The sequence below is a fragment of the Lissotriton helveticus genome, unplaced genomic scaffold (genome assembly GCF_964261635.1).
Source record: "Lissotriton helveticus unplaced genomic scaffold, aLisHel1.1 SCAFFOLD_704, whole genome shotgun sequence".
NCBI classification, from domain to species: domain Eukaryota; kingdom Metazoa; phylum Chordata; class Amphibia; order Caudata; family Salamandridae; genus Lissotriton; species Lissotriton helveticus.
Genome location: NW_027611819.1, coordinates 10,241 through 298,598, shown reverse-complemented (window position 1 = coordinate 298,598; position 288,358 = coordinate 10,241). Strand labels below are relative to the sequence as shown.

General features: G+C 48.4%; 1 protein-coding gene across 1 annotated transcript; it reads right to left on the bottom strand.

Annotated features, from left to right (window-relative positions):
* Window positions 1-143,665: 143,665 nt before the first annotated feature.
* LOC144806687 (ribose-phosphate pyrophosphokinase 1-like) lies at window positions 143,666-273,546 on the bottom strand. Its single transcript, XM_078672992.1, has 4 exons — window positions 273,426-273,546; window positions 243,172-243,345; window positions 201,692-201,851; window positions 143,666-147,081 (listed from the first exon to the last, which is right to left on the bottom strand). The coding sequence occupies exons 2-4, from the start codon at window positions 243,261-243,263 to the stop codon at window positions 146,989-146,991; spliced, it is 345 nt and encodes a 114-aa protein (XP_078529118.1). The 5' UTR covers window positions 243,264-243,345; window positions 273,426-273,546; the 3' UTR covers window positions 143,666-146,988.
* Between the last annotated feature and the right edge of the window lie 14,812 nt (window positions 273,547-288,358).

Sequence of the window (288,358 nt, the reverse complement as noted above, 5' to 3'; positions counted from 1 at the left end):
TAAGGACTGCGGCCACACAGAAAGTGGAAGGCGTGCCCTAGTCTCCCTTTGTCACGTTTTCCCCTTTCTTCTTACCTCCACAACCACACATTGTTACCTCGCCCTTGTCCTGTCTCCTCGTCTACCGTGTTTCCTCCCGCCTCTCTTGTGCTCTTTTTCTCCCTAGTCTGCCATGTCTTTCTCTACCATCAGAAGCCTCTTCTTTTCACCATTTATTAGCTTAAATCTCCCGCTCCTTTGCCCACGGTCCTTATTCCTATATTTTCAGCCCTGATTTACCCCCATCTATAACCTGACATCTCCCTGCATCCTTCACCCCCTGTGCAAACCCCTTCCCTCTCAAACAGCCACTACCTCCCGTGCGCCTCCTCCCCTCTTACCTTACATTTACCCCTTCATCCCCTTCTCTCCTCCTCTTGCCTCTATTGTCCTCCCTCCCTCACACACATACTCTGCTCCTGGAGGTTGTCTTGGGGCACCCTGATGGTCCACCCGATCATGGGCTAAGATAGTAAGCGCCAGGTCGGGGCTCGGTTGCACCAGATGAACAATAAATATCCCACTTCGGCACTTCCAGGTGTTTCCCCAGAGTGTGTCACTTGTTTGTATACCAATCCCGTAGCTCCGATCTGCCAGCTCGGATCATACCATTCTGATGTGCGGGGTTCGTGGCATGTTTTAAGTATCTAAACACAGTGTCAGTTACAAACACGCAAAAATTGCAAAGTAATCCAAAGAAGGCAGCAAGTGATGTATATATGTGTTTGCCCGCCGAGCTCCGACTCGTCGCCACCTGTAGTTTTTTTAGGTCTCTGGCGGCCTCGTGACGCAGGGTGTTTACCTCAGCACCCAGTGATGGAGTCCCGGGCGCACATAAGCAAATGAGCTCTCAGCGCCTCCACGGTGTCCCGGATGCTTCTTCACAAGTCATTTTTTAACTACATTGGCTCTTGGAATTTTGCTCTGTGTCTGTGTGTGTGTGTGGATCTGTGTGTGTGGCTCTGTGTCTGTGTGTGGCTCTGTGTGTGTGTCGCCCTGCCTGTGTTTGTGTGGTTCTGTGTGTGTATGTGTGGCTCTGTGTGTGTGTGGCTGTGTGGCTCTGTGTATGTGTGGCTCTGTGTGTGTGCATGTATGTGTGTGCGTGTGCGTGTGCGTGTGCATGTGCGTGTGCGTGTGTGTGTGTGTGTGTGTGTAAATGCAATAGGTCTCGCATTTGCAAGAGATTAAGCTATTGGCATTGTAAATGACAATGCCATTTATTTATCTGTTTTCAAAACCAACACATAAATAAAAAGTTTGTCATTTACAATTCCACTAGCTCTAACTTTTTCGAAGGCGAGACCTATTGCATTGTAAATACTTGTTTAAGAGCAAGCAGTGGTCCCACAGACCACTACCTATCCTATAGAAACGTTTCATATTTCTTTTTTAAACGGATCCCGTTCCCCTTTAAGGAAAACAGGTGCATTTTAAAAAAAAGTTGCTTTATTTAACAGCTAACAAAGACATGGTGGTCTGCTGTCCCCACCAGGCCACCATCCCAGTGTTATTGCCCATTCTCAATAGGTCACAAATTGCGACCTGCCTCATGAATATTGATGAGGCAGGTCAATTGCGCATCCCATTGGGAATTGCCAATATGTTCTGAGACTCATTAGTAGATTTCATTGTGTGAGTCTCTAATTGTGAGTTTCAGAAAATTGCAATTAGACTCTCGCAAAATTTAACGGTTGTACATCTGGCCCTTGGTGCGCAATAATAGAGTGGCACCTGTGCGTTCGCCTCAAGTAAACCACCAGGAGCATGTTTGTTAGCATGGAGGAGGAAGGTGAAGGACCCAGAGAACACTGCTTAGGAAAGTGCTAGTGCGCTCACCATGCAAGAATTTAGTGTGTATTATTTAGTGTGCTGCATTATACTATGCATTTGTGATAAATACTTCTTTTGTTACCAAATGTATAGGACTGGACAATCAGATTATTGGGGTCACTGATTATATTGAACATTTCGCCTTCTTTTCTTACAAAAAGTAAGTATGGACTTAACCATCAGATTATAAAACTTTGAAACAAGCCATTGTCCTCCCCATGCTGAAGAAACTATCAGTGGACAGTTCGACACTCAGCAACTACAGACAGATTTCTCTGCTTTCATACCTTGCAGAAGTCCTCGAGAAACTCATCAACAAATGCCTCAGCAACCATCTCACAGCCACGGCCAGGCTGGTCTTTTCGGGCACCGGGCGTTTTTCCGGTGGGCCGGAAGGGTGGGGGCCATTTTTGTTACTTAAGTGGGTTTTGCAACAGGGCAGCAATATCGGCCCCCTGTAACAAAAGCAGCAGCAATGTTTCCCACTGCCTTTGTCTCCCATTTTTGCTGTATCTTTTTGTTGGTGTTTCGACTCTGTGCACTTTACCACTGCTAACAAGTGCTAAAGTGCATGTGTTTTTTCTGCTAAACTTGGTAACATTGCTATGTACATAATGGGCATATTTAACTTACTGGTAAGTCTTTTGGACGGTGGTATATACCCAGGACCTGAAAGTTAAATGCTGCTATTGGGACTGCAGCTCTGATTGTGCCACCCACACAAGTAGCCTTTTCAAACCTGTCTCGGCCTGCCATTGCAGGTCATGTGTGTGCAGTTTACTGCCATTGCAAATTGGCATTTAAAACCACTTACCAAGCCTCATACTCCCCTTTTAGTACACATCAGTCACCCCTAAGGTAGGCCCTATATAACCCTAAGGGCAAGGTGCTGTGTAACTAAAAGGCAGGACATTAACTTTTATGCTTCACATGTTCTGGCAGTGACAAACAGTTACATCCGCCTGTTACTGCTGTGAAGGCTACTCCTCTCAAAGACTAGCTTTGGGGATGTCCTTATACTTCCTTAAGAGGTCATTTCTGATCAGAGAGGAGGAGCTTTTTTATGTTTGGAATAGTAATGATAAATCCTCTTTAATGATAAAGTTAGATTTATCACTATTATTTTAGAAATGCCACTTTTAGAAGTGGACATTTCTCTGCTCTTAACTTTGCTCTGTGTGCCTGCAGCCTGTCTCCAATCCACGTCTGACCTGGGTGACAGCTACACTTTGTGCATACACTCTAGACAGCCACAACACAGGAAGCTCTGGGTGTGACAGACGATACATCGACATACTGATAGCCTCCTTGAGCAGGGAGCGGGAGAGGTGATTCACACTTGCATCTGAATAAGCTTTATCATGCCCTCACACAAAGGGCTGATTAACCCCCCTACTGCTAGTCTGGAGTGAGGGCTGTACTGAAAGGGATCGTAGTGCACTTCAGAAGACTCTTTTGAAATCACACCCTACATCAAAGGCACTTTTGAGTATAAGTCTGAGGGCTCTGATCCTATCAAAAGAGTACACTATTGGACATGGAAGAAACTATGCTGGATTAAAGGTTGCTGTGCTGAAGGATTGCCATATTGCTTCATTGGACTGTTCCAACGAACACACAAGAGTGAGTCCAACGGCTTGCACGCTTACGCCCTGTTTTCCCATGATGTCTCAGAGACATCAAAGACCTCGCATCACCCATAGCTGCATCTGTGAAGCTGACAACCCTGCCTGACGTAGACCCTGAACCTGCCTTGTCACGCTGTGAGTGCTCCAAGGACTTGCGCTCCTCCCTAAACATAGTGCGGTGCACCCTAATTTGCCGCTGCTTGCTTTAAGTGCTCTGGAACTTTGCACTATTCACTATATCCTGCATGGTACGCTCTGAGGTTTATCCTTTGGGATGAATCTCATTTCTCCACTGGGAAATTTTTTGTCTGTCCTTTTGCTAACAGGCACTCTTGATTTTTAAATGTTCCCTGATTGGCATCTTTGATTTTTCCAAAAGTCTTTTTTCCCCATATTCACCATTTCTACAATGTCTGTGGTCCTTCCTGGCAAAGTGGAATTTGAGCTGGCCAACCTGGAACAGTAAAACAGCTCAAGGGGTTCTGCCAGGTGTGAGGGAGGTTTTACAAAAAAGGCTGCGCTTCAGAGAGCCTCAAGTGCATGGGCGGAGCCCCACCCACACAAAGAGGAGGAGGAGGAGGAGGAGGAGGATTTGGAGCAGGAACAAAATTGAGTTCTTTCCTTGTATCCTCATCACATCATTGGGGGGTAACATGCTTACAGGGCTGGAAGACCGCTCTAGAGCAGGCAGAAGTGTTTCATCCAGGAACCTGTCCTCAGAGGAGCTGGAGGACAGGCAGGAGAAGATAAAATTGAGATTGGAGCTTACCAAGATTGAACTAAGCATGGGCTGAAAATTCGTTCCGCTTGCGGAATTTGCGGATTTTCCGCGATTTCGCGATCCGCGTATCTCGCGAAATCGCGGTAAAATCCGCGAATCAGCGGGGATGAATTTTCAGCCAAGCACTTGCAGGGTTACAGCAGCAGGTGCTAAAGTTGAAGCTAATTTTTTGTAACCTCTTACAAAAGGGTTACAAAGAAATTAACTTCAACTTGGGCACCTGCTGCTGTAAGCCTGTAAGTGCTTCCTGGCGCCTCGTTGCCTACTTGCAACTATTCTCTGACCCTGCTCTGACCCTTGAGGCAGGGTCAGAGAATAGTTACAAGTAGGCAATGAGGCGCCTGTAACGGAAATTAAACCTCAACCGGAAGCACTGACCGATATAAACACAAGCATTTGCAATGCAATAGGTCTCGCATTAGCAAAGTTTAAGCTATTGGTCTTGTAAATGACAATTTTTTTTATTTATGTGTTGGTTTTGAAAATAGCTAAATTAATAGCTTTGTCATTTACAATGCCAATAGTTATAACTTTCGCAAATGTGACACCTATAGCATTTGTAATGCAACATGTTTTGTATTTACGTGACTTAGCTGTATTGATATTACAAATTACAATGGCTTTTAATTGTTTTAAATAATTAATACTTAAATAAAAGTGATTTTAATTTATAATGGCAATAGCTTAAACTTTTGTAAATAACTTTTGTGAAGATTATGTTCAGTGCATTTTATTGTGACGAAAATCCAAGAACAGAAGTGAAATGTTAACATCTTTTTGTGACATTTGTAATAAAGTTTGAAACATTGAGAGAACATATTTGAACCAGTTGTTGAATGGTAGCGCAGATTGATGCTGGGGTGGCGCTGAGTGGTACTGAGTGGTGCTGTGGTGCTGCTGAGTGGTGCTGTGGTGGTGCTGAGTGATACTGGGATGGTGCTGAGTGATACTGGGATGGTGCTGAGTGATACTGGGATGGTGCTGAGTGGTGCTCTGGTGGTGCTGAGTGATGCTGTGGTGGTGCTGAGTGATGCTGTGGTGGTGCTGAGTGATAATGTGGTGGTGCTGAGTGATGCTGTGGTGGCGCTGAGTGGTGCTGTGGTGGTGCTGTGGTGGCGCTGAGTGGTGGCGCTGAGTGGTGCTGTGGTGTTGCTGATTGGTGCTGTGGTTGTGCTGAGTGATGCTGTGGTGGTGCTGAGTGGTGCTGTGGTGGCGCTGAGTGGTGCTGTGGTGGCGCTGAGTGGTGCTGTGGTGGCGCCGAGTGGTGCTGTGGTGGCGCCGAGTGGTGCTGTGGTGGCGCCGAGTGGTGCTGTAGTGGCGCCGAGTGATGCTGTGGTGGTGCTGAGTGGTGCTGTGGTAGTGCTGAGTGGGGCTGTGGTGGTGCTGAGTGGTGCTGAGTGGTGCTGTGGTGGTGCTGAGTGGTGCTGCTGAGTGATAATGTGGTGGTGCTGAGTGATAATGTGGTAGTGCTGAGTGATAATGTGGTGGTGCTGAGTGATGCTGGGGTAGCGCTGAGTGATGATGTGGTGATGCAGAGGGCAGAAAGGCACAAAAAGCAGTCTAACAAAGGGCAGAAGGGCAGAAAAACAAGGGAAAAACGAGTCTAACAGAGGGCACAAAAAACAGTCTAACAGAGGACAGAAGGGCAGAAAAACAAGGGGAAAACGAGTCTAACAGAGGGCAGAAGGGCACAAAAAACGAGTCTAACTGGGCAGAAAGGCACAAAAACGAGTCTAACAAAGGGCAGAAGGGCACAAACAACGAGTCTAACAGAGGGCAGAAGGGCAAAAAAACAAGGGAATAACAGGGCAGAAGGGCACAAAAAATGAGTCTAACAGAGGGCAGAAGGGCAGAAAAACAAGGGGAAAACGAGTCTAACAGAGGGCAGAAGGGCACAAAAAACAAGTCTAACAGGGGGCAGAATGAATCCCGCCCTGCGTGTTTGTCCACGAAGATGCCACCTTTTTGTGCAATACCTCTACTCAACTGGAGTACTTTGTACTGTCTAATCAGTAAGTGCTCCCTCGTTGGCTAAATGTATAGGGGCAGATTTACAATAACCAGTTATTGTGTGCCGCAGCTCCGCCACCCATGGTGCGCCGCATTTACAATGCACCATGTGCACCATGTGCCAAAAAAGGCACAGATGCGTAACGCATCTGTGCCGTAAAAGCAGCGCATTGCTGGAGCTGTGTCACGCTTGCAACACAGCTCCAGCAATGCTCTGGGGGGCCCTATCTCCCCATGCTGCATCAAGCCTTGCGCCTGCTTCAAGCAGGCGCAGTGTTTTGACGCAGCATTGGCCTAAAAGTGACTGAGTGAAATCTTGCAGATTTTACTCAGCTACTTTTAGGAAGCGTTCCTGCGCATGAACGCCCTCCCCTGCACCGGACGCCTCCTGATGGCGCAGGGCTTTACAACGTGACGCATCTCTCAGATGCGTCACGTTGTTAATACCCAGCACCATGGCGCATCTTTTGTGCTGCCGCTGCGTCACAAAAGGTCTCGGTAGAGGGTGGCAGTGGTGAACCAGAGGGTGGCAGGGATGAACCAGAGGGTGACAGTGATGAACCCGAGGGTGGCAGTGCTGAACCAGAGGATGGCAGTGCTGAACCAGAGGATGGCAGGGGTGAACCAGAGGATGGCAGGGGTGAACCAGAGGATGGCAGGGGTGAACCAGAGGATGGCAGGGGTGAACCAGAGGATGGCAGGGGTGAACCAGAGGGTGGCAGGGGTGAACCAGAGGGTGGCAGGGGTGAACCAGAGGGTGGAAGTGGTGAACCAGAGGGTGGCAGTGGTGAACCAGAGAGTGGCAGTGGTGAACCAGAGAGTGGCAGTGGTGAACCAGAGGGTGGCAGTGGTGAACCAGAGGGTGGCAGTGGTGAACCAGAGGGTGGCAGTGGTGAACCAGAGGGTGGCAGTGGTGAACCAGAGGGTGGCAGTGCTGAACCAGAGGGTGACAGTGGTGAACCAGAGGTGCTGTGATGAACCAGAGGGTGGCAGTGGTGAACCAGAGGGTGGCAGTGGTGAACCAGAGGGTGACAGTGCTGAACCAGAGGGTGACAGGGGTGAACCAGAGGGTGCTGTGATGAACCAGAGGGTGGCAGTGGTGAACCAGAGGGTGGCAGTGGTAAACCAGAGGGTGGCAGGGGTGAACCAGAGGGTGGCAGGGGTGAACCAGAGGGTGGCAGTGGTAAACCAGAGGGTGGCCGTGCTGAACCAGAGGTGCTGTGATGAACCAGAGGGTGGCAGTCGTGAACCAGAGGGTGGCAGGGGTGAACCAGAGGGTGGCAGGGGTGAACCAGAGGGTGGCAGGGGTGAACCAGAGGGTGGCAGTGGTGAACAAGAGGGTGCTGTGCCCATACACGACCGCATGGGTAACTTCACCATGCAAGCGGCCCGCGAACACGCAAAAAGCCCCGCGAACACGCAAAAAACCCCGCGAACACGCAAAAAAACCCGCAACAAGCAGAAAACCAGAAATCCGCAAAAATTCGCGGATTTTGCAGATTGCGAATTCGATTTCGCGCGAATTCGCGGAACGCGAATTCGCAAATTTCACCCACACTTAGATTGAACAGGAGCAGGCTCTGGCCAGTATTGAAAAGGAGAAGCCCTTGCCAAGCTATCAATGGAACAGGAGCTTGCTAGATTGAAGAAAGAGCATGTGCTTGAGGAATAGAGGCTGGCCATGGAGGAAAGGAAGATGGCCCATGAGCTCAGCCTCAAAGAGCTAGATGTCAGAGCCCTTGAAGTGGAGGCCATCAACAACAACAATGGTGGCGGCATACCTGCAGTGTCCTCACATGAGCCCAGAGTTCACATTCTAAAGAATGTGGTGCCCAATTTCAGTGTGGGGGATGATGTAGATGAATGGTTGGCAGCGTATGAAGTGTCTTTGGAGGTCCAAGCCCCCATTTGGGAGGGACACACTCCTTACACTAGAGGTGAAAGACCAGGAAAACTACCCTGCCAGGGAGGCAATTGTACTCAGAACATTTGGTTTGACACCTGAAATGTACAGGCAATGGTTCAGGGGTAGTCTCCAGCTCACCACACAAACGTGGGCATATTTTCTGGATTATGCGAGCAAAGCTCTGAAGAGCTGGGTGATGGGCTGCAAAGTTGAAAACTATGAAGGGTTGTACAGTTTGTTCTTAAAGGAGTACTTCCTTGATGGTTGTTCTATGGAGCTGCACCAATAGCTAGTGGATAGCAAGCTGACTGACTCCAGGAAGCTTGTTGGCCAGGCGGACACCTGGGCAGCATCAGAGTGTCCAAAAAGTATCTGGTGGGTCCTCCTGAAAGGGTGGTCATGGTTCCCACCAGAAGTGAGAAATAAAAAGGAGTTATTTAAAGGCCACTAAAACAATTCACAAGGGAAAGGGTCTGGGGCCAGTCTCAATCTGGCAACTAGAAGTCAACTTACCCTCACAAACGTCAGCAGCCCAAAACTCCCAAAACTGTACTGGCTATGGATACTACAAATTGGACCCCAGTGGTGGCTACAATACCCCATACATCCCGCCCAGAACTAAAAACTGGGGTAGATACCGCAACAACGGTTCAGACGGGCCGACGCGCTCGAGAACAAAGCACAACTTCTCGCGCTAGCCCCATGAACTGGATTTTTAAATTGCTGAATGTCTAAATGTTTATTTTCAAACACTTCTTTTGAAAATTACCTGCATACTTGTGCCAGCGTGTATTGTGATCAGAGTGCTCTCCCCGGTCCACCGCAGCAATCTCGTGCTGTTTGTGTGGAGGGAAGCACTCACTTCCTGGTGGAGCCGCGCAGAGCAGCCATTGTGGCAGGGTGGCGCTCTAGTGGTCGACCAACCACATACGTATATAAAACACCATGGCACCTACGCGCAGCGGACGAGCGCAGCGGGCACACCGATGTAGCGCCGAAGGCAGGACCGTCTGCGCCCGTCCGCGCCCGACTGGGACCTGGGGCCATGGACTATGCCCAAAAATACACCTATTCGGCGGATAAGCTTCTTTTTCTTAGGCCTCCTCCTCACCTTTGCCCTCCTATTGACCCTCATATACGGAGACGTACCGCAACCTATGGTATTTCTCAGGACACACTAGCCCATCTAAATACTAAACATAATCATTCTCCGGCGGCGATTGATTCCTAACTAAAACTACGATGCTTATACCTTAATACCAGATCTATGGTTAAGCACCAAACGGATATCTTTGTATTGCTTATCACGGAAAAAACCTGATATCCTTTTGGTCACAGAGACTTGGCTTACCCAGGACTCATTACCAGACATTCTCGCAGCTTTCTCATCTGAGTATTACATTACAGCTGAGAATCGTCCGATGGGTAAAAGGGGTGGGGGGGTAGCAGCCATTATTCCTAAAGATCACAAATTTGCGCTGCTGCCTTCCCTGACCCTGAGTGACACAGAGAATATAGTAATTAAAATTGACACGGCTGGTGGGGCTTTATTACTCGTCCTGCTTTACCGACCTCCTCAAATTAAGACTACTTTTCCAATGTCTCTGGCTGAGCAGATTGCTCATCTTGTGACTAAGTATCCAAAAATACTCCTGGCTGGCGATTTAAACTATTGGTTTGATAATACTACCGGCGACCCCCAGGCAGGGGAACACTCAGAATTACTCTCAGACATCGATCTGACTCAGCATATACATTCTTCTACTCATGTAAAAGGTCATACTCTGGACCAAATCTGGTCCTTTAATCTTTCTTTTTCATTACTCTCCATCATGTTTGCATCTGGTCTGACCATTTTTTAATTCAGTTTTCAATAACTATCAGTGGGTACACCAAATCACCGCCCTTGGTGGGTGGAGAAACCAGGAAATGGAAAGCCATTAATACATCTGCCTTTATTAAAACACTGGCATCTACGTTGCCAGCACCCTATAAGGAGGTAAACCTTATGGAGGAGGAGATCTCACAATGGCTTCTAAAGGCTACTGACACACACGTGCCTTTAGTAAAATTCACTCGTGCACGTACCATGGATGCTCATAAGTGGTTCACCTCAGACCTTAAGAACTTAAAACTTGAGGTACGCCAGAAAGAAAGAAAGTGGAGAGCAAAATATAAGCCCCAAGACAAGGAGGAATATATTGCGGCTCGCAGAAATTATTTAAAGATTATTTTACAAAGTAAAACTGATTATTTCTCGGGAAAAATTCTAAACTCTCAAAATAAATCTAAAGACATCTTCAATATAGTGAATGATCTGTGTAATAACGAAAGAACTGTGCTTCCCTTGGCTTCCTCGCAGGAACTTTGCAATTCACTAAATGATTATTTCATAGATAAAATTGTCACCATAAAAAAGAATATTCAAAGTCTCCCCCGCGGGGATCCCATTGAAGACATCCATCATAACCTAGCTACTCTAGATGCTTTCCCATCTATTGATGAAAAGATTTTTCCAGAACTTCTTTCTCGTGTCAAATCAGGCTCGCCCTACGACAGTTGCCCTCCCCATATTTTAAAGGAGGTGTGTTCAGCCATTCCATCAGGAATCCTTTCTCTTCTGAATGAATCACTCATACAGGGCAAGGTCCCTGATAAGTTTAAAAATGCCATTGTGATCCCACTATTGAAAAAAACGGGAGCAGACCCCCTGGATCCAGCCAATTATAGGCCTTTTTCCCTTCTCCCTTTTTTCTCTAAACTCCTGGAGGCTCAGGTATCCAGGTGTATGTCTAATTTTATTGAAAGCTCGGAATACCTAGAACCGAATCAAGCGGGTTTTCGACCATCTCACTCAACAGAAACTGTCATTTTGGCTGTTCAGGATACGCTAAGATCTAATGCAGATAAGGGCATCCACCAGGCCCTGGTGCTCCTTGATTTGTCGGCCGCGTTCGACACGGTTGACTATAACATTCTGATCAGCCGTGTCGAGCAGGCCGGCCTCAGGGGCTCCGCATTGAACTGGATTGCCTCTTTTATTACAAATCGCACACAGTCAGTGAGATTAGGGTCTTTCACAGCCCCCAGGATGTCATCTACCTGTGGGGTTCCCCAACGTTCGTCACTTTCCCCTTTATTATTTAATTTATATCTCCGTCCACTGATTCACTCTTTAAAAAACTATAAAATATCACTCTATAACTATGCTGACGATCTTCAGTTAATCATTCCCCTAAACACCCCGGATTCAGCTGCTGAATGCCTGGCCGTTATGTCACACATACAGAGATGGATGACCCTAAATCATCTCAAACTTAACCCGTGCAAGACAGAATTGATCTTGCCCGGAGAAAGCGAACTGAGCTGGGGTCGACATTTTTGGCCAACCGATATGGGAATTCCTCCCACAAAGACCCACTCGGTTAAAAGCCTAGGGATCACTCTTAACGAGGATCTATCTCTTAAAGGACAGGTAGGAATGGTGGTCTCTTCTAGTTTCTTTCAACTTAGAAAGATTAGGAAAATTGCCCACTTTTTAACACACTCAGCACTCATTCAAGTAGCGATTGCCCTTGTTCTCTCCCGTCTAGATTTCTCTAACAGTCTCTATTTGGGCCTTCCAACTGGCCTACTAAAACGTCTCCAGATGGTCCAAAACCAGGCGGCTAGGCTCATTTGGAAACAACCCAAGTGGCATTCAATCAGGGCTGGGCTGGAAAAACTCCACTGGTTGCCAGTGGCCCAGCGAATTGCTTTTAAAGCAGGATGCATCACTTTCAGGGCGCTCCATGATAATGGCCCTATATTCATTAGGAAGTCCATCACTAACGATAAGCCTCAGCGCAACTTACGCTCTACACATCTAGGCCTTGCAAATGTCTCTTCATTTAAGAAGAAACGCCAGGGTGGCAGCGGTTTCTACCATCTGGCTGCCTCTCTTTGGAACGCTCTTCCACTTCTTATTAGACAGAGCAGTGATTTACTGGCATTTCGAAAGTCTTTAAAAACTTGGCTTTTCCAACAGGCTTACGCTTAGAACTGTGTCTAGATTCTTGAACAAATAGCGCCAAGAAACCCAAGGGTGTACGTGCAGTCTAGAAATAGTTATTAACATAACATAACAACCAGAGAATTACTTTTTCAGATTCTTCGAATACCTCGGTTGAGGACTCTGATCCCGGAGAAGGCTCCAGCACACCGCGAGCTCCCAACAGACCGCCTCCTTTACTCCCTCATGGTTTTTTAGGACGTGGCCGCGGACGCGGCCAACCTCAAACGCGACCCATAAGAAATCGTCAATATCAACCACAATTTGCCAGTGAGAGACAGACACGCAACCGATTTTACCAATGGGGTCCTCAACAGTATGTCAACAGTATATCTGACAGAAAATAGTCCTATACCCGTCTCAACCACCATGATTCCCGGTTGTCCTGACACCGATACCATACCAATCTTCAACCTCTGTAACCAGACGCTGACCAACGATGAAACACGTATTCTTTCTCGTGGCCTCAGTTTTATTTCCACAGAATGTACTAACTTTTTGGAACTGCAATCAAATGTACTCAGATTCTTTCGTAGAATACGACTAAAACAATTTTTCATCAATGAACCTGAACCCATTGAACCAGTCATACAACGATTCCACCCGCCTTCCACCTTCAATCCCCCGTCGGCCACCATGCCTCCTGAAATCTTGGCATTTGAGCGTTTGGTGCTACGAGACATTGCCGAGCTACAAACCTGTTCCCAATTAATCCCTTACAACATCTCTCTCATGAAAAAACAGGCATTGCTGACTCTTAAAAACAATCCAGACATCATAATAAAGCCGGCGGACAAGGGCGGCGGAATAGTTGTCATGGGAATCGACAAGTACGATCAGGAAATCAAACGTCAACTCAACAACACCGATCACTACCGCCCCTTGACCAAAGACCCTCTCCAAGATGTCAGGCAAGAAATCCAACACATCACCGAACAGGCAAAAGCTAGCGATATTATAACACAAAAATAATTTCTTTTTTGAACAACCCACACCCCCGGACCCCAGTTTTGTACGTACTCCCCAAAATTCATTAGGACAATATCAATCCTCCTGGCCATCCCATTGTGTCAGGTTGCGGTTCTATTTTGGAACCCCTTGGGAAGTATATTGACTCAATCATCAAGGAGTTTGAACCTACCACCGACACCTTCATCCGTGACACTACAGACCTGATTAACACCATTGAGGATAGACCGTTTAACATGGAGACCGATTTGATTGTTGGGTTAGACATTGAATCCCTTTACACAAATATTCCGCACGCTGAAGGACTACAGGTGATCAAATCCCTCCTTCTGGCCAGACCCATGCCCACCCGAATTCCCAGAGACTTCATCATGGACCTTTTATGAATTGCCCTACAGAATAATTATTTTCTACCTACAGGTCAAAGGGGTCTCCATGGGCGCTTGCTTTGCCCCGAATTTCGCCATTTTGTTTGTGCACCACATGGAGAAAACACACATTTTGCACGTCAACAACCCTTTTGTGAGCAACATCAACCTATGGCGTCGGTATATAGACGATATCCTTGTGCTTTGGAATGGTACAAGAGAGACTTTAACCACTTTCACTGATTGGCTCAACCACTCCCAACAACATCTATGCTTCACCTATGACTGTAGGAACAACGATCTGCCTTTCCTTGATGTTACCATACACGCAGAAGAGGGCAAACTAGGTACCTGCCTTTACCGTAAACCAACCGAACGGAACACACTACTACAATATTCGAGCTATCATCCTCGAGGATTGTGAGATGGATTACCCTAAGGCCAATTCCTCCGGATCAGGAGAAACTGTAAATGGCGCAAGGACTATTTTGGAGAATCAGACATCCTGGCCAACAAACTGACCTCCAGAGGCTAAACCAAACGTCTGGTCTCAAGGGCCCGTAAAAGGGCTTGGTATTGCCATAGAGAACATCTTCTGACCACCCAACTCAAGAAACCGATGAAAAGAATTCCTTTTGTTTCCAAGTTCAGCCCTAGCAGTAACCAAGTGGGAAAAATTATTACGAAAAATTGGACCATACTGCGCCCCTTCGAACCATTCAAAGAACTGCCACTTTTCTCCTATCAACGTGGAGATAACCTAGCATCACACCTGGTACATGCCATCACATGGCCAGAAAAACCTACGGACAAACATACAATCACTGCTGCATGGGGGCTCCCACCAGTCGTAGGACATTTCAAATGCCAGAACTGCTGCGTATGTGACTTGACAACAAACACAAAAGAGTTCCTCTACAAAAATAGAACCCACAAACTGAAACACCAAACGAACTGTAGATCCCAAAATTATATCTACGCCATCAAATGTCCCTGCGATCTCATGTATGTTGGCCAGACTACCCAGATGGTGAAGAACAGAATCATCCAACATAAGAGTCGCATTAACTGCAAAGTGACAACTGCCCCCTTGGTCACTCACTACCTAGAGAAGAACCACCAAGACACCGACATCAACTGGCAGGTGATTGAACAAGTCACGCTTCCCCCGAGAGGCGGCGACATAAAAAACCTCTTAAACAGATGCGAGTGCAAAAGGATGACATTATGTGACTCTGTCAACCATGAACTCAACACCATATGGAATGGAATAATACCATTGCCATCTAATCTATCCCAACCTCACTGACTCTCTTACTCACAATCCTTTCTTCCCCTACTCCTCCTTTTTTTGAATTACATGTCTGTCTGTGACTGTTCTCATATGCGATTCTGCATCCTTTAGACATGATGACACCTCCATATATGTTACTCTGTCTCTTTTCAGTGTCCTGTATGACTTGCCCACACTCTGCCCTCAATATGTGAAAGTAATAAGCCTGCATGGATTGTATTCTTGTCACTACACATTTTTCCGCTATGTCACAGAGCTATCTTACTCATGTAAATATCTAATTGTTTTTCCCAATAACCTTGAACTGTGACATGTATTTGGATCTTCGATCAACCAACATGCAGTCATCATTTATGTCAACATGTCTCTCCCATTGTCGAAGCTGACCTTTTTAACATGTACATGAATTTTTTCCAACAAATGTTCATATCGTACTCTCCATCGGCTTTTATGCCGTTTTTGCATGTGTTTCTGCCAACATTTATGTGCGGGTGATTAATATGACTTTGATCAGTGACCACAATACGTTTAATATGGTCCTCGTCCACCTACGATGAATCTTAGGATACACGCCCCCTCACACGTAGGGTCTTGATCACTGCCTACTTCACACACATTGCGTGCCTGCCCCTTATGGCCGTCCAATCCAATTCCCTAATCCCTGATGCCGCTCCCCCTGTGAACCTTAGCCGCTCCCCCTGTGAACCTTAGCCGCTCCCCCCTCGGCCCGCCTTATACTTCCTGTTGTCCTAGCGTCACCTTGACTACGCACAATTCACTCGAAATCAGATGCTACTTTTCTACCTGTGAGGTACGTTCCAGACCCACGCCGCCCCCTACCACTCCACCCCTGTACCACCCGCCCTCCCCTAACTGTTCTCCTTGCCCTTTCCTAGATTCACTCTCTTCAATACGATCGTGCCACGGATCGATTGACCGATCGTACTCGGCCCATTTCAGTCCGATACCGAACATCGCTATTCAGGTGAGCCTCCCGCCTCGCGGTTCCGATTGGTGATTTAGCGCTCCCCCATTCATATTACTCAAGCTCGTATTCTTTAATTAGGATAAGTCCCATTCATCCGACGACCTTCACCGCTTGCCAGCTTTCCATTGGAATTCCTTTCCCGTCCAGGTACTCGGCTATTTAATTTTCTTCAGCGCCGCGTCACCATGCGCTACTCTACCCCGTCCTTCCGCTGGCAGCCCACCCTCACTTATTCCACCTTGAAACTGTCATTATGCATCGACCATTAAGGTTTTGATTCGAGCTCCTGTATACCTACCCCAGACGCCTCGCTTTCATTTCAGCGACATACAGATTGGCACAGGACTTCCAGCCACCCACTTCCCTGCGTAATTACCACCTTGACAGATGAATTATGCACCAACCCCCGGCCTAGCCATGCACTTGCCGCCACAGTCGGCTAGCTTGTCGGTCCCATCTTTCCCTTCTGGCTACTAATGCACCTTCATTTCGCCTACCATTGCCATCTACGGGTGCACCACCTCTCCTCAGTTTTCCTGAGCCCCCTGGACCATTAGCCCTTCTTCTGGATCGGTACCCTTGCCTACCTCAGCTCTCCACCCGCCCACCGCCCAACCTACACACCCCTCCTCCCCCACCTACCTCGCTCTCTGTATATCCCAGTTGCCACAACTATGCCTTCACACCCACCCATGCCTGCCCCAGGAGTCCACCCGCCCAGCGACTGACCCCCCCCACCCCTCACTTTCCTTCTGGACGTACCCGCTGCCTTAAACTTTGCCTCCAGCCCCTACCCTTCTTCGCTAACCCCGCCCTTTGTCCCCCATGTACAGCACTGTTGGCTCCTCAACCCAGTCCTGATGAAGATCCCGATTCAAGAGGATCGAAACGCCATCGACCACTCAGCGCAATTATAGACGCAGCACACAATGTGCTTCTTTCAAATGACAGCCATACCAGAGTAGACCGCAACAACACAATTCAGCAGGAACCATATTGTTTTATTGATTCACTGTATATATTTATGCACTAGTCCCCTTGCGCCGAATTTTGCTGTTCACATTGTCACTTGCGTCGCCATCCTGCACATCACTTGCACATTTTGAGCACCAAGTACAATTATGGGTTGTATTATTTGTTTATTTACAGTGCTGATACAACTGTAATAACTTTCCATTCCCTGTTTTTTGATAAACTTGATGCCATGAGCACATTTGAAAAAATTACAGCGTCTCCTTACTTCCTTTCTGATAATGTCAATGACATATCCTTTCTAATTGTCCACCAATAATACCAGTTGGGATACTTCATGTATTTTAGATTATTTACCCCAATCCCAACGTGGTTGACGGATTCTTGCTCCTGTGTATTATACAAGGACTATAAAAGGCCAGGGTTAGGGGGTCTCAGCCCGGGCGTCAAGGCGAAGGGCAGAGAGGACAAGGGCAGTTGCCTGTTTGAGCCTGGTCCGGACTAGGGCCATAAATGCTGCCCATGTTCCCATTCAGTAATACCCACCCACAATTTATTCTCACTATAGATATGGACCTATCTTTGTGTATTGCTTTGTATAAACATGCAGAAAAATGATGTTAAAAAAAATCATCATCTTTGGTCTACAAGTACTTGCTTCCGTTGTGCATCTATGTATCTCCATGTACTTGGCTCTGTGTGTCTGTTACTTTTCTCCTGAAAAAGCATATCCAATGCACTACCCTATTTCTCATCCTGTACCTCTATCAATATCATTAATGTACATATACTTACCTCCTTTATGCATCTATATACTTTCAATTCACTTATGGATCTATATATTTATCACTTTCTGCTAGTTTGGCATTTCCAATGCACTACCCTATTTCTCACCCTATACTTCTCTCAATATATCTTCTAACCCAACTTTCTGACTCATCTCCAACTTCTTTCTACTGCTCTTTCCAAAGCACTACCCTATCTCTCACCCTATACATCTATCAATATATCCTCTACATCCACTCTCATTTATCCCAAACCCGATACCACTACTATGATCCCCAAAATAACCCTTTCTAGGCTCTCTCCTACTCTACCCCTCCTTGCATCATCCGACACCTCTTTTACTATACCGATCTCCCAAAACAAACCTCTCTAAACTCTTGCCTGACTCTTCCCCTCCAAAAACCCTTTTTACTCATCCAAAAGCCTTCTCCTACTGCTATGACCTAAAAAACAAGAAATAATAAAAAAAAGTCCTTCACTCTTCTATCCCTCCACTATCCTTTTCAATCAAAACGCCAGACTAATATGTTCACTTCTCAAATCCAATATTCCACTATACTAACTCACCACTAATCCTTTATGGGTTCCAGAGTAGCGTGCTACTGGCCAATAAAGCATTTCAACATCCCATCAGGGTTACAAGCGCTATAGAAATGCAAACCTTTTTCCCTTTTATACCCCTCCCCAACCCTTCTCAATCCAAATAACTGACTATTGTATCCACCACTCAAATTAATTTCATGTTTCACCATAATAATTCAACACTAATCCTTATGGGTTCCGGAGTAGCGTGCTACTCGCCAGAAAAGCGCTTCAACACCCATCGTGGTAACAGATGATATATGAATGCAAATCTGTCTTCCCCTTCTATCCCTCCGCTATCCTTTTCACTCCAAATAACTGACTAATTACCACCTCTCAAATTACTTTCATATTTCACCATACTAATTCACCACAAATCCTTTATGGGTTTCCGGAGTAGTGTGCTTCAATCACCCCATCAGGGATAACAAGCACTATATAAATACAAACTTTTTTTCCTCTTCTATCCTTCTGAATCCAAATAACTGACTAACCTATCCACCACTTACAATGTACTTGCATGTTTCACTATACTAATTCAACACTAATCCTCTATGGGTCCCGGAGTAGCATGCTACTCGCCGAAAAAAGCGCTTTGACGCCTCGTTAGGGGTAGTAAGTGCTATACAAATGCAATTACAATACAAAAATACATGCTGGCCTCTCGTAGCCAAATGGCTAAGTTGTGGAAGCAAACTTCTGATAACTTGAAAGCCAGTCAGGCTGTAATGAAGGAGTAGTATGACCAGAATTCTACCACTGTGGAATTGAAACTTGTACAAAAAGTGTGGGTCATGGAACCCGGTGAGCCCAATGTCATTCAGGACTGGGCCCTATGAGGTGATTGAGAAGAAGGGTAAGGCCACTGAAGTGGTGGACCTTAAGACCCCCAGGCAACGTCACAGTGTGCTTTCACATCAATCAGAGGTCAGAACTCATCCCGCTGATGGCGGCAGAGGAAGAGGAGAGTGAGCCTATCTCTGACCTTTCAGCCTCATAGGAGAAGGATGGGTCTGTAGTAGTGATCCTTTCCCCCACTCCGACACCGTAACAGCAGAGGGACTGTCGGCAAGTGGAACAGTATCCCTCTCAAATCTTCTTTGCTCCTGGGATTACGTAGACCTGTGTACCCATGATGTGGACACAGCAGATGACCTTCCTCTCAAGAATAACCCTTACAGGTTATCAGATAAGGTGAGGGCCAGCATCAAGAGTCAAATCTCTAAGATGCTGGATTTGAGGATGATAGAACCCTCTTGTAGCCCCGGTCCAGTACTGAAGGTCCCCAACTAAGCACCACAACTGAACTGAGGTTCTGTGTGGTTTACAGAGGGCTAAATTCTGTAACACGACTGGTACTCATCCTATCCCTAGGGCGGATAAGCTCAATGACAGGTTAGGGGCTTCCCAGTACTTAAATATCTTTGATCTCACATCTGAGTAATGGCAGATTGCTGTAACAGAACGAGCCAAAGAGAGGTCAGCCTCTCCACTCCATGGGGTCACTACCAATTTAGGTTGACGCCATTTGAACTAAAGAACGCCCCTGCCACCTTCCAGAGGATGGTGAACTGGGTCCTTGCTGGTTTGGAGACTTCTAAGCTGCCTACCTGGATGACATAACTGTCTTCAGCAGCAGCCACGAGGACCACCTCTTTCACCTCCTGGAAGTGCTGCAGGCCCTGCCACAAGCAGGTCTGGCTATCAAGGCCAGTAATTGCCAGATAGCGCAGTAGTCTGTGGTATACTTGGGACACCTGGCGGGCAGGGGGAAGGTGTAACCCCTTCAGACCAAGATAGAAAACATCATGGCCTGGCAGCCCCCCAGGACTGAGGTCAGGGCCTTTTTGAGCCTCACTGGGTACTATAGGAAATTTGCCACGGGCAATCACACCAATGATGCCCCTTGACAGAGCTGATTCCAAAGAAGCAGCCCAGAAATGTGTCTTGGACGGAGGCATACCAAAAATCTTGTTGGTTGTGCCCAGTTCTTAGGACTGAGTCTTTCTTTGCTGCTGACCTGTTGCAGGTCTGTCCTGTCGCTATGACATGCTTCTTCTCCATGTGGACCTTTTACAGGCCCCATCCCCTCCTCTCCACTGGGATTTGCATGGTGCTCCTCTGCTAGGATGGCAGGTTACTGTCTTCGCTTCAGAACATCACGCTTGTGCCTCGAGCTCGAGCCTGCACCTTCGTGGCGCCTGCCTCCGTTCAGGCATGCTTGGCAGGACGGTCACTTTGTGTGGCCTGCTCCTTGCTTGCGGTGTGATGTGGCATCCGGCCACATGTTGCGTGTCTTTGGAGCACATGTTGCTGTGGCAACTTGCCACAGGGAGTGTGTGACTCACCTCTTGCCTGTCTTGAGCCACTGTGGGGCTTTGCTGGAGCAGTGGAGATGTGAAGGCTCTCCTTGCTGCCTTCAGCATTGCTTCTCTCTGGAGAAGTCTTTCTCTCCTGGGTGACTGCCCTTGCGATCATGTCCGCTGGTGCGGCCTTCTGTGCACCTCTGGCTTTGCGAGCTCCATTCATTTCGTGGGTGCCCTCTTCTGGCACTTGTATGTCCGTTCCTTGGTCGCCATTTACCACTGGGGGCCTGTGTTGCTATATCGTCACTTGTGGAGGCATCAGACAGCCATCAGGGGTACGTGCACACTGCACTTTCTCTGTGCACCTTTCGTCGTGCATGCTTGGCTGCCTTCGATCTCATACTTTTGCTGGACCTTGTTTGCCACCTGACGCCTCTCTTGGCGGAGGCATCTTTGTACTTCTTAGGACTCTTTTCTGGGGTTATCAGTCTCTCTCTCTCTTGCAGCAAGTGATGGGCAGCCAACATGGGGCATGTGGTGCTCACTTGGCTAGTCAGTGGGGCTCAAGGTTAAGAAGAATGTTTCTCATTGTAGTGGCAACAGCCGACCACCAGGGACCTGTGGTGCTCTCTGCTCCCTCATTGTCTTTTCCTCGCTGATTCTGCCACTGCTGGTAGAGGTGTATTTACTAGCAGCAGGCAGAGAATGCCGCTGGCAGATTTTTGCCTACTTCGTGTTCTGCTGAGGACGCAGAGTTTAGGCAACACTCCGACTCTGCAGCGGAGCGGAATTCTGAGCCCTGGGCCCCACCTTTATCTCCCTGCCTCCACCCCCCCAATAAATATTTTTTAAAATCAAAAAAATAATATTTAAAAATAATACATTTACCTTTATACGCGGCGTCTCCGGGCTGCGCTTCACCTTCTCGCAGTGGTCTCTGAAAACCCCTACGTCATACATACGTCATGATAGGACGACGTACGTATGAAGTAGGGATTTGCAGAGACCATGGAGAGGAGGAGGACGGCAGCTAGAGACGCCATGTATAAAGGTAAGGGTATAGTTTTTACATCTTATTTATTTATTTAAAGAAATATTTATATGGGGGGGGGCGCGGAGCGGAGTTACACAGAGTTTTTGCCCAACTCTATGGAACTCTGTGTAGTGCAACTACGCAAGCTCAGCCCGGGCCTGATATTTACTTGCACTCTAGGCCACTTCAGAGTACACATAGTGCTGCTTGCTGGTCGTTTCCTTGCAAAATAGTTCTGTCTTATCCATGCATTACCTCTCAATGGCCACTAGGTGACATTGCGGGCAATAACAGGGAGGCCACAGAAGGTCTTCTTAAATATGCGGGCCTCGTGGGAGCTGGAGGTGCCACTGTGGGGATGTAGGTGAAGGCCTGCAGGGATATCAGAATCAGTGAGTGCAGGCAGGCTGAGAAGGCCTGTGTGCCTGCTTGCTGTCCTGAAGCGACAATTTTGCTGTGTTCACCCTTCACTCTGGTGGGGGCTTGCAGAGGCGATGCAGGTAGTGACGGCCAGTGATCTGACAACACTTGAGGCCCACCAAAAATGGATGAAGGTATGCAGGGACACTGCATGTTATTTACACAGCGCTGTACCTCTGAAAACTTGAGCCGCGTGGGGGAGGCTGCTTCATGTATGGGGTGTGTGCGTCAGCCCCCCTGAAGGTGCGGGCACCGCAGCGCTGCAGAATCTGGTACCAGGTTAGTGTTTGGTGTGGCAATGCTTGTTCTTGGTGTCAGCTGTGCTTTGCCGTATGGGAGACCGGCTGTGGAGAGCAGGCTGATGCAGATCCGCGAGCTGATGCAGCCCCTCAGGTTCCTCTCGCTGTCCGTCCTGTAAACTGCAACAGCACTTTGTAAACCGGGGAAGAGGCACGGGAGTCACCTTCCCATTCTTGCTAGTAGCTACGGGTCATATTATCAAGCAAGGGCGATACATTATTGCCGCTTTTATCGGCAGGAAACTGCCGCTAAAGCGGGGATAATGGGCTTGATAATATGCCCTTGTGAATTCCCATAGAAGCCCAGGTTCTGGTGTTAACCTGGGCTTTTATGGGAATTCACAAGGGCATATTATCAAGCCCATTATCACCGCTTTAGCGGCAGTTTCCTGGCGATAATCTATCACCCTTGCTTGATAATATGGCCCTACGTCTCTGCTCCTCTCACTCCAGAATGTATTGAACGTGAGAGTCTCTTGTGGCAGAGACCGCCTTGTCCAAGGGAGACGCAGTGTGGTTAGTGGGTGCTTTCAGGCAGTCCTGCAGTGTCTATATGTATCAATGTGGTGCTGTGGCAAAGGTGTGTGGCCCATTATGCTGGGATGGATGGTGATTATCTTTACTTACGGGGCCATAACAGCCTTCTCAACGTTGCAGCCCGTTCCTTTCTCAGCAGGCGCTGAGGCAACAGACCTGGGGTGTGCCATACAGGGGGCAGTGAATCAGGGCTGGTGTGACCTAACTGCGCTTTTCGGCCAGTGCCGCCCTTCAGTAACTGCATCACACTTTAGCTTTGCACCGGCGAACAGTGGTGGGCAGAGGCAACTTGCAAATGCCTCAGTACCTGGGGGCATAAGGACTCTTAGAACTCTCCGCACCTCAGGGGCAGAGAAGGGGTTGGAGCCTAAGTCTGGCATGTGGCATATGTCATGACATATGCCACAGCGTGCCACATTTTGTGTATATGCTGCTTGAGGTATAATGGTGTTATAAACACCCCAGAAGTGCTAGTTGATTATTTTAGAAAACAAATATAAAAAATATATTTAAAAAATCGATTTTCCCCACCTGGGGTTTGAACCCCAGTCAAAACCCACTCCCAGCCCTCCGTTTAACTGGAATTTTCCCAGCCAAAGGCCTTTTGGACATGGAAAAGTTATGCTGGTCCCTATGCTCTTTTCATGGTGTTTGGATTTTACATGCCAGGAATCCACTCTTGATTTCCATACTTTATATGGAAATAGCCATTCCTTGTTTACAGTCTGCCACTAGCCCCATTCATTTCTCATTGTTACACAATCATCCTCAAATTCTCATTCCACTAAAAAAGTGATTTCTGTTGTAGCAAACCTGTCCGCCCCTTCCACATGCCACAGCATGCCATCAATGCCTGACATGCACTATGACTAAGGAAGCCATAATTCTCCCAGACACTGCTATGGGGTGATTTACAAAGGCACAGCTTTCATTTGTGGAATTTTGTTTAATTTTTTTATTTTGAACCAAGTCAGAGCAAGAGTCAGACAAAAGAAAGAACATATCAGAGAAAAAATATACAATACAGATAGTTCAAACATAACTAGAGACTGTATATAACAAATAATAAGATAAACAAATTAGAAATAAAGAGGCGGGCCGGAGAGGAAGCTATAACAATGGTAGCACAGATACATAATACAAAGTAGTCATAGTTCCAACAAAACATTATTATAAGAGTTTAGTTGTTCAACGGTGGCTAATAGCACTAGGGGTTGGGTTGATACCAGCCTTCCAGTTAGTAACAGGGAGCCAGATTGCCTCCCCCAGTTTCTTTGCTTTGTATCCCCTTGTGGCATATATGGCAGTTTCATAACTAAACACAGCTAAAAAACGCGCTAGCCACATCTGGAAGCTAGGTGGCTCTGACTCATTCCATCGTGCAGACAAAATGATTCTTAAGACCGCTGTGCCTATAAATAAGAGTCTTTCTTCACTTCTTGTTAAACTTAAAGAGTTATCGTATCCCAGTACAAAGAGTGTTTCTGAATCAGGAAGTTTATGCCCGAACAACTCTTCCCAGTAATCTGAAATCATACTCTTAATTAAGGCCAGTTCGGAGCAATTACTAAACATATGTATTAACGTCGCCGGTCCCTGTGAGCATCTGGGACAGAGATCGTTCTCGTTTTCACCCCATTCGTATAATTTGGCCGGTGTAAAGTAGAGTCTAAATATAGTTTTAAAAAGCTGTGCTTTGAGGTTGCTAGACATAAGAAGATGGTGCCTCAATTCCAAAACTCTGTCAATATCGACATTAGGATTGCTTAATTTGGCCGCCCACTTAGCTTCAGTTTTTTCAAGATCGTCTTGAGTTCTAGTTAAGAGAATATCATAAAGTGTGCCAATTCTAGTATTTAATCTATTCATTGCTTCGATAATATCGACTCTTAGCAAACAAATGGTTGACTCCTTTGCTTTAAGCTTGGCATGCACCTGTACAAATTTAAGATAATCTCCATTAGACAATTGATATTTCTGTTTTAATTCTAAGAAGGTAGTTCCAAAATCATTTACCAAAAAATCCTTAATTATTCTGATTCCGAGCCTTTCCCATTTCCTAGCTATAACATCAAAAACAAGACCATATGTAACATTTGAGTGCCACAAAGATGTATACCTATTGATTTTACCAATGTGCATGTGTTTAGTAACCTTGTCCCATACCTTCCAGGCGCTAATTGCGATTTCAAATTTATACTTCTTTTTAATATGCTTTGCCTTGGTTTGCTGTAAAAATAAACCTTTAGCTTCCTCACCAAGTACAAGCTCATATATTGTAGGTATCGGACTAATAACCATATTCGTTTCTCCAGTAGAGAAGCTAACTAGGGGCGCCATTTGTTTAAGAAGTGTTGCCCAGTGGTATAAGATGGTATTGGGTATAGCGAGCCCGCCTCTATCCAGAGGTAGTGACAATAATTTATGGGATCTCCTGATCTTGCGTTGCTGCCATAGGAATTTAGACATGAGAGAATTAAGTGATTTTAGTATCTTATCATCGATAGCAAGGGGAATTGCTCAGAATAAATATAAACATCGAGGTAGCACATTCATTTTTTAAAAATTGCCTCTACCAATAATTGAGAGGTGAAGGTTATTAACCCGGTCATGATCTTTTTTAATATTATCAAAGAGGGGGTCAAAATTAAAATTAGGTATAAGCTTAATATCCGAGCTGATGGTAACTCCCAAATAAGTGGCTTTATTGGTTCTCCTTTGATCCTGGCAGACAACATTACCAGTGCATAACATAACTGTCTTTCCCCCATTAAGGGAATAACCCGAATGAATACCATACTCCGATGTTACAGTTTCAATTTCAATCATAGCCTCAATCGGGTCGGATGTAATAACCGCGATGTCATCGGCATATGCCAATAATTTTGTCTCGAATTGGCCACAAACAACAGGCCTAATGGCCTGACTCTCAAGAAGTTTCAGGATTAACGGATTAATATAAAGTGCAAATAATAGGGGCGAACAGGGGCCCCCCTGCCCGGTGCCCCTGGAGATATTGATGTAACCAGATTCCGACCCTAACATCTGCAGCTTTGCCTTGGGGATTAAATACATGGATTTAATGGCTTTCACAAATTTAGGGCCGAAATTGTTGCGTGACATGACTGCCCAGAGGAAGTTCCATGAGACGCGATCAAAGGCCTTTTCGGCGTCCAGCAGGATCATTGACATCCGACCCCCCGTAACAGACATGGCGTCAAATAGGGCTATAGCTCTACGTGTGTGATCAGTAGTCCCCTTACCATGGATGAATCCATGCTGCCACGGGGAAACCAGGTGTTCAATGACCCTGCTGAGTCTGGCGGCCATCACTTTAGCGTATAATTTAGAGTCCGAATTAATTAAAGAGATGGGGCGATATGAGGTTAGTTGCTCGGGGGGATTTTCCCTTCTTAGGGAAGACAATTATATTAGCCTCGTTCCATGACTCGGGGGGGGGGGACCACATTCCACTGAATCCCTAAAAATAGGTCATGAAGAAGAGGACAGAGTTGGTGACTTAATATTTTATAAAGGTCGATTGGTATTTTGTCAGGGCCAGCAGCTTTACCCGGTGAGAGTGACAACAAAGCAGCTAGCACCTCGGCCAATGGGATTTCTCCTTCTAGATCTTCTCGGGAGATGTCATCCAGAATTCTCACACTCTGTATTATTAAGAAGGTTATTAAGAAATATATGTTTTTCATTATCGGTTGTAGCCGCTTCTGCAGTGTAAAGTTTCTGATAGTATTGCTGGAAAGAATAAATAATATCCGTTGCTTGTGTATATGTCTGGGAGTTATCCTGTATTGAGCTAATGTTACTAGATACATTCTTCTGACGTGTGCGCAATGCCAGCTGTCTACCAACCCTCTCACCACTCTCATACACATCTTTCCTGCGAGCCCTATAGGTATAAGCCGCTTTCTGGCTAAGGCTAGCATTGAGTTCCGACTTCAACACTGCAACCTGATACATAGTGTGTCTAGCCTCCTGCCCATGTGCAATTAACATTGTATGCTCTTCAGCTTTTGCCAGGGCAGATATCTTTAAATTATATTAATTGGTAAGTTGTTTTCTCGCCCTGCTTTGAAAACGAATAGTTTCCCCCCTAAGTGCTGACTTAAAACAGTCCCAGACCAGGTTTCTTGAAGCGCCTAACCGATTGATGGTAAAAAATTCTACCGTCCATTTTTTAATAAACGTAATGTACTCATTATTTGACATAAGTTTACGATCGAACGTCCACTGCCTATGTTGTTTAAATAAGGCACCAGCTGAAGTCATGAGAATAAGTGCATTATGATCCGATATTATTTTTGGACATTTGCGAATTGAAGATTGTGGAGCTAAATCGCTAGAAACAAACATGTAGTCTATTCGGACATGTTTCTGGTGTGGGCGCGAAAAAAACATGTAGCCTGGATCTTGATGGTTTTTCTGATCCCATACATCGATTAGGCCAAAGCTGTCTAGAAGTCTATTAACAGCCTTGCAAACCTTCGGCTTACGGCCGACATATTTCTGACGTAAAGGGCAACTGTTTGACTGAGGTTGAAATGAGATATTAAAGTCGCCACAGATAATTAGTGGACCCGGACATGTGGCTAGTTCAGATTCTAGGTATCCAAAAACTGCGGGATCATCTTGATTGGACCCATAGATAGTACAATTGGTGATTCCAAGGGCAAGTTTCACGATTACCCATCTACCATGGGGGTCCGAGAGGTGACGTAGTACCTCACCAAGATGTGTTTTAGCTAGGATTGCCACCCCCCTTATATTTGATGATTGTGTAGATGCTGCTAGCAGATTATAGCCCCTTAGGTTCAATAATTATCTCTTAGCCCAAGGCACGTGTGTCTCTTGGAGACATAATATGTCTACAGGGTTCAAACCTATGTGTTCACCCAGTCGGCGCAGTTTATCACCAGTCAGTAGCCCCCCAACATTCCAGGTTTGAATATTCAACCTACCCATTGTTTTAGAAGACCAATTGACCGGGTAATTTTCCTAATATGTAGTTTACTACAGTTCATTAATACGCTTCTCTTTACCTTCATATTAACTGAAATGGTTCTTGCCGACTGACTTGGTTCTTTTTTAATATTGTCATTTTACCCACCCCAACCAACCCCAAACCGACCCCCCCCATGGACCCCTCCCTCCCAAATGTAGGCATTCAGACTCAACCAGAGTCTGGGTGATGAATTGCAGTACAACACCTGAGCTACCATCCTTACAAAAGTGTAAATAAAGAAAAACAAAGCAGAAAAGAACAGAATGACCAAACAGAGCACTACTAGTTATTAACCTGTAACCATATTTATGCTCTAACTATACTGTAATCACGCTGCAGCCAGCACCATCTGGTTACCTTCAAAAGAACAAGACATTATACATTATTAACTCATACGGCTTGCTAGATTAAAGTAGGTTCAGCTCCACCCCCTCCTACTGTAGCTCTTCCAAATATGCTTTCGCTTTGATCTCAGACAAAAAAAATGTTGTCTGGCCACCTCGAACAACTTTAAGCCTTGACGGATTATTCAGATAAGCCTCGGCTCCCTTATCCTGGAAAGGCTTGATTAATGAGCGCAGCCGCCAACGTCTTTCGACAGTTGCATGACAAAAGTCAGGTCTTGTAAAATATGAAAGGTCGTTGTGAATCAGTTTATGATCAGGCCTAGCTTTCTCTGCAACTGTCAGGTTTGGGTGGTGGATTGAACGGCATCCGGTGGGCGCGCTGAATTTCAAAATCCCAATTCCAGCTCGCTAGTCCTGGCATAGACTCCCTAAATAGCTTTACCACAAAGGCACGTACATTTTCCCCCTCCACTTTTTCAGGGATTGCGAGTATACGTAAATTATTCCGGCGTTGCCGATTCTCAAAGTCTTCAAGCTTCCATTTAATGTCAACTAATTCTGCTTCTTGTAGTTTCGTTTTTTCAGAGTTTGCCGTAACCTCGTTTTCATTGGAAAGCACCCTTGCCTCAATCTCAGTAACTCTTTCCCCAATTAGGTTACAGGTCTTGGACAGCTTCCTGACCACCCCTTGCACTTTACGAAGGGCTGCTCGTGATCTCTTGCTGTCAAGGGCTGACTCTTCCCTGTGAGCGGCAATAGCCTGCAAGATAGACTCTACAGCTGTTGGCGGGATCTCATGTGTACTTGAAGTGTCAGCCCCTTGAGTAGATTGTAAAGGCTGGCCGGATGTGAGGTGGCCCTCAGTTGGCCCTCGATGTTTAAATCTGGAAGTTGACTCTGGTTTAGATCTTATCGTATTGAGCTTTGAGCTCTCTTCGGCACTTCCCCCCTCAGAGGTACTAGACAAAAACACAGACTCCTCGTCCCCAGTTTCCCCACTGGACTCATATTCTTCAGACCATTCAGCCTCTGGCTCTACCTCTGCTCCTGTCTCGTCGGAAAAAGAATAGAATTTGCTTAAATAATTATCGCCCTCTGGCAATAAATTATGTATTGAGGCTATGGGTCCTAAATCATGCGCCACCTTATTCAAAACAATAGGACCAGTGACCCTCTCAGTGGGTGCAGAAGTCGGGGATGTATTGATCGCCACATCAGGAATAGTTAATAGCGGAGATAGTGGTAAAGCACATACAGTACTTGGTGCCGTTCGATTTATCTCCTGACTGGGGGTATTAACCTTGTTGTCTTGCTCTTCTTGCACCCCCATTATATTTTCACCTGCCCCAGAAAATGACATACAATGCCTCTCTAAGCCTAGCTCTTCATTAACAACAGTGTCTGTAACATCTGCATTTTCTTGAGTCTCATTAGTATCATTAGATTCATCAATAATTCGAGTACTTACAATTCTCATGGGAGGAGCAGGCTGAGAAAATCTAGAGTTCGGTGTTCTACATAGATGCCCTTCTGGATGGCTCTGGGGGGTGATCAATTGCTGCGCAAGTGGCTCAACACTAGAGCCAGGATTCAAAACATTTAGAGGGATAGGAGTGGATTCTGAAGCCAGAGGTTCCGACTTTAGTGAAGGTGATTGAGGATTAGCATGAGCCCCTTGCTTTTTCATCAGCAAGTCCATCACTGTGCTCCCTGGGGTGCTGTTAACTGCGAGCTGTCTTTATTGACTCTCCTTCTGGAGGCGAGTACCTCTTGCCTCGAGGAACCCCCCAATGCGGGATTAGGCTGTTTCATGTTTTTAGATTTCCCCTTGGGAGTGCTGGCTGGCCCATCTCTGTTCGGCGGTTCGCACCGCTGTTGCTGCTCCGCCTCGCGGAGAGCTCTAGCGGCTTTCGCCAATCTTGTCCGGGCCGCTGCAGCCGATGCCGTTTTTGAGGGCATGTCCACAGGCTCCTCGGAGAAAGCAGTCTCGGCAGAGGAGATTTTAGAATACTGGGGGTAAGAAGCCGCGGATACGACCCCGCACACTGCCCCACCTAGCAGTGTGTACGGGACTTTCACCAGATGCTCTTCCAACTGAGGTGAATGAGGAATAGTTCCAAGAAGCGATGGATCGAGAATCGTTTCGGAATCAGCAGCGAAACTGCTACGCTGTAGCCGGGGATGAAGCGTTAAGCGGGAGCACTGAGAGCACCTGGATGCGGTTACAATCCTACACACTGCCCAGCCGAGTAGCGTGTATAGCGCTTCCAACGGCTGTTCCTCTGGCAAGGTTGGTTGTGAGTCCAACAAGCTGTCTCATTCCGGTAGCGTTGATTATTTCTTTTAACTTTCAGTGTTTTTTTAAAATAGCATATCTGTACGTAGTTAGTTGCGCTCTCGTTCTCAGAAACGCCATAAAGGTATCTTCACTGAAACAGAGTACGAAAGACAAGCGGCGACGGCCATTATCTCCCTCTGCTCATAGTGAAGCGGAGCTCAGGCGTAGTGCTGCATCGCGGTCTATGGCCAGACCGCCGTCTTGCCTCTCATTTGTGGAATTTAGAGAACAAATATTAAAAAAAAAAAAAAAAAAAAAAAGATTTTCCCCAGCTGGGGTTTGAACTCTGGTCAAAAAGCACTCACAGCCCCTGTGAACTGACAGTGGGCCATCCGTTTTGCTGGAATGTTCCCCAGCCAAAGGCCTTTTTTTCATGGACAAATGATGCTGGTCCCTCTTCTATTTTTATGGTGTTTGGATTTTACATGCCAGTAATTCTCCAAGACACTGCTAGGGGGTGATTTACAAAGGCACAGCTTTCATTTGTGAAATTTAGAAAACAAATATAAAAAAAAAAAAAATTGATTTTCCCCAGCTCGTGTTTGAACCCTGGTCAAAAAGCACTCACACCCCCTGTGAACTGCGAGTGAGTCATCTGTTTTGCTGGGATTTTTCCCAGTTAAAGGCCTTTTTGTCATGCAAAAATGATACTTGCCCCTCTTCTATTTCTATGGTGTTTGGATTTTACATGCCAGAAATTCACTCTTGATTTCCATGCTTTATATACAAATAGCCCTTCCTTTTTTTAGTCTGCCACTAGACCCATTCATTTCTCATTGTCACACAATCATCCCCAAATTCTCATTCCACTAAATAAGTGATTTCTGTTGTAGTAAACCTGTATTGTTTGAGTTCAGGAAAATGTGATCAAGGTTCACGCTGATCAGACTATTTCTGACAGCGGCCAGCCAACGTATGTCTCCACCCTTGCTGCATTTGAGGCAATCCATTATAATTTCTCTAGTTAGTGACACTGACTAATTTTGCCAAACTTTTAACCAAAATATGGACGGGACGTGATGTAATCCTCATTATAAGGCAGCTGTAACTCCTGATGGCAAATAAAATTTGGAGAAGAAATTGGGATCCCCAAAAGTTTGACAAAATAGATTTTCTTCTCCCTGGATAGTGCTATATTTTGCATAGCCCAAACTTCAGTGCCATAAGTAGCCTTAGGTATGCACTGTGCTTTATAAATTTTCACTATTGAGAGCACTACCTCAGTCTTTTTTGGTTGCAGGAGGCATACAATTAAGTTACTCGCCCTTAGAAATGTATTCCTACTATGGGCCCACCAATGTCTGAAAACATTAGTCCTAAGTACGGGAAAGTGCGAGTGCATAGAAGGCGTTCAGGTCCTGAGGTAATTGAGTGAATAAAGCGCTTTTTGGGGCCACAACACATTATAAATTATTTCTTAAAATGACTGCAAAGATCTAGACCAGCCATAAAATAAACAAAGCCTCTAACTTAAGTGTGAAGCGCGTTTGGGGTGCGGCCCATTAAGACCGCATCGTCTGCATATAGTAAAACAGGGAGCTTATTGACATTGATTTTTGGAACATCTGGAGTAAGTTCTGATAAAACAGTATGCAAATCATTAATATACAGAATGAACAAGAGCGGGGCCAGTACGCACCCCTGCCTGACCCTGAGACCTCTCCCTACTTGCCAATCCTCACCCGTGCTTTCAAGTCCCTGTGTAAAAAAGCTAAAAAGTGCACTAAAACCTCATCTAACCCATACTTTAAAAGTACTGACCATAGACGTGACCTTTTTAAAAAGTCAAAGGCTGAGGAGAGATCCGGGCTATGGTATATTTACCGACAATCAGGTTAAGATTTAAACATTGTTCGACTGTTCCGAGTTAACTTCTGAACCCTAGCTGGCATTTACTTAAAATCTGTCCCTCCTCAGCCCAAGATCTAATTTTATTAAACAGGATCCTCCCAAGTATCTTAAGGGTTTTATCAAGCAGGGAGATTGGTCTATAGTAGCTAGGGTTGGATCGGTCCCCTTTTTTTAAAAATCAGGACGAAGTTGTTAAAAACATTAATTAAAAAAGGCGCACGGAAATCATGTTTGTAATTAATGAGGTCAATGGGAAGCCCATCGGGGACAGGTGCCTTATTACCCAAGCTTTGGTTGATTGCATCCTTGACTTGTGTTAATTGATATCTGATATTGATTGCTTGATACCAGCACATAGGTGGCAAAAAGCGTTGGACACCTCTGAGTTTGGATCATTAGACAACAGACCTCAATAGAGGGTCAGTATGCGGTCATGATTTTGGAAAACAGTTTGCCATTATCAATGCCCTTCCAGACTATCCTCAAGTTTTCCATCGAGTGTGTTAAATTTCTTGCATCCGGCTCTTTAATGAAAACAGGTCTGGGGGCAAACCTAATTGTTGTTAAAATAGGGTTGTGGTCACCAAACACAGTCAGTAAAACCTCGGCCTTGTACTACGACATCTTCTAACGAGGCAGAGATAAAGATGTAATATATCGCTGAGACGCAACCTCAACCCCTATAAATCCGAATCATTATGATTATATATTTTTTAAAGTTTAAAAAAAAAAACTTTATTGTCGCTACAACAGACAGACACAGCCCAAAGCCTATAACCCGGAGGCCGGCTGGCTATAAAGGTACAATAGAGAAGCAACAGTTTCATGTCTTCAATGTTAACACAGTACTTCAGCCGACAACCCGGGGGTCCGGCGGCGACAAAGATGCACAATCTTGGAGTCAGACAACCAGGGCACTAGTGTGAGGGTAGCATGCCACTCCTATCTCAATGCACCGAATGCCCAATATCATTTGTCTATCAATGCTGCATGTCCTGACAATGTTATGCAGACAATAATTTATGAAAAAGAAAAGGAAGAAAGAAGAAAAAGAGAAAGAAAACGAAACTCAGAACCCAACCCCCCTCTGTCCCAAACTGCCCCCCACCCAGACCCACCACCGCACACCCAGACCTCCCCCTTGCTGAACCTGTATACCAAGCTGCCCCGTTCATCCATACTGATCAACCTCGCTGTCACCTACCAACAAATCGCACATTACGCACAAGCGAAGGCGAGAAATTCTAGGCACCCCCCACGATAATCTAGTAGATCCCTGGGGAACCTCCCAATATCCTCGACTATCCAAGCATCCATCTCCTTGTTGCCTTCCCCCCTCGCAAAGCTCCTCTGTCATCTAGCGGTCCTCATCACGCATCTCTGCAGTACCTGCCTGCGGCAGTGCGTCCGGTGTCTGTCTCCCTTTGTCAATTCCCTCCGCCTCTGTCTTGGTATCCCTTAAATTCTCTTGATATAAACCCCAAAAGTTTTTCGGGCGGCTTGTGGGAGGGAGCAACTCACTGTAATGCTCTGATTGTGTACAGCAATACAGCATATCATGAGCCCTACGCTTCTTCGTCGGAAGTAGACCCCTCATCCAGCACAGCGCCATTACTCGCCAAGCAACCAGAAGTCCTATGTCTGCGAGCCGCCTAATCGCTTTAGGTAAGCCCCTGGAATAGCCGAGAAGAGCGAGCGCCGGATTCGGAGCCAGCTCCTGTTCCAGGACCCTGCTCAGTTCCGAGAAAATGCTGTCCCAGTATTTCGAAATCTCCGGGCATGCCCACGCAACGTGCAGGAAGTCCGCAACCGGCGCGTGGCATCTATCACATTCCCGCGACTGTCTGAGGCCATATCTATGCAGTTTCTCTGGGGTGTAATACACTCTCTGGAGATACTTAAAGTGAATTCGTCTATGCTTACCATTTAGAGACAACTTTTTAGTGTTTGCACAGCAGTAGCGCCACATCTCGTCATCAATAGCAACTTCTAAATCGGACTGCCAAGCCACCCTGGCCTTCATAAGCTGTTGTCCTCTATTGGACATGGCTATCTTATAGAGGTTCGTTAGCAACGCGCGTGAGGATTCCGTTTTGACGACGTATGTGAGTTCCGGGACTTCCGCCGGCTCCGCCAAATCCAGTCCCAGTAGGTCTAATAGGAAAATGCGAACTCTATGAAATTGAAACCGGTTCAGCAGTGATACGGCCCCGCGGCCCTCAGCCACCTGCTTCCAGGTTTTAACTATGCCTTCCAGGAATAGATCTCCCGCTGTGCGGACACCCAGGTAGTGCAGTGCCCAGACTACGCCCTTCTCTCCGATAGGTGATAGCCACAGCTTGCCGACAAGCTCCGCCCCCCTGTCAATTTGATTTATATTGGCAAAATCCATCACATTCAGTAGATTGTGATTTAACAGATGATCCAGCAATTCTTTCCCACTTTTACATGTCTGTGTGTCTGAAATTGGTGTTGTGACTACAACATTTTATCTCACCATCTTAGCATTAAAATCACCACCCAGGCAAATTCCTGCAAGCTTACCAGACACAATTTGATTTTGTTAGGCAGAAACAAAATAAAATAATTAAATATAATTCCTATTTGGTACATTTGTAAAGTCATTATTATAAAAATTACAAAAACAAATTGAGATCCCTCGTGTGCAAATAACAGCTTGAAAATTGTCGTCGTTTGTGGCAAGTATTTTGACACTACCACCTGAAGAGATACTGAGCCATATAGAGAGACCACCAGAAGGGCTGCCTTGTTTGGGAGTGGGTACAATAATGATAAAGCATTCAAATCCATCTAAGTACAAGTTCATTGTTGCCCAAGTTTCCAGAACAGAATGTCGTATTTTCCAACTAAATTTGCCCAGTCTTCAAGACTTATTTTGAAAGCGAAGATGTTACAGCTTAGAACACTTCAATTTGGGTCTTGTAGTTCTATTGTGTCATGTTCCATAAAGGTGGGCTTTGGAACATGTAGTTCTAAAGTAGCAAGTTCTAAACAATCAGGCATAGGTCTCGGGAGGATGTGTTCAGATGGTGTTTGAGTAGACGGTAGTCAACGGAAGCTATCCAAACCAGGCAGAGAAGAGGATCAGTTAAAATCTGTAGGCAAGACAAAAGTAGGTATGTTTGGCCCAGGGGTAGATTTATAAAAGAAACCCAGGGGTCATGACCAAACAAGAGTGGGAATGATGTTGTTGAGCTCCTGTGTCATTATTATTGATCTAGCTAAAGCTGGCCCACGGAAGTTAATAACGACGTAATCTCCCTCTATGTTCTTTACTGAAGAGCCAACCCACTCTACCCTGCACAACATTATATCACTTACATTTGTCACCTTAAAACCTTTATGTTTAATTAGTCAATCGGCACTTTTATTACGCATTTGTTCCCATGTCTCAGACTGATTTTTCCTTAAGGGTGGGACGCCTGCTAAGACTAAGATTTAGGGATAAGCAGCCGGAGGTGGGCTAAGGTTTTCTTTACTGGCCACCACAGACTCACTGGCATTATTCACAGAGAGGACTTTTGCTCTCTGGGTATTGCAAACAAGAGTAGTGTTGTTTGCACGGGTCGTGGTGGCAACATGGGTGACTGAGTGAACTGGTTGGCGTGCATTATTAATAGCACTAGACATTACTGGTTCGTTCTGTGCACCGCGAGTTTAGGTATCAAACATTCCCTTATTTTATAAAAGGTGACACAAGCACTAGGGGTACTAGTATATGGGGGTTGTGCGAACATCGACATTTGCTGTTGATTATTAGAGCTGGTTACGCTGGGTGCACTAGAAACCTGTGACTTGAGGCCTGCTTATGGATGTTGTTGTTTCCAAAGAGCTGCAAAACTATTATCAACATGTGTTTTATTGCGGTCATACACAGAGTCTGCTATAATGTCAATTGCAGTATCGCCAAGTTTGAAGCAAAATAGGGGCCTATCACGGGCTCAGTCTGGGTATAGGTAGATTGATTTGATGCTACAGATACTGTTAAGTCAACAGTGGCGTTAGTTGAGCTTAGAGCCATAGGTACCACTGCGCCTTGGATCCATGATAAGAAATGCAAGGGGCAAGTGGCAGACCGTAAAAAAGGAAGGGCTTTTTGTATATAGAGCATGGAAATCAAGAGTGGACTCCTGGCATGTAAAATCCAAACACCATAAAAATAGAAGAGGGACCAGGATAATTTTTCCATAACAAAAAGGGCTTTGGCTGGGGAAAATTCCAGCAAAGCAGATGGCTAGCTGGCAGTTCACAGGGGCTTTGAGAGCTTTATGACCAGGGTTCAAACCCCAGCTGGGGAAAATAGTTTTTTTTTATATTTGTTTTTTAAATTCCACAAATGAAAGCTGTGCCTTTGTAAATCACCCCCTAGCAGTGTCTGGGAGAATTATGGCTTCCTTAGGCATAGTGCATGTCAGGCATTGATGGCATGCTGTGGCATGTGGAAGGGATTTCTTTGCTATAGAAGAAATCACTTATTTAGTGGAATGAAAATGTGGGGATGATTGTCTAACAATAAGAAATGCATGGGGCAAGTGGCAGACTGAAAGAAGGAAGGGCTATTTGTATGTAAAGCATGGAAATCAAGAGTGGATGTGTTTCATGTAAAGGCAAACCAGCATGGAAATAAAAAGAGGACAGCACCCTTTTTGTATGTCAAAACACATTTGGGGGAAAATGTTAATATTGCACTTGATATAGTAATAGGTAACAGGGGGGCTATGAGTACCTATTGACAAGGGTTCAATTCAAACCCCACCTGGGAAATATTCTTTTTATTTAGTTTTTTTTTAAATGTATTTATTTATTTTAGTATAGTGAAAGATAGTCTTTTGGAAATCATTAACTGACATTATCTCCAGTTAATCATGAAAGAGAATGTAAAAAATCTGTGGCACATGTCACATGAGCTGTGGCACATGTCACATGAGCTGTGGCATATGCCACATGACGGAGTGACACGTGTCATGTGCCAGGAATGGGCTCCAAAACTTACTGCAGGGGCATTCGGGGGCTTGTCCACTCATTGCCGTGGATCCCTCCTGTTTGTGCCGCGACTAACCAGGCAGATGGCTAAGGGGAGCACCGGATTGAGGGAGATAACCAGTCACTTCTCTCCCACCTCAGGGCCTGTTAGTGTTGCAGGCTGCTGCCGGGGGCATGAACTCGCCAACGCCCTCACACAGGTGCCGGGGTGCCTTCTATTCTGGCACTCGTCTTCCCCATGAGCCCATGAGGAACAGTTAAGAAGCAACCATGGTATGCGCGGGGTCAGATAAGCTCATCGCCAATGTGGTGTTGTGGGCCCTAGGCCTACATGCTGGGTAAATGACCACACAGACACACGGTATGTGGTACTGGAACTGGCCCAGCTCACGTGTGCCCGGCCCCATATATTTGCTGGGTCACCTGACTGGTGACGCCAGTGATGGGTGGGTGTTCAGAGTGGGTACAGCAGAAAACTGAACACTAGAACGTGTCCAGCAGGACACTACATGAACGGGGGCTACCTCTGGAGCAGTGGACTCGTGTAGGCAAATCAGTGGGACCTCTAGGATCAAGCGGTAATGATACACACGTGCCCATTTGCAGAGAACCAAGTACAGTTGCAGGAGACGACACCAACAGCAAAAGCAAAAGCACACCTGATAGGAACTGTGGCAGAGAGACTTGTGGGTTTAGGAATAAATGGGATGGCACTAAAATGGCTGACGGACTTTTTGTCAGAGCGATTCCAAACTGTAACCATTCAGACCGTTCACATCCAAAAAAAGACTTTTGGGTAGAGGCGTCCCGCAGGATTCCTGTTTGAGCCCTACCCTTTTTAACATTTATATGGCCCCACTGGCCAGGATCGTGGAGAAATTAGGCTTTGTTATCGTCTCTTACGCAGACGATACACAGCTGATCTTTAACATTGGATCAAACCACACTCTCGATAAAGCTCGTTTTGCCAAAGGTGTGATCATCATTGCGAACTGGATGACAGCTAACAGTCTCCAGTTGAATCCGGACAAAACGGAGCTGATGCTGATGGGGAAAGCAACAGACATCTTGTCAGAGGATTGGTGGCCTCAGGAGCTAGGTGCTCCTTCTTCCCCTAAAGGATCAGTAAAGAGCTTAGGATTAAAGCTGGACCAAGGTCTAAACATGAAAGCTCAAGTTTCCTCCATGATAAGTGCATGTTATTATGCTCTCCGACTGGTGAGGAAAATATTTCCTTATATTCCTGTCTCCCACCGGAGATCCCTGGTACAAGCAATGGTAGTCTCTCGCTTGGACTATGGAAACGCTCTGTTAGCGGAAGTCGGAGAGACGCTAATGGCCAAACTGCAGGTGGTGCAGAATACTGCTGCTAGAATGATTCTTAACCAGCCGGCACGTTCTCCCTCTGCTCCTCTCTCAAAGAAGTTACACTGGTTGACAGAAAAAAAAAAAAAGGTCACGTTTTAAGATCTGCTGCTTAACGTATAAGGCTGTGAACAATACTGGCCCAGTGTACCTACAGAATAAACTGCGTAAATATATTCCAAGCAGGAATCTTAGATAGAGGGCCCAGGATCTGCTTCAGATCCCCCAGATTCAGCTGGTCCGTACGGGTGGTAGATCATTTTCATTCTTGGCTCCCAAGTACTGGAATCAGCTCCCTCTGGATCTACGGGAAACAACTAGCTACAGTGCTTTTAGGAAACGGCTGAAAGCACACCTGTTTTAATTCTGGCCAGTTTTATCTGCTCGTTTATTGCTCCTTAGGATACTTGTCTTTCTGGATAGCGCCGCAATGCCCCAGGGTGATGTGAGCGCTCTACAAACATTTAACATAACATAACAGAGAGCCGAGAGCAGATACTCATAAACGATCGGTTTCCAAAAGCATCTCTAGCCTGAATTGCTCCCTAAAACCGGTGGCGAAAAGCAAAAAGACAGCTCCTCGCAACCCGCACGGAGAATCTCAACTGGGAACGGTGGCAGCAGGGGAGTGGAAAAGCTGTGGCTCCTTTGGGCCCCCTCAATGTCGATCATATTAGGTTCTTATTGGCTGAGACATAAGAGAAGAGACTTGCACCCATATTACAACGCCCAACTGCAATTGAGGGAATTTTAAAGGCTGAATCATCTTCCTGCATTATCTGCGCCAATCAGAGAAGCACACCAGGAGATAAAAAACGAAATGGCTGTCAACTTAAGTCCATAGAAGGAAATCAATGCTACTGGAGTCAAGCTATCCTGGCTGATGAGGGGTGAAACCCCGAAACCAGTCCTAGGATGCTAGTTTCCAGTCCAGGTAGGACCTGGCCTGGCAGTTCGGGCTGGACTGTTCCCATTGGGTGCAGGGTCAAGACTGATTTGCATATGGCTGGGTCCAAACTGGAAAGGCATGGTGAGCAAAAAAAGACGGATTTAGGCCCAGATCTCTGTACTGGGGTGAATGTATAACATTGTTCTGCATTCTGTTGATCAATTGTTCTTTTTGCACCCATATTAGAGTGCCCGACTGCAATTGTGGGATATTTAAAGGCCGAATCATCTTTCTGCATTATCTGCACCAATCATAGATGCTCAGCACCAGGAGATAAAAACAGAAATGGCTGTCCACTTCAGTCCATAGAAGGAAATCAAGGTCAGCCCCACACGGCCATTCCTCCAAACCACCCTAGCTTAATTGCCTCATAATCTGAAATGGACAGCAGGGCGAGGGCAACTTTCGTAATGCCGCATTTCAAGGCGCACGTCGACTCATGAATATCCCATCGACCCCCATTTCTAGAGCCCAGTGACAAGGGGTAACAGGGCCACCATTCAATAGAAGGTTGGACCTGAAATCGCTAGTCCCAATACAACAATTTTAATCACAAATTTGTTTTATTGGTTTCAGTGATAACAATATACAAAACAGTGCATAAAATATGTATCAGGCGTGTGCAGCAGGCAGGCAAGGAAGTATGCGGCGGATAGCAGTCCTTTATGCAATTGTCTGCATGCAGTGAGTCAGTTATGCTATGCAGGGAGTTAAGACACTCCAAACAGCCTGAAAAGAAAGTCATGGTAAGGAAAACCCCCAACAGTATTCCCCTCCCCTCCACCCAACTCCCTTTCCCGCTCCCACCCCACCCAGTGTGCCGAACCAAAGGGACGTACAATGTCATAGGTCTGAGGTGTTCGTCATCCTCAGTCAGGCGAGTTTGCAGGGGCCTTTGTGGTTTCAGTGAGTCGCAGGATGCGCAGGTATTTGGGGCACGTGATCTCATTGAATTCTTTGGACAAAAGGGAGAGTAACGGAAGCCACACTTTCTGATAGGCGGCCGTGGAGTGTGTCATTGTGGCATGAATGCGCTCCATGCCCAGAACAAACCAGATTTTATGTAGCCAACCTGTATGTGAGGGTTTGGTGGTGGCGCCCCATAAGGACAGAATGTGTTGTGTGGCGGCTTGCATGGCGACCCCCATCTGGCGGCCTCTCTGGGATTTTAGGGGAAAGCTGAGTACGTTGGGCAGGCCCAGGAGGGCGTACGCCGGGAACCTAAGTATTTCTGTGTTGAATGTAGAGTCAATTTCGTCCAGGACAGATTTCCAGTAGTCCTGGACTTCACGACACTCCCATAGAAGGTGTGTTAGGGTGCCCCGTTCCCCACATCCCCTCCAGCACAACGCGCTTCATGCAGGGTTACCCTTGTGGAGCCGGGCCGGTGTGAGATGCCAGTATATGGCCAGTTTTGTCGCTGCTTCCCTGGAGGCTGTATTGCGTGTGGTGTGAGCAGCCCTACAGTATATAGATCGCCATTCTTGGGGGGATAAGGCCCTCCCCAGTTCTTCCTCACATCTCCTTTGGCCCGCCGACTTTCCCTGGGGGGAGGACGGAGTGAGCATTTTGTAGAGGTCAGATATGAGGTGTTTGTCCGAGTCTTTCGTCACCAGACACTTCTCAAAGGCAGTCATGGGTCTGCCGACCAGCGGTGCGACTTCCGCATGGGTGAGCCAGTGGCGAATCCGAAAGTATTGAAACAGGTGGGGGGGGAATGACATCATAGCCCTGTGTAATGTCCACGAGGGTGAGAAAGCCTTTCAGGTCGAAAAGATGGCCGGCCGAGAAGTTGCTGATGTGGCGCCATTGTGGGAAGGCCCCGGAGTTGGTGCCCGGCGGGAATTCTGGGTTGTCCAGAACAGGCGTTAGAGGGGATGGGAAAGTGGTGAGTCCTCTCTTGGCCGCCACTGTGTTCCATACCTGCAGGACAGTGCGGGTAATGGGAGATTTCAAGAGATAGCTTGGCCGATGTTGTTTAAGAAGAAACGGGACCTTCCAAAGAGAGGTACCTGCCATGGATCTGTCCTGAAACAGCCAGCGCTTTTCGGATTCTGGTCTGAACCACTCCACCAGGTAGCGGAGCTGCGCCGCCTGGAAATATTGCAAGAGATTAGGGATGCCCAGGACCCCCCTCATCAGGGCTTCTGTATGCTAGGTGTTTGTGCATGCGCGCCCGTTTGCCCCCCCAGATGAAGTGGTGGATATCGGACTGCAGAGTATGAATGGTGCCTGCCGGGGGAAATACCGGGAGAGTCTGAAAAAGGTATAGGATTATAGGCAAGATCGTCATCTTAATCGCGGCAACCCGACCTAGTAGGGAAAGGGGATGTTTGGTCCAGCGTGTGAGGTCGGAACGAATCCGAGAGGCCAAAGTCGTGTAGTTGATGGTTAGTGTTGAGGTCGTGGAGGCCGTGAGGGTGACGCCTAGGTAGGGGAGCTGTGTCGTTGACTGAATTCCCCCATCGTGCACAGGCGGGGTAGCGTGCGCTTGGGCGTTCCTGCCTAGTGGCAATATGAGGGATTTACCTCTGTTGATTTTGAAGCCGGAGACGGCTCCAAAGGCCTCCAGTTCCGCCAGAAAGGCAGGGACAGAGCGGGCCGGGCTCTCCAGGGCCGCAATGATGTCGTCTGCGTATAAACCTACGTGTGGGGTTCCCGACCAAAGGTCATTCCGTGTATATTGGGGTTGTCCCGGATTTTTTGCGCTAGAGGTTCTACATAGAGGGCGAAGAGGAGGGGCGAAAGGGGGCATCCCTGCCTCGTGCCACGCTGAATCTCAAAGAGCTAGAGCGGAGACCTCCTATGCGGACACGGGCCTGTGTGTGGTGATAGCAACTTGCAACCCAGGCCTGGAAGCGGTCTCCCACCCGGTAACGCCGCAGGACCTGCTGCAGGTAGAACCAGTCTACACGGTCAAACGCTTTCTCCGCGTCTATAGCCAGCAAAGCGGAATCCGAGTTCTGGTAGTGGGCCTTATCAATAAGGTGTAGAAAGCGCTTAGTGTTGTCGCTGCATTGGCGATTAGGGACGAAGCCGGACTGGTCCATGCCAGGTAGGCACGGGCCTAAGCGCGCGGCCAGGATCCCCGTGAAGAGCTTCAGATCGAGTTTGAGCAGAGATATGGGGCGAAACGCGGAGCAGGTTGTAGGTTTTTTGCCAGGTTTAGGCAACACAATGATTTCGGCCGCTAGCATGGAGCTCGGCCCCTCGAAAGAGTTAAAAAGTCGGGTGAGGATGGGGGCTAGAAGGTGGCTGAAGGTTTTATAAAACCCGGATGAGAAGCCGCCCGGTCCCGGGGACTTAAGAGGGCGCAATCGCTTGATAGCAGCTAGGACTTCGTCTAGGTGGATGGGGGCATCCAGGGAGTCCGCGGTGGCTTGTGACAGCTCTGTGATCTTTGCTGCCTCGAGATACTTATCAACCTCATCCGGCGAGACCGAGTCCGCCCCGTACAAGGTGGCATAGAATGTTTTAAACGTTTCGGCAATTCGGGACTCGCCGGAGATGTCCTGACCCGAGTCGTCGGTCAGAGTAGAAATCTGGGAGCGTTGGGTTTTCGCTTTTAGGGTGCTGGCGAGCAGGCGGTCCGTTTTGTTACCCCCGACGTAATAAGAGTGGGGGAGGCGCAGGGCAGCGAATTCGGCCCGGTCAGTGTCCAGGCTGGCCAGCTGAGCCCTGGCGGATTTCAGTTTCCTCCAAACTCGTGGGACGCCGGTACGGCTGTGGACCCTCTCGAGTTCAGAGACTTGGGCCGTGAGCTCGTTCCTCTTTTCTTTGCGGTCTTTGGCTTCAGCTGCCGCGATGGCTATGAGTTCGCCCCTGGCCACCGCTTTCAAGGCACCCCACAGAGCGGTCACATGAGTACCAGGGATATCATTAGTGGCTATATAATTGGTGAGGCGTGCGTGCAATTGTGTGGTGACCTCTGGGCGGTGCAGTAGGGTCTCGCGCAGTCGCCATGAGCCGGGCGGACCTAGGGACCCGTAGGGTGAGCTCCACAGCGTCATGGTCAGAGAGCGCAGCAGGTGTGATGGCTATGTCTGTAACGTTGGGGAGCAATTCCGAGGAGCCCAGGAAGTGGTCCAGTCTGGCATAAGTGTGGTGAACGTGAGAGTAGAATGTGTATTGAGATGTAGTGGGATGGGAGGACCTCCACAAGTCTACCAAGCCCTCGTCTTGTAGCCAGATTTTACCAGCGGGTGTAATGGCCCCTGTGTCCCCGTATCGGTGACCTGATCTGTCCGCTTGTGAATCCATCACCATGTTGAGATCCCCCCCGATTAACAGAGGTGAGTTAAGGGATAGAAGGGACTCGGAGGCTGCTTGTTTCAAGAAGGGTTCCTGTCCGGAATTCGGTGCGTATAGTGAGGCAATGGTGAAGAGCTGTCCCCCCACCTGAAAGGTATGTGCCAGTAATCGACCCTTGATCTCTCCCACCCTGTCTCCCACTATGCCACGGAAGCCCCTTGAGACTAGAATAGCCACCCCTGCTTTCTTCGTTGGCAGTGAGGAGTAGAACAGTTGAGGGAAAGCGCGTGAGCGCATCCTGTGCCAATCTTTAGGTAGGAGGTGTGTTTCTTGCAATAAGCATATGTCGACCCCGGAGTTCTCTAGATAGGAGATCACGGCCCTGCGTTTGATCGGGTTGTTTAAGCCCTTGACATTAAGGGTGAGTACTTTCAAGCTGGACTCCATGGTGGGAGAGCACAAAGATCCTGATGTATGTGAGGCCTAAGCACCTGGTATGGCCCATGGTGAGGCGAAGCGCGAGGCAGCCCCGGACAATACCCCGGCACACTGGGTCCCATCCGGATCCCCGGGTCCAATCCTGCAAGTTCCCCACAACATCCCTGTGGGTCGCGCATAGCATGAATCGTAATTGGCAAATGAAAGACATAGCCAGCCTGGCATTGACAATACCCCTTACGGCACACTGGATCCCACCCTCGATCCCTCTCGCAGTCCCCGAACACCCCGCGAATGATCCAACTGTTAAACTTCATACTCAGATTCGGAATCCAGTATCCCAGAACTGAATAACCATCCCTTCCCTCCCCTCTCGCATCCCCAAATCCCCAAACCAGGAGAAAACATAGTCCCAGTCCGGTTGGTCCATACAGGGCTGCTGTAGTGGTACTTGTACGGGTCATGTCCGATGGCGGCCTCTCCGGCCCCCCCGCCCCCCACACCCCACCACACGGGCAGTGCATGTGCTATAGGCGATCTCCCCAGCAAAGGATCAGATTATTCGGAGGGAGAGGTTTCTTTGGCTACCTCTGCCACCACCGTTGCTCGTTCCTGTGCTATAACGGAGGCATCCGGTTTCAGGCGGTGCGATGGGGATCGTCTGTGGCGCACTGTCTGCCATCCCCCCCTGGACGTTCCTTGTGATTCTCTCGTTGTGGGTTCATCATCTTCCTGGTCAAGACCCAGGAGGGTACAGGCGTCTTTAAGCGAACGCATTTGGTGTAGCCGTCCGGTCCATTTGAATACAAGTCTAAATGGGTGGCCCCACGGGTAGGGGACCTCCTGCTGTCGCAAGAAGTCAGTCGCCCTCCTGAAGTCTTTGCGTTTTTGCAGGGTGATGTTGGATAGGTCTTGGTATAGGGCGATGGAGTGACCCTGAAACTGGAGAGGCTGCGCCCGCCGGGCCTCACGGAGAATTCGCTCTTTCAGCGGGAAGTCTGGGAGGAAGGCCAGAATGTCCGGTGGCGGGGCCGCGGCGCGTCGAGGCAGCCCAACTCTGTGTGCCCTATCAATGCGAATGGCAAAGTCTGCTGGTTCCCCTAGAACATTCCTGTAGAGGGCCTGCAGGTATTCGGTGATATCAGTCCCCTCCGCTTTCTGAGGGACCCCCGGACCCGTATGTTGTTTCGACGGGAACGGTTTTCAAGGTCCTCCGCGTGGGCCTGAAGGTCCAGCTGCTGGTCTGTGAGTCGCAGGACCTCTTGTTGGAGCTGTTCGATTTCGTTACTTCTAGTTTGGTCCGCCTCTTCAATGGCGACCACCCGCTCCCCAAGGCCCTCCACGTCGCGTCGGAGTTCTCGGACCTCGTCCGCCACTTCTTGCTTCAAAGATTTGAAGTCTTCTCTGAGCGAGTTAAGCAGCGCCTCTAAGAAGGACCTGGTGATCGGTACCTGGTCGTCCGCAGGGGTGTCATGGTCGCCGGCGAGGGTGGGTCTTTGCTGGGTTTGGGCTGGGATTTAGCCAGTAGTTCAGGGAGCGTCTGGGACCCTTTCCTTCCCCTTTGTCCCGCCATGCTGTGAGTGGCCCCTGGGATATACAGCTGCTGAGTCTTGGGGGCCTGTGGCTGGTGCGGTATTCCGGTGTTGTAGAGCCAGGGGGGAGCCGCGCCACCCCGGGTCAGCCCCCCTTAGGCGCCGCTGGTGTCAAGGCGGCAAACGTGGGCCGACCGCCTCGTGGACGACCAAAAGCTCAGATGAGTCAGTCTCGGTGCCAGTCCGCACCCCCCGGGTGCCACCCCGGGTCCAGAGGGTAGATGTGGCCGCTCACCCCCCAGCCAGCCAGGAGTGCAGTGAGGTCAGTCCTTTCTCCAGTTGGGCACACAACCTCCCAGCGGGGCCGCTACCCAGCCCTGTGCGATAGGGGCTTGTGAATCGCGACCACCAATGTCCCAGTTATAGCGTGCCCAGCCCGGTCTATCAGGCTCAAATGAGATGCGGCCCGGGTCTCTCCTTTCAACCCCACACCGGGGGCTCGATTGTGCCTCCCGAGCCCTTTGAGGTGCCCACCTCCACTCTCCTCACCTTAGTGCGCACCGGTCCGGGAGCGGGCCGCATCCACGGGTCTTTCCTCGTTGCGTCGCCTCGCACGCCTTCCAAGAGGGCCCCGGTTCTGTGGGGGGTTACGGGGTCACCGCGGCGCCGCCCCCGCCGGCCGGGCCGCGCCGGGCCTCGCGGGGCACTTTCCAGGTGCAATTTACTGTAAGGGGGCAGTGCTGTGTGGTCCGCTGCTGGCAAGTCCGCCCCCACCTTGTAAAGGAGCTCCGGTCAGCCGCGCCGAGAACCGCAGGTGCTGGGGTAGTAGGCCCGAAGCCGGGGCCTCGATTTTCGCGACCTCCGGCCGGGTCTCACCGGGTCGCTGGCCGGGTCGCAGGGATGGCGATGTGCTGCCCTACCGGGTTCACAGCTCCGGGGCCAGCGGCGGGGGCTCAGTTCCTAGGGTTCCGCGCCCGGCTCGTTAGGCTGGTCAGTCCTGCCCCCAGAGACCTCGGGACCGCAGGTGCTCAGGCCGGTCAGATCTCTGGCGGGCCGCGGTTTAGCGTCTTCCCGCGCTCGAGTCTCCTGCCAAGCACACAGGTCCGTGGCTCGATTTCGGGGCTGCGGCTGTTGTGCAGCACCTCTCCCTGTGTTTTTCTCTGCTTCGCCGTGGAGATTAGGCGACGTTTGCGGTGTTTAGGCGGGATCGGGCAGGGAGCCTCGGAGACCTGCGTCCGATCACGCCGCCATCTTGGACACGCCCCCCAATACTACAATTTTAAAGTTACCACCGGAATGTTGCCAGTATGTCTTAATACTGGCGGGACTACCTCCTCTGAAGACCTCTCAAACTGAATCCGGGGAACAGGCCCGGAACAAGGTCCCAGACTAGTTAAAAGCAAACAAGCACCTTACCGATAACGAGGGACAAGATATTATAAGGGACAGGCGGGTTAGTTGGCTGAAGCATGATCCTCAAGACATTCAAGGTGATTGTATGGTTCTAAACTTCAGGCACCCTAGTGTTGTATGCAGAAGGTTAAATGTTGAATCCGGGGATGCTTTTTTAAATTCCAGTATAGTTAAGTTACCCCTGGTGTATTTTAATAAGCCTGCCAATGTAAGGAAGCACTTTGTTTCACCCACCTTTCATAATAAGCCACGACAGTGGTTGTTGTGTTCTAACAGATACGCCTTCCTGCAGCTTTGTAATGATGTTGATTGATGGGGGAATTACCCAGGTACACTGGAATACATCGATTAAAGAGCCTTGTGGCTTTTAATGCCTACCACCCACTGAATTTAGTAATTGATGAGCAGTTAGTTTCTTCTACCACTGACATAGCCTTGCCAGCAGCTATGGAGAGCACCTCCATTGTAGCTACTCCTGGATTACTAAATACCCGAGCTCTAAAAAGCCTTCTACTAAATGATCAGGGTCCTTAAGGGTAATGTGCTGGAATATTGCGGGGCGCCAGAACAAGTTGGCTTTACCAGAGTGGCAACAGTTCATCAGCTCTTGTGATATCTTGTTAACGCAATAGACCTGGGCCGTGGACCCCATAGATTTTGATCGTGCAGGGAGAGCATCGGTAGGTCTATTTGGATTAACATATTGAATTAAGTCAATGCAGAGTACCAAGGAATGATTATAAGGTCGTTTTATTTATTGGATACACATCTTCATATAATACATTTTTAAAATAATGATTTTCTTAACATGCCAAACCAGAGATTCCCAAGGCTCTCTGAATACATCACCTCCGTTGTGAAACGCACATCAGAAAAGGGGCACCACTTCGATCTATGCATGGGATGGGATTTTAATGCCACACTGCCAAGGATGCACAGCCATACGCTGGCAGAAGGGGCTGTAGATGGGGATATAAGAGGCAGGGAATTGGAAGGTTTTATAGCTATGGACTGGACTGAGCAGTGACTAATAATGTAGCCATACTGACTTTCAAATTGACTACATCTTCATTTCCGGTAATCTTATGAAATTTCCATTATAAAGTAAAATTATAGACACAAATTTGGGGGATCTTAACCCAGATTAACTTGAGCTCGCTGTACCATCTGGGAAAGAGTTCAAGACTGTGCCTGCGCATATAGATGTATCTATATCTACTGGCAATCCAAGAGTATGCTGGAAAATGGTAGATCCCACCATACTTTTGAGAAAAATAATCACAGAGGATACCGATTTAATTTTTAAATGTCTATCTGAGTAGGCCGATAAAGGGTAGGTGGTTGATTCATTTGAGGCCCTGTTTAATACCATTAGAAATTTGCTTTCTAAGCCAGATGGTCCAACACCCCCAGATCCCTCAATGGTTTAATAACGAATGCTCTAGGGCAAACTGTACACTGCATAATGCCTTCGTAATCAATTCAATTCAATTCAAAAGTGCTTTATTCGAGTATTACTCATAAAAGCAGACATACAAACACATAAATTAAAAAACAATTAAATTTACAGAGGTCATGTATGACATAAGCACGTTTACACAATAAAAAGGAAACAATTATATTTCATCAGGATTCATGATCACAGCTGTAAAGTTCATATAGTAAGAATCAAGTTAAGAATAAATCCAATATCAATATTAAAAATCATTAAAAATTTTCATCCGAAAAGACACGTTACGTGGGGCGATACAGAGAATAGATTATCTAGCAATCTCTGATCAACTAGGCAGAGAGTAGTTACCCTACTAGCAATCTCTGCCTAATTACCCACGCCCACCCCAGGTACTTTGCAATCGCAATTATGATCCAGGTCAAGGAGGTAGATTTGACAATGCGCAAAGCTACCATACTACTTTTAGTACCCAGGTTTCTGCACATAGGTGCCAACCAAACACGTCTTGGAGCAGAATATACATGGCAGGAGAACAAAAAATGACCAAGCGTTTCCTTTCCTTCCCCACATACCGGGCAAGTAGCTGGTCCTCCGTCTCTCCACTTTGATGTTAAGTTGCGGAGAGGGAGAGAACCGGCCCTTAATTGGAAAAACAGCTTCCTATCCATGGGTTTCGATATATAATCCCAATACAATTCATACATAGGAAACAGTTTAACCTCAAGGAAGGTGGTAGTCATGGACCCGTTATTAATGCTGAGCAAACACCTATTTTCAACCCGTTCCCAGAATAAGTTTTTTAGGGTTGACTTAGAGGGGAAAGATGACCCAGCTGGATCGGACCATAATGCATTTAGTCCTAATTCACACAATGCTAATTTTAGTGATTTGAACCATCTAATTTTGTTAAATCGGTCCGTTTTAATAACATCAGCAAACCCTTCTGCGTAATGGGAGAGCTCAGGCGTAGTCCAAATCCTGCGCCAATACAATATCGGTCGTAGTTTACCCATTTCCGAGATTTCTTTCCTGCCAAGCTCATATCTCAGAGGCAAAAGCGGACTGCTCTGTGGGGTGCCTGTATGTTTCCTTAGGAAATTATTCTCCGATGTTTGTAACTCCTGCAGGTTTTCTTGCCCCCACAACTCAGCCCCGTACAGTGCTGACCCTATTGCCTTAGCCTCGTATATGATCAAGGGTGGTTTGATCGGCTTGGTCAATGATTTCCTATGTTCCCTAACGATGGTGCCAGCCAATTGCTTATGTCTTAATACTGCGATATTTATGTGTTGGTTCCATCTATTGTCATTAGAGATAAGAATCCCCAGGTAAGTAAAAGAATTTACTAATTCAAGGTAGCGCCCGCTCATGGATATTTTGGATTTAAAATTTCTATGAGGATTAAAAGCCATGAGTTTTGTTTTAGAAGCATTCACCTCCAGGCCGTGATCACCACAAAACTTGTCAAAAATTGCCAGTGCTTTTTGCAGACCACTAGGGGATTTAGATAAAATTAAGGTGTCGTCGGCAAACATTAAAATAGGAACTTTTACACCTGCGAGAGAGGGAGCATCCACAGCCTGAGATTGCATGCGGGGAACAATGCCATTAATAAAAAGGGTAAACAATATTGGTGCCATTGAGCATCCTTGTCGGACCCCACGCTCAACGGGAAATTCGACAGTGTCATTTCCATAGCCACCCCATTGGATTTTAGCGTAAGTGCCTTCGTGCAGTCTCATGATCATGGTCAACAGGATCCCTGGGACCCCCAGAGCCGCCAGCACGTCCCACAATTTTGCCCTTGGTACCAGGTCGAATGCAGCCCGCAGGTCAACAAATGCTGCGTACAGACTACCTCCACCCAGTACCACAGTCCTCCACTGGATTAATTGAAAACGGAAGACCTGGTCCACAGTGCTAGTTTCTCTGCGGAACCCAGCCTGGAAAGGGGATAAAATGTTGTGGTCCTCCGCCCAGTCAAGCAAATTGTTAATAATCACTCGCCCCACAACCTTTTGAACAGTGTCAATTAAGCTGATTGGGCGGTAATTACAAGGTTCGGCACGGTCTCCCTTTTTGTATACAGGGATAATTACCGCACCCCGCCATGATACCGGGATTTCAGCACCTTTGGCAATATGATTTACTAGTAAGTAAATGTATTTGCTCCACCTGTCGGTGTCATTTAAAAAAACATCCGCAGGGACGCCATCAATGCCTGGAGCTCGGCCACTGTGTACGGATTTTAGGGCAGACAGTACTTCACTCTGTGCAAAGATGTTGTCATCTGCAAACAAGTAATTAGGGCAAATACTATTTACTAGCTGATCCCTAGTAGAATATTGTTCACTGAAAAATTTGACCCATGCATCATGGGGGACATTGTTATTAATAGCTTCTGCAGACCTTTCATGACCCCATTTGACAATATGCCAAAATAGTCGTGAATGTTTGCGATCACTTGCACATTTCAACTTCTGCCAGTGGGCTTCGTCCCATTCTCTTTTAGCCTTAGCGATACAATTTCTATGTTTCCTAGCTGAACGAGTCTCACCCACGTTGTTGCTCTTAATAGCGACTCCTAGATTGGACCTTGCCGCCTTACAATCGTGATTATACCACTTTGCAGCTCTATATGCACATACCCTCTTTTTATTTACCGGTTTTAAAAAGTAACCTTTGATTTCGTTAAAGAGAGTCACATGTGCTTTGGTTATGTCGTCATGGCCCTGAGGGGTCCCTGCAACGCACTCCAGGGCCGCAATAGCCTTGTCTGTCGCTGCTCCTATTTTTTCAAGGAACTGCTGGTCTGTCCTGACACCTGACCACCTTAACCTGCACATATCATTAGTTGGTACAATTAACGGAGGCAAAGGTTGATCACAGGGGGTCGGTACAATGTCTTCAGACAGCCACCATTTATGAGAAACGCATAAAGGGTCATGATCGCTTTCTGGCCTTACTGTTATCACCATGTCGCTAACAGATGGCCATAAAGATATGCTACAGATGACATAATCAATGCGGCTTTTGTTTCGCCCGTTATTAAAAGTCATGGCTGGAACTCGATCTGACTTGGTTCGACCGTTCAAGGCTCTCAGCCCATACTCCAGGCACATTGCATTTAAGCCTAATATATCTGCCGTCCATCGAGTTACCGGAGTAGTATCTAATGTGGGAATACCCCATAGCTTGTCTTCCTCTTCCCCCATTGAGGCCTCACCACTAATGAGAGGTTCAAATGTGCGATTTAGATCGCCTGCAATTAGTATATTTTTCCTTGCCGAATGTATCTCAAGGGAATTAAACAAGCTTGAGAGAACCTCGGATTTACCTTTGTTTCCACCTCTAGCATAGATATTATAAATGTCAATGGAGATCGGTAAATCACCAGAGAGTCTGATGAGCTGGATATCTCTTTGGTGAAGCTCCACACATTTTACTACAATCTTTAAAGACTGCCTGACCCATATGGTAAGGCCCCCCATCGGACGCCCTTTGGGGCCCTTGGTAGCAGGAACATGAAAATTTATATACCCCAATGCAAAAACAGGGTCACAGGCCCAAGTCTCTTGGAAGATGCAAAGATCGTACTTATTTATAAATCCAAACCAGTCTGCACAATCCAACTTGGAACACAGCCCAGCCACATTCCAAGACAAAAGATTCCCCATATTAGTTTCCATGACAGAACTGGGGCTTAAAACAATCTCATTCATCACTTTGTCAGCAATATCATTACAATTAGCATTTTCATTGATTGAACCAGCTAGAGCCTCAGTGGGCGACCCCTTAGTTCTATCTTTAGTTACATGACTGGTCTCCCCAATGGTGCTCACATCACAGGCAAGTTGCAGCATAGAGTTGTAGTTAGATGGTTGTCAATCACAAGTATCCAGGTTTGAAAAAGCAGAGAATCTATTTTCCAACCCCAAACCCCACTCTGTAGAATCAATATCCTTCCTCCCTCTCTTGGTTACAATATTCCATTTTGTTCTTAGGATACTTGAGTTCGGACCACTTCCCTTCCTAGGATAGAAGAAATCCAAAGTCAGTGGAACAATTGAAGTTGATCTACTCTGTGGTGGTAAGATGTTGGGCAAAATATTAGGCAAAACCCCAGGGTCTGAAAAGTGAAGGACTACACACTCCCCCTGAAACTTTTTGACCCTGTCCCCAATCCACTGGACCCTTCTCGCATTTACAAGCTCTTCCGAGAGTTGCTGCTTTCCCCAGGGTGAAATTACCATGTTGTTGGTCAGCCATGATAAAGATTTATTTATTAAGGAGGATGTTGATTCATGTTCGCCTTGAACCAATGGAGGGACATTGGCAAGGACAAGAACCAATGGGGAGGCTTCAACTACAAGCTCAAAAGTTCCTTTCCCAGCGTTAGAATCAGCAGCGATGGGAGCTGGTATGGTAGCGTCCAAAACACCACCTGGGAAATTAATCTGAGCTGCCATCGGTGGATTTAATGCAGGGATAGGGATAGATCCACTATTTACTACCGTAACTTGTTTGCTCAAAATGGGCTCGATCCTAGATAGAACAGCTTCCGGGAGTTTGCCTACTTCCCCCAGAGTTTTTTCTAGTAAGCCTTCTAATCGACTAACCTCAGAGGTTAGCTTGTCTATTTTGCTGACCAGAGGTTTAACTATACCTTTAATTTTTTTATCCATCATGATCAGTAATTTATTAAATTGAGCATTTGAAAGACTAACGTAGGCCTCGCTAGTCAAATCATCCTCCTCCATCTCTATCAAGTTCTTCGGTGGGGTTACGACTTTATTCTTAGCTGACCTTAAACCCTCCCGTTTTGACTTAACCTTTTGGATAACCCCTGTAATCCTCGGGGCAAGGATGGGTGCTACAGGGGGGCTTGGGGACTCTCTGCTAGTGGATATATCTATCAGAGCTTCATTGACACTAATATCTTCAATACCAGCGACAATACCACTAGGCTGGATGATGTTAGTATCATGGAGAGAATCATGTATTTCACCAGATAGACTACTATTTTGCTGTTGCGCAAAGGGATCGTCTGGCTCAATATCAACGAAGGGAGATTGGATAGGTGAATCTAGTCCCAATGAGGATCTCCTGTCACTGTTAATTCTTTCCACAACATGTACAAGATAATTATCAAGGGTGTTATTAGGAGTAGTTAGCTTTTTCGCAGGCATGATTCGATGGACAATTTACTCAAAGCACTCAAAACAAGATATTTTCCCACCAGGCACTACAGTTGAAATGTATACGCTGGATAATGATATCCAAAATGAACAATGTACTGCATAAAAATATATACGGAATCAAACAGAGTCCCAGGCCCAACCCAACCTTGTCCAACCTCGGACGGCCTCAGACGGCCCGCCCTTTGCCCGGGCTTCGCTCCGGGCGTCCCGCTCGCGTCCCGCGAGGCGGTGGTTATGCCGTTTTTATGCGCCTCCTGGCACTCCCTTCACACGCAGACCCCAGGAGGCTTCTGGGTGTTGTAGTTCTGCCCTCGCCTGTCTCCGCTCGGCGGCTCCCGCTGAAGGTGACAAATGCGGGAGAGCGACGGGAGACTGGCGGGCGGGTCCGCGGAGGGCTAAGTGGGACAGAGAAAGTCCTTTCAAAATGCAGCAGCAAAGAATGGCACAGTCACGAGTCACGAGCAAACAGGAAACCCACTTCCAATGGTGGTTATGCCGTTTTTATGCACCTCCTGGCGCTCCCTTCACACGCAGACCCCAGGAGGCTTCTGGGTGTTGTGGTTCTGCCCTCGCCTGTCTCCGCTCGGCGGCTCCCGCTGAAGGTGACAAATGCGGGAGACCTACGGGAGACTGGCGGGCGGGTCCGCGGAGGGCTAAGTGGGACAGAGAAAGTCCTTTCAAAATGCAGCAGCAAAGAATGGCACAGTCACGAGTCACGAGCAAACAGGAAACCCACTTCCAATGGTGGTTATGCCGTTTTTATGCGCCTCCTGGCGCTCCCTTCACACGCAGACCCCAGGAGGCTTCTGGGTGTTGTGGTTCTGCCCTCGCCTGTCTCCGCTCGGCGGCTCCCGCTGAAGGTGACAAATGCGGGAGAGCGACGGGAGACTGGCGGGCGGGTCCGCGGAGGGCTAAGTGGGACAGAGAAAGTCCTTTCAAAATGCAGCAGCAAAGAATGGTACAGTCACGAGTCACGAGCAAACAGGAAAGTAATAAATCCCAGAGATCAGGCTCCGATTAGATCACCTTGTGGTAACAATTTAGGCTGGTAATACAACAGTCGATATGAAATACTAATGCAGCAATGGGAGACACTGAGGCATACAGCCTGCACTAAAAATAGTTAGTTCTTCTGGGGAGCAGTAGCAAACATACGTACATTAGATCAGAGATTGTCCCATATTAGCCGACAGGTAAACAGTGAGGTCTGGATAACCAATTTCTCACAAATCTTTGTTCCTGAGGAAAATGTTATGAATAAAATAGTGAGGCAGGGGCCCCATTCTGAGTTAGTACAATTTTCTTTACATGAAGTGATCGTGGTTATTTTGCAGAGTGCCGGGGGTAAAGCCACAGGACCTGATAGGGTCCCAATTGATTTAATCAAAACATGATTTTTTGGGCTCATCTGTTAGCTTATGCTTATAATAACCTCACATTTCTTACTGCTCCTGGTTCCTGGACACATTGAACAAAAGTACCAATCTCTATCAATCAACAAGATCTGTAAAGCGCAGCACTGTCACCCCTAGGGGTATCCCCTAGGGGTGTCTGGGCGCTATGCCTCTGTCGAAGGGCCAGTTCTTGAGTCTCTTTCTGAATTCTGCCCGTGAGGGGGCTGTGCGGAGATGGAGGGGAAGGTCGTTCCAGGTATGGGTATCTATGTAGAATGAGCGGCCATCATTGCTGCAGCGACGGATGCAGGGGGTGTGGGCAAGGTCAAGTGAAGAGGAGTGCAGGTGTCTAGAGGGTTAGTAGTTCAGGCGATAGTTGAGATAGGCAGGTCCTACATTGTGGAGGGCTTTGTAGGTGTGCATGAGGAGCTTGAACTGGCATCTCTTCTGGCTGGAGAGCCAGTGGAGGTCTCTCAGGCAGGGGATGATGTTGGTTTGTTTGGGGAGGTCCAGGATGAGTCTTTCTTCAGCATTCTGTATGGTCTGGAGTCTTCCGAGGAGCTGGGTGGAGATGCCGGCATAGAGGGTGTTGCCGTAGTTGAGGTGGCTGGTGAGGAGGGACCGAGTGACTATATTTCTGGGGTTGGTTGTGATCCATTTGAAGATTCTGCAGAGCATACAAAGTTTGTGGAAGCAGGAGGAGGAGACTGCATTAACGTGTTGTTGCATGGTCAGTTGGCGGTCAAGGATGATGCCAAGATTGCCTGCATGGTCGGTCGGTGTGTGTCAGAGTTCTGCAGACCACCAGTTGTAGTTCCATGCAGAGGTGTTCTTCTCGAAAATCAGTACTTCAGTTTTGTTGGCTTTAAGAAGGGCGACCATTCTAAACCACCATGCTATTGACCCATTTCACTGATAGACAACCCTGAAAAGATTCTTGGGAGGGTCTTATATACAGAGTCAAAGATTGGGCCACTACGAATAATAACCTGCATGCTAGCCAGTATGGCTTTCATGCTGGAATCAGGACAATAGAGCAGTGTCTGAATTCCAAGTTAATAATTAGCAAATATACAGTGGCAAGGCGGGTACTGCTTTATCTAGCCTTCATGGACATCACCATGGCATTCAATTGCGTTAACAGATCAAAGTTAGGGAAAAGTCTATTAGACTTGGGGCTAGATGGTAACCATGTCAATATGATATTAGAACTGTATACAAATGCCAGGGTGAGGTTTGGCAAGAGGTTGAAGTCATGGACAAATTTAACATTGGGCATGAGGTAAGACAAGGTTGTGGGCTGGTCCCCCTGCTTTTCATTTTATATATCAACAACCACAGTTCCCATCGGACATGAAGCGGCAGGACGTATCTAAACTCAACTACATCCTTCGTCCAGCACTACTTTATGCGGACAATGCTGTTTTAATGGCCTGTATCACGAAGGCTTTATGCAAATTGGTACACTCATTTGTGGACTTTATGGCTGACTTAGATCGGATGATCAGCTTTTCAAAATCTTATATTATGACCCGTGGTATGAAGCATTGATGCATTACTAGCATCTGTGTGGACTCCAATAGTTTGTTAAATATTAATAACTTCCCACATTTAGGTACACTATTAGTGCTACTGAAACCTGGGATCTGCATAGCTCCAAAAATAGGTTAAAGGAAATGTGAGCGATAGGATCCCTGCAACCTCCCTAGCCCTGTGAAGGGAAGGTCTTGGGCCCCTTTCGTGCAGAAATATATTGCAAAATGTTTACCAATTCGGAGCATCTTAGATTGCTATGCATTGCAAAGAGGAAAATAGATTATGTAGAATAATGCTGGCGGCTCCTATATCAACCTCTCATTATATTTGTCATAAATAGCTAGAACTTGCATACCGGGGTGACTTTATTTGCATGAGACCCGTCATGTTGTGGTTATCTATATGGCATTTGGAGGAACTATCACTTACAAGAGATATAATCGCCGATTCCCAGGTTTGCCCTTAGGGGCTATGAATCCCCTGTATGGCCTACGTAAAAAAAAACATCGGAGGAAATTTGTATTGGCCATGTCTTTTAGGATCCCACCACATACCCCATACAGGATAAAAAGTGGGTGAGATCCTTATTGATGGGTAAATTAGAGGAAGCCAGGACTAAGGAAGATTCTCTGAAACCAACGGTTGTAATCTTTTTGAGCTTTAAGACCAAAGCTCAGTTTTCGACTAGTTATATATTGGAGCCCAGAAGTAATTGGGAACGCTCGCTACTCTTGTTTTAGGGCAGATATACTGAAGCTTTGATAATGTTTTTCAACTGGGTTCCAAAATAATCTCAAACTAAGAACATGTCCATGCAATGGTACCTCGAAACAATCAATGATGCATTTTTTATTCTTCTGTGGTTTTTATAAACTGTTTACCCAATCATTTTAGTAAACTTGCTGAAGGCAAGACATTTTAGACATTGTAGTAGAGCCTATTATAATCATAAACAAATTAAGGATGAAGAGACTCATCTGTGTGTGGGGCTTTCTTCGTGCAACCGTCCACTCATGGGACTCCATGCTCTTTTAAGATAATTTGGCTGCATCGTTAAGCTCACGATGCAGACTGGTGGTTTCGTAAATTGCGGCTCATGCCTCATTCAGGCCCATTAATTGGCTCTGTATTAGGAGCGTAATCTTTTTATGCAAATTGAATTAAAGTATTTATTAACATTTATTGTACTGCTTTTGCGGTTTGTGTGCTTTTAAGATTGTTCCCAGCCGAATATTTTAAAATGAAATGAAAGGGTGGGGGCTACCAGGATGATTTCTATCAGGTACAGGAGGAGTGCCCTAAACTTGTAGGAATTTAAAAGGAAGACCGGAACAAGTCAGCACAACAGAGCTCAAAAAACACTGTTGGCTGGGGGATGGCCTACTATATAGTGAGCTGGTGTATCCAGAGCCAGGTGTTTGCAGGAGGCTAGTAGTTCCACTGATTGAGAGGACTTTTTTTATTGTCATTAGCCCATGAAATGCCTTTAGTGGGACATCTGGGCATTAAAAAGACCCAGGACAGGTTAGACCTCTGTTCTATTGGCCAGGGATGCACAAAGACACAGAAAGGTTCTGTAGAACCTGTCCTACTTGCAACTGACTGGGAAGTCAGGAGGGAGGATTAAGGCGCCGCTAGTGCTCCTACCAGTTGAAGATGGTGAGAATAGACAGTGTTGGGCCATTCAACCCATCACAGTCAGGCAACCAGTAAATACTGGTTGTGATGTTCATGTCTCAAGATATCCAGAAGCGGTAACTCTGAAGAGTATGACTGCAAAGGTGGTAGCAAGAGCTCTCCTGTAGATCTTTTCTAGGGTTGGATATCCTAGAATGGTGATACCTGACCTGGGAATCATCTTTACCTCCTCTTATATTAGAGGCATATGGGATTAAGCTGGTGTAACTTATAACTTCACTACTGTGTACCACCCACAAACCAATGGCTTAATGGAGTGATTTTTAAAAACATCCAAGTACATGATCTCTGCCAGAGAACCAGAGGAAATGGGAACTTATGCCATATCTCTTGTTCACTTGCTGAGAGATTCTGCAGGGCATGAGGTTCAATCCCCTTTAAATTTCTGTTTGGACACCCAGTGCAGTGTCCCATCATATTAGTCAGAAAAGAGTGGGAAGGAACCTCAGTCTCCAGAGAAGGATGTGGTGAGCTAGGTGATTGGCCTGAGAAAGCTGATGGTGCAATAAAAGTGTCAAGAAAAACATTCAGGCAAGCCAAGTGCTTGTGAAGAAGTGGGGTGACCAGAAGGCAAAGTTGACCGGCTATCAAGAAGGTCAGTAGGTGTTGCTGATAAAGCCCCGGGTTATGGAGGACAAATAGTGTGTGCCATAGAAAGTAGTTCAGAAGATTTAACTACTTGTGGCATAGTTGCTACAAGGGAGCCAAAGACAGTGTGTCATGAGAACCGGCTAAAGACTTGTCTCCGGAGTGTCTTAAAAGGTAGCTGTCCTGGCTAAGACAGAAGAGGTTGACAAAGACAATACATCTGTACCGGACCTGCTGCCTATGGATTTTAAGGGGTCGATTAGGATTGCGGTGAATCCGCATCCTCCGGGCCGGCGGAAGCCACCGCCGGCCCGGAGGATGCGGATTCACCGCTGCAGTAAATGAAAAGACCCCCCGCTAAATTAGGATGGCTGGGGGGTCATCGGCGGACGGGAAGACCGTCCGCCGCGGTCACCTTCCGCCCGTGGTGGAAAAGCTCTAATATGGTGGCGGTGGCTATCAGACACTGCCAGCCATATTAGGATGAGCTTCAGGACATGCCTTTCCGTGGCGGCAATGCTGCCACGGAAAGGCATACAGTCTTTTCTTTGGGGGCCCCCAGGGTGAAGTGGGGGTAGGGGGTGCACATGGGGGGGGTACCCAAGGTACCCCCCTGCATTTGCATGCACAATGCGGCAGGCACCGCGCGGTGCCTGCCGCTTTGTACATGCAAATGGACAGCATGCACTTTTAACTTTGTGGCGGGTGCTGCTTAAAGCAGCACCCGCCGCAATGTTAAATATACGGGATGTGACCGCCAGGGTGGCGGTCACATCATACTTCCACCGGAGGGACCACCGCTGCCCCTGCAGACGGTCCCTCCACCTCGGGGGTGGCGTCCGCCATCCAAATAGGCGCCTAAGATTGGCACTGTGTGGGCGTGGACTGGACAGACACAGAGTAGGGTGCGTGTTCCTGCACACAGCTCATAAAAAGCAAGCTTTCAGAATTAAATATAAATTGTAAACCAGTAAACAGGTAGTGGAACTGATCTTACAGAAAGACTACTGCTGATGAGACTATCTCTGCTCATCAAACCGAGCAAGGGGCAGCAAGCGCGTGGAGAAAGCATGAGAGAGCACCCAAGATTGTGGAGCAACACACTGCAACTGAGGCAAGGTGAGCGGCAGGCAGAGTGGAGGTTGTACGCTGCACAGGGTAAGGAATGTGCAGAGACGCAACAGAGGCAGAGAAAGTAGGAGCAGCCAAATAGTCCCAATTCAGAAGAGTGGGGAGTGGCGAAGCCATCTGGCCCTTACACACCAGCAAATCGCGCAGGCCACAGCAACAGAGCAACACTGCAATGGGAGCGGGAGTGCGGGTTATCTCCCCTTGCGGCAAGGAAGATAACCCGACCTAGCAGCGAGGGCATGACCCACCGGAATTCTATTGAGGTGCATAGCAGAATGCAAACCGATACCAACCTTTATGGCACAAGCAGCAAAAAAATAAAACAAGCGCGAGAAGGGGCATACAAAACCCTTTCCCAACCACCAGCTGGCAACCCCCACAGGCCCTGGAGGAGCAGCAGCAAAACCGTTTCAGGAGCAGGCACGTGGAGGCTCACTCTGGTCACTGCAGTAAAGACGGCAACCTGACACAGAAGGGCAGGAGTTACCTGCTAGAATTATATTGTGCAGCTCAGCAGGCTGTGATCCAATCTCCACCAGTGCGCAGGCAGGAGAGTGAAAACGAGCAGATAGAGGGGGCACTAATTCCCCCCGCCTCCATATGGAACTATAAACCCAGAAGTCCGGAGAGCTATAACACCAGAGGGCTGAAGGAGCATACAAATCAGCAAAGGACAATCCTCCCTGAAATGCAACCAGGGGACATCGGAGGGTAGAGAGTGGCGCAATTGGTAGCGTCAGTCCCTTAACAAAAGTGTGACTACAGGGTGACGCTCCCACTCCTACCCCAGTTTTGGAAGGATTTTAATGAAACTCTGGAAGTTACTGAGTGTGTCCCCTGAATTGAAAGGTACGGCCATTCAGGGATTCTCTATCTTCATTAAGTTAGAAACGGGGCGGGGGGAATTGGCAGTGAAATAACACAAGGGATCTTTATCCTGACATAGGGCGACGAACCTACGAAGCAGTTAAAAGGCTGAAATATATTGATAAAGGCAGTCAGGGGTACAGGGAACTAATCACCCAGGTATACCTCAATTCACATTTTCTGTGTTTAACCGTAGCAGGAGAAGACCAGAATAAAATAAGGAGGGTAACCTCTTAAGTACTGTTTATTGTTTTTCAGCATGGAGGATCTGTTTTTGAGGGGACCCTCAAGAAGCGAACCAGCGTATTAGACACCAAAAAAGGAGATTGCTCAAGACAAAAATGATCAACAGGGATATGAAGAACTCAGTCTTTGGACAAGAGAGCAAGGCAAGAGCTGCGCCTGTTGTAACCCCAATGCCGGGCGATCACACCCTCGAACATGAACTTTGCAAAGCCAACATATCCGGAACCAAGCATGGAAACTCAACCTTATGCGATGCTACGCTATGAAAAAAGAAGAATATCACCCTAAACTACACAAGTACCATCTCAAATGGAGACACTATGGCACAGCAAACTAGCAAAGACAGCAAAATTGCGTTCTAAAGATGTTACTAGTTGGGCAACAGACATACCTTGCATTGGGGTGGCGACCTGTTAAAAGACTGCAGCATGGTAAGATAGGGAGGGAAGGGAGTTGGGGCAAAGTTCTGTTCCTGGCACTGACACAAGGGCCACACAAAAGGGACATACTACCCTGGGTGGATGAGCCATGGGGCGGGAGAAGGGGATGGACCAAGCACAAGGAATACAAAGGTGCATGCCCTTAAGTTGTTGACATGGAATGTCAATGGGCTATGGAGTAAAATCAAAAGAGGCCTGTGACTAAAGCACTGGCACGATATGTAGCAGATGCAGTTTCTTCAAAAGACGCATGAAAAGCTCCAACTGTGACCTCCTGTGGAGAGGGAAATGTAAAGTAGCCAGTAATTTGGGGTACATCAGAGGCTTCAGGGTAGCAGCGAACCTAATTAAAAAGCAATGGTCTCTCTCCTCACGCAGGTATGGGTAAATGAACTGAGAAGATACACAGCAGTACTGGGAAGAGGAAACACTGCCATTAGTTAATGTATACATCCCGCCGAGACTTCAAATTGACAGACACCCTGCAACAATTAGGACGAGTGGTTGTGGACATTCCACAGGTCACAATTCTAAAATGGAACTTCAATATGACCTTCCACCCACACCTAGACAGAACTAGTACCAAACAGATATGCAAACTCTTGGCAGAGAAATTATAGAGCTTCGTACAAGCAATGGGGCTGAGGGATGTATGGAGAAAATTGCACAGGACACACAAGTGCTTCATCTACTACTCTGCAGCCCATAACACCCACTCCAGAATAAACTACTTCCCACCCCATTAGCCACACTCCATAGATTCACAGAAGCTGAATATAATGCAAGGGGAATATCAGATCCCTCACCTCGGAGTATCAAATTAGTGACACACAAAAGACATGGGGGAACGGAGAGTGAAGAATAGCCGCATGGTGCTCAACAAACAGTGGAAGTTTAGCACCTAGATAAAGTCACAGAGCATTATTATAAAGTGAACCTCGACACGCCAAAGGATGCCGCAATATTGTGGGAAGCTTACAAAGCCACAATACAGGGTGTGACATAAGGTGAAATGGGAGAGAAAATTATGAGACCCAGACAATGCCTAGATCTAGAAACGGAGTTGGTTGATTTAGAATAGTATGCCCAAAAGCATTCAGATGACAAAAAGAAACTCATAACCCTAAAAGTAGAATAAGATTATGCACTGGCCACCAATTAAGTCAAAACAACATATAGCTAAACACTAAACAAAGCAAAAGCAAAAGCAGGAAAGCTCCTAGCCTGGCCCAGTAATAGGAATTTGACAGCAATCAAATCAGGGACATCCTAGCCCCAGCCGGCATAAAAGTCACAGGTAGTGTGAAAATAGAGACAGTGATGGCAGATTACTTGGCGGGATTCTATGCAGAAAAACACCACCAGTGCCAAAACTGCAGCAGTTTATCAAAGATTGCCCATGCCTGGCGGGGGCGTGATTTCAGCAGAGAGGGATGGCCGCGTTCTGAAGCGGCTCCTCGGCCCTCGCCGGTATTTCCAGCACTAATCCACAGCCTGTGCTTCTTATTACCCCTATAATTGGGGGTGATGCTCTATTGACCACCTGGACGCAATCTTCTGCTCTCCGTCCGCCTCCGGACTCCTATGACCGCGACTGGTCCCCGAGGCTCCGCTATCTCTCGGCCTTAAAATGGCGGCCATGACCGACGGCCGGTGTGTCGCCCGACTCCGGGGCCGCTGCGGGAGCCTGAGTGCCGCTGCGGGGACGACCCGGCCTTGGCGGAGCTTCGAGAGACGGCAGCCTGCTGTTTCATGCCGGTCCCGTCCTGCTGACCCCCGCGGGTGCAGACTCCAGCAGCTAGAATCGGGCCCCCGTGTTGCTCGGGGCGAGTGACTACGCGAGTCCCCGACTTTGGGCCTGCTGCCGGGGACCGCTTAAACATTGCCCAGGACTGTCCTACCTGCCTGCGCTGGTCGCCGCCTGCTGCGCCGCCTAGGTGGACTGCCCCTGGCCTGTGGTTGGGGCCATACATCGCACTCTGGCGCTCTGTGGGGCTGCATCGATCGTGAGGGGCCAGCACGGACTGGGATCCGGTTCTGCGGCGCGGGAGGAGGTGTCGCGGTCTAAAACTACAGACTTACGTGTGCTGCCTGTACCCGCCCCGGCTTCTGGAGCCTGCTGGGGCTGGAGTGGCTCACGTTGAGGGGGACCTTGCCTTTTCTGCCCCGTGAGTGCCTACCGGACGATGTAGCCAGGTGACTGCTGGACGTTGCCTCAGACCTGGCCCTGGGACCCACTAGAGGATCGCCTCGGCATTCCGCGACACGGCGCAGTGACAATGTGAGCTCTACCACGGATTGTGGATCTCCGTGGCGTGGCATGGTCCCGGGGTGTGTGTCCCCCTCTTTTCCTGGACTAACTGGCTGGACCCCCTCCTGTGCTGGACGCTTATGTGCGCGACCTGTGACCTGCACAACTGTGAGTAGCAAGCTTGCACCCCCCTACACACTACAGTTGACCTGCTCCTCTTTTCCTACTCACGCCTGGGCCCGGGGCTGTCTGGTGGCGTCGTCCCGGTAGGCGTGGTGACGAACTGCCCGAACGAGGGTGGCGGAGGCCTCCTCCTGATTGCTCGCGTTTTGGCCAGCGCCACTGGCACACACCGTACGCATTGGACTCCATGATGGCTTCTTCTAAAGGCAACAGGCCCTCCAACCAGAGACAGATCAATAAACTCTCGTGGGGCTCTAAAGGAGAGAACAAAGAGGCAAACCCGAGAATGCACCTAAAACCGCAACCCCTCCCCCTGCAGCGCGACCCCCCCCACTCTAGAAGATGTGATGGAGGCGATAGCTGGTGTCCGCTCGTCGCTGGAGACCCGCATAGACTCTGAACATAGAGATTACACTACTGCGGGCAGACCTCCGCAAAATGGATTCCAAAGTAAAGGACATAGAAACTAAAACCACGGCGCTTATAGGTGACACCTCCACCCTCCAACAGCAGGTGGCCCAACTTCAAAAACAACAGCTGCAAATGGGAGAGCTCCTTGATCACTACGAAGGACGCGCAAGGCGCAACAACCTCCGCATCCTAGGGGTTCCGGAATGACCGGAGGGACAGGCCACTGATCTCTTTGTCAAGAACTTGATCCTGCAACATCTTCAGCCAAAGCAGCTGTCAAATTACTTCTCCATCGAGCGGGCGCACAGGGTCCCGGGGGTTAGGCCGAAGCCGGGCGCTCCCCCCGCCCCATCAGTGACCGGGTGTTTAACTTCCGAGACCGTGATGTTATCCTTCAGACGGCACGCACGGGGCCACCCCTACGCCTGGAGAACGCTCTGATCACGATCTTCCCCGACTTCATAGTGAAAGTTCAGGCTCGTCGGCGCAGTTTTCTTGAAGTCAAAAAGGCACTCCGTGCTAAGAACAAAGTACGCAATGATGTTTCCCACCAAACTGAGCGTGGAGTCGGAGGGCAATACTTGGTTCTTTGTGTCCCCTGCAGAGGTCTGGGATTGGCTCGAAGGATGGCGTCAGTCAGGTACCACTCAGAACCGTCGCCGGGGGTCGGCGATCACTCCGGCCCGGTCGTGCTCCCAGAAAGCCAGGATTAGTTCACCGATGGTACTCAAGGGGACCTGTGACGTTCTCAATTGCCTGGACCTTCTCCACTGGTCGGTCAAGTTGTTCTCCCGAGACCTGCCTCATATTGTCGAGCTCATCTGCCCTTGACCGGCCATGTATCTACTGGTTTGTATTCACTCATGGTTTCCATGTACTCCACTCTTTGATCCGATCACTATGGTCCGTCCAGTTTTCTCATTGTTTATCGTAATATGCAAATACCACTGCTGACATAAGTTGACTTAAGAAGCACTAGTCTCCACCATCTTGTGGATTCTGTGCGAGGGCCCTCATGGCTCTCCACACACCCAGTCTATGTTTGGGAGGGCGACAGGCACTCTGCCTAGTTGGGGAGTGGATAGTTTCAAGTCCGTGGGCAGGGTGGGGGGTTGGACTGAGAAGGAGGGGGGTTCTAGGGGGTTTTGTATTGGATATTGCATTTTTTGTTTACAGCAGAGTCTTTTCTTGTCACGTTCCAAATCTTTTGCAGGGACCAACCATGGCGTATTGCCTCCATCTGGTGTTATTTAGTCCCCAAGAGGTCCCGAGATCTCCTGATCCCGCGTTCCTCCTTGCCACGGACACTCAGTTGTGCTGGCTGGTCCTCCTCTTGTCACTCCTTCATAGATCCCACAACATCCACCACTATGTCGCAGCCCCTTACTAGAACCATCACGATCATGTTGTGGAATGTCAATGGGTTACGGCATAAAATCAAACGCGGTATAGTCCTCCAATACCTACAACGCCACTCCCCCGACATAGTACTGTTGCAGGAGACACATTTGGTAGGCAACACTCGTCAAGCACTCCAGAGAGGCGGCTATAAACTGTTGGTACATTCGGGGTTTACCTCTGGGTCACGGGGCACAGGGATTCTGGTCAAAAATAATCTAGCACTCACTTACACAAAGACATGGGCTGACCCACTGGGCCGCTTTGCACTCGTTGAGGCTTCCTGGGAGGGACATCCTCTGAACATCATATCGGCATACCTCCCACCGACCTTGGGCCGAGATTCCCTCCGAGACTTGGGCACCCGACTGACAGGCCTCCCTACGGTACGCTTCTCATTGGGGGAGACTTTAACATGACTATGAATGATGAACTTGACCGACATCCTAGACGCACTTCACACAGGCATAATTCTGACCTTTCAGAGTTTGTACAAGCTATGGGGCTTGAGGATGTTTGGAGAACCCATTACCCGGATACGCCTTATTTCACTCACTATTTTAACGCACACAACAGCATGTCCCGAATTGACTATTTTTTCTGCCCCACAACAGATGTTGGCTTCTTCGTACGACCAAAGGGCCTACCCCGAGGCATCTCTGACCACTCTCCTCTTAGTGTGGACTTAACGTACCACCACCAGTGCACCCGAGGCCCCATAATTATCAATCCCTGGCTTCTGCAGATCCCAGACATCAAAGACTGCCTAATTGAACATACTGACTTCTATTTCACGGAGAATGTTGCATCTGTACGTTCAGCAGTAATGATCTGGGAAGCGTACCTGGCGGTCATTAAAGGTAAAGCACTGGCGCTCAAACTCGGCTATCTACGGAAACATAACGACCAGATCTATCAGGCCAAGTCTAACCTTCTGCTTCTTGAAATGTCCCACAACACTGCCCCCTCAGACGAGACAGCCCGCCGTCTCCGAGCCCAGCGACTTGACTATAAAGCTCTAGCGCAGGAAAAGGCACAGGCTCGATTACTTCACACACGCCAACGTGTGTATGAATTTGGTGACCGCGCAGGGAAGATGCTTGCGTGGTTGGAGCGGCGAGAACAGGGAGCTAGATGGGTGACGTCTATTGTAAGACCAGATGGGTCGACAACCGTAGATCCGCAGGAAATAGCGGAGGCTTTCGCCGACCACCTGGCACATATTTATACCACTGGGGCGCGCTACACCTCGGAGGAATCCAGACAACTCCTAGAGGAAATGCGCCTGCCTACCCTATCAGAGACTGACAGAGGGACGCTAGACGCTGACATCATGGCGGAAGAGCTTACGACGGCGCTCTTTGCTGTTAACTCCGGCAAAGCTATGGGTCCCAATGGAGTCCCCATTGAATTCCTTAAAGGCATGTCTCCCGGAATCGTCCCACATCTCAAAAATTTGTTTGAGGACAGTCTGGACAAAGGCACTCTGCCACTTGATCAAAGACTGGCCTCCATAGCGGTCATCCTCAAGCCGAACAAACCAGCCACCGACTGCGGTTCCTATAGACCCATCTCTCTGATTAGCGCGGAGGCCAAGATTCTGGCCAAGCTTCTAGCCAATCGGCTCCTCATCGTGCTTCCCTCCCTTATCCATGACGACCAGTCGGGTTTCCCCCCGGGACGAAATACGGCCCTAAATTTGCAGAGAGTCAATAATGTCTGAGTCGACAACATTTTATACAGCAAGACGCTGCCATCCTGTCTCTCGACGCCTCGATCGCGTGGTCCTACCTCTGAGGTCCTGCTCAGATTTGGCTTTGAATCCAAGTTCATCCAATGGGTTCGGCTCCTGTATACAGACTTATTGGGCCAAGTGCGGGTTAATAACCACACGTCTCGACAATTTAGACTCCACAGGGGGACCCAACAAGGCAGCCCCCTGTCACCACTACTCTTTGCCCTTACCCTGGAACCCCTGGCCCACTGGGTCCGCACGGACGTTTCAATCAGAGGCCTCCAATGGAATGACGAAACGACTGATAAAATCTCCCTCTATGCCGACAACATCCTGGTGTATGTTTCTTCCCCCCGGTCCTCGATTAACAGTCTATTCCATGTCCTCACCAATTTCGGGAAATATTCTGGTTACTCGATCAATTGGTCTAAATCGACACTATACATGCTACACGGTCCCCCACCCGACTACCCCGAGGGTTTTCCGTTACGATAGCTCAAGATGGCTTTAAATATCTAGGTATCTTTGTTACCCCGGATCCCACAATGTTCCACAACCGGAACTTAATGGGCCCTCTACGTCGGCTACACAGTGACGTAGCTCATTGGCGATCTCTACCACTATCCCTCCATGGCAGAGCGGCCTAATTTAAAATGTTAGCGCTCCCGCGCTTCTTTTACGCCCTGCAGAATGGCCCTTTCCCGATTCCTATTTCAACGCTGTGGAAAGTGATATACGACTTCTGCTATGGGATGGCGGAGCGGCCCGCATCGCCCTCAACAACCTTACCCAGAGTTGGTATCACGGAGGTATCGCCTTGCCTAACCTGCGCCTTTATTATTGGTCATCGCAGCTGGTGGCCACCAACCACTGGATCCATGGCTCACCCCTGAATCCAGCCTTCCACCTAGACAGATATCAGACTGGGAGGGAGGGTTACCTAGGGGCCCTCTACAGCAAACCGACCAGGAACAGGTACGTTGGACCCATGGCACAAACAGTTGCAATCTGGCACAGGGCCAACAAGTGTATGGGCTGGTCGGATAAACTCACCAAAGCGACCCCATTATGGTTGTCGCAACGGCTAGGCTCCCTTTGCTTCCACTTGGGATTCGACCGGTGGGACAAGATAGGGATTTCGACGGTGGGAGACTTAATACACAAAGGCAAGCTAATGACATTTGAGGACCTGCAAATCAAGCATTCCCTCGCACAAACTGTTCCGCTACCTCCAAATCAGGCATGCTATCCTTGCTGCCATCCCTGATCTCTCCTCCCTGCCTGAGACTTCCCCCTTGGAGGATAGACTGCTTTCGGAACCTCTCCCTGCAAAGGCCATTTCCTACACCTATCGTAAACTTTGTAACAATCTCCCTGATACCTTCCAGCCCCTACAAGACAAATGGCAGGCAGATTTAGGTCCTCTAGAAGAAGAGGACTGGCGGGCGGCCCTAATGTCCCCTAGAGAGACAGTTGACTAATCCAATTGAAAGTACTGCATAGGGCCTACATGTCCACTACATTACTGGCTAGAATTGGTCGGCGCCCTGAAGACCTGTGTTTAAGGGGCTGCGGCTTGACTGGCACCTTCTATCATGTACTGTGGGACTGTCCGGTGATACAACAATTCTGGGGGGGAACGGTTCGAAAGATGAGACTCCCTGGGTAGCCAGTCCCACTATCACCAAAGGAATGTGTCCTTAATATATGGGGGGCCACGGACCTGAACAAACTTGATTTACAGTGGGCAGCGTTGGGTTTCCTGCTTACTAAACGCTCAATTGCTATGAAATAGGGCTCTGTGGAGAGGCCACTGGTGGTGGGTTGGATGGCTGAGATGGACCGTTGTATGCTTGCCGAAAAAACAGTATACAAACTAAGAGGCTGCCCTGCAAAGTGGGACAAGAAATGGGGACACTGGAATAAATACTGTGGAGAACTTTGTGAATCTCCGTCGAAGGAATTAGCCATGGACAGAGCTGGACCCTTATCTCGAATTGTATGTTGATATATCCTTCTATTCAGTTTGTACCTTGATTCAACTGTGTCATTTTATATGTGACTGATTTATTGACTGTTTTCTTTTTCAATAAAAACTTTAAAAAAAAAAAAAAAACTTGCCCATGCCAGGTTCCCAGAGCTTTAAGGTGATTTAATGAACGAGGAAGTACATTTAGTACTTACACCACTGCAGTCTGGGAAAGCCCAGAGCCCAAACTGCCTCCCTGCAGAGTTCTTAAAGAAAACAGCAGGCAGGATAATTGCACCACTACATGAAAAGTGAAGGTGATTCTTGCCTCGACGGGGAGCCAGTGGAGTGTGCGCAGCTGCTGGAAGATGTGACAGTGTTTTGGCAGGTTGAGGACCAGTCTTGCGGCAGCTTTCTGGATGTTCTGTAGCTTGCGGGTGAGGTTTTTGTGTATTCCGGCATAGAGCCCGTTGCCATAGTCGAGTCTGCTGCTGACCAGGGCGTGAGTGACGGTCTTTCAGTGTTCGAGGGGGATCCATTTGAAGGTCTTACGTAGGAGGCGGTGGGTGTGGAAGCAGGAAGACGAGACGGAGCTGATTTGGTGGTCCATTTTGAGCTCAGAGTCCAGGATGATTCCCGGGTTGTGTGCGTGGTCCGTGGGGGTTCTAACTCGAGCTCTTGCAGCATGTCTTAACTTTGACCTGGTGTGGCACGACCAGATACCTGCAGTTGACGCCTCGCAATTTTTGGCATTAGAAACATCTTTGAAAAATCATAAGTCCAGTTCACTACATAATATGTTTTTTTAATTTGGTGTCTATTTATGTTGGACTTGGCCCTCTCTGCAGGGTCACCCCGAAACATTTTGCCATAACCCTCCTGTTTTCCAAGACAATTTTTGTTGGCTTTTGAGACTGGGCTAAAGTGGCTGTGCTCTCTCCTTTAACCATCATAAAATTGGCTTACACCAAATTGGCAACGATTAAACACCCGCTTTAGTACCCTTTTCAAATATAATGGCTTGTCATTGCGGCCTGAGTGCGCAGGTTTAAACTATCATTTCGACTTGGCAAGATACATCTTTTGCCAGGACTAAACCTTTCTTTTCAATAGTTATAAGTCACTTCTGAGCTAGTCCCTAAACAGCCCATAGGGCAGGGCACATTTAAGTCAAAAAGTTATGTGTACTTTTAAGCTTTCCATGTCCTGATAATAAAAAAAAAACATTAGACCACTTTTGGTTACCTTACTGCATTTAATAAGTGTTAACTTTTTATTGGTAGCAGGTAGAAAAGTCGTGTTTAGCATCGGAGGAATTGTAATTAAAAATCCTCTTTAATGGTAAAGTTGGATTTAAATCACAATTCTGAAAATGCCACTTTTAGAAAGTTATACCAAAGGGGATGATGGGCGGTGCGTTTGAGCAAATCAAACACTCACCCCGAGTCAACTGATCTGTGTTTAATCCATCATCATACTTTAGCTCACTCAACCACCCCAGTTCAGTCTGACCCTGTGACTCATGGGAACAGTCCAGCCCGACCTGCCAAGCAATGGGACCGGTTTCGGGTTCATAACCCTCATCAGCCAGGCTATCTTGAATCCAGTGGCAAAGTGAGCAAAGGACCCACGTCTGGGCATACTCTGCCAACTTAGGGCGAACAAAGCGATACCAAAAGGGGATGATGGACGAGTGTTGAACATTGCAAGCACACACCCACAGACCCCTTTGGTATCGCTTTGTTCGCCCTAAGTTGGCAGGGTATGCCCAGACGTCGGTCCCTTGCTCACTTTGCCACTGGATTCAAGCTAGCCTGGCTGATGATGGCTGATTAGCCAGAAACTGGTCCCAGGATGCTTGTTTCCGGTCCAGGGAAGACATGGCTTGGCAGTTCGGGCTGGACTGTTCGCATAAGGCACAGAGTCAGACTGATTTGCATATGGCCATGTCTGAACTGGGGTGGTGGAGTGAGCTAAAGAATGATGGGAGACTGGAAGTAGACTGGGAGTGAGTGTTTGATTTGCTCAGGCGCTCCGTCCATCATCCCCTTTGGTATCGCTTTGTTCGCCCCAAGTTGGCAGGGTATGCCCAGACGTGGGTCCCTTGCTCACTTTGCCACTGGATTCAAGCTAGCCTGGCTGATGGCCGATTAGCCAGAAACCTGTCCCAGGATGCTTGTTTCCGGTCCAGGGAAGACATGGCTTGGCAGTGTGGGCTGGACTGTTCCCATGAGGCACAGGGTCAAAACTGATTTGCATATGGCCAGGTCTAAACTGGGGTGAAATGGTGAGCAAAAGAATGATGGATGTACAGAGCTCTGGCCACTCCCACTAATAATTCACTTTGACACCCAGGAACATAACTGAAAGGCCATAAGGAGTGCTTTGCGACAGTGTGTGTCTTGCGTTTGCTACACCCTTATTAATTTGGCATAGGTTTGTAGTACAAATTGATCATAAGCCAAATAATGTGGTAAAGGACTATGGAGGAAGAGAACTCGAAGTTGTAGAGATGGTCTATTTAACTGCAAGGGTTAGATTTTGTAGTGCACCACAGAGCCAGATTAAGCCACGGAAACGCAGATGGGCATTCTGTGCAGTTATTCCAATCTCATGACCTAAACTCTCCAGGTCAGGAGTTAGTTTGGATTAGTTGAATGTGGGCAGGGCACCTGTTGGGACTGAAAAGTCTCCAGCAAGGTGACTGGTGTGCACCCCTGTTCAGAGTGCCGCAGCTGCTCGGATATCTGGAACCCTGGTACTGATATTTGGCCATAGGCCAACACCGATTATAGGTGTGATCCGTGACCTAGGCTTGTCTTACGATTTTTAGTCTGGTTAGACTGAGAGGAGAGCACCAAGAGCTACCCTCATGGTGGCAAGAGCTACTACCCTTCCCAGGCGTTAACTGGCAAGAGTGTAATGGTGGCATTGTGTGTGTTATAGTAATCAGTAGTGTGAACAGGCATTTTTACCTGTGGTGCCTACAGGCCCACTTATGTAAAGTACTGCTGGTGTGCATTTAACACGCCTTGGCCTACACAGTCAATGTAAGTAGCTCCTTACAGCCCGTGACTGCATGTGTGGGTGCCTTTTGATTCCATTTTGGGAAGTGCAGTGCCTAGGAGAGCTAGAACAAAGGTGTTTACTGCAGACCCAGACAGATGTGCATTGCGGATATTCCTGGGACTGGGAAAAGAACATACTGAAGGGAGAGGTGCAGGGCATACTCACTGTGCACATCAAAGACTTTTATAATTCAGGAATTATGCCGGTCAGTGGGGCCAGGGCACAGTGTGCTGTGTAGAGTAGACGGTGGTTCTGATAGGGTACAAAGTACAGGAATACAGAATCACAAAAGAGGGAAGGCACAGGCCTTTGAACATTTGTGAAGAATACATCAGCGAGGCACATATCTAGGTATAACCCTGAACTTGTATCCACGGCCAGAGCTCTGGAACCATTAATTCTAGTGTAAACCCTGTATAGGTAGGCTCCCCTCTGACAAACACCAGGAGAGAGGAGTGGGCACTTCAAAGCACTCCACACCAAATCAAAAAATCTAAAATTGCTTTATTCGATTTTTGTTTAAAAACCATAAAAGCATACAATTTTTTAAAATTACAATCATAATTTAACAAGCAACATACATTTAAAAAGCAACATATTATCTACAAGTTAATAGGATTTGTTAACCCTCCGATTATGATTATCTAAATAGATTACCTGGTGTTCACAAGCCTAATATTAACAGTTCTTGTGTAACCTCAAAGGGTTAAATTGAAAGAAGTTGCTATACTTAAAATTGCTTTGCGGTAAAACAAATCGATTAAAAGCAGAGATGCTACGCTCAATTGGTAAGCAAATTCTATGACCCAGCTCAGTATTATATTCGACGTTTTGTTTCCGGGGGGGGGATATATGAGTTGCTTGGATAAAAATCGTGTAAATCCCAGGTTGTTATGGGGCCATCACCTTCTTGGGGCTGCCATGACTGGAGATAGGGAACAACTTGTCTGCTCCTAAATCTAATTAGAACCAAGTCGCCACGAATATCTTTTCGAAGGGGACCCAGCCAGCCTACTCTCCTCGCGCTGATTATCCTGCCATCAAGGTCATGGGGTAAGGGTCTATTTTTCGATAGCCAAAACTTGACTTTGTTTAGCAGGTCAGTGGGTCTCTCAGATTTTCCATGTTTCAGTGGAGGGACCCCCGAGAGGATGGACACAAATGGAGCGGCCTCTGGGGGAAGATTAATACAGGGAATCTTAATACATTCTAATCTGGGGGCAACATTGCGAACTATAACAGGTATGGGTGGTGCCTTAGGAACATATGGAGGCACAGAGGTAGGGACTGATACTTGAGTTGGGGGAGCTTTGTTTTGCATGGTTTGTTTGGGCGTATTGGGAAGAGCAGCATGGAGCGAACAGTTAGATGTTACAGTATGGGAAGATTGTGCCAGATTGGATTTAACAGTTTCCTCAATCCCCGTCAGTCTATCCCCCAAGGTGTTAATTTTATCGATCAGGGGATGGATAATGGTTTTGATCATTTGTTCGATCAATGGCAGTAAAGCCAAATTGGGAAGAGGATGCTGGATCGTATAGTTTTTTACCCACCTCTGGGGTTGCCAAAGCAGTGATAACAGACAGGTTTATATTTGGAGACGCATTCTGTAATTTTAATGTTTTGGTTTGGGACCCAGTGACTCCAACCCCGTCGTGTTTCCTTTTAGCAGATGTGACCTGAACGGGAATTGTACTTTGTGGATTGACTTTTATGGGTGTAGGTGAAGGCCCCTGTGTGCTTGCGCTGCGGGCTAGCGGACTAGTGTTTGTTGCCAGGTGGGGTGATGTTACAAAGGTATACCTGATATTACACATACTGCCAGGGGAGATTAGACGCTGTAATGATTGTTTTTGGGGGAGGTTCCATACTAGTTGGGGTGTCTAGGAGCTGAGCTGTAGTAATTATATCAACGGTACTATACAATCATTAGTACTGAAATGTCAATTGCGTGCCCGTCTTATGACCTAAGGCATAAGTCCAGCCCAAAAGGGTATGTTTGTAACCACTCCCTTAGGGGTCTATATAACAGTTTCTAGGCGGATGTGATAGTCAATGGGATAGTCAGTCCGTGGCTTTACCTCCTCTTTGAAGGCCAAGAGGGGTGGCCCGTCCCGTCCTCCTATGGCCTCCGAGGGCAACAGAGGGCCCGCCCTTTGCCCGGGCTTCGCCCGTGCGCGGTCCCGCGACGCGGGGGTTGTGACCCTTTTTGTGCGCCTCCTGGCGCGGAAATTACGTGCTGCGGCTTCCGGTGCCGCTAGGGCGTCTGGGAGTTGTGGTCCGGGATTGCCCCCCCCCCCCCTCCGCACTGCGGCCGCTGGTGGCTGTGGGCTGCGGCGGCGGGAGGGAGGAAGACAGGAGCAAGTTCGGCGGTGGCTGGTGCAAAAGGAATACCGGGCAGAGTTTGCCCCCAAGCTGCAGGTGAGTCCCCACTCCACACCAACACCACAAACAAAATTAAACAAAAGACATTAAATAACTTCTAGCGTCTAGAGAATAGTATAAAAGTTAAAAATGGGAGCTAGAAATTGTTAATCAGCATAGACATCACCACTACGACTTCAAGTTGCTACACCTAGGACTGGGGACTAAAGTCTGCTAGTTTCCAAGCTGGGTGAGGGACATCACCCAGGAGGCCAAGACATGCCTTGTGCCTGGAGCACCAGCCCTCTGCCTGCCTACCAAGGCCAGCATGCTTTGTGAGGAGGAGCCTGAAGGGAACACGGCCCAGTGGGGATCCCTGCAAGGGGATCTTGTTGAACAAAGTGAAGGCACCTGGTCCAATCAGGATAGTTGTTGAGTCTGCCCACTTGCGGACAGGGGCCACTGTTAAGTTTTGGGTAATCACCAGTTGAAGTAAAGCTGTGGGAGCTGTTGCCCTTTTCTGTAACCCCCATATGCCAGGAGGAAGCCACCAGGACTGTTGAGGCCATCGCCTATCTCAGGAGTCCCTCCATCAGACAAACTCAAGAACAACAGCAAAAGCCACCTTGCATCATTGCCTCTGCCCCATCAACTTACCCGTATGAACCACAAAAGGTGAAGCAGACTGCTGCACCCAGAAGCAGTCACTGACTCCAACAGCATCAGCGCACCATTCACACGGACCGTGGGAGGGCTCTGTGCATCACACTCATTGCCAGAGCTCGGCAACACACCCTGGCTCCCGAACATTTCTTCAGGCTGCAGCTAGGTAACACTGGAGCAGGACTGTCAGGTTGTCTGAGATTTGCATAAACTCTACTGAATTTCAGGGCCAAAGTGCGACTTCAGTGCACACTGACAGTGTGGGCGCACTGCTAGTTCACCTCAAGTATTTATTTAGATTTAAAGCCCCAGGAACACATTTGTTAGCATGGGGGAGACGCAGGGGGGCACACAAGAACACTGCCTAGGAAAACCCTAGAGCGCTCACCAACAAGAGACTTTAGTGTGCATTATTTAGTGCATTATATTATACTTTGGGTGTAATTCTTATTTTCTTACCAAAAATACAAGATTGGACAGTCAGATTATTGGAGTCACTGATTTTATGGAGTCTTGTGTCTTTGCTTACCTATGCAGTAGCCTATGTTCCCGAGAAGTCATGAATTGCTCAACCTGAGCTACCACGGAGATTCAAGTGCTAAAGGGGTAGATCCTGGACCAACTGTTCATGATGCATAGTAGGTCGGGCCGAGGGACAGCAGGAGTAAAAGGTCTCTATCCCCATGATTGATCCCAGTGGCCCCTGCCTGCCCTGTGGACTGTTACATCTACTCTGTATTTGATCTACCTAGAGTGTAAGCATGACCAAGTTGAGGTGTTGGTGGCACTGCATTACTAGATCTTTCATTTAATAATTTCCTCCTCGGCAGGAAACAGGTGGCGCTCTCAGAAAGAGAAATGGTTGCCACTTGTCTGAATAGGAGAAGAAAGGAAATCAACGAACAGGTAATTGAAGTAGATTATATTCCACCCCTAGTGAGAAGTGGACAGTGGAGTAGCATTACTGTAATCTAATTATAAATGCTCAGCCTGACAAAAAAAAAAAAAAAAAACAGGGAGTCACACAAAGAAAGGGACATCTAGAAACTAGTCAACTTTGAGACCATCGATTTGTTGTGCTGGTCAGCGGGGCAATTCAGTGTACGAAAACAAATGCTCACATCTTTATGTAACGGTACAGGCAGCTGCCACTAAAGATTTTAGAACTGCTACAGGAGATCTAAAATCATCCAGAGAGGCATTATCAACTTAATTTAGGTTTTTAATGAAGATAGAGCCCCAGGACTTAATGGTTTCTCAGTAAAGCCTCTTTAAAGGCAATACTGTTTTTAGGTCCTGGGTTTTTCCACTCTTTGGCTCTTTTTCGATCATTTCACTATACTGCAGAGGCTCCATCTGTAGGGAAGTGGGTTTCTGTTGCAGTAACCCCCCCACTTTTTGCCTGATACCGGACGCACTTTTCCTTGGTGTGCCCTGGATCCTTGCCAATCAGGTTCCCACTGCCTGTGTTCTTTCCCCAAAAACTAACCCAATTGGCATATCTGGCCACAGGTCAGCCCCTGGTAAATGGTACCCTAGGTACCCAGGTCACTGTGACCAGAGAAGGCCCCCCCCAGGACTGCATGACTTATTGTGCCACCCATCGAGGCCCTGTACCCTGACACACGCATACTGCATTTGCAGGCAGAGTGTCTTGGTGCAGAACTAAACAGAGTCGACATGGCACACATCCCCGTGTGAAACTGAAGAGCGTGGGGAGCACTCCGTTATTTTCGATCAAATTATTCTGTTTGTCCACTGGTGCTACGATTAATCAGGGTAGTCAATCCTGTGACATTTGAAGAGGTTATGATGGGTTTTTGGACCCACCTAATCGTGCACTGTTCACTTGGTGCTCCGCACCTTAATCACTCATAACACATTTTTTGTTGTGCTACTATTCTTCTTTTTATTCTTATTTTTAATTTTGATTATTGCATCTATTGTATCAGAAAACCTGCTCGTTTGTCATTTTCAATATTCATAACACAAGCATATGATTGATTTTCTCAATTGTACAAACATTGATACATATTTACATATTCAATTCTTTGGCATTACATGTATATCACCATACAATTATCATGAGTTTACGAGTGAGCCCAATGCATTTCGGCACCTCTATGGTGCCTTCATCAGGGGCAGTTCTGTAATAAAAAACATATAAAGATGTGTAAGATTCATTTCTGAACTGGTTCATGGGGGTGTATAACTGGACTATGTAATATAGTCATACCTGGTATCTGTTGTGGCCGTTATGCATGTGTGTTCGCCTCACTCGATTGCTCTGTGTGGATCACTGTAAATAATGGTAAATAACCTTCATTGATTTTCTACATAACCTCGAGTATAGGCTAACTAAAAGCTTAATGATCTGCTGAAACGTACTGATGAGCGTGATTAGAGCTTTCTGGAAGGAAAAGATGATACCTATCAGGACCGGAATTATACCACTCGATAAATATGTTACTCAAACGTTTAGTTTGAATGCCCTTACCTTGTCTTCACCAATGATATTTATCTGCATGGTGAAAGAGAAAGTCTTTTTACTATATTATCTTGGGGCGACTGTCATCGGCTCTAAATTACTTAATTATACTACTTTATATGTTTTTTATTACAGAACTTCCCCTGATGAAGGCACCGTAGAGGTGCAGAAATGCATTGGGCTCACTCGTAAACTCATGATAATTGTATGGTGATATACATGTAATGCCAAAGAATTGAATATGTAAATATGTATCAATGTTTGTACAATTGAGAAAATCAATCATATGCTTGTGTTATGAATATTGAAAATGACAAACGAGCAGGTTTTCTGATACAATAGATGCAATAATCAAAATTAAAAATAAGAATAAAAAGAAGAATAGTAGCACAACAAAAAATGTGTTATGAGTGATTAAGGTGCGGAGCACCAAGTGAACAGTGCACGATTAGGTGGGTCCAAAAACCCATCATAACACATCCCCGTGTGCCATGCCCAGGCATACCTCAGTCACCCCATTAGCTGGGTGCACTATGCCACATGGTGTGGGCACAGGTGCACGAGCCCTGTGCCCCTACGGTACCCAGGGCCATTCCTGGGCACTGTAAGTGCAGTGATGCCATTAAGAGTATATGGTGCTGGGAGGTTGTCATTACGAACTCCACAGCAACATAATGGCTACACTGAAGACTGACAAGTTTGGTATCAAACTTCTCAACACATTAAACCCGCACTGATGCCAGTGTGGCATAGAATGCCAAATGCACGACAGAGGGCATCTTAGAGATGCCCCCTGAAACCTAACCAACTCCCAGTGTCCCGACTGTGTGGTTACCAAGCCTGCCACCACCAGACATGTTTCTGGACTCCTGGGTCGAGAGCTTGCCGCTCTCGGGGGCTTGAAACAATGCACATCCTGGGACGAGGTGCCAAGACTCCTCCCCCAGGATGGGCAGGGGAAGCTTCAAAGGCATGCCCCCTTTGTGTGCTTCTCCAGGACACTTGCTGTACTCAGCAGCTGGCCCCCACCGTTTCTGACCCCCACTCTGGTGGTAAGACAGGCGGGAAACCCTAAGTGAGGAAAGGGGGTGTGCCAGCCTCTGCTAACCCCACTTCTCAGGTGGGAGAGGAGAGGTGAAGCACAACTCTGGGCTCCCGCCATCTTGAGGATGGGGCTCCTGCCCCCCTCCCACTGGAGAGTGGCAGCATAGGGGGTGTACTCACCCCAGGACAGGGAACCATTTGTTCCTGCCCTTGCCCTACCTGCAATGCCCCTAAATTTAGTATTTAGGGGTACCCTGAACCTTTCTTCCAGAGATCCCGAATTTTGAAACAAGAAGAAGAACAAGAAGAAAGAAGACCTGCCATGCAGCTACTAACAAAAGGAAGACACCAACTGACTTGGCCCCAGCCCTACCAGCCCGTTGATCCTTGAACCTGCTCCTGCTAAATCCTGGCGTCTCCTGTGGTCAGCAACCTCGAAAACGCCAGAGGACCTGACTGCCTTGCTCATGGAAAGACTGGGACTCCCGCTGGGACTGGGACAGCAACAACCCCTGGTGCCAGCCAGGAACCGCAAATCCAGCACACTCTGCCACCGCCGAGCCCAGCCTGTGCCTGAGTGAACAAAGACCATGAGGACGTCCCCCCGGCGATTGGGACCACAAATCCAGTGCTCAAGGACCCTCCTCAACGCTCCTGACGATGCCTGCAGCCTCACAACAAGGGACCCGTCTAACCGCGACCAACTGAGGCTAAGATTTCCCAACATCCAAAGACACCCCTGCACCTGGCGCCCCACGGCCTCCTGTGCCCAACTCCTGGGTGGCTACCTAACCTCCAACTTACCTCTCGAAGTGGTGGTCGCACCTGAAGAATCTCCATTCCAGAGTCTGCAGCCTTTGTTCAACATCCAGCTTTCCCATTGAAATACATTGGGCGTCCGATGCCCCAAAAGCACCCTGTACCTAGCCGCCCGAGTGCCACAGGAAGTGCAGCAACTATCCTATCTTACATCCCCACTTGCCCTGTGTAAGTGACCAGGAGCTCAGCTCCCACACCCGCGTGGTCTGCCTGCTAGCAGCCACCAACCAAAGGCCCCTTATCCTCCATAGGATAACATTGGGCCTACTCACTCTGCACCCGGCTGCCCCTGTGCCGCTGAGGGTGTAACGACCGTACTTACCTGACCCTGGGAGACCCCCCCCCTCCCCAGAGTCTACCCCCAGAACCTTTACTCTGCCAGCCGAGTACTTACCCAACGACTGATAACTTGATTTTCTTACTAGGGTAACACTGGCTGGGTTTCACTCAGAATTTCTTTTTTAAGTGTTGAGTTTTTCAACTTTGAAACATTCCTAAAAAAATCGACGGAACAACGAAAACAAAATTACTCATCTGCAATCAGGAGAGACCCTAGTGCTGGATCTTTGTGCCCAGCACTGACCCTAACCATAATTATAACCATGATTTTCTGTTAACCCAATTTGCCTCCATAGGAATACATTGCTTGGTTTTTGCCAGAATTTCTTTTAAGTGTCGATTTTACAAACTTACAAATAATCCTTAAAAATCGCCTGTGTAACAAAAACAATTACTTTCAACTGTTTACAGGAAATGCACCAGGGATGAATCCAGGATCCAGCCCAGTGCAAGAAAAACATTCGTAAATTGATTTTATTGCATTTACTTAAAACTTCCCATTGAGCTCAATGTTATTTTGTGTTTAACTTGTGTTGCATATTGCAACAACTGTAACTATTGCATTCTAAAGTCTATTGCTATTTGAAAGTATTCAGTTGCAACATCTCATTCTGAGAAAGTATTTACGATAACTACTGTGGTTTTAAAATAAAACTATATATGTTTATATACAAAACAATTGGCATAGAGTACAGTTCTTGAGTGATTGAGACCAGTTGCTGACTGAGTGTGTACAACAAATGCTTTACACTGTCCTCTGATACTGCCTTACTGCTCGGCCAAGCTACCACTTTAGAGAGTAAGGTTATATTGAACTTAAGCCTCTGCCATACCTCTGGGGACTGTGGACTTTTACACCATCCTTCTCTAATTTTTTAACAAATTGGATCCCATGGCCTGTTTCCTACTATCCTACATATCAAGGCGACATATTTTTGCTTCTGCACTGAAAGAATATTGGGTTACTGATTTACATGTTCTGTAACCATTTTCTAAAATCATTATTTGTTGTGTCGCCTCTCACAGTTACTTGCACTTTGTCACATGTGCACCTGCCCCTTCACTTTCTGCGCGAGCACTTGGTGCACACCAATTTCTTGGATTACATTTATAAGTATTCCTATGGTGCTGATAAAAAGTAAACAGCTTTTTTCCTAACATAATAATTTTTGTCTCCCTGTAACACAAGTTACTTACCATTGGTAGCAATATATCTGTAAGAAACAGTAGTTGGTGTTAGATTCCTTACCTTAGAATATCCCCAGGCGTCAGACTGGATCCGGAAACTTTTGCGTAGCAGTACCCTTGCGTGTCGGTAGGCGTCGTCTGCGGCTCTGCGTCCGTCGTCGGCGCCGGAATAACATCGCCGGAGTACTTAGACGCCACCCTCACACGCGGACGCCAGTTCTTATACACAGCTTTTCCGCGCCAGAAACGCAGAGCCATGATAAAAACCAACACTGGTGCCATGAAACTAGGGCCCTGAAAGGGGATGACCTTAACCCTAGAAATCGGTTCGCAGAACGGGGAGGATGGGTGGGTCGGTAAGGAATCTAATACTAACTACTGTTTCTTACAGATATATCGTTACCAAAGGTAAGTAACTTGTTTATCTGAAAGAAACAGGTTAGTATTAGATTCCTTACCTTAGAATAGATACCCCAGCAATACCAACCCCGGGGGTGGGTCTGCAAACCAATAATCACACCAGAAAGTCCTGGAGGACGGAACGGCCAAAGAAGCCATCCCTCCGCACTTGGCTGTCCAGGCAGTAGTGTCTTGCAAACATGTGCAGCAAGGCCGACGTAGCTGCCTGACATATGTCCTGCAAGGGGACTCCTCGGCCCAGGGCTGTATTAGCCGCCGTGGCCCGAGTGGAATGGGCCCTCAGCCCAACAGGAGGCTCCTTCTTAGCCAAGGAGGAGCATACTTTGATGCACAAGACGACCCACCGAGAGATGGTCCGCTTGTGCACCGCCCGACCTTTCTTAGCGCCGACGTACCCAACAAAGAGTTGGTCATCCACCCGGAACTGGCGAGTGCGATCCAGATAGAAGGAGAGCGCACATTTTGGGACCAGACGGTGGAGCCTCTCTTCCTCTTTCGAGGGATGCAGAGGTGGAAAGAAGGTGGGCAAAGTGATGGACTGCCCGATGTGGAAGGCTGTGAATACCTTGGGCAGGAAAGAGGGTCTTGTCCGCAACACAACTTTGTCCGGATGAAAGGTTTAGAGGAAAGAGCCTGGAGCTCACTCACCCTCCTGGCAGAAGTGATGGCAACCAGGAAAGCAGTCTTCAGAGTAAGAAGGCGGAGAGGACAGTATGAAGTGGTTCAAAGGGAGCGCACGTCAAAAAAGTAAGTACAAGGTTCAAGTCCCACTGAGGCATCACAAATGGAACAGGAGGAAACATGTGTGTGATGCCCTTCAAAAACCTATTTACAATGGGGGGCTTGAACAAAGATGGCTGATCAGGTAGCCTCAAGAAGGCTGAAAGGGCAGAAAGGTAGCCCTTGATGGTGCCCAGAGCAGAGCCCTGCTGGGCAAGAGAAAGAAGGAAGAGGAGAACCTCAGAAAGGGGTGCAGAGAGAGGATCCACAGCCTTTGCTGTGCACCATGCCACAAATTTGTTCCACCTGCAGGCGTATACATACTTTTTTGGAGGGACGCCTGGCTACCAGAATCACAGTACAAACTTCAGGAGGCAAGTCAAATGGCCTCAACTGTCGCCGCTCAATCTCCAAGCATGGAGGTGGAGACTGGACAGGTTTGGGTGGAGACCGTCCCCTGCTGCTGCGACAGGTCCTCCTGAAGAGGCAGACTAATCGGGGGATCGACAGACATACTGAGTAGCTCGGGATACCAGTATCTTCGTTCCCAGTCTGGAGCCACAAGGATAACTTGGGCCCGGTCGCGCCTGATCTTCTTCAGCACTCTGGGCAGAAGTGGTATAGGTGGAAAGGCGTACAACAGATCGCAGCTCCACTCGCTACGAAAAGCGTCACCGAGCGAGTGCTGCCTTGGAAATTCCAACACGCAGAACTGATGACATTGCGCGTTCTCTTCGGTGGCGAATAGATCTAACCAAGGCTCTCCCCACTGCTGAAAGAGGCCTTACGCCACGTCCAAGTTCAGACGCCATTCGTGATCCATCATGCACCGACGGCTGAGTTTGTCCACCCTGGTGTTCAGAGAACCTGCCAGGTGTTGAACCACCAGGGTCACGCCCTGATGTTCCAGCCACTGCCAGAGGCGCAGGGCCTCCTGGCATAGGGTCCACGACCTCACCCGCCCTGTTTGTTGCCGTACCACATGGCGGTGGTGTTGTCCGTTAACACCTGCACTACACTACCCCGGACAGAGGGGAGGAATGCCTTCAGTGCACGTCGGATCGCTTGCAGCTCCAGAAGGTTGATATGGATCCGGGACTCCGCCGGAGACCAGAGTCCTCTGATCTCCGCCCCTCCCATGTGGCCCCCCCAGCCCTGGAGGGATGCGTCCCTCATAACTACGTGCTCCGGTTGGGGTAGGGAGAGGGATCTGCCGCTGACCCAATTGCGGTCCGTGAGCCACCACTGCAACTGTTTTGCAGTGCCCTCCGAGATCAAGAAATGGTCGGACAAGTTGCCCTGATGCTGGGCCCACTGAAACTTCAGGTCCCACTGCAGAGCCCGCATCCGCCACCTAGCGTGATGCACCAGAAGGTTGAGGGAGGCCATCAGCCCCAGAAGCCACAGCGTCAACCTGACTGAGACTCGGGATAACGGCTGAAAGATCGGAATCATAGCCTGAATATCCCGAACCCGCTGTTCGGGAGGATAAGCCGGAAACTGCGCTGAGTCTAGAACCGCTCCGATGAACAGGAGCTTCTGAGAGGGACACAGGAGTGACTTTGGCACATTGATGGAGAACCCCTGTTGTGTTTCTATCTAGGACCCTAATTCGATATTCCCGACTTATATGGCTATAATAAATAATATCCTTATAAAGGCATAAGAATCATATCCATATTTAGTAATAGCCCATGCAGTCCAAATACGGCAGGGCTACTCCCTAGACTCCTAGAAAGTAAAACGCGTTCTTTAAACAAACCAAACCTCCAGCAACCTGGGAATTCCCCATGCTTTTGTTTTGATTTGTCCTAGAACTCCTGCGAGCACTGAAAGAACGGCCAGTTCTTAGTGACATCTTTTATTGACGTCTTATGTCCAACCTTACATCAAACCCGGCACCTTTCAGGTATAAATATACCAAAGTTGCCTTAAGCAAACACACGGTGGTTTGGAGCAGAGCGGCTATCTAGTTGCCCGAGAGCCCAGCTGATGAGAGCCCACGGACGCCGCCCCTCCCCTTTGACGCACTGAGAAAGACGCTGCCTTTTTCTCCAGCCGAGAAAATCCAGCTCCGGTGTTTCCAGTCACCCTTGCGGGTTACTGGGATATCGAGTCCTGAGAGAGAGAGAGAGAGAGAGAGATACCAGACCTCCTACATTCTATTACCAAGGTACGGAGCTGACTAAACCCTTAAGAGAATTCTTGATTCAGATTCCTTGGCAAAAACCAACTTAACTTAAAACTGCTAATTACTTACTCCTTCCCACGTATTAGGCTTAGGTCAGGTACACAGGGGTAGGCGTAGATTAGAAGCACCAGTTAAGTACGTTAGTCAATGTATTTATGTATGTATATATTTTATCCATTTTAAAGTATCATATGGCTAAGAAACCATATCAATGCTTTTACAGTATTATTTCATAATATTCCTTTTACTGTACGCACTTTACTTTATGCTAAGTATTGCAATTGTGGCAATTCATTTCTCTTGGATGAGAAAGAAGACTGCTCAATAAATAACACCTTTTATTGAAAACGCCCGTCTCTCTATTTCTCTGCACTCTGGTGAAACTAAGTATGCACGATTGACTGAGTAAAATAGCTGTCTATTGTTTTCACACTACTCTAGAGATACACTCTTATTCTGAGGGAGCAAAGTTGTCATGTTATATGGTTGTCAGAAGCTAATCCCTTCTTGTCTATCCAGGGAAGTTAAACTCCTCCTTGTTTATTCGAGAACGTTTCTAGTGACCTCTGAGCTAGCTGGCAAAACTAATTAAGTCTAATATAGTCAGTAGAGACCTAGTCGACCTCAGTCCTACGTCTACACTGCTGTTTATATTATTCCAATGCGCAGAGCCTATTGGGAATATAGGAACTACACTACATGGCGCCCAAAGTTTGGTAAGGCGATAATCTAACGCAAGACACTAGAGTAACTCAGTCGTGCTTTTTCACACAGAACCCTTTTTCCCGTAAAAACTCCAAAAGACGTCTGGAGTGGGTAAAAGGTTAAAATCCGCTGGAACTTAGTAGGAAGAGATTCCTATGTATAGTTTTTGGGTTAGTCAACGTTGAAGGATGCAGTGTCCCAAAATATTTTGCACCTAATCTTTGTTTCCCTTGAAACACAAAGAGGGTACAAAGTTCCTCGGGAAGAGTGACAGAAGAAAAGTGCGTGTGCTGGAAAGAGGGGGGAATCCCCTTGTTGGAACTAAAACCCTCACATACCCAGCAAGCTAGGTGTCATGCTTCATCATATGGGTTCTGCTCCTCGTCAGACTGGCGCTGCAATGTCTGATGGGCTCCCGAAACCGGGGCTCTTTATCGGAGATCTTTTGTTCCGGCCATATGGTGCATGCGTGTGAGAGGGCGGGGAGGTGTGGTCGTGGCGTGCAAAGGTGAAGTTAAAAAAGGTAAGTCAATCCACAATTTAATTTATTCACGTGGTAGACTCCCTTGGTTAAAAGGTGGGAGGGGAGATAAATGCCCTGGAACTATCCGAGCATGAATTCAGGTGGCCTAGAAATCCCACGCCCCAGGTTCGCTTTTAAAAGAACTTCTAACTTAAAGGACGCCCTCATCCACACATGTCCAAAGAGAAACACCGTTGACAACCAAAGCACTCTGTGGGGACTCCCCTCTGTGGTTGGACATTTCTCTTGTGGCGGATATGCGGTATGTCCACAGACACTGCAGTGTAAGGAGGTTATAATCTCCGATACATTTGTGTGGCAGCTCCGCAAGCACACAAACTGCAATAGTACCAGGTGTGTTTATATGATTACCTGCCCCTGTGGAAAAAACTACATAGGGATGACGATGAGGCAAATCAAAGTGAGGATTATGGAGCACAAAAGCAACATCAGGTGCTCCAAAACACACACAAAAATGTACGAACACTACTCCCAACATAATCATTCTGCAGAGAGTCTTTTATGGCTGGTCCTGGAGTCCCAGCCGGCCATCTCCAAACAGGCCCTGTTCAGGATTGAACAGAGATGGGTCCATCGTCTTAAACTGGACTCGCTGGGGTTAAACGACTCTGTCCCTTGGGCATCATTGGGTAGTTAAACTCACTGTCTCGTAATTCAGATAATCATGTGCCTTCCACCCCTCTCTCTACTCCACAGAGCAACCCGTGGGTTAACATGCCACTTTAACCCCCTTGTCCCCCCTTTAAATTCCTCGCCCAGCCCAGGGTGATTGTCTACCTATCGGCCAGGTCCGTATTTGGTACCATAACTTAGTTGTTTACAACCATCAATTCACACTATTGTTTGCCAATCAAACCTTATTGGCAACCTTTTGTGATTGGCAAATATGCATGCTAAATACCCCATGACCGAATCATGGTTCCCACCGATGCCGTACTTTGCATGCGTTAAAACCCTGCCACTTTCCCCTTTCCTAGATGGCCGCCACCTTTACCGTACAGCCCGTATCTCCCTATTTGGGTTAATTCCGGCCCTAGTAGTTGTCGCACATGCGCGGCTGGCAACGGGGGCGTTAATCTCGCGGTAGCGCCGACTGGGCGCATCAAGGATGGCTACTTATACCATGGTTCTCCCCAGGGTTTGTTACCAGCTGCTCTGCGCCTTGATCAGGCGCTGTTCGTGGGGTAGGTTCAACGGCCAGGACCGTGCGCCGCCGAAGGTAAGCCTTCCATCCTGCTACAACCTCGGTTGATACGATGACACCGGCGAGCTGGCAGTCCTAACTCTCGTCTGCCTCAGAGTCTAGGTTTCGAGGTAACCAGCTGTTTATGTACCATGGTACCGTCGGCGGCACTGGGTGGCTGCCTGGGTGTCCGCGAGGCGCCGGGCCGCTGTGCCCTGTCGGGCTGCGTCGTTACTTAGGCAGAGACGCGGCAATGGCGGTGTGGGTTGTCTGGTCTTCGCGCGCACCCTAGGCATTCTCCAGCTGCTAGCCCCTACAAAGGGACGGGACATTGGCCTTACCGGGACAACCGACACTCCGGCTGCGAGGTTGACTGTCCGCCTCTAAGTGTTGCCCTTGTTGGGGTTTCCTCACAAACAAACCTCCCCCCCCTCCCTACTTTGACCATTCAACCATGATGGTATCACACATCACCTATTATAAATTCCCCGTACCAGGTACCATACCTTGACAGCCGGTCCCACGGGAGAAGACTGCGAGGTACCTTAGTGATTTCTCTGGGGTAAGCATTTTTAACCCGGTCCTCTCCATTTGTGCAGTACCTTTGCTTCTTCCAAACATACGGTTGTATGATTTTGCATAAGCTAGATGATTGTTTGAGACAATTATCACCTGACTATGCGATCTGTTCGGTTTTAACCCTTCACCCTGTTTTGTGTGTGTTTTTGGATTGTACTTGTGCGAACCCACCATATGGGAATGTTGCATTCACTTTGCTGTCCTGTGAATTGTCTTTATCCTTACAGGTCGCAATACTTCAGCAGGACCAATCGGTCTGCGCTCCGGTATTACCGACCAAAGAAGGTTGTATACCATATCGCAAGTTTTAATAATCTTTTCACTGTGTGGTAATATTTACTGAGGTCCTGAGGAATTGCCATCACGGCAAGAAACATGTCGACCTAACTAGAGGGTAGTAGTTAACATGCTCGGATAGTTCCAGGGCATTCATCTCCCCTCCCACCTTTTAAGCAAGGGAGTCTACCACGTGAATAAATTAAATTGTGGATTGACTTACCTTTTTTAACTTCACCTTTGCACGCCACGACCCCATCTCCCCGCCCTCTCACACGCATGCACCATATGGCCGGAACAAAAGATCTCCGATAAAGAGCCCCGGTTTCGGGAGCCCGTCAGACATTGCAGCGCCAGTCTGACGAGGAGCAGAACCCATATGATGAAGCAGGACACCTAGCTTGCTGGGTGTGTGAGGGTTTTAGTTCTAACAAGGGGATTCCCCCCTCTTTCCAGCACACGCACTTTTCTTCTGTCACTCTTCCCGGGGAACTTTCTACACTCTTTGTGTTACTAGTTGGCTGGACTTGTACACTGGACCCCGCTAAATATTGTCCTTCTCTAGTCCCTCCTTTGATCAAATGATTGTGCGCGGGAGTATTCCCGCGGGACTTTGAGGTTACCTACAGTAATCATTTTTTTACTGAGAGGACCAATGGGTGCCTACTGATACTATCCCTGTACAGTTAGGCGTTCATAATTTTAAAGAAACCCCCGTGTGTTTCACCAACAACACCTGCTAATACCCGGACCGGTACATACAATACCTCAACATGGAGGATGTACCAGGTCTGAGCTCCGATGAAGAAGCAATAGAAGAGGCTTTAAGATCGGCTCCCTCACTCTTTGGGGTGGGTGGTGCCACTGCCTCAAGTTCTGCAAATGAGGACTGGGCAACTGTAACCTCACTGAAAAAAGAATGGCTTAGGATAACTGTACATGGGGCAATGATGACTGAATATTTGAGGGCTAAGATCGCCCCGCAGGGATTAATAGTTAATATCATGCCAAGACTGTTCCTTGAAGACGGTCAATTCAAGGTAGATTGGTGTCATGTCTCCTGGAAGTGTACAAAACACCTCCTCTTTTTGATCGTCAAAACGGCCAAGAGACTAGCTGACGCCCTATTGGTTAAGATTGCAGCAATCGAGACAGCAATCCAAGGCACAATGAAAAAGACTCCCTTCACAGCCAAGCTGGTAGAGATCAACCAAGAGATAACGGACAACCAAGAATTTCTCTTACAACAGAAAATGGCTAAACTGCAGAAAGATGTAGCAAAATTCGATAAAGAGAAAGTATACCCCTATCTCAAAGAGGGATACACTAATAACAGGAATAGCTACTCCACTGATGAGAGCTCAGGTAATGAGAGCCGTAGGGGCTCCTCTGGGAGTGACTCCAGTGGCAGTTACCCAACCAACAACAGAGGCAACAAGCGCGGTTCCAATTGGAACCAAGTCCAGGACAATGGTCCGATATTCCAAGGGCCACCAAAGATGCTACCTCCTTGGCAATATCCCTTCTACCCCCAGGGTCCTCCACAATTCTATCCAATGAACCCACCATTTTTAGGCAGAGGCTGGGGCAGAGGAAGAGGGCGCAAGCGAGGAGGGCAAAAAGCCGTACAATGGCAAGACCAACCAACTGCACAGACAACAGTGGAAACCAGGCGCACAACCAGAGGCAGGAGAGTTTAATTGTGAATCTCTCCAACAGGACACTGAACAAGATGGAGACAAAAATTCTTGAGAAAGGGCTAGGGTTTGTGCCTACTCCGACCCCCGATAGCTTCACTGAAATGTGTGAAGTTAAACAACTTTTTAGAAAGGTACGCCTACGGTCCTTCTTTGCTGATAAACCTGATCATGAAAAAACTGACACAGGGTTACGTAAACCTGCCGCATTTTTGATTACTACAGATCCGGTTATCCCATACTTTTACACCCTCCCCAAGATTCACAAAGGGGTATCATCAGTCCTTGGGAGGCCGATTGTTTCTGGCATTGGCTCACTGCTAGAGCCATTATCGAAATTCTGTGACTCATTTCTCCAACCTGTGGTCAGAAAAATTCCATCCTTTCTACAAGACACTAGGGATGTCCTCCACCTCGTCGAATCCATTGAGGGGAGGGATGGCGTAGACCTTCTCACCATGGATGTCGAGGCGCTATATACCAACATCCCACAACAAGCCACACTGGAATCAGTTGAGTCTACCCTTCTATTAGAGGAATGGTCTTCCCCCACACCTGTGTCTTTCATCATGGCGTGTGCTTCTCTGGCATTGACTGAAAATTTCTTTCAATATGGGACACAACTGTACCATCAGATCCAGGGGACTTCCATGGGTTCTACATTTGCCCCGAGCTTGGCCTGTATTTATATGGCAACCTTTGAAGAAAGCACTATCAGATCTGCACTCAATCCCTACCTTGATAATATAACTATGTGGCGCAGGTATATTGATGATATTCTCATTCTTTGGAAGGGCGATCATACAACCTGCGAGGCTTTCTGCTCTTGGATTAATCTCCAAAACCCGTACTTGAAATTCACAGGTACCATCTCTGAAACTACCATCCCCTTTTTAGACCTGTGCATCAATCTCAATCCTACTGGTCTGAGTACGACTATCGCAAGAGCACTGACAGGAACAGTCTCTTACTGTACCAAAGCTACCACCCCCAGGCCCTGAGGGACAATCTCCCCTTTGGGCAATTGCTCAGGGTCCGGAGAAACTGCACAGCCAAGGATGATTTTCAAAAAGAAGCAACCCTACTGCAACACAAGCTACAGGATAGAGGGTATCCTACCAGACTACTGAACAAGTCCCGCAAAAGTGCTCTGAACAACCCAAGAGAGAGCTTGTTAGAGTCACACCCCAAAGCCAAAGACTATCAAATAACCTGTGTTACTGGTTTTACCCAAAACTCGTCATTTCTAAAGAAAACCATAAATAAGCACTGGTCCATAGTGAATTCAGGTGGCCTAGAAATCCCACACCCCAGGTTCGCTTTTAAAAGAACTTCTAACTTAAAGGACGCCCTTATCCACACACGTCCAAAGAAACACACCGTTGACAACCAAAGCACTCTGTGGGGACTCCCCCCTGTGGTTGAACATTTCTCTTGTGGCGGATGTGCGGTATGAGAAAAACGCAAAGGAGACACATTTTGGTCTCCATATAGCTGCACAACCTATTATTAATGAATTTAATGAATTAAATTCGTAATCAATTCTTTTTTATTATTCCTCAATTTTAACATAAAGTCTTCAATCTTTTCTTCACTCTGTTGTATTTCAATCCATTATATCCATTAGCTTTGTTCCTTAGCCTTTCAAAAAACACAGGAGAATCCTGGTTTCCTTATGCCACGTTTTTAATGCAAATCATCCAATGCATTTCGGGAAAAAATTCCCTTCTTCGGGAGTTTCTAGAGTGCAAACAGAATAAAACCTAATCCATTTGAGGGCAAACATACTTTATAAAAAAATCATTTTAAATACCATGTATATTCCAAAAGAGATAACATATGCCTTATATTCCTGTTATTTTATCAATGCATAAACGGTTAGTGTCATTTTTTATATATACATGCATAGTTAAAAACAATGCCCCTGTTCAGTATCTTTACATCTAAACATGTCTCACAACAACATTGCTGCAACCTTGCCGGATCGTGAACTGGTATCTATTCTCTAGAAATCATTTAGTAAGCTGATTAAGAAAGTATACTGTAGCGCGCTTACCGTGGCACTAATTCATTCGACCTTTTATAAACATCCATTTCTGGAAAAGCATCCCAGGCTAAACTGCATTTCGCTCCCTCTTCTCACTTCAGGGAAAGCTTAACTGAACGCTGGCAAACGCTTGCTCTAATCACCCTACTCCTTTTCAGCTGTGTTCACACGTGACTAGCTACCTCGCACTGAACTTCTCGCCCAACTGCTGAGATTATGCTGTCTGTCGCGCTCTTGTTCCTCTCCTGCACAGCGATTCCCAGAATCCCCCTGACTTCGAATCACCACTAAGCTACAGTCCAAATGACCCACCCAAACAGTTTCCACGCTGCTCAAATGTATAAAACCCTGACGCTATGCAATAACATAAACTCAATAAAAGTTGTGCAACAACTATCATTTTGATACCTTACACAGAAGACTATGCCATTTGCAACAAAATTGCACTTTATATAAAACTCCTAATATGTCCATTGCTTGTAAATACGATCTAATGTGACAGGGAAACAAAACTACTGCGTTCGTGATTTTCAAAAGTTCTGACAAAGTTTAAAATGGACAGTACAAGTAATGTTGGAAAATTAAAGAAGAAACAAGGTGTGCATCTCCCCACTACCTATGTATCATTGAATGAAATTTCCGCCCTACTGGAGAGGTCGCACCCAAGATGAAGTGCCAGATTCAAAGAGGAGATGAGTCAGAACTTTTGAAAATCACGAACGCAGGAGTTTTGTTTCCCTGTCACATTAGATCGTATTTACAAGCAATGGACATATTAGGAGTTTTATATAAAAGTGCAATTTTGTTGCAAATGGCATAGTCTTCTGTGTAAGGTATCAAAATGATAGTTGTTGCACAACTTTTATTGAGTTCATGTTATTGCATAGCGTCAGGGTTTTATACATTTGAACAGCGTGGAAACTGTTTGGGTGGGTCATTTGGACTGTAGCTTAGTGGTGATTCGAAGTCAGGGGGATTCTGGGAATCGCTGTGCAGGAGAGGAACAAGAGCGCGACAGACAGCATCTCAGCAGTTGGGCGAGAAGTTCAGTGCGAGGTAGCTAGTCACGTGTGAACACAGCTGATAAGAAGTAGGGTGATTAGAGCAAGCGTTTGCCAGCGTTCAGTTAAGCTTTCCCTGAAGTGAGAAGAGGGAGCGAAATGCAGTTTAGCCGTGGGATGCTTTTCCAGTAATGGATGTTTATAAAAGGTCGAATGAATTAGTGCCACGGTGAGCGCGCTACAGTATACTTTCTTAATCAGCTCACTAAATGATTTCTAGAGAATAGATACCAGTTCACGATCCGGCAAGGTTGCAGCAATGTTGTTGTGAGACATGTTTAGATGTAAAGATACTGAACAGGGGTATCGTTTTTAACTATGCATGTATATATAAAAAATGACACTAACAGTTTGTGCATTGATAAAATAACAGGAATATAAGGCATATGTTATCTCTTTTGGAATATACATGGTATTTAAAATGATTGTTTTTATAAAGTATGTTTGCCCTCAAATTGATCAGGTTTTATTCTGTTTGCACTCTAGAAACCCCCGAAGAAGGGAATTTTTTCCCGAAATGCATTGGGTGATTTGCATTAAAAACGTGGCATAAGGAAACAAGGATTCTCCTGTGTTTTTTGAAAGGCTAAGGAACAAAGCTAATGGATATAATGGATTGAAATACAACAGAGTGAAGAAAAGATTGAAGACTATGTTAAAATTGAGGAATAATAAAAAAGAATTGATTACGAATTTAATTCATTAAATTCATTAATAATAGGTTGTGCAGCTATATGGAGACCAAAATGTGTCTCCTTTGCGTTTTTCTCTTCTTTGCAGTGCAAATGGGCGGAGCACGGAGAGCGAGCACGCCGACAAAGTTTAAAATGGACAGTACAAGTAATGTTGTAAAATTAAAGAAGAAACAAGGTGTGCATCTCCCCACTACCTATGTATCATTGGATGTGCGGTATGTCCACAGACACTGCAGTGTAAGGAGGTTATAATCTCAGATACATTTGTGTGGCAGCTCCGCAAGCACACAAACTGCAATAGTACCAGGTGTGTTTATATGATTACCTGCCCCTGTGGAAAAAACTACATAGGGATGACGATGAGGCAAATCAAAGTGAGGATTATGGAGCACAAAAGCAACATCAGGTGCTCCAAAACACACATAAAAATGTACGAACACTACTCCCAACATAATCATTCTGCAGAGAGTCATTTATGGCTGGTCCTGGAGTCCCACCCGGCCATCTCCAAACAGGCCCTGTTCAGGATTGAACAGAGATGGGTCCATCGTCTTAAACTGGACTCGCTGGGGTTAAACGACTCTGTCCCTTGGGCATCATTGGGTAGTTAAACTCACTGTCTCGTAATTCAGATAATCATGTGCCTTCCACCCCTCTCTCTACTCCACAGAGCAACCCGTGGGTTAACATGCCACTTTAACCCCCTTGTCCCCCCTTTAAATTCCTCGCCCAGCCCAGGGTGATTGTCTACCTATCGGCCAGGTCCGTATTTGGTACCATAACTTAGTTGTTTACAACCGTCAATTCACACTATTGTTTGCCAATCAAACCTTATTGGCAACCTTTTGTGATTGGCAAATATGCATGCTAAATACCCCATGACCGAATCATGGTTCCCACCGATGCCGTACTTTGCATGCGTTAAAACCCTGCCACTTTCCCCTTTCCAAGATGGCCGCCACGTTTACCGTACAGCCCGTATCTCCCTATTCGGGTTAATTCCGGCCCTAGTAGTTGTCGCATATGCGCGGCTGGCAACGGGGGCATAACTCTCGCGGTAGCGCCGACTGGGCGCATCAAGGCTGGCTACTTATACCATGGTTCTCCCCAGGGTTTGTTACCAGCTGCTCTGCGCCTTGATCGGACGCTGTTCGTGGGGTAGGTTCAACGGCCAGGACCGTGCGCCGCCGAAGGTAAGCCTTCCATCCTGCTACAACCTCGGTTGATACAATGACACCGGCGAGCTGGCAGTCCTAACTCTCGTCTGCCTCAGAGTCTAGGTTTCGAGGTAACCAGCTGTTTATGTACCATGGTACCGTCGGCGGGACTGGGTGGCTGCCTGGGTGTCCGCGAGGCGCCGGGTCGCTGTGCGCTGTCGGGCTGCGTTTTTCTGTCGTTACTTAGGCAGAGACGCGGCAATGGCGGTGTAGGTTGTCTGGTCTTCGCGCGCACCCTAGGCATTTTCCAGCTGCTAGCCCCTACTAAGTGACGGGACATTAGCCTTACCGGGACAACCGACACTCCGGATGCGAGGTTGACTGTCCGCCTCTAAGTGTTGCCCTTGTTGGGGTTTCCTCACAAACAAACCCCCCCCCCCCTCCCTACTTTGACCATTCAACCATGATGGTATCACACATCACCTATTATAAATTCCCCCTACCAGGTACCATACCTTGACAGCCGGTCCCACGGGAGCAGACTGCGAGGTACCTTAGTGATTTCTCTGGGGTAAGCATTTTTAACCCGGTCCTCTCCATTTGTACAGTACCTTTGCTTCTTCCAAACATACTGTTGTATGATTTTGCATAAGCTAGATGATTGTTTGAGACAATTATCACCCGACTATGCTATCTGTTCGGTTTTAACCCTTCACCCTGTTTTGTGTGTGTTTTTGGATTGTACTTGTGCGAACCCACCATATGGGAATGTTGCATTCACTTTGCTGTCCTGTGAATTGTCTTTATTCTTACAGGTCGCAATACTTCAGCAGGACCAATCGGCCTGCGCTCCGGTATTACCGACCAAAGAAGGTTGTATACCATATCGCAAGTTTTAATAATCTTTTCACTGTGTGGTACTATTTACTGAGGTCCTGAGGAATTGCCATCACGGCAAGAAACATGTCGACCTAACTAGAGGGCAGTAGTTAACATGCTCGGATAGTTCCAGGGCATTTATCTCCCCTCCCACCTTTTAACCAAGGGAGTCTACCACGTGAATAAATTAAATTGTGGATTGACTTACCTTTAACTTCACCTTTGCACGCCACGACCACACCTCCCCGCCCTCTCACACGCATGCACCATATGGCCGGAACAAAAGATCTCCGATAAAGAGCCCAGGTTTCGGGAGCCCGTCAGACATTGCAGCGCCAGTCTGACGAGGAGCAGAACCCATATGATGAAGCATGACACCTAGCTTGCTGGGTGTGTGAGGGTTTTAGTTCCAACAAGGGGATTCCCCCTTCTTTCCAGCACACGCACTTTTCTTCCGTCACTCTTCCCGGGGAACTTTGTACCCTCTTTGTGTTACTAGTTGGCTGGACCCCGCTAAATATTGTCCTTCTCTAGTCCCTCCTTTGATCAAAAATCCCTTGAAACTTGATCTGCAACAAAACTTTGTCAGTAAAATGGTGGAAAGTGAAGACAAAAGGGAGGCAGCTAGAATAGCAGCTCAACTCATAGCAGATGACACAAGTCTCCAAGAAAACGACCCGAATGCTATACTCATTCCGGTCAACATCAGAAGAACTATAACTATTAAACTTATAGAAAACGGACTGGCACCAAGAGGTGGTACAGTCATATTCGTGGTAGAGGCCCATGAATATCGGCAGACAGAGGTATTCTATTCATGGATAAATTATACAGCAGCAAACGCTGTAACACACAAATTCCACTATTACAAAATAGAGGAACCTCCGGATGAATACACTCCTTTCGAGAACGTTGAAATCCCACTAAATTACCAAGAGCACCTGCTCTGGTTTAAAGGCGCCCTAAAACATAAAAATCACATCACCAAGCTCAGTCCATTAGGTAGACCAGGAGCCACATGGCCGGTTCTAGCCAGCTACACACCACATCCCGACATTGAAGGAATGTCAAGTGAAGAACTCAATTAAACTAAAAGAATTAACAAAGGCATATAGAGAACTAGTTCAATTGGCTATGGACGATATAACATACCTCCAGAAATTGAAAGAAACAGATATAGCAGAACAACCATTTGAACTTGCCAGAATCATAGAAAAATCCTATGAAGAACTAGGAAGAGATAGTTTGGGTGGGAAACCAGTAAAACCCCAACTAACTGAAAATCCTGAAAAAACTTTTATTAGAAATAATCTAAACACTCCAAAAAGAGTTGGGATGGTAATAAACAATCCACTCCCAAAGAAAACCGATTCCAGTCCAGAGGAAGGTCTCCTCAACGGAGAGAAAGATCACCGGACCAAGGAAACAAGTCTCCCCAGAGGGAGCCCTCTGAGAAAAGATACAACCTTAGAGATGTGCTGGACTTGTAAAGCGCACAGCTGCCCGTAAGCGTCCCGGCGCTTGCTTAGGGAACCCGTCCTGGTATTCCCCTATGAGAAACCCCGGCAGGGTGTCCACAAGGTGAAAGCCAGGCATCCCACCGCGAGGGGCCGTAGTGGAGATTAAGCAAGCTATTGCCCAGAGTCGCAGAGTGTGACCCCGTGAGTTGAGTAGGCACCAGAGCGAGAATTGTCGAGTCCGTGGAATTTTGAGCCCGAGACTCGCCGAGGCGGGGAATCGAACCCTGGTCCACAGTCGATCTCAGCTTCTGGGTCTGCCGCCTCTAACCACTGAGCCACGCTTCTCCAATAGGGATAAATTGAGAAAACCTGACAGATAAAGATATTGATACTCGTCCCTCTCAATCTTTTCAGACTTCCTCACAGAAATCGGAAAGAAGAGGACGGTCAGAACACAAGGAAGAGCACGTCAAGTCCAAAGACAAAAAAAATTACAATTTCCAAGAAAGAAGGTAGCCAGTATTAAAATAGTAAAACATGCCAAGGATACTGAGGACACAACTGAAAAACGGAGAGTGGGCCCAGACAATGCTAGACAGGGCAGCAGAAGTGACAATAGCTCGCAAGATCTTGATGAATCTTCTGGAGACAGTGGACACAAATGAATACATTCAGGTGGAAACTGCAGATACCAGAGTTAGCAAACCTCATAAAATATACGAAATAACATTACGTACAGAGGGGGACAAGACTAGTAAAGTAAGGGGTCTCTTTTGGGATAACCTTTCGAAAGGCTATGACATTCTGTTAGCTGAGAAAGACTGGCCACCAGAGTTTGTCAGGGAGTGCCCTCATGGCGAAGAAATGATTATGCCTGCCTTCTCAAATCATATTCCAATTCATAAAAATTATACACTTGCGAGAAAATGGGCAGTAGCCCAAGCTCCTGCATTATACAAAAATCATGTAGGATGGGATGAGGACTCTCCTCCTCACAAAATCCAGTTAACAAAATCAACCCACTGCACAAAGGCAGTACCCAGTTAAACAAGAAGCTAAAAAGCAAGTCAGGGAGATCTTAGATCAACTTGAATACCAGGGGGTGATTGAAACATGCACCTCACAAATGAACAATCCTTTGTTTCCTGTCTCCAAGCCAGACGATTCATATCGTCTAGTTTTGGACTACAGGCACCTAAACTTCTGCTGCAAAACATTTGCAGTACAAAACTCACACAGTGCAGCACTAATGAATAACATCGTGCGCAAAAAATATAAAACGACATTTGACATCTCTAATGGATTCTTTTGTCAAAACATTGCACCTGAAAGCAGGTATTTGACCGCTTTCTCAATAATGGGGTCGCACAAACACTTCTGTCGACTCCCACAGAGATTCAAGAATAGCCCAGGATTATTCTCAGCAAGAGTAACAGAGTTACCACAAATATATGATGATGAGGCATTATCTTATGTTGATGACATCTATCTAACAGATGATGACCTGGAGACACACTTGAAAAGAGTGAACACCATAATACTTGGTTTCGCAGCTGAGGGTTACAAATTCAACTTTAAAAAGTCAAGAATTGCCCATCTAACTGTCCTGTTTTTAGGATATGAATTATCAAGTGAAGGCAAAAGCCTAGCAGACAACTTCTTAGAGAAGTGTGCTGTACTCCAAGCACCTAAAACGCTGAAGAACTTACAATCAATCAATACTGAATTTCGGAAGAACATACATTCTAAATTATGCAGAGAGGGTTAAACCTATCTATGAATTAATAAAACCTGATGTCAAACCAATAAATTGGACTCAGAAACACAGAAATTTTAAGATCATTGCAAACAGACATGTTAGCTAAAACTAAATTGCAAACTCGCGAAAACATACGCAACCTTGTAATCCGAGTCATCCCAGGAAAATGCGGATTCACGTACCTAACCTCTAATGAGGGAGAAACGGTACCAATAGCTTACAAATCACACTTGTACACACAAGCTGAAATGAAATTCAGTTCTACTGAAAAAATTCTAACTGCGGTTCAAACTGCTGTAGCAAAAGAAAGAGCCCGAGCTCAAGGCAGAAGAATAACTGTTTTAACAGCAGAATCAGCCCTTGAGGCATTAACAAGCCAACGCAATTTGACTGCAGTTGCATTAGATCCAAAATGGATACAAAGGGAAAATTCTCTTGCTGCAGAAGACGTGAAATACCATTTTAACCCGAAAATGAAAAAACTAGAAAATCTGGAATATGAAGAATATCCTCTGCCAATCGAAATTCTGCCTCTCGAACAATACACATGTGTAATCTACATGGACAGATATACACAACACTACGATGTAGAGAAAAAATCCTACAACTCAGTGTGCGCAATTGTTAAAGGTCGCTGGCGCTTTGGTAAATTCAGACCATTAATTACCAAAACTGAATCACTCAGAAACTGTTCAGCTCAGCGAGCTGAAATAAGATCTTTAAAGATGGCGCTTGAAAATGCCGATCGCTAATTCCCCACACTAATAGTGTGCGATTCGCATTATTGCGTCAAGTCTTACAATATTGACATACAGACCTGGATTCAAAACGGTTACAAAGATGACACAGGTGCCATAATAAAGCATAAAAAGCTTTGGGAACAGGTAGTTCTTTTGCAGAAAGAACTACGAAAGACTCACGTGATACATACACGTTGCAGGGAATTCATTGGATCTCAGAGCCACAGCGGAAGCGGTTCAACCGGCTTCCGTAGCCACAGAAAAGCGTTCTAAAAAATACATAGACGGAGAAACCATGCTGGCGGTAAAAGCGTCTTTAAAAAGCGACTATGCAGCATTACCTCTGAACTATCCACTCAGTAATACATACATAATTGATGCAAACTCTGTTCCTTTTGCTCAAATCCCTGGAGTGGGGGATAGAGCAATTCCAAACACGAACAGGAGAGTCTTATTAATAGCAGACGCACACATGGGAGAGGGTCTAGGGCATCGAGAGATCGTGAAATCTCTCAAAGAATTACAATCAGACTACTGGTGGCCGGGGATGAGCCTGCAACATTACAAATTTGCAAAGAGCTGTCCAAACTGCAATAGAGATCGCAGTCGTGAACTGACCGGAGTATTGCCAGGACCCCTTTTTTAGAAAGCATCAGGCTATCTATACGCAAAAATCCAGCAGGAGAAACGCGTCCGCATAATATTTAAGACTAGATTCACCTAAAATGTAGACACCAGCACTCCGCTGACGCCAGAACTGTTATACAAAGATTTGCGAGTCTTTATCGGCATATACGCAATTGGCATGCTACATTCTGACCAGGGTCCTGCGTTTAGCTCTCGAGCTTACAAAGAGGCCATGACCAGCATGGGCAATGCATTGCGGTACTCTTCTCCATTCCATCCTGAGGGAAATGCGGTAGTGGAAAGAAAAAACCGGGACATAAAGCAATCTATAACGGCAAGGGTATTAGGTTGGGGTGATGGGTGGGTCAAACATTTAACAAGTGTCCAACGTAGTCTTAATAATCTGCCAAGAAATTCTCTAAAAGGTCTCACTCCGTACGAACTATTGTTCGGTACTAGAATGTACATTCAGGATCTTGATAGTCACACCTCAGTGGTAGAAGAAAAATGCTTTGATATCAAAGACCGTTTGGCTGTTTTACAGGACTTAAATGAAACAAGAAGAAACCTGAGTAACAAAGTTAAAACAAAAGCCAACAGACACTGAAGAAAAACCACCTGTCCCAGCAAGACCTGTCTGGATTCCAAAGATTGGAGATCTGGTCAGAGAGAAGATCGCGGTGAAGAAGGAATTTGGGCCTTCTTACAGAAAAGCAGTACCTGTCTTAGCTGTCAGCGGAACAAGATCAGTTGTACTACCGCCCCTTGCTGGTAAAAAGGAGAACCGAGTTGTATCCATCGACCTGGTAAAACCACAATCATGTGGCCAATAATAAGTAGTAGGCCCAGTGGACTCCCAAGAAATAGCAGTATACCAAAATTTGCTACAATCCAAGAGGTTCAAACTGAGAGACTAATCACATTTGATAAACCTGCAGTGAATAAAAAAAGGACTATGCAACAAAGCCATGGAACTTGTGCCTCTTGAAACCCAAATTGCAACAGTTCGTCAAGAAACACCTGTCTACATTGATGTAGCATCGGACTATACTAATGTCTCCCAGAAAGATCCAAAGACTAAAGAAGATCCGGAAGCAATTCCAACAATTGACAGAACTGCATCTGGCTACTTCATCAATTTCGATGACTTTTCTGTGGATCCAAGTGAACATGAAGAAACGCCAGCAACAAAAACTTTCAAAGACAAAGTAACTGAACTCTTTCATCAACTCAAAGAAACCTATTTGATTTCTCCATGGATTGTGTTAGGTGTACTTTTCCTCCTGCTTTGGCTCATTATGGTTCTTTGTTTGGGAAAATTCATTGAAGGAAAATACAGTACAATGGACACAGCAAGTCAGAACATCAACTTGGTCCTAAAGCCTCACAAGTCATCTCACATCGAGAAAAGAGAACTATCATCAGTGAACATCACAGCCAATCCAATACCCGGTGGGGTAGCATGGGACAAAACGGATTATGAAATTTATGGCCCGATTGAGCTCTTGAAATATCCACACCAGTTTAAAGTTTCATTAAGTGACTTTGTAAAACCAAGTACTTTCTCTGATGATTGGGACTTTGAAAATATTAATAATATGTCAGATTTAGTAATGTCAGCTAAATTCACAGAACATGATTATTTATAGGGTTCATCAAAATATGAAGAATTGTATTGCTATAATCATTTTGGTCATCACTATTTGCATAAATCTGCACAGCCTAGAAATGTTTTTAATTATAACCAATGGGAACATTGTGCAACACCGCCTAAAGACAGCTGGAAAACATTTTATGAGAAATTCCCATACTTCTCAGGGTTTAACACAAGTGATGCAGAAACGTTTTATTTTAAAATGTTAAATAAGACAGGAATGAAAACAATGTTGACAAATACTAAATTGATTTATTCTGAAACAATTTATGAAAAAATGACTACATTTGGTTTTGAATTTTGGAAAAACAACATTGAAACAAAAACCATCTGGGGTACAAAAGAATGGCAGGTCCAAGGCCTGGAAGCATTATTTAGAGCCTGCATGATCCCAGAACAATTAATATTCCTGAATGATACCATTCAGCAAACAACCTGTCTTGGTCTAGCCAAGATAAAAGACTTAAATAAACCGTCTATTCCGAAGCCCATACCTGATAGTAATAGCACTACAGATGTGGAGATAGACGTAGCCCATATTTTACACCAAAACAGAACGAATCCCGATTGGAAAAAATGGTTGATCTGGCCCACAGACACAAATAACTGTCAAGATAGATTCCTGAACAAAATACAGGGGTTAAAACTGAACAGGCCAGACCCAAGATACTCCCAGAGACAACATCCAGGGATAGTTACAACATACAGTGTAGGGAAACTATGCCTCGAACGGCTACAGAAATCCACACTGGCTGAAATTAAGCAACACTTGACTTTACTTAAAGACGGTGCTGACTTGCGTGATTTCATACTGGGACCACGCAAACAGCGTCAAAAACGTTTCATAGCGGCCGGTATATACGCTGCATCCAACGAGGCTTGGAAAGAAACACAAATTGAAACAGCAGAAAAAATACGAGAAATTGATCGTATTAATTTGGAAAAATCACTTTCTGTTGTGGACAATGGGTTAACGACTCCGTCCTCCAGAATATATTCACTGGACAGTATCGTATCATCTGCTATTGATATAATAGAGCAGGACTGACTTACTAATGTTACAGCATGGTCAGTCCCAATTACGTTCTATTGTACAGCTTGGCTGGACGTTGAAAAATCTGCGTTCAGGCTACGCGCCATGGCGTTTAATCAACGTAACGTCATTATTCTCTATCTTTAACCTTACTGATAAACAAATCAGTTAGGCACAAAAAGGAGCTGACTATACGATTCTGAGCATTGAAAAACTTGAGAGATTACCATTGACCATGTCAGAAAGACCCGTCATTGAATGGATAATACACGGAATAATTACAATTCCGATAACAACTTTCCAATTTAAATATTGCCAAGAATATATACCAGCGGGCCAGTATGAAAGGTTGGGTAAAGACTACATCAAGTCAACATGGAAATTACCTTATACACACAAATGTTATAGTGAAAGAAAAAAGGAGGTATTTCTTAGTGGTAACAATTCTAAAAAATCACTAAGTGGTACACTTCTGTGTCAAGGTATTAACTTGCACGGAGCTTGGGAAGGGTCTTCGAATAACCTTTCATGTCACCTGCACGGCACTCCTACAACTCAGATAGAGCCATTCTTTAGACAACTTTCCAACGGCAGTTATGTTCTAATAAGTGACCACAGCTGTTGTGGCATGGTGCCAGGAAAAGCCTATCTCGTGAGCGTTAGTTCCATGGTCACTTGCTGTATGCAAGTATTGTATCCAAACAGTAATCCAGACATGGAGGCGGCAATATGGCCTTATTTGAATATCTTTTCTATTCGAATTGATACTTTAAGCAGAATGAAATCCATTCTTTTACAAACAACTGTGCCTTTCAACTCGTCCAAAGAAACGTATGATCTGCAAGTTGCAAGGACAGCGGCAGAGATACATTCCCTATTATCAACAAATTGCCCCGTGCATTTCACAGAAATGTTAAGTCAAATATTAAACATGTCTGATACCAGTGTCATCGCACATGTATTTAGGACAATTTTTTCGGGACTGTTAGCACCCTTTGAAACAGTTCTGGGCATTATCCCCAATTTTGTGCATTCATTATTTGGCGGTCTGCCCCTTCTTTTGGGACTCGTAGCAGGAATTTTGATTCTTCTGCTCCGATATGGCAAGCCAAACCACCGACAAGACTCCAGCAACGATGGGAGAAACGATCCTAGTTATACGCTACCGGGACCGCATCACTAAAGTCCTCGGATTTGCCCGGCTAAGAGATCTAAGTACAACTTGGTTTCTTTCATTCAGACCAATCTGGCAAGATTGCATCTTACCTGTGCTTCAATGTATTCTATGCAGAGAAGAATGCGTGTTGGACGTCTGTCTTACACTACCATCAGCAGTACCAATGGATACAGATACCTTGCTAGGTCCGGTAACGACTCCTGCATCGTGTTGTCCCCAGCGGCTACCTATTCTGATGACGGCATTCGTTGAGACTACACCACTACGAGTATGTGGCGGTGGCGTACGAGATGAAAGCAGCACCACACAGGTACAACCTTCTGTGAGCATTGCTGATCCTGACATCGATGATAGCAATCATTCTCACACATGCACTGTTACAGCATTTTCAAACTTGGTCGAACTTTCACCTGATGTCGTAGACCAATTTTTTGCAAGTCTGTCTGATATGATGTTCTCACCTGAACAACGAGAATAACTTTTAAAACAACGAGCACACAGCATTCCCTGAACTCTAAATTCGGCCTTCAGTTTTTGATAAACACAGCTACTGAAAACAATTGGAACTATTTTTCCCCCTAAAAGCGAAATAATTTTTTTTCTTTCACTTCCAAAATATTTACCCTTTTTTCTGGCACATGGTAATCTGCTTAAAGTAGAACTATTCTTAGCGAACAGAGCTTCTATTTTAGGAACACTAGAGACAATATTTTACCTCAGCCTCTAGCACATGTACAGCATTTGTATAAATATGTGATGGAATGGTCTCGACCTTCTTTTCTGTATTCAGAGCCATTTCATGTGTAATTTTCGCAATTCATTCAGCTGATATAAATATGCATTTAACTGAATGATACCACTGCTTGAAAAGCGTACAGTACCAATACTAATTTTCGTGTATTTACCATATACCATTTCAAATGTGATTTATGTATTTTGGGGTGGGTTGGAAAACACACATGCATCGATATGTTTAATATTGCTTAGTTTTTAGTAATGATGGACATTAATTCGTGGAGTGGGTGTTGTGTTTCTATCTAGGACCCTAATTCGATATTCCCGATTTATGCCCTTATATGGCTATAATAAATAATATCCTTATAAAGGCATAAGAATCATATCCATATTTAGTAATAGCCCATGCAGTCCAAATACGGCAAGGCTACTCCCCTAGACTCCTAGAAAGTACAACGCGTTCTTTAAACAAACCAAACCTCGAGCAACCTGGGAATTCCCCATGCTTTTGTTTTGATTTGATTTGTCCTAGAACTCCTGAGAGCACTGAAAGAACAGCCAGTTCTTAGTGACATCTTTTATTGACGTCTTATGTCCAACCTTAAGTCAAACCCGGCACCTTTCAGGTATAAATATACCAACGTTGCCTTAAGCAAACAGTCGGTGGTTTGGAGCAGAGCGGCTTTCTACTTGTCCGAGAGCCCAGCTGATGCGAGAGCCCACGGCCGCCGCCCCTCCCCTTTGACGCACTGACGCAGAGAAAATCCAGCTCCGGTGTTTCCAGTCACCATTGCGGGTTGCTGGGATATTGAGTCCGGAGAGAGAGAGATACCAGACCTCCTACATTCTATTACCAAGGTACGGAGCTGACTAAACCCTTAAGAGAATTCTTGATTCAGATTCCTTGGCAAAAACCAACTTAACTTAAAACTGCTACTTACTTACTCCTTCGCACGTATTAGGCTTAGGTCAAGTACACCGGGGTAGGCGTAGATTAGAAGCACCAGTTGAGTACGTTAGTCAATGTATTTATGTATGTATATATTTTATCCATTTTAAAGTATCATATGGCTAAGAAACCGTATCAATGCTTTTACAGTATTATTTCATAATACTCCTTTTACTGTACGCACTTTACTTTATGTTAAGTATTGCAATTGTGGCAATTCATTTCTCTTGCATGAGAAAGAAGACTGCTCAATAAATAACACCTTTTATTGAAAACGCCAGTCTCTATTTCTCTGTACTCTGGTGAAACTAAGTATGCACGATTGACTGAGTAAAATAGCTGTCTATTGTTTTCACACGACTCTAGAGATACACTCTTATTCTGAGGGAGCAAAGTTGTCATGTTATATGGTTGTCAGAAGCTAATCCCTTCTTGTCTATCCAGGGAAGTTAAACTCCTCCTTGTTTATTCGAGAAAGTTTCTAGTGACCTTTGAGCTAGCTGGCAAAACTAATTAAGCCTAATATAGTCAGTAGAGACCTAGTCGACCTCAGTCCTACGTCTACATTGCTGTTTATATTATTCCAATGCGCAGAGCCTATTGGGAATATAAAAACTACACTACACCCCAGCAGGTGCAGAAGGTCGGCCGTAGTCTGGAGGTGGCTGACGACTGTCTGGGGCGAGCCCGCCTTCAACAACCAGTCGTCGAGGTAGGTGAAGACTGAAACCCCTAACCTGCGCAGATGAGCTGCGACCACCGCCATCACTTTCGTGAACACCCGTGGGGCGCTGGTAAGGCCGAAGGGTAGCACGGTAAACTGAAAGTGCTCATGGCCTACCGTGAAGTGCAGGTAACGCCGGTGGGCCGGCAGGACGGGGATATGAAAATAAGCGTCCTGCAAGTCCAACGCTACCATCCAGTCTCCCGGGTCCAGGGCAGCTAGGACCTGAGCTAGCGTCAGCATCTTGAACTTCTCCTGCCGGAGTAAGCCGTTGACGTTCCGTAGGTCCAAGATAGGGCGTAGGCCCCCTTTGCCCTTCTTGGGTACAGGAAAGTAGTGGGAGTAACAACCACACCCTACTTCTGGCACAGGAACGCGCTCGATGGCCCCCTTGGCCCCGTACCTTCCTCTCGGATAAGTGCCAAGTGATCCCCGACACGCGGTGATAATGCAGTGGCATGGCAGGAGGGGTCGCCTCGAAGGGGAGGGAGTAGCCCCTTCGGACGATTTGCAGCACCCACCTGTCCGATGTAACAGTGCGCCAGTGGAGGTGGTGATGGCGAACCCTGCCTCCCACTGGAGTCACATGTGCCTGAAAGCTCTGACTAGGAAGGTTTCGAGGCGGATGCTGCAGGGGCAGGTGTGGACTGGCCGCGCCGTTGTCCCCGACCGCTGCCACGGCGGTTTCCACGGCCGCCACCGCGCTGGATGTTAGGCTGCGGTGCGTGGCTGGCAGCATGTGTGGGCGCGCCCCTTCCTTGGCCACGAAAGGAGTGAAAGGCACCAGTTTGCTGGCGCGGGGCCGAGAGGCCCAAGGACTTGGCCGTAGCCCTGGAGTCCTTAAAGCGCTCAAGCGCATGGTCTGCCTTGTCGCCAAAGAGGAGACGGCCATCAAACGGCATGTCCATAAGAGTGTTCTGGACATTAGACAAGAAGTTGGCGGACCTCAACCAGACGTGGCGACGAATCGCCACCGTTGTTGCCATCGCTCTGCCCAGTGAGCCCGTGATATCCACACCGGATGGAGTACCGTGCCGCATCTAGACCCTCCGCAAGGGCTTGGGTGAGTTTAGTACGGACCTCCTCCGGACTTTGTGGCAGCAAGTCCGCAACCGTGGCCCAAAGAGAGTGGGTGTAGCGGCCCAAGAGGCATGCGGTGTTGACTGACCGCAATCCCAAACTCAGGGATGAGAATACTTTCTTCCCGTACTGCTCATACCTCTTGGATTCCAGATCGGGGGGAGCCGTCGGGAATGCGGTCTGGGAGTTAGAGGCCTGGATGACCAAGCTCTCGGGGGTGGGGTGGGTGGACAGGAAAGCAGGGTCACCCAGAGCCGGGCGGTGGCGTCTGGCCACGTTCCTATCTACAGGCTGTCCTGTAGCGGGCCTGGACCAGGTGCCCAGAAGAACGTCAGACAAGCCTCATTAAACGGCAGCAGAGGCTCGGCCGAGCTTGCCTGCGGTTTAAGGACCTCAGTGAGGTGGTTAGTCCTCACGGCCGCGACGGGGAGCTCAAGGTGCAAGGCCTTGGCTGCCCGCGTCAACACCACACTATAAGCAGCCCCCTCCTCCATAGCCACGGTAGGAGGGGAGACAAAACAAGTGTCTGGCGAGGTATCCAGACGACTGGCGTCCCCCTAGCTCACTTGACCAGTCCGGATAAGACTGGCACTCCCGTGCCAGAGGGCCTTCAGACCCCTCCCAATCCCCCTCACCACCCATCTCCTGAGACTCAGTACCAAAGGATGGGGCCGGGTCAGAAGTAGAAATCTCCCATCGACGTCGGCCCCGAATCGAGGGAGGGATCGGGGGCGACAACCTAGGGGCCGGCGAGGTCGACCGGTGGCAACTCGGATCCTGCGGCGCCGGGACCGAAGTCACCGGCGGCATCGGGACCGAAGCACCCGATGGTGTCAGGGCCGAAGCACCCGACCAGCTGGGACTCCCAGTCGGGGCTGCAGAGCCCGAAGGCGCCGTGGAGCCCGACGGAGCAGTGAGCGACCGCATGGCCGTGAGGAAGGCCTCGATGTCCTCCAACGTCGCGTGCTGACCAGGGACTGTCGGGTATGGAGCAGGCCGCGACGCCCGCGGCTCCGGCGGAGCATCGCAGGCGGTGTCGCCCGAACCCCCGGCCACGTCTGGCGAGCGTCGGGGGGAGTCGGAAGAGCGATGACGTCTCTTCGACTTCTTGTGCTTACCTGAGAAGCCTGAAGACCGTGGACAACTCCCGGAGCCATGGTGGCTCAGACCACGCGACCGGTCCCTCGACCTCCTCGCGGACCGGGGCCGACTGCCGGAGCTCGGGCCGCTTGCGGGACCGCTCCTGCCTAGCCTTAGACGTCAGGGCTCGACAGTTGGAGCAGGCCTTGTCGTCGTGGTCGAGGCCTAGGCAATGAAGACACAGACGATGAGGGTCGGTAACTGACATCAGTCGACGCAGGGTTTGAACCCGGGCATCCCTACCGGCACCATCTGAGTCGTACAGACTTCGAAGTAGATAAAAAATGATCGAAAAAGTTTAGTCAGAATTTGACTAAGGGTACCACTTTTTCCGGATCGGCGCTTGCTGGCGCGGAAAAAGAACTGACGTCAGCGCGCGAGGGCGGCGTCCAAGTACTCCGGCGACGTCATTCCGGCGCCCACGACGGACGCGGACGACGCCTACCGACGTGCAAGGGTACTGCTACGCTAAAGTTTCCCGGATCCAGTCTGACGCCTGGGGATATTCTAAGGTAAGGAATCTAATACTAACCTGTTTTTTTCAGATTCTTTGCATCACAATTGTTTTTTTTTTGCGTTCTATGTACTGGTCCATGAATATTACCCGTTTAGACATGGTTTTACGCACATGGCATGACCCTGTCCAAGGATATAGACCCACTAGTGTGTTCACTACTCTGCAGACTATGGTAGACATTTCCCTCCATTTAGACCCAGGGTTGGCACTGCTTAGAAATACACACTAACGTGCCCAAAAACATTAGATACTTTGTCAAAAATGAGGGTGGCAGTGTTTTGACTGAGCAGAACTATATTGCAGAAAACAGCTAGAAATTTCCTTGGAGGGACTCCGTCCTAAATCACGACCTAAAGATTACTTGGACCCTTTCTTCCTAAATGCTAGCACATGAATCACTAACACATTCATGAATACTTCTCTGTTTTACCCGTAGAGGCACTGTGAGCATTACACTTTTCTAACCGTGACATTGATATGGTCTTTTCATAGATTGCATTCCATGTACCTTTGTCTAATTAAATGCATCACAGCAATATATTGTAATTGCATTTATATAGCGCTTACTACCACTGACGTGGCGTTGAAGCGCTTTTCGGCGAGTAGCACGCTACTCCGGGACCCATAGAGGGTTAATGTTGAATCAGTATTGTGAAACATGCAAGTACATTTTAAGTGGTGGATAGGTTAGTCAGTTATTTGAAATGATAGCAGAAGGATAGAGGAGGAAAAAGGTTTGTATTTACATAGTGCTTGTTACCCCTGATGGGGTGTTGACGCACGCTATTCAGGAAGCCCATAAAGGATTAGTGGTGAATTAATAAGGTGAAATATGAAGTCATTTCAGTGATTAGTCAATTATTTGGAGTGAGAAGGATAACGGAGGGATAAAAGGGGAAGAAAGGTTTTCATTCATATAGCACTTGTTACCCCTGATGGGTGTTGAAGCGCTTTTTTGGCGAGTAGCACGCCACTCCGGAACCCATAAAGGATTAGTGGTGAATTAGTATAGTTGAATATGGAATTTGAGAAGTAAACATGTTAGTCTTAATTTTGATTGAAAAGGATAGTGGAGGGATAAAAGAGTGAAATGTGTTTTTTTGCTTTGTTTTTTGCAGTAGGAGGAGGCTTTTGGATGAGTAAAAAGGAGTTTGAGGGGAGGAGTCAGCGGGAAGAGTTTAGAAAGCTTTGTTTTAGGGGTCAGGTATAGTAAAAGAGGTATCAGAAGATGCAAGGAGGGGTAGAGTAGGAGAGAGTCTAGAAAGGGTTATTTTGGGGGTCATAGTAGTGGTATGGGGTTTGGGATAAATGAGAGTGGATGTAGAGAATATATTAATAGTTGTATAGGATAAGAGATAGAATAGTGCATTGGAAAGAGTAGTAGAAAGAAGTTTCAAATGAGTCAGAAGGTTGGGCTAGAAGATATGTTGAGCGAAGTATAGGCTGAGAAATAGGGTAGTGCATTGGAAATGCTAAATTAGAAGAAGGTCATAAGTATACAGATCCATAAGTACCATAAGTTTGTGGATGGTGTAGGCTGGGTATTGCTACATGGGAAAATGGGCAGCATTTCTGGCCCTGGCCTGTCTCGAACAGGCAACTGCCCTTGTCCTCTCTGCCCTTAGCCTCGACGCCCGGGCTGAGACGCCCTAACCCTGGCCTTTTATAGCCCTAGTAATAAGGTGACCCCTTCAGCCAATGGGAACCCTTGCCCTAACACTATCCAATCACAACACAAGCCCTAAAATCTAGAACCAATAGGATACCAGGACATTACAGCCAATCTTAGCCCTAGACCCAATCAGTTCAAAAACCCTGATCTCTACGTCCAATAGAGGCCTTACCCCTACCAGTAATCCCAACCCAAGTCTAAGCAACCAATGGCAAAGGAAGCACTAGTGCCTACTTACAATAGAAAGCCTAACCCTACTCTTAGTTCCACAACTAGTCCAGGATCCAATCACACAAGAAGGCCTAATCGCTACTTCCAATTAAAGGTCTAACCCTCGCCCTAGTCCCACCCGTCTCCCAACAACCAATAACATAGGAAGCCCTATCCCCTACTTCCAATAAAAATCCTAACCCTAGTCCCAGCTCTACATTGATTGAGTTACAGACCCTGAAACCAATCAGAACCTTCAAATACCCAACCAATGAGGACACTAACCCTAATCCAATAGAAACACCAGATACAACCACCAATAAGTGTACACATGTACCAACCACTAGCAGACCATATAAGGTCCCAGTGACCTCAGACAGGTTTGCTGGCCAGGGAGTTGGAAGCTGCATCTCCTGTTCAGAATCTCCTAGGAGACAGACCGGCTCAATCCACACTTTGGACTTCTGCAGGTAAAGGCCTCACTAACTTGAAATCTAATAATACTGTTTGAATAAAACTTTACTCCCTCTCCTGACCAAAAAACAAAGTGCACAGTCCCTAGTTGCTCTGTGTGCACGGAGGCTCCATTTACAGCCACTCAGAGCGTCCTCAGGGCTTTGATTTTAAAGCCTCAATTCAAGACTAAATTTCTTAATGCCCATCATGGAGTGCGCTGCTTTTGTGCCTCCATCCTTAAAAAAAAAAAAAAAAAAAAGACAAGCAGAGCCAGATCCTAAGTTCAACAGGCAGGCTGTCTCCAATATTGGGAGCACCCAGTCACGACATTGATGCCTGAAATCTAAATGGCGGCCTGACCTGCACTATATATATATATATATATCGTTCCCACCAGGTTGGACCTAGAAAAGAAGAGAAACAACAAAGTAGAGGAACACTTTACAAGACTGTTGACATCACACATCAATTCCGGCTGTTTAAGAGGTTTGCTCCCAAGAACCCCTGACATCTTCCCAGACTAAATCTTCATGGCTGCAAAATAAGCGATCATATGGAAAAAGGATAACTTGGAGAGACTCCTCTAGATCTAACAACGAACCACAGAAGAGGCTCCCATCTGTGCTTGAGAAGCAGGAGTGCGATGATTTGAACTCCATACAACTACCCCAGGTGACAGAGGTAAGGAAGGAGTCTCTCCAGGGGGACCAGGGTGGAGCACCTCCATGCACTAGACCTAGTGAATTGGCCAGACAGGGAAATAGATGCCGATCGCAGCGCTTGCAGAGAACGTCCCTCGCCTGGTACTTTAGGACTCTCACCAAGAAGGAACCCAGCAAGCACTACAGGATCAGCGTCGCAGTTGTCACCAGAGAATACCAACTTTCTTAACATTCCTCAGTCGCACAGCCCACCTACCTGCTGAACTCACACAATGGCTCCAGACATGCCAGCTCCACCCAACCAACCTCCACCGACCCACATGAAACCTCACAGCACGAACGCATACACTATCAACTTCCCCCCCAACCTCTCTCCCAAAGCGAAACGAAATTTCAAGCAGAAACTGATCAGACAGTACAGAGAAACCCTATTTACTGACATATACCATTGCTCCTCCAAAGGTCTGTTTAAGATGGACTTAATCTTTCACACCAAGAGACCAGAAGACTGGATCACCACTCTCAGATCACACCTCTACATCTCCAAAACCTCAACCACCCACATAGCTGCAAACTAACCTCCTCGCTCCCTAATCGTTTGTCAACGAGAGGGGTCACGTCCGTTACCATCTACACAAATGGCACTATCCTTATTCAAGCCAACAACGATAACCTTGAGGCTTTAGACACCTACTTCCCCACACTCCACTCTGCTCTCCCCCACCTGCCTCGGCCTGACCCATCCAACCTCCCACTCAATACCAACCGGCCCCAACAGGAAACACAAACTACATATATCCCACCCCTCGCCCCGCCTCCTCCCTCCCAGAAGCTACCTCAATACAGCACCTCCACAAAGCGTGCCCTCCATCTCTATAAGGACAACTTAAATCCTCGTCCTACTAGGAACCACTCACCCCATTACCACAACCACGCTCTGCCGACATTTATTCACACTAGCTCTCACCCAGATCTCAGAAATTCAAACTCACTTCGTCTCCCAATACCCCCCCCCCCCCCCAAGTTCTCAAAAGATGACCATAGGTCCCTCTCACGGAGCAATAGACAACATGTCAAACTCGACCCGTACCACTCAGGGTGACTCCTCCCATAATGCCTCAACCAGTCTTCTGGACTGCACAGCGCTTTTTTCTAGAAAGACAGATAGACTTGATTGCCCAAGGCTTGACCGAAATCCTCTCCGATCTAAATAAGACCCCCAGGCCTCAACATTCCCCGACCTGGATTACCCCCCCACCCCCCCACCCCAACACTAACCACCATAAGTGCCCTACCAGGCCCATAGCATCCCCCGTAACCCAGGTACAGAGACTCTCAAGAACGGATATGGAAGCCTGGCCTCTAAATTCCCAAGAAAACACAGACCTACTCACTAGAGCCCAGAGATGCTCAAATTCCATTATCAAGCCTCTGTCCTCAAGACCCACCAGACACATAGCGGCGATGTTTGACAAAGAAGCGGCTGATCTCGTCTCTTCATATGATACACCTCCCACTGACTCCCCTAAATCCAAGATTCAAGTTATCACTGGCTTCCGGGAAGACCTTCCCTGCACAAAACCCACTAGACTGCCCTTCCTCACCTCCCTACCTAGGGCGACCAAGGAAATAAAGAACCCAAACACCAAAGAGCTCTCCACAAACTGCTTGCTCATCAATTGCAGGTCGGCGTCTATGCATGCAACTGAATTAGCAAAGCCATACTTTCGCAAAACATTGACATTGCGTTCATCACGGAGACCTGGCTCAACGAACTCTCCTCCCCTTGCCTAGACATGCTTGTGCCACCAGGCTTTTCCATTATTAACTAAGACAGAAAAGACCGACGAGGGGGAGGGGTAGCTATCATTCATAAAGACAACATTGCCATCAAGGAAATAGAATCTGGCAAATACATCTCCTTTGAATGTCTTACAGCCAACATGAAGAACAAAGATAATAGAACTCTGCTCGGTCACCTTCTTTATCATCCACCATGCAACACCTCCGCATTTATGGAACACTTATCATACCTGATCGCTCACTGTGCACTTGGGAGATGCCAACAATCTAATTCTTGGGGACCTTAACCTACGGTGGAATGAAACTAACAACCCGCTTATTCAAACACTATCCAATCTCCTTTGTGAAAACAACGTAACCCAACATTGCACGGAGGAGACGCACTACAAAGGAGCGATCCTGGGTGCTATCAACGCTCAAAGAGACGCAATTACAATCAATCACATACTCCCTGTGGACTGGTCAGACCACCACATGATCTTATTTAATATCAACCAACAAATTCTAACTCGAACACCTACACAAAACCCCCCAAATGGCCCAGAAACCTCTCCCAGGTTCCCATAGCAGTCCTTGAAGAAAGGATATGTTTTCTTCTGCCCAGCTCCTATGACCACCTCTCCACAAGCGAACTCACCGAACAATACAAAGCTAGTGGTTATGCTTGATCAGCTAGCGCCTCTAAAGCAGAAATCCTGTCCAGGTCACGGTTCAACTCTGACCTTAATACTGAAAGGAGAAAACTAAGAGCCAAAGAAAGAAGCTGCAGGAATAACCCTACCTCCATCCTCCGAACAACTCAAATCAGCTTGCAGGAAATACAATAACCACATCAAAAACAAGAAAACCTCCTTCATCCGCTCTGCGTTGGACAGCGCAAAAAATAGACCCAAAGAGCTCTATAACATCATAAGGTAACAAACCTCCAAGACCGTGACCTCTTCTATACAGGCATTCAAAGAGCTATGCGACAAATTCGCCAACTTCTTCAATGATAAGATCACGAAAATCGAACGATCACTTGACATCAGCAATACGCACCCTACTAAGAGCATCACGTCTGGGACGCTCGATATCGCTCCCTATCCCTTGACCAACTCATGGCTAAGCTTCCGCCCCATGCAAGAATCAGAGAAAATCACACTGATCACCACCTCCAAACCCTCAGCCCATATCCTAGATCCCATTCAACCCCATACTGACTAAAAAACTGAAGCGCTCCCTAGCACCGCTTTGGTGCGTGATCATAAATAGTTCCTTGGAAAATGGAGTCGTTCCAGACTGCCCTAAAGTGGGACAAGTCACTCCATTGTTGAAAAAACCCAGCCTTGACACTACGGAGCTCAATAATTACAGACCGGTCTCTAACCTCCCCCTTCTGTCCAAAGTCTTAGAAAAATGCGTAATCCAACAACTAACCCAACACCTGGACAACATCAACCTCCTGGACTCCCATCAATCTGGCCTCAGAAAAGGCTGTAGCACTGAAACACCTATCCTCAACATCATTGACGATATTCATAAATCACTTGACTCCAAACAATGCTGTCTCCTCATTCTCCTCGACCTCTCGGCAGCATTCGATACGGTAGATCATAATCTTCTCCTCAGGGCGCTCCAAGAAAGAGCCGGTCTTGGAGAAGCGGTCCTCCTATTGTTCTCCTCCTTCCTGCACAATCGCACTCAAAAAATCAAAATCAAAACCTTCGCCTCGGACCTCCACCCAGTCTACAAGGCTCAGTTCTATCCCCGCAACTCTTTAACATCTACATGGAACCTCTCACTAAACTACAGCCAACATTTGTTTCCATCTCTGTGCTGACGACACTCAGATATATCAGGAAACCACTTTCCTCAGAGACATTCAAAGACTCAATGAAGTACTGAGAGATGTTCAACACTGGCTGTCATGCAACCCCCACAAACTAAACCCTGACAAGACCGAGACTCTCCTCATTTCGAATAAAGAAGAAACCCCCCAAATTGCCGAATGGCTAAAGGCCGTCTATGCGCTCAAAGGGAATCTCACACTGGTAGACTGACAAATCATTAGGCATCACTCTAGACCCGAAAGTGAGCATGACCGGTCACATCAAGAACTCAGCCAAGAGCGCCTTCCTTAATCTCAAACTTCTGAACAAGATAAAACCTTTTATTCCCCCAAATGACCTCAAACAGGCCACCCAAACCCTGGTACTGTCAAAACTGGACTATGGGAACGCAGTCCTCTCAGGAATACCAAAATGCCATCTGGCTCCCATCAAAACAACGTTGCATGCGGCATCAAGAAATTCAACCACATTTCCCCTGCACTCAGGGAACTCAAATGGCTTCCAGTCGAAATGCGGATCAGCTTCAGAACTGCCTGCCTCACGCATAAAGCCCTACATAACGGCAAACCTGAATGTCTGGCAAAAAAAACTCAAAAAAGCTGGTCGGGCCAGGAACCTCAAACTCCCTCATACTCATCTCACCAAAAAGTCGAGAACAAAAAAACGCGGATTGATCCTTCGTAGGAAGCACTCCAAAAATCTGAACTCTATCCCCCACACATCAGAACCACTACCTCTTTTGTAGAATTCAAAAGCCAACTCAAAATCCTAGTCCTCAACCGCTCCCTAGGAAATCATAGGACCAATCGGAACAAGAAAGCAGACAATCAGCACTGCTGCAACCCCGAGACTACAAAGGACTCCGTAGTTAAAGACTATCCAGCACTGTCACCTTGTTGCTCCTTTGTCTTTTGTTTTTTGTGATGCAATGTATCTGATGTAAAGCGCTCCGATACCCTAGGGTCTGGCTAGCGCTTTACAAAACTTCTTACATAAATAAATAAAATGGTGGCTGGAGATGCACTGTTTTAACATACAGGTCTTAGCACAGAGCAAATGAGAAATTTGGAGGGAAAACTGAATTGTCACCAGGAATGAGAGGGATAAACTAGAGTTTGGCCTGCAAATCAGACGTTTCAAAAAGTGAAATGGAAGCAATCATGGGCAGGGAAAGCCACAAGTTTAAAAGACAAAACAGGTGATAAAATATGCAATCACAGGCAAGTTAAAACTACAATTTTAAACTGTAACAACCACAGGCAAAGAATAACCACAGAAAGGGAAAATTGTTTTTTTTTAAACTTTTGTTTTGGGAAGAGACAGCGCTAGTCTGTCCCCTTACCACTTCCTGGACTCTGCTCCCTGCAATCTGGGGCACAGGTAGTCTGCAACTCACAAGATGGAGGAGAATGATTTGGGGTGCACCCAGCAAAGCCTTAAGGGCCCTGGGCAGGTGTGAGGGGAGAGCTCAGAGTTGCCTGGTAGCTGAATAGCCAATTGTCTGCTGGCCTGGGGAGCTGCTTCTCCTGTTCAAAATCTTCTAGGAGACAGAGAGGCTCAATCCACACTTTGGACCTCTGCAGGGAAAGGCCTCACTAACTTGAAATCTAACAATACCAATCATGGCCACTTATGAATGTTGCTAAGCTTAATGTATCCCATTTGGTTTCATGAACGAAGTTGAGCCTTACTAAATTTTTTTTTTTTTGTATTTGCTTTTGTCCGGTTAACCAAACTAGAAAATCGGTTGTAGGTTAATATCTTAGTTTGAATTTTTCAGACTGTTAACATGATGGATAATGTCTTGGCAATCCGTTAGGTAGAACAAATCCATCTCCTAAACACAGACAAGGCTATTCACTTGCTTTACTGACTATAGAATGATCTTTGATAGCATTGTCAGCGCATTTCTCTGCAGATTTCAGGGACGGGGATCCCTATGCAGCTTTTAAAAGGTCACTTGGCTGCTCTATCATAATTAAGGATCCTAGTTATCAGCTTCTACTGCTTTTGTCCCCGATATAGACTGTAAACAATGCTTTTAATGTCAGTCTTTATTTTAAAAGTGGACAAAGAGAAAATTGTGCTTCTTGTGAGTGACTCTCCAGGTTGTCCTTCATGAATCAGAGCCGTCATCATAACACTTAGTTCCCTGTTGTCTTTGCATCTCAAAGCCAACAGCTCCTCATCCTTCATCTCCCCCACTTCTATTTCAGGTGCTCCATCTTGGATGAGAAATTAGACTGCTCAATAAATAACACCTTTTATTGAAAACGCCCGTCTCTCTATTTCTCTGCACTCTGGTGAAACTAAGTATGCACGATTGACTGAGTAAAATAGCTGTCTATTGTTTTCACACGACTCTAGAGATAGTCTTATTCTGAGGGAGCAAAGTTGTCATGTTATATGGTTGTCAGAAGCTAATCCCTTCTTGTCTATCCAGGGAAGTTAAACTCCTCCTTGTTTATTCGAGAAAGTTTCTAGTGACCTTTGAGCTAGCTGGCAAAACTAATTAAGCCTAATATAGTCAGTAGAAACCTAGTCGACCTCAGTACTACGTCTACACTGCTGTTTATATTATTTCAATGCGCAGAGCCTATTGGGAATATAAAAACTACACTACACCCCAGCAGGTGCAGGAGGTCGGCCGTAGTCTGGAGGTGGCTGACGACTGTCTGGCGCGAGCCCGCCTTCAACAACCAGTCGTCGAGGTAGGGGAAGACTGAAACCCCTAACCTGCGCAGATGAGCTGCGACCACCGCCATCACTTTCGTGAACACCCGTGGGGAGCTGGTAAGGCCGAAGGGGAGCACGGTAAACTGAAAGTGCTCGTGGCCTACCGTGAAGCGCAGGTAACGCCAGTGGGCCGGCAGGACGGGGATATGAAAAGAAGCGTCCTGCAAGTCCAACGCTACCATCCAGTCTCCCGGGTCCAGGGCAGCTAGGACCTGAGCTAGCGTCAGCATCTTGAACTTCTCCTGCCGGAGGAAGCCGTTGACATTCCGTAGGTCCAAGATAGGGCGTAGGCCCCCTTTGTCCTTCTTGGGTACAAGAAAGTAGTGGGAGTAACAACCACACCCTACTTCTGGCACAGGAAAGCGCTCGATGGCCCCTTTGGCCCCGTACCTTCCTCTCGGAGAAGTGCCAAGTGATCCCCGACACGCGGTGATACTGCGGTGGCATGGCAGGAGGGGTCGCCTCGAAGGGGAGGGAGTAGCCCCTTCGGACGATTTGCAGCACCCACCTGCCCGATGTAACAGTGCGCCAGTGGAGGTGGTGATGGCGAACACTGCCTCCCACTGGAGTCACATGTGCCTGAAAGCTAGGACCAGGAAGGTTTCGAGGCGGATGCTGCAGGGGCAGGTGTGGACTGGCCGCGCCGTTGTCCCCGACCGCTGCCACGGCGGTTTCCACGGCCGCCACCGCGCTGGATGTTAGGCTGCGGTGCGTGGCTGGCAGCATGTGTGGGCGCGCCCCTTCCTTGGCCACGAAAGGAGTGAAAGGCACCAGTTTGCTGGCGCGGGGCCGAGAGGCCCAAGGACTTGGCCGTAGCCCTTGAGTCCTTAAAGCGCTCAAGCGCATGGTCTGCCTTGTCGCCAAAAAGGCGACGGCCATCAAACGGCATGTCCATAAGAGTGTTCTGGACATCAGCCGAGAAGTTGGCGGACCTCAACCAGGCGTGGCGACGAATTGCCACCGTCGTTGCCATCGCTCTGCCCAGTGAGTCCGTGGTATCCAGCCCACACCGGATGGAGTACCGTGCCGCATCTAGACCCTCCGCAAGGGCTTGGGTGAGTTTAGTACGGACCTCCTCCGGACTTTGTGGCAGCACGTCCGCAACCGTGGCCCACAGAGAGTGGGTGTAGAGGCCCAAGAGGCATGCGGTGTTGACTGACCGCAATCCCAAACTCAGGGATGAGAATACTTTCTTTCCGTACTGCTCATACCTCTTGGATTCCATATCGGGGGAGCCGTCAGGAATGCAGTCTGGGAGTTAGAGGCCTGGATGACCAAGCTCTCGGGGGTGGGGTGGGTGGACAGGAAAGCAGGGTCGCCCAGAGCCGGGCGGTGGCGTCTGGCCACGTTCCTGTCTACAGGCTGTCCTGTAGCGGGCCTGGACCAGGTGCCCAGAAGAACGTCAGACAAGGCCTCATTAAACGGCAGCAGAGGCTCGGCCGAGCTTGCCTGCGGTTTAAGGACCTCAGTGAGGTGGTTAGTCCTCAAGGCCGCGACGGGGAGCTCAAGGTGCAAGGCCTTGGCTGCCCGCGTCAACACCACACTATAAGCAGCCCCCTTCTCCATAGCCACGGTAGGAGGGGAGACAAAACCAGTGTCTGGTGAGTTATCCACACGACTGGCGTCCCCCTAGCTCACCTGACCAGTCCTGATAAGACTGGCACTCCCGTGCCAGAGGGCCTTCAGACCCCTCCCAATCCCCCTCACCACCCATCTCCTGAGACTCAGGACCAAAGGATGGGGCCGGGTCATAGAAGTAGAAATCTCCCATCGACGTCGGCCCCGAATCGAGGGAGGGAATCGGGGGCGACAACCTAGGGGCCGGCGCCGGCGAGGTCGACCGGTGGCAACCCGGATCCTGCGGCGCCGGGACCGAAGTCACCGGCAGCGTCGGGACCGAAGCACCCGACGGTGTCAGGGCCGAAGCACCCGACCAGCTGGGACTCCCAGTCGGGGCTGCAGAGCCCGAAGGCGCCGTGGAGCCCGACGGAGCAGTGAGCGACCTCATGGCCGTGAGGTAGGCCTCGATCTCCTCTGACGTCGCGTGCTGCCCAGGGACCGTCGGGTATGGAGCAGGCCGCGACGCCCGCGGCTCCGGCGGAGCAGCGCAGGCGGTGTCGCCCGAACCCCCGGCCATGTCTGGCGAGCGTCGGGGGGAGTCGGAAGAGCGATGACGTCTCTTCGACTTCTTGTGCTTACCTGAGGAGCCTGAAGACCGTGGACGACTCCCGGAGCCATGATGGCTCCGACCACGCGACCAGTCCCTCGACCTCCTCGCTGACCGGGACCTCGAGCGGTGCGGGGCCGACTGCCGGAGCTCGAGCCGCTTGCGGGACCGCTCCTGCCTAGCCTTAGACGTCAGGGCTCGACAGTTGGAGCAGGCCTTGTCGTCGTGGTCGAGGCCTAGGCAATGAAGACACCGACGATGGGGGTCGGTAACTGACATCAGTCGGTCGCAGTCGGCGCAGGGTTTGAACCCGGGCATCCCTACCGGCACCATCGGAGTCGTACAGACTTCGAAGTAGATCAAAAATGATCGAAAAAGTTTAGTCAGAATTTGACTAAGGGTACCACTTTTTCCGGATCGGCGCTTGCTGGCGCGGAAAAAAGAACTGACATCAGCGCGCGAGGGCGGCGTCCAAGTATTCCAGCGACGTCATTCCGGCGCCCACGACGGACGCGGAGCCGCAGACGACGCCTACCGACGTGCAAGGGTACTGCTACGCAAAAGTTTCCGGATCCAGTCTGACGCCTGGGGATATTCTAAGGTAAGGAATCTAATACTAACCTGTTTTTTTCAGATTCTTTGCATCACAATTGGTTTTTTTTGCGTTCTATGTACTGGTCTATGAATATTACCCGTTTAGACATGGTTTTATGCACATGGCATGACCCTGTCCAAGGATATAGACCCACTATGTCAGTGTGTTCACTACTCTGCAGACTATGGTAGACATTTCCCTCTATTTAGACCCAGGGTTGGCACTGCTTAGAAATACACACTAACGTGCCCAAAAACATTAGATACTTTGTCAAAAATGAGGGTGGCAGTGTTTTGACTGAGCAGAACTATATTGCAGAAAACAGCTAGAAATTTCCTTGGAGGGACTCCGTCCTAAATCACGACCTAAAGATTACTTGGACCCTTTCTTCCTAAATGCTAGCACATGAATCACTAACACATTCATGAATACTTCTCTGTTTTACCCGTTGGAGGCACTGTGAGCATTACACTTTTCTAACCGTGACATTGATATGGCCTTTTCATAGATTACATTCCATGTACCTTTGTCTAATTAAATGCATGACAGCAATATATTGTAATTGTAATTGCATTTATATAGCGCTTACTACCACTGACGTGGCGTTGAAGCGCTTTTCGGCGAGTAGCACGCTACTCCGGGACCCATAGAGGGTTAATGTTGAATCAGTATTGTGAAACATGCAAGTACATTTTAAGTGGTGGATAGGTTAGTCAGTTATTTGGAATGATAGCAGAAGGATAGAGGAGGAAAAAGGTTTGTATTTACATAGTGCTTGTTACCCCTGATGGGGTGTTGACGCACGCTATTCAGGAAGCCCATAAAGGATTAGTGGTGAATTAATAAGGTGAAATATGAAGTAATTTCAGTGATTATTAGTCAATTATTTGGAGTGAGAAGGATAGCGGAGGGATAAAAGGGGAAGAAAGGTTTTCATTCATATAGCACTTGTTACCCCTGATGGGTGTTGAAGCGCTTTTTTGGCGAGTAGCACGCCACTCCGGAACCTATAAAGGATTAGTGGTGAAATAGTATAGTTGAATATGGAATTTGAGAAGTGAACATGTTAGTCTTAATTTTGATTGAAAAGGATAGTGGAGGGATAAAAGAGTGAAATGTGTTTTTTTGGTTTGTTTTTTGCAGTAGGAGGAGGCTTTTGGATGAGTAAAAAGGAGTTTGAGGGGAGGAGTCAGAGGGAAGAGTTTAGAAAGGTTTGTTTTAGGGGATAGGTATAGTAAAAGAGGTATCAGAAGATGCAAGGAGGGGTAGAGTAGGAGTGAGTCTAGAAAGGGTTATTTTGGGGGTCATAGTAGTGGTATGGGGTTTGGGATAAATGAGAGTGGATGTAGAGAATTGAATATGCTACTTACCAGTATGCATCTGTTCTTGGCATGTAGGGCAGCTAACATTCATATCTATTGCATAGATCGCCGCCTAGTGTTGGGTCCGGATGATTGCACATTGTTGTCCTGGAAGAGTCTTCGAAGTATCACGAGATAGGTGGCTCCTCCCCTGGACTACAGTGCGCATGGGCATCGACTCCATCCCCAGATTGTTTTTAGCCATTGTGGCAAAGATGGAGTGCGATAGTAGAAATGATGTCCATGCTAGTGATGAAATGCAAAAAGTAATCTGCAGCTGCAACAGGCGCCGGGGAGGAGGGTGGGCGATATGAATGTTAGCAGCCCTACATGCCAAGAACAGATGCATACTGGTAAGTAGCATATTCAGTTCGAGGCATGTGGGCTGCTAAATTCATATCTATTGCATAGAATACATAGCAGTCCCCTCATTAACGGCGGCCGCCCGTGCCAGCTGCAGAAGTCTGAAAAAGAGTTTTGAGAACAGCCTGTCCTACAGCTGCCTGCTGTTTGGAGTGCACATCTAGATAAGTATTGTTTGGTAAATGTATGTGGTGTAGCCCACGTGGCTGCTCTACAAATGTCTTCCAAAGGAATGTTACCTAGGAATGCCATGGAGGCCCCCAACGTGCGTGTGGAGTGTGCCCTGGGGGGGACCGTTCAAGTGCGTTTAGCCTTCTGATAACAAATCTGAATACGTTTAACGATCCACCTGGCTATTCCAGCTTTGGAAATAGGGTTGCCTTTGTGCTGTGCTGAGAAGGCAACGAAAAGTTGCTGTGTCTTTCTAAAGTGTTGTGTTCTGTCAATGTAGTACATTAATGCCCTTTTGACGTCCAGCGTGTGGAGCATTCTTTCTGCAACTGTTTCTGGGTTTGGAAAGAATGCGGGCAGTTCAATCGTCTGATTGACATGACACTGTGACACCACCTTTGGAAGGAACTTGGGGTTAGTGCGGACACTACCCTGTTTGAATGCACTTGTATAAATGGCTCTTGTATTGTGAGCGCTTGTAGCTCACTAACACGTCTTAGAGACGTGATAGCAATGAGGAAAGCCACTTTCCATGTCAAGAACTGAACCTCACACGAATGTAGAGGCTCAAAAGGTGGGCCCATCAACCTAGTGAGGACCACGTTGAGATTCCATACTGGAGCGGGTGGGGTCCTGGGAGGAATGACCCGGTTCAGCCCTTCTAGAAAAGCTTTAATGGCAGGCACCCTGAAAACAGAGAGATGCTGCCTGTTTTGAAGATAAGCCGCTATGGCGGATAAGTGTATCCGAATGGAAGCGTACGCTAGATTGCATTTGTAAAGATGCAACAAATAGCAGATGTTTGGAATGGATGCATCTAGTGGGTTTATGTTATGTGCTGTACAATAAATGACAAACCGCTTCCATTTTGCTGCATAGCAAGCTCTTGTAGTGGGCTTCCGTGCCTCCCTGATGATGTCCATGCATTCTGGAGGCAGGTTAAGGTAGCCAAACTCTAAGACCTCAGGAGCCAGATCGCCAGATTGAGCTGTTGCGGATCTGGATGCTGAATGTCGCCATGGTTCTGCGTCAAGAGCCTGGGTGTGAGGTGCAGCCTTTGATGCTGTACCACGGAGAGTTCTAGAAACGTGGTGTACCATGGTTGGCGTGCCCACGTTGGAGCAACCAGGATGAGTGTCATCGAGTGTTGCTTTAGCTTTCTTGCCACCAGCGGTATTAGAGGTGCTGGGGGAAAAGCGTACGCAAATCTGCCCGACCAGTTCATCCATATCGCATTGCCCTGCGATTGTGGGTGAGGGAACCTGGCGGCAAAGCTTTGGCATTTTGCGTTTTCCCTTGTGGCAAACAGGTCTATCTCTGGATGACCCCACTGCTGGAAGTACGGGCGGAGTACTGATGGATGTATCTCCCACTCATGCATTTGATGGCTGTACCTGCTGAGCAGATCCGCCATTTGATTGTCCTTGCCCGGGAGGTGTTCCGCCATGAGGAAAATGTTCCTCTGAATGGCCCACTTCCACATGCTCTGAGCCAGGTGAGACAGCTGTGGAGAGTGCGTACCTCCCTGCTTCTGGATGTAGTACATGGCAGTCATGTTGTCCGTCCGGATCAACACGACTTTGTTGCACAGATGTACCTTGAAGGACTTGAGTGCCATGAAGATTGCCATCAACTCTAGATAGTTGATGTGCATCTTCTTTTGCTGTGTCGTCCATAGTCCCTGCACCGTGTAGTGGAGCACATGAGCTCCCCATCCCTGGAGAGAAGCGTCCGTCGTCATGATGATCTGCGGCACAGGCTCCTGGAACGGTCGGCCCTTGCAAAGGTTGTGTGGATTCCACCAATGCAGAGAGCGGTATGCCCGACCTGTCACCAACACTAGGTCTTTCAATTGTCCTTGAGCCTGTGTCCACTGATGCGCGAAGCATTCTTGGAGCGGACGCATATGCAACCTTGCGTGCGGGACTATGAAGATGCAGGAGGCCATCATGCCTATCAACTGCATAAACACTCTCGCTGGGAGTGAGTGTTGCGGTCTGAACCTTTGGATGAGCGACTGGATGTTGTCGATCCTCACCTGGTTTGGCTGAGCTATAGCAGTCAGAGTATTTATTGTCGCGCCCAGATACTGCCGCACATGTGCTGGCTGAAGGTGCGACTTTGGATAGTTCAGTGAGAACCCCAGACTGTGAAGGAGGTGAATTGTGTGGCACATGTCTGCGGCGCACTGCTGTTCAGACTTTGCTTGAACGAGTCGTCTAGGTAAGGGTAGACATGTATGTTCTGTCTCCTGAGGTGCGCCGCCACGGTCGCCAGACACTTTGTGAACACTCTGGGGGCAGTGGTCACTCCGAAGGGTAGGACCTTGAACTGGTAATGCCTGTTCTGTATGGTGAACCTGAGGTACCTTCTGTGGGATGGGTGGAGTGGTATGTGAAAATAAGCATCCTTGAGGTCAAAGGTTGCGAGGAAGTCTCCCTGGTTTAACAATGGAAGAACCTGCTTCAGTGTTAACATATGAAAATGTTCTGAGAGGATGTACAGGTTGAGGGGGCGTAGGTCCAGAATGGGCCTGAGTGAACCGTCCTTTTTTGGGATTAAGAAGTACAGGGAATAAACCCCTGTGCCTTCTTCCTCCACCGGCACGAGCTCTATTGCGCCTTTTTGCAGCATCACAAGAACCTCTTGCTGCAATAAGTGCAAGTGCTCTGCTGACATAGGTCGTTGTCTTGGGGGTATGTTGGGTGGAGTGGACGTCAACTCCAACCAATAACCAAACTGGATAAGTTTCCTTACCCACCTGTCTGTGGTGATGGACGTCCAGACTGGCAGGAACTGCTGGAGTCTCCCCCCGACAGGTGTTGGATGGTCGGGGGGCAGTGACAGGGAGTCACTGTTTGTTGGCAGCAGAGGAACGGGAACTATTGTTGCCTCTGCCTCTGCCCTTGGCGCTGTTTCCTCTGTAACCACCTCTATTCTGTTTGGGGTACGAGGAATGGGCGCCTCCTCTGCTGAAATGTGACTGCTGTGCCAAGTGTCCTCTGGTAACACCCCGTGTACTTGAGCGACGAAAAGTGTTTCCTCTGTATTGCTGAGACTGAAGTGCCCCCATGGACTTAGCCGTCTCAGTATCTTTTTTGATCTTCTCGAGGGTGGTGTCAACCTCAGGCCCAAACAGTCCGTCTGTATTGACGGGCTGGTTGAGGATAGTCGTCTATCTTTGGCTTGAACCCTGAGATGCGGAGCCATGCCTGACGCCTCAACATAACACTAGTGTTGACCGCTCTCGCCGCTGTATCTGCCACGTCTAGCGCACATTTAATTGCAGCGTTAGAAATGAGCTTGCCCTCTTGTATCAGCATCTCAGCTCCTTCTTTAAACTTGTCTGGAAGGTGCTGTAAGAGCTGCTCTAAGGTGTCATAGTGTGCCCTATCATACCTGGCTAATAGGGCTTGTGTGTTAGAAATGCGCCATATGTTGGCTGCCTGCGCAGCCACCCTTTTGCCAGCTGCCTCCAGCACTTTTGACTCTTTGTCCGGGGGAGGAGCTTCACCCGTTGTCTGCGAGTTTGCCCTTTTGCGGGCATTTGAGACCACCAAAGAGTCTAGAGGCAACTGGCCTCGTATATAAGTAGGGTCCCCAGGTGCCGGCCTGTATTTCTTTTCAATTCGTGGATTCACCACTCTGGCTCTGGTGGGTTCCTTGAAAATGTCTGTGGCATGCTTGAGAACCCCTTTAAGCATTGGAAGTGTCTTCCCAGTTTTTTCTGATGCAGAGAAAGTATCAAACAAAAAGTCAACTTCCACAGGGTCGGCATGCATCTCTACCTTATGGTTTGTAGCCGCCCTTTCAATTAAGGCATTAAATGCCGCAGAGTCTTCAGTTGGAGAAGTTTTAACCCCATACATATGTGGGTCACTGACCACCTGTTGGCCCCCTGATCACCAGAGTGTATCCATGAGTCCTGCTGCTCATCAGGGTCAGTATTGTCTGGGAAGTTACACCCCTCATCTTGTTCACCCTCATCTCCATTTGAGCAAGTGGGTGAAGGTGTAGGACTCCTCCTAGGCCGTTGAGGAATGGGCTCAACAAGTTCTGGTGCAGGTTTTTTCTTCTTTAGAGGTATTACATAGGATTCCACAGGCTGGGATGTAATTTTCCTCTTGTAGAGCGTTAATCTACCCGTGTCGGCGTCGATAAAATGCTCCGCCTGGTCGTCAGGTAAAGGTGGTCGACCAAAGCCTCAACTTAGCTGAGTCTGCCTCAATGGCTCCGAGTCCTCGGGCACCGTACGAGGTGCAAAAACCTTCGGTGGTAGAGTATAAAGGATCGGCATCGAAGTCTTCTTCAGTGGAACACTTGGCTTCGGTACCGAAGGTGTTTTCGGCTCCGACGCCTTGTCTCTTATCCGTTTCAGGGAGTCCGAGATTTGCTTCGTAAAAGAAGCGGACGGCTTCGTCGATCCGACCGACGACCTCTGTCCACCCACAGGGGAAGATCCGAGCGTCAACAATTTTTCTTTGGGTGGCGGAGGCACGGACGCACCTTCGACAGCTGCGCTCCGCTCCCCTCTCTCGGCCTTACTCGTCGACGTCGCAGACTTCGGATCAGCAGATGTTTCTTTCTGCGTCGGGGCTCCAGACTTCGGCTCGGTGCCCCTCGCCGACTTCGCTTCGACTGTCCGTTTGCCTGTCGGTGCGGCAGTCTTGGTTGAAGGTGTCTCGACAGTCTTCTTCGACTCGACCCCCTTACCCGACACCGGCTCGACGACCTTCTTCGAGCTGGTCTCCTTGGCCCCTTTCGGTATCTTAGCCTGTTCGACAGCCTTTTGCGGCTTCGAGGGCTCCGGAGACGACGGTTTTGATGTAGTCCCAGACGTCTTCGGTGTCGATGGTTTGTCGGACATCTTTGTTGTTTTCGATTCCGATGGTTTCGGTTTCGATTTGTGTAATGGAGGCTCCGCTGGTATGTCCGTAGCCGGGCCAGGAGGCGGGGCAGAGGACTGAGGAGTAGGGTCGTGGGTAAGGCCGTGTGGCGATCCCGTGACCTGAGCCTTAGTAATTGTACGCACGGGGCATAGCTCTTACTCCGAGCTATCTTCCGAGGCCCCATAAACTTCCTCGTCGTCCCCTACCTCCTCGACGTTTTCGTCTAGGTCCAGGCCCTCAACGGGTTCTCCGCAGTCAGCCTCGACCTCCGCCGATGTAGGTGAGATCTGCAGGTGAAACTCTTGCTCGTCTGCTTCGGGGTCGCCAAAGATGTCTGCCGGCGCCAGTGCCGATCGCTGGGCCTCGAGGCACGCCACGCGCCGAATCTTGAGCGTCTTCTTCGACCTGAATTTCGAACAGGCCATACAGTTGGCCTCGTTGTGGTCCGGCGACAGGCACTTGTTGCATACAGGATGCACGTCGATGTGTGGGTATTTCGAACCGCACACGGGGCAGTACTTGAACGGGCTTCGTTCCATCGTAGCGTCGTCAGAGTCTTGCTGCGTCGACAGGGCCTCGATGACCGAAGAGTCACCCGACTCCACAGTTATCCGACTCGAAGAGTTGGAGTACACACGAGACCGAACGCTAACAATACCGACAAAGTAAAGAAAGCCTTGTGGCCTTCAAGAGTTGTTTTATCGATTCCGAACAGGAGACGTCGAAATCACATCCGAACCCAATGGCGGAAAAAAACAATCTGGGGATGGAGTCAATGCCCATGCGCACTGTAGTCCAGGGGAGGAGCCACCTATCTCGTGATACTTCGAAGACTCTTCCAGGACAAAAATGTGCAATCATCCGGACCCAACACTAGGTGGCGATCTATGCAATAGATATGAATTTAGCAGTCCACATGCCTCGAACATATTAATAGTTGTATAGGATAAGAGATAGGGTAGTGCATTGGAAAGAGTAGTAGAAAGAAGTTTGAAATGAGTCAGAAGGTTGGGCTAGAAGATATGTTGAGCGAAGTATAGGCTGAGAAATAGGGTAGTGCATTGGAAATGCTAAATTAGAAGAAGGTGATAAGTATATAGATCCATAAGTACCATAAGTTTGTGGATGGTGTGGGCTGGGTATTGCTACATGGGAAAATGGGCAGCATTTCTGGCCCTGGCCCGTCTCGAACAGGCAACTGCCCTTGTGCTCTCTGCCCTTAACAGGCAACTGCCCTTGTCCTCTCTGCCCTTAGCCTCGACGCCCGGGCTGAGACGCCCTAACCCTGGCCTTTTATAGCCCTAGTAATAAGGTGACCCCTTCAGCCAATGGGAACCCTTGCCCTAACACTATCCAATCACAACACCAGCCCTAAAATCTAGAACCAATAGGATACCAGGACATTACAGCCAATCTTAGCCCTAGACCCAATCAGTTCAAAAAACCTGATCTCTACGTCCAATAGAGGCCTTACCCCTACCAGTAGTCTCAACCCAAGTCTAAGCAACCAATGGCAAAGGAAGCACTAGTGCCTACTTACAATAGAAAGCCTAACCCTACTCTTAGTCCCACAACTAGTCCAGGAACCAATCACACAAGAAGGCCTAATCGCTACTTCCAATTAAAGGTCTAACCCTCGCCCTAGTCCCACCCGTCTCCCAACAACCAATAACATAGGAAGCCCTAGTCCCTACTTCCAATAAAAATCCTAACTCTAGTCCCAGCTCTACATTGATTGAGTTACAGACCCTGAAACCAATCAGAACCTTCAAATACCCAACCAATGAGGACAATAACCCTAATCCAATAGAAACACTAGATACAACCACCAATAAGTGTACACATGTACCAACCACTAGCAGACCATATAAGGTCCCAGTGACCTCAGACAGGTTTGCTGGCCAGGGAGTTGGAAGCTGCATCTCCTGTTCAGAATCTCCTAGGAGACAGACAGGCTCAATCCACACTTTGGACTTCTGCAGGTAAAGGCCTCACTAACTTGAAATCTAATAATACTGTTTGAATAAAACTTTACTCCCTCTCCTAACCAAAAAACAAAGTGCACAGTCCCTAGTTGCTCTGTGTTCACGGAGGCTCCATTTACAGCTACTCAGAGCGTCCTCAGGGTTTTGATTTTAAAGCCTAAATTTAAGACTAAATGTCTTAATGCCCATCATGGAGTGCGCTGCTTTTGTGCCTCCTTCCTAAAAAAAAAAAAAAAAAAAAAAGACAAGCAGAGCCGGATCCTAAGTTCAACAGGCAGGCTGTCTCCAATATTGGGAGCACCCAGTCACGACATTGATGCCTGAAATCTAAATGGCGGCCTGGCCTGCACTATATATATCGTTCCCACCAGGTTGGACCTAGAAAAGAAGAGAAACATCAAAGTAGAGGAACACTTTACAAGACTGTTGACATCACACATCAATTCCGGCTGTTTAAGAGGTTTGCTCCCAAGAACCTCTGACATCTTCCCAGACTAAATCTTCATGGCTGCAAAATAAGCGATCATATGGAAAAAGGATAACTTGGAGAGACTCCTCTAGATCTAACAACGAACCACAGAGAAGAGGCTCCCATCTGTGCTTGAGAAGCAGGAGTGCGATGATTTGAACTCCATACAACTACTCCAGGTGACAGAGGTAAGGAAGGAGTCTCTCCAGGGGGACCAGGGTGGAGCACCTCCATGCACTAGACCTAGTGAATTGGCCAGACAGGGAAATAGATGCCGATCGCAGCGCTTGCAGATAACGTCCCTCGCCTGGTACTTTAGGACTCTCCCCAAGAAGGAACACAGCAAGCACTACAGGATCAGCGTCGCAGTTGTCCCCAGAGAATACCAACTTCCTTAACATTCCCCAGTCGCACAGCCCACCTACCTGCTGAACTCACACAATGGCTCCAGACATGCCAGCTCCACCCAACCAAACTCTACCGACCCACATGAAACCTCACAGCACGAACGCATACACTATCAACTCCCCCCCCCCAACCTCTGTCCAAAAGCGAAACGAAATTTCAAGCAGAAACTGATCAGACAGTACAGAGAAACCCTATTTACTGACATATACCATTGCTCCTCCAAAGGTCTGTTTAAGATGGACTTAATCTTTCACACCAAGAGACCAGAAGACTGGATCACCACTCTCAGATCACACCTCTACATCTCCAAAACCTCAACCACCCACATAGCTGCAAACTAACCTCCTCGCTCCCTAATCGTTGTGTCAACGAGAGGGGTCACGTCCGTTACCATCTACACAAAGGGCACTATCCTTATTCAAGCTAACAACGATAACCATGAGGCTTTAGACACCTACTTCCCCACACTCCGCTCTGCTCTCCCCCACCTGCCTCGGCCTGACCCATCCAACCTCCCACTCAATACCAACCGGCCCCAACAGGAAACACAAACTACCTACATCCCACCCCTTGCCCGCCTCCTCCCTCCCAGAAGCTACCTCTCAATACAGCACCTCCACAAAGCGTGCACTCCATCTTTATAAGGACAACTTAAATCCTCGTCCTACTAGGAACCACTCACCCCATTACCACAACCACGCTCTGCCGACATTTATTCACACTAGCTCTCACCCAGATCTCAGAAATTCAAACTCATTTAGTCTCCCAATACACCCCCCCCCCCCCAAGTTCTCCAAAGATAACCATAGGTCCCTCTCACGGAGCAATAGACAACATGTCAAACTCGACCCGTACCACTCAGGGTGACTCCTCCCATAATGCCTCAACCCGTCCTCTGGACTGCACAGCGCTTTTTTCTAGAAAGACAGATAGACTCGATTGCCCAAGGCTTGACCGAAATCCTCTCCAATCTAAATAAGACCCGCAGGCCTCAACATTCCCCGACCTGGATTACCCCCCACCCTATCGCCACCCCCCCCCCCCCCCCAACACTAACCACCATAAGTGCCCTACCAGGCCCATAGCATCCCCCGTAACCCAGGTACAGAGACTCTCAAGAACGGATATGGAAGCCTGGCCTCTAAATTCCCAAGAAAACACAGACCTACCCGTTAGAGCCCAGAGATGCTCAAATTCCAATATCAAGCCTCTGTCCTCAAGACCCACCAGACACATAGCGGCGATGTCTGACAAAGAAGCGGCTGATCTTGTCTCTTCATATGATACACCTCCCACTGACTCCCCTAAATCCAAGATCCAAGTTATCACTGGCTTCCGGGAAGACCTTCCCTGCACAAAACCCCCTAGACGACCCTTCCTCACCTCCCTATCTAGGGCTACCAAGGAAATAAAGAACCCAAACACCAAAGAGCTCTCCACAAACTGCTTGCTCATCAATTGCAGGTCGGCGTCTATGCATGCAACTGAATTAGCAGAAGCCATACTTTCGCAAAACATTGACATTGCGTTCATCACGGAGACCTGGCTCAACGAACTCTCCTCCCCTTGCCTAGACATGCTTGTGCCACCAGGCTTTTCCATTATTAACTAAGACAGAAAAGACCGACGAGGGGGAGGGGTAGCTATCATTCATAAAGACAACATTGCCATCAAGGAAATAGAATCTGGCAAATACATCTCCTTTGAATGTCTTACAGCCAACATGAAGACCAAAGATAATAGAACTCTGCTCGGTCACCTTCTTTATCATCCACCATGCAACACCTCCGCATTTATGGAACACTTATCATACCTGATCGCTCACTGTGCACTTGGGAGATGCCAACAATCTAATTCTTGGGGACCTTAACCTACGGTGGAATGAAACTAACAACCCGCTTATTCAAACACTATCCAATCTCCTCTGTGAAAACAACGTAACCCAACATTGCACGGAGGAGACTCACTACAAAGGAGCGATCCTGGGTGCTATCAACGCTCAAAGAGACGCAATTACAATCAATCACATACTCCCTGTGGACTGGTCAGACCACCACATGATCTTATTTAATATCAACCAACAAATTCTAACTCGAACACCTACACAAAACCCCCCAAATGGCCCAGAAACCTCTCCCAGGTTCCCATAGCAGTCCTTGAAGAAAGGATATGTTTTCTTCTGCCCAGCTCCTATGACCACCTCTCCACAAGCGAACTCACCGAACAATACAAAGCTAGTGGTTATGCTTGATCAGCTAGCGCCTCTAAAGCAGAAATCCTGTCCAGGTCACGGTTCAACTCTGACCTTAATACTGAAAGGAGAAAACTAAGAGCCAAAGAAAGAAGCTGCAGGAATAACCCTACCTCCATCCTCCGAACAACTCAAATCAGCTTGCAGGAAATACAATAACCACATCAAAAACAAGAAAACCTCCTACATCCGCTCTGCGTTGGACAGCGCAAAAAATAGACCCAAAGAGCTCTATAACATCATAAGGTAACAAACCTCCAAGACCGTGACCTCTTCTATACAGGCATCCAAAGAGCTATGCGACAAATTCGCCAACTTCTTCAATGATAAGATCACGAAAATCGAACGCTCACTTGACATCAGCAATACGCACCCTACTAAGAGCATCACGTCTGGGACGCTCGATATCGCTCCCTATCCCTTGACCAACTCATGGCTAAGCTTCCGCCCCATGCAAGAATCAGAGATAATCACACTGATCGCCACCTCCAAACCCTCAGCTCATATCCTAGATCCCATTCAACCCCATAAAGACTAAAAAACTGAAGCGCTCCCTAGCACCGCTTTGGTGCGTGATCATAAATAGTTCCTTGGAAAATGGAGTCGTTCCAGACTGCCCTAAAGTGGGACAAGTCACTCCATTGTTGAAAAAACCCAGCCTTGACACTACGGAGCTGAATAATTACAGACCGGTCTCTAACCTCCCCCTTCTGTCCAAAGTCTTAGAAAAATGCGTAATCCAACAACTAACCCAACACCTGAACAACATCAACCTCCTGGACCTCCATCAATCTGGCTTCAGAAAAGGCTGTAGCACTGAAACAGCTATCCTCAACATCATTGACGATATTCATAAATCACTTGACTCCAAACAATGCTGCCTCCTCATTCTCCTCGACCTCTCGGCAGCATTCGATACGGTAGATCATAATCTTCTCCTCAGGGCGCTCCAAGAAAGAGCCGGTCTTGGAGAAGCGGTCCTCCAATTGTTCTCCTCCTTCCTGCACAATCGCACTCAAAAATTCAAAATCAAAACCTTTGCCTCGGACCTTCACCCAGTCAAGAAGGCTCAGTTCTATCCCCGCAACTCTAACATCTACATGGAACCTCTCACTAAACTACAGCCAACATTTGTTTCCATCTCTGTGCTGACGACACTCGGATATATCTGGAAACCACTTTCCTCAGAGACATTCAAAGACTCAATGAAGTACTGAGAGATGTTCAACACTGGCTGTCATGCAACCACCACAAACTAAACCCTGACAAGACCGAGACTCTCCTCATTTCGAATAAAGAAGAAACCCCCCAAATTGCCGAATGGCTAAAGGCCGTCTATGCGCTCAAAGGGAATCTCACACTGGTAGACTGACAAATCCTTAGGCATCACTCTAGACCCGAAAGTGAGCATGACCGGTCACATCAAGAACTCAGCCAAGAGCGCCTTCCTTAATCTCAAACTTCTGAACAAGATAACACCTTTTATTCCGCCAAATGACCTCAAACAGGCCACCCAAACCCTGGTACTGTCAAGACTGGACTATGGGGACGCAGTCCTCTCAGGAATACCAAAATGCCATCTGGCTCCCATCAAAACAACGCTGCATGCGGCATCAAGAAATTCAACCACATTTCCCCTGCACTCAGGGAACTCAAATGGCTTCCAGTCGAAATGCGGATCAGCTTCAGAACTGCCTGCCTCACGCATAAAGCCCTACATACCGGCAAACCTGAATGTCTGGCAAAAAAACCTCAAAAAAGCTGGTCGGGCCAGGAACCTCAAACTCTCTCATACTCCTCTCACCAAAAAGTCGAAAACAAAAAAACGCGGACTGATCCTTCGTAGAAAGCACTCCAAAAATCTGAACTCTATCCCCCACACATCAGAACCACTACCTCTTTTGTAGATTTCAAAAGCCAACTCAAAATCCTATTCCTCAACCGCTCCCTAGGAAATCAATAGGACCAATCGGAACAAGAAAGCAGACAATCAGCACTGCTGCAACCCCGAGACTACAAAGGACTCCGTAGTTAAAGACTGTCCAGCACTGTCACCTTGTCGCTCCTTTGTCTTTTGTGATGCAATGTATCTGATGTAAAGCGCTCCGATACCCTAGGGTCTGGCTAGCGCTTTACAAAACTTCTTACATAAATAAATAAAATAAAATGGTGGCTGGAGATGCACTATTTTAACATACAGGTCTTAGCACAGAGCAAATGAGAAATTTGGAGGGAAAACTGAATTGTCACCAGGAATGAGAGGGATAGACTACAGAGTTTGGCCTGCAAATCAGACCATTCAAAAAGTGAAATGGAAGCAATCATGGGCAGGGAAAACCACAAGTTTAAAAGACAAAACAGGTGATAAAATATGCAATCACAGGCAAGTTAAAACTACAATTTTTAAACTGTAACAACCACAGGCAAAGAGTAACCACAGAAAGGGAAAATCGTTTTTTTAACAACTTTTGTTTTGGGAAGAGACAGCGCTAGTCTGTCCCCTTACCACTTCCTGGACTCTGCTCCCTGCAATCTGGGGCACAGGTAGGCTGCAACTCACAAGATGGAGGAGAATGATTTGGGGTGCACCCAGCAAAGCCTTAAGGGGCCTGGGCAGGTGTGAGGGGAGAGCTCAGAGTTGCCTGGTAGCTGAATAGCCAATGGTCTGCTGGCCTGGGGAGCTGCTTCTCCTGTTCAAAATCTCCTAGGTGACAGAGGCTCAATCCACACTTTGGACCTCTGCAGGGAAAGGCCTCACTAACTTGAAATCTAACAATACCAATCATGGCCACTTATGAATGTTGCTAAGCTTAATGTATCCCATTTGGTTTCATGAACGAAGTTGAGCCTTACTAAATCTTTTCTTTTATGTATTTGCTTTTGTCCGGTTAACCAAACTAGAAAATCGGTTGTAGGTTAATATCTTAGTTTGAATTTTTCAGACTGTTAACATGATGGATAATGTCTTGGCAATCTGTTAGGTAGAACAAATCCACCTCCTAAACACAGACGAGGCTATTCACTTGCTTTACTGACTATAGAATGATCTTTGATAGCATTGTCAGCGCATTTCTCTGCAGATTTCAGGGACGGGGATCGCTATGCAGCTTTTAAAAGGTCACTTGGCTGCTCTATCATAATTAAGGATCCTAGTTATCAGCTTCTATTGCTTTTGTCCCCGATATAGACTGTAAACAATGCTTTTAATGTCAGTCTTTATTTTAAAAGTGGACAAAGAGAAAATTGTGCTTCTTGTGAGTGACTCTCCTTGTTGTCCTTCATGAATCATAGCCGTCATCATAACACTTAGTTCCCGGTTGTCTTTGCATCTCAAAGCCAACAGCTCCTCATCCTTCATCTCCCCCACTTCCATTTCAGGTGCTCCATTGAAAAGCAAAGGTTATCTAATGCTTAATTCTAGCAGCTATGAATGTATTGGTGATGGTGGAGGAACCAAGGGAGAGGTAGGCATGTTACACCATCTTCAAGTTTCCTGCCGAGTAAAGGTCTCTGAAAAAGCCAGCATTTCTTTTGTCTGCAAGAGCATTTAGGTCTATGTGGTTTTTCCCCCCTCACCCGTTTCTTTTTTGCAGCTGTATAGAACGAAAACTCGATTAAACGATATTGGGGCGCTTATGATGGCCACTCATTAAAAAATCGTTGTTCAGGCTGTTTCCCGCTTATGATAAGCGTGAAACAAGCAAAGTGATGGGAGTCTACCTGCAATAAGTCTAACCACTGGCAACCCCCCCCCCATCATTCTTTTGCTCACCAAGTCACCTCAGTTTGATCCCAGCCTTGTGCAAATCAGTCTTCAGCCTGTTCCTCATGGAACAGTCCAACCCGAACTGCAAGTCAGGTCCTCCCTGAACCAGAGAACAAGCAACCCAAGACCGGTTTCACCCAAACTGCCAAGCCAGGTCTTCCCTCAATTGTAACACAAACAATGCAAGACCATTTCTGGGTTGCTGGTCTTCCGGTTCAATTAGGTACATGCTGAAGACTGATTTGCATATGGCTGGGTCCAAACGGAGATGACATGATGAGCAAAAGAACAATCGGTTGGGGTGCTACCATGAGCTATTGCAAGCAGCCTCCCATCACCTTTTGTGTGTTTCATGTAAAGCCTTAAGTGCCCCCAAGCTCACTGTGGTACTGGAACCAAGCTGTACCTCGCTGATAACCTCATAACTAGGGCAAAACTGGTCTTGGGTTGCGGTTATTGGGGTTCAGGGAGGACCTAGCTTGGCAGTTCAGGCTGGACTGTGCCCATCAGGAAAGGGTCAAGACCGATTTGTTGATGGCTGGGTCTATACCGAGGTGGCATGTTGAGCAAAATAATGATGGGTTGGAGTGCTACCCAAGCCATTGGCAGTGATTAGAGTAATTGTCTGAACTGGGGTGGCAGAGTGGGCTAAAGAATGGTGATGGATTAAACCCAGATCAGTTGACTGGGGGCGAGTGCTTGTATTGTCAACGCTCCGGCCATCATTTCCTTTAATTACAACTAGCCTCACATCACCTTTTGTGTGTTTTGAGCTTTAGATGAGCACCAGCTACATTCATTATTTTTTGTTAGGTAGGAGGATTAAGAGATTTGTCAAGAATCATAGGATGTGGTTAAGCATACGCCAAGACTTTCACGTGGTTTCCCAGTTTCACTTTTGGGAACTCTGGCCGCAACGCCACATTCCTGCACCCTCCGTGCTGTGTTTTTTTGGGGGGTTTTAGAACAATGCTTTTCACAGCCTATAAAAAGTAACATTAAGCTAAAACTCTAAAAACACCAACATGGACGCATGCTTTATTGGTCAGAAGTGGCAAAAGGCAATGACTTGTGTTGACTTTTTTTTTTAGAAATTTAAAGCAATGCTAGTTTACACAGCCTGTAAAAACCAACATGGTATTGAAACTGTGAGAAACACAAACAGGTCTATTGCCTAGTGGTCGAAGATGCCACCCATGTTTGTGTTTAACACAGTTGGGCTCATATTGTGTTGGCTCCAGAGTCCATGAGGAACACGAGCAGAACTAGAGTCAAGTATCTGACTAGAGCTTTCAAGGGGTTGTCCTCATCTCGGGCAGGAGTTCCAACAACCCAGTCCAGGGGAAGGGAGTCTCTAAAGGAGAGCTGCATAGGAAACTCCAACGCATGATAGTTTGAACACTGAGCATGCTCTACAGTGGTCAACCGATAAAGACAGGTTTCTTCCCATTGCTCGTAGATGCCCTGCATCACCTCAAGAGTGAAACTGCCCTTCTTTATTTGCTAGGCAACATTGGAGAGTTAGTCCACCCTGGCATTTAAAAATCCTACTAGGTGTTAGGCAATTATGAGATGCTCACAGCCATTTCCAGAGAAGTAGAGCTACAGGATTAACTACCCCACACTGCCCAGTTTGTTGCATTGACACATGGCAGTCATTGGTACCCGTTCCCCCCTTAATGTTCAGGAGGATTGCTTTCAGTGACAAGCGAACCACTCAACTCCAACAAGTTATTCTGGAGGAGTCTCTCCACCAGAGTCCTCTTGATCTCCACCCCAGCACCATCAGGATTCAAGCAAGCCGGGCCGACGAGGCTGAAATGCCAGAAACCAGCTGTTCATCACCACCCCCTTTTCTGAATCACCCCAGTCCATCAACAAATATCGGTCATGACTGGTAACTCTAGATGGAGTAGGAAGAGGTGTATGCCACTGGTCAACTTGCAGTCAAGCAGGCTCCAGTGCAGGTCTTGATGCATTCTCTTCGGACACCTAGATGGAATCTGATAGTGTCCCTTGGTGCTCGGCTCAGACTTCAGATCCCTACCACAGAGCCCCTGCGTGCCATCTGACCTGCAGGAGGCCAGAGGCCAAAATGCCCAGAAGCCTCAGAGCTTCTCTTTGAGACCCAGGTCAGAGGTTTAAACACAGAAATCATAGCCCGGATGTTCTGGATTTGTTGCAGCAGAGGGAACACTCGAAAGGGCATATTTTCCAGGATGAGTCTGATGAAAGGGAGCCTTTGTGAAGACGCCAGGAGGGGCTTTGACACATAGATGAAAAAGCCCAATGATGTCAATACGTCAGCATTCGTCTGGAGGTGGTTGACAACTGTTTGAGGTGAGCCCTCTTCAGTAGACAGTCGCTGAGGTATGGGAAGTCTGGTACTCCCAACAGCCGCAGAGTTGCTGCGACCATCAAAATCACCTTTGTGAACACCTGAGGTGAAATCGTAAGGCCAAAGGAGAGCACAGAGAATTGAAAGTGCTCTTGGCCTACCTAAAACCATAAGTAAAGACTGTGACAACGTGGAAACAGGCATCCTGCAGATTCAACGCAACTATCCAGTCTTGTGTTCAGGGCAGACAAAATTTGGGCCAGAGTGAACATTTTGTTTTTGTCTTTCTGAATGGAGAAACTCAGAGGACAAAGATAGGGGGTGGGAAGAAGACCTCCATCCTTCTTTGGCACCAAGAAATAAATAGGAGTAACTGCCAGTCCCGAACTCAGATTCAGGTATTCACTCTGTTGCTCCTATGGATAAGAGCCTGAATTTCTCCTGAAGTGAGCACAAGTGGTCCTTCGGGTGGTGTGAGTGCCATATCTGGAGGCTAAGGCAGTGAGGAAAAGAGTAACTGAGTTCCATTATTTGAAGCACTCTTTGGTCAGATGAGATTCTGCACTGGGGAGGGCGAGATATGATGTGACCTCCTACCAGGCAATCATGTGCCGCTGAGGACAAATTAAAGAAGTTCTGCAGCAGGGGAATGACTGGGTTTTGAGTAGTACATTGCTCCTAAGAACGTGGATGTTGGCCTCTTCTACAGCCTCTACCACAAAAGGATTAGGAGGCTAAATATTGAGGTGCGTTTTAGCGCGGTCTGCGCTAGTCTCCCTGCCGAAGCCTCGAAAGGGGGTGGAAACTGTCAAACAGGCAGAAATAGGTCTAGGGAGTGAACAGCGGCTTTGCTTTCTTTAATCTTTAAATGTTCCCAAGGCAGAACCTGCCTTCGTTCCAGAGAGCTGAGAGCCCTCAAATTGCATGTCCATTAATGATGGCTGGACGTCATTGCAAAAGCATTTGGAGTGAATCCAGGCATTGAGCCGAAGCACCATGTTGGTCATGACTGCCATACCCAGTCAGTTGTGTCCAACCCTGAATGCAGAGCAAATTACTGCGCCCTGGCCACACCCATGAGGAGGCATTGTAGGGATTGCCTGACAGCTGGCAAGATGTTAGACACACTGTCCCACAAAGCATGAGTACATACCCAGGAAGCAACTAGTACTGACTGTTTGGAGGGCAAGGCTGACAAAAGGAAAAAATACATTTGGGCAGTTTCCATGCACTTGATTTCTCTGGTGGCGTCATTGGAAACGTGTTAGGGTTTAGGCAACTTGTAGATGCCTCCACTACCAAGCACTCCGGAGTAAGATGCTGTAATAGAAGCAAATCTATGCCTCCTTGTCACTTGCTCATTAAGATGAAGATCTGGTTTTCTCGCAGGTGCCCATCTGTAAGTCATAACCTTATTGAAGGGCAAAAGAGGTTCTTGGTTTGACCAAGGTTGAATACTTCAATTAAACCATTTGTTTTTAACTCGGTAGTGGGAAGGGTGAGGTCTGAAGCTTCTACTGCCCTTATGATAACAGTTGCAAAGGAGGCAGTATCCTCTGTGGACATAGTAGGGTTAGCTGAGGAGAGGGGAATGTCTGAGGAGGTACCCAGTCCACTGGCCTGTAGTCCATGAATACATTTTCATCACTGTAAAGAACGTTTTCAGTGCCATTATCCTAGTCAGCATGGAGTTGTGTGATCTCGGGGTGTCAATGGGAGTACAGGCTCATTTTAATTTAGGACCTTGGGGTTGAATTTGAGTTTGATTCTGACAAACCTACCAACTCCTCTTTTGGTGTCAGTGAAGTCACAGCAAACATTAAAGCTTGGGGTTGCCTATCAGTCCAAGTGCCGAATTCGGTGTTGGAGTTGGTGCTGGAACTGGAGAAGTTTGGGCTGGGGGAGGGTGCTGGCAAAAATCTGACCACATACCACCTCCGATCCTTCGAGCCCAAAGGTGCTCTAGAGGGATCTGGGGCGGGGAAGGTTAAATACCGAATATTTTGCCCATGGCCACTTTTGGTGTGTGCAGCTTTTGTGGCGACGCTTTAAGATTTCAGGATACAAAAGAATTTCTGTCAGTTGACAAAATGCAATGGAGCTCTGGATCGCCATCGGAAGGATACAAAGAAATGAACTGATGTCAGTGTAGGAAGGTGGCACAGATTATAGTGTCCCTGACGGCTTAGTAAGTGGAGTCGTGCAGGTCAGCGTTGGATCCATCCCAACCCAGCTGACACGCAGTAGAATTGCTATCAAAGGTTTCCAGTCTGGGGAAATTCACAAGGAATGGAACCTGCTTATTGTACGTTTCACTATGCATGAATGAGATCTAACAAAATGCAGAAACAAAAACATAAAGGGGGTTTCTAAGCCTGATGGTTGGAAAGAATTCAAGCATTTGAATCTATGGACGCTGCCAACTCTGGAGAATTGTATTTGAAAGTTCTGTAACTTCCGTCTCTCATCATGAGCTTTAACTTGGGTCTGAATGAAATGCACAGTTCAGGTAAGAGGGTGTTATTAAATTGTGACTGATCAAGGTGGGTTACACTTCCTGAATAGGGGAGAAGTGTGGCTCAGGGGTTAGAGGCAGCAGACCCGGAAGCTGAGATCGGTCCTGGACCAGGGTTCAATTCCCCGCCTCGGCGGGTCTTGGGCTAAAAATTCCACGGACTCGATAATTCTCGCCCCGGTGCCTCATCGACTCACGGGTTCACACTCTGCGACTCTGGGCAATAGCTTGCTTAATCTCCACAACGGCCCCTCGCGGCGGGATGCCTGACTTTCACCTTGTGGATACCCTGCTATCTCACAGGGGAATACCAGGACGGGTTCCCTAAGCAAGCGCCGGGAAACCCACTGCGGGTAGCTGTGCGCTATATAAGCTCAACTACATTTACAATATCTGCTGCAGTTGTTGTGTGTCAAAGAGGACATACCACATAAAAATGCAAGTTAAATGAGACAAGTTACTAACATGCTGAAAGCTCATCACTATAGAACATTCACAGATGCTCAATAAAAACTGCATGTTCGACAGTTATTACAACTACTACACTACTCATCAGGAAATAGATTAGAGTACGCAAGGCTGAGACAAATCAATGCATTTGGACGTTCTCTGCGACACGGAAAACCATTTTAAAAGTGTCCTGTTCTTAATTGCGGTGTTGCATGCTGAAAAAAGATTTGTATGGACTCATCCCAATGAAATGTCCATATGCTATTCTGCTATGACAAACCTCTATGCATCAAAGGATGGGTGCCACAAGCCAAAGGCAGCTAAAAAATAAATTTAAAAAAACAAAAAAACAATGAACGAAGTCAATCCTCCCTTTTACATTATCTGAGTCAACTAAAGCCGTCTTGCCCAGAGCCAAAATTACCCCCCCCCCCCCCCCCCCGAGTAAATAACAAAAATTAAAACTGAAGCGCAAAATAAGTCATCAAGGTAGAAGCAGATTCCTGACTTCTGTCAGGGGAAAAGAGGACAGCCACAAAGATGCAGGAAAAACAAGAAACAGTTAACATACAAGGACAAGTGTTATACCATCTTGACTATTTTATTGAAAAAGATCTATACAGCAGCTTAACGTCCCATTATTAGGTAGGGACACTCTTCCACTCGACCAAAAATGGTACGATTACAGGGAGGAGATTTAGGTGTTCTATTAGAATCTAAAGCAGTAGGATCAAGAACATTAGTAAGATCAAGAGATAGGCATAAGTCTGAGTTCTATTACAAGAATTCACTGACCAGTGAAAATAAGCTCCGCAACTCAATACTTCAGTCCAATGACGGAGGACAGATCTTCTGCAGTTTGTACAGACTGTGAAGCGATCGGAGAACAACCAGCACGCATTCACAAGAAAATACATCATCTTTTCCAATCCCTTACGACGTTAGTAAACTCACTTGCCAGGAAAATTGTATAAAGCAGCGCAGGAAAAACGTGAAGTATGCAGACTTCTCAGTAAGACACGCACACACAGTGCATATAAAAAAAACATTACTTTTTTATTGTAATGACAGAAATTGCATTTACACACAATATGTTTTACAATAGGAGGCAAAAGGTGCATTCACATTTCTTCGGACTACAAGAACGTAAATTTAGATGCCCATAGATAACTTGTAAACAGAACAGGCTACTACATCCCTGTACTTTGAACAGAACTCAGAGTACAGTTCCCTTACCTGCAAAGGAGGGGACTTAAATACTACTAACTAGTGATAATTGCTATGAAAACCTGCAAAAAACATTGCTTGCCAAAAATCCTAGTCAGCCAGCCGAGGGCAAAATCAATAGAAAAAGAATGAAAAATTGTGGAAACGAAAAGGGAGAGATGAAAGTGGTCGGGCACCTGTAAATTTCCCAACATAAGCCATTTTTTTGTTTATGTATCCCCATATGTTCTTCTCCCAATCTACAAATTTCTCAATTTTAGACCCATTTTATCAAATATCAATGGAATTAACAAAACCAATAAGAGCGCAGAGTGAATGCTGAGCAAGGAGATTTGTATTTCATGGAGAGTTTACTTTTTATATAATCTTAATATGGAACTAGTGGCAAAAAACACCCCAGCCTTGGATTTCTACTATGCCTCAAATAGGACGATTTCTCTATACGGATGCAAGGTCTTGAACTCAAGCATGCTGCAATGTACTAAAATGTATGAAAAACAATCCATTCTGCTCCCACGGAGGATTAAACAAGAGGCTTGACTAAGTATCAGCTTGAACAACTTGGGGAAAACATTAGGATGGAATCTAAAGATGGATACAGAGATTTGATAGCCACAATTTTACAGAAAATGTCGGACTATGCAACTGTGTTGAAACCATGGACATATGTAAACACGTTAACACAAAGGGCTTGCAAGCAATGCATTTTTTCCCAACATCTTGGGTATAATGGAATCACATTATTCGAATAGAGCTAAGGGGGTAATTAAAAATCATAATTGACAGTTTAGTACTTCATTGCCCTTAGATTACTTTTTAAGGCTGGAAGTATGCACGTAGTGTGAACGCGAAGCCACTTCTGGCCCTGTACACAAATGCAGATATCAGAAAATGTACATGCAGGGGGCGCAAGTTCAGAGAATAACTGGGCAGATTCATCTAGAAAAATAGAAAAGTTGGACCCATAATATAAGCGATCTTCTTCCTATATGAAGAAAAGAAAAACACCTTTGCAATGCTCGGGTAGCATCAGTTGACAAATACAAGCAAGTTAAAACTGTGTGCTAGTTCGCCTTTAAAACGGACCGGCTTTAATCAACTTTACAGCCTGGGGTGTGGTCTTCTCACTTCCAACATAACATCCAAACTAACCAAAGTATTCCTCTCCATCATTTCTAAACTTGGTGCCTAGATTGATTTATATTTCACGAACACCACAAGAACACTGAGAACTTTTGCAATTTAAATTTTTAGCCAACTTAACAGTTTCCAAATTAAAGCTTATGCTGAAATTCCTTCGCTTGAAAAAAGTAGGAAAATACATTAGAGTCCACAAGTGGGTAGATGAACCCAGAAACATCTTTTAAATCACCTCCTCCAAAATTTGACCTCCATAAATGAGCTTGAAATATCCAATAAAACACGACTGAATCTGAAATATGAAGCGCTATGCTGCAACAAGCAGATCCTAGTAACACGACCAACAATCAAAAGAGAAACATATGATCAGTTAATTAAATGATGAAATGATTTGAGGAATCAAATGTGATACAGATTTTTTTAATAGAAGGCTGATACATCCCTACTCACTGTCCTGTGTCATATCCCATATGGCTCCCGCAAGATTATTTTGCATTTGCCTCAAAGCATAAGAGATACGAGTTTTACCTTCACATTTCACTATCTACATCTTAAGCCTTCAGAATGTAGTCAATTCTTTTAGACATGCATAGCGTCATCATTAAAGGCGCAGGCACTGGTTTTACATTCAACATAAAAAAAAACTACAAAGCAAAGAGGTAAATGTATAAAAAATATATATAAAGTAGCCTTAAAGCTGTGGAACTGAGCAGTTTCTGATCCGAACTTTGATGGTCACCATATGAATCGAATCACCAAAATGATAAACAACTGATCAGTTGCACACAGAAGGGAAACTAAATCTGCAGAGGAGGTTCCGGTATTCAGTTTGATATCCCGGAGCACAGGATGAGCAGGAGCACAGGAACGGCATATGTGCATGAGGGGCAGACACCCAACAATGTCATTTGTTGCTGTGTTCATTTCATTTGCTAGTGAACTAAAAGAAGCATCTCGAAAGAATAGTTTATATTTTTAGAATTCAGGAAACATAAAGTGCTGAATCTATGCCTCTGATAAACTGAGCTGTAAGAATAAATACATACCAAGCTGCGAATCTGCAATCAAGCATTAAGAAAGTAAATTGTCAATATATATCTAACGGAAAAAGTACACTTAGCTTTAAAACACTACTGGACGTATTTGTAAAAGCGAAAAAAGTTTTAAATTAAATAGTACTAACTCAGAAGATACTCCTCTGTAACTTAGATTAAAAAAAGAGACAAGGCCGAAATATAGTACGAAGGACGGCGAGTTCTAAAATCAAGTTCCGATCTATAAAGCAATACGCCCATCCAGGCTTACTTTCCTACAGCTGTAGCCCACCTGAACAATTGCATCAGTGGAGCATAGCTATATTTCACATTCTTTGCCATTAGTTTCTTCTATGACCGTACAAAAGACAGAATATGCTGCACTCCGCTTTCAGAAGAACCCGTACCTGTCTGAAACGAACACTATTGCTTGTGTATCATTTTATAAAGAAAATATGAAAAGATGATTAAAATAATGTCTACAGTTGTATAATTTTGCACTTGATGGGCCAGTATTTTTGTTGTGCCAGCACAGCGATACGAAGGGCTTTCAACACCATATTACAAATAAAGTTTCTTGCATTTCTCTGAACACTGAAAGAACACTTTCCATTGTTGTACTCAACGATTGAGGCCCTTTGTAGCACCAATTGTTTGCAAATTAACATTTTGTAAATCACCGCTTACGTTAAAATAGTTGCTCAGAAAAAGTATCAGACCAAATTATTATAGTCTCATAGTGGATATCAGAAGGCTAGTGCAGCAACATCTTCTGCTCCCACTTCCTCACAAATGTGTCCTTCACCAAAAGAGCCAAGAACGGTTACAATAAAATGGCAGTATGCAACTGAAATATGTAGCGCAGCAACTGCAACAAGCAGGATCTTCTTAACTTCATTATACGCAGTAACCTTTTTGGTGTCTCAAAGTGGCTTTGGGAAGCAGGTTTTGAAAACGTTATAAAGGAACATGGCTGAATAAATAAGAGACAGATTCCCCATTGTGTGTCCTTCTGATTGCCTCGGCTAGGATCATCGAGATGTCAATAACCTGTGGAATTAAACAACAATAAATTTAATATCCAAGTAATGCAACCAATTAGCATTAAACAAATCATAAGACCTGTTGACGCCCCTCTAATCCAAATAAAGGTCAAAACAGATTGGACATTGTTTTAAGTTGCATATCATTATTAAATACCTCCTCAGACCAAGTAGAAACATACTGATAACATACAGCTCCAATAATGGATATTTCAGAGATGAATGCACTGTTATGAAGGGATTAAACAGCTGAAACAAAGGAAATCAGGGATGAAGAGCAAGAATGGAAGATGCAACTTGCACTGTAACGGATAATGTGTAGCTTGTAGTGCAAACATTTGTAATTTTTCAAAGTATAGTTTTGGGTTTCAAGATAACTTGTGATCACGGCTTGAAACCCACAGTGCACCAGATCAAAGACACCGTTTTGGACTGTTTTCTCCCTAGTGGGTGAGCGAGGTATGTGGCTCAGTGTAGGATAAACAATTTACAGGAATTTAAAGAATTTAAATATATGTAATGTATAAAATTTAAAAAGCATGTACACGCTTCTGGGGAAGTGGAATGGTGCATGTGAATCTACAGCATTACAAGCTACAAACCGATAGAGGGTAAATACCATTTTCTGTGTGTAGCCTGTGCTGTTGCAGATCACATCCTTTAAACAGACTATATAGCAGTGGACTCCACATTAAGTGCTGGCTAGCTAGCAAATGAGGTACATGGTTGGAAGAAGATTCTACTTTATCATTTGCCTGATTTGCGCTACCAGCCAGGCCGGAACGTCCACACAATAATGCTTACTCAATGTGCACGTTGTTGAATATACAGGAGCCTTACATATGTCTGCTAGTGGCAGTTTGCCTTGTTGAATGTGCTCTGGGCAGAGAATGGAGAGAATGTCTTGCTTTCGCATAAAAGACTTGCATGCACCGTTCCCTCTAGGGCGCGCGCGTACCTCCCCTTACATCACCGCACACCGACTCGCTAGGAGAGCGCACACAGGACGTCGCGCCGCCGGCCGCTTTGAAGAAGTGAGCGGCGGGAACATGACGAGTGTAGGTAAGGAGGCGGGGGAGCTGGTGGCTATGTGGGAGCGCGGGGCAGACTGTGGCCTTTTGTTTAAATATTGCTGTTAATCGGAGCCCCTTCACTGGCTCCGATTAACATCAATACTTAAAGAACAAGTTACTTACCTTCGGTAACGATATATCTGTAAGAAACAGTAGTTAGTATTAGATTCCTTACCTTAGAATATCCCCAGGCGTCAGTCTGGATCCGGAAACTTTTGCGTAGCAGTACCCCTGCGCGTCGGTAGGCGTCGTCTGCAGGCGTCCCCTGCGGCTCCGCGTCGTCGGCGTCGTGCGCCGTGATGACGTCGCTGGAGTATATAGACGCCGCCTCCGCGCGCTGACGTCAGTTCTTTGCACACAGCTTTTCCGCGCCAGAACACGCAGAGCCATGTGAGAACCAACACTGGTGCCATTTGAAAACTAGGGCCCTGAAAGGGATGTCCTTAACCCTAGGTATCAGTTCGCAGAACGGGGAGGATGGGAGGGGCGGTAAGGAATCTAATACTAACTACTGTTTCTTACAGATATATCGTTACCGAAGGTAAGTAACTTGTTCATCTGAAAGAAACAGGTTAGTATTAGATTCCTTACCTTAGAATAGATACCCCAGCAATACCAACCCCGGTGGTGGGTCTGCGAACCAATACAACCTACACCAGAAAGTCCTGGAGGACCGAACGGCCAAAGAAGCCATCCCTCCGGACTTGACTGTCCAGGCAGTAGTGCCTCGCAAAGGTGTGCAGCGAGGCCCACGTGGCCGCCTGGCAAATGTCCTGCAAAGGGACTCCCCGGCCCAGGGCAGTAGTAGCCGCCGTGGCCCGAGTGGAATGGGCCCTCAGCCCAACAGGAGGCTCCTTCCGAGCCAAAGAGTAGCATGCTTTGATGCACAGGACGACCCACCGAGAGATGGTCCGTTTCTGTACCGCCCTTCCCTTCTTCTCACCCACGTAGCCAACAAACAGTTGGTCATCCACCCGGAACTGGCGTGTGCGATCCATATAGAATGAAAGCGCACGTTTTGGGTCCAGACGATGGAGCCGCTCTTCATCCTTCGAAGGATGCGGAGGCGGGAAGAAGGAGGGCAAGGTGATGGACTGCCCAATGTGAAAAGCAGAGACTACCTTGGGCAGGAAAGAAGGTCTAGTCCGAAGAACCACCTTATCAGGATGAACAGACAAGAAAGGAGGTTGAATAGAAAGAGCCTGGAGCTCACTCACTCTCCTGGCAGAGGTGATGGCTACCAGGAAGGCCGTCTTTAAGGTGAGAAGACGGAGAGGACAGGAATGAAGGGGCTCAAAGGGAGCGCACATCAGGAAAGTCAAAACCAGGTTCAAGTCCCACTGAGGCATCACGAACGGAGTTGGAGGATACATGTGCGTGATGCCCTTCAAGAATCGTAACACAATAGGGGACTTGAACAAAGATGGCTGATCAGGTAGCCTCAAGAAGGCGGAAAGGGCAGAAAGATAGCCCTTGATAGTGCCCAGAGCAGAGCCCTGCTGGGCAAGGGAAAGGAGGAAGAGGAGAACCTCAGACAGAGGGGCAGAAAGGGGATCCACAGCCTTTGCTGTGCACCATGCCACAAATCTGTTCCACCGGCAGGCGTATACCGACTTCGTGGAGGGACGCCTGGCTGCCAGAATGACATCACAGACTTCAGGAGGCAAGTCAAATGGCCTCAACTGTCGCCGCTCAATCTCCACGCATGGAGGTGGAGACTGGACAGGTTCGGGTGGAGGACCGTCCCCTGCTGCTGCGACAGAAGGTCCTCCTGAAGGGGCAGGCGGATCGAGGGACCGACTGTCATGCCGAGTAGCTCGGGATACCAGTACCTTCGAGCCCAGTCCGGAGCCACAAGGATAACTTGGGCCCGGTCGCGCCTGATCTTCTTCAGCACTCTGGGCAGAAGTGGTATAGGCGGAAAGGCGTACAACAGACCGCAACTCCACTCGCGCCGAAAGGCGTCGCCGAGCGAGTGCCGTCTTGGAAACTCCAACGCGCAGAACTGATGACATTGCGCGTTCTCTTCTGTGGCGAATAGATCTAACCAAGGCTCTCCCCATTGCTGAAAGAGGCCTCTCGCCACATCCGAGTTCAGACGCCATTCGTGATCCACCGAGCACCGACGGCTGAGTTCGTCCGCCCTGGCGTTCAGAGAACCTGCCAGGTGTTGAACCGTCAGAGTCACGCCCTGACGTTCCAGCCATTGCCAGAGGCGCAGAGCCTCCTGGCAAAGGGTCCACGACCCCACACCGCCCTGTTTGTTGCAGTACCACATGGCGGTGGTGTTGTCCGTGAACACCTGCACTACACTCCCGTTGACAAAGGGGAGGAATGCCTTCAGTGCTAGGCGAATCGCCCGCAGCTCCAACATGTTAATATGGAGCCGGGACTCCGCCGGAGACCAGAGGCCTCTGATCTCCGCCTCTCCCAAGTGGCCACCCCAGCCTTGGAGGGACGCGTCCGTCACAACCACGTGCTCCGGTTGGGGAAGGGAGAGGGATCTGCCCCTGACCCAATCGCGGTCCGTAAGCCACCACTGCAACTGTCTCGCAGTGCCCTCCGAGATCAGGACATGGTCGGATAGGTTGCCCTGATGCTGGGCCCACTGAAACTTCAGGTCCCACTGCAGAGCCCGCATCCGCCACCTGGCGTGATGCACCAGAAGGATGCAGGAGGCCATCAGCCCCAGAAGCCGCAGCGTCAACCTGACCGAAACCCGGGATAACGGCTGAAAGATGGGAATCAGAGCCTGAATATCCCGGACCCGCCGTTCCGGAGGATAAACCCGAAACTGCGCCGAGTCGAGAACTGCTCCGATGAAAAGGAGCTTTTGAGAGGGACACAGGTGTGATTTCGGCACATTGATGGAAAACCCCAGCTCGTGCAGGAGGTCTGCCGTCATCTGAAGGTGGTGGACGACTGTCTGGGGCGAGCCCGCCTTCAACAGCCAGTCGTCGAGGTAGGGGAAGACTGAAACCCCTAACCGGCGCAGATGAGCTGCGACCACCGCCATCACTTTCGTGAACACCCGTGGGGCGCTGGTAAGGCCGAATGGGAGCACGATAAACTGAAAGTGCTCGTGGCCTACCGTGAACCGCAGGTAACGCCGGTGGGCCGGCAGGACGGGGATGTGAAAATACGCATCCTGCAAGTCCAACGCTACCATCCAGTCTTGTGGGTCTAGAGCAGCCAAGACCTGAGCCAAAGTCAGCATCTTGAACTTCTCCTTCCGGAGGAAGCCGTTGACGTTCCGTAGATCCAAGATAGGACGCAGGCCTCCCTTGTCCTTCTTGGGTACCAGAAAGTAGTGGGAGTAGCAACCACACCCTACTTCTGGCCCAGGAACGCGCTCGATGGCCCCCTTGGCCAAGAGGGCCGTAACTTCCTCCTGCAGAAGTGTCAAGTGGTCCCCCGACACACGGCGGTTCTGCGGTGGCATGGCTGGAGGAGTGGACTCGAAGGGGAGGGCATAGCCCCTTCGGACAAGCTGCAGCACCCACCTGTCCGACGTTATCGCGCGCCAGCGGGAGTGGTGATGGCGAACCCTGCCACCCACTGGCGTCACGTGAGCCCGAAAGCTCGGACTAGGAAGGCTTGGATGCAGCAGCGGAGGGGGGCGTGGACTGACCACGACGCTGGCCTCTACCGCCACCACGGCGGAAACCACGGGCGCCACCGCGCTGGGGAGCGCTCTGCGTCGCGTGGCTGGCAGCACGTGTGGGACCTCCCCTCCCTTGGCCCCGAAAGGGCCGAAACGAACCCGTCTGCTGGCGCTGGGTCGAGAGACCCAAGGACTTGGCCGTGACCCTAGAGTCCTTGAAGCGCTCCAGCGCGTGGTCCGCTTTGTCACCAAACAGGCGACTGCCATCAAATGGCATGTCCATGAGCGTATTTTGGACGTCCGGCGAGAAGTTGGCAGATCTCAGCCAGGCATGGCGACGAATCGCCACCGTAGTGGACATGGCCCGTCCCAGTGAGTCTGTTGTGTCCAGACCACAACGGATCGAGTACCGCGCCGCATCCCGGCCTTCAACCAAGGCCCGGGTGAGCTTGTCCCGCACTTCCTGGGGGCATTGCGGCAAACACTCTTCGACCGTATCCCACAGGGAGTGGGTGTAGCGACCCAAGAGGCACGCGGTGTTACAAGACCGCAGCCCAGCGCTCAAAGAGGAAAACACTTTTTTACCAAATTGGTCGTACCTCTTTGATTCCCGATCGGGCGGAGCCGACGGGAATGCGGACTGTGAAGTGGAGGCCTGGATCACCAGACTCTCCGGGGAGGGATGGGTGGATAGGAAGGCAGGGTCGTCCGAGCATGGACGGTGGCGCCTGGCAACGTTCCGGTCAACCGGCGCACCAGAAGCGGGCCTGGACCAGGTGCCCAGAAGGACATCCGTCAGGGCCTCATTAAACGGCAGCAGAGGCTCCTGGGGGCATGACTGCGGTTTAAACACTTCCGTCAGAATATTCGGCTTGACCTTCGCGACGGGGAGCTCAAGGTGTAAGGCCTTGGCAGCCCTCATCAGGACCACCGAATAGGCAGCACCTGCCTCAGACGCCAAAGGGGACGGAGAGACAAACCCAGGGTTGGGCGACTCGTCCAGGCCACTGGCATCACCCAGATCACCTACCCAGTCCACATCGTACTGGCAGGCACGGGATAGAGGGTCCTCAGACCCCTCCCAACCCTCTCCATACTCCTCGTCATACCCATATTCTGGGTCGACGATATAGACATCGGGGTCAACGGGCCCCATCGGCGTCGGATCCGGCGCCGATCGACGCCGGTCCGGCTCCGCGTCCGGAGTCGGGGAGGAAAGGGGGGTGGCGCCGCGCGGCGTCGGCGCAGGTGACCAGACGCCGGCCGGAGCAGACGGCGGAGTCGCTGCACCACGCGGGGGCGGTACCACGGGCTGTCCCACAGGAACCGACGCCGGAGAGGCCGGGAGACCAGCCGGCGACGAACCAGAGGGAACCAGCGGCGCCGGGGCCGGAGCCACCGGCGGCGCCGGGGCAGGAGCACCCGAACCGCTCGGGCCCCCAGACGGGACCGACGGGCCCGCAGGCGCCGAAGGCCCCGCCGGAGAAGACCTCGCCCTCATAGCAATGAGGAAGGCCTCGATCTCCTCACGCGACGCGCCTTCCCCAGGGACCGACAGGTGTGGGGCAGACGGCGTCGGCGACCCATGCGGGACCGCGGGGGTGGGGTCACCCGAGCCCCCGGCCGCAGCACGCGGGCGTCGGGGGGAGTCGGGGGTGCGATGGCGACGCCCCGACTTCTTGTGCTTACCTGACGAGCCGGAGGAATGGTGGCGACTCCCGGAGCGCCCATGGCGGCTCCGCGATCGTTCCCTCGACCGCTCCCTCGACCTCCGACCGGACCGGGACCGCTCTCGACGCGGGGCCGACACCCGGAGCTCGAGAAGCTTGCGGGACCGCTCCCGCCTAGCTTTTCCAGTCAAGGCCCGACAGTCGACGCAGGACTCCACGTCGTGGTCCGTGCCCAGACACCGGAGGCAGAGTCGATGGTGGTCGGTGACCGACATCATGCGGTCGCACTCGTCGCAGCTCTTAAACCCAGGCATCCTACCGGCACCGTAGAAGATTAAGTTTTATAAACACTTGGTCAAAAGACCGGAGTACTGCTCTTCGGATCTGCGCTAACTGGCGCGGAAAAAAGAAGAACTGACGTCAGCGCGCGGAGGCGGCGTCTATATACTCCAGCGACGTCATCACGGCGCACGACGCCGACGACGCGGAGCCGCAGGGGACGCCTGCAGACGACGCCTACCGACACGCAGGGGTACTGCTACGCAAAAGTTTCCGGATCCAGACTGACGCCTGGGGATATTCTAAGGTAAGGAATCTAATACTAACCTGTTTCTTTCAGATCAAAAAGCCTCAGTCTGCCCCGCGCTTTAATAACAAAAGCGTAGAGACAGTTTCCAAACACAGTGTGTGCTAAAGTACACGCTGTGTTTGGAAAGTTTCTACGCTTTTGTTATTAAAGCGCGGGGCAGACTGAGGCTTTTTGTTTAAGTATTGATGTTAAATCGGAGCCCGTGAAGGGGCTCCGATTAACAGCAATATTTAAACAAAAGGCCACAGTGGGCAGTCAGGAGGGAGGGGCCACAGCGGCTGGGTAAACTAGCGGTACAGAAGGCAAGAGGGGCATAAAACAAGGAAAAAAACGAGTGGGACAGAGGGCAGAAGGGCACAAAAACGAGTGGGTCAGAGGGCAGAAGGGCACAAAAACGAGTGGGTCAGAGGGCAGAAGGGCACAAAAACGAGTGGGACAGAGGGCAGAAGGGCACAAAAACGAGTGGGACAGAGGGCAGAAGGGCACAAGGGCACAAAAACGAGTGGGCAGAGGGGCACAAAAACGAGTGGGCAGATGGCAGCAGGGCACAAAAACGAGTGGAACAGAGGGAAGGAAAAAAAAAGCACAAAAAACGAGGGGAAAACGAAGTGGATAAGGCAGAAGGGCACAAAAACCAGTGGGACAGAGGGCAGAAGGTCACAAAAAAGTGTGGCGCAGACTGGCACAAAAAACTAATGGCACAGAGGCAAAATACAGAATACAGAAATATAGGGGCAGCTAAGAACAGAAGGCAGAACGGGCATAGAGGCACGGACCAGCGAGGGGAACAGAAGGGAAAACTGGGCAGAGACACGGGCAGCGAGGGATACAGAAGGAAAGATCGGGCAGAGAGAGCACAGGGACAGCGAGGGGAACAGAGGGAAGAAAAAGGGGCATGGACCACGTACAGGCAGCGGGGAAGATAGACAACAGCAGTCAGCGACACAACAATGAAAATACAGACAATACAATAAATTTGCAAACTGCCTTTAACCCTTATTTTGGCTCTGTATGTGTGAAAATGCACCATCTTTTCACTTTTTAAAGTAAATGTTTTGAGTGCCATTTGGCGCCGCAGACACGCGCGGTTTGGTTCCGGGCGCACATAGCCATGGTTGCAGCGCACAGAGACCCTCCACTGCCGCACACAGAGGAAAAAATTTAGAGGGAACATTGCTTGCATGCACTTGACAATCCATCTCGCAAGACTAGATTTTGGAACTGGATTTCCCAAATGAGGTTTGGCGGATGCAACAAAGTTGCTTCTTTTAGCGAATACATTTCTGATCAAAAGAGCCCTCTTAAAAGCTGATGTGTGCAATACTCTCATCTGCCGCCGAGCTTGCAGTAAAAATAAAAAAATAAAACAGTCAATCAATGGTTTAAATGGGAAGAGCACCTTTGGCAGAAAGGGAGAATTTGGCCAGAGGAGGACTATCCTTATGACCCTGGATGAAAGGCTCCTCCACTGTTTAAGCATGCAACTTACTTACAAGGAGGCGACTGACACCAAGAACGCAACCTTTCAAGAAATGTATAGCGATTCACAAGAAAGCAATGGATCAAAAGAGGGTGCCCGAGTTGAGGGAGGACTACATCAGAGGTACCACATTGTGACCGGTGGTATACATGAGGGAATGACTCAAGTCTTTCTAAGAACACTTTAATGACTGGAATTTTAAATAAGGTTGTAGGTAGGCCATATTGGGGGTGGGAGCATGATTTGCATAGCACTCCTGCCTTTTGAAGGTTTAACAAATAGCATATTATGCCATGAACTGACGCTTTCATGGGTTTGGTTAGTAAGTGTATGCAGTAGCGGACAAAACACTTTCATTTTATTGCACAATAATCGTTTGTAATTGCTTTGTGCTTAAGCCTTCAACACAGGTCCCAAAATGCATTGACAACCAAGCCTATGTTAGAACTGCAATTACTAATAAATGGATAGAAGTGCTAGAAAATTATGAATAACTTCAAATAATAAAAACACACAGCTGAAAAATAATGCAAGGGGTTCACTGAATATCACAAGTCAATAAGACTTCAGTTCATCTGTGGCTGATGACGAGTCCTTAGATATTGCAATATTAGTTGCACTTATACGGTGGGAGGGTACACAGAGAGCACAAGAAATACGTTGCTTATTATAACTCTAGTTTTCCAGCGCTGGTATCTTTCATATATTTCGGCGTGAATCCCCGTTATTCTTAACTAGCAGTAAACCATTTTAAAACGGTTATAGGTCTGAAAAGCAGTGTTTAGAAGCATAAGCACCTAATCTGAAGCAACTCAAACTTCAGTCAACGGAGGTGGAAGTGCTAGCTCTCCTACTCCCCTAGAGGCCATCATAGCTCAGATGTCATAGCATCAAGTTTTGAGAAGATTATCAAAAATACAGCTCTGACCAGGGAAAGAGTCGCATGTGAATGCGTGAAAGAAATAAACACTGGAATAACAGTTAACTAGGCTGCCCGCTATGCTCCTACTTTCCCCCCTGAAGTGGAACCACTGGCATGTAAGTCCAAACACACCCGGACATTGGGAATTTCAGAGACAAACGGGGGCTGCGGAGAGAAAAACGGATTTCACTCTACGCCGCTGATATTCTTCTAAAAGTCACCAACCAAAATAGGACGCTCGATGCAATACTGCAAGACATTTAAAAAAATAAGACAACCACGCAGGATACAATATAAATTGGGACAAATCTAGTTCTAACTCAGTAGGAGGGACCCTGGATACACAAGACCGTCCGGGGAAACTCCATGTAGTCACCGAGGGGCTCCGATACCTAAGCCTGTACATAACAACTAATGACATAGCTAGTCTTAAACACATTAGGCAGGTTCTGAGAGAATTCCATGACGACGCTGAAAGAGGATTACGACTTCCTTCAACATTGATGGGTGGAGCCGCCATGTATAAAATGATTATACTTCAAAAACTACTCCACATCATACAAAATACATTTAGTAAACTACCGGAGGCGATTTTTAAAACAATAGACGAGGAACTTCGCACGCTCCTATGGGATGGGGGTCATCTGAGAGTGGCACTTCAGCCGCTCCAAAGTCGCCAATACAATGGAGGGATTGCTCTCCAAGACAGACGATCATACTACAGGGCAGGACATTTAGTTGTGATTAAAAAATGGGAGCATATGCCAGGAGACCCCCCACCTATGCCCTAGAAAGACTCCAATTTCAGACACACACATATGTCCACTACATCTACAGGGGCAAGGGAATCCGACTACTACAGGCAACCCAAAGATCGTACAGCACCACAATGACAACAGTTTCAGGGAGCGCACAGCAAATTTAGGAAAAGTAATTCGCAAAGTAAGTTGGTGCTCAAGGTAGATACGAGCCTGTTGCCTTGACTCCAAACAAAACCACCAAGGTAGTTCGACCAAATAACAAATGATCCACCAAGCACTCAAAATAGTCAATTACAGTCCACAAATTGTATTGTCCTTCTTCAAGTTTTCCCAAAGATCGACAGAGGCTTGGGAAGGCGCAGAATTACAAATGCAATGAGACAAGAGATACAACAGGGAAACCCCACTGTGGGAGGGAATGAGATTGCTGGAAATTAGTAGGCTTCAGCGAGTGGGATATGATGGGGATTTCTAGACTGGGAGACCTCTTGGAGAAGGGCACCCTGATTTCATTCAGCTCTTCAATAGGAATACCAACTGAGTGATACCCAAAGATTTCAATACCTACAGCCAAGACACGCATGGAGGGCCGAGAAGCTAGATACCTCCGATGTCCCTGAATTTGCAACCCAAGAGGGAAGGTTACTACAGGGGGGGAAATACCTGAAAAAGGAGTTTCGGGGACATACAAATCCTTAATTAACAATATTCCTGATAGGCTAACAGCCCTTAAAGACAAATGGGAAGCCACAACTGGTACACTATAAGTCATTGACTGGGAAGCTTCGCTCGTGCACCCCAGAGAGGTGGCTACCAAGCTAAGATGAAGATTGATTCAATACATTTTTTTTAACACAGGGTGTACTTTGATAGGGCACACTTACACACAATGGGGAGGGCTGGGACACAGACTTGCCTACGATGCAAGACAGTGAGAGGCACCTATATACATACACTATGGAAATGTCACCACATCAAACTATATTGGTCTCGGATAATAGAAGAACTGAATAAAGTTCTGGAGATGCAGTTGTCTATAGACCCCAAACATATCCTATTGGGAATTCCCTCTGAAGTAGACCTTCCTCGCCCAAAATTTGTATTATGTAATCTGGGGCTAGAAGTTGCCAAAAGATACACAGCCAGAAACTGGGGCATCCCGAACCTCCCTACAATCACTGAGTGGAGGACAAGCATAGACTTATAGATGGTCAAGATGACAAAACAAGAGGGTGCCCTAAGAAAGTCAATAGGATCTGGAGCCCCTGGATGAGAAATTAGGGGTTGGAAATAGATGGGAGTTAGATGAGTCACAGTCACAAACTACTATATAGATGCCAGATGAGGTCGGGGGAGCTTCCTATCCTTGGCCAATATCTAATATGTCTACTTAATATGGACATCTGTTATGTGATGGCTACACCGGCTATAATCCGTATTTACATTAACATTGTTTTGACTCGCTACCTTGTCGATGTACGAAGCCACATATCTCCCCTGTTAAAAATGCACCTCACTGTGATCTCAAACTAATACCAATAAAAACATTGGTATTTTTAAAATCTTCCCCCAAAACCCTGCTTCTTGTCGCTGGGAAAAGGAGCAAAAAATTAGACAAATAAGGACTGCAGCCCTAAACGAGGTGTGTAAAGAAGTGCAAACTTTTTTTCCTTAAGGAGACCATGAGGTTACTTGATTTGTTTATAAAGAAGGATGGACAAATAATGGGTAACAACTTCTACTAAGCTACTGATCCTTCCACAGTCTGATGTTGAAGTTTCCTTTTGAGAAAGGGTCTTGGTTAAAATTTCCAATTCTGAAATTACACTGCAGGGTTTTGTGGAGGCTGGCGACATAACCCCGAATGGAGGCTTTCTACGATTCCAGCACTAGGGGCCTAGAGCAACCCTCAGACTACATAGTTTCGAAAATGAAAAACTTTAAATTATGAGCAGACACTCCTAAGCAATTGAGCTGCCAATATTTAGAAACCTGGAATCCCAGTAACCTACTACAATAAACAGAGTGACGTCATTCCCCCAGTAATGAGATTCAAAGGATGCTTTCTGCGATGGAGTAAATGGCCAACTAGAAGGCAGTAGTGGGATGGGAATGTTTTAATGATGAATCAAGTTTTGCCAAATGCTTTCCAGAGTTATGCCAGTATTTGGCATGTTAGCCAACAGTCCCACATGTGGACCAAGGTAGAAAAGATCCATGTTCCGTCACTCAGGGAAGAAAGGGGATGCCATAAAGCTAAGGGGGCTGTGCTTTGCGGATTGGGCACTTATTGCAAACAAGGGGCCCTATCTTGCACCAGGAAGCCCCCAACTGGTACGCAATCCTTTAGGGTGACCAGTTCAGAGCTGAAAGTAGGACGTTTTTCATAAGGGATGGAGTGGAGGTCTCATTAATTGGAAGGTGGGCCGAAGAAGTGTAGACGGTTTTCCAACCCTTTTGGGTACCCTTACTTTCCGGAAGAATCAGTGAGTACAACCCTGTGACCACACTGTGGGATATTTTTCCCAGACAGACTGGTGGTGGAAAGCCGTGATTCTCTTGCACAGTACTTGAGCTGCAAGACCTGTGGTAGCCAGAGTGTATGTGTGAGAAGTTGGCCTGATGTGCAGTGCTCACTATTCTAGTGATCACTATATATCAGTCCAAACAACCCTTATTGATGATTGGTTGTAAGTCAACCTTATAGACCAGCTATCCTAGTAGCATGGATACGAGCAGTCTAAGGCTAAGACTCTAGAGGGCGTGTTAAGCCAGCTGTTTTACCATCACATTACCCCTTGAACACCCAGTGAAAGGACACCACACAAGTGTTATGAAAATAAACAATGTATTTATTAGAATCACAACAACCCTGTACTCTTTATGAGGACAGGGTGCTAGGCACACAACAAAACTCTTACGAAAATACTTTTAAGTTAGCACGTTACACAAATGCCCGAGGGGCACGAAAAACCATATACTCTAAAAGTGGAATGCGAATTACTAGCAGGTAAGTAACAGTTCTAATAGGCTTTGGAATCGCTAGGACTGGACTAGGGAATCGTTAGATTACTACTAGGAGGCCCAGGGGACTCGGGTGCAGAGTGTGCACTCTCACGCGGGATGCGGGACAAAGTCTATGGAAGCTAGAATTCACAAAGTTAGTGTTCACGGGCGAACCCGACCTGGTAGGGAGAAAACGACAGTGGATCCTGACCCTTGGATAGTGAGGCTATGCTGGGACACCGGAGTGCCGAAGTTACCTAGCCCAGGGGCTGCAGCTGCATAGGTCTGAAAAGACGTCGGGGATCTCGTTGCCGGACCAGGCGCCTGGAAGGAAGAAGTTGCTGGCAGGCGACCAGTGAAGAAAAGTTCGATGGATCCAAGCCTGGATCAAGGAAGAAGAAAACCTGAAAGCAGAGGGGACCAAGTTCTTGAATCACTAGCCAGTGATTAAGTGGGCACCAGGATGGCACCGGGCGAAGTCACCGCAGTCAGGTGAGTGGGCGCTGCTGGGCTCTGCAGTCTCTCGGACCAGGAGGCGTTGTCGGCGACCAGGATGGAGGTGCGAGCTGTCCCACGAAGGATGAAGTCGTTGGCGTCGAAGTTACCCAGGATTGGGCAACAAGCCTTGGCTAATTCAAGCCCACGCGGTGGACTCAAAATGGCGTCTTGAGTGGACCAGGAGGGTCCAGGGTGCTCCTCTTCTGGAAGGGAGCAAGGGCCAGTCTGGAGCAACCAGACCAGCAGCAGAAATGTCGTCGGGCGTCGTCAGGGAGGCCACAAGCCAACGGGCTAGTAGCCAAACAACGCGGTGAGCAGCGGAAGGCAGAAGGGCCCCACGCCGATCGTGGAGATGCTGGGGGGCTGCTCTTCGGTGCTGGAGCTGCTCAGGGTGGGGGCTTCTCGGACCCCAAAGCACTCACCAGGAAATTACTCGGTGGGCTTGCTGTGCAGAAGTCGTGCAGTCTTGGCGATGGCCGGTCCCTCGAGGTCTCGTCGCACCCACGGTTCTCAGCTGTGCTGTAGAGGTGGGTAGAGGTCAGAGGTGCCAGGGAAGCCGGGTCTCGTCGAGCTGGGCAGTCGGATTCCGGAGGAAGGACGTGCAGCAGACCGCAGTGTTCTTAGATGGTGCCCGCGGATGCAGGGTGACTACTCCTTAGCCACAAGGGAGAATCTTGAGGAAGAAATCGTGAAGTCCTTTCGTGGAAAGTGGTATCTTGATTCCAAAGATGATCTGATTTGGAAGGGGGCCAGTCTCTACCTTTATCCTGTAAAAGGGGGCTGGCACGCGACTAGGTCCTGCCCTATGGGTGGGACCAGGAGGGGGGTGGTTACACCCACTTCCTTGGCGGGCTTTTCCCCAGGCCAGGGGCTGGAGTGCCCCTGGAACTGGTTCCAGCCAGCCTATGCACAGTGAGCACCGGGGTGCCACGTGCAGTCACCTTCCTCTAAAGCCCTGCCTACCTACAATACACAAAACCCTGTCTGGGACGGTGCTGGCACCGCCCCTGGCAGGAAACCCTTTGTCCTTATCTCCTGCTCTGGGAGGACTCCCAGCAGCAGGAGGGCAGACTTGTGTCTCGGTGGCAGCATCCATTTTGTGGATGCTAAGGCTCTGTCTGACTTTAACCGGGGTTAGGGGTTACATACATGTCGTGTCCCTCTAGAAGGGTGGAATGCTAACCCCGTCGCCAGAATTGGCGAGGGGTTAGTATTCCAATTCGTATGACACCTTACTCGACATGTTTTGATAAAGCGATACCAGAGTTGGCACATAACCGCGAGGATTATAATGCACTTAAGAGTATATGGTATGCGATATCATGGAAACGGCTAAGGGATGGATCCCGAAAGCCGCAGACAGGCTCAGCTCATGCCAGAGCACCATCTCACACGATTCCAAGCACTCTGCCTTCAGGATTGTTAAGGCCTGCCATAGGAGTGACTGATAGGAGATCTGTGTGTCCATTTTAGGGTTAGATATAGGTATACTATATCTAAAGCAAAGGGTGATTACACCACCTTGCCCCAGCTGTCAAGCAGCCAGTTGTGTCAGATTTGGATGGCCAGCCAGGGGTGGCATAATACATGCTGCAGCCCCTGGTAGGCCCTGGGTACACCTATGCCCTGGGTACCTAAGGTACACTGTACAGGGACTGGTAAGGTGACTCAGTATCCAATTTAGATATGTACCTAAGGTACATGGAATCCATTTTACAGAGAGAGCAGTAGGCCTGGGGTCCTGAATAGCAGGGCCCCAGGTCAACTAAGTCAGAAAACCAGCAAAACACCAGGCAAAAAGTTGGGGGCAACCATAGTCAGGGGTCAACCTTCCTACATAACCCCCCCCCAAACGAAAGGAGATAAGGCTATCCTTGTCCAGGTAAGCCTATATTGCCTAAGTGGCCATTTAAGGAAGTACCAGCACTGGCATGGTTACCCCCTATGTCATGGTCCACTAAGCAATCCCTCACCCTAAGGGTGTCTGAGGGTCTCCACCATAGGGAATCTCTACCTGTGGTGTGTTTTGTCAAAGAAAAAGGCTGGTGCTGAAATGGAGTACTGAAGTGAGGCTCCACTAATTGTGGGCTCAGCTTCCTCCAATCATTTTCCACCATATAGGCCTTTCTTTCCAAGACTGAGTTGTTTTGGGCTCTCAGGGTCAACCTCTGGCTACCTACAGCTGGAGGTTGGGTCCCTCTGTTTGGCTTACTGGAGGGACAGGTCAGGTCTGGGGCCCTCAGGTCCCAAGTTTGGCTGTGCCCAACAGTGTCCATCTGTGGGAGGTCCCTAACTAATTTTAAGGGGGATCCCTCAGGAGTATGTTTTATTTTCACTTGGCTAGGACTACTAGCTTCAGTGCCCTTAATCTGCTGATTGGGAAATTCTTTTGGACAGGGGGCCCTTTGGGGTCCAACACTGGCCTCCCTGACCTCTACAGCCCTGGGCTGACTGAGGCAGGGTAGAGAGGGGCAGGTTACCTGCTCCAGACTGGGTCCCACCTTGGAAGGGTCCACTGACATCAGGGGTTCTGCCAGGCTAGGCCTGACTACCTCTGTGGCAGTTGCTTCACAAGGGGTCAGATCAGTTCCCTGAGGAGGCTGATCTGTTCCTAAAGTCTGGTGGGAGGGAGATTTCTCTTCCTCCTCAATGCTCTCTGTCTGAGTGGAGTGATCCATAGTTTCAGGCTTCACAACACTATCATCTGTCTGAGTTTGAGCTGTGGCCATCACAACTCTCCCAACCTTTTCAGGAGGGGGCTCAGTTTGGGTGTGGGCTGTTACCATGACAGCCTTGACAACCTGTTCTGGGAAGGAAGTTGTCTGAGATTGGGTTGTGACTGGCACAACCCTCCTGACCTGTTCAGGGAGGATATCTTGGACTGGGGCTGTGGCTACCACTGCCCCACTAACCTTACCATGGATGTTTACCATTCTAGAATGGGTTTCTTGCTCTACTTCAGCCCAGGCTGAGAGCTCTAAATCATTCCCCAGTAGGCAATCTACAGGCAAGTTTGGTGACACTGCCACTCTCTTGTGGCCAGTGACACCTCCCCAGCTGAGATTGACCACTGCCATGGGATGATCTCTCTGCACTCCATCAATATTGGTCACCTGGTATGTGGCACCAGGTAAAAGTTGCCTTGAGGGGACTAGACTCTCAGTCACCATAGTGATGCTAGCCCCTGTATCTCTATAGGCCTCAACTTTTATACCATTGATGAGGGGCTCCTGTCTGTACTTGCCCAAAGTGTTGGGACAAGTTGTGAAGTTGGCAAACCCCATGCCAGTCTCACAGACAAGAGTGTCTAAGTTTGGGGACCTGGTTAGGCCAGAGTCCCCAGGAACTCCCAAAGTAAATGCACCCAAATTCTTGGGGGCACTCCCACCACCTGGGGGATTACTACTAGTAGTAACAGGAGGTTTGGGAATGTTACTTGGGGGTATGTTTTCCTTATTGTTATTCTTGGGGCAACTGCTGTCAGTTTTTAAATGACCCACCTGTTTACAGGGATAACAATAAGGTTTCTTCTGGTTGTTGGAAGGATTCTGGGACCCACCCCCCTCAGAGGATTTTTGGGGCCCTGATGTGGTTTGATCTGTAGATTTATTCCCACCCTTCTCTTGAGGCTTGGTTGATTCCTTTTTCTGGTCACCACCTTGGTTCTTGGGCCTAATCCTGGTTCTGACCCATTTGTCTGCCCTCTTACCCAATTCTTGTGGAGAGGTCAGATCAGAGTCTACCAGGTGCTGGTGTAATAACTGGTTCTGACAATTATTTAAGACTTGCTCTCTCATAATAAGATTATACAATCCTGTGAAGTCAGTAACCTTGCTACCCAGTAGCCAGCCTTCCAAAGCCTTAGTGGCACAATCAACAAAGTCTGACCAGTCCTGAGACTGAGTTTTCTGGGTGTCTCTGAACAGCAACCTGTACTGCTCAGTGGTTAAGCCAAACCCATCAACCAGTGCATTTTTCAGGACCTGGTAATCATTAGCATCCTCCACTCTTGTAGTGAGGAGCTTATCTCTACCTTTACCATCAAAGGAGAGCCACAGTATAGCTGCCCACTGACTCTGGGGAATGCCCTGCACAGTGCAGGCCCTCTCCAGAGCAGCCATCCATTTCTGGATATCATCCCCTTGCTTAAAGGGGGGCACTATTTTAGTCAGGTGTTTAGTATCTAAACCCTTCTCTCTATCTCTTGGGAGATTGCTGCCACCAGTGGGAGCTAGCCCACTCATCTGCTGCTCTCTTGCCAGGGCAAGCTTCTCTTTGGCCAGGGCAATTTCTTCCCTTTCAATCCTCAGTTCAGCTTGTCTCATCCTAGCTTCATGCTCCTTTCTCTGAGGGGAAGTAAATCTCCTCTGTGGAGGATTCCTTCTCCCCTGAGAAGAGGCATTAGAGTGCAGAGATCTATTGGAGTCCCTAGAAAGAGATCTATCTCTCCTAACTCCAAGGTTAGGCCCACTTCGGGTTAGTACTGGGGGTCCCCCAGATCCTAGCCCAAGTAAGTCTAAGTTGGTCCTAGTTAGCCTTCTGACTACCTCAAGACCTTTGTCTACCTCATCCCCAGAGAGTTCCTCTTGATCCTCCTCCTCAACTGCCGAATCAGTGTTGGGGAGGTCTGGATCCCCAGAGGTTCCCTCTAAGGCTGGCATGCTCTCATGTAACTGAGAGAGCTTTCTGGCATCATATGTCTCTAAGAGACCTATCAGAAAGGGAATGGTGGGGTTAGACCCCTGCTTCAGTTTCCTGGAGACACAGATTTGTCTCATCTCCTGAAAACTGAGAGCTGCATATCTTGAAGTGACCTGTGGAGGGTCAACACTGACCAGGGGAGTCTCAGTAGATTCTCCCTGGGTAGACATGCTTTTCTAGTGAGGTGTAAGTGGTGCACTTACCTACACTATATGTTTGCCTACTGATCCCTTGCTAGAGTTGTAGTTTAGGGTGTGCTAGGCCCTAGGAGCTACAACAGCTGGTTCAGTAGAACTCAGAGTATTCTAAGCTAAGTTATATGTACCTTTAGTACTTATGTGATCTTTCACAAGATATTCTTAGGGCATGTGTGGTAAAACAACAGCAAGCTCAAATCCCAACCGCTGCTCACCAATGTGAGAAGTTGGCCTGATGTGCAGTGCTCACTATTCTAGTGATCACTATATATCAGTCCAAACAACCCTTATTGATGATTGGTTGTAAGTCAACCTTATAGACCAGCTATCCTAGTAGCATGGATACGAGCAGTCTAAGGCTAAGACTCTAGAGGGCGTGTTAAGCCAGCTGTTTTACCATCACATTACCCCTTGAACACCCAGTGAAAGGACACCACACAAGTGTTATGAAAATAAACAATGTATTTATTAGAATCACAACAACCCTGTACTCTTTATGAGGACAGGGTGCTAGGCACACAACAAAACTCTTACGAAAATACTTTTAAGTTAGCACGTTACACAAATGCCCGAGGGGCACGAAAAACCATATACTCTAAAAGTGGAATGCGAATTACTAGCAGGTAAGTAATAGTTCTAATAGGCTTTGGAATCGCTAGGACTGGACTAGGGAATCGTTAGATTACTACTAGGAGGCCCAGGGGACTCGGGTGCAGAGTGTGCACTCTCACGCGGGATGCGGGACAAAGTCTATGGAAGCTAGAATTCACAAAGTTAGTGTTCACGGGCGAACCCGACCTGGTAGGGAGAAAACGACAGTGGATCCTGACCCTTGGATAGTGAGGCTATGCTGGGACACCGGAGTGCCGAAGTTACCTAGCCCAGGGGCTGCAGCTGCATAGGTCTGAAAAGACGTCGGGGATCTCGTTGCCGGACCAGGCGCCTGGAAGGAAGAAGTTGCTGGCAGGCGACCAGTGAAGAAAAGTTCGATGGATCCAAGCCTGGATCAAGGAAGAAGAAAACCTGAAAGCAGAGGGGACCAAGTTCTTGAATCACTAGCCAGTGATTAAGTGGGCACCAGGATGGCACCGGGCGAAGTCACCGCAGTCAGGTGAGTGGGCGCTGCTGGGCTCTGCAGTCTCTCGGACCAGGAGGCGTTGTCGGCGACCAGGATGGAGGTGCGAGCTGTCCCACGAAGGATGAAGTCGTTGGCGTCGAAGTTACCCAGGATTGGGCAACAAGCCTTGGCTAATTCAAGCCCACGCGGTGGACTCAAAATGGCGTCTTGAGTGGACCAGGAGGGTCCAGGGTGCTCCTCTTCTGGAAGGGAGCAAGGGCCAGTCTGGAGCAACCAGACCAGCAGCAGAAATGTCGTCGGGCGTCGTCAGGGAGGCCACAAGCCAACGGGCTAGTAGCCAAACAACGCGGTGAGCAGCGGAAGGCAGAAGGGCCCCACGCCGATCGTGGAGATGCTGGGGGGCTGCTCTTCGGTGCTGGAGCTGCTCAGGGTGGGGGCTTCTCGGACCCCAAAGCACTCACCAGGAAATTACTCGGTGGGCTTGCTGTGCAGAAGTCGTGCAGTCTTGGCGATGGCCGGTCCCTCGAGGTCTCGTCGCACCCACGGTTCTCAGCTGTGCTGTAGAGGTGGGTAGAGGTCAGAGGTGCCAGGGAAGCCGGGTCTCGTCGAGCTGGGCAGTCGGATTCCGGAGGAAGGACGTGCAGCAGACCGCAGTGTTCTTAGATGGTGCCCGCGGATGCAGGGTGACTACTCCTTAGCCACAAGGGAGAATCTTGAGGAAGAAATCGTGAAGTCCTTTCGTGGAAAGTGGTATCTTGATTCCAAAGATGATCTGATTTGGAAGGGGGCCAGTCTCTACCTTTATCCTGTAAAAGGGGGCTGGCACGCGACTAGGTCCTGCCCTATGGGTGGGACCAGGAGGGGGGTGGTTACACCCACTTCCTTGGCGGGCTTTTCCCCAGGCCAGGGGCTGGAGTGCCCCTGGAACTGGTTCCAGCCAGCCTATGCACAGTGAGCACCGGGGTGCCACGTGCAGTCACCTTCCTCTAAAGCCCTGCCTACCTACAATACACAAAACCCTGTCTGGGACGGTGCTGGCACCGCCCCTGGCAGGAAACCCTTTGTCCTTATCTCCTGCTCTGGGAGGACTCCCAGCAGCAGGAGGGCAGACTTGTGTCTCGGTGGCAGCATCCATTTTGTGGATGCTAAGGCTCTGTCTGACTTTAACCGGGGTTAGGGGTTACATACATGTCGTGTCCCTCTAGAAGGGTGGAATGCTAACCCCGTCGCCAGAATTGGCGAGGGGTTAGTATTCCAATTCGTATGACACCTTACTCGACATGTTTTGATAAAGCGATACCAGAGTTGGCACATAACCGCGAGGATTATAATGCACTTAAGAGTATATGGTATGCGATATCATGGAAACGGCTAAGGGATGGATCCCGAAAGCCGCAGACAGGCTCAGCTCATGCCAGAGCACCATCTCACACGATTCCAAGCACTCTGCCTTCAGGATTGTTAAGGCCTGCCATAGGAGTGACTGATAGGAGATCTGTGTGTCCATTTTAGGGTTAGATATAGGTATACTATATCTAAAGCAAAGGGTGATTACACCACCTTGCCCCAGCTGTCAAGCAGCCAGTTGTGTCAGATTTGGATGGCCAGCCAGGGGTGGCATAATACATGCTGCAGCCCCTGGTAGGCCCTGGGTACACCTATGCCCTGGGTACCTAAGGTACACTGTACAGGGACTGGTAAGGTGACTCAGTATCCAATTTAGATATGTACCTAAGGTACATGGAATCCATTTTACAGAGAGAGCAGTAGGCCTGGGGTCCTGAATAGCAGGGCCCCAGGTCAACTAAGTCAGAAAACCAGCAAAACACCAGGCAAAAAGTTGGGGGCAACCATAGTCAGGGGTCAACCTTCCTACAGTATGTATATAGCATGCCCTCCCATTGACATTGGAATAGGAGGGATGTTACTGCCTGAGGAAAGTTGTCTGTCAGTAGGCTGAATCATAGGCAGTTAATTTCCAGTTGTAATCGTGGTCCAGGAGTGCGAGTCTTAAGACTACTTCAAGGACAAACAGTGTATACGGTTCCATAGGTTAAGATAGGACTTGGCTTTTCCCACTTCACTGCTTTCCCCTTTTGTAGACCCCAAAAAATTAATTTAATTTATATTCAAGGAGGCTTATTTGATAGGTCTAAATATTTTGTTTTAGTACATAATTAGGTTTAATTGCGTAAGAAAGAGGTGTATAATGCATCAGTAAATGCAAACTTCATGAACACAATGTTAAATAGAACGCATTAGCAAATGGAATACTTTAAAGTGCATAATGCAACATGAACTTAATATGTAGGCTATGTACATGAATGGTTTTAAAATATGTACTTACATTTATCATCAGGTGTTGTCCGGTAGCACGCGGTTTGTGGCAAATAATGCTCTATTTGTAGATTGTGTTTTGCTTATGAACAACCAGCTAACTACTTATTGTAGCGAACAATAACACCCCAATCCTTGCTCATCTGCAGGAGATGTGTTGTTGGAGTACAACCACCTATATGACCCAAGCGGACAAGTAACGGCAAGAGCTTGGCTCAAATGAAGGCAGAAAAGCTTGCCATGCACTGATGCAGAAATAGTTGACCAGCAGAAAAGAAAAATAGACCAGAGGTGTTTAAATCATCTTGGCAAACTGATTATTGATGTAAGAAATAATCTGCTTCGGAGCACAATACTAAAGAAACAAATGCTCAGCTTTTCTTTTGTATTAAGTTTCCTAGTGTTGTTGATTAACTTTTTGTACTCATTGAATAATTAAAACGCAATCCAGATACCGTAATCAAAGACTACCTACAATTGATAAGGTGTTGTTGGCGAGGAGAGACTCTACTAGTCATGGGAGCCTTTTTTCCAGTAGGTTCAAGACCCCAAGAGGAAAGTGAAAGGAGGGTAGAAGGCAGAGCAGCCTGCAGGGGTGAATACGTCTGGGCCAAGTACTATAAAATGACAGGATCTTGAGACTTGTACTGGAGGGGCCACTTCTGATATGGAGGTGCTACTGGTGCGGTCTGCGTGACAGAAGTTTCACTTCAGGCAGACCCCTGCATGGCACAGGCAGAATGACTGTCCCTTAAGGAAGTTGGCAGTGAAGAAATCTGGGACGTTCATAACTGCCAGGCACGATGTCAGTCTGAGTGTTCCCCCTGAGATTGCAGAAGCAAGGGTAAAAGAAGAGTTGCTGTAGCTTGCAGCTGTCGGGTCCCACCCGAAGAAAGTGCATCTTAAACAGCCTAGAGGCAGGAAAGTTATCCCGATTGGGGGAGCCAGGAGTTTCTGCATGGCTTATGCGAAGATTTTGGGAACCAGGTGAACAAAGTGGACCCTAGTCACTTAAGGCAGAAGCAGTGACCTTAAGGGTTGCAACCCGGAGGAGTGCACTGACCAACGTGGCCAGTATTGAGGTAATTGCAGCTTTGAAGCAGAGCGAGAGGCCTGGATTAGGGATTTGAGGTCCAATTAACAAGCCTACACCTGTGCCTTTCAGGTACATCGTCTCCACGAGTAAGATCAAGATTGAGGTGTCCCTTTCACCAGAAGATGATGTTGCTCTGTGTACATCTTTCCTATGCAAAGTGTGAGAGCCTAGTGGCGACAGTGACTAGAGTGGTCTTAGGCACTGTGCCAGACTCTTGACTTAAGAGTCTTGGCACTGGGATGTGGGGGTCATGCAGCACCAACAGGTTGGGACTTTGATTGTTAAGGTCTTAGGAATCTGGAGGGTACTGTGAAGGCCAAAGTGATGTCCAATGCAGGTACTGGATTTGTGCATGAACATTCAAGAGAATGGTCAAGCAAATTGGTTGCTGTCAATTTTGACAAGCAAGTGAAAAAACATAGTAGGGTTTGCTTTTTGATAACCCTGTAAAACTAGTGTGGGCAGGAAGATGAAATGAGAGGAATAGCCGATGACATCCTGGTTTACGATGCAACTTGACAGGCTGTAGCTCACCTTGAGGGTAGTCAGCAGGTTGAGTGGGTTCTCACGGGATACGTTTAGTGGTGGGACAAGGCGCAGCAGAGGAGATTAACTATAAATTGTCCTGTTAAATTTGAGAAAATTGCATGCCCTATTACCATAGCAATCAAATCTACCAAGGAGGTTGTGAGCTCGCATCTGCTTTCTTAAGGGGAGGGTGTGAACGAAATTCAATGTTCCACTGCATTTACAATAACGCTTAATTCTGACCTCCGGACACTTGGGGCATGACAAAGCATTCCAGTTTCATCTGCTAAGAGACCCCCTTTTGGCAATTTGAGGGGCATATTTTATAAAAATCGTTAAGTTGCCCACAATGTACCAACTGATGGTACATGCGCATACAAGGATTTTCAAATGAGAGCCTAAAGAGAAAATGTTCTTGACACACATTCGGAGTAAAAACGGCACCACTGGTATTACGAATATCCATCTAGCGACCTACACTAACAAGCATTTGCAATGCAATAGGTCTCGCATTTGCTTGAGTTTAAGCTATTGGCATTGTAAATGACAATGTCTTTTATTCATCTGTTTTGAAAACCAACACAAATAAAAAGCATTGCCATTTACAATGCAAATAGCTCAAACTCGCGCAAATGCGAGACCTATTGCATTGCAAATGCTTGTTAGTTGATGTTGTCAGTGGGCTCTTGAGAGCGCCAGGATGCACAGGGCTTTCTTTTGGGAATCAGTTTTTGTTTGGCGGTATTGGCTTAAAGCCCTTTTTATATGATTTTACACTGAATATTGAGAAGTGTGTTTATGACAACCACACGATGGTTTAAGTTTATTTTTGCATAGTTAATTAAAACCATTGCAATAAAACTATTCCAAAATTAAAAAAACATACATGTTTAAAACCAATAAAAGCCAAAGAATGAAAAATTCATTACAGTTTAAAGTTATAGTTCAATTCTGCTGATTAGAGACAAATATTAATTTGCTGGATGCTTTAAAGTGCGTATCTCAGATTTCCCTTGCTCTTGCCCGGCCTAACCATTTGTTGTGTTTTCCACATGTACTCTGCTTGTTGCAAAATTTGTCCCTCTGCTGCAGGTGGTCATCCTTGACAAGGTTCCGCTAAGTCCTTTTGCCCGTCTACTGGTCCGCTTGGGTCGGCGGGTTTTGTATAGCATTTTTTGATATTTTTGGCTTTCTCCGTTCAGCCACCATCAGAAATTTGGGATGGGACTGTTACTGATGAGATCTTGCAGCACAGAGCGAATAGGAAAGTTGCGAGGAACGGGGCAGATTTGGGGTTGTCAGAGTGGTGCCGGTTGGGGGGGAAAATAGGAACGGTGAGATGGGCTTTCTCAACATTCTCAAGTACTTTTGCTCTGGGAGCATCCATTTTCCTCACCTGTACGAGATGCATAATAAAAATAAGGTCTACCAAACTAGCAGATTTTCAGTACTTGTACGTGGACTTCACAATCTGAAGCCTCAGCAAAACCGGACGCGAATCCAGAAATGGGTTTTTGAACTATAAAGGTTCAGGTTTCGGGGATGTGACTGCAAAGGTTTTGTGAATCAACCCCTAATTTGAATCTTTTAAAGAATCAATACTCCCATTGCAGCTACCTAATGTAATCAACAAAATCTGGAGAAGTACAATAAATAAAGTTAAACCCACCAATAAACCACTCCAGATACAGGCATCTTCCAAAACAAACTAGGATGGCATATAGGAGGTTCCTTGAGGAAAAGATTTCAAAGGCTTCCTTCCAAATACATAACCACAGCGGAAAGGCACAAAGTACAGACATGGAAATAAAAGCACCTCAGACCGTCCAGTAAAACACAGACCACACCGGGACACCACATGAGTGCTAGGTAAGAGGCCCCACATAACACAGGAGGCAGACCTCCAAGGTATTACAGCCCGAAGTGGAAAGCACAAGAAGTGGGTTCATGGTCGCTGTAGGAAGGTTGACCCCTGACTATGGTTGCCCCCAACTTTTTGCCTGGTGTTTTGCTGGTTTTCTGACTTAGTTGGCCTGGGGCCCTGCTATTCAGGACCCCAGGCCTACTGCTCTCTCTGTAAAATGGATTCCATGTACCTTAGGTACATATCTAAATTGGATACTGAGTCACCTTACCAGTCCCTGTACAGTGTACCTTAGGTACCCAGGGCATAGGTGTACCCAGGGCCTACCAGGGGCTGCAGCATGTATTATGCCACCCCTGGCTGGCCATCCAAATCTGACACAACTGGCTGCTTGACAGCTGGGGCAAGGTGGTGTAATCACCCTTTGCTTTAGATATAGTATACCTATATCTAACCCTAAAATGGACACACAGATCTCCTATCAGTCACTCCTATGGCAGGCCTTAACAATCCTGAAGGCAGAGTGCTTGGAATCGTGTGAGATGGTGCTCTAGCATGAGCTGAGCCTGTCTGCGGCTTTCGGGATCTATCCCTTAGCCGTTTCCATGATATCGCATACCATATACTCTTAAGTGCATTATAATCCTCGCGGTTATGTGCCAACTCTGGTATCGCTTTATCAAAACATGTCGAGTAAGGTGTCATACGAATTGGAATACTAACCCCTCGCCAATTCTGGCGACGGGGTTAGCATTCCACCCTTCTAGAGGGACACGACATGCCTGTAACCTATAACCCGGTTAAAAGTCAGACAGAGCCTTAGCATCCACAAAATGGATGCTGCCACCGAGACACAAGTCTGCCCTCCTGCTGCTGGGAGTCCTCCCAGAGCAGGAGATAAGGACAAAGGGTTTCCTGCCAGGGGCGGTGCCAGCACCGTCCCAGACAGGGTTTTGTGTATTGTAGGTAGGCAGGGCTTTAGAGGAAGGTGACTGCACGTGGCACCCCGGTGCTCACTGTGCATAGGCTGGCTGGAACCAGTTCCAGGGTCACTCCAGACCCTGTGCTGGGGAAAAGCCCGCCAAGGAAGTGGGTGTAACCACCCCCCTCCTAGTCCCACCCATAGGGCAGGACTTAGTCGCGTGCCAGCCCCCTGTTACAGGATAAAGGTAGAGACTGGCCCCCTTCCAAATCAGATCATCTTTGAATCCTGAAACTACTTTCTGCGAAAGGAACTCAAGACTTCTTCCTAAGATTTCTCCCTTGTGACTAAGGAGTAGTCACCCTGCATCCGCAGGCACCATCTAAGAACACTGCGGTCTGCTGCAAGTCCTTCCTCCGGAATCCGACTGCCCAGCTCGACGAGAACCGGCTTCCCTGGCACCTCTGACCTCTACCCACCTCTACAGCCCAGCTGAGAACCGTGGGTGCGACGAGACCTCAAGGGACCGGCCATCTGCAAGACTGCACGACTTCTTTCCAGCAAGCCCGCCGAGTGAATTCCTGGTGAGTGCTTTGGGGTCCGAGAAGCCCCCACCCTGAGCAGCTCCAGCACCGAAGAGCAGCCCCCCAGCATCTCCACGATCTGCGTGGGGCCCTTCTGCTTTCCGCTGCTCACCGCGTTGTTTGGCTACTAGCCCGTTGGCTTGTGGCCTTCCTGACGACGCCCGACGACATTTTTTTGCTGCTGGTCTGGTTGCTCCAGACTGGCCCTTGCTCCCTTCCAGAAGAGGAGCACCCCGGACCCTCCTGGTCCACTCAAGACGCCATTTTGAGTCCACCGCGTGGGCTTGAATTAGCCAAGGCTTGTTGCCCACTCCTGGGTAACTTCGACGCCGACGACTTCATCCTGCGTGGGACAGCTCGCACCTCCATCCTGGTCGCCGACAACGCCTCCTGGTCCGAGAGACTGCAGAGCCCAGCAGCGCCCACTCACCTGACTGCGGTGACTTCGCCCGGTGCCATCCTGGTGCCCACTTAATCACTGGCTAGTGATTCAAGAACTTGGTCCCCTCTGCTTTCAGGTTTTCTTCTTCCTTGATCCAGGCTGGGATCCATCGAATTTTCCTTCACTGGTCGCCTGCCAGCAACTTCTTCCTTCCAGGCTCCTGGTCCGGCAACGAGATCCCCGACGTCTTTTCAGACCTATGCAGCTGCAGCCCCTGGGCTAGGTAACTTCGGCACTCCGGTGTCCCAGCATAGCCTCACTATCCAAGGGTCAGGATCCACTGTCATTTTCTCCCTACCAGGTCGGGTTCGCCCGTGAACACTAACTTTGTGAATTCTAGCTTCCATAGACTTTGTCCCGCATCCCGCGTGAGAGTGCACACTCTGCACCCGAGTCCCCTGGGCCTCCTAGTAGTAATCTAACGATTCCCTAGTCCAGTCCTAGCGATTCCAAAGCCTATTAGAACTGTTACTTACCTGCTAGTAATTCGCATTCCACTTTTAGCGTATATGGTTTTTCGTGCCCCTCGGGCATTTGTGTAACGTGCTAACTTAAAAGTATTTTCGTAAGAGTTTTGTTGTGTGCTTAGCACCCTGTCCTCATAAAGAGTACAGGGTTGTTGTGATTCTAATAAATACATTGTTTATTTTCATAACACTTGTGTGGTGTCCTTTCACTGGGTGTTCAAGGGGTAATGTGATGGTAAAACAGCTGGCTTAACACGCCCTCTAGAGTCTTAGCCTTAGACTGCTCGTATCCATGCTACTAGGATAGCTGGTCTATAAGGTTGACTTACAACCAATCATCAATAAGGGTTGTTTGGACTGATATATAGTGATCACTAGAATAGTGAGCACTGCACATCAGGCCAACTTCTCACATTGGTGAGCAGCGGTTGGGATTTGAGCTTGCTGTTGTTTTACCACACATGCCCTAAGAATATCTTGTGAAAGATCACATAAGTACTAAAGGTACATATAACTTAGCTTAGAATACTCTGAGTTCTACTGAACCAGCTGTTGTAGCTCCTAGGGCCTAGCACACCCTAAACTACAACTCTAGCAAGGGATCAGTAGGCAAACATATAGTGTAGGTAAGTGCACCACTTACACCTCACTAGAAAAGCATGTCGACTCAGGGGGACTCTACTGAGACTCCCCTGGTCAGTGTTGACCCTCCACAGGTCACTTCAAGATATGCAGCTCTCAATTTTCAGGAGATGAGACAACTCTGTGTCTCCAGGAAACTGAAGCAGGGGTCTAACCCCACCATTCCCTTTCTGATAGGTCTCTTAGAGACATATGATGCCAGAAAGCTCTCTCAGTTACATGAGAGCATGCCAGCCTTAGAGGGAACCTCTGGGGATCCAGACCTCCCCAACACTGATTCAGCAGTTGAGGAGGAGGATCAGGAGGTACTCTCTGGGGATGAGGTAGACAAGGGTCTTGAGGTAGTCAGAAGGCTAACTAAGGCCAACTTAGACCTACTTGGGGAAGGATCTGGGGGACCCCCAGTACTGACCCTAATAAGGCCTAACCTTGGAGTTAGGAGAGATAGATCTCTTTCTAGGGACTCCATTAGATCTCTGCACTCTAATGCCTCTTCTCAGGGGAGAAGGAACTCTCCCCAGAGGAGATTGACTTCCCCTCAGAGAAGAGAGCATGAAGCAAGGATGAGACAAGCTAGACTGAGGATTGAAAGGGAAGAAGTTGCCCTGGCCAAAGAAAAGCTTGCATTTGCTAGAGAGCAGAAGATGTGTGGGTTAGCTCCCACTGGTGGCAGCAATCTCCCAAGAGATAGAGAGAAGGGTTTAGATACTAAACACCTGACTAAAATAGTGCCCCCCTTTAAGCAAGGGGATGACATCCAGAAATGGATGGCTGCTTTGGAGAGGGCCTGCACTGTACAGTGCATCCCCCAAAGTCAGTGGGCAGCTATACTGTGGCTCTCCTTTGATGGTAAAGGTAGAGATAAGCTCCTCACTACAAGAGTGGAGGATGCTAATGATTACCAGGTCCTGAAAAATGCACTGGTTGATGGGTTTGGCTTAACCACTGAGCAGTACAGGTTGCTGTTCAGAGACACCCAGAAAACTCAGTCTCAGGACTGGTCAGACTTTGTTGATTGTGCCACTAAGGCTTTGGAAGGCTGGCTACTGGGTAGTAAGGTTACTGATTTCAAGGGATTGTATAATCTAATTATGAGAGAGCAAGTCTTAAATAATTGTCAGAACCAGTTATTACACCAGCACCTGGTAGACTCTGATCTGACCTCTCCACAAGAATTGGGTAAGAGGGCAGACAAATGGGTCAGAACCAGGATTAGGCCCAAGAACCAAGGTGGTGACCAGAAAAAGGAATCAACCAAGCCTCAAGAGAAGGGTGGGAATAAATCTCCAGATCAAACCACATCAGGGCCCCAAAAATCCTCTGAGGGGGGTGGGTCCCAGAATCCTTCCAACAACCAGAAGAAACCTTATTGTTATCCCTGTAAACAGGTGGGTCATTTAAAAACTGACAGCAGTTGCCCAAAGAATAACAATAAGGAAAACATACCCCCAAGTAACATTCCCAAACCTCCTGTTACTACTAGTAGTAATCCCCCAGGTGGTGGGAGTGCCCCCAAGAATTTGGGTGCATTTACTTTGGGAGTTCCTGGGGACTCTGGCCTAACCAGGTCCCTGACTTAGATACTCTTGTCTGTGAGACTGGCATGGGGTTTGCCAACTTCACAACTTGTCCCAACACTTTGGGCAAGTACAGACAGGAGCCCCTCATCAATGGTATAAAAGTTGAGGCCTATAGAGATACAGGGGCTAGCATCACTATGGTGACTGAGAGTCTAGTCCCCTCAAGGCAACTTTTACCTGGTGCCACATACCAGGTGACCAATATTGATGGAGTACAGAGAGATCATCCCATGGCAGTGGTCAATCTCAGCTGGGGAGGTGTCACTGGCCACAAGAGAGTGGCAGTGTCACCAAACTTGCCTGTAGATTGCCTACTGGGGAATGATTTAGAGCTCTCAGCCTGGGCTGAAGTAGAGCAAGAGACCCATTCTAGAATGGTGAACATCCATGGTAAGGTTAGTGGGGCAGTGGTAGCCACAGCCCCAGTCCAAGATATCCTCCCTGAACAGGTCAGGAGGGTTGTGCCAGTCACAACCCAATCTCAGACAACTTCCTTCCCAGAACAGGTTGTCAAGGCTGTGATGGTCACAGCCCACACCCAAACTGAGCCCCCTCCTGAAAAGGTTGGGAGAGTTGTGATGGCCACAGCTCAAACTCAGACAGATGACAGTGTTGTGAAGCCTGAAACTATGGATCACTCCACTCAGACAGAGAGTATTGAGGAGGAAGAGAAATCTCCCTCCCACCAGACTTTAGGAAAGGATCAGCCTCCTCAGGGAACTGGTCTGACCCCTTGTGAAGAAACTGCCACAGAGGTAGTCAGGCCTAGCCTGGCAGAACCCCTGATGTCAGTGGACCCTTCCAAGGTGGGACCCAGTCTGGAGCAGGTAACCTGCCCCTCTCTACCCTGCCTCAGTCAGCCCAGGGCTGTAGAGGTCAGGGAGGCCAGTGTTGGACCCCAAGGGGCCCCCTGTCCAAAAGAATTTCCCAATCAGCAGATTAAGGGCACTGAAGCTAGTAGACCTAGCCAAGTGAAAATAAGACACACTCCTGAGGGATCCCCCTTAAAATTAGTTAGGGACCTCCCACAGATGGACACTGTTGGGCACAGCCAAACTTGGGACCTGAGGGCCCCAGACCTGAACTGTCCCTCCAGTAGGCCAAACAGAGGGACCCAACCTCCAGCTGTAGGTAGCCAGAGGTTGACCCTGAGAGCCCAAAACAACTCAGTCTTGGAAAGAAAGGCCTATATGGTGGAAAATGATTGGAGGAAGCTGGGCCCAAAATTAGTGGAGCCTCACTTCAGTACTCCATTTCAGCACCAGCCTTTTTCTTTGACAAAACACACCACAGGTAGAGATTCCCTATGGTGGAGACCCTCAGACACCCTTAGGGTGAGGGATTGCTTAGTGGACCATGACATAGGGGGTAACCATGCCAGTGCTGGTACTTCCTTAAATGGCCACTTAGGCAATATAGGCTTACCTGGACAAGGATAGCCTTATCTCCTTTCGTTTGGGGGGGGGTTATGTAGGAAGGTTGACCCCTGACTATGGTTGCCCCCAACTTTTTGCCTGGTGTTTTGCTGGTTTTCTGACTTAGTTGGCCTGGGGCCCTGCTATTCAGGACCCCAGGCCTACTGCTCTCTCTGTAAAATGGATTCCATGTACCTTAGGTACATATCTAAATTGGATACTGAGTCACCTTACCAGTCCCTGTACAGTGTACCTTAGGTACCCAGGGCATAGGTGTACCCAGGGCCTACCAGGGGCTGCAGCATGTATTATGCCACCCCTGGCTGGCCATCCAAATCTGACACAACTGGCTGCTTGACAGCTGGGGCAAGGTGGTGTAATCACCCTTTGCTTTAGATATAGTATACCTATATCTAACCCTAAAATGGACACACAGATCTCCTATCAGTCACTCCTATGGCAGGCCTTAACAATCCTGAAGGCAGAGTGCTTGGAATCGTGTGAGATGGTGCTCTAGCATGAGCTGAGCCTGTCTGCGGCTTTCGGGATCTATCCCTTAGCCGTTTCCATGATATCGCATACCATATACTCTTAAGTGCATTATAATCCTCGCGGTTATGTGCCAACTCTGGTATCGCTTTATCAAAACATGTCGAGTAAGGTGTCATACGAATTGGAATACTAACCCCTCGCCAATTCTGGCGACGGGGTTAGCATTCCACCCTTCTAGAGGGACACGACATGCCTGTAACCTATAACCCGGTTAAAAGTCAGACAGAGCCTTAGCATCCACAAAATGGATGCTGCCACCGAGACACAAGTCTGCCCTCCTGCTGCTGGGAGTCCTCCCAGAGCAGGAGATAAGGACAAAGGGTTTCCTGCCAGGGGCGGTGCCAGCACCGTCCCAGACAGGGTTTTGTGTATTGTAGGTAGGCAGGGCTTTAGAGGAAGGTGACTGCACGTGGCACCCCGGTGCTCACTGTGCATAGGCTGGCTGGAACCAGTTCCAGGGTCACTCCAGACCCTGTGCTGGGGAAAAGCCCGCCAAGGAAGTGGGTGTAACCACCCCCCTCCTAGTCCCACCCATAGGGCAGGACTTAGTCGCGTGCCAGCCCCCTGTTACAGGATAAAGGTAGAGACTGGCCCCCTTCCAAATCAGATCATCTTTGAATCCTGAAACTACTTTCTGCGAAAGGAACTCAAGACTTCTTCCTAAGATTTCTCCCTTGTGACTAAGGAGTAGTCACCCTGCATCCGCAGGCACCATCTAAGAACACTGCGGTCTGCTGCAAGTCCTTCCTCCGGAATCCGACTGCCCAGCTCGACGAGAACCGGCTTCCCTGGCACCTCTGACCTCTACCCACCTCTACAGCCCAGCTGAGAACCGTGGGTGCGACGAGACCTCAAGGGACCGGCCATCTGCAAGACTGCACGACTTCTTTCCAGCAAGCCCGCCGAGTGAATTCCTGGTGAGTGCTTTGGGGTCCGAGAAGCCCCCACCCTGAGCAGCTCCAGCACCGAAGAGCAGCCCCCCAGCATCTCCACGATCTGCGTGGGGCCCTTCTGCTTTCCGCTGCTCACCGCGTTGTTTGGCTACTAGCCCGTTGGCTTGTGGCCTTCCTGACGACGCCCGACGACATTTTTTTGCTGCTGGTCTGGTTGCTCCAGACTGGCCCTTGCTCCCTTCCAGAAGAGGAGCACCCCGGACCCTCCTGGTCCACTCAAGACGCCATTTTGAGTCCACCGCGTGGGCTTGAATTAGCCAAGGCTTGTTGCCCACTCCTGGGTAACTTCGACGCCGACGACTTCATCCTGCGTGGGACAGCTCGCACCTCCATCCTGGTCGCCGACAACGCCTCCTGGTCCGAGAGACTGCAGAGCCCAGCAGCGCCCACTCACCTGACTGCGGTGACTTCGCCCGGTGCCATCCTGGTGCCCACTTAATCACTGGCTAGTGATTCAAGAACTTGGTCCCCTCTGCTTTCAGGTTTTCTTCTTCCTTGATCCAGGCTGGGATCCATCGAATTTTCCTTCACTGGTCGCCTGCCAGCAACTTCTTCCTTCCAGGCTCCTGGTCCGGCAACGAGATCCCCGACGTCTTTTCAGACCTATGCAGCTGCAGCCCCTGGGCTAGGTAACTTCGGCACTCCGGTGTCCCAGCATAGCCTCACTATCCAAGGGTCAGGATCCACTGTCATTTTCTCCCTACCAGGTCGGGTTCGCCCGTGAACACTAACTTTGTGAATTCTAGCTTCCATAGACTTTGTCCCGCATCCCGCGTGAGAGTGCACACTCTGCACCCGAGTCCCCTGGGCCTCCTAGTAGTAATCTAACGATTCCCTAGTCCAGTCCTAGCGATTCCAAAGCCTATTAGAACTGTTACTTACCTGCTAGTAATTCGCATTCCACTTTTAGCGTATATGGTTTTTCGTGCCCCTCGGGCATTTGTGTAACGTGCTAACTTAAAAGTATTTTCGTAAGAGTTTTGTTGTGTGCTTAGCACCCTGTCCTCATAAAGAGTACAGGGTTGTTGTGATTCTAATAAATACATTGTTTATTTTCATAACACTTGTGTGGTGTCCTTTCACTGGGTGTTCAAGGGGTAATGTGATGGTAAAACAGCTGGCTTAACACGCCCTCTAGAGTCTTAGCCTTAGACTGCTCGTATCCATGCTACTAGGATAGCTGGTCTATAAGGTTGACTTACAACCAATCATCAATAAGGGTTGTTTGGACTGATATATAGTGATCACTAGAATAGTGAGCACTGCACATCAGGCCAACTTCTCACAGTCGCAGTCGCACAAAATGTATTATATGGGACCTACAGAGTAACTCCAACCAGCTAAACTAAAACTGCAAGAGTTTTCACTCTCTCTCCCGCTCATCTTCCCTTCATCCCTATAAGCACTGCAAGATGGGAAAAGAGCACCTCTGTGATCACACATGCAAACAATACGATTGACATACAGATCTTATTGAAAGTACATTGTTCACACCACGCACTCCCATACAAAGTAGCATACAACTCATTCGATAATGTTCTTCGGCACACTACAAGCAGCATACCTCACTATACAAATGTGTGAACAATAGAAGGTAGTACTGGTGAAAAAAGACCACCCATATAAAACAGACGACAAAGTGTAGGGGATAAGAGGCATGAAATGAATAATCAAGAAGTGCTTTTACAGGAGCCGATGTGACATTGCGCCTCTTCAAAATGTATCTTGGGTCTGGTGTAACACTTCTAATCCCTATTCCCGTCTTCTCGCACCCTATGCATCATTAAATGTCCCATGTACAGCAGGGGTTGACACTCCTATTACCCCTGCCTTCCAGTGACACTTTACCCGTTACGGTTGGTGGACGTGGTGGTGGTGGACGACGTGGTGGTGGACGACGTGGTGGTGGTGGACGACGTGGTGGTGGTGGACGACGTGGTGGTGGTGGACGACGTGGTGGTGGTGGACGACGTGGTGGTGGTGGACGACGTGGTGGTGGTGGACGACGTGGTGGTGGTGGACGACGTGGTGGTGGTGGACGATATGGTGGTGGTGGTGGACGACGTGGTGGTGGTGGACGACGTGGTGGTGGTGGTGGTGGACGACGTGGTGGTGGTGGTGGACGACGTGGTGGTGGTGGTGGTGGTGGTGGACGACGTGGTGGTGGTGGTGGACGACGTGGTGGTGGTGGTGGTGGTGGACGACGTGGTGGTGGTGGTGGTGGTGGTGGACGACGTGGTGGTGGTGGTGGTGGTGGACGACGTGGTGGTGGTGGTGGACGACGTGGTGGTGGTGGTGGTGGTGGTGGACGACGTGGACGTGGTGGTGGTGGTGGACGACGTGGTGGTGGTGGTGGTGGACGACGTGGTGGTGGTGGACGACGTGGTGGTGGTGGACGACGTGGTGGTGGTGGACGACGTGGTGGTGGTGGACGACGTGGTGGTGGTGGACGACGTGGTGGTGGTGGACGACGTGGTGGTGGTGGACGACGTGGTGGTGGTGGACGACGTGGTGGTGGTGGACGACGTGGTGGTGGACGACGTGGTGGTGGTGGTGGACGACGTGGTGGTGGTGGACGACGTGGTGGTGGTGGACGACGTGGTGGTGGTGGACGACGTGGTGGTGGTGGACGACGTGGTGGTGGTGGACGACGTGGTGGTGGTGGTGGACGACGTGGTGGTGGTGGTGGACGACGTGGTGGTGGTGGTGGACGACGTGGTGGTGGTGGTGGTGGACGACGTGGTGGTGGTGGTGGACGACGTGGTGGTGGACGACGTGGTGGTGGACGACGTGGTGGTGGACGACGTGGTGGTGGACGACGTGGTGGTGGACGACGTGGTGGTGGACGACGTGGTGGTGGACGACGTGGTGGTGGTGGACGACGTGGTGGTGGACGACGTGGTGGTGGTGGTGGACGACGTGGTGGTGGACGACGTGGTGGTGGTGGACGACGTGGTGGTGGTGGACGACGTGGTGGTGGTGGACGACGTGGTGGTGGTGGACGACGTGGTGGTGGTGGACGACGTGGTGGTGGTGGACGACGTGGTGGTGGTGGTGGTGGACGACGTGGTGGTGGTGGACGACGTGGTGGTGGTGGTGGACGACGTGGTGGTGGTGGTGGTGGTGGACGACGTGGTGGTGGTGGACGACGTGGTGGTGGTGGTGGACGACGTGGTGGTGGTGGACGACGTGGTGGTGGTGGACGACGTGGTGGTGGTGGACGACGTGGTGGTGGTGGTGGTGGACGACGTGGTGGTGGTGGTGGTGGACGACGTGGTGGTGGTGGACGACGTGGTGGTGGTGGACGACGTGGTGGTGGTGGACGACGTGGTGGTGGTGGACGACGTGGTGGTGGTGGACGACGTGGTGGTGGTGGACGACGTGGTGGTGGTGGACGACGTGGTGGTGGTGGACGACGTGGTGGTGGTGGACGACGTGGTGGTGGTGGACGACGTGGTGGTGGTGGACGACGTGGTGGTGGTGGACGACGTGGTGGTGGTGGACGACGTGGTGGTGGTGGACGACGTGGTGGTGGTGGACGACGTGGTGGTGGTGGACGACGTGGTGGTGGTGGTGGACGACGTGGTGGTGGTGGACGACGTGGTGGTGGTGGTGGACGACGTGGTGGTGGTGGACGACGTGGTGGTGGTGGACGACGTGGTGGTGGTGGACGACGTGGTGGTGGTGGACGACGTGGTGGTGGTGGACGACATGGTGGTGGTGGACGACGTGGTGGTGGTGGACGACGTGGTGGTGGTGGTGGTGGACGACGTGGTGGTGGTGGTGGTGGACGACGTGGTGGTGGTGGTGGACGACGTGGTGGTGGTGGTGGACGACGTGGTGGTGGTGGTGGTGGACGACGTGGTGGTGGTGGACGACGTGGTGGTGGTGGTGGTGGACGACGTGGTGGTGGTGGACGACGTGGTGGTGGTGGTGGTGGACGACGTGGTGGTGGTGGACGACGTGGTGGTGGTGGTGGTGGACGACGTGGTGGTGGTGGTGGACGACGTGGTGGTGGTGGTGGTGGACGACGTGGTGGTGGTGGTGGTGGACGACGTGGTGGTGGTGGTGGTGGACGACGTGGTGGTGGTGGTGGTGGACGACGTGGTGGTGGTGGTGGTGGACGACGTGGTGGTGGTGGTGGACGACGTGGTGGTGGTGGTGGTGGACGACGTGGTGGTGGTGGTGGACGACGTGGTGGTGGTGGTGGTGGACGACGTGGTGGTGGTGGTGGACGACGTGGTGGTGGTGGTGGTGGTGGACGACGTGTGGTGGTGGACGACGTGTGGTGGTGGACGACGTGTGGTGGTGGTGGACGACGTGGTGGTGGTGGACGACGTGGTGGTGGTGGACGACGTGGTGGTGGTGGTGGTGGACGACGTGGTGGTGGTGGTGGTGGACGACGTGGTGGTGGTGGACGACGTGGTGGTGGTGGACGACGTGGTGGTGGTGGACGACGTGGTGGTGGTGGACGACGTGGTGGTGGTGGACGACGTGGTGGTGGTGGACGACGTGGTGGTGGTGGACGACGTGGTGGTGGTGGACGACGTGGTGGTGGTGGACGACGTGGTGGTGGTGGACGACGTGGTGGTGGTGGACGACGTGGTGGTGGTGGACGACGTGGTGGTGGTGGACGACGTGGTGGTGGTGGACGACGTGGTGGTGGTGGACGACGTGGTGGTGGTGGACGACGTGGTGGTGGTGGACGACGTGGTGGTGGTGGACGACGTGGTGGTGGTGGTGGACGACGTGGTGGTGGTGGACGACGTGGTGGTGGTGGTGGACGACGTGGTGGTGGTGGACGACGTGGTGGTGGTGGACGACGTGGTGGTGGTGGACGACGTGGTGGTGGTGGACGACGTGGTGGTGGTGGACGACATGGTGGTGGTGGACGACGTGGTGGTGGTGGACGACGTGGTGGTGGTGGTGGTGGACGACGTGGTGGTGGTGGTGGTGGACGACGTGGTGGTGGTGGTGGACGACGTGGTGGTGGTGGTGGACGACGTGGTGGTGGTGGTGGTGGACGACGTGGTGGTGGTGGACGACGTGGTGGTGGTGGTGGTGGACGACGTGGTGGTGGTGGACGACGTGGTGGTGGTGGTGGTGGACGACGTGGTGGTGGTGGTGGTGGACGACGTGGTGGTGGTGGTGGACGACGTGGTGGTGGTGGTGGACGACGTGGTGGTGGTGGTGGTGGACGACGTGGTGGTGGTGGTGGTGGACGACGTGGTGGTGGTGGTGGTGGACGACGTGGTGGTGGTGGTGGTGGTGGACGACGTGGTGGTGGTGGACGACGTGGTGGTGGTGGTGGACGACGTGGTGGTGGTGGTGGACGACGTGGTGGTGGTGGTGGACGACGTGGTGGTGGTGGACGACGTGGTGGTGGTGGACGACGTGGTGGTGGTGGACGACGTGGTGGTGGTGGACGACGTGGTGGTGGTGGACGACATGGTGGTGGTGGACGACGTGGTGGTGGTGGACGACGTGGTGGTGGTGGTGGTGGACGACGTGGTGGTGGTGGTGGTGGTGGACGACGTGGTGGTGGTGGTGGACGACGTGGTGGTGGTGGTGGACGACGTGGTGGTGGTGGTGGTGGACGACGTGGTGGTGGTGGTGGTGGACGACGTGGTGGTGGTGGTGGTGGACGACGTGGTGGTGGTGGTGGTGGACGACGTGGTGGTGGTGGTGGTGGACGACGTGGTGGTGGTGGACGACGTGGTGGTGGTGGTGGTGGACGACGTGGTGGTGGTGGTGGACGACGTGGTGGTGGTGGTGGACGACGTGGTGGTGGTGGTGGTGGACGACGTGGTGGTGGTGGACGACGTGGTGGTGGTGGTGGTGGACGACGTGGTGGTGGTGGTGGTGGTGGACGACGTGGTGGTGGTGGTGGTGGACGACGTGGTGGTGGTGGTGGACGACGTGGTGGTGGTGGTGGTGGACGACGTGGTGGTGGTGGTGGACGACGTGGTGGTGGTGGTGGTGGACGACGTGTGGTGGTGGACGACGTGTGGTGGTGGACGACGTGTGGTGGTGGTGGACGACGTGGTGGTGGTGGACGACGTGGTGGTGGTGGACGACGTGGTGGTGGTGGACGACGTGGTGGTGGTGGACGACGTGGTGGTGGTGGACGACGTGGTGGTGGTGGACGACGTGGTGGTGGTGGACGACGTGGTGGTGGTGGACGACGTGGTGGTGGTGGACGACGTGGTGGTGGTGGACGACGTGGTGGTGGTGGACGACATGGTGGTGGTGGACGACGTGGTGGTGGTGGACGACGTGGTGGTGGTGGACGACGTGGTGGTGGACGACGTGGTGGTGGACGACGTGGTGGTGGACGACGTGGTGGTGGACGACGTGGTGGTGGACGACGTGGTGGTGGACGACGTGGTGGTGGACGACGTGGTGGTGGACGACGTGGTGGTGGACGACGTGGTGGTGGACGACGTGGTGGTGGACGACGTGGTGGTGGACGACGTGGTGGTGGACGACGTGGTGGTGGTGGTGGTGGACGACGTGGTGGTGGTGGACGACGTGGTGGTGGTGGTGGTGGTGGTGGTGGACGACGTGGTGGTGGTGGTGGTGGTGGTGGACGACGTGGTGGTGGTGGTGGTGGACGACGTGGTGGTGGTGGACGACGTGGTGGTGGTGGTGGTGGTGGACGACGTGGTGGTGGTGGTGGTGGACGACGTGGTGGTGGTGGTGGACGACGTGGTGGTGGTGGTGGTGGACGACGTGTGGTGGTGGACGACGTGGTGGTGGTGGACGACGTGGTGGTGGTGGACGACGTGGTGGTGGTGGACGACGTGGTGGTGGTGGACGACGTGGTGGTGGTGGACGACGTGGTGGTGGTGGACGACGTGGTGGTGGTGGACGATGTGGTGGTGGTGGACGACGTGGTGGTGGACGACGTGGTGGTGGACGACGTGGTGGTGGACGACGTGGTGGTGGACGACGTGGTGGTGGTGGTGGTGGTGGTGGTGGACGACGTGGTGGTGGACGACGTGGTGGTGGACGACGTGGTGGTGGACGACGTGGTGGTGGACGACGTGGTGGTGGTGGTGGTGGTGGACGACGTGGTGGTGGTGGTGGTGGACGACGTGGTGGTGGTGGTGGACGACGTGGTGGTGGTGGTGGTGGACGACGTGTGGTGGTGGACGACGTGGTGGTGGTGGACGTGGTGGTGGTGGACGACGTGGTGGTGGTGGACGACGTGGTGGTGGTGGACGACGTGGTGGTGGTGGACGACGTGGTGGTGGTGGACGACGTGGTGGTGGTGGACGACGTGGTGGTGGTGGACGACGTGGTGGTGGACGACGTGGTGGTGGACGACGTGGTGGTGGACGACGTGGTGGTGGACGACGTGGTGGTGGACGACGTGGTGGTGGACGACGTGGTGGTGGACGACGTGGTGGTGGACGACGTGGTGGTGGACGACGTGGTGGTGGACGACGTGGTGGTGGTGGTGGTGGACGACGTGGTGGTGGTGGTGGTGGACGACGTGGTGGTGGTGGTGGTGGTGGTGGTGGACGACGTGGTGGTGGTGGTGGTGGTGGTGGACGACGTGGTGGTGGTGGTGGTGGTGGACGACGTGGTGGTGGTGGTGGACGACGTGGTGGTGGTGGTGGACGACGTGGTGGTGGTGGTGGACGACGTGGTGGTGGTGGTGGACGACGTGGTGGTGGTGGTGGTGGACGACGTGGTGGTGGTGGACGACGTGGTGGTGGTGGACGACGTGGTGGTGGTGGTGGACGACGTGGTGGTGGTGGTGGACGACGTGGTGGTGGTGGTGGACGACGTGGTGGTGGACGACGTGGTGGTGGTGGTGGACGACGTGGTGGTGGTGACGACGTGGTGGTGGTGGTGGTGGTGGACGACGTGGTGGTGGTGGTGGTGGTGGACGACGTGGTGGTGGTGGTGGACGACGTGGTGGTGGTGGTGGTGGTGGACGACGTGGTGGTGGACGACGTGGTGGTGGTGGACGACGTGGTGGTGGTGGTGGACGACGTGGTGGTGGTGGTGGTGGTGGACGACGTGGTGGTGGTGGACGACGTGGTGGTGGTGGACGACGTGGTGGTGGTGGACGACGTGGTGGTGGTGGTGGACGACGTGGTGGTGGTGGTGGACGACGTGGTGGTGGTGGTGGACGACGTGGTGGTGGTGGTGGACGACGTGGTGGTGGTGGTGGACGACGTGGTGGTGGTGGTGGACGACGTGGTGGTGGTGGTGGACGACGTGGTGGTGGTGGTGGACGACGTGGTGGTGGTGGTGGACGACGTGGTGGTGGACGACGTGGTGGTGGTGGACGACGTGGTGGTGGTGGACGACGTGGTGGTGGTGGTGGACGACGTGGTGGTGGTGGTGGACGACGTGGTGGTGGTGGTGGACGACGTGGTGGTGGTGGTGGACGACGTGGTGGTGGTGGTGGACGTGGTGGTGGTGGACGACGTGGTGGTGGACGACGTGGTGGTGGTGGACGACGTGGTGGTGGTGGACGACGTGGTGGTGGTGGACGACGTGGTGGTGGTGGACGACGTGGTGGTGGTGGTGGACGACGTGGTGGTGGTGGTGGACGACGTGGTGGTGGTGGTGGACGACGTGGTGGTGGTGGTGGACGACGTGGTGGTGGTGGTGGACGACGTGGTGGTGGTGGTGGTGGTGGACGACGTGGTGGTGGTGGTGGACGACGTGGTGGTGGTGGTGGACGACGTGGTGGTGGTGGTGGACGACGTGGTGGTGGTGGTGGACGACGTGGTGGTGGTGGACGACGTGGTGGTGGTGGACGACGTGGTGGTGGTGGTGGACGACGTGGTGGTGGTGGTGGACGACGTGGTGGTGGTGGTGGACGACGTGGTGGTGGACGACGTGGTGGTGGTGGTGGACGACGTGGTGGTGGTGGTGGACGACGTGGTGGTGGTGACGACGTGGTGGTGGACGACGTGGTGGTGGTGGTGGACGACGTGGTGGTGGTGGACGACGTGGTGGTGGTGGACGACGTGGTGGTGGTGGACGACGTGGTGGTGGTGGTGGTGGTGGACGACGTGGTGGTGGTGGTGGACGACGTGGTGGTGGTGGTGGACGACGTGGTGGTGGTGGTGGACGACGTGGTGGTGGTGGTGGACGACGTGGTGGTGGTGGTGGACGACGTGGTGGTGGTGGTGGACGACGTGGTGGTGGACGACGTGGTGGTGGTGGTGGACGACGTGGTGGTGGTGGTGGACGACGTGGTGGTGGTGACGACGTGGTGGTGGACGACGTGGTGGTGGTGGTGGACGACGTGGTGGTGGTGACGACGTGGTGGTGGTGGACGACGTGGTGGTGGTGGACGACGTGGTGGTGGTGGTGGTGGTGGACGACGTGGTGGTGGTGGTGGACGACGTGGTGGTGGTGGTGGACGACGTGGTGGTGGTGGTGGACGACGTGGTGGTGGTGGTGGACGACGTGGTGGTGGTGGTGGACGACGTGGTGGTGGTGGTGACGACGTGGTGGTGGACGACGTGGTGGTGGTGGTGGACGACGTGGTGGTGGTGGTGGACGACGTGGTGGTGGTGGTGGACGACGTGGTGGTGGTAGACGACGTGGTGGTGGTGGACGACGTGGTGGTGGTGGTGGACGACGTGGTGGTGGTGGTGGACGACGTGGTGGTGGTGGTGGACGACGTGGTGGTGGTGGTGGACGACGTGGTGGTGGTGGTGGACGACGTGGTGGTGGTGGTGGACGACGTGGTGGTGGTGACGACGTGGTGGTGGTGGTGGTGGTGGACGACGTGGTGGTGGTGGTGGACGACGTGGTGGTGGTGGTGGTGGTGGACGACGTGGTGGTGGTGGTGGTGGTGGACGACGTGGTGGTGGACGACGTGGTGGTGGACGACGTGGTGGTGGTGGACGACGTGGTGGTGGTGGTGGACGACGTGGTGGTGGTGGTGGTGGACGACGTGGTGGTGGTGGTGGTGGACGACGTGGTGGTGGTGGTGGTGGACGACGTGGTGGTGGTGGACGACGTGGTGGTGGTGGACGACGTGGTGGTGGTGGTGGACGACGTGGTGGTGGTGGTGGACGACGTGGTGGTGGTGGTGGACGACGTGGTGGTGGTGGTGGACGACGTGGTGGTGGTGGTGGACGACGTGGTGGTGGTGGTGGACGACGTGGTGGTGGTGGTGGACGACGTGGTGGTGGTGACGACGTGGTGGTGGACGACGTGGTGGTGGACGTGGTGGTGGTGGTGGACGACGTGGTGGTGGACGACGTGGTGGTGGTGGTGGACGACGTGGTGGTGGACGACGTGGTGGTGGTGGTGGACGACGTGGTGGTGGTGGTGGACGACGTGGTGGTGGTGGTGGACGACGTGGTGGTGGTGGTGGACGACGTGGTGGTGGTGGTGGACGACGTGGTGGTGGTGGACGACGTGGTGGTGGTGGACGACGTGGTGGTGGACGACGTGGTGGTGGTGGTGGACGACGTGGTGGTGGTGGTGGACGACGTGGTGGTGGACGACGTGGTGGTGGTGGTGGACGACGTGGTGGTGGTGGTGGACGACGTGGTGGTGGTGGTGGACGACGTGGTGGTGGTGGTGGACGACGTGGTGGTGGTGGTGGACGACGTGGTGGTGGTGGACGACGTGGTGGTGGTGGACGACGTGGTGGTGGTGGACGACGTGGTGGTGGTGGACGACGTGGTGGTGGTGGACGACGTGGTGGTGGTGGACGACGTGGTGGTGGTGGACGACGTGGTGGTGGTGGACGACGTGGTGGTGGTGGACGACGTGGTGGTGGTGGACGACGTGGTGGTGGTGGACGACGTGGTGGTGGTGGACGACGTGGTGGTGGTGGACGACGTGGTGGTGGTGGACGACGTGGTGGTGGTGGACGACGTGGTGGTGGTGGACGACGTGGTGGTGGTGGACGACGTGGTGGTGGTGGACGACGTGGTGGTGGTGGACGACGTGGTGGTGGTGGACGACGTGGTGGTGGTGGACGACGTGGTGGTGGACGACGTGGTGGTGGACGACGTGGTGGTGGACGACGTGGTGGTGGACGACGTGGTGGTGGACGACGTGGTGGTGGACGACGTGGTGGTGGACGACGTGGTGGTGGACGACGTGGTGGTGGACGACGTGGTGGTGGACGACGTGGTGGTGGTGGACGACGTGGTGGTGGACGACGTGGTGGTGGACGACGTGGTGGTGGACGACGTGGTGGTGGACGAGGTGGTGGTGGACGACGTGGTGGTGGACGAGGTGGTGGTGGACGAGGTGGTGGTGGACGAGGTGGTGGTGGACGAGGTGGTGGTGGACGACGTGGTGGTGGACGAGGTGGTGGTGGACGACGTGGTGGTGGCGGCAGACGTGGTGGTGGCGGCAGACGTGGTGGTGGCGGCAGACGTGGTGGTGGCGGCAGACGTGGTGGTGGCGGCAGACGTGGTGGTGGCGGCAGACGTGGTGGTGGCGGCAGACGTGGTGGTGGCGGCAGACGTGGTGGTGGCGGCAGACGTGGTGGTGGCGGCAGACGTGGTGGTGGCGGCAGACGTGGTGGTGGCGGCAGACGTGGTGGTGGCGGCAGACGTGGTGGTGGCGGCAGACGTGGTGGTGGCGGCAGACGTGGTGGTGGCGGCAGACGTGGTGGTGGCGGCAGACGTGGTCTGTTAGCGTCACTGTGACCCGCTGTGCATGTTCTTTGCATTGTTTGTAGGAACTTGCTTTTATTAGCCAGTCGTCGAGGTAGGGGTATACATGAATCCCTTCCCTCCATAGGTGCGCTGCCACGGCAGCGAGGCACTTGGTGAAGACCCTTGGTGCGGATTTTAGTCCGAAGGCCAAGGCAGTGAACTGGTAGTGTGCTTTGTCAATGGCAAATATCAGTTGATGTTTGTGCTGCCTGTTCATGGGAATGTGTAGGTAGGCGTCTTTTAGGTCTATAGTGGACATAAAGTCTCCGTCCCTTATCTGAGGGATGACTTCGTGAAGTGATGTCATTTTGAATTTTTGCATTTTTATGTATTGGTTCAGGAACCGTAGGTCCAGGATGGGTCTTAACGTTCCGTCCACCTTTGGTACGAGGAAGTAGTTGGAGCACACCCTCTTGTTTCTTTCTTTGAATGGTACTGCTTCTATGGCCACTTTGTGGAGGAGTTCTTGTGAGTAGGGCTAGTTCATTTTCTGAGCGCGCTTTCTTTTTTGGTTTCCTGTTTGGTGGTTTCTTTTCCAGTTCTATGCAGTATACTATCCGAACTGTATGATGTTCAGTATCCATTTGTCTGTTGTTATTTTCCTCCATTCCTGGAAGAAGTGTTTTAGTCTGCCTCCTACTGGTGTTACATGTTCGTTGACCTTTAGCCCGTGTAACCCTTTTTTCTTGGCTTTGTTGTGCCCATCCCATAGAGGTATTGTGGGGGTGGGCACGCTTGGTGGTGCAGAGTCACTTTGAGGTGGGTTGCTGGCCCCCTCTTCTTGTTTGCCCTCGTCCATTCGCCCTCCCGCGAAAGGACTGGCCCAGAGGCTGGTATTGCCAGATTTGCTTCTGCTGGCCTTGCTGTTCTTGACTGTCGCCCTGGTAGCTCTGCTGGAATGTCTGATAGGACGTTCCCGGCTGGTTTCCCCTCCTTCCGTTTGGCCTCCTTGTCAGGTGCCTCTTTTCATTCCTCTGAATTGCAAGGCCCCCATGGATCTTGCAGTGTCATTTTCCTTTTTCAGTTGGGTGAGTTTCTCATCCACTGTTGCTCCGAACAGAGTTTCTCCATTGAAGGGAGTGTTCAGAATGTTATTCTGTACTTCCGGCTTGAAGCCTGAAATCCTCAGCCAGGCATGCCTTCTTTATGTGACCTCGATCATCATGAGCCTGCTGGATGGGCCAGCCGCATCCAGGGCTGATTTCAGGCATGAGTTAGCTATATTCTTGCCTTCCTCCACCAGGTGCGTAGCTCTCTGTCGATATTGCTCAGGGAGGTATTTAAGCAGCTGCCCGACCTCGTCCCAATGCTGGTACGTATGTCTGTTGAGTAGGGAATTAGAGTTGGCAATGCTCCAGTGTACTGCTGCATTCCTCTCTAATTTCCTTCCAGTCAGGTCTATCCTCTTACTTTCTTTGTCTGGTGGTGGGCCTGAGTTTGTGGGAACGTTGGTCCTCTTTCTGGCTGTTGCTGCGATGATGGAGTCAGCCGTGACAGATCCCTGGATGTAGGGAGGGTCCTTAGAGGAGTGTTTGTATTTCTTCTCGGTCCTAAGTGTGACAGACCTGCAGCTTGCTGGTTCCTTGAATGCCTCCGTCCCCTGGTCCAGGACAATTAGTAGCATGGGGAGGAATTGACTCCTGCTTTGGCTGGGGAGCAGGGTCTCTAGGAGGAAGCATGCTTTCGTTTTTTCTTCCTCCACAGTTTCACTCCATAAGCTGTAGCCACGTTCCTGATCACCATGTTGTAGATCCCAATGTCATCTGGCAGCGAACGCCTCCAAGGATAGGTCTCCATGGCCTGTTCTGGACTTTCGGCGTCGAGGTCCTGCCAATCCAGGTCCGGCTCCACCGAGGATGCCGAGTCCAAACTTGTGCGCTGGTCTTCCTCGCCTTCCTCATCATAGTATAGGCCCTCTTCCTCTTGGTGCTCGGGAGTTTTCGGCGGCTCTTCGGCGTCGAACTCCTCTTCGTCCTCGACTTCGACGATAGTCGTCGCCGGCTTCGACCGGATGGTGAACCTTTATCTGTTTGTCGAATTCTCTTTTCCTTTGCAGGATGTTATCCATTTCGGCCTCGAGCACTCTCTTCTTCCTTTCCATCTCGGCGGCCTGTTCGGCATTGAGTGTTTCGGGCGATCTCTTCGACTTAGATGTTGATTTCGAAGAAGCCTTCGGGTCCTTTTCCTTTGGCGTTGAGCGCTTCTTTTTGGGGACGTGCTTCGACGACCTAGGCTTTTGTGTTTTCGCCGCCTGGGAGTCCTTTTGAAAGGATCCGCTGGGTTGTTTGTCCCTGGATGCAGCTGCCGCCGTCTAAATTTTAGGCACCAGCGCTCCTTTCGTGAACTTAGACTGTTTTTCAAGAGTATGACTCAGGCTTTCGAGATGCTGTCTGGGTTTTAGGGGTAGACGTCTCTCCTACCTCTTTTGTAGTTTTCTTATTGGTCTCTACGACCGTGAAGTCATCTGGTCCCTCGGCGATGTTGTCCTCTTTGTCACTGGAGAGGCCCAAGTCACGAAGCGACGGAGGTTGGACTTTTCCTTGCATGCTGTGGTTGGCTATCCTCTGCCTCTCCCTAATCCTGAGAGTCTTCGGGGTGAAGACGGAGCAGGCATTGCAATCCTTGCTTTCGTGGTCGACCGGCAGGCAGAGGTTGCAAACCGGGTGCTGGTCCTTCTCCGCGTATTTGTGGTGGCAATTGCGGCAGAATTTAAAACAGAGTCTTGTCCATTGAAAATACTGCCTTACCCAAACCACTTTATGCCTTCAGGAAAAATAAATACCTCCGGAATTCTCTGGTACACGCCTATAGGGAAGATCAGGTAGAAGATCAAAGCACCCGGTACGGAGAAAAGGCCAAAGGAAACTACAGCTGTGGCACCTGTAGTATATACGATCTAAGCTATACAGTGACCCTAAATGAGTCTAAACACAAAATAAAAACTCTGAACAATTTTAGGAGTAAAAATAGCGTATTTGATGCTGTGCCCTTGCAGCATAGGATACATTGGTGAAACCGCAAGAAAACTAAGAAGAGTGTGCGATCATAGATCTGCCGTAAACACAAAAGAGAATGCACCGCTAGTTAGTCACTGGGTGGAGAAAAAACATAGCATCAGATTTGAGGTGGGTAGTGCTGGAAAAAATAAGAGAATCCAAGAGAGGAGGCACTAAAGAGAAAATATCAGGAAAAGTGGTACAGGATTAAATTGGATACAGTAAAAAAGGGCTAAACAGAGGACTGGAAGGAAATTCTATCCATGTAAAGATCCAAACACTGTATAGAAAATAGAAGGAAGTCTCCCTTCTTAGCCCGCACTATACAAGTAACTACCAGTGAGGCTATTTCAATGCAGTATTAGTCTATGTAGACCAATGCGCGGTGATCTCCAACATAACTACCTATGCCAGTATTGCCACCACTAAAAATACATTTTGGGTTTCCATCTGTACAGCATGCAGGTCGATATGACAGGAATAAATGTAATAAATGTGAGGAAACAGGGCAGTGTATGCTAGGTGTTATGAAATAGGACAGTGATAGATGTATTTGGACACTTAAATTCAAATAAGGGAACTAAACTATAGCGAGGATTTACATTCCCACTAGCTACTACTAGAGGATTCAAAAAGGTCAGAATAGGGAGTTAGTACATATCACATCGATGGTCGTTTACACTACAAGATGGCCGCCAGATATGCGCAGTGTAGTAAGGATGTTTACCGGGTAAACCATGCAAAGCGTGCCATCCGGCGTACAAATAAAGGAATTTAGACACAGCAAGGACCCATACTCCCCGAGCCATCACCATATTATTTTAATAGGTCTATTGGGTAACGTAAGACTATTTAAAACAGATGGCCGCCAGACATGCGCAGAGTAATAGGAGTGCTTGCTGGGTAAACTATGCAATGTGCGCCTTTTTACGTGCAAACGTCCTTTAAAAGTGAGTTCTGAATGTACGGACTTGTGATGCAGCTATTGAAGAGAAACTGCGGTCAAGATAAGGTGCGAGCAAACTAGACTATCGGTCTCAGGGTTGTCTATGTGTAAAATTTGATTTATGGGGGCAAATAGACTAGCGAATATAGGGAAATAGAATAAGCAACTTCCTTCACTTGAAGTTTAATCTACAAAGAAGGAAACTGTGCCTTTTTTTTTTTTTAAACGGGGGTACAGGAACTAGAATGTCCCGTTTTTACATTGAATATTCAAAAGAGGACCTAAAAACATGAAGGGAAATAGAGTCCCAATACTAAATAAATTAATAAATCAGAAATTAGTAGGACATACTAATCTCCTTAATTGAATGGGGACAAGAGGTCCGTGAATATTGAAGTGCAATAGAGCCCCCAAATCAATAAAATGGGAAATAGAATTCAGGGACACGGCACAATATAAAAATAAAGGAGTTGAAAATACGATAAAAATTCGAAGGGACCCTAATACGGTTTGTATGACTTAAAAGTTTCCCATTATACCCCTTCGGAGACACTAACAGCCGACTGTGTATGGCGGTTTGACACACCATTAAACAAGGACAAACATTTTGTATGGTGATAAATCTGAATCGTTGATCTGAAGATACCAAATGTCGGTGGATGTGCTAAAATACTCCTTAGGGCAAGGTAAGATTCTAACATACAAAATTAAGAGACTAAAAACCTAACAGAAATGGTTATACCATGGTAAGATATATTAACAGTGGATGTATCCTTTATTTATTTTGTTAGGATTCAGGCAGCTTAGGTCCATGACCCAAGAATCCATTGGCCAGATTAGATATTGGAGGAACTGCATCGACCACTTCGAAAAATAGAGATTGGTGCCAACAACCAAAAAGAATAAGACAACATTTTAACAGGTAACCTTGGGTTTTAGCCTTCGAGGAAAACAACTGTTTAATAAAACAATGAGCTAGTAAGGGTAACGTCCCTCTGAGTTTTTCTCTTCTCTTTTTTATGTTATATAGTACCGGGGCACGAATATACACCTATGATTCTATGCACTGGCAGAATAAACGAGGCCAGTAGTACACTTGGGACAACACGTGGTGAAGGCCTACTAGCTACGGTGAGCGTATAGTTTTTGTGTGTTAAGATGATGTGAAAGTATTGTGAGTTTGGATTTTAGTGAGAATTGGCCCATATTATGTCCTAGTCTGGTCTTTCAAGTAAAAAACAAAATTGAGATGTAGTGCACTATTGTAATAGAGGATTTAATAATACAAAATTGTGTAAAAAAGCATATAAGGAGGGGATAATATGTATACTGTGTATGCTACAAGATATACCACAAGGGAATTTTTTTCTTTTTAAGCTCTGATGTATATGATTAACAGTAGAAACCAAAGAGTGAAGCTTAAATTGTGAATTATTATAATCATTAGAACTGCATATGGATTAAAATATTGGTGGGTAAGAACAATAACCCTGTAGAACCTCCTGAGGATAGTTGTAAAATATATTTTTTCTCCCTACTTATGCAGATAATAATCAACCATTGGCAAGATAAACCCCATATTAACATTGAGTCCTGAAGAAGGTGGTTCTATTATTGAATCTGTAATACCACCAAAACGTGTCAACGCTAGTTTGTTGTGGAGAATCCAACTTACCTGAATCACGTGGATAAGATCAAGCATCTAACCTGTTTTTCTGTTTGAATTTATTGTGTTGGATCAAGTAAAGCAGCAGTGTAAATCATTGTGCTCTTTGGGTTTCTATTTTGGAGATGTTCTCTTTTTTTCCTTTACAGTATCAAGTGAAACATTCTATAGATAAATTGTGTTTATCAATTGTATGTTTCTCATGTGTTTTTAATGTGTTTTTAAATGAGTGCACTTTCACAATCTTTCCCGAGTTTCAGAAACATTCTTTTTAATATATTTTATGTGAAATAAAATAATCTGTACATGCTACATCCAATCTTGGGTTCATTGGTAAAGACCTTTAAAGTCCCGAGAGCGAGGTTAATAGTCTCAAGTGAAAGTGGTGTATGAATGAGACTTTGGCGATGTTATGATTTCCAAGGGAAACTAGGTTTTTCCTTACTAGCCAAACAGCTCCCACCATGAGATCTGTGTTTAGGCTCAGCCAGATATACAAATAGGTTTTTCCTATACTTGCTCCAAAACTACTGAAGGATTAACACCAAACAAAAAAAAGTGTGATCTCTGGACCAAAATCAATCTTTCTGCTAAATTTGATGTAATTCCGTTCAACAGTTCGGGCTACAGGCGTGTCTAAAGATTCCATGGTGATTAACATGGGAACCCTCTTTGATGCCTCCCCCCCCCCCCCCCGCCCCCCTTTCCTCTTGACTGATCAGCCTGAAACTTTCCATTCACAACCAGAATTAGCGGTGCACTTTTTCTGGGAACATTTTGTGAAGATTCGTCAGACGGCAAATCAAAAAATAAATTTCCTATGGAAACATGGTCCTAACTATAACTACCTACTGGCAACTGCCAGTAAGTAAAATTCTTTTACCTTATACATAAATACAGTGGCGTAGCAAGGTAGGGGGGCATTCCACCCTGGGCGGCACAAGTTGAGGGTGGTGTCCCCTCCCTGGCACTTCCATGCGTTTGCCACGGGGTGCGATCTCGATAATATCGCACCAGCACCTCCCCCCGGGCTCTATGGCCACCGCAGCGCAGAAAAGGCAGGGACCGCCAAGGGCAGCAGAGTGGCTAGTTACATCACTGCATAAATACATGCATAAACACACACACACACACATCCTACCTGCTCCACATTGGTGAAAATTAATTTACAATGAAATGCAGTTTTTACTTCATGGATAAAAATGTTTAATGTAGGGCTGGTTATACAAGCCCACTTGGGCAGAATTGAGGGAAAGAAGTAGGCAATAATATGTGGTAATTCTCATTTCAATAATGAATTGAGATAATAAAGTATTTAGAAAGGTGAACAGTAGAAAAAGTAGATTTATTGTTCATGACTTGTGTGAGAAGTTGGCCTGATGTGCAGTGCTCACTATTCTAGTGATCACTATATATCAGTCCAAACACCCCTTATTGATGATTGGTTGTAAGTCAACCTTATAGACCAGCTATCCTAGTAGCATGGATACGAGCAGTCTAAGGCTAAGACTCTAGAGGGCGTGTTAAGCCAGCTGTTTTACCATCACATTACCCCTTGAACACCCAGTGAAAGGACACCACACAAGTTGTTATGAAAATAAACAGTGTATTTATTTATAACAAGACTACCCTGGCTCTTTATGAGACAGGGAGCTAAGCACACAACAAAACTCTTACGAAAATACTTTTAAGTTAGCACGTTACACAAATGCCCGAGGGGCACGAAAAACCATATACGCTAAAAGTGGAATGCGAATTACTAGCAGGTAAGTAACAGTTCTAATAGGCTTTGGAATCGCTAGGACTGGACTAGGGAATTGTTAGATTACTACTAGGAGGCCTAGGGGACGCGGGTGCAGAGTGTGCACTCTCACGCGGGATGCGGGACAAAGTCTATGGAAGCTAGAATTCACAAAGTTAGTGTTCACGGGCGAACCCGACCTGGTAGGGAGAAAACGACAGTGGATCCTGACCCTTGGATAGTGAGGCTATGCTGGGACACCGGAGTGCCGAAGTTACCTAGCCCAGGGGCTGCAGCTGCATAGGTCTGAAAAGACGTCGGGGATCTCGTTGCCGGACCAGGAGCCTGGAAGGAAGAAGTTGCTGGCAGGCGACCAGTGAAGGAAAGTTCGATGGATCCAAGCCTGGATCAAGGAAGAAGAAAACCTGAAAGCAGAGGGGACCAAGTTCTTGAATCACTAGCCAGTGATTAAGTGGGCACCAGGATGGCACCGGGCGAAGTCACCGCAGTCAGGTGAGTGGGCGCTGCTGGGCTCTGCAGTCTCTCGGACCAGGAGGCGTTGTCGGCGACCAGGATGGAGGTGCGAGCTGTCCCACGAAGGATGAAGTCGTTGGCGTCGAAGTTACCCAGGATTGGGCAACAAGCCTTGGCTAATTCAAGCCCACGCGGTGGACTCAAAATGGCGTCTTGAGTGGACCAGGAGGGTCCGGGGTGCTCCTCTTCTGGAAGGGAGCAAGGGCCAGTCTGGAGCAACCAGACCAGCAGCAGAAATGTCGTCGGGCGTCGTCAGGAAGGCCACAAGCCAACGGGCTAGTAGCCAAACAACGCGGTGAGCAGCGGAAAGCAGAAGGGCCCCACGCAGATCGTGGAGATGCTGGGGGGCTGCACTTCGGAGCTGGAGCTGCTCAGAGTCGGGGCTTCTCGGACCCCAAAGCACTCACCAGTAGATTACTCGGCGGGCTTGCTGGAAAGAAGTCGTGCAGTCTTGAAGATGGCCGGTCCCTCGAGGTCTCGTCACACCCACGAATCTCAGCGTGACTGATGATGCAGGTAGAGGTCAGAGGTGCCAGGGAAGCCGGTTCTCGTCGAGCTGGGCAGTCTTGATCCGGAGGAGAGACTTGCAGCAGACCGCAGTGTTCTTAGATGGTGCCTGCGGATGCAGGGTGACTACTCCTTAGTCACAAGGGAGAAATCTTAGGAAGAAGTCTTGAGTTCCTTTCGTGGAAAGTAGTTTCAGGATTCAAAGATGATCTGATTTGGAAGGGGGCCAGTCTCTTCCTTTATCCTGTAAAAAGGGGCTGGCACGCGACTAAGTCCTGCCCTATGGGTGGGACTAGGAGGGGGGTGGTTACACCCACTTCCTTGGCGGGCTTTTCCCCAGCACAGGGTCTGGAGTGACCCTGGAACTGGTTCCAGCCAGCCTATGCACAGTGAGCACCGGGGTGCCACGTGCAGTCACCTTCCTCTAAAGCCCTGCCTACCTACAATACACAAAACCCTGTCTGGGACGGTGCTGGCACCGCCCCTGGCAGGAAACCCTTTGTCCTTATCTCCTGCTCTGGGAGGACTCCCAGCAGCAGGAGGGCAGACTTGTGTCTCGGTGGCAGCATCCATTTTGTGGATGCTAAGGCTCTGTCTGACTTTTAACCGGGTTATAGGTTACAGGCATGTCGTGTCCCTCTAGAAGGGTGGAATGCTAACCCCGTCGCCAGAATTGGCGAGGGGTTAGTATTCCAATTCGTATGACACCTTACTCGACATGTTTTGATAAAGCGATACCAGAGTTGGCACATAACCGCGAGGATTATAATGCACTTAAGAGTATATGGTATGCGATATCATGGAAACGGCTAAGGGATGGATCCCGAAAGCCGCAGACAGGCTCAGCTCATGCCAGAGCACTATCTCACACGATTCCAAGCACTCTGCCTTCAGGATTGTTAAGGCCTGCCATAGGAGTGACTGATAGGAGACCTGTGTGTCCATTTTAGGGTTAGATATAGGTATACTATATCTAAAGCAAAGGGTGAGTACACCACCTTGCCCCAGCTGTCGTGCAGCCAGTTGTGTCAGTTTTAGTTAGTCAATCCAGGGGTGGCACAATACATGCTTCAGCCCCTGGGAGACTTCTGGGTGCACCTCAGCCCTGGGTACAGGGACTTGGAGAGGGCCCAGTGCCAATTCAGTACCTGAGTACAATTTGGATAGAGAGAACAGCTAGGCTGTGGGTCTGATTAGCAGGCCCACAGCCAGGGAAAGTCGTAAACCAGTGCAGCAAAAAGCAAAAAATCTGGGTGATCATAGGATTGCAGACCCTACTCTCCTACAACTTGTATATGGAAAGGTACATTTTTTGTGATAGTCTGCCTATTGACATGCTCTTATAATAGTGTTTTTCTCTATTTATTCATTTGGTGCACAGTACTTGTGGGAAATAAAATGGTGCTACAACTGCTTACAATCAAGGCTGCATGTCTTAGTTGAAACGAGTTATGGCAAAGTGAGTGCAATGATTGAATAAGTAAATGAGCATTCAGATGGTGTCTGCAGCCGGTCCTTTCTTGGATTTGTCTGAAAGGGGACAGGATTCACAATATATATTCTACAGCAGACAAAAACACTTCAACGAGCAGGGTGATAGGCTTACCTGGATTTTAGAGCAGTGCTTTATCTTGTCTTCCTGAGGAATCGTATTTGTGACTACCACAGCTTCAAAACAAGCATTGTTGATCCGTGAAATGGCTGGCCCAGAAAAGATACCATGAGTCAGAATGGCATAAACCTTTGTTGCACCAGCTGATAAAAGCCTTTCATAGAAAAAAAATGGAAACGATAAAGCTTAATGGGGTTTAGATAAAGGCATAATCAAACTAGAAATACATGCAAAATAAGGAAGCACACACAGCAACGTACACCAAGTTTACATGCAACTTCCCATTATTAACAGGAAGAAACGGTCTCCCAGCAGGACACTATACAAGGTATTCTGCAAGACTACCAAAGAAAGGCAAGTTCAGAATGTTATGCATTTCAAGCAACCGACTTTAACATAAATGTATGCATCTCTTGCTATTGCAGTTGTTTTTTTAAATTAAATTGTACTTTTATTAACATGTAACCGCATGTGGTAGAATACAACAGATTGCATGTGCTGCCTGCTACCTATCTTTCGGAGCTATCATCTGAGCTACCATGTAGTTAAACACTTCCTCTATCCATCCACCTTACAGACCACTTCTTCCCATACCCCTGACGCCAAGATCGGGATAAATTTCACTAAGGAAAAAACCAACGACCAAACTGCAGTAGTAATCCGCATATTTCGTCTGAGTTTTTATTTTTATTTTATGGATAATTTTGTAGCTCTGTTGCGGTGGTGGTATTAAGAAACAGGCTCGAGATCACGCCGCGAGGTACCGACGGACAGAGCGGGGCCTCATTCTCCGAGCCGTTGCCGGGTGAGGTGAGGCAATCTTCCCACACAGAGTTGGGGAAGACTTCCTCCAAATTCGAACCAATCGGGAGGACATGGTAGGATGGTCCTTGTGACCACTTATGTGACTATTCACAGGCAAAGTATGGTCTGTTAGATTCTTTGTTATTATATCCTTTTTTGTGCACCTTTAATAGTGTAATTTGCAGTAGCATACCAGTTAGCTTGGCCCTGACGAATGCCGGTGAACATCCACCTTACGGCAGAAACATGTTGGCCTGATTTACTACCAAGCAAATTAGACAGTGATTTTTTCACACTGTCCCTACACTGTTTCTTAACTTGACGTCCAGGTGAATATTAATTAAATTTCCCTATTTGCCTTGACCGCCATTTTAAGACACATCACTTCACTTTTTGCACTGCATTCATCAGCTTCACCAGTGGTGAGGACACTTGCATTGACTGAACTACGGCCTAGTGATACAAAGCCAATACATCTGGGCTTCGGTACACAGACCTAGTTCAAGATGTCCTACATGATGAGGCTCCGCCACGTGGGTGGGCCGATAGGACTCAAACTATTATGTTGAGTGCCTTTCCATCACGTGATAGCGGATGTATTGCACACGTATTGTGCCGAGTCCGGTGATAATCTATTCAACTCTGCTAGTTTAGACCTTCAAGTTTCTTTGTTGTTTATAGGTATTAAGAAACAGCCAAACTGTACAAGGGGAAAGATTAATTACTTCTGTAAAACATTAATGATATTTTTACATCTAACTTGTGCAATACTACTTCAGCCTCTGACCATAGGTGTGGGCTGAAAATAAATTGTCCGTTTAAAATAAAAAGGGGAAAGCAGTTTTGCTGGAAACTTAAGGACAGTTTGCAAAGTAATTCTTGTGTACAAGGATGAAGGGTTTTCTTACTGTTAAGGCTTGTAACTCACTAACTGATCTTAGTCTTCCAATCCATATTCGACTGTGTACAGAGGAATATAGACTATAAAAGAAAATGAATAATCGGGTTGTTCCTGCGAAGCAACTTAAAGCGATCCAGCTTTTATACCACAACACCATGATGAGAGTGAAGACTGGTGTTGGCCAGAGGGTCTCCAGTAAATTTCCAATTGCCAATAGGCTGAAACAGGCACGTATGCTAGCTCTTTTGGAGTTCGACTTCTTCATTACTAATCTCTCCAGCAAACTGTTGCTTGTAAACTCACATTGTCTCCACGTCCCTACCTAGCCTTCATTCAGAACGATTTAGGCTTCCCTGACTATTCAAGACACCACCTACCCATATATAACAAGCATTTGCAATGCAATAGGTCTCGCATTTACTAAGTTTGAGAAATTGGCATTGTAAATGACCATGCTTTTTTAATGATTTGGTGTTTTAAACATAAATAAAAAGCTTAAAATTGCGTAAATGCGGGACCTATTGCATTGCAAATGTTTGTTATTGTTAGGCATGGCGAGGTTAAGTGATTTGCCCAGAATCACAGGATGTTCAGCATCATTGCCGAGACTTGCACCCTGTCACCAGATTCGAGGTCGACTGCTCTAGCCGTTAGGCCAACTACTCTCCCCAATTGTAATGGAGTCAATTAAAACTGGTTCCACTTGCATCGTGCACATGGATATTGAAGTGTATCGACATTAGTTGTTAATTTATTAATAAGCAACTAGAAAGCCTTGTGTTTGCACTGGACACAGGCTGTGCAATGTCTGAAGCCCTACAGATCGCAAGTGGGTTTTGTAGAAACCATGTGTAATAGGATTTTTCTATCCAAGTTTACAATTGTTTTTCTATAGTTACTTAAATAGCAGAACGGCCAATAGAAAGGCAATGCTGTGAGTCCACCAATGGGACTCACTGCATTTAAAATGTAAATCACCATCATAGGTCTATGCCACAGCAACACATTGTGGTTTGAATGCTTTAATGTTTTAATTCAGGGTGTTGCGCACAATGTTAGAAATGAATAAACCTTTATAACAATGAAGGGGTGATGCTGTGGTTGCCGCGAGTGATGCTGTGGTGGTGCTGACTGATGATTTGCTGATGTTTTTTGAAGTTGTGGTGCTGTAGAGTGATGCTGTGGTAGCGCATAGTGATGTTGTGGTTGTATTGAGTGATGCTATGGTGTTCCTGAGTAATGCTGTGGTGTTCCTGAGTGATGCTGTGGTGTTCCTGAGTGATGCTGTGGTGTTCCTGAGTGATGCTGTGGTGTTCCTGAGTGATGCTGTTGTTGTGGTGAGTGATACTGTGGTGGCCCTGAGTGATGCAGTGTTGGTGCTGAGCGATGATGTCGTGGTGATGACTGATGCTGTGTGATGTGGTGGTGGTGGTGCGTGACGCTGTGGTGGTGGTGAGTGACGCTGTTGTGATGCGGATTGATGATGTGGAGCTGCTGAGTGATGTTGTGGTTGTACTGAGTGATGAGGAGTGATGTTGTGGTGATTGATGTTGTGGTGATTGATGTTGTGCTGTCCCTGAGCGGTGCTGCGGTGGCGTATAGTGATGCTGCGGTGGCGTATAGTGACGCTGCGGTGGCGTATAGTGACGCTGCGGTGGCGTATAGTGACGCTGCGGTGGCGTATAGTGACGCTGCGGTGGCGCCGAGTGATGCTGCGGTGGCGCCGAGTGACGCTGTGGTGTTCCTTAGTGAGAAAGACAGGGTGTACAGAGAATAAAGGGTGGAGTGAGAGGATAGAGAAACAAGTTAAAGGATATAGGAGAAGAAGCAAGGGGTTCAATTCAGGGAAACCACTGCAGACTAGTGAAGCTACTATTATGAAAGAAACCTTAGCAACTGTATCTATCTGAATTAGATTGGGAAATAGTTTCAATATCTACATAAGGAGGCGTGCCATTCAATGAAGAGTTTCCCTCAAATTTGCGGTGCTATTAGCAAACTAGTTAAATATGTTTTGAATGCTATGGAAATTATATTTTATAGAGTATGAAATACATACTGCAGAGCATGGGTTTAAACAGGAACACTTATGTTTTACATTCTTGAACGATAAACATAATTACGGAGGTGGGGTTAACGATCTTAAATTTACTAACTATAACCTCAATTTACACCCTTCAAAATAATACCGGATTAGCAAAACAACTGTTTGTCTTGTCACATACAATAAAGAACAAACATGGCATCCCTGTAGCAACTACACTGCGCTGAGAGCTCCCTTTTTCGTTAAATAATTGTTTGGTCATGATCACCTGGTTTTAGATTCTGTATGACAAGGGACTGACCTATTTTAAATAATGTTTATTTTAAAGGCGTTGGCTCTAAAATACAGTAAAGTATTTTGGCTCTACACTCCGTTATGGAAACATTCTACAAACGCAGTATGTGTCTCCCATACTAGACAGAAATTTAGACTTGGCAGACCTCGTCCAACTTGCCCTTTAATTCCGGATATAATATTCAAAGACTCTTTGTAGGAGAGTAGGGTCTGCAATCCTATGATCACCCAGATTTTTTGCTTTTTGCTGCACTGGTTTACGACTTTCCCTGGCTGTGGGCCTGCTAATCAGACCCACAGCCTAGCTGTTCTCTCTATCCAAATTGTACTCAGGTACTGAATTGGCACTGGGCCCTCTCCAAGTCCCTGTACCCAGGGCTGAGGTGCACCCAGAAGTCTCCCAGGGGCTGAAGCATGTATTGTGCCACCCCTGGATTGACTAACTAAAACTGACACAACTGGCTGCACGACAGCTGGGGCAAGGTGGTGTACTCACCCTTTGCTTTAGATATAGTATACCTATATCTAACCCTAAAATGGACACACAGGTCTCCTATCAGTCACTCCTATGGCAGGCCTTAACAATCCTGAAGGCAGAGTGCTTGGAATCGTGTGAGATAGTGCTCTGGCATGAGCTGAGCCTGTCTGCGGCTTTCGGGATCCATCCCTTAGCCGTTTCCATGATATCGCATACCATATACTCTTAAGTGCATTATAATCCTCGCGGTTATGTGCCAACTCTGGTATCGCTTTATCAAAACATGTCGAGTAAGGTGTCATACGAATTGGAATACTAACCCCTCGCCAATTCTGGCGACGGGGTTAGCATTCCACCCTTCTAGAGGGACACGACATGCCTGTAACCTATAACCCGGTTAAAAGTCAGACAGAGCCTTAGCATCCACAAAATGGATGCTGCCACCGAGACACAAGTCTGCCCTCCTGCTGCTGGGAGTCCTCCCAGGGCAGGAGATAAGGACAAAGGGTTTCCTGCCAGGGGCGGTGCCAGCACCGTCCCAGACAGGGTTTTGTGTATTGTAGGTAGGCAGGGCTTTAGAGGAAGGTGACTGCACGTGGCACCCCGGTGCTCACTGTGCATAGGCTGGCTGGAACCAGTTCCAGGGTCACTCCAGACCCTGTGCTGGGGAAAAGCCCGCCAAGGAAGGGGGTGTAACCACCCCCCTCCTAGTCCCACCCATAGGGCAGGACTTAGTCGCGTGCCAGCCCCTTTTTACAGGATAAAGGTAGAGACTGGCCCCCTTCCAAATCAGATCATCTTTGAATCCTGAAACTACTTTCTGCGAAAGGAACTCAAGACTTCTTCCTAAGATTTCTCCCTTGTGACTAAGGAGTAGTCACCCTGCATCCGCAGGCACCATCTAAGAACACTGCGGTCTGCTGCAAGTCCTTCCTCCGGAATCCGACTGCCCAGCTCGACGAGAACCGGCTTCCCTGGCACCTCTGACCTCTACCCACCTCTACAGCCCAGCTGAGAACCGTGGGTGCGACGAGACCTCAAGGGACCGGCCATCTGCAAGACTGCACGACTTCTTTCCAGCAAGCCCGCCGAGTGAATTCCTGGTGAGTGCTTTGGGGTCCGAGAAGCCCCCACCCTGAGCAGCTCCAGCACCGAAGAGCAGCCCCCCAGCATCTCCACGATCTGCGTGGGGCCCTTCTGCTTTCCGCTGCTCACCGCGTTGTTTGGCTACTAGCCCGTTGGCTTGTGGCCTTCCTGACGACGCCCGACGACATTTCTGCTGCTGGTCTGGTTGCTCCAGACTGGCCCTTGCTCCCTTCCAGAAGAGGAGCACCCCGGACCCTCCTGGTCCACTCAAGACGCCATTTTGAGTCCACCGCGTGGGCTTGAATTAGCCAAGGCTTGTTGCCCACTCCTGGGTAACTTCGACGCCGACGACTTCATCCTGCGTGGGACAGCTCGCACCTCCATCCTGGTCGCCGACAACGCCTCCTGGTCCGAGAGACTGCAGAGCCCAGCAGCGCCCACTCACCTGACTGCGGTGACTTCGCCCGGTGCCATCCTGGTGCCCACTTAATCACTGGCTAGTGATTCAAGAACTTGGTCCCCTCTGCTTTCAGGTTTTCTTCTTCCTTGATCCAGGCTTGGATCCATCGAACTTTCCTTCACTGGTCGCCTGCCAGCAACTTCTTCCTTCCAGGCTCCTGGTCCGGCAACGAGATCCCCGACGTCTTTTCAGACCTATGCAGCTGCAGCCCCTGGGCTAGGTAACTTCGGCACTCCGGTGTCCCAGCATAGCCTCACTATCCAAGGGTCAGGATCCACTGTCATTTTCTCCCTACCAGGTCGGGTTCGCCCGTGAACACTAACTTTGTGAATTCTAGCTTCCATAGACTTTGTCCCGCATCCCGCGTGAGAGTGCACACTCTGCACCAGAGTCCCCTGGGCCTCCTAGTAGTAATCTAACGATTCCCTAGTCCAGTCCTAGCGATTCCAAAGCCTATTAGAACTGTTACTTACCTGCTAGTAATTCGCATTCCACTTTTAGCGTATATGGTTTTTCGTGCCCCTCGGGCATTTGTGTAACGTGCTAACTTAAAAGTATTTTCGTAAGAGTTTTGTTGTGTGCTTAGCACCCTGTCCTCATAAAGAGTACAGGGTTGTTGTGATTCTAATAAATACATTGTTTATTTTCATAACACTTGTGTGGTGTCCTTTCACTGGGTGTTCAAGGGGTAATGTGATGGTAAAACAGCTGGCTTAACACGCCCTCTAGAGTCTTAGCCTTAGACTGCTCGTATCCATGCTACTAGGATAGCTGGTCTATAAGGTTGACTTACAACCAATCATCAATAAGGGTTGTTTGGACTGATATATAGTGATCACTAGAATAGTGAGCACTGCACATCAGGCCAACTTCTCACATTGGTGAGCAGCGGTTGGGATTTGAGCTTGCTGTTGTTTTTACCACACATGCCCTAAGAATATCTTGTGAAAGATCACATAAGTACTAAAGGTACATATAACTTAGCTTAGAATACTCTGAGTTCTACTGAACCAGCTGTTGTAGCTCCTAGGGCCTAGCACACCCTAAACTACAACTCTAGCAAGGGATCAGTAGGCAAACATATAGTGTAGGTAAGTGCACCACTTACACCTCACTAGAAAAGCATGTCGACTCAGGGGGACTCTACTGAGACTCCCCTGGTCAGTGTTGACCCTCCACAGGTCACTTCAAGATATGCAGCTCTCAATTTTCAGGAGATGAGACAACTCTGTGTCTCCAGGAAACTGAAGCAGGGGTCTAACCCCACCCTTCCCTTTCTGATAGGTCTCTTAGAGACATATGATGCCAGAAAGCTCTCTCAGTTACATGAGAGCATGCCAGCCTTAGAGGGAACCTCTGGGGATCCAGACCTCCCCAACACTGATTCAGCAGTTGAGGAGGAGGATCAGGAGGTACTCTCTGGGGATGAGGTAGACAAAGGTCTTGAGGTAGTCAGAAGGCTAACTAGGACCAACTTAGACTTACTTGGGCTAGGATCTGGGGGCCCCCCAGTACTAACCCGAAGTGGGCCTAACCTTGGAGTTAGGAGAGATAGATCTCTTTCTAGGGACTCCAATAGATCTCTGCACTCTAATGCCTCTTCTCAGGGGAGAAGGAATCCTCCACAGAGGAGATTTACTTCCCCTCAGAGAAGGGAGCATGAGGCTAGGATGAGACAAGCTGAACTGAGGATTGAAAGGGAAGAAATTGCCCTGGCCAAAGAGAAGCTTGCCCTGGCAAGAGAGCAGCAGATGAGTGGGCTAGCTCCCACTGGTGGCAGCAATCTCCCAAGAGATAGAGAGAAGGGTTTAGATACTAAACACCTGACTAAAATAGTGCCCCCCTTTAAGCAAGGGGATGACATCCAGAAATGGATGGCTGCTCTGGAGAGGGCCTGCACTGTGCAGAACATTCCCCAGAGTCAGTGGGCAGCTATACTGTGGCTCTCCTTTGATGGTAAAGGTAGAGATAAGCTCCTCACTACAAGAGTGGAGGATGCTAACAATTACCAGGTCCTGAAGAATACACTGGTTGATGGGTTTGGTTTAACCACTGAGCAGTACAGGTTGCTGTTCAGAGACACCCAGAAAACTCAGTCTCAGGACTGGTCTGATTTTGTGGATTGTGCCACTAAGGCTTTGGAGGGCTGGTTGCTGGGTAGCAAGGTTACAGATTACACAGGATTGTATAATCTAATGATGAGAGAACAAATTTTGAACAATTGTCAGAACCAGTTGCTGCACCAGCACCTTGTTGATTCAGATCTGACCTCTCCCCAAGAATTGGGAAAGAAGGCAGACAAATGGGTCAGGACAAGGATCAAGCAGAACCAGAACCAGAACCAGGGTGGTCAGAAGAAAGCAGACCAGAAGGGTAATGTCAAGAATGAGCAAAATGACCAGAAGTCTTCACCAGGTCCCCAACAAACCAAAGAGGGTGGGGGTCAGGCTTCCCAGAAGAAGAAGACTCAAGAAGGCCAGTCAAAAAGGTGGTGCCAGTACTGCAAAAGTAAATCTCACTGGTTTAGTGAGTGCACCAAAAGAGGAGGAGGACAAACTCCTACCACTACAGCTCCTAAAGCAACTGCACCCCCTAGTACAGTCAGTAGTGGTAGTGTCACTCCCAAGGCATTAGTTGGGTTAACCTTGGGTACTGAGGGGTCTGACAACTTAGTTGGCACACTCACTCAGGCTGTCCTTGTCTGTACAGGGGATGTGGATATGTCCCCTGAAATAAGTCCCAATACTTTGGGCAAATACAGGCAGACACCTTTGATTAATGGCAAAATGGCTCAGGCCTATAGGGACACTTGTGCCAGTGTCACCATGGTGACACCTAACTTTGTGGACCCTGGACAGATCATGCCAGGTACTGATTTCCTGGTGACCAATGCCAGCAATGTCACTACTAGTCATAGTGTGGCAATTGTAGCTTTCTCCTGGGGTGGAGTGAAGGGACAAAAGAAAGTTGTAGTCAGTTCAGACCTCCCAGTTGATTGTTTGTTGGGCAATGATTTGGAGTCATCACAATGGTCAGAAGTGGAGCAGAGGACTCACATGGAGATGTTAGGCTTGCCAGCACATGTGCTTGCTGTGACTAGGTCACAGGCCAGAAGATGCCCCACTGAACAGGTGCTGGATCCTGAAATTATGGACCAGACGCCTCCCAAGAAGAAGAGCAGTAAGGGTAAGGCTTTGCCTTCCCCCTTGCCCCAGGTTGAGGATCAAGTCTCTGAGGAGGCTGATCTAGAAGAGCTGAGGGAAACTGAGCCTAAAGAGCTTGAACTTGATCAAGTTGAGTTTCTGGGCTCAGGGGGACCCTCCAGAGCAGACCTGGGGAAGGAACAGTTGAGCTGCCCTTCCCTTGAACCCCTCAGACAGCAGGCTGCTGCTGAGGCTGCAGGGAATGCCACAGGTGCCCACAGGGTATACTGGGAAGATGGACTCCTGTACTCTGAGTCAAGAGACCCCAAGCCTGGTGCAACCAGGAGGCTGGTCATCCCCTTGTCTCTGAGAGGTTTCCTTCTCACCTTGGCCCATGAGATTCCCCTTGCAGGTCATTTAGGTCAGACAAAGACTTGGGACAGGCTTGTCTCACACTTTCACTGGCCCCATATGAATGAGAATACCAAGGAGTTTTGTCGCTCATGTGTCACTTGCCAAGCCAGTGGTAAGTCAGGTGGCACAACAAAGGCCCCCCTCATACCACTACCTGTGGTGGGGGTCCCCTTTGAAAGAGTGGGGATTGACATTGTTGGACCAATGGAACCCCAGACAGCATCAGGACACAAGTTTATACTGGTGGTGGTGGACCATGCCACCAGGTATCCTGAGGCTATTCCCCTTAGGACCACTACAGCCCCTGTAGTGGCAAGAGCCCTAGTTGGAGTATTCTCCAGAGTGGGTTTCCCTAAGGAGGTCGTTTCTGACAGAGGTACAAACTTCATGTCAGGATATCTGACTGCCATGTGGAAAGAGTGTGGTGTGAACTACAAGTTCACCACACCCTATCATCCACAATGCAATGGGCTTGTTGAGAGATTCAACAGGACCCTGAAAGGGATGATTCATGGACTACCTGAACCTCTTAGGAGAAGATGGGATGTCCTGATCCCCTGCCTCTTGTTTGCTTACAGAGAGGTCCCACAGAAGGGGGTTGGCTACAGCCCTTTTGAGCTTCTGTATGGGCATCCTGTAAGAGGACCCCTGTGTTTGGTGAAGGAAGGATGGGAGAGACCTCTCAAAAAGCCTGCAACCAACATAGTGGACTATGTACTTGGTCTCCGCTCCAGGATGGCTGAGTATATGGAAAAGGCATCTAAAAACCTTGAGGCCAGCCAGGAACTTCAAAAAGCTTGGCATGACCAAAAGGCTGTACTGACTGTGTACCAGCCAGGACAGAAGGTGTGGGTGCTGGAGCCAGTGGCCCCAGCAGCTCTGAAAGACAAATGGTCTGGGCCCCACACCATCATTGAGCAAAAGGGAGAGGTTACCTACTTGGTGGACCTTGGAACTCCCAGGAGCCCTCTCAGAGTGCTCCATGTTAACAGGCTCAAGGCATATGTTGACAGGAAGGACATGAGCTTGCTCATGGCCACAGATGAGGGACAGGAGGAAGAGAGTGACCCTCTCCCAGACCTGCTCACTCAGAATCCTGATGATGGGTCAGTTGATGGTGTTGTCTTTTGTGGCAGCCTCACTGAACATCAGCAACAGGATTGCAGGCAAGTTCTGCAATCCTTTCGACATATGTTCTCTCTGACACCCAGCCAAACTGATTGGTGTACCCATGATGTTGACACTGGAGACAGTCTGCCTGTCAAGAGTAAAATCTACAGACAGCCTGATCATGTTAGAGACTGCATCAAAACTGAAGTGCAGAAAATGTTGGAACTGGGAGTCATTGAGCCCTCAGATAGCCCTTGGGCTAGCCCAGTAGTTCTAGTGCCAAAGCCTCACACCCAGGGTGGTAAGAGAGAGATGAGGTTTTGCGTAGACTACAGAGGCCTCAATGCAGTCACTAAGACTGATGCCCACCCAATACCAAGAGCAGATGAGCTTATAGATAGATTGGCTTCTGCCAACTTCTTAAGCACATTTGATTTGACAGCTGGGTATTGGCAAATCAGGTTAGCTGAGGAAGCCAAACCTAAAACAGCATTTTCTACCCCTGGAGGGCATTATCAATTTGTGGTAATGCCCTTTGGACTGAAAAATGCACCTGCCACCTTCCAAAGGTTGGTGAATCAAGTCCTCACTGGGCTGGATGACTTCTGTGCAGCTTATCTTGATGATATTGCTGTCTTTAGCTCCACCTGGGAGGATCACCTGGTCCACCTGAGGAAAGTGTTAGAGGCCCTGCAAAAGGCAGGCCTCACTATCAAGGCCACCAAGTGCCAGATAGGGCAGTCACAGGTTGTATACCTGGGCCACCTTGTAGGTGGAGGCCAGGTTCAGCCACTGGAGAGTAAGATACAGGCCATCAAGGACTGGACTCCTCCAATCACCCAGACTCAGGTTCGAGCTTTCTTGGGCCTGACTGGGTACTATAGGAAGTTTGTCAGAAATTATGGGTCCATAGTGACCCCCCTTAATGACCTGACAAGCAAAAAGATGCCAAAGAAAGTTCAGTGGACAGCAAGCTGTCAGAAAGCATTCAATGACCTAAAGCAGGCCATGTGCACAGCACCTATCCTCAAGAGTCCAGATTACTCCAAGCCATTCATTGTCCAAACAGATGCTTCTGAGTTGGGTGTGGGAGCTGTTCTGTCTCAACTGAATTTTGATGGTAATGATCAGCCTATTGCTTTCATTAGTAGAAGGTTGACACCCAGAGAGAAAAATTGGTCAGCTATTGAGAGGGAGGCCTTTGCTGTGGTCTGGGCCCTGAAGAAGCTGAGGGCCTACTTGTTTGGCACTCACTTCACCATTCAGACAGACCATAAGCCCCTCTTGTGGCTAAATCAGATGAAGGGTGAAAACCCCAAACTGCTTAGGTGGTCCATTTCCCTACAGGGGATGGATTTTACAGTGGAGCATAGACCTGGGACTGATCACAGCAATGCTGATGGGCTCTCCAGGTATTTCCACTTAGAGCAAGAAGACTCACCTGGTCAAGGTTAGCTTATTGTCCCAAAGTTTGGGGGGGGGTCATGTAGGAGAGTAGGGTCTGCAATCCTATGATCACCCAGATTTTTTGCTTTTTGCTGCACTGGTTTACGACTTTCCCTGGCTGTGGGCCTGCTAATCAGACCCACAGCCTAGCTGTTCTCTCTATCCAAATTGTACTCAGGTACTGAATTGGCACTGGGCCCTCTCCAAGTCCCTGTACCCAGGGCTGAGGTGCACCCAGAAGTCTCCCAGGGGCTGAAGCATGTATTGTGCCACCCCTGGATTGACTAACTAAAACTGACACAACTGGCTGCACGACAGCTGGGGCAAGGTGGTGTACTCACCCTTTGCTTTAGATATAGTATACCTATATCTAACCCTAAAATGGACACACAGGTCTCCTATCAGTCACTCCTATGGCAGGCCTTAACAATCCTGAAGGCAGAGTGCTTGGAATCGTGTGAGATAGTGCTCTGGCATGAGCTGAGCCTGTCTGCGGCTTTCGGGATCCATCCCTTAGCCGTTTCCATGATATCGCATACCATATACTCTTAAGTGCATTATAATCCTCGCGGTTATGTGCCAACTCTGGTATCGCTTTATCAAAACATGTCGAGTAAGGTGTCATACGAATTGGAATACTAACCCCTCGCCAATTCTGGCGACGGGGTTAGCATTCCACCCTTCTAGAGGGACACGACATGCCTGTAACCTATAACCCGGTTAAAAGTCAGACAGAGCCTTAGCATCCACAAAATGGATGCTGCCACCGAGACACAAGTCTGCCCTCCTGCTGCTGGGAGTCCTCCCAGGGCAGGAGATAAGGACAAAGGGTTTCCTGCCAGGGGCGGTGCCAGCACCGTCCCAGACAGGGTTTTGTGTATTGTAGGTAGGCAGGGCTTTAGAGGAAGGTGACTGCACGTGGCACCCCGGTGCTCACTGTGCATAGGCTGGCTGGAACCAGTTCCAGGGTCACTCCAGACCCTGTGCTGGGGAAAAGCCCGCCAAGGAAGGGGGTGTAACCACCCCCCTCCTAGTCCCACCCATAGGGCAGGACTTAGTCGCATGCCAGCCCCTTTTTACAGGATAAAGGTAGAGACTGGCCCCCTTCCAAATCAGATCATCTTTGAATCCTGAAACTACTTTCTGCGAAAGGAACTCAAGACTTCTTCCTAAGATTTCTCCCTTGTGACTAAGGAGTAGTCACCCTGCATCCGCAGGCACCATCTAAGAACACTGCGGTCTGCTGCAAGTCCTTCCTCCGGAATCCGACTGCCCAGCTCGACGAGAACCGGCTTCCCTGGCACCTCTGACCTCTACCCACCTCTACAGCCCAGCTGAGAACCGTGGGTGCGACGAGACCTCAAGGGACCGGCCATCTGCAAGACTGCACGACTTCTTTCCAGCAAGCCCGCCGAGTGAATTCCTGGTGAGTGCTTTGGGGTCCGAGAAGCCCCCACCCTGAGCAGCTCCAGCACCGAAGAGCAGCCCCCCAGCATCTCCACGATCTGCGTGGGGCCCTTCTGCTTTCCGCTGCTCACCGCGTTGTTTGGCTACTAGCCCGTTGGCTTGTGGCCTTCCTGACGACGCCCGACGACATTTCTGCTGCTGGTCTGGTTGCTCCAGACTGGCCCTTGCTCCCTTCCAGAAGAGGAGCACCCCGGACCCTCCTGGTCCACTCAAGACGCCATTTTGAGTCCACCGCGTGGGCTTGAATTAGCCAAGGCTTGTTGCCCACTCCTGGGTAACTTCGACGCCGACGACTTCATCCTGCGTGGGACAGCTCGCACCTCCATCCTGGTCGCCGACAACGCCTCCTGGTCCGAGAGACTGCAGAGCCCAGCAGCGCCCACTCACCTGACTGCGGTGACTTCGCCCGGTGCCATCCTGGTGCCCACTTAATCACTGGCTAGTGATTCAAGAACTTGGTCCCCTCTGCTTTCAGGTTTTCTTCTTCCTTGATCCAGGCTTGGATCCATCGAACTTTCCTTCACTGGTCGCCTGCCAGCAACTTCTTCCTTCCAGGCTCCTGGTCCGGCAACGAGATCCCCGACGTCTTTTCAGACCTATGCAGCTGCAGCCCCTGGGCTAGGTAACTTCGGCACTCCGGTGTCCCAGCATAGCCTCACTATCCAAGGGTCAGGATCCACTGTCATTTTCTCCCTACCAGGTCGGGTTCGCCCGTGAACACTAACTTTGTGAATTCTAGCTTCCATAGACTTTGTCCCGCATCCCGCGTGAGAGTGCACACTCTGCACCCGAGTCCCCTGGGCCTCCTAGTAGTAATCTAACGATTCCCTAGTCCAGTCCTAGCGATTCCAAAGCCTATTAGAACTGTTACTTACCTGCTAGTAATTCGCATTCCACTTTTAGCGTATATGGTTTTTCGTGCCCCTCGGGCATTTGTGTAACGTGCTAACTTAAAAGTATTTTCGTAAGAGTTTTGTTGTGTGCTTAGCACCCTGTCCTCATAAAGAGTACAGGGTTGTTGTGATTCTAATAAATACATTGTTTATTTTCATAACACTTGTGTGGTGTCCTTTCACTGGGTGTTCAAGGGGTAATGTGATGGTAAAACAGCTGGCTTAACACGCCCTCTAGAGTCTTAGCCTTAGACTGCTCGTATCCATGCTACTAGGATAGCTGGTCTATAAGGTTGACTTACAACCAATCATCAATAAGGGTTGTTTGGACTGATATATAGTGATCACTAGAATAGTGAGCACTGCACATCAGGCCAACTTCTCACACTCTTTCTTGCAGGTCGAGCGATAACAGGCAGGTTCCAGCTCGCGGTCTTCAAATTCACTGAGTAAGGCGTCCTTTTATGCGTGATAAAGCAAAAAAATAATACAGCAAAGTCAAGCATTTTTAGGCCTAGAGACAGAGTGCTTCTGGACACACTGGAAAAGTGCTGACTGAGCTGGCAAAACTGTAAACAGACACCCGCGGAAAGCAAGCGGGTACTCGGGGTCGTGTTTTCGCAGCAGCTGTGCTCCTGTTTGGCAATGTGCACTTTCGCTTTGAAAGAAAAGGCAAAGTCACTCACCTCCAGGTTACAAATGGGGGTGGGGTCGCACACTACTCACACACTGGCGGTGTCGCCCCTAAGGACTCTGGTCAATGTAGTAAAGTGTTCGCGATGCATCATCTTTCGATCTTCTGCTATCTTCGCTGTCTTCGCCATCCCTGGACACGTGTTTCGGGGTATTACCCCTCATCAGCAGGGATAGGCCGTGTACTGGGGTTGCAGATGGCTGCCAATATCTGCCAGGTATAGTACCACTCAGGCGCGTAGGTGCGGGATCCCAGGCTCGTCAGCCCGCTGCTCAAGGGAGCTTTAAAGTTACAAATGGGGGTGGGGTCGTCCAACTTGCCCTTTAATTCCGGATATAACATTCAAAGACTCTTTCTTGCAGGTCGAGCGATAACAGGCAGGTTCCAGCTCGCGGTCTTCAAATTCACTGAGTAAGGCGTCCTTTTATGCGTGATGAAGCCAAAAAATAATACAGCAAAGTCAAGCATTTTTAGGCCTAGAGACAGAGTGCTTCTGGACACACTGGAAAAGTGCTGACTGAGCTGGCAAAACTGTAAACAGACACCCGCGGAAAGCAAGCGGGTACTCGGGGTCGTGTTTTCGCAGCAGCTGTGCTCCTGTTTGGCAATGTGCACTTTCGCTTTGAAAGAAAAGGCAAAGTCACTCACCTCCAGGGTTTTCACCAAAATCTACAGTTCCGAGATCCCCAGCGAGAGGCCAAACATGGAGGGCACTGTAGGAGAGTAGGGTCTGCAATCCTATGATCACCCAGATTTTTGCTTTTTGCTGCACTGGTTTACGACTTTCCCTGGCTGTGGGCCTGCTAATCAGACCCACAGCCTAGCTGTTCTCTCTATCCAAATTGTACTTAGGTACTGAATTGGCACTGGGCCCTCTCCAAGTCCCTGTACCCAGGGCTGAGGTGCACCCAGAAGTCTCACAGGGGCTGAAGCATGTATTGTGCCACCCCTGGATTGACTAACTAAAACTGACACAACTGGCTGCACGACAGCTGGGGCAAGGTGGTGTACTCACCCTTTGCTTTAGATATAGTATACCTATATCTAACCCTAAAATGGACACACAGATCTCCTATCAGTCACTCCTATGGCAGGCCTTAACAATCCTGAAGGCAGAGTGCTTGGAATCGTGTGAGATGGTGCTCTGGCATGAGCTGAGCCTGTCTGCGGCTTTCGGGATCCATCCCTTAGCCGTTTCCATGATATCGCATACCATATACTCTTAAGTGCATTATAATCCTCGCGGTTATGTGCCAACTCTGGTATCGCTTTATCAAAACATGTCGAGTAAGGTGTCATACGAATTGGAATACTAACCCCTCGCCAATTCTGGCGACGGGGTTAGCATTCCACCCTTCTAGAGGGACACGACATGCATGTAACCTATAACCCGGTTAAAAGTCAGACAGAGCCTTAGCATCCACAAAATGGATGCTGCCACCGAGACACAAGTCTGCCCTCCTGCTGCTGGGAGTCCTCCCAGAGCAGGAGATAAGGACAAAGGGTTTCCTGCCAGGGGCGGTGCCAGCACCGTCCCAGACAGGGTTTTGTGTATTGTAGGTAGGGCTTTAGAGGAAGGTGACTGCACGTGGCACCCCGGTGCTCACTGTGCATAGGCTGGCTGAAACCAGTTCCAGGGTCACTCCAGACCCTGTGCTGGGAAAAAGCCCGCCAAGGAAGTGGGTGTAACCACCCCCCTCCTAGTCCCACCCATAGGGCAGGACTTAGTCGCGTGCCAGCCCCTTTTTACAGGATAAAGGTAGAGACTGGCCCCCTTCCAAATCAGATCATCTTTGGAATCAAGACACGACTTTCTACGAAAGGACATCAAGATTTCTTCCTCAAGATTCTCCCTTGTGGCTAAGGAGTAGTCACCCTGCATCCGCAGGCACCATCTTAAGAACACTGCGGTCTGCTGCAAGTCCTTCCTCCGGAATCCGACTGCCCAGCTCGACGAGAACCGGCTTCCCTGGCACCTCTGACCTCTACCCACCTCTACAGCCCAGCTGAGAACCGTGGGTGCGACGAGACCTCGAGGGACCGGCCATCTGCAAGACTGCACGACTTCTGCACAGCAAGCCCGCCGAGTAAATTCCTGGTGAGTGCTTTGGGGTCCGAGAAACCCCGACCCTGAGCAGCTCCAGCACCGAAGTGCAGCCTCCCAGCATCTCCACGATCTGCGTGGGGCCTTTCTGCTCTTTGCTGCTCACCGCGTTGTTTGGCTACTAGCCCGCTGGCTTGTGGCCTTCTGAACGACGCCCGACGACATCACTGCTGCTGGTCTGGTTGCTCCAGACTGGCCCTTGCTCCCTTCCCGAAGAGGAGCACCCCGGACCCTCCTGGTCCACTCAAGACGCCATTTTGGGTCCACCGCGTGGGCTTGAATTAGCCAAGGCTTGTTGCCCAATCCTGGGTAACTTCGACGCCGACAGCTTCATCCATCGTGGGACAGCTCGCCTCTCCATCCTGGTCGCCGACAACGCCTCCTGGTCCGTGAGATCTGCAGAGCCAGCGTCGCCCACTCACCTAGTCGAGGTGACTACCATCCGGTGCCCTCCTGGTGCCCACTGACTACTGGCTAGTAGTCACGAACTTGGTCCCCTCTGCTTTCAGGTGTCATCCATCTTCCAGATCCAGGCTTGGATCAACTCGAACTATCTTCACTGGTCGCCTGCCAGCATCTTTCTTCCAGGCTCCTGGTCCGGCAACGAGGATTCCCGACGTCTTTTGAGACATATGCAGCTGCAGCCCCTGGGCTAGGTAACTTCGGCATTTCGGTGCCCCAGCATAGCCTCACTATCCAAGGGTCAGGATCCACTGTCGTTTTCTCCTTACCAGGTCGGGTTCGCCCGTGAACACTAACTTTAGCGTTACTAGCTTCCATAGACTTTGTCCCGCATCCCGCGTGAGAGTGCACACTCTGCACCAGAGTCCCCTAGGCCTCCTAGAAGTAATCTAACGATTCCCTAGTCAAGTCCTAGCGATTCCAAAGCCTATTAGTACTGTACTTACCTGCTAGTAATTTCGCATTCCACTTTTAAAGTATATGGTTTTTCGTGCCCCTCGGGCATTTGTATATACTGTGCTAACTTAAGTATTTTCGTAAGAGTTTTGTTGTGTGCCTAGCACCCTGTCCTCATAAAGAGTACAGGGTTGTTGTGATTCTAATAAATACACTGTTTATTTTCATAACACTTGTGTGGTGTCCTTTCACTGGGTGTTCAAGGGGTAATGTGATGGTAAAACAGCTGGCTTAACACGCCCTCTAGAGTCTTAGCCTTAGACTGCTCGTATCCATGCTACTAGGATAGCTGGTCTATAAGGTTGACTTACAACCAATCATCAATACGGGTTGTTTGGACTGATATATAGTGATCACTAGAATAGTGAGCACTGCACATCAGGCCAACTTCTCACATTGGTGAGCAGCGGTTGGGATTTGAGCTTGCTGTTGTTTTACCACACATGCCCTAAGAATATCTTGTGAAAGATCACATAAGTACTAAAGGTACATATAACTTAGCTTAGAATACTCTGAGTTCTACTGAACCAGCTGTTGTAGCTCCTAGGGCCTAGCACACCCTAAACTACAACTCTAGCAAGGGATCAGTAGGCAAACACATAGTGTAGGTAAGTGCACCACTTACACCTCACTAGAAAAGCATGTCTACCCAGGGAGAATCTACTGAGACTCCCCTGGTCAGTGTTGACCCTCCACAGGTCACTTCAAGATATGCAGCTCTCAGTTTCCAGGAGATGAGACAAATCTGTGTCTCCAGGAAACTGAAGCAGGGGTCTAACCCCACCATTCCCTTTCTGATAGGTCTCTTAGAGACATATGATGCCAGAAAGATTTCTCAGTTACATGAGAATATGCCAGCCTTAGAGGGAACCTCTGGGGATCCAGACCTCCCCAACACTGCTACTGCAGTTGAGGAGGAGGATCAAGAGGAACTCTCTGGGGATGAGGTAGACAAAGGTCTTGAGGTAGTCAGAAGGCTAACCAGGGCCAACTTAGACTTACTTGGGCTAGGATCTGGGGGACCCCCAGTACTAACCCGAAGTGGGCCTAACCTTGGAGTTAGGAGAGATAGATCTCTTTCTAGGGACTCCAATAGATCTCTGCACTCTAATGCCTCTTCCCAGAGGAGAAGGAATCCTCCACAGAGGAGATTTACTTCCCCTCAGAGAATGGAGCATGAAGCTAGGATGAGACAAGCTGAACTGAGGATTGAAAGGGAAGAACTTGCCCTGGCCAAAGAGAAGCTTGCCTTTGCTAGAGAGCAGCAGATGAGTGGGCTAGCTCCCACTGGTGGCAGCAATCTCCCAAGAGATAGAGAGAAGGGTTTAGATACTAAACACCTGACTAAAATAGTGCCCCCCTTTAAGCAAGGGGATGATATCCAGAAATGGATGGCTGCTCTGGAGAGGGCCTGCACTGTGCAGTGCATTCCCCAGAGTCAGTAGGCAGCTATGCTGTGGCTCTCCTTTGATGGTAAAGGTAGAGATAAGCTCCTCACTACAAGAGTGGAGGATGCTAACAATTACCAGGTCCTGAAGAATACACTGGTTGATGGGTTTGGTTTAACCACTGAGCAGTACAGGTTGCTGTTCAGAGACACCCAGAAAACCCAGTCTCAGGACTGGTCTGACTTTGTGGATTGTGCCACTAAGGCTTTGGAGGGCTGGTTGCTGGGTAGCAAGGTTACAGATTACACAGGATTGTATAATCTAATGATGAGAGAACAAATTTTAAAGAATTGTCAGAACCAGTTGCTGCACCAGCACCTTGTTGATTCAGATCTGACCTCTCCCCAAGAATTGGGAAAGAAGGCAGACAAATGGGTCAGGACAAGGATCAAGCAGAACCAGAACCAGGGTGGTCAGAAGAAAGCAGACCAGAAGGGTAATGTTAAGAGTGAACAAAATGACCAGAAGTCTTCACCAGGTCCCCAACAAACCAAAGAGGGTGGGGGTCAGGCTTCCCAGAAGAAGAAGACTCAAGAAGGCCAGTCAAAAAGGTGGTGCCAGTACTGCAAAAGTAAATCTCACTGGTTTAGTGAGTGCACCAAAAGAGGAGGACAAACTCCTGCCACTACAGCCCCTAAGGCAACTGCACCCCCTAGTACAGTCAGTAGTGGTAGTGTACCTCCCAAGGCATTAGTTGGGTTAACCTTGGGTACTGAGGGGTCTGACAACTTAGTTGGCACACTCACTCAGGCTGTCCTTGTCTGTACAGGGGATATGGATATGTCCCCTGAAATAAGTCCCAATACTTTGGGCAAATACAGGCAGACACCTTTGATAAATGGCAAAATGGCTCAGGCCTATAGGGACACTTGTGCCAGTGTCACCATGGTGACACCTAACTTTGTGGACCCTGGACAGATCATGCCAGGTACTGATTTCCTGGTGACCAATGCCAGCAATGTCACTACTAGTCATAGTGTGGCAATTGTGGCTTTCTCCTGGGGTGGAGTGAAGGGACAAAAGAAAGTTGTAGTCAGTTCAGACCTCCCAGTTGATTGTTTGTTGGGCAATGATTTGGAGTCATCACAATGGTCAGAAGTGGAGCAGAGGACTCACATGGAAATGTTAGGCTTGCCAGCACATGTGCTTGCTGTGACTAGGTCACAGGCCAGAAAATGCCCCACTGAACAGGTGCTGGATCCTGAAATTATGGACCAGACACCTTCCAAGAAGAAGAGGAGTAGGGTTAAGGCTTTGCCTTCCCCCTTGCCCCAGGTTGAGGATCAAGTCTCTGAGGAGGCTGATCTGAGAGAACTGAGGGAAACTGAGCCTAAAGAGCTTGAACTTGATCAAGTTGAGTTTCTGGGCTCAGGGGGACCCTCCAGAGCAGACCTGGGGAAGGCACAGTTAGACTGCCCTTCCCTTGAACCCCTCAGACAGCAGGCTGCTGCTGCTGAGGCTGCAGGGAATGCCACAGGTGCCCACAGGGTATACTGGGAAGATGGACTCCTGTACTCTGAGTCAAGAGACCCCAAGCCTGGTGCAACCAGGAGGCTGGTCATCCCCTTGTCTCTGAGAGGTTTCCTTCTCACCTTGGCCCATGAGATTCCCCTTGCAGGTCATTTAGGTCAGACAAAGACTTGGGACAGGCTTGTCTCACACTTTCACTGGCCCCATATGAATGAGAATACCAAGGAGTTTTGTCGCTCCTGTGTCACTTGCCAAGCCAGTGGTAAGTCAGGTGGCACAACAAAGGCCCCCCTCATACCACTACCTGTGGTGGGGGTCCCCTTTGAAAGAGTGGGGATTGACATTGTTGGTCCAATGGAACCCCAGACAGCATCCGGGCACAAGTTTATACTGGTGGTGGTGGTGGACCATGCCACCAGGTATCCTGAAGCTATTCCCCTGAGGACCACCACAGCTCCTGTGGTGACAAGAGCCCTAGTTGGAGTGTTCTCCAGAGTGGGTTTTCCAAAGGAAGTCGTTTCTGACAGAGGTACAAACTTCATGTCAGGATATCTGACTGCAATGTGGAAGGAGTGTGGTGTGAACTACAAGTTCACCACACCCTACCACCCACAGTGCAATGGGCTTGTTGAGAGATTCAACAGGACCCTCAAAGGGATGATTCATGGACTACCTGAAACTCTTAGGAGAAGATGGGATGTCCTGATCCCCTGCCTCTTGATTGCTTACAGAGAGGTCCGACAGAAGGGGGTTGGCTACAGCCCTTTTGAGCTTCTGTATGGGCATCCTGTGAGAGGACCCCTGTGTTTGGTGAAGGAAGGATGGGAGAGACCTCTCAAAAAGCCTGCAACCAACATAGTGGACTATGTACTTGGTCTCCGCTCCAGGATGGCTGAGTATATGGAGAAGGCATCAAAAAACCTGGAGGCCAGCCAAGAACTTCAAAAAGCTTGGCATGACCAAAAGGCTGTTCTGACTGTGTACCAGCCAGGACAGAAGGTGTGGGTGCTGGAGCCAGTGGCCCCAGCAGCTCTGAAAGACAAATGGTCTGGGCCCCACACCATCATTGAGCAAAAGGGAGAGGTTACCTACTTGGTGGACCTTGGAACTCCCAGGAGCCCTCTCAGAGTGCTCCATGTTAACAGGCTCAAGGCATATGTTGACAGGAAGGACATGAGCTTGCTCATGGCCACAGATGAGGGACAGGAGGAAGAGAGTGACCCTCTCCCAGACCTGCTCACTCAGAATCCTGATGATGGATCAGTTGATGGTGTTGTCTTTTGTGGCAGCCTCACTGAACATCAGCAACAGGATTGCAGGCAAGTTCTGCAATCCTTCAGACATATGTTCTCTCTGACACCCAGCCAAACTGATTGGTGTACCCATGATGTTGACACTGGAGACAGTCTGCCTGTCAAGAGTAAAATCTACAGACAGCCTGATCATGTTAGAGACTGCATCAAAACTGAAGTGCAGAAAATGTTGGAGCTGGGAGTCATTGAGCCCTCAGATAGCCCTTGGGCTAGCCCAGTAGTTCTAGTGCCAAAGCCTCACACCCAGGGTGGTAAGAGAGAGATGAGGTTTTGCGTAGACTACAGAGGCCTCAATGCAGTCACTAAGACTGATGCCCACCCAATTCCAAGAGCAGATGAACTTATAGATAAATTGGCTTCTGCCAACTTCTTAAGTACATTTGATTTGACAGCTGGGTATTGGCAAATCAGGTTAGCTGAGGAGGCCAAACCCAAGACAGCATTTTCTACCCCTGGTGGGCATTATCAGTTTGTGGTAATGCCCTTTGGACTGAAAAATGCACCTGCCACCTTCCAAAGGTTGGTGAATCAAGTCCTCACTGGGCTGGATGACTTCTGTGCAGCTTATCTTGACGATATTGCTGTCTTTAGCTCCACCTGGGAGGATCACCTGGTCCACCTGAGGAAAGTGTTAGAGGCCCTGCAAAAGGCAGGCCTCACTATCAAGGCCACAAAGTGCCAGATAGGGCAGTCACAGGTTGTATACCTGGGCCACCTTGTAGGTGGAGGCCAGGTTCAGCCACTGGAGAGTAAGATACAGGCCATCAAGGACTGGACTCCTCCAATCACCCAGACTCAGGTTCGAGCTTTCTTGGGCCTGACTGGGTACTATAGGAAGTTTGTCAGAAATTATGGGTCCATAGTGACCCCCCTTAATGACCTGACAAGCAAGAAGATGCCAAAGAAAGTTCAGTGGACAGCAAGCTGTCAGAAAGCATTCAATGACCTAAAGCAGGCCATGTGCACAGCACCTATCCTCAAGAGTCCAGATTACTCCAAGCCATTCATTGTCCAAACAGATGCTTCTGAGTTGGGTGTGGGAGCTGTTCTGTCTCAACTGAATTTTTATGGTAATGATCAGCCTATTGCTTTCATTAGTAGAAGGTTGACACCCAGAGAGAAAAATTGGTCAGCTATTGAGAGGGAGGCCTTTGCTGTGGTCTGGGCCCTGAAGAAGCTGAGGGCCTACTTGTTTGGCACTCACTTCACCATTCAGACAGACCATAAGCCCCTCTTGTGGCTGAATCAGATGAAGGGTGAAAACCCCAAACTGCTTAGGTGGTCAATTTCCCTACAGGGGATGGATTTTACAGTGGAGCATAGACCTGGGACTGATCACAGCAATGCTGATGGGCTCTCCAGGTATTTCCACTTAGAGCAAGAAGACTCACCTGGTCAAGGTTAGTTTATTGTCCCAAAGTTTGGGGGGGGGTCATGTAGGAGAGTAGGGTCTGCAATTCTATGATCACCCAGATTTTTGCTTTTTGCTGCACTGGTTTACGACTTTCCCTGGCTGTGGGCCTGCTAATCAGACCCACAGCCTAGCTGTTCTCTCTATCCAAATTGTACTTAGGTACTGAATTGGCACTGGGCCCTCTCCAAGTCCCTGTACCCAGGGCTGAGGTGCACCCAGAAGTCTCCCAGGGGCTGAAGCATGTATTGTGCCACCCCTGGATTGACTAACTAAAACTGACACAACTGGCTGCACGACAGCTGGGGCAAGGTGGTGTACTCACCCTTTGCTTTAGATATAGTATACCTATATCTAACCCTAAAATGGACACACAGATCTCCTATCAGTCACTCCTATGGCAGGCCTTAACAATCCTGAAGGCAGAGTGCTTGGAATCGTGTGAGATGGTGCTCTGGCATGAGCTGAGCCTGTCTGCGGCTTTCGGGATCCATCCCTTAGCCGTTTCCATGATATCGCATACCATATACTCTTAAGTGCATTATAATCCTCGCGGTTATGTGCCAACTCTGGTATCGCTTTATCAAAACATGTCGAGTAAGGTGTCATACGAATTGGAATACTAACCCCTCGCCAATTCTGGCGACGGGGTTAGCATTCCACCCTTCTAGAGGGACACGACATGCATGTAACCTATAACCCGGTTAAAAGTCAGACAGAGCCTTAGCATCCACAAAATGGATGCTGCCACCGAGACACAAGTCTGCCCTCCTGCTGCTGGGAGTCCTGCCAGAGCAGGAGATAAGGACAAAGGGTTTCCTGCCAGGGGCGGTGCCAGCACCGTCCCAGACAGGGTTTTGTGTATTGTAGGTAGGCAGGGCTTTAGAGGAAGGTGACTGCACGTGGCACCCCGGTGCTCACTGTGCATAGGCTGGCTGAAACCAGTTCCAGGGTCACTCCAGACCCTGTGCTGGGGAAAAGCCCGCCAAGGAAGTGGGTGTAACCACCCCCCTCCTAGTCCCACCCATAGGGCAGGACTTAGTCGCGTGCCAGCCCCTTTTTACAGGATAAAGGTAGAGACTGGCCCCCTTCCAAATCAGATCATCTTTGGAATCAAGACACGACTTTCTACGAAAGGACATCAAGATTTCTTCCTCAAGATTCTCCCTTGTGGCTAAGGAGTAGTCACCCTGCATCCGCAGGCACCATCTTAAGAACACTGCGGTCTGCTGCAAGTCCTTCCTCCGGAATCCGACTGCCCAGCTCGACGAGAACCGGCTTCCCTGGCACCTCTGACCTCTACCCACCTCTACAGCCCAGCTGAGAACCGTGGGTGCGACGAGACCTCGAGGGACCGGCCATCTGCAAGACTGCACGACTTCTGCACAGCAAGCCCGCCGAGTAAATTCCTGGTGAGTGCTTTGGGGTCCGAGAAACCCCGACCCTGAGCAGCTCCAGCACCGAAGTGCAGCCTCCCAGCATCTCCACGATCTGCGTGGGGCCTTTCTGCTCTTTGCTGCTCACCGCGTTGTTTGGCTACTAGCCCGCTGGCTTGTGGCCTTCTGAACGACGCCCGACGACATCACTGCTGCTGGTCTGGTTGCTCCAGACTGGCCCTTGCTCCCTTCCCGAAGAGGAGCACCCCGGACCCTCCTGGTCCACTCAAGACGCCATTTTGGGTCCACCGCGTGGGCTTGAATTAGCCAAGGCTTGTTGCCCAATCCTGGGTAACTTCGACGCCGACAGCTTCATCCATCGTGGGACAGCTCGCCTCTCCATCCTGGTCGCCGACAACGCCTCCTGGTCCGTGAGATCTGCAGAGCCAGCGTCGCCCACTCACCTAGTCGAGGTGACTACCATCCGGTGCCCTCCTGGTGCCCACTGACTACTGGCTAGTAGTCACGAACTTGGTCCCCTCTGCTTTCAGGTGTCATCCATCTTCCAGATCCAGGCTTGGATCAACTCGAACTATCTTCACTGGTCGCCTGCCAGCATCTTTCTTCCAGGCTCCTGGTCCGGCAACGAGGATTCCCGACGTCTTTTGAGACATATGCAGCTGCAGCCCCTGGGCTAGGTAACTTCGGCATTTCGGTGCCCCAGCATAGCCTCACTATCCAAGGGTCAGGATCCACTGTCGTTTTCTCCTTACCAGGTCGGGTTCGCCCGTGAACACTAACTTTAGCGTTACTAGCTTCCATAGACTTTGTCCCGCATCCCGCGTGAGAGTGCACACTCTGCACCCGAGTCCCCTAGGCCTCCTAGAAGTAATCTAACGATTCCCTAGTCAAGTCCTAGCGATTCCAAAGCCTATTAGTACTGTACTTACCTGCTAGTAATTTCGCATTCCACTTTTAAAGTATATGGTTTTTCGTGCGCTCGGGCATTTGTATATACTGTGCTAACTTAAGTATTTTCGTAAGAGTTTTGTTGTGTGCCTAGCACCCTGTCCTCATAAAGAGTACAGGGTTGTTGTGATTCTAATAAATACACTGTTTATTTTCATAACACTTGTGTGGTGTCCTTTCACTGGGTGTTCAAGGGGTAATGTGATGGTAAAACAGCTGGCTTAACACGCCCTCTAGAGTCTTAGCCTTAGACTGCTCGTATCCATGCTACTAGGATAGCTGGTCTATAAGGTTGACTTACAACCAATCATCAATAAGGGTTGTTTGGACTGATATATAGTGATCACTAGAATAGTGAGCACTGCACATCAGGCCAACTTCTCACAGGCACCATTATGAGAACTAACATCCCTGCCACCCACACCGACAGCGCATGCAGGATCACAGCCACGAAGGTCTCCATGGCTCTCACTCACAGCTCAAATCCGCAGCACCAGAACCCGCCCGCCACTCCGACTCAGACGGCTCGCGGCCAAACACGCAGCGAGCCTTCCCTGATCTTTGGCTCTAAGGGGAGAAAACAAAGTCGCAGGAGCGTCGAGTTCCTCCTTCCCTGACACCCCCACATTACCCCTCCCAGATAATGACTCGTGGCTGGCAACTTCAGTAAGTGGGTGGGAGAAATCGGGCAACTCTATCAAGCACGGACTAATAACGAGGCCTGGAACGCAGGCGAGAGACGCGGGCTCTACTTGATAGGCAGGAAAGTTCATTGGAGACTGCAAAGTTACGGGAGAGGCCCCGCCTCTGTAGCAGGCTCGCGATGACGTAGCTCGTCCCGAGCACGGCACTTTGGAGGCAGAGGGGTGTGGGTAGCCCAGAAGAAAGCAGGGATTCCGGGAGTGCTGGGGTTCCCGGGAGAGAGCAGGCAAGGCATAACAGTACAAGCGAGGAAGGTCCTCCAACTCCCAGAACATCCCGTAGCAGCGCAGCGAGAAAAGAGCCCGGTGAGTGGGGGGGCATGAGGGGGTGTGTGCGCGTGTGTGTGTAGCTTTGCGTGTGTATATGTGTGGCTGTGTGTCTGTTAGCTGTGCGTGTGTATATGTGTGTCTGTGTGCGCGCGTCCTGATCCAAGGTGACTGAAGAGCATGCCGGAATCAGAGGGCATGTTCACGCGCGCGACCTGATCCGATTCCGGCATGCTGCGCGTGCCCATCTCTTGTCTCCTTGTAAGCAGAGCCGCCGACTATAGGTCTCGCCTGCGACAGGGCTTCGTCCTGCATAGCAGGTGCGAGACCTAAAAATACCTCCCAATATAAAAAAACTCCTCCCTCCCACCCCTTCCGCCTTTTCTTTCTTGTCTGCCGATCAAGATACCGCTATGTCCCTTGTGGCGGAGAATGACTGATGAGTTACCTTGCTTTTTTTCATCATAGCGTCCAGCCGGGCCGCACTTTCTTCAAACTAATGGGCAGAAAAGAAAGGAAGCCTCCTGTGTACTGTGTATTTGGCACTAACCCAGACAGCTGGAGCGAACAGGTCTCATCTGGTTTCTGTGTGAAATACATGACAGCCATGTGGTCTGTCTTTATGAGAAAAGCTTTTATTTCTAGAACGCTGTAAAACTCTTGGGAGTGGCAGATAGATGGGGGGGCGAGTTGGCGTTTCTCCCTTAACCCACAATGCACAAGGGCAGTCACAAAATCTTGAAAAACAACTTGTAATATCAGTAACCCAACCCTAGATGGCTCGAGTATGCAGCGCATGTTTATCTAAAGCAGTTGACTTCTATCTGTGGGGCGCGACCTGACACGTGCTGATGCATGCTAGTATTTCCCAAAAATATTCATAATGGAAAATCAGTCTACCCAGTTTCAATAGGATTATGCGAAACAAAAATAAACAAGCATTGGCAAAGGCAGTAGGTCTGAAATTGGGGTCAGCTTTTTAGTTTTGTCAATGTGCGACTTGTTTTGGCATGGATTTTGTAAAACCTTATTGGTGTGGGAGCCGCCGGACCCTCACCATTATAAACAAGCACTGGCAAAAGCAAAAATGATTTTTTTCTCAAAAAGCACACACTGCCATAGTGGTTACTGGCACTGAACAAAACTACTGTCTGTGCAGATTTGCTCCTTGTGAACGAGCAGAATGCTGTCGCACAGTGAAGCCACCTGATACAGAGAGAGAAACAGAATTTTAATAAACAAAAAGTCACGGTCAACGCCAGACCAAATTAGGGCCCAATTATTAAAGAAAGTCTCAAAATTGAACCCATGGTATATATCCTTGCATTAAGTGCAGCCATACAGCTTTCGTGAATTCCCAAGGATTTACAGAAGTAGGACAAGTAATAATATTTCTAGAGAATATTTGTTAACTACATTATAGCATGAGCAAATATGCATGTGTAGATTTGCTCATGTGAAAATATGAGTGCTTGCAAGCTCACTTTACCTCCAACCACTCCACACCCCCCCCCCCCCCCAACACAGGATTTTTTTTTACGTATGCCACTGTCAGGAGAAAATCCCAACAATTCTCAGTATTTGAAAAAATTGAAGAAGTTGTTGTTGAAAACCCTTAAAACATGCAAGTTAGGAGGTTTGCACAGACTCAAAAGGGCATTCTAACACTGAAACTATTGCTTACCACTACCTTCAGCCACAGTACATAGATCTGCGGAAAAATGGCAACATAAGAGAATTGCAGGTATTCAAAAACGACTATACTATGAGCCCTGGCACAATCTGAGAGGCTATATCAGAGCTCTTATTTAATGATTGCTGCCATAATATCTTGATGCACTACATGGCACCAAAGGGGCAAGTGGATTTTGTTATAGTAGATTTATATAGCAACCTGCCCCATGGACAAGTAGATATCATTGAAACTGGTTAGACTGATTTTCCCTTATGAATATTTTTGGGAAATACCAGCATGCATCAACACGTTACTACATGATGCTGCAAAGAAATGGTTCCTGAAATTTAGTAGTAGTTTAGCAAAATGTTTATTTTTTTATGAACATTTTATTTTGAAAGCAAAGAACCATCAATCTTGCTTTCAAGGAGCGAGGGTAAACCATATTGTTATACCGTCTCACCAAAACAATGGAATGTATTGCTAATGAATACTCATAAAATACCAGTGTCTCATGTATAAACAAACCAGCATACTGGTAATGAGTCACAAATAAAACAAATTGTGTCACAAGCGCTCCCACAGACCAGGCTGTTTGTGTGCCTGCAGCGAAGTTTACACGGATGGTAGTGCATGTTGAAAAGCCAGCAACAGAAATTCAAAAGGAAGAGGGCTGGGGGAAGGTAACACAAAGAAGCGTTCTCATCTCAAAAGTCTTCCAAGTCGCTATGCTGCCCATTTTCGCACAGCCTCTAACATTTGACCTCGGTCTTTGAATACACAGCAAATGTAAGGAGATGAGAACATGATTTACAGCCCTGTTCACAGAGAAACCTCAGAGCACTAAAAACATCCAGCTCTCTGGTCAAATGCTCTTAGAGAAAGGGATAAGTAGTTTCTAAATGGATGTTACAGTGGGACAAGAGGAGGCCTACATATCCTGGGGCAATAATGCAGGGGAGTGAACAACTTTTAAAAGGGAAGGAACAGGAAGCCAAATTGCCCATTAGCACGCAGGGATTTTTTTTGGGCAAAACTACGGACTAAATGGATCACAAGCGATGGAAGGAGTGAAAGCCCACAAAGTACATACATCACATCATCCTGACAGCGCAAGCGCTGTCTAGGTTCCATCTAAAAATGTATTTATTAGTCCGGACCCTTTATTGGTATCTCAATGCAAAGAACAGGACAAAGTGACACTGGCTTGCATTGACGGAGCACTTATTCTATAGATCATGTTCAAAGTAAAACAATCACAAAATCTTTGCCATTTGGCTGAACAGAGCAGCGGTAATGTGTACTAAATGCCCACCATTAATTTGTTATTAAATACAATCAAATCTTAATGTGGCACATACACAACTCCATCCATGCACATCCTTGAACCAGGTGGGACAGGACTGCTGAAAACTGGAATTGGAGTCCTTGGAAATTAGATAGGCAGGGAATTGAGGAAAATATTGAAAGGTTACCTCAAAGAGAAAATTCAATTCAAGGGTACAAACGAGGGAGAGAGCAGCATGAAAGAATTGAGAAATAACTGACAATAAGAATATGACGAAAAGAAATGAAAGCATATTTTTTCCAAGCACTGGAAAAACACCATGGCTTTTGATTATGTATGCAGGAAAAGATAAACAGACGACCACAGATTTACAATTTTTGAAACTTTTGGAGATCACTGAAAAACGCCACCAGAATTCTCAAAGAAATACAGAAACGCCTAGCCATAATCCAAACAAAGCAGGGTTAGCAAGCGGCAGAAGCCAAGTTCTCTAAACCAAGCAGTGAGCATCAAAGTGCTGGACAAGAATATCGAGTAATTCAGGATTATTTCTATAACGAAACAAGGACAGGGCAAGAGCTAGATTCTAAAATTGTATGGCCCAAATGGTCTTCATCATTATCGATGGAGAAGGTATGGAATGATTCAAGTTAAGGGTCCAAGCTCACGGGAAAACCAAATAAAGTAGGAATTAGTACAGCAAGCGCAGGAAGGAATATGCTACTTACCAGTATGCATCTGTTCTTGGCATGTAGGGCTGCTGTCATTTATATCTATGCATAGATCGCCGCCTAGTGTTGGGTCCGGATGATTGCACATTGTTGTCCTGGAAGAGTCTTCGAAGTATCACGAGATAGGTGGCTCCTCCCTTGGACTACAGTGCGCATGGGCATCCTCTCCATCTTCAGATTATTTTTCGCCATTGTGGCAGAGATGGAGTGTAATACAGTAAGTGATGACCATGCCTGAGAATGAGTCTGAGTGCTACAGCTGCGACAGGCACCGGGGAGGAGGGCGGGTGATATAAATGTCAGCAGCCCTACATGCCAAGAACAGATGCATACTGGTAAGTAGCATATTCCGTTCGAGGCATGTGGGCTGCTGAATTTATATCTATGCATAGAATAAATAGCAGTATTCTCCTTAGCGGCGGTTGCCCGTGCCAGCTGCAGCAGTCTGAAAAAGAGTTCCGAGAACAGCCTGACCTACAACAGCTTGCTGGTTGGAGTGTACATCCACGCAGTAGTGTTTGGTGAATGTGTGTATGGTGGTCCATGTGGCTGCTCTACATATATCCTCTAGCAGAATGTTACCTAGGAAAGCCATGGATGCCCCTAACTTGCGTGTGGAATGCGCTCTTGGGGAAACGGTTAATGTGCGTTTTGCTTTTTGATAACAGATTTGTATGCAATTAACGATCCATCTGGCTATACCGGACTTTGAATGGGGTTGCTTTTGTGTTGTGGAGAGAAGGCAACAAACAGTTGCTTAGTGTTCCTGAAATCCTTTGTCCTGTCTATGTAATACAGGAGAGCTATTTTGACATCTAGCGTGTGCAGTGCTCTGTCTGCTACTGAGTCTTGATTTGGGAAGAAAATGGGCAGTGCTATTGTTTGGTTAATGTGGAACTGCGACACCACCTTAGGCATGAATTTCGGGTTGGTACGCAGCACCACCCGATTAGCATGAATTTGTATGAAAGGCTCTTGAATAGTTAGGGCTTGAAGCTCACTAACTCTCCTTAGCGATGTTATCGCCACTAGAAAAGCCACTTTCCATGTTAGAAACTGTATCTCACAAGAGTGAAGAGGTTCAAAGGGTGGTCCCATTAGTCTGGTGAGAACTATGTTCAGATTCCAGACAGGTGAAGGAGGGTGTCTGGGAGGAATAACTCTTGAGTCCTTCCATAAAAGCTTTAATGGCTGGCACTTTAAAAAGAGAAAGATGCTCTCTGTTTTGAAGATAAGCTGCCATTGCGGCCAAATGTATCCTAATGGAACTATATGCCAGATTGCACCTGTATAGGTGCAACAAATAACATAATGTTTTGCGTGGATGCATCCAGCGGATTTATGTTATTATTAGAATAGTAAATGACAAATCGCTTCCATTTGGCTGCATAGCAAGCCCTGGTGGCAGGCCTTCTTGCCTCCTTGATGATGTTCATACAGTCAGGGGGCAGGTTCAGGTAGCCAAACTCTATGACCTCAGGAGCCATATTGCAAGGCTCAACTGTTGCGGATCTGGGTGCTGAATGTCTCCACGGTTCTGAGTGAGGAGACTGGGTTTGAGTAGCAGCCGTTGGTGAGGCACCACTGAAAGTTCCAGGAACGTGGTGTACCACGCTTGCCATTCCCACGTTGGAGCAACTAGGATGAGCGTCATGGAGTGCTGGCGCAGTTTGCGTGACACTAGCGGTAGGAGCGGTGCTGGTGGAAAAGCGTACGCAAATCTGCCTGACCAGTTCATCCATATCGCATTGCCCTGAGACTGCGGGTGTGGGAACCTGGCGGCGAAGGTTTGGCATTTTGCGTTTTCCTTTGTGGCGAATAGGTCCATCTCCGGATGACCCCACTGCTGGAAATATGGTTGGAGCACTGAGGGGTGTATCTCCCACTCGTGCATTTGGTGGCTGTGCCTGCTGAGCAGGTCCGCCATCTGGTTGTCCTTGCCTGGGATATGTTCCGCCATGAGGAACATGTTTCTTTGAATGGCCCACTTCCACATGCTCTGGGCTAGATGAGACAATTGTGGAGAGTGCGTGCCTCCCTGTTTCTGGATGTAATACATGGCAGTCATGTTGTCCGTCCGGATCAACACGACTTTGTTGCACAGATGCAGTTTGAAGGCCTTCATTGCCATGAAAATCGCCAGGAGCTCCAACAGGTTGATATGCATCTTTTGCTGCTGCGCTGTCCATAGTCCCTGCACTGTATAATGGAGGACATGCGCTCCCCAACCCTGGAGAGATGCGTCCGTTGTCAGCACTACCTGTGGTACAGGCTCTTGGAACGGTCGTCCCCTGCAAAGGTTTTGTGTGTTCCACCAATGCAGAGAGTTGTATGCACGACCGATCACCAACACTAGGTCTTTTAGATGTCCCTGAGCCTGGTTCCACGGTCGTGCTAAGCACTCCTGAAGCGGACGCATGTGTAGCCTTGCGTGAGGGACTATAAAGATGCAGGAGGCCATCATACCGATTAGCTGCATGAATACCTGCGCTGGGAGCGAGTGTTGGGGCCTGAATTTTGAATGAGCAATTGCATGCTGTTGACTCTGGCTGAAGTTGGATGCGCTGTCGCTGTCAGAGTGTTGATTGTCGCACCCAGGTACTGTTGTACATGAGCGGGTTGAAGGTGTGATTTTGGGTAATTGAGTGAAAATCCTAGACTGTGCAGGGGGTGAATTGTGCGGGACATGTGGCTGGCACATTGCTGGGCTGACTTTGCTTGAACAAGCCAGTCATCCAGGTAAGGATAGACGTGGATGTGTTGTCTCCGAAGGTGCGCCGCCACTGTCGCTAAGCACTTGGTGAACACCCTGGGGGCAGTAGTGACCCCAAAAGGCAGGACCTTGAACTGGTAATGCTGGTTGTTTATGGTGAACCGGAGATATTTCCTGTGTCCTGGGTGAACGGGAATGTGGAAATATGCGTCTTTTAAGTCTAGGGTTGCTAGGAAGTCTCCCTGACTGAGCAATGGTAGAACTTGATGTAAAGTCAGCATGTGAAAATGTTCTGACAAGATGTACTGGTTCAGGGGTCTGAGGTCTAGAATGGGCCTGAGAGACCCGTCCTTTTTTGGGATTAAGAAGTACAGTGAGTACACCCCTGTACCCTGCTGATTTAAAGGCACGAGTTCTATGGCTCGGTTTTGCAGCATGCAGAGGACTTCTTGCTGCAATAAGTGCATGTGCTCTGCGGACATAGGACGGTGCCTTGGGGGTATGTTGGGTGGAGTGGAGGTTAGTTCTAGACAATAGCCGTGTTGGATAAGGTCTCTCACCCACCTGTCTGTGGTTATGCCTTCCCAGACTGGCAGGAACTGCTGGAGTCTTCCCCCGACAGGTGTTATATGGTCGGGGGGCAGGTACAAGACGTCACTGTTTATTGGTGGCGGAGGATCTGGCATTATTATTTCCGCGTCCTCTGCCTTTGGTGCTGTTCCCACGATAGCCACCCCTATTGTTCTTGTTATAGGTGGTCTGCGAGCCCCCTCTGTTGTATTGGGCTTGCTGTGATGCTTGACCTCTGGAGGCTCCCCTGTTACCGGAGCGACGAAAGGAATTGCCCCAGAACGGTTGTGACTGCAGAGCCCCCATGGATTTTGCTGTCTGTGTCTTTTTTAATTTTCTCAAGTGTTGTGTCTACATCAGGGCCAAAGAGAAAATCAGGGTTAACCGGCTGGTTGAGTAAAGTAGTTTGTATCTCCGGCTTAAAACCAGAGATGCGTAGACAGGCGTGCCTTCGAAGCATCACACTTGTGTTTATAGCCCTAGCTGCCGTGTCTGCTGCATCTAGCGCACACTTGATGGACGCATTGGAAATTAATTTCCCCTCCTGTATCAGCATTCCTGCTCCCTCCTTATGAGCCTCAGGCAGGTGTTGCAGTAGCTGCTCTAACGTGTCGTAGTGTGCCCTATCATATCTGGCTAATAGGGCATGTGTGTTGGAGATCCTCCAAATATTTGCTGCTTGAGCCGCTACTCGCTTGCCAGATGCTTCAAAGATCTTTGATCCTTTGTCCGGAGGGGGAGCATCACCACTGGTTTCAGAGCTTGCCCTCTTACAAGCATTAGCCACCACGAGGGAGTCCAACGGGAGCTGGCCTTTGATGTACGTAGGGTCCACAGGAGCGGGCCGGTACTTCTTTTCAATCCTTGGGTTTACAACCGGTGCCCTTGTGGTCTCCTTGAAGAGGTCAGTAGCGCGTTTAAGGACACCCTTTAGCATAGGCAATGTTTTTACTGATCTCTCTGAAGTTAAGAGGGTATCAAAAAAAGTATTCCTCAACTGGGTCAGCATGCATGTCCACATCATGGTTTTTTGCCGCCCCCTCAATCAAAGCGTTAAACGCAGCAGTATCTTCAGTAGGCAAGGTTTTGATGGTATAGGACTGAACGTCAGGCGTGGACTGTGGCTCACCAGGGTCAGCAGGGTCAGTCCATGTTTGCTGCTCGTCCTGATCTGTGTCAGCAGGATAATTGAACTCATCCTCATTGTATCCTTCCCCTATATCCTCATAGGTGCGTGGGGGCGAACAGGAATAGTCCTGGTCATAAGACTCCACAGGCTCCGAAAGAACAGGTGAGGTTGCCGAGCCCCTTTTTCTTTTTATAGGGATTTTGTATGGCTCTAAAGGAGTTTCTGGCCTTATTTTTCGTTTGTAGATAGTGAGTCTACCAGTATCCGAGTCAATGAACAGTTTTGACTGATTGTCATAGGAGGGTGGCTGGAACATTACATCCTCCTCAGCGGACTGAGTCCTGGAAACTATCGACACTTTTTTGGTAGTGTCGGTGCCTTTGTGTGGCTCGAAGGCCTTTGGTCGAGCGGTCGGGGGCAGTCCATATTTAATAGGCTGCGTAAGCAGTGGAGACGAACTGACCTTTTTTGAGGGTGTCGCAGTTTTTGATCCGACCAACATTGTAGGATCACCGTGCTGCTTGCGGCCCTGCGTCGATTCGAGCGGTCGGTGTGCAACAGGTACGCCTTTTTGCTTCGACGCGACCTTTTCTTTCGGGTCGGCAGTTTTCGACTCGAAGGCTTTCCCGGATATCGGCGCCGAGGCTGGAAGATTTGGATCGACAGTCTTTCTAGCCTGGAGTCCTTTGCTAGTGTCGCCAGCTTTGGTCGTGGAAGTCGACAGCGTCAGAGCGACGTGCCTGACGGCAGAGACAGGCTTCGGCGTCCCGTGTTTCGGGTCGACGCCCCCTTGTGACCCCGAAGGGTCGATGACACTGGTAGATTGGGTTGGAGCCGACGAATCAGAGGCTGTTGATCCGAGAACTGACGTCAGCAGTTTCGGTTTTGATACAGTTGCTGTCGGTTTCGGTTTTGCCGCTGAAAGTGGCTGATTGATCGATGGCTCCGTAGAAGTATTCTTAGCCGGGCGTGGACGCGGGGCTATAGAATGCGGGTAAAGATCTTGGCTAAGGCCTTCCGGCGATGCCTCGACCGAAGCCGTAGAGAGTATAGTGTCAGTATCGGGCTCCGCGATTGCGGAGGGTCCTGGCTCATCGCTTGAGTCGTCATCGACGGCTCCGATGGCTTCTGCGTCGTCTCCTACCTCGACGATGTCTTCTTCATGGACGTAGTCTTGGTCTTCGTCCACATCATATTGTGAGTTGCGCTCCGACTTCTGGTCTGGATCCTCTTGATCGGCGCCCTCGATGACGTCTGCCTCGAAGATATCTTCCGGTTCTGGCGCTGTTTGCTGGGCCGACTGCCTCGCGGCGCGTCGAAGCCGAAGTGTTTTCTTCGACCGGAACTTGGAACAGGCCATGCAGCTGGCCTCGTCGTGGTCCGGGGATAGGCATTTGTTGCACACCGGGTGCACATCGATGTGAGGGTATTTGGAGTTGCAGACAGGGCATCTCTTGAACGGGCTCCGTTCCATCGTCGACGCTTGTCAGGGCCTAGCTGTCGAAAGGCAAAACGGCCTTCGACGTCCTGTTCGAAGAACTGGATGAAGTACCGGGCACCGAACGAGAGACAATACCGACGCCCCGAAGGCCTTTTGGCCTCGCGAAAAGTATTTTAAGTGTATTCCGAACTTGAGTCGAGAAGGTACATCCGAACCCAATGGCGGAAAAAAAACAATCTGAAGATGGAGAGGATGCCCATGCGCACTGTAGTCCAAGGGAGGAGCCACCTATCTCGTGATACTTCGAAGACTCTTCCAGGACAACAATGTGCAATCATCAGGACCCAACACTAGGTGGCGATCTATGCATAGATATAAATTCAGCAGCCCACATGCCTCGAACCTAAAAGTTTCTTACCTGTTGGTGTAGTTTTGCAGCTTGTGGAATTTTCTGTAAATTCACGTGCATTTGCATTATTCTGCCATCCAGGGGTCGGGTCTGAAACACTCTCTAAAAAAAAGTTTGTACACCTACTCTTTTTTATGTTGTGGGTGGGTGGGTGTCGACGGACCTCCATTTGGTGTCCCCCTTGTGACGTCATCGTGCTTCCTCCGGAAACTCCTAGCTTTGGTCGCCGTCTTCAGATTCTTATATTTTCCCTTGTTCCCTCCTTTCCTCTCCTTGGTGGAGGTGGGTGTGTTTGCTTGTGAATCCAGAAAATTCTTCAAGCTGCAAAACTACACAGACAGGTAAGAAACTATACACTTTGCAGCGAGAATCTTTTCTGGATTAACGTGCTGTGTATGGACTTGGTAGCGGTTTGTTACTAGAGTGGTGGATGGTTGAAGAGGAGCATTGACTTGTAAACAGTTGTAAGAACTTTGGTCCCACTTGTGCTTCCTTGTTCATTTGAAAATCAACTAAATGTCTTGCAAACGTGTGCCCTGATGACTATGTTGCTGCCATACAAATGTACTGTAATGAAGTATTTGACAGGAAAGGAATTGTAGCTTCTTTCTGGTTGAATGTTCTCCAGGAATCCATTGCAATGTTTCCCCTGCATTCTGGTGTAATACAACTGAATAGTTTGTGCAATCTATTTTGTGATTGTGTTTTTGGCAACTGATCTCCCTAGAAAACTCTTTGCAAATGACGCAAAGCAATGTTTTGACTTCCTGTCTGCCCTTGTCTTTTCAGTGTAATACATTACTGCACTTTTTGCATCTAAAGTATGTAATGTCTTTTCTGCGTGTATCTTTGGTTTCTGAAAGAAACTTAGTATCTGCATACTTTGATTCAAGTGATCTGAACTGCAGAGCCCCCATTGATTTTGCGGTCTCATCCTTTTTCAACTGAGTCAAAGTTTCATCAACAACGCTCCCGAAAGTTGTTCGCCATTGAGTTGCAAATTCAGAATGTTTGTTTTGTACTTCAGGTTTGAACCCTGAAATCCTCAACCAGGCATTGCAACGCTCTGTAATGTCAATCATCATCTGCTACATCCAGCACTGATTTTAAACATATATTGGCGATGTTTTTGCCATCCTCTACTAGGTGAGATGCTTACTTGATACTGCTCCTGAAGGGGTCTCTAAAATTCCCTTATTTGCTCCCAATGTTGGTATGCATGGCGATGGAGTAGTGCATTGGAGATAGGAATATGCCACAGATTTGCAGCACTTCTCTCCACTTTCCAACCCATAAGGTCCACCCTTTTACTCTCCTAGTCATGAGGAGGTCCTGATGTGCTTGGGAAGTTAGCTCTCCCTTGCAGTAGATGCAATTTTGGTATCGGCTGGAACCGTACCTTTTATGTGTGTAGGATCTTTGGAAGATTACTTCTATTTCTTCTCTGCCCTACGTGTAACTGCTCTACATGTAGTAGGCTCTTTAAAAGTCTCCTTTCTTTGCTCCAAGACACTTGGAAGCATAGGTATGAATTGATGTGTGCAGGAAAGTCTCCAATAGAAAACAAGACTGAAGTTTCTCTTACTCTTAACTGGACCCCATATCTATCATCATGAATTCCAAAATCTTCAGGTGGAGATGGTCTTGAGGGGAAAGTATCTACCCACTCCTCTGGTGAATCTGTCGAGGTCCTGCCGTTGTGTTACCTGGCATTCTGAAGCTTCAGAACCTATATAAATCTGCTCCTATTCCCTAAGGATTTCTTCCTCAAATTCTTCTTGAGGTTCAGGAGTGAATGCTGGCTCTATTCCCTAGAAACTTTTGTCCCCTAGATCCTTTGGCGAGAAACACTTTGTTGGGATCTAATAAAGATTCAGAGTTTCGTGAAAGTCTTTTTCTTTTGTAGCAGAATCGTCATTTTGGGATCGAGCCACATTTTGTCTTTCTCTATATTGGTCACCTGTTCTGGGTCGAGACTGTTGGTCGTCTTCCTCTTCAATGTCGAAGAGTCCTAGGAAGACAAATTGGTTGGCGAACAATGTATTTTTATGACCTCTCCTCCTTGAACGTTGAAGTTTCTTTTCCTTGACTGTCCTTTCACGTCTTGGATTTTTCAGGGGTCTTAAAAGCTGCAGTGTCCCTTTCGAATGATTCACGGGTATTTGGCTCTCTGGTCGTGCTTGCAGTCGAGTGCTTCAACGCTGAGGCTCCCTTCGAGGATTTTGAGTTGGATTTTCGCAACTCGGGTAAGATCTTAGAGGACAATGGTTCTCTGACCTTGTTTCGAGATGTGCTCATGCCCCCCTTGTGTGTGGACGCCAGCCATCTGGATGTCCACCTCTGTTTCATCTCCTGGTTCTTCAGCGACATTCTCCTCTTTCTCGTATTAGAGATCCAAGTCTTGTAGTGAGGAATGGAGGGGGATGTTGGCACAGCATATTATAGTGGGCTCTTTTCTGCCACTCACTTACCCACAAGGTCTGTCAGGTGAACACTGACCAGGTGTTGTAGTCCTCACTTCAGTGATCTTCCAGCAGGCAGATGTTGCAGACCGGATGATGGGCCTTCTGAGCAAATTTGTGTTGGCAGTTTTTTGCAAAATTAGTAGTGTCTTATCCATCACCACGTACAGGGAGCCACCTGCATTCTCTGGATCACTTGATGAGAAACTTCACTTTTTTCACAAACAAACTTCTCCGGTACTTTCTTTTGGTGTTTCCTTCACTCCAGTAACCTTGAGGAGAACTCATGATTTTCAGAAGAAAAAATAATAAAAATAATAAAAAATAAAATTAAAATAAATAAATACAAATTAAAAAAAATTATATATTATATATATATATATATATATATATATATATATATATATATATATATATATATATATATATATATATATATATATATATATATATATATATTGCCGCTCTCCACTCCCAAGCAGAAATTAATCCGAGGAATAAAGCACTCGCGGGGGCTGTTTGAATCTTATTTGAAACAAACACAGCAACAAGCAAACAGACGCGTTTCGGTCGTAACCTTCGTCTATGTTTACCGAAGCATCACACAAATCACAATTTAAGGAGAGACTGTGGAAATAAACATAGGACAAACAATGCTTCCTATGAAAGGAAAAGGCATGGGCGCCATCTTAACATACCTAAACCTCTAGTTGGTTGTGGAAAAATAATAATAATGACACGAAGGGCTAATTAAATAAAGAGCACCTACTATCCAACAAAGTAAATCACGTGATCGTGATACAATCAATCAAGCCCATATATATATTTATATTTATTTCAATTGTTGGAGCGCCTTCAGCATGCATCGAGACCAAAAGGCGAAAAAAATAAAAATCTCGCGACGTCACAAGGGGACACCAAATGGAGGTCCGTCGACATCCACCAACAAAAAAAGTAGAAGGACAAAAGTGTATATAGAAACCCAACCACTAGATAGTGGAAGAACACGTAGCATGTGAATTCAAAAAAGATTCACACTGCAAAACAAGGACTATGAAAACAACAGACTACAATTAACAGGAAAGAAAACTATGCTTCGACTACTTAAAGAGTTTCCAAACAACGATCCCAACAGATGGCATCCGCCCTTTAGGTGGAAGCAATCTGAGTAGTCCTATGTATTCTACAAGCTGAAGCAGAAGGGGATAGAAAAAACAAGGAACCAAAAGAAAAGGACAATTACACTTGAACCAGGATCCAATGAGCAAACAGGATCGTGTTACAGACTAGGCTTGCAAATAAGAAGCCAATCAACTATGTTAATCTTAGACATGCTGGTATGGCTGGGGAGGGGAAGGGAGTGCTTAGATTTACGAATAGTACGTGAAAGTAGAACCATTCACAAAACCGAAGACTGAATTTATCTTGTTTACCACTGGCAACAGTAAAAGACTTAACATGATGCTCTGGAGTGTCAGTATATGTGGATTTTTACATCTAAACCAAGCTTTAATGCTAGACTATACAAGGTTTTCTTGAAAGAGCTTAGAGATTTAGACCATGACAAAAGAGCTGCTCTATTAAGAGTCTAAATCTACAAAAGATCCTATGGTAAACTGAAACAAATAGTCTGCTCTACAAAGGCACAGACCAATAAAAGAACTCAATTCAATAACACAGTGGGCATACAAAATCTTTACAGCTGTTTTTCTGCAATAAATGTAAGGATCTACACACCACATAACAAAATCGCTGAAAGAGACGGAGGTTGCAAAATACAAAACTATTAAAACTGACAGTTACCCAGTTATGCCCTGTGAACTCCGAGCTCTAGCAATAACTCACTTTTCTGCTGCATGGCAGATTGTGCCACAAGTGTCTGCCATGTCATCAACCAGAATGGCCACCCTGTCCTTCACATCGCCCACTAATACCATACGGTCTACTTCGTTAGCCTTTTTTCGCTCTTTATGGATAAGAGCAAAGTCCACATTCAGGCGATCAGCGATGGAGGTCACCCTGAAGAAAACAAATTTGAAAATCATTAAGTCATACGGATAAGAAAGTAGCGTATTTAGTTCATTGTAGTATTTGGTGATGTTCCTTTGTCAATCATTAGTTTGTGAACACATTCTATGAGTTACCAGGAAGCTGCATCTGGAGTCATTGATCACCCCAGATTGCCTGGGCTCATAATGAAATGACAAGAACACTGGAGGCACCAATTAGTTAATTTTAAGCATGTAATAACGAAATGGTTTCTTACCTGTAGGAGTAGTTTTGCAGCTTGAAGAATTTTCTGGATTCACATGTTGTGCATTTTTCCGCCATCTAGTGGTTGGGTCCAGAATTTTCATTTGTACTAGCAGTCCTTCTCAATTTAGTTAGTTATTTTTGTCGGGTGTCAACTGTCCCACCATTTGGGGTCTAATCCATCTTCTCCGAATGTTATGCATCCTCCCGGGAAGCTCCCATGAGTGGTCACCATCTTCAACCTGCCCCATCCACCGTCTGGAGTGGTGGATGGGTCATATGTCAATACAGAAAATTCTTCAAGCTCCAAAACTACTCCTACAGGTAAGAAACAATTTTTTTGACAGGGCGAATCTTTCTGATTCACATGCTGTGCATTAATTTTGTAGAGGTGTTTATCTTTGCGGTGATTAAGTAGGACAGGAGTTTCAACTTGTAAATAAATGTTTTAATACTCTGTCCTACTTGTGCCTCCTTTTCTATTTGTATGTCTGTGCAACAGCACTTTGTGAATGTGTGCACCGATGACCAAGTAGCTGCCATGCAAATATCCTACAATGGCGCATTTGCCAGAAAGGCTATTGTTGCTCCTTTGAGTGGTTTTAGTCTGCAGTTTCATTCCTGCTGTTGTATGGCACATTTGGATTGTGAGATCCATTTTCAGATGGTAATTTTTGTAACTGGTTTCCCCTTGCTATTTTCTGCAAAAGACAGTTGTTTTCACTCTAATTTGGTCTTCTCTTCTCCATATAGTACATTATCGCTCTTCTGATGTTTAGCATGTGTAGCACTCTTTCCGCTTGAGTTTATAGTTCCTGGAAGAAAATTGGTATTTGAATGGATTGATTTATCTGGAAATGCGATATAACTTTTGGTAGGAAGTGTGGGTCAGTCCTCAGGAGTATCTTGTCTTTGGAATTTGCATGTATGGTTTCATGGATTGTGAGCGCTTGCAATTCACTTACCCTTCAAAGAGATGTCATTGCAATAAGGAAATTCGTCTTCAGTGTGTCCAGCTGTAAAGAGGCCTTGTGAAGTGGTTCAAAGGGTTTCCTCGATAGTTGTGGTAGCACTAAGTTCAAGTTCCATGTTGGTGCTGGCATCCTTCTTGGTGGAGCGATTAGTTTTGCTCCCTCTAAGAATCTTTTGAAAACATGAGTTTTGAAGAAACTCCCTCCCATGTGACCTCTTATGTAGGCCACGATGGCTGCTAAATATACGGGGCGTGGCTGACAGCCTAAGATGGTGGTCGCATAAGCGACGAACTCCAGGTCGGGCGGCCTAAACAGTACAAATATCTAGTGCCCCAGACGTGCTGGAGTGAATGGCGGAACCAATAGGCACAGCAGATTAAGGTGCCTACCTGCCGGTGACATGCTGGAGTGCGGTGGCAATCCCTGACCCAGATACGGCACGCTGCAGGAGTTGGTGAAGTAACGGGCCTGGAAGCGGCGAGCGGCACCCTGACGCAGCGGGCTCTCCTAGGGGCAGGCCGGCTGGTGTCAACACGTGAGCGGAGAGCTCTGCTGGGCGAGTTCCGGGCTTTGGGCCAGAAAGGACTCACCCAGGGCCTGCAACCAGGGGACTCTGCAGTGGATCGGCCGGAGACTGTGCATCGCAGGACAAGGTGCGCTGCCCCCACAGCCTGGGGACGCCCCCGCCCTAGACACAATAAGCTCCGGACTGCGCCAGAGCAGGCAAAAGGGCGAGGATTATGCCGGGGCAGCCGGCTGAATTGGCTTACCTCTCTCGCCAGCAGGTAAATCCACCCACCCGATCTAGAGAGCTAAAGACACCGAGGGCAGCCCTGAGGTACTGAGCCCTTAAGGGGCTCCCTGGGATTGTGCAAAACTGATTCGTGTTTGTGTGGGCTGCAATATGGACACAGACAGGAATCCCATTTGCTCATAGTGCGTCCCGAATAGATGACCAAGGCAGGTATGTCTCGATTTGTGGGACCCTGGATGGGAGGCAGGTAGTATTAGGCTCCATCTATGCTCCGAATGTGGATCAGGATGCTTTCTCTCAAGGTTAACTCAGGCACTCTCGGACTGGGTACAATACCCATGGTTATTGGGTGGGGACTTCAATGCTGTGTTTCGTTTACACTGGGACCGCTCTCATCCCCCCCATACCGAACAACACTGTGACTCAAGCTGCTGCTCGGACTAGATGGGCACGGGTTGGAATCTTTTAGATGTATGGAGGTCTCTCAACACACGAATATGCAGCAATACTCCTTCTACTCCCACCCGCATAACCTACATACCCTATTGGACCATTTTCTCTGTACCACAGATTCATCCCCGGCATACATCAGATTACTTTCCTAGGTAAAACCGTCGCGGACCATAACCCTATAGCACTGACACTGCATTTGGGACAGGTCCCTACGCCTATACCAACATAGCGGTTGCAACCTTTGGGCTTAAAACATTAGGTATTTCATGCAAAATCAGCTGACACTATTACTACATATTTTGCGGAAAACGAAGGAACAGCCTCGACTAGATCGGTTGATTGGGAGGCTTTTAAAATCACAATACGGGGGGTTTCTATGGGAAGTTTGGTGGGGCACAGAAGAGAAATGACGAGGGACTTGGTGGAGTTGGAAGACAAACTGCAGGCACTGGAAGTGGCAGCTCAGGAACATGTAACGGGAGCGGCAGGAGGCTAGGATCCGGTACGCTGAGCTATTGGAGCGGCCCTGGACAGTGGACCTCCATGCTTACACGCTGCGTACCTAAGCGGATAGGGCTGGCACGCTGCTAGCGTGACTGAGTGCTCCCCCATTAACTCCCACTTTAGCGATCTATAATGTAAACCGCACACTGATAACTTCCCAGAGCGAAATAAATAAGACTTTCCAAGAACATTATACAAATCTTTATATGGCACAACCATCTGAGAGGTCGGAAGCGATGGTGCAATTCCTTGCGGAAATAGACCTTCCCACTGTAACGGACGCATCTGCTGAGTTGTTGGCAGCCCAGATTACCATAGCAGAGATCCAGGTTGCAATTAAAGCGCTGGCACGCAATAAGACCCCAGGCTCAGATGGTCTGCCTGTAGAATTTTATTCCACATATGTGGACGCACTGGCCCCAAAGCGGTTACAGTTATATGTCACCTTACATGAGAAATGTACACGGCCCCCCACTACTAAGGAGGCAATAGTCACATCCCTATTGAAACCAGATAAGGCCCCCTGTGACTTGGCGTTGTACCGACAGTTATCGATACTCAATGCAGAATATAAAATCCTAAGTAAAATTTTGTCGCGTCCAGATTACTTCCCCTGTTGCCTAAAATAATACACGGACCAGTGTGGTTTTCTTCCCAAGCATAGCACTTCTCTCAATATTCGTAGGTTGCACACCCTGAAGCATGCAGTGAAGGGGACATTGCCGTTGGCCGGATGCTTGTCCCTAGATCTACAGTAAGCGTTCGATACATTAAGCTGGTCATACATGCTTGCAGTATTGGTAAAGTTTAGAATATCCCCCGAATATTGCAAATGGATTCAATTACTCTATACTAACCCCACGGCCCGCGCCAAGTCTGGAACGATCAGATCACCTGCATATCGTATTTATAGGGGGACTCGCCAGGGTTGCCCCTGGTCACCCTTATTTGTGTTGGCATTGGAGCCAATGGCCCAGCGACTGCTATGTGTGATAGCCCCATATGGCATCACGTTACAGACTACAATACACTCAGTTTCACTTTACGCGGACGATATTCTGTTATTTTTTAAAGACCTTGGCGTGGACATGCAGCTCATAGCTACTGTGTTCTCGCACTTCGGAACCATCTCTGGTCTGCATCTTAATGTCACGAAGTCCGTGGCATACTCCTTCTCCGACGCATACAAGTGAACCCATTTGCAGTTTGGTCCATTGCAATTCAGAACCTACAACATTCAAATATCTTGGGATACGAATATATAGGTCCTCCGCTGACACTATTGACGGAAATGTGAGGACTATATACTCTGTTCACAAGTGTCCTTTTGGAACACCCTGCCGTTGTCAATGGTGGGCCGTTCAGCAGTGTTCAAAATTGTCATGCTACCCAGTCTCTTATACCATTTTGTGAATATCCATGTAGTCCTACCGGCCTGGATTTTTAGGACACTAAATATTTTGCTAACTTCCTAGTTATGGGGAAAGGGAAGACGTAGACTAGCGTTATCTAAGATGCAGCTGCCGAGCACTGCAGGCGGCATGGGGGCACCTGATTTTAAAACATACTGTATTGTTGGGCAACTGCAGTGGCTGGCGTATTGGTTGGAGGGACATAACTTATTTGAAATAGGTTATACCCCTGTACAATTACAGCGAGAGAAGTTGCAGGCACTGCTGTGCCCCGGGGGCGACAAGATGCGAGACCCTCCCTTTCGGTTGTCTATTTCTTTACACTATTGGAAGCAAGCTCCGAAATATGCGAAAGTCCTGATTCCATTTGCTCCCAACATCCCCCTTTGTGGTTTGCCTACCAGACGCGGTGTTTTGCCTACTGTGCAGGTGCGAGACTGGATACAGGTGGGTACGTCCAAAGTTGGGGATTTCTTCTTAGATGGTACTCTGATGCCCCATGGCCAATTTGTCCACACTAATGCGGTGCCGGAGGCTCTGTTTCTCATGCATGAATCGGTTGTGCACTATATCCAGGTACTGGTTAGTGGAACAGAAAGAACCCCCTTCATTTCAATTACTGCAGTCTCTCCACATCATGGGACATGGGCGCCACCTTGTGCACTGGTTGTACCGCGGACAGCGAGAACACCATATATCACTATTGCCTCTCAGACAGAAGTGGGAACTGGCACTTGCGAGGGAGTTAGAAGATGGGGAATGGAATACTGCCCTAGAAAATCCCCGACGGGTGTCCTGTAATTTTCGGCTGAAGACAATGCAGTTACTAATACTACACAGGACCTATCTTACACCACAGGCTATTCACAAAACGAATCCCTCGGCCACTGCACTATGTCCCAGATGCACCCAGCAACCTGTTGATTTCATTCATGTTATGGTCATGCTCTACCCTAAGGAGGTTTTGGTTGGAGGTTACACAAGGACTATCTAAACTCACAGAATGCGCCCGTTGGGACACCATGGAGGTGTGCCTGTTAGGTCTCCTTCCACTCCCGAAGAAGGCGAAACTACTACGTCGATTTACAGGGTTAGCTCGGATGCTCGCAAAACAAATAAATAACAGCGCTGGAAATCTCGCATGGCGGCTTGGGAGGGCAAATGGAGGGAGGAGGTCATTAGATGGGCAGTAGCAGAAGGGGAGGCGCTCCGACGCGAGGAATATAGGGGATTGCGGAAAAGACCGATTTCCCTGGAATGGGCTCAAGTAATAGAGCAGTTTAAAGCACAAGCAGACGAAGACACAGTAGAGGCCCTAGACCCTCTGATGGCTTAGATACAACTCAATCTCTGGGAGTGTAGGGGGGAAGCAATAGGTAAGGTTGCCCCCCACTTAATTATCTGTCAATCAACAAGTGCCTTACCTAATCCATAAAACATCAGTGTACTAGACCAGTAGCCGGAGTCTGGTATACCATTATCAGTGGCTATCCCCTGAATGTGTAAAAGAACACTATTCAACAGGTCAAGATGTATGAATTTAGAAACAAAAATACGTACACAGGTCACCACTCACTACAAACAGAAATATGTGAGAGCAGAGAGAGTGCCTCACGGTTGCAACACCCGAGGGGGTTCCCGGCTAGCAATAGCTGGTATACCCACTTCTCATCATCGGTCACTCTCTCTGTGTGAAGACAAAAGAAGTACACACTAACATTCAAATGTGCACAAGTGACAATAGTGACAAATAAACAGACAGTGAACAAATACAAACACTATTGTGAAAAATGTGTATGAATACACCTGTGACCCCATACGGAAAAGGTAAAAATCTGGTGAGGTTTTGCTGGCTATCTTTTATTCCGGTGCTGCAAAGCCTCCCAATTAAAAAATGGTTAATTATATACCATCATTGTTTATTTATAGCCGACATGTTTCGTTGCTCCAATTTCAGCAACTTCATCAGGGCAAAGATGGGGTTCTCTATTCTCAGCCTGCACACCTTATTAATAAACGGACCTGTGTAGATATAAAAACCAGAGCGCAGTGAATGTGCTGCAACCCTCCGAACGAAGGTATTTCAACACACACTATAATCACACATTAAGATAATCAAGGACTGTGGTTTACCTTATGATTGCCACGTCTTCACGTACCGGCAATCATGTATCGGACCCTGTGTCACCTGATCACGTGTCCACCTCGGGCTCAGAGTATCGCGAGCCCCCTAAATAAAATCAATACATCAGTGAGTTATTGCCCGTGGAAAACTGTAAGTGCACGACCGGCCCTTTACAGAGTGCTGGCTGGTTCTGTATCGCTGTGTGTGCGTCATTGTGACATCCACGCCCAAAGGTGTACCGCAGTGGTATTAAGTTGTGCTGTGCTCGGTATGCTGCAATATAACCGGGTGAACCCCAGTGTGGGCGAGCAGAAAAACATCACTGTACCTTAGCTGTAAATATCATACCATCAGCTCTCACACAAATAACGGAACCATGCAGGATTAGCCACTGCATCGCACACCAAGCTGAACTCGTTCTCGCACAAACACACTGCCTTACTAATGCAGAGTCCCTCTGGTGCTTCCGACGATCCTCGCTGGAACCTGCTCCGAGGGTCCGGAAGTAGCCTGGGGGACCGTCTCCGCCCTGCGTATCGCGGCCATGTTGGATTGGGAAAAGCGCGCGAGATCGCGGACCCGGTGTACAGAGGGTCCCGCGGTCTCAAGGGAGAGCAGGGGGAAACACGGCTACAATGACTATGTCGATGGTCACCAGCAGTTGGTTCTCATGATCAAAGTCAATCTCTTTCAAAGTGTTGAGGATATCGGTGGTGTCCTGTACATATGATTTCTGTGTAACCACAGCCTCCCTGAGAAAAAAGTCTGCGAACCTCTTTCTCAGTTCGCGGACTTTTTTCTCAGGGAGGCTGTGGTTACACAGAAATGAATATGCTACTTACCAGTATGCATCTGTTCTTGGCATGTAGGGCTGCTGACATTCATATCTATAGCATAGATCGCCGCCTAGTGTTGGGTCCGGATGATTGCACATTGTTGTCCTGGAAGAGTCTTCGAAGTATTACGAGATAGGTGGCTCCTCCCCTGGACTACAGTGCGCATGGGCACCGACTCCATCCCCAGATTGTTTTTAGCCACGAAGATGGAGTGTAACAGTGTGAGCGATGACCATGCTAAGAGTAAGTGTAAATTCTGCAGCCGCTACAGGCGCCGGGGAGGAGGGTGGGCGATATGAATGTCAGCAGCCCTACATGCCAAGAACAGATGCATACTGGTAAGTAGCATATTCAGTTCGAGGCATGTGGGCTGCTGAATTCATATCTATAGCATAGAATATATAGCAGTCCCTCCATTAGCGGCGGCCGCCTGTGCCAGCTGCAGACGTTTGAAAAAGTGTTTTTAGAACAGCCTGCCCTACAGCAGCTTGCTGCTTGGAGTGCACATCTACACAGTAGTGTTTTGTAAATGTGTGTGGGGTAGACCATGTGGCTGCTCTACAAATGTCTTCTAAAGGGATATTTCCAAGGAAAGCCATGGAGGCCCCCAACTTGCGGGTAGAGTGGGCTCTTGGGGGGATCGTTAAAGTGCGCTTAGCCTTTTGATAGCAAATTTGAATACACTTAACGATCCACCTGGCTATACCTGCTTTGGAAATGGAGTTGCCCTTGTGTTGTGCAGAAAAGGCAACAAATAGTTGTTTCGTCTTCCTAAAATCTTTGGTCCTATCAATGTAGTACATCAAAGCCCTTTTGACGTCAAGAGTGTGGAGCATTCTCTCTGCCACTGTCTCAGGATTTTGGAAGAACACAGGCAGTTCAATAGTCTGATTGACATGGAACTGTGAAACCACCTTTGGAAGAAATTTAGGGTTAGTGCGCAGCACCACCCGGTTGGAGTGAATTTGTATGAAGGGCTCTTGGACAGTGAGCGCCTGGAGCTCACTAACACGTCGCAGTGACGTAATGGCTATTAGCAAAGCCACTTTCCATGTTAAGAACTGAATCTCGCATGAATGTAGAGGCTCAAAAGGTGGACCCATCAGTCGGGTGAGGACCACATTAAGATTCCAGTCAGGAGCAGGTGGGGTCCTGGGAGGAATGACTCGTTTGAGCCCCTCTAGAAAAGCTTTAATGGCAGGCACTCTGAAAAGGGAGAGATGCTGCCTGTTTTGGAGATAAGCCGCCATGGCGGATAAATGTATTCGAATGGAAGCATATGCCAGATCACATTTGTAAAGATGTAACAGATAACAAATGATGTTGTGCGTGGACGCGTCAAGCGGGTCAATGTTGTGGTCTGCGCAATAAATGACAAACCGCTTCCATTTTGCTGCGTAGCATGCTCTGGTGGTGGGCTTTCTTGCCTCCCGTATGATATTCATGCAGTCAGGAGGCAAGTTGAGGTAACCAAACTCTAAGACCTCAGGAGCCAGATCGCTAGGTTGAGCTGTTGCGGATCTGGGTGCTGAATGTCGTCATGGCTCTGCGTCAAAAGCCTGGGTGTGAGGTGCAGCCTTTGATGCGGTACCACGGAAAGTTCTAGAAACGTGGTGTACCATGGTTGGCGTGCCCACGTTGGAGCAACCAGGATGAGCGTTATCGAGTGTTGCTTTAGCTTTCGTGCCACCAGCGGTATTAGAGGTGCTGGGGGAAAAGCGTACGCAAATTTGCCTGACAAGTTCATCCATATCGCATTGCCCTGCGACTGTGGGTGCGGGAACCTGGCGGCAAAGCTTTGGCATTTGGCGTTTTCCCATGTGGCGAACAGGTCTATCTCTGGATGACCCCACTGCTGGAAGTACGGGTGGAGTACCGATGGATGTTTCTCCCACTCGTGCATTTGGTGGCTGTATCTGCTGAGCAGATCTGCCATCTGATTGTCCTTGCCTGGGAGGTGTTCCGTCATGAGGAAGATGTTCCTCTGAATGGCCCACTTCCACATGCTCTGAGCCAGATGAGACAACTGTGGAGAGTGTGTACCTCCCTGCTTCTGAATGTAGTACATTGCCGTCATGTTGTCCGTCCGGATCAACACGACCTTGTTGCACAGATGTACCTTGAATGCCTTCATTGCCATGAAGATTGCCATCAGCTCGAGGAGGTTGATGTGCATCTTCTTTTGCTGCGTTGTCCATAGTCCCTGCACTGTGTAGTGGAGTACATGAGCTCCCCAACCCTGGAGAGATGCGTCCGTCGTTAGGATGATCTGTGGCACAGGCTCCTGGAACGGTAGTCCCTTGCAAAGGTTGTGTGGATTCCACTAATGCAGAGAGTTGTATGCACGACCGGTCACCAACACTAGGTCTTTCAACTGTCCGTGAGCCTGAGTCCACTGATGTGCCAAGCACTCCTGAAGCAGACGCATATGTAGTCTCGCGAGGCCATAATGCCTATCAACTGCATGAACACTCGTGCTGGAAGCGAGTGTTGCGGCCTGACTTTCTGTATTAGCAATTGAATGCTGTTGATTCTTACAGAATTTGGCTGTGCTGTTGCCGCCAGAGTATCTATTGTCGCCCCCAGATACTGCCGCACATGGGCTGGCTGAAGGTGTGACTTTGGATAATTCAGTGAGAATCCCAGATCGTGAAGGTGAATGGTGTGGGACATGTTGGCAGCGCACTGTCGGGCCGACTTTGCTTGGACAAGCCAGTCGTCTAGGTAAGGGTAGACGTGAACGTTTGGTCTCCGGAGGTGCGCAGCCACTGTCGCCAGGCACTTTGTGAACACCCTGGGCGCTGTTGTCACTCCGAAAGGGAGGACTTTGAATTGGTAATGCTGATTCTGAATGGTGAATCTGAGGTATTTTCTGTGTGACGTATGTAGTGGAATGTGAAAATATGCATCTTTTAGATCTAATGTTGCGAGGAAATCTCCCTGATTGAGCAACGGAAGAACCTGCTGCAGTGTTAGCATGTGAAAGTGTTCTGATAGAATGTACTGGTTTAGGGGTCTGAGGTCCAGTATGGGTCTGAGGGACCCGTCCTTTTTCGGGATTAAGAAGTACAGGGAGTACACTCCTGTGCCTCTTTCTTCCACCGGCACGAGCTCGATTGCCCCTTTTTGCAGCATGACGAGTACCTCCTGCTGCAATAAGTGCAAATGCTCTGTGGACATAGGACGGTGTTTTAGGACGGTGTTTTGGGGGTATGTTGGGTGGAGTGGATGTTAACTCCAGACAATAACCGTACTGGATAAGCTTTATGACCCACCTGTCTGTGGTGATGGATTTCCAGACCGGCAGGAACTGTTGGGAGTCTCCCCCCCCGACCGGTGTTGTATGGTCGGGGGGGCAGTGACAAGGCGTCACTGTTTGTTGGCGGCGGAGGATCGGGAGTTGTTGTTTCCACGACCTCTGCCTTTGGCGCTGTTTCCGCGATAGCCACCTCTACTCTGTTTGTTGTATGAGGTTTGTGCACCACCTTTAGTGTACTGTGTTTGCTGGGCAAGCTGGCCTCTGGAAACACCTCTATTGCTTGAGCGACGAAAAGTACTACCCCTGAACTGCTGGGACTGGAGAGCCCCCATAGACTTTGCAGTCTCGGTGTCCTTTTTGATTTTTTCCAGGGTGGTGTCCACCTCAGGTCCAAATAAGTGATCAGGGTTTACAGGCTGATTTAGGATGGTGGTTTGTATCTCCGGCTTGAACCCGGAGATTGAGCCAGGCCTGACGCCGCAACATTACACTTGTGTTAATGGCCCTGGCCGCGGTGTCCGCCACGTCTAGTGCACACTTAATAGAAGCATTTGAGATGAGCTTCCCTTCCTGAATGAGCATCTCTGCTGCCTCCTTATATTCATCTGGCAAGTGTTGCAACAGGGTTTCAAGGGTATCATAATGTGCCCTGTCATATCTGGCCAAGAGCGCCTGCATGTTAGAAATGCGCCAGATATTGGCCGCTTGAGCCCCCACCCTCTTCCCGGACGCTGCTAGCACCTTAGATTCCTTGTCAGGGGGAGGAGCATCACCAGTAGTTTGTGAATTTGCCCTCTTCCGGGCATTAGAAACAACTAGAGAGTCCAACGGCAACTGTCCCTTGATGTAGGTAGCGTCGCCAGGTGCCGGCTTGTACTTTTTTTCAATCCTGGGGTTTATAACCCTGGCACGTGTGGGTTCTTTAAAAATGTCTGCTGCATGTTTAAGACACCCTTCAGCATTGGCAGAGTCTTTACAGAGGTGGAAAAGGTGTCAAACAGAAAGTCCACTTCAATAGGGTCAGCATGGAGCTGGACGTCATGATTCTTGGCTGCCCTCTCAATAAGCGCTTTAAATGCCGCAGAATCCTCCATAGGGGATGTTTTGACAGTATACACTTGAGTGTCCGGGGCAGTTTGTGGATCCCCTGGGTCCGCAGCATCTGCCCATGTGTCATGCTGATCTTCAGGATCAGTGTCGGCAGGGTAGTTGTATTCATCATAGTCACCTTCCCCAGCCTCCACATCAGAGTAATTGGGCGAAATTGGAACAGTGTCCTGAGCACGTGGATTAATCAGTTCAACAGGAACTGGGGAATCTGGAATCCTTTTTCTTCTTTAAAAGGAATTGTGTAAGACTCCATAGGCTGTGCTTGCGTTATTTTCCGCTTATAAATGGAAATTTTACCGGTGTCGGAGTCGATAAATTGTTCCGACTGCTCCTTAAGTAGGGGTTGTCGATGCTTTGTGCCCACCACTGCAGGGGTAGGCTTCAGCCCCGTGGACACCTTCATGGACGCCTCGACGACCTTCCTGGGCGCGAACGCCTTCGGCGCCACTTTTGGCGGCAGCGTAAACTAAATCGGCGCCGTCGACTTTAGCGGTTTGGCGGCAGGCTTCGGCGTGGAAGTATCCTTCGGATCGACAGCGGAAGCTCGGTTCTTAATGCGTTTCAATGATTCCGACACCTGCTTCGTGAAGGAGGCGGACGGCTGCGTCGACTCAACAGGTGCTTTCGAGCCACTAACCTGTGCGGACTCGCGGGTAGGAGTACTTTTGGCCTTGTCCGGCCGACGTGCAGGATCGACAGCTTTCGTAGCTCCGAGTCCCTTGTCTGTGTCGACGGGCTTCGGCGTTGGCGGGCTTGACAAGCGCCTTCGGTGCCCCAGTCTTCGGCTCGACGCCCTTGAGCGACTTCACCGGTTCGACGACCTTCTTTGGCTTCGTATGCACCGACAGGTCTGAAGACGTGGAGCCGACCAAGGCGACAGGTGCTTTCTGTTTCGACTGCGCCTCTATCACTTTCGGTTTTGTCGAGACCGAAGCTTTCTCTTTCGGTTTCGATTTGACCAATGGCAGCACCGTAGAAGTGTCCGTAGCCGGGCCCGAAGGCGAGACCGTGGATCTAGGTGCAAGATCTTGGGTAAGGCCTTAGCAATTGTCCGAACGGGGCATAGCTCTTCGCTTGAGCTATCTTCCGTGGCCCCATAGGCCTCATTGTCGTCTCCAACCTAGTCGACGACGTCTTCTGTAACGAGCATTTCGACGTCTGCGTCGTAGCCGATCTCTGCCGCTGGATTTGAAAATCTGCTCTCGATCTTCCTGCTCATCTGCCTCTTCTCCCTCGGTGTCGAAAATGTTCACCGGGTCAGGTGCCGTCTGCTGGGCCTCCTGGCGCGCCACGCGCCGAAGTCGAATCGTCTTCTTGGAGCGAAAACGAGAACAAGCCATACAGTTGGCTTCATCGTGATCCGGCGACAGGCACTTGTTGCACACCGGGTGGACATCGATGTGGGGATACTTCGAGTTGCACACGGGGCACCTTTTGAACGGGCTCCGTTCCATGATGCGTCGTCGAATAAGGCTTGATGCGTCGACCGGGCCTCGAGCACCGAAGAGCCACGCGACTCCTCTGGATGTCCGACTCAGGAACTGTAGACGAGGCCATCGTAGACGAGGCCATCGTAGATGAGGCCATCGTCAACGCCGTAGACGAGCAGTCATAGACCAGGTCGTCGTCGTAGACGAGCGGTCGTCGACGAGCCATCGTCGACGAGGCCATCGTAGACGAGGCCATCGTAGACGAGGCCATCGTAGACGAAGAGGCTGTAATAGGCAAGGACTATGATTTCTTCGTCGACGATCCTGTTGACGATGTTGGCTTCTTAGTCTTTACCTCAGGAGGTATAGAAGACGCCTTCCTGAAGGGTCCTATGACCAGAGGAGGTGATTCTGACGGCTCAGAAGTAGTCTTTTTTACATGATTTTTCTCTAAAAGCAAGTCCTTTACTCTCTTTTTCCACAGAGAGGAGATTTTTAAGAACTGCGCCCAGAAGACCCATGAGTAGTCTTTTTGAGGGCCTTCTCAGGACGTTCCCCTGAGGAATGAGTTTGAGGAGATTTTCTTCTCTTGAAATCTCCTAGATGTTGAGGTCAACGCCTCATCACGGTCACTGGAGAAAATAAAAAACCTCCTTTCTGGTCTTAGTACTCCTTACCAGACCTTCTTTAAAGAATGTAGTTGAAGATAATCCATAGTAGAAAGAATCCTTAACAACCAAGTTATTTAATGAAGTGAAAAAACACAGAATCTGAGCAGAGCTCAGAGGAGACTCCCTTAGCACAACGTACAGTAGAAAATCTGAGTGACTGAGGCTCCTGCCAGGAAGGTTCTAGAGGGAGGTGATAGCTGACTGGCTCTTGTTTAGAGTTTGGTCCTTTTTACAAAAGGACATGAATATGTTACTAAGGTGAGGCCTTTAGGCCTACTATTCTCTATGTAGGTCTATAGGACATTACTTTTCTATGTACCAGAGACTCCCGTCTCGACGACGGGGAATGATTCAGGCATGTGTAGCTATGAAAAACACCCATAATACTGGATAATGGCTTTTAGAGTTGCAGCGTACAGGTGTATTTCTGGTGATCCCCATTGCCCGAATATCTGTTTGAACCCAGTTTGATTTGAGTTCCCACTCATGCAAGGAGGATGCTGGTCCTCCCAGCTTGAATGCTTCTAGGTTGTCTTTTCCTGGAAGATGCATCGTTGTTGTACTATTCATTTGAAGTTGCGCCAATGTCCCAATTTCCTAACTTTCAGAAAACTGCTCAAAACGACACTGTTCAAAACTCTCCCTGGTTGGCCACTAGCTGTCACAGCGCTGAGATACCCCGATGGGCGTGTTTCGGGCGCTATAGAAATCATAAAGTCAAATCAAATTAGTAATTATTTTACCAACAGCAATTTCTGAAAGGCTTTTACGGCTAGGAACATTGTTTTTAGTTCCAGTACATTGATATGTTGTACTGCTTCCTGCTCTTTCCAAATTCCTCCGAATTTGAGTTTTCCCATTGGAGCTTCCCAACCCATATGCTGTGATCAAGGTTACAGTCTGAGCTGGAGGTACGAATGGTCTCCTGGTTGCTATTTTTGTCCTGTTGCAACACATCACATCCTCTTGTACTCTGTGTGATAACCACTAGATATTTTCCAACTCCCTGTGGCTTGTGACCATTGACTTGGTACCCATTCTCGAATTAGTCTCATGTGTTCCCTTGCTTAGGTTATGAGATGTATGCAGGAGGCCGATTTCCCCAGCATTTCCCACACAGTCCTCACTGTCAGATTGACCCTTTTTTCATTAGTGAGTTTTGTGTAAAAGCAATAATTTCTTCTTCTCGCAAGGATAAGCTTTCACCACTGCCGAGTTGATCCTCGCTCTCAGGAACAGCATTTCTTGTTCTGGGTTGGGCGACGATTTTTCTTGGTTTATAAAAAAACCCCCCAAAAAAAAAAACACATTGTGGAGTGTTGATATCACTGTTTATGTGATCTTTGCACTTGTTTAGAGAGTTTGCTTTTACCAGCCAGTCGTCCAGGTAAAGATTTATGTACACATGGTCTTCTTAAGTGAGGCGCCATTGCTGCTAGGCACTTTGTAAACACTATTGGTGACGATTTTATTTTTAAAAGTCAGTACTTTGAATTGATAATGCATTTAGTCTACCACAAAACATAAGTATTTCCTGTGTCTCTGACTCATTGGAGTGTGTAAACATGCATCCTTTAGGTCTATTGTTGCCATATAGTCCTGCAGAGTTATCAGTTTGAATTTCTTGGTCTTTATGACGTGTTTCAAGAAACAGAGGTCTAGTATCGGACAGTGATCAATCTTGATTTGGTATTAGAAGTATGTCAAGTCGTTGCCCAGGGTTATCTTGTTTTGGGCACTTTACCTATTGCCTTCTTTTTGCAGCAATTCTCCTGCTTCTTATCCTTACCCCATATGTTGTGTGTGTGAGACAAGGGATGCGGTTGTATGAAGTCACTTGTTAGTTGGTGCAGTCACCCCTTTTTTGTGGCTGCGATCATCCCCCTAGCTCATTCCCGAAAGGGTTGATGTAGGGGAGTCTGGTACTGCCATTGTTGCATTGGTGATTGCGTCAATCCAGCACTCTGAAAGTTTTGGTGTGAGGTTGCGCATTGAAAAGTACCTTTTCTACTAGTCTCCTTGTAGGTGTGGTTCCAGCTGCTGGATTGCAGAGCACCCATTGATTTGGCTGTGTGACTGTCCTTTTTAGGTCTCGCCAGCAGCTGCGCTCGCCAGAGAGGACCTTTTGGAATTGATTCTCCCAAAGCCTTACATGCACGCGCAGGGATGGACAAAGATGGCTGCTCGCGCCATTTGTCCAAACCTAACAGCATGAGCGCGCATGTAAGGACAGTGGACAGCCCGCCGCCATCTTGATAAACATGCGTGCTTTCACGGCGTGCTTTCACTTTGAAAGCAGCTTAAAGCGAAAGCACGGCACCATGCGCACGCTCGTGCACTGCACGCCAGCCCGGCCGACCTCCCATACTAATGCTTGAAACGCCCTTAAAAATCATCTCTTTGGGAGATTGTCCACACGGTTAGAGAAACAATGGACATTCTAAACATTCCATCCATTATCGTTTGCCACCCCTCTTAATTAAATCCATGCTAATACATTATATTGGAATGATGAAAATACCTCCTTTGCCTTCCAGAATGTTTAGTACAGGGTGCGCTTGTTCAAGCATCATGAGATGTCACTTCCTCTAACATGAGCGGTTCAAAAAATGTCTCATGTCAGTTCGCTACTTCTGGCATTTTCATGACCAGACATCACAGACTTCGAGAAAGAAGCCTTTTCAGTGAATACATCATGACATGTTGCGAAGATCGGCGTGGGACCGAAAAAGGCCCCTACTCACCTTGCAATGACAGGCCTCCTGCCCCATAAAGGTTGCTTACCAAGGTGTGAGTGATGCTGACAAGTTTGTCACTACGATCAATCGTGTCAGTTCTCAGCAGCAGCTACTGTTATTTCATGGCCATTACTAGACCGAGAAAGTAGCTCTCTCTGCCCTGGAGTAATTTGATATGAATCAGCTTTTAGATGTTTAGGATATTAGTTTGGAGGAATCCAGGACCCTCACAAGGAATGTATAGGGGACATGTATAAGCTCCAATGCTTTTCAAGCCCACACTCTCCTCCAGACACTTTTATAGATAGTATTGGCAAGCAAGCCTGTCGTGCCCATTATTAAACAGGCCGTGAGTGTGGCCATACCACTAGATGGAGCCATGCTTTCTCTTTCCATTAAGTATTTCTTTCCAATACTTCAAAACCATCGTACTCAGGCAAAATAAAACAAGCATCCAAAAAGGACCCCGCAGTATGTTGTTGCCCTAGCCCTTGCACCAACATATGACAATCCTGGATTAATCTAAAAGCTGCAACTTGTGTTCTTGCTACTCCAAATGGAGACACGGACCCACTGCCTGAAATGAGATCGAGCCAGGCAACTTCTCCTGCACAAAGGGTGGTCTAATGGGCCTTGGAAACAAGCACTGGCATATCAAATAGGTCTCGCTTTTGGGACCTTATAAGTATTTAGTTATGCAGCACAATATCCTTGGTGCATCAACATCAACTGTTGTATGGCTAAACACTTATAAGGTCCCAAAGGCGAGACCTATTGGCTATGCCAATGCGTGTTTTATTTGTTGTAGCGTTTCATCTACACCACTCCCAAACAATTCTTCTCCATTGAATAATGCAGATGAAGTTTGCATGTACTCATTTTTAAAAACTGACATTCTAGCCAGGCATATTGTCTTAGGGCGGTACCCACAATCATCTGCCTTCTTGCTGCATCTGCCGCATGTTGGGCTGTTTTAGGCAGGTGTTCGCATTGTTTTTCCCTTCTTCCTCGGATGCTGCTTGTCTTTGGTATTGTTCTGACAGAGGTTTCATCAGCTCTGCCATTTATTCCCAGTGCTGATGTGCACACCTGCTGAGCAGAGCATTTGAATTGGCTATGAGCCACTATGTTACTACTACTCTTTCAGATTTTCACCCCACCATGTCCATCGTCTTACTTTTTTTATCTGGTGGTGGCCCGGATGCTGTTGGGACATCTGCCCCCTTTCTGGCCGTGGCAGCCAGGATAGAGTCTGCAGGTACAGTTCCTCTGATCTATTGCTTTGGGACGGGGGCATTTCTTCTCTGCCCATGGCATTACAGACCTGCATGTTGCTGGCTCCTTAAAGGCTTATTTTCCTTGGTCCAATATACTTGAGAGCATGGGAAGATGTGGACTTTTACTTTGGGGAAGGCAGGTCTCTAGGAGGAAGCAGGATTGTGACTTTTCGTCTTCCAAATTGTGCCTCATGTTTGTCTGCCGCCCTATTGATTGTACATCGCTACATCATCAGGAGGCAAAGGTCTCAATGGATACATGTCTTAATCCTCTTGAGAACGAAATGCAGGTCCTGCTACTGCATATCAAAATATTCTGACACCCTCTGTCCCTTGGAACATATCCTGAGCTTCTGGGTCGTCCTCTTTGACCTGTGCCTCAGTCTTGTGGTTCCGGAGTCATTTGGGCTCCAGGTCCTCTGGTTCCTTTTCGATTTGTGGCTTCCTCGTCAAAGGTTTTTGGCAGAACCCTGAATTTCTGTAGTGAGGCATCGACCTTTATATTTATTTTGGCTTTAAGACTTACTTTATTGCTCTTTATCTCAGCTGCACTGTCTTCGGCGTCGAGTGAAGGAATAGATTTTCTCTTCAGAGTTGAGGCTTCCAACATTCTGGTATCACAACCTTTTTTTGGCTTATCTCAACTTTGATCATCTTTTGGCATTGCCGTCTTTTCAGTTGTTTGCCTGCCTGCTGTGTCTTTGCTGGGCGACCAGAGCGGCTCCTTCAGGCTCAGTTTGCCTTATGTAGGCAGGATCTTAAGACACAGAGGCAGCTTTTTGTCGTTAGGTCCCTTGTTCGAGACTCACCCCTACTCAGTTTTTTTAATGTTACCTGAAAGCGTCTATAGTTCTGGTTTCGCTGTTCTTTCTCGATCCTCATTTTGGCGTCTTGAGCCCTCTCCTTCGGCAACTTCAGCGATGTGGTGTTCTTCCTTGCTCGACAACTACAGGTCTCTAAGAGACAAAGTGTGCTTTTGTCCCTGCAGGTCCTAGTGTGCCTGACTTCGATTGTCTCTTGTCACTTAGTGGAGAGGTGTGGCTCACTGGTTAGAGGCGGCAGACCTGTAAGCAGAAAACGGCCCGGGACCAGGGTTCAATTCCCGACGCGGCAGGGTCTTGGACCAGGGTCAACGGACTCGATAATTCTCGCCTCAGTGCCTACTCTAACCAGGGAACACACTCGGTAACTCTGGGCATTAAGCTTGCCTCATCTCTACAACGGCCCCCCACAGACGCCGGGGATGCCTGGTTTCACCCTGGAGATACCCAGAAAGGGACCATCTCACAGGGAAAACCAGGACTGGTTCCCCAGCGGTCTACAGCGCCAGGACACTCGGGTAGAGTAACAGTGCGCTTTACAAGTATCCCACATTTACATTTACATTTACTAAAGTATTCGGTTTGAAGTCGGCACAGAATTGGAGGGGTGTATTCTCCATTTTACAGAGCGCAGGGAGCCCCCCGCCACCCCACGTCCGGACATTCTCCAGGACTCCCTCAACGTGTAGTCTTTATAAATTTCTAAATCTTACATCTAAGGTCCTTCTCGCGGCGATTTTGTAAACTCTTTCTTGGTTGGAAAGCCCTTGGCAATGCTTCTAACAGCGGAAAAAAAAGAATCTGAAAATGGAGACCGTGCATGGGAGTTTCCTGGGAAGGAATAAGACTTCAGAAGAGGCTGGAATAGACATCAAATGGTAGGACAGGTGACGTTCAACACCAAAATAACCAAATAAAAGAGAGAAAAAGACTAAGAATACAAAATAAATAGAGATGGACTGCTAATAGAAAGGAGCATTCCGGACCGAACCACTAGGTGGCGGAATAATGCACAGCAAATGAATCCAGAAAAGATTCACGCTGCAAAAACTGTTTCTGCCAGGATGTCTCCAAACCAGACTAGGAGATTAGGCAGTTACCGTATTTACTGAATGAGCAGAGGATCGGACAGAAGGACTGAGTATAAATCTGAAGAGCTTTAGAGGTAAACTGGTGAAGAGGGAGAACAATCCAACAACATGTGGTCTGTTACTAGCAACTATGCCTGCACATATGCACTCTGGAGACCTTGATGTTCCAGAGTCGTAGCTGCCAAGTTCTCACATAGTTTATCAGGGATATTTCAATGATTTATCTGTGACACTTCCATGGTTTCAGTGTATTTAGGAGTGACATTCTATTGCCAAATGTTTGACACTTCGAGAGACACTTTTTTCGCCAGTAAAATCAAGCAATTAGGGTGACGGGATACCATGCTTCAGTGACAACATGCACTATTGACTAAGTGCCCTGGCCCCAGCCCTGCCCTTCCCTTTTAATAGCACATAATCTCCTTGTGGCAGCTGTGAAGCACAACCAAAGAGTCTAATGGAAGCCGGGCCTTAATAAAAAATTGGGTCGGATGGTTTGTGTTTTTTTTTTTAATAAACCCTGGGTGTTCTAATACGTGCACGTACAGGGTCTTTAGAAAGGTCTTCTGTATGGCGCATCATGCCTTTTATATTGCTGACGGCAGTGTTGTTCTAATTGTAGTCCCAAGATTTCAAATAAAAAAACCTTATTCTAAAGACTGTTTATGTAAAGTGACTCAATTGTATGTGGTGGCCCTGGCAATTAACTCCTGATATAAGGTGTTGTAATCGGGAGGGGAAGGTTTTGCAGGAGTATAGATCTGCGTCTGTGGGAGGATCTATATTATAATTACCCATGGATCTGGTGGTGGTTGGCCATAACTGTGATCCCAAACCCCTGTGTCATGATCCGTATGAGGAGAGCCCTGTGGTGTAATGTCTAGAGGGTCTAAACTTGGTACTAAAGGTACTAGAGGGGTATAAGGAATGGGGTGAAGAGGGCTAGTAACCATGTCCTTTTTTAAAGGTATTTTATATCCAGTGAGCTAGGAATCTTCCTTTTGGAGGATGATAGTATCACAGGTTTTGTAGAAATATGTCCAGTTTCTGGATTAATATTCATTTTCTTTTGGATTCGGCTTTTCATGCATAGTTTCCAGACTTGGCTCCAGAGGCTTTTCAGTGCTGAGCCGGAATTTTTCCTTTTTGTCCTTCGGAACCGAAATTGTATGGGTCGTAGGTGTGGTGTCTCAACTTGAGCAGGAAAGCTTGTCTGGCGCTTTTGGTGCCGAGCTGGAGGGCGGGGCTTTCAAAGCAGAGTCTCTGTGCCTACCATAGCCGAATGGCAGTAGTGGCCCGGAAGCCTTTTGTTTGGTGAGAGCAGGTTTTGTGGGCAAAGGGGGTTTGGTACTCACAGCCCCTTGACCAGCTGGGACATCCTGGGACTCCAGTTCAGAATCGGAGTCCTTGATGGAGAAGGCCCATTCCTCTTAGGACGCTTCCATTTCTTTGTGTTCGATATCTTCTCCAAAGATATTGGGGGTGTCTTCGATACTCTGCTGCTGCATTTCTCTTCACCGAGCCAGATAGCCCCGCAGGTTATTTTTTTCTATCAAAATGCGCGACCGGCGTCACAGTTGTCTTCCTTGTGCTACAGACAAGCACTGGTTACAGTCCTTGTGAAGTGCATGGATATTTAGAGCGTGCCGAGGGCAGAATTGGAATGCAGTCTGTTCCATCACCAAATAAGGTTTTGTTAGAGTGGAAGTTAATGGAAACGAGCTAGGCACGAAGGCCGCAGTTCGATTTTACGCAATCCAACCAGGGAAGTTTGACACACGGAGGATGGGAAATGCGTTTGAAACAATACCGACGAGGGTACAGTGGGTTGCACACTGAAGGGATCTCAAAGAACTGTCTCGAACCAGAGCACCACAAACAATGTCCGAACCCGATGGCGGTAAAAAAACAATGAAGTTGATGCCCATGCGCACTAAGACAGAAAGGCAGAGACACCTTACTTTGTGACTGCAGAAGACTTCTTTGAAGAAAAACAACGTACAAACATCTGGACCCAACACTAGATGGCAGGAGGATGCAAAGCGAGTATCTACAGCACACAGGCCTTGAACATACACAATAAATGTTCATCTCTATATCCACACCTTACGAGTGACTTACTCCTATGAAGGCAGTGGTGAGGCTCTGCAGCACTTGGTGTGTGCAAAATCACTCTTGAGCAGACCGACTGCTTGTGCCAAGCTGCAATGGCAGACCTGCAGACATACTTTTACTTTGGTCTCACAAGGCTGCACAATACAGTGCTGCAATCCTGGGGACCCCTGTATGACCTTTGCCCTAGGTACGACTGGTACCACATACTAGGGACTTATCAGGGGGCAAAGTACCTTGCCAACTGGGTGTACCAATTAATATCACTTTTAGGGGACAGAACGCAGGCACTGGCGCCTGAGTAGCAGGTTCCAGTACATTATCGGAGTAAAAACACAGCATCTAGCAGTTTAAAATGGGGCAGAAAAGTGGGGAGGGGGGCATCTGCAAAGAAGCCCAGTTTCTATCACCAGCATTAGGATGTATCAGTCTAACCTCGGATGTGTGGTACTTAAAAGGGATGCAGAGTGCTCCTTCAACTTGAACGTGGCAGAAATCTTTTGTTGTACATGCTCACCTCTAATACTACACAGGAGACTAGAATGAATTCTTAAATGGAATATGCTACTTACCAGTATGCATCTGTTCTTGGCATGTAGGGCTGCTGATATTTATATCGCCCGCCCGCCCTCCTTCCTTCCCGGTGCCTGTCGCAGCTGTAGCACTCAGTTTTATTCTCAAGCATGGTCATCACTCACTGTATCATACTCCATCTCTGCCACAATGGCGAAAAACAATCTGAGCATGGAGGGGATGCCCATGCGCACTGTAGTCCAGGGGAGGAGCCACCTATCTCGTGATACTTCGAAGACTCTTCCAGGACAACAATGTGCAATCATCCGGACCCAACACTAGGCGGCGATCTATGCATAGATCAGCAGCCCTACATATTCCGTTCGAGGCATGTGGGCTGCTGAATTTATATCAATGCATAGAATAAATAGTAGTACCCTCCTTATTGGCGGTTGCCCGTGCCAGCTGCAGCAGTCTGAAAGAGTTCTGAGAACAGACTGACCTACAGCAGCTTGCTGTTTTGAGTGTACATCCACGCAGTAGTGTTTGGTGAATGTGTGTATGGTGGTCCATGTAGCTGCTCTACATATGTCCTCTAGAGGAATGTTACCTAGGAAAGCCATGGATGCCCCTAATTTGCGTGTGGAATGCGCTCTTGGGGGGACTGTTAACGCGCGTTTAGCCTTTTCATAACAGATCTGGATGCACTTAACAATCCATCTGGCTATAACTGATTTAGAAATTGGGTTGCCTTTGTGCTGTGGAGAGAAGGCAACGAACAGTTGTTTAGTTTTCCTGAAGTCTTTAGTCCTGTCTATGTAATACAGGAGAGCTCTTTAACATCAAGTGTGTGTAGTGCTCGGCCTGCCACTGAATCAGGATTAGGGAAGAATACAGGTAGTTCGATAGCTTGGTTAATGTGGAACTGCGACACTACCTTGGGCATAAACTTGGGGTTGGTGCGTAGCACACCCCTATTAGCATGAATTTGAATGAAAGGCTCCTGAATAGTGAGGGCTTGCAGCTCGCTAACCCGTCGTAGTGACGTAATTGCGACCAGAAAAGCCACTTTCCATGTGAGAAATTGTATTTCACAAGAGTGAAGAGGTTCAAATGGTGGGCCCATGAGCCTGGTGAGGACTATGTTGAGGTTCCAGACCGGCGAAGGCGGGTGTCTTGGAGAAATGACCCTTTTCAGTCCTTCCATAAAAGCTTAAATGGCTGGCACTCTGAAAAGGGATAGGTGCTGTCTATTTTGAAGATAAGCCGCCAGTGCTGCTAAATGTATCCTGATGGAACTATACGCCAGATTACACCTGTACAGGTGCATTAAATAACATATGATGTTTTGTGTGGAAGCATCAAGTGGATTTATGTTATTATTGGAGCAATAGATAACAAAACGCTTCCATTTTACCGCGTAGCAGGCCCTGGTGGTAGGTCGCCTAGCCTCCTTTATGATGTCCATACAGTCAGGAGGCAGGTTTAGGTAGCCAAACTATGACCTCAGGAGCCATATTGCAAGGCTCAACTGCTGCAGATCTGGGTGCTGAATGTCTCCATGGCTCTGAGTGAGGAGACTGGGTGTGAGTTTTAGGCGCTGGTGGGGAACCACGGAAAGCTCTAGGAACGTGGTGTACCATGCCTTTCTTGCCCACGTTGGAGCAACCAGGATGAGTGTCATGGAGTGCTGCCTCAGTTTGCGTGCCACCAGCGGTATGAGTGGTGCTGGAGGAAAGGCGTACGCAAATTTGTTGGACCAGTTCATCCATATTGCATTGCCCTGAGACTGCGGGTGTGGGAATCTGGCGGCGAAGGCGCGGCATTTTGCTTTTTCGTGTGTGGCGAAGAGGTCTATCTCTGGATGACCCCACTGCTGGAAATATGGTTGGAGCACCGAGGGATGTATCTGCATCTGATGGCTGTGTCTGCTGAGTGAGGTTAGAGAGAGCGGTGAAATTGTGGGTTAAGCCTCGGCTATTTGTATACGGTTTATCACTTAAGGGAGTATGCTGAGGGTTTTGAACACGGAGAGGTCTCGGAGGGGTACACTGGTAATACACTGCGGAGGAACATTTGAGAGGCATTGTGAAGAACTTGCACGTAAGGGATTAGGTGACGGGGAGGACTAACTGCTTGTAGAATCGTATTTAAGGCACTGGGTGACGTGGAGGTTTTGACTGCGCGCAAAATAGGCATGTGGCAAGGATTTAAAGAAGGAAAATCAAATTAAGGAAACTGCATGTTATTTAGGCACTTTCGTAATGCATAGATTTGTAGCGGAAAGTATTTTAAATGTATAAATGTTTCTTTGGGATCATGCAACAGTATTAGTTAATATTGGGTTAGCAGTGGTAATGCCATACTGAAGTGGATAACTCAGTTTGTGATTGTGGTTATTTTCATTTGTTTACAGTGACCCCCGAAGAAGGGCGTCAAGCCCGAAATGCATTGGGTATTTGTTCAATAAACGCTGCCTGAAATGAATTTATGCTTTAGTCCTGCTCATTCTTAAAGTCTGGATAGACATGGTTTGAACAATAAAAACTCGTAAATAGCATATACACTTATGCGTGTGGACTCAAACTGAGACAGAAGAATAAGAACTAAAAAATTGGAAAACCTTGGATTGAAATGGATGAACATTGAAAAGATTGAGAAATAATTATGCAATTGTGCGCATTTAGCTGTGCGATTGTTTTTTGGGGCTAGATGTAGCTCCCACTACAGTGAAATTGTTAAATTTAGTGCCATTAGGGCATGGCACAAGACTCAATCAGCACGCAAGCTTGAGAAAAAGTAATAAACTTTGAGAATTTGGATTAAGAGGTGTGCATCCTGCCCCCTATTTACAGTGCAGCTGAGCAGATCCGCCATCTGGTTGTCCTTGCCCGGGAGGTGTTCCGCCATGAGGAACATGTTCCTTTGAATGGCCCACTTCCACATGCACTGTGCTAGGTGTGACAATTGTGGGGAGTGTGTCCCTCCCTGCTTCTGGATGTAATACATCGCAGTCATGTTGTCCGTCCGGATCAACACGACTTTGTTGCAGAGATGCAACTTGAATGCCTTCATCGCCATGAAGATTGCCATCAGTTCCAGTAGGTTGATGTGCATTTTCTGCTGTTGCCGTGTCCATAGTCCCTGCACTGTATAGTGGAGGACATGCGCTCCCCATCCCTGGAGAGATGCGTCCGTCGTCAGTACTATCTGTGGTACAGGCTCTTGGAACGGTCGTCCCCTGCAAAGGTTTTGTGTGTTCCACCAATGCAGAGTTGTATGCACGACCGGTCACCAACACTAGGTCTTTCAGCTGTCTTGGAGCCTGGTTCCACTGACGTGCCAAGCATTCCTGAAGCAGACGCATGTGTAGCCTCGCGTGGGGGACTATAAAGATGCAGGAGGCCATCATGCCTATCAGTTGCATGAACACCTGCGCCGGGAGTGAGTGTTGTGGCCTGAATTTTTGAATCAGCACCCGCATGCTGTTGACTCTCGCTGAGTTTGGTTGCGCTGTGGCAGCGAGGGTGTTTATTTCCGCGCCTAGGTACTGCTGTACATGTGCGGGGTGAAGATGGGACTTTTGGTAATTGAGCGAAAATCCCAGACTGTGTAGGAGGTGAATTGTGCGGGACATGTGGTCGGCACACTGCTGGGCTGACTTTGCCTGTACAAGCCAGTCGTCCAGGTATGGATAGACATGTATGTGTTGCCGCCGAAGATGCGTGGCCCCTGTCGCTAAGCACTTCGTAAACACCCTGGGGGCTGTAGGGACTCTGAAAGGCAGGACCTTGAACTGGTAATGCTGGTTGTTGATGGTGAACCTGAGATATTTCCTGTGACTGGGGTGAATGGAAATGTGGAAGTAGGCATCCTTTAGATCTAATGTTGCTAGGAAATCTCCTTGACTGAGCAACGGCAGAACTTGCTGAAACGTTGGCATGTGAAAGGGTTGTGACAGGATGTATTGGTTTAGAGGTCTGAGGTCTAGAATGGGCCGTAGAGACCCGTCCTTCTTTGGGATTAAGAAGTACAGCGAGTACACTCCTGTACCCTGCTGTTCCTGCTGTTCCAAAGGCACGAGTTCTATGGCGCCTTTTTGCAGCATGGATATGACTTCCTGCTGCAATAAGTGCATGTGCTCGGCGGACATAGGACGGTGCCTTGGGGGTATGTTGGGTGGAGTGGAGGTTAGTTTTAGACAATAACCGTGTGGTATAAGTTGTCTCACCCACCTGTCCGTGGTAATGCTTTCCCAGACCGGCAGGAACTGCTCGAGTCTCCCCTCGACCGGTGTTATATGGTCGGGGGGCAGTGACAAGACGTCACTGCTTGTTAGTGGTGGAGGACCTGGTATTATTTCCACGTCCTCTGCCCTTGCTGCTGTTTCCACGGTATCCACCCCTATTGTTCTTGTTATAGGTGGTTTGTGTCCCCCCCCTTGGTGTACTGGGCTTGTTGCGATGCTTGTCCTCTTGAGGCTCCCCTGTTACCGGAGCGACGAAAGGAACCGCCCCTGAACTGCTGAGACTGCAGAGCTCCCATGGATTTCGCAGTTTCAGTGTCATTCTTAATCTTCTCAAGAGTGTTGTCTACCTCCGGACCAAACAGGAAGTCAGGGTTTACTGGCTGATTGAGCAGGGTAGTTTGGATCTCCGACTTAAATCCAGAGATGCGGAGCCAGGCATGCCTCCTGAGCAAAACGCTAGTGTTTATGGCCCTAGTTGCTGTGTCAGCTGCATCCAACGCACACTTAATGGACGCGTTGGAGATTAACTTCCCTTCTTGAATAAGCATTTCTGCCCCCTCTTTATAAACATCTGGCAGGTGTTGCAGTAACTGTTCTAACGTGTCAGTGTGCCCTGTCATATCTTGCTAACAGGGCTTGGGTGTTGGAGATTCTCCAAATATTAGCCGCTTGAGCTGCCACACGTTTTCCAGAGGCCTCCAAGATCTTGGATTCTTTGTCCGGAGGAGGAGCATCACCCTTTGTCTGAGAGTTCACTCTCTTGCGAGCATTAGCCACTACTAAGGAGTCCAGTGGGGGTTGACCCTTGATGTAGGTAGGGTCCGCAGGCGCAGGCCGGTACTTCCTCTCAATTCTTGGGTTCACCACCCTAGCTTTAGTGGGCTCTTTAAAATGTCACTTGCATGTTTGAGCACACCTTTGAGCATAGGCAGAGTTTTGATAGACCTTTCTGATGTGGAGAACGTATCAAAAAGAAAGTCTTCCTCCACTGGGTCAGTGTGCATATCTACGTCATGGTTATGCGCCGCCCTCTCAATCACCGCGTTGAACGCAGCAGTGTCTTCAGTAGGTGAAGGCTTGACAGCATATGAAAGAGTATCAGGGGTGGTGTGTGGCTCAGCAGGGTCCACAGTGTCAGCCCACGGCTAGGACTCATCCTGATCAGTATCAATGGGATAGTTGAACTGGTCCTCATTGTCCCCTTCCTCCACATCTTCAGTGACATTTGTGGGAGAGTAGGTATAGGCCTGACCATATGATGGCATGGGCTCAAAAAGAACAGGAGAGGTGGTAGAGTCTCTCTTTTTCTTCAGTGGTATCCTATAATGTTCCATAGGCGCCTCAGGCCTGATTTTACGCTTGTAAATGGTGAGTCGACCCGATTCGGAGTCGATGTATAGTTGCGACTGGTTGTCGTGGGACGGTGGCTGGAATACAACGTCTTCCGACCGAGGCCGAGTGGTTGCGGCAACCGACGTAGACTTGGAAGAGTCGGTAGCCTGTGTAGGTTGAACAGGTTTAGGCCGTGCTGTTGGGGGTAGTCCGAACTTTATTGGCTCCGTAAGCATCGGCGACGGACTGACTTTCTTTGATGGAGTCTGTGTCTTCGATTCGACCGAATTCGATAGTTCAGTGCGTTTGAGGCTGTGCGTCGATTCGAGCCGCTGCTGCGCAGCAGGAACGCCCTTGGGCTTCGACACGGTAGGGACTTTAAATCCAACTTTCGCCTTCGGGTCGAAGGCCTTGACCAACAGTGGCTTCTTTATCTTCGGATCGATTGTCTTCTGGGTCTCGAGTCCTTCGGAAGAGGCGCCATGTTTGGAGCCGGACGTCGAAGGGAGCGGGACGCGTTTTACTGTAGACACAGGCGTAGTCGATCCGATCTTCGGGTCGACGCCCCCCTTCGATCCCGAGGGGTCGAGCGCACGTTTCGACTTGGAATGTTCCGAAGTCGTCGAGCCGATGGTTTTTTCAACCAGTGTCGGTTTCGATTTTGTGTCTGTAGGCGTCGGTTTCGATTTCTCCACTGAGAGTGGTCGATCGACCGATGGCTCTTTGGAAATGTTCTTAGTCGGGCCTTGAAGTGGGACTAGAGAACGGTGTTGAAGATCTTGGCTAAGGCCTTCCGGCGATGCCTCGACCTGAGCCGTGGAAGAGTCTTTACGGGGCCCCGCTACTGCGGTTGGGCCTAGCTCCTCGCTTGAGTCGTCGTCGACGGCTCCGATAGGTTGTACGTAGTCTCCTACCTCGACGATGTCTTCATCATGGACGTAGAGTTCTTCCTCGTCCTCGTTGTAGGTGGAGTCTGGCTCCGACGCAGGATCCGAGTGCTCCGGATCCACTTCTTGTACATGTTCTTCGTTGTCACCACCGAAGATGTTTTCCGGGTCTGGTGCCGATTCTCGCGCCGACTGTCGTGCAGCGCGGCGAAGACGGAGAGTTTTCTTCGACCTGAATTTCGAACAGGCAATGCAGCTGTCCTCGTCGTGGTCCGGTGAGAGACATTTGTTGAACACCGGGTGCACGTCGATGTGGGGATATTTCGCGTTGCAGACGGGGCAGCGCTTGAACGGACTCCGTTCCATCGTCAATCGTCGAGGGGCCTCTGGTGTCGAAAGGCAAAAAGTCTTCCGAAGTCTAGTTCAAAGAACTGGAAAGGTAAAGGGCACCGAACGAAAGACAATACCGACGCCCCTAAGGCCTTTTGGCCTCGAAAAAGAACAACTAATGTATATTCCGAACGTGAGTTAAGAAGTACATCCGAACCCAATGGCGGAAAAAAAAATCTGAGCATGGATGGGATGCCCATGCGCACTATAGTCCGGGGAGGAGCCACCTATCTCGTGACACTTCGAAGACTCTTCCAGGACAACAATGTGCAATCATCCGGACCCAACACTAGGTGGCGATCCATGCATAGATATAAATTCAGCAGCCCACATGCCTCGAACATATTGTTTCAAGAAGGGATAGAAATGGTGGGGAGCATAGGTATGAACGGATGTATGACGGTACAACGCGTACCGTTACAACGCGTACCGTTACGACGCAGGTTTTACAACGCAAGTTGTTACAACGACTTGCGTTGGGGGGCGCTGGATAGTGAATAGTTTAATTTACTATTCCATCCCCAGTCCACGTGGATAGTAGGGAAGGTGTTGGATAGTAAATTAAACTATTCCCTATCCTAGAGCGCCCTCCAGCGAAAGTCGTAACGACTTACGTTGTAAATCATGCGTTGTAACGGTTCCGTTGTAAAGGATGTTCCCCGTATAAACACACTTTGAGGAGGAGACTAGCACTCCTGGTAGGAGTGTAGGTGCTTAATGTGGTTCAAAAACCATCACAGATCACAAAAAAGTAAACAAAATAAAACAAATCACTCACAAAAGCGTTTAGAAATGAAAACATTAAACCTAATCTCAGGGTAGCAACACACAAAAGTCACAGAGTATTAGATAAGACTAGAGGACAGCAGATCTCCTGTTAGTATATATCATCTTAACACCCTTCTCACCTCTTTGCTCCACCGGCATCAGGCGAGACAATAGTACAAGTCTTCCACTCAGGAATATTTTCACGAATCCATTTCAAGACTGCAGGCTCCGCATATAAATTATCCACAGGAATATCAAAAAAACCCTATGTCCCAAAAAGAAGCACATTTTTAGAAACTAAAATAACTAAATAAAATACTACATCACATGCAAAAGACTTTCATTAAAAAAAATGTGTTTAATCATCAATGCAGTTTTAGAGAGCTGTGCGAATTGTGCTCTAGTGATTGGAGTTGAAAGGAAATATTCACTGAAGAACACAGGATTTTGTACGCTATAGTATGCATTTCCCATTTCAAGATGCAAGGTTATTTCTGGCTAGAGCACTTTAATTCTCGTATAGAGACAAGTATCTCCAACAAACTCAGAAAGCCTCTTCTGAACACCAACTTAATTACAGTCAGTTGCAGGTAACTGATGTGACACCATCGTTGAGCTGGCGTCCAAGTACCCTCAACAGTCATATAGATGATGTGTTCACCCCTTATAGTGTGGTACCTGTTGTGATGGTCATCTGTGGTGTAGGGTCTAGAAATGGCCAGCTGAGCAACACGTTCTTGTAGTTCTAACATTTGAAACAGTGCTGCACTATGGGACCCACCTAACAGTAGATCTTACCACTGACCCTCCGCTTGAGACCACGGCCACGCTAGAAACGCACATATGCAATCTTCCATAACTCCAGCATCCCAAACAGTCCTCATTACGGTGCTCATAGTTAAAAGACATGGTGTCTGAGAAAGAGGTGGTTGCCTTTGGAATGCCATCACCACATTTTGCTTCAGATAAGCTTTGCCTGTGATAAACGGCACCAAGAAAAATTTGGACATGCGGTGGGTTGAGATGCAACTTTTCACATGCAAATTAAACCCTAGCATGTGCAGCACTGACACGAACACTGCCATATGTGCTGGGAATTGTGGTTGGTTGCTGGTCTTTTCAGCCAATTGTTCAGATATCGCACTACATGAATGCCTGGAGGTGCATATGTGCTGCTACCACTGCTCGAGATTTCATAAATATCCTTGGGGCTGTTTTCACCCTCAAATGGTAGAATACTGAATGAATTGACAGTACTGTCCACTTACAACAAAGCGCAGGTAGTGGAGATGTGTGAGATATATGGGGCTGTGGAAGTAGGCGTCCTTGAGGCTGAGGGTCACCTTGTGACCTCATGTGAAAGCAGAGGGATTACATCCTGCGGAGTTCTCGTTTTGTAGTGCTCTAACAAAATGTAGCTATGTAGCATCCTCCTAGTAAATGAGTAAGTATGGAGTATGCTTCTTAGCTTCATTGGTGTGGAAGCACCTGTTTAATAGCATTGTTGTTTAAAAGAGCCTGTACTTCATTTTGCAACATTTGCAGGGCTTCCTAACTGAATGCATGTTGTTGAGGTGGTATGTTTGGTGGTGTGGTGTAAAACTCCAAGCAGTGTCTCTGCTTAACAATGGACAGGACACTCTATTTCCTCCCACTGCTGAAGGAGTAACCTGTTAAACTAAGCCCCTCTACTCCCCACGCAGAGAGGTGTGTTGCAATTTGTAGGGATAGAGGGGACTTCGTTTGGAGGTTGTAGCTCCAGAAAGGATGAGCCCACGAGCTTTGCCTCCAACTCCCTCAACGGTAAGACTCTGATGTGCGGCTTTCCTTAAGGACTGACGCTGCTAGAAGCATGCAAGCCGTGTTGTGGTGGCAGCCTTTGCGGCTCATCTGCGGTTTACGAACCCAGTTTTGGGTGAATGGATTTTGAGTGCCCTCATGTCTTTGGCAGTATCCAATTATTCCCCCCCCCCATCCCCTCAAGCCCAGTTTCGAGACGAAGTCCCTCCTGGTGGCGCGACCTCGGTGAAAGGGGACGCCCATAGACTATCCCCATATCCTGCATATGAAGGTGGGATTCGGTTGTCCCTTACTCCTTGGTTTCTAGCCCGTAATAGCGCCCACTATAAAACATAAGGATATGGATTCAAAACAAGTCTTTCAGCCCAGCTGGGCTTAATGAGATACTGTCTGGGGGGCTTCTTAGCAGTTTTATTTTCCCCTCTGCCACCAGCTTGTCCCGCATCTCAGCCTTCTTAGCCACTCTTGCCAGATCTCAGTTGTAGGGTCTGATTTTCTCCATAAGATTTATGCTTTGAAGGAGAGGGTGATCACTCCGAATCGGCTGAGTAATCCTGGTCAAAGGCTCAGTGGTATTACTGTTTTTGTGGTGGGGCAGCATCTTAAGGTTTTTAACTTGTGTGGAGTCTTCATTGGAGTCTGGTGGTTGTGTTCTTTCCAGCATGCGAGGTGTTCCTTTCAAAAGGTGTCCCCATCGGTGATCTGCGAGTCTCCTTTTCTCTCTTCGCTGCTTAGGGTCTGGGATTTTCAGAGGATCCGTGTGTGTTGACTGTGGCCCTTAATCCCCGACCCCAGGGTAGAGGGCGAGGGGAGTTATTTTCAATCCACATCCATGCCTCCTCTGAGGTCTGGAAAAAGAGTGTGCTGTCCTGAAAGAGGACCTTTAGTTTAGCCGTAAACAGCAACGTGTACTGAAATGGAAGGGCACAATTTCAATTTAACGGAGTCAAATGTTGGTCTTATCTTCTGTACCTCTCGTGAATAGTCAGGGAAGAAGACTATTTTTGCGTTGGTGTATTTAATTTCTCCTAGTTATCTCAGCTCTAAAAGGATTTGGTCTGGGTTCTGGAAGTTGAGGAATCAGGCGATCAGAGGTCGCAGGGGAGCCCCAGGCGGCAACCATGCATTAGACATCCTATGAGCGCACTTGATTAGGAAGCAGGGTGAGAACTACGCAGCTGGGAGGGAGGCTGAACTAAGTCGTCAGGAAAGTTCCATGGTCTGGTCACTCTGCATCCTCCAGGAATCCATTAAAGCGCAAGTTGTTCCTGCGTGCCCTGTTGTCAGCGTCGTGCACCCTACAGGAAACCTAATTTAGGGTTGTCTTAGGGTCGGAGAATTCTGAATTTAAAGTATGCAATGTGTCTTCCACTACGGATATACGATTCTCGGCCTGGGTAACTCAGAGATGTTGTGCATATCCTGGCGCGGGAGGGTCACTTCCGAGTGGATTTCTGCCATCTTCCCCTCAATTGCCTCACTTGCACAAGGGTCGTGTTGTCGGGTGGCGACGGAGGCTCCACCTCCGTCTTGGGTGGATGGGGCAGTACTTTTGTGTATTTGTCCATCTTGCCCTGCTTTGTAGTTTTGGGGTACTTGTCTTTTGCCATCTTCAGCCTGTGGAAGCGACGTGCTCTGAGGCTCCATTTCTCCCCTTCCCCAACCCTGCTGTCTATCGACGCTAGTGTGTGGCCACTTCTTGCTGTGGGTTGGTATCCTGAGTGTGCTGTTTGTGAGTCTATATTCAATGCTGGAGTCTTTTGCGGTTCCCCTCTGTCTCTCAAGTTCTGGGATTATTGAAATGAGTAGAGGGGTGGGTGGAGGGAGAGTGTGGGCGTTCTATCCTAATGGTGGTTTTAAGGCCATGTAAGAGATTTCATTTGCTGTCCCTGAGAGTTGCTTCTTGTGCAGTCTTTTGGACCGTGCCTTCGGGGCCCAGGCCTCTGCTTATCACCCCTACTCAGTGTCTGTTTATCTGGACCCAGAGTTTCCCCCGCCCACCTCTCGCTTGGTGATCTCTTTGCGAGTGGGTCTGGCAGGATATGTCTCTGCCCAAGGCGTCTCGCACTTTGGGGTAGTATTTGCGTTCTATACTGGTCACTCTTTATTCAACGCGTGTCCATTGAGGCCTCCTGCCACCTATCTGGATGCTGGTTCTCCCGCCCATCTGGGAGTGACTCGCATTTCCGTTGGCTCTCCCGCCTGGGGTGGCAGATGCCTCGTTACATGTGCCTCCAAAGCTTGGAATGAGCTCCCAATCCACCCGAGGAACTCTTCAGATCTCACACAGTAATATTTCATCACAGACTTCCAGCAGGCATGCGCAGCGCAAGAACACCCTAGGGTAACCACGCTATAAAAGTTCCATTAACATAACATAACATACCTGCAATGCCCAGAGCACTTATCTCCTGCTGCTCATGCTTGGGGTCTACCCTCCCCCCCGTCTGTTCTCTTGCAGGGTTTGCACCACTCTCACTCTGGGCTTTTCTTTCTGGCGGAGCCACCGGAGTCTCATACCTCACTGGGGGGTGTCTGGGAGGCCACGGGGCTGACTTCCTACTGCCGCAGCCCAGGACCCCCCACTAGCGTGCTGATTTTTTAGCCGCTTCTGTGAGTTGTCCTTCTCTACACACGGGCCTTCGGGGTGGGTCCGGAGGTTTCCCCTGTCGCTCGCACCCATACACGCGCAGCCCCTCTCGCTTGAGCATGCAGTGTGTTGCGTTCTATGTGCTGTGTGTCGGCCGGGGCAACTTGCGCCGTTAGTCAGACTTTCCTCCTCGGCTATGTCTGTGTCTGTTCGGTGGGAAACTACTCCTTCTAGTGGAGTCGGCTCTACTCCCTGCATATTAGGCCTCCTCATCCGCCAACTTGGGCCGTCCCACCACCGCTCCCATTAGTCGACAATAGGCAAGTCTCCTCCTGTCTCTGGCTGCTTTCGGACGGCACAGCACCTGCCAGATTGGTAGGGGGTGGGGGGGATGGTTGTCAGTGGCGAGTCGAAGGGTAGGAACAGCGTCATGATCCAGTGCGGGCTGCCGGGGCTCAGGCAGAAGCTGCTAGCCGGCCATGTTCCTGGCCACACCCTCGTTGTTTCACATCTTTATTCAGTTAGTATGGACCATGAAAGCACAATGAAATTGCATACAAAAATTCACACTTCTATAAAATCATAATAAAATATTGCGATTAAGCTAAAATATTTTGTCCTCTTTGGAATAAATTATAAAAATGGTCCTACGAGATTGTTCACACCCAAATTTCACATTGCCTACTGGAATCCCTTAATGCTAACCAAATCTATACTGCATCAAGGCCAAAAGCACAGATCACAGTGCACATTTGTTCCTTAAACTCAGCGTTTGAGTAATACATTTTAGGACTGAAAAACATATCCAAGGAGACTCAAGACGCTGTAAATAGTGGCAGCCCTCTTGATGACTGTTAAAAATGTTTTCTATTAAGTTTAGGGCGAAGGAACCATATTCTAAAAGAAGTATACAAGGTGAAAAATAGCATAGAGTGCTTAGCTGATTGGAGTGACCGCCCATCGCATGGGCAGCACGATAGGGACGTGAACCAGGTGCCCGCAAAAGGGAAGGCCACTAGGTAATGATCCGAATTCACTCTTAACAGTTTAAGATCAAATCTAAGTTCCGGTGCCTTCATCAGTGTAAAGTATGGCTCCAAGTCTTGGGTGGTTGAAAGCGGCACGTAGGATTGAATGGTTACTAAATTGGGTGATTTCATAATCCTAGCATCCTCTTTATACAGAACTTTTTCGTGACCTGAACCTTATAGTGTGCATTAATATTACCCAGATTTTCTCAAAAACACTACTCAATCCCAACTCATGAAAGCTATTTAACATATTTAAGCCACATATGGTTGGACCTCAGGGTAAAATCCGGACACTAAGCCAAGTGTGGTGTCGGAGGAAAATGCTTGTGTTGACTTCATGGAGGCTGTGTCAGCCAACATCCAGGACGCACAGAATATTAGCACTTAAGATTATTTTGCCTTCCTACACTTGTTTTTTCCCCTCCAACAAGCATTTCACCAGCTGCTCCATTTTCTCTTTCTGATAACGATCAGAGCAGAAAAGGAGTCCAACAGAGCTGGCAATTCTCCACTGGGTTGCTGCTTTAGAGCAACACCCTTGCCAGCAGTATGTTTTTGCTCTCGTGGTCAGGAGGAGCCGCATCCCCAGTAGCATGGGCACATGCTCTCCTCCTGGCCAGATCAGGGAGTCTGATTGTATATCAAAGGGCATGTACCGAGGGTCATATGGGACAGGTTTATATATTTTTTCTCAGTGAATGGGCGGTGGCAGAGCCCGTGAACTGCTGGCGCTTAGCTCGCTTGGCTGACCTGCTGTTTTTAAAATTGCATTTTCACGTTTGATGCTGCATTTTAATTGAAGCAATTGCAACTGGGGTATTTAAAAAAAAACAAGTGGGAATCCTACCTGGGGGTTATCAGTGCTGGTTTTGAGGGGCTCCTGGGCTTGCTCGGTGCTTGGGCTCGTTCTTGCAGCCTTCGTGCCCTGGTCCGACGCGGCGATTAGCGCCGTTGCGCGAAGGGCGAGGAAGGGAGAGGAAGGGAGAGCCAAGACACTTCCGGTGGGCCCGGTAGCGGTCTAGTTGTTGCAGGAGAGCGGGGATAAAGGTCACATGCAAAACGGACGCGCCGAATGCACGCCAAAAGCAAGCCAGTCTGCGGGCGTACGGGGACCGGAGCCAGAAATCCTGCTCCAACAGCGGTTAAAATTCAATATAGCTCTACAGAACTACAGGCATTGTCCCCTCTTATGGCTAGCGGCTGTAGGCACAATATGGCGGCCACCCTTGATGAGGCCTGCAGTTATTGCTCGTTCAGGTGGAATACTGAGCGGGTAAGGCAGTCAGGTAGTCAGGTAGCACTGTCCTATGCTGCGGGCTACTGAACAGTAGGTCTCCATGTAAACATAAAAGTGAAATCTATGACATGCTTGTCGAGAACAAGTTTGATATTCTGTTTCTTACGGAGATCTCGCTGAATAATGCTTCTGAGCGAGATATCCTAGAAGCACTCACCCCTGGCTACACTATAGCTAGAATGGATAGGGCTATAGGCAGAGGAGGTGGGATAGCGGTCATTTTTAAACCCCCCCTTGAACGCCTCCTTGAACCTTCTATGATCTGTGACAGTGAGGCGGGCTCCTTTACACTTAAAATTAATGCTAATTTTGCGGTGAAAGGGCTTTTGGTCTATAGACCTCCCGGTCCCTCTACACGTTTCATCCCGAGTTTGGTTGAGGGGATCGCCCACTTGGCACTAAGACATGATAAGCTTCTGGTGTTGGGTGACCTGAACCTGCATTTGGAAGATCCATTGGATAAGGAGGCCTCTAGCCTACCACAGGACCTTTTATCGCTTCATATTAGCCTGAAATCATGTGCCCCCACACATCAGCACGGACACCTCTTAGACCCTGTGTTTGCCAGTTGGGAGGATGTAGGAGTTACACACCCCCCCCCCCCATCTCCCAGTTCCCTGGTCGGATCATTGTTTGATCCCCTTCAAGGTGAAGGTTCCAGAGACTGGTGGTCTGGAAAAAGAGCCATGCAATCACCCGTGCAGGAAATGGAAAAATTTTGCGCGGGGTGATTTTAACAGAGCACTGACAACAGGCGGGCCCCCAGGAGGCACAGATATTGAAACTGCCTGCCTGAACCTGGAAAGGCGCATAGACAATGCTCTTAATAAGGTGGCCCCGCTACTCCCTAATAAATCTGTGGGTAGGGCTCAGAAATCTGCACCATGGTTTACATCAGCCCTGCATCTTGCAAAAGCCGAATGTAAACGCCTGGAGAGGCAGTGAAGAAAGGGTTTTTTGTGCCATGACAAAGCGAAATACACTGAGGAACGAAAGAAATACTATGGCCTTATCAGGAGGGCTAAAGCTATCTACTATCAGACGAAAATTGGGTCTGCAGAAAATTCCACCAAAGAACTCTTTAAAATATATACGGAGATCTCCTCCCTCGCAGCTACCACCGCACCAGTAGCTGGCTCAGCTGAGTCATGCAACCGGATTGCGAACTTTTTCACGGAAAAAGTGGAGAAAATGTACTCCTCCTTTCCAGGGACTGGAATGAGGGGTGTGGATTTCGAGGAAAAGACTTGGGAAGATGAGGCGGGTCAGAGATTGTATAATTTTACTATTCCCTCCCCCGAGCTCCTCAGAAAAAACTGCAGTAGCATAAAGTCTGGCTCACCCTGGGACCCTGCCTCACCCAAGGTGTTCGGTGAAAGTGTGGATATTCTGGAGCCCTATATCAGGCATGTTTTGGAGGGCTCATTTAGATCTCATACGGTGCCTGGTAGGTGGAAATGGGCCATTGTTCTCCCTCTCCAGAAGAAGCCGAACATCAGCCCAGACATACTGGAATACATGCATCGTATCTCGCTTCTGCCAAAATACCTGAGAAGGTGGTCAATCAACAGTTGATGACCTATGCTGAGGAATCCAGCCTCTTGCACCCATCTCAATCGGGCTTCCAGGCATTCCATTCTACGGAGTCTGCATTACTTCTGGCCACAACCTTGCTGCAGTGTCTGAATAAAGGCGATGTCTCTGGCCCGGCTCTGAAATGGCTGAAATAATTTCTGGTAGAGCGGTGCTTCCAGGTCAGACAAGGGACGCACTATTCCAAGGATGTGAAGCTAGAACAGGGTGTGCCCCAGGGCTCTGCCCTGAGCCCTACCTTGTTCAATCTGTACGTCACCTCTTTGGCTGAGATAGCGCAGGGTTTTGGAGTAGAGGTTGTCTCATATGCCGACAACACATAGCTGGTGATCTCCCTATCTCGGGCGCCGGAAGTTGCTGCCTCTAACTTCAGGGCATGCATGCAGGAGCTTGCCTCCTGGATGGCAAAGAACTGCCTGAAGTTGAATGGCAGCAAAACGGAGGTGCTCGTGGTAGGGGGAAATGCATCAGGCTGGACGTCGGCATGGTGGCCTCCTAGTCTGGGCCCCACTTCGGTTCCATGTACCCTGGCTAAAAATTTCGGGGTCTGGCTGGACCCCACTCTCTCCTATGAAACACATACTAGACGTGTAGTGGGGAAATGCTTCGGAGTCCTCAAAAATGTGCGGAAAACAATGGATCTCCTTCCTGTTAGCAAGGAAGACGCTGGTGCACGCCCTCATTACATCTCACCTAGACTATGACAATATCCTCCATCTGGGAGTTACTGTGAAATGCCTGTGGAGATTGCAGGTAGTGCAGAACGCAGGTGCGAGACTGGTACTAGCGCAACCTAGGAGGGCTGCTTCCAAAAGAGCCCTTGATGCTTTGCACTGGCTGCCAGTTAGGAAGCGAGTGATGTTTAAAGCACTGTGCACATGCCATCGCATTACCCAGGACTCAGGCCCCTCCTATCTGAAGGACCTTGTCACCAGCTATGTGCCTGGTAGGTCCCCGAGATCTAGTGGGACTGGCCTATTGATGGTGCCTAAAGTGAAGAAGGCCAGAATGGGAGGCAGATCCTTCCAGGTCTTTGCAGCTCAGAACTGGAATAAACTCCCTATAAATCTCCGGATGGAGACCTCCGAAGTTAGATTTAGGAAGGCGCTTAAAACCCACTTGTTCTATGTCTAAGCTAATGCTGAGGCCTTGGAGCCGGGTCGCTGCCACTATCTCACCCTAGCGCGGGGACACGCCGAGATGGCGCAACCATTCGCTTTATAAATTTCTTTATTATTATTATTATCCTGGGGGAGAGGGGGGGGGGGCGGGAAATCAAAACCAGAACATTGAAGAGTTCCTTAAAAATGTTCCAGGGCAAACTTTGTCATCCTTTCTAGCATTGATTAATATTTCACAGATCTTAGTTTTGGAAAGCGTTTCCACAAGGAAACAGTCTTCCTCTACCACCACATGTACTTTGACTTTGTGGTGGTCAGCATCTCATTATTACAGAACTACAGACCATGATACTGCACACAGATGACACCTTGTAAGGATATGGCTCAAGGTTAGTGTAGACTTGTTGGTGGACATTATAAACCTAGTCTTAATTATACTCATCCTAAATGGTACAGGATCACAGTAGGGGTCTTGAGGGTTATAATGGTCAGAATCTGTGTGGTAGGAATGAGGAGACTCATGCGGTGAAGGTGATCAGTGTTGTGACTGAGGTGATTGTTGTACATGCCTTTTTCCCTCTCCTTGTTCCAACCTTCTAGATTGTTTAACAGAGTTCTCCCCATGACGCTATCCCTGATTCTAATGTGTGGCAGTTATTACTTGGCTGGATGGGCGACAGACCTGTTACTTTCTTGCCTGCTGAAATAAACTACTTACCTGTCACCTTCATGATTACGGAGTCCTGAATCTTGTTTACAACATTTTGGCGACTTGCTGAAGGGAGCATCCGGCCATTTCTGTTTGCAGCGGAAGAAAGAACGAAGAAAAACAGCGATCTGTTTCCCGACGAACCCACTAGATACAGCGTTTCATTCTGCCCGTTTCCTTATGACTCTTGATCTAATCGACATGGAGAGAATTTGGGAAATTCTGACTTAAAGCTACGTTTCCTCCGTCCTTTTTGCCTGAGTCCGGTTGATGACGTCGCGCGTTGCCCAGCAACAGAACAACAAGGTGCGTAACTTGGAAAGCATTCCATGTTGCTAGGTGAGCCTGTTTCCCTGACTACGAGGGACACGCAGGAGCTGGAGACGCGGAGAGCGTTGTACGTCCTTCAGAATCCTCATGAGTTGAACGCCGCGCTCTTACGCGAGGTCAACTGCGCGACTCGTATGAAACACGATGCAAGCGGCCATTTTGAAGGCTTTTCTTCGTGTAAAACGTCGGCAGAATAACGCGAGTGGAGATAAAGAGCTTGAGTGATTCTATTATCACTTAAAAACGATTTGTCACTGCAAATTTCAAGTAAGCACACTATTAATGTGGATTCTGTAGTACTCATTCCTGTCTTACTTAATTAGCGCGCAAAGTGTACATTTAAGCGATTTTGTGGCATCAATCACCTTACAGCTCAAACTGCTAGTGCTTGATCTTAGTAAGTGCTTTGATAATACTGAAGGGGTTTCAACATGGCTCGGTCCATAAATGTTGCTCTGCCTCCGCAATTTTTGAGTGAGCCTGGCAACCCATCCACTCCCTGGGAAGACTGGATCATAATGTTTAATAACTACATTGAAGCTCTAGATGGAGAGGACTTCTCACCAAAAAGGAAAAAAGCACTCTTGATGACCACGTTAGGAAAAGAAGGACAACGTCTTTTCAAATATTTACCTCAAGTTCTCTCATCCACTTCTCAACCTTTGGATGAGTTTAAAGAAGCCGTTGCTAGACTAGAGGTTAGATTTGGGAGGGAAGAAAATCTAGTTCTTCAAAGATACAGATTTTACAAGAATAAGCAACACGAGGGTGAAAGCATAGATGACTTCGTTGCCCGCCTGCGTGAACTATCAGTTAAATGTAACTTTGGTCAGATGGCTGATGAACACATTAGAGACCAATTAATTGTACAGGCTAACAATAGAAAAATTCAGGAACGTTTATGGGCTGCCAAGAACCCTACTCTCAAAGTAGCAATTGAATTAGCCAAGGTTGTTGAAGAGAGTGAAAAGTGCATTAAAGAATTGCATAAAAGTGGTACAGACCTGAAAGTGGCTGAAATATCCCATAAAGTTGTCAACAGTGACATTAGTGATGACGAGGCAGCTGCTGTAGCAATTGTTAGAAAAAAGGTTATGTTTTGCAGAAAAAGAATATGCCTCAACAGTCATCCAATAGACCCCAATTACAACCCAGTAGCAAATTCATGTCCAGGATGTGTTCTAGGTGTGGGAGTTATTCCCATGCATCTGATGCAAAATTCTGTTTTGCTAATAATAAGGAGTGTCTACGTTGTGGTAAGATAGGTCACTTTGCAACGGTGTGCAAGAACAGACCTAATCCGAGGGTTACTGTTGTGAGTGAATGTTGTGACCTAAAAAGAGATGTTAACAAAATTCTAGTTTTATAGGATACTGTGTGTAGTTGTGCTGAAAGGAGAGAACGTATTCCTAAAGCCAATTTTGGGATTGATGACAAATTTGTCAGTTTAATGGTGGACACTGGTTCCAAGTGGACTATTATTCCTTCATCCATGCTGAAAGAAGTTTGGGGAAACAAGTGTTTGGATGACTGTGACATATTTCCATCTGGTTACCAGGGAGAGAAAATTGATCTCCTTGGTTACTTTGAGGGGAAAATTGTTTTCAAAAACAGATCCACCTGGGGCAAGATTTATGTGTCTGTGGATGGTCCCGCCATTTTAGGACGTTCTCACCAATATGATTTACATATTATTGTTAATCCTAGGGCTGATGATCCTGTTATGGTCGTTGATGATTATTCTATTGATGACATTCTTACTAATCACAATCTTGTTTTCAGAGATGAGTTAGGTGAACTGCAGGGCTACTCTCACAGGATACTATTAAAAGAAGGAAGTATTCCTGTACAGCACAAAGCTAGGAGAGTTCCTTTTGCTTTACATGATGAAGTCAAGACTGTCCTAGAAGAGATGCTTCAGGGTGGCATTATCGAGCCAGTAGAAGCTTCTCCATGGGTTTCTCCCGTAGTTATTTCACAGAAGCCTGACAACAAAATTAGGTTCTGTGTAGACCTGCGCTCTTTAAATAAATGTGTAGTGGCCGATGTTTTTCCATTACCAAACATTAACGAGTTGGTTTCCACACTCAAGGGGGCAAAGTTCTTCAGCAAATTGGACCTTAAACATGCATATCACCAGATTCGTTTGGATGATAGCTCGAAACATCTTACGGCTTTCATCACAGGTGAAGGAACTTTCAAATTCACTAGATTGCCGTTCGGTCTTATCTCCGCTGCCAGTGTGTTTCAGCGAATGGTCACCGAAGTGTTTAAGGGATTAGACAAGGTAATTTTTTTCCAAGACGACATTCTCGTTTTTGGAGATACTTTGGAGGAACATAACAGTGTTTTACAGAAAGTTCTGTGTAGGGTTGTTGATGCTGGCCTCACGTTACGCCGCGAAAAATGTGCTTTCTTGGTTAAGGAAGTTGAGTATTTAGGCTTTTGTATCTCAGCAGATGGCATCAGGCCTAAAAAGAATCTATTGGAAGCTATTGAACTGGCCCCTTCCCCAGCTGATAAAGAACAGCTCAGGTCCTTCATGGGACTAGTCGAGTTCTATTCAAAATTTGTAAAGGATTTCTCTACTAAGACAGCTCCATTGAGGTCTTTGTTGAAAAAAGGTGTAAAATTTGCTTGGTCAAGTGAACAAGAGTTGTGTTTTTGTAACATCAAGTCCGAACTTAAGTCTGCCAAAGTCCTTACCCCTTTTGACATTAAGCGGTCTTCTGTTCTAATGGTTGACGCAAGTGGTATTGGTCTTGGTGCAATGCTTCTTCAAAAATATGCCGGGGTTGAGAAAACTGTAGCCTTTGCTTCTAGGCCGTTGTCTGTGTCCGAAGTTAACTATTGTGTTATTGAACTGTGGTAAATAAATAAATAATACCTCTCTTTTTGACTAGACATATATCATAACAGATAGCTCAATAAATAAGAGTCAAGATTCGAGGTAGTAGGAGTTTTGCAGGTTTAATACAGCATAAGGACAGGAACAGGACAACCTGCATAGGAATAGGATGACAGGGCCCAGCAGCTGCTGGGGCTGGATCTGGGATGAGCGCGCTGACTTTTAATAACAATACATGAGCATATATACATAACGCAAACACATAGCATTACATTGCAGTAGGCGTAGCAGTGGGTGGAGCAGAAGGTGTGACGCGTAGCAGTCGCGAAAGATAAGGGCGAAAAGAGGTGTAACAGGGCGTATACATAGACATGTGATGCAAACGTAACAGAATATGTCATGAATGGGGCGGAAACATTGGAGGGGGCTACCTAAGGAGCCGGGACCTCCAACCTGATGGTGCGCGCAAACTAGCAATGACGTATCACTAGGAGAAACTGGGGGCTATGAACTCTGTGCTAGGAGCAGAGACTGGAGTCTGGAGAGTCAGGGCGACATGTACCTAAACAGTATCTAGTATCTGATGTTTAGAGAACATGTTGATATAAACTAGAAGTTAGGAGGGGAAAGGCTAACTTGATTCTAAGACTGGACCATGCATTATTCTACATGTAGTGCGTGATGAAGAATATTAAATGACCATTAAATACAGTATTTCTCTAACGTGGAGACGTGAAGGCTAGACAATGACGGAAACTATCGATGCGATTCAGTAGCTTAGGAATGCAGAGAAGGAGGACTGAACTGATAACTGGAATCATAACATATTCTTGGCAGACTCAGAGACTGAGCCAGGCTGGGCCGGGTACTGCGAGGCAGGAAGTAAGTGAAGGGTCGAGGATACAGGTGGGGGCTGTATCGCTCCTCAGCGAGGCTTCAGGAGACAGGAGCTGAATCTGGTGTCCAGGCCCTTTTGAGGCCTAGAAACGGAGACTTTATAATAGAATAACGTGCACACTGAGAAACGTGGCAACGTAGCTTTACATAGGCCTGATATTCGTAGTATTCACGAGGACTGGAAACTGGCATACTAGAGGTGGACACAACTGTAATTGCGTCATTAATCGAACATGGGGAATGCATATGCATATTTAATCATGCACACATAACATATGATGGATGACACGTAGGGACACAGAACATGGCAACATTTACTTTTCCACATTCCCTCCTTGTCACTACGTTTCCATCAGGAAACATCAATATTCATGATACCATCTATCATTTCATACAGTATCATTTGCTCGTCTCGAATTATCCTGGAACGGGATTTAGAACGGGGCTTGGGACTAGGAATACAAGAGGTAGCACAAATGCCGCAAATCGCAGGGCCACATTGTATACAGAGGCAGCAGCTGAATATGATTGCTACTGCAATACCTAGAAAGGACAATATTTTCCATCCCCATGCGGAAATTATATTCCAGAACCAACCGGACCATGTCCAGGTGCCTGGATCTTGGTGTAACAGATGGGCAATTTTATGGAGTCTGGTTATAGCTGAATAAACAGACGGCGCGTTATTTGGAATGAAAATGCAGCAACTAGATCCGATGACTCTACAGGCCCCGCCCCTATCGGCCAGTATGACGTCAAGGACGAGACGATTCTGTAAAACGACAAATCTCATAGCAGATTGCTCTTCGGTTAAGTTACCTAGAGCAGAGGCAGTTTCATTTACTACAGCTTCGAGG

What these genes read in the sequence shown, in the direction of transcription:
- LOC144806687 (XM_078672992.1), bottom strand. Translation starts at nt 243,263, where the DNA reads ATGGTATTAGTGGGCGATGTGAAGGACAGGGTGGCCATTCTGGTTGAT. An exon ending in ATCTGCCATGCAGCAGAAAA is followed by an intron (nt 201,852 to 243,171) that starts GTGAGTTATTGC and finishes TTTCTATGAAAG; the next exon opens with GCTTTTATCAGCTGGTGCAA. An exon ending in AGCACTGCTCTAAAATCCAG is followed by an intron (nt 147,082 to 201,691) that starts GTAAGCCTATCA and finishes TTAATTCCACAG; the next exon opens with GTTATTGACATCTCGATGAT.